This window comes from Mauremys mutica, chromosome 6, assembly GCF_020497125.1.
Source record: "Mauremys mutica isolate MM-2020 ecotype Southern chromosome 6, ASM2049712v1, whole genome shotgun sequence".
Taxonomy (NCBI): domain Eukaryota; kingdom Metazoa; phylum Chordata; order Testudines; family Geoemydidae; genus Mauremys; species Mauremys mutica.
Window position 1 is genome coordinate 62,553,114 of NC_059077.1, and position 288,358 is coordinate 62,841,471.

A 288,358-nucleotide genomic window follows, 5' to 3' on the forward strand; every position below is an offset into this window, starting at 1 on the left:
CCTTCCTCTCAAATATAGAATTCTGTCTCCCCTTCCAAAAGAAGAAATTACCCATTTCTGAAGACTAGGATGAGCAGTGTTCAATGACAGGTTTAAGGTAGGATATTTTGTGAGTCATCATACTTAGAAACAGAAGCTTTATAACATTTTACAGGGGAAGTTCCCAGCTTTCTAAAGTGATATTGGACCCTAGAATCACAGCATTGTGACATATGGAAAAAAATACTTTTCATAGGCTATGGAGAGTTCTAGAATTTTTTCGTTTATATTTTTCTGTTTCTGAGGTCCATACAACTAGACGCATAGGAGTGGTCTGACTTCAACGATATTACTTATGTCAGTAAATATTTATCAGTGTGAGCAATAGATGGATATTGCACAATGTAGCCCACGGTAACTAAGGCAGCCTAGCTTTCTAGGTTTGGAAAGATATGGAAAACAGTACCATTACAATTCTCTAAAACATGTCTCAAGCCATTTTTCTGTAGCTGATTTGGCATGTATAAAATGCATAGTGGTGTGATCAGGCATCAAAGTTTATTGGCACTCCTTTAGGATGACCTGCATGGCTCACTTGTGAGTAATGCACCCAACCCAAGCTCATTTCAATAAAACCTTCATGCCATACACCATAATTTATTTTCTTTGTCTATAACTATCTAAATATATGCAGGAAGAGTGTTTTATTTATTGACATGGACATGTATTTTACTCTCACTGACTCATGTGGTAGGAGGCATACATGGAGTGAGTGAAGTACAGCTGTATATGAAATATGGCAGTTATTTGTGCAATAATCGAGCCAGATTCCCTGGTGTAGAGAAGCTGCACACAAATGCAGACTTGGGTTTGAGGGGAGAAAAGAAAACCTTAAGGTCCCTTATTCCTGGGCATGGCCGGTGAGTGGGCCAGCCTTGGCATACATTATAGCTTCTCAGCTGCCTATGACTCCAAGAAGCCATTTCAGCAGTCAGAGGTCACAACTAGATTAGGGCAGCTCTCCAGCCATTCCCCCCTTTTCCACAACTTCATTCCCTATAGCAGGAGCCAGGACTAGAGCAGACAAGTTTCACCAATTGATCATTCTCCTATACAGGGGAACCCTCTAGTAGCCTTTTTTCTAGTTGCTTTGTGTTGTCACAACAGAAAGCCAGAATACCACAAAACAGCTGGAGCATGGACCAGAACCTGTCCTGTATATTACATGTTAATACAAATTGCATACACCCTTATTCCAATCCCACTTACTCTGATGTAAATTTTGGATAATTCCATTGTAGTAAATGGATTTGCACTATAAGAAATCCAGAGAAAGTGAAAGCAAAGCCAGGCCCTTACATAATAAACAGCAGCTGTATTCCTTATAATTAGTATTCTGTACAAAGAAAGAATCCAAAACTGTAAATTCTGAGTAGAGTTATAATTTCATCTTAATCCTAGGTGTCCTTTCTCATCAGTGCATTAGTACATATTGTGGAGAATGGCTTAAACTGGCATTTAAAATCTTCCACTAATTTCAGCAGGATTAAAATACATGAAGCTTTTGTCTGACATGGTACTATAATCTACCATAGTGAATGGAAACTGAATTTCAAAAATATGGTGTAAAACAGACCAGGTTCTCATGTCAATGCAAATGACAGAGTCAGAAGACCTGTGTTCTTTGTGAAACCCAGATCATGCTGCTTAGGCCAAAATATTCAAACTTAAATCAGTGGAAGCTGTGTGCGCAACACCTCTGAAATCAAGTGCTAAATCAGTAGGAGCATAAGTATATTGAAATGTAAGAACTGCCATTATAGATCAGATGAATGAGTCAATTAGTCTAGTTTCCTGTCTCCGAAAGTGACCAATACCAGATGCTTTCGAGGAAGGTTTAAATCTTCCATAATTGACAATTATGTAATAACATACCCCTGGAAGAAATTTAATTCTAATTCGGGGCAGTATGTGGTTGGCTTATGTCTGAAGCGTGAAAGTTGATATCCCTTGCACATTTTTATCCCTATTAGTGTAACTCAGGATGATATTTTTTCTTATCATTATTTAAATGTCTAAATCTTTTCTACAGGTGGAATCCCTAGTTCCTGGAGGCTGTCCATACCACAGTGAGTAACACTTATCTTGCCCTTGTCCCCCAGCCCTCACACAAATCATAGATTAGAGCCTACCATAGAGAGGGTTGTTATGTCCCCTAATCCAGAGAGAGGAAGGATGGCCCAGTGGTTATTACACCGGCCCGGGACATAAGAGAAACAGGTTCAATTTTCTGCTCCACCACAGATTGCCTGTGTGATGCTGGGCAAATCACCTTTAGGAATCTGGCTCTAAGGCCACGTCGACACTACCTGCCGGATTGGCGGGTAGTAATCGATCCCCTAATTGATGCCCATACTCCACCTCAGCAGGAGGAGTAAGCGGAGTTGACAGGGGAGCTGCAGCGGTCGACTTGCTGCTGTGAGGATGGCCAGGTAAGTCGAACTAACATACTTCGACTTCAGCTACGTGAATAGCATAGCTGAAGTTGCGTATCTTCGATCGATCCGCCCCCGCACCCAGGGTAGACCAGCCCTAAGTATTTCGTCACCTAACTTCCACCCAAACCCCATGTGTCTAATCCTTCTCAGAACAGGTTAGAATGTCAAAGTGGTAAAATGCTGGATGGCATCTTTTTTACACCAGCGCACTCAACATCACTGCCATCAGTGAAGCTGCACCAATGATAGCAAAAAACCATTTATTGTTAACAAGGCTACAAAGGCTACATGGCTACTGTCCCTATAAGCTCTGTTTTGCAGGTGGAAAGGCAGGTCAGCAACAGCACTCAAACATTCCTTTCCGGTCCCAGCTTCCTCCAATATTCACAGTCATTCAGCTAGCAACTCCCTTATGGCCCATTAGACCTTAACCAAAGGAAAGGCTATAAAGTCCCTTCTGCATGAGGAATTAGGTTGAGCTGTTAACCTTCCCCATGAAAAGAACAACAAAGAAAAGTTAGTAAGCAGTAAAAGAAGGGACACTCAATTTATTGTTTTGCTGTTAAATTTACACCTTTTGTTAATGAAAAAATGTATTTCTTTTCCTCACAGTTATTTTCCTTTGGCAATTTAAATTGTGTGCTGCTAGCCCGTAACTCCAAACAGTGTTTTTTCATTCCTATTAGCTGTATGCTTTATTCATGCACTTTAAAAAGCAATATGGCTCATGCTGAAGTGCTAAACTCCACCTGGCCAAAACAGAACTTGAAAATGTTGGGTTATTAGTACTTAAACAGAAGGCTGATATGTCTTTCCAAAATCTATCCCAAAGGCAAACTGTCTCTTAAAACCAAAATCACAGATCGTTTTTGCTTTTCAAATCTACGATAGAGTATATAATTGGGAATTTTAAAAATGTCAAAATGACTCTGGTGTTGATCTGGCAGTGGAAATAAAATACAAGGGCTGCATGACTAACTCTAAAGTTAAAAGATTATAATCCATCTTTAACTACTGACTTCAGTCCAATTTTCCATATTGGTATTATTCTTCTCTTGGAGTGGGTCTGAAAATGGAGCACTTCCCACTGAGAATTGGGTAAATTTACAGTAATGTGTATATTTCTGTGGAAAAAATATTCCAGATCATATCTGGTATGTGGGGTTTATTTTATCCCTACTAGTGTAACTCAGGATGATATTTATGACCTGATTTATGACCTGACTCAAAAAGTTTCACTGAAGCCCCACTAGCTGAAAGAAAGCAGTTACTGAAAGTAATTCAGACTTTGGTGAATGGGTCCCACCTGGTACTCTTTAAAAAATGCCAGGCCACATCTTGCTTCACCTGTTAATCTCATTTGGAGCCCATGGAGGCCTCTTTGAGTGAGAGGGAACACAAGTCTTTTTCTAAAATTGTTGCCTTCTGTGGCTTTAGTGCTTTACTCGCATAGGGAAAGTCTCTGGCTGAATGTACAATTGTTTCAGACAAAGAAGCATGAGGGTGTTAGAGAATGGGAGGGAGAGTGAATTAAATGTGGGAGTAAGATATTACAAATCAATGTCCAAGCAGGATAAAATAAATAAGCTCTATCAGATCACAGTGGTGGGGGAAATAAGAAAGGGGAAGAACGAAATATTCCTCAAAATCCTATCGCCCTTGCTGCTGCTGAGCAGGGGAAGATCTGTGCTTTAGTACATGGAACTGTAAATCTATACAGGTATCTGCTGGCCACATCCAGCTTCGCAATTTGTGGAGCCCCTGACAGGAACTGATGTCATGGATGCAGTCCCACCCCCAGAAGGGGAATCAGAACCTGCCTACCTCTCTAGTTCTACTGCCAGAGGCAAAGTTTGGGACAATGGGAAATGTTCCCTACCGCTCCCTTCTTTGAGCAAACCTAACCTAGAGACTTGCTTCAGAGATGGGATGGGACTGGTGGAAAGAAAAGTATTGGTGGATCTGCATAATATTTGATTTATCAACTTTGACATTGCTCTTCTAATAATCCATCTGACAAAAGTTATAGAAGTGTAAATCCTTCTGCTTGGACTGCTTGGTGCTCTGTCCCCCACTGCTGGTGGCTAGGCCAAGTAGAGATCTATGAGTTTGCTACAGCCTTGGTCAACAAAGAGAGATCTTTTAGCTCAGGCAGTAGAGGCTCATGCATTAAGAGCCATAAGTACCAGGTTTGATCCCTGCTGCTGACATCCTGGCTAGGGGCATTGATGTAACAGAAGTGATCACTGGAATTTATTCTAGCAACTTGTGACAGAGGGTCTGCGTCTCTGTCCCTAATTCATAGTTCATAACAGAAAATGAGTGTGGGTCAAGGAAAACAGAGTATTGAACCGAGGAAAATGCCAATCTGCCTATTTGAAAGAACAATACAGAAACTGGCTGGTGTGGAGACATGGAGACTAACTGGTGAGCTATGGTATCTAAAATAGGTCATTAAGACTTTGAAAGGTAGCTATTAATCATTGTAACTCCCATTTCTTAGTGAATGGAGCATGTTCCCAAAACCTATTTTTTTGTGCAGGTTACAGGAGAACACTGGTTTGCAAAGCAGTTGGTAGCTGCCCTGGATCAATGAGAGGACTGTCTTGACATACAAAGTGACCCAGATGCAGAATTTAATTAGTTAGTTGGGTGAGAGAGAGCAGATGTCATTAGAGCAGGAATTTGCTTTTTAGAGATTATGGATCTTTATTTTTCCTCTATAACTAACTCGAAGTGCCTTATCTAGATTAGTTTATGAGAAGTGTAAATCTAGATATGTTAAGCAAAGTATTTCTGTTGTTTTACTTCCAATTTCTCTATTTTTAATAATTCTGTTTTTGTTATGATTACTGTTCTATAGATGACTTAATACAGTCCTCCCTCAAAGAAAAGAAAACTCTGTAACCTCTCTGGAGAGGTGCTGAAGTTAAAAAAGTTTCTAGAAGCTCCACACAGTCTTGGCTAACGAGTATGGGCAGAAGAGTCCTGGCCCAGTGACTCGTTGTGTTGCCAGTAGGCTGAAAGAGGAAGGAGGACAAGAGTTGGTGGTGGGGTTGGTCATACCACATTTCATTGCATTCTGTATTTGGGTAGGATGCAATCGGCAACACTGGACACTGAAATACTTTACCACATAACATGGACATATGAGGTATAGTATTCCTTCAAAGCACTGCCAAGGTGTCTTAACTATGATCTAAAGAGAATAGCATCAAGAGGTTAGAGGGAGATTAATATTCATTCATATGCAGTAATCCTAGAGCATAATGAAACTTCCAGTAAGAGTGCTGATTAGTTCCAAATGCCTTTTTTTTTGGTGGTGGTGATTTGGAACCTAAGTTGTTCCAGGCATTTGAACACAAATGAGCAAATGTTAAATAGAAAATGAAAGGCTAAGTGGACAGACTGTAAAACATCAAAAAACAGTGACAGATTTTTTTGAGCAGTGCAAGGGAACAGCAAGGGTATCATCAAGTCCGACTCATCAACCTGACAGAGACATTTTGTGCTGGCTAATGTCCCACTGAAGGTGTTATATTTCTGGAGGCAGCAGAGAAAGAGAGACAGACAGATGCAGAGGGAGCTGATGGACACACGGGTGTGGACTGTGGTGGCTTTATTGTTCTGGCTGCAAAACTGAAACTAACACAAAAGTAAGACTTTGCACTTCTGTAGAGCAGAGAAAGTGCAAAGAGCCCCCAAACATTTAAAGGGACAGGACATCACAGAAGAGAAAGCTTTTGAAGCAATTCTTTGAATACAGTTTTTAGGATGTTGGTGTTGTTTCAAGTGAGCAACAAATGCAAAGCTACACCTCTACCCTGATATAACGTGACCTTATATAACACGAATTTGGATATAACGCGGTAAAGCAGTGCTCCGGCGTGGGGAGGGAGGGGGGCTGCACACTCCGGCAGATCAAAGCAAGTTCGATATAATGAGGTTTCACCTATAACGCGGTAAGATTTTTTGGCTCCCGAGGACAGCGTTATATCGGGGTAGAGGTGTTTTTCCTAACGGAGTAAATATGCACAGTTGAGGCAAACCAAAGATATGTTTCAAACATGCAGTAGTTTTATTTTACTATAAATTTGTGATTAACCAATGTATTTGGAAGATTGATGCAATTTAATCTTGTAATTGTTTCAGTATTAAGAGCGGAAAATATAGAGGGTTAGAAGAATGTTTGGAGACCAGTTTATTGAATTGCAATGTAACTGAATTAATGAAATTTTGAAACTGTAAGTAATGTTATTGAAGTGTTACAAAATACGAACTAAATTTTGATTTCATAACAGAAGATATATGATTTATATGATAGAGGCAAGAGAATGAAGTATTGTTTCCTAAATGCTGCTCATGTTACATATACTACACTGTAATCTGGTTGGTAATATTTGGAGGAAATATTGCAGAATTATAATTTACTTTGTTACTGGTATGAAGTAGAATATGAAGGATTGCCCTATGCACAAATTGAGATTTTATCAGTACCTTGAAGGAAAGCAAAAGAAACCAGGCCAGATCCTCAGCTGGTGTAAATTGACTCTGCTGATTTAAACCTGCTGAGGATATATCCCACCCCCATGCGTCTCTCTCCAGTGCCTGTGATTACTTAAAAAAAAAAAAAGCCACAACGCAACCGTGATTTCCATTAATATTTTTCATGTCAAACTTTTTCTCTGGTGTTAGCATGTTGCTACCATGAAAGTATCATACAGCCAGAATCACTGTGGGCTAGATTCTAACAGCCCCTCATGTGAGTGCACAGGTCACCTCCCTGCCCATATTGTAGCAACCTTCATGAAACTTGAAGGGAGGAGCACAGGTTGCAAGAGGGAAAAGTTTAGAGATGGCAAAGGAAGTCAGTCTGTGTGCACACAACTGCAGCCTCTCTCTAAATCGTTTTCTTAATAAAGAGCCAGTTTAGTTTTAGAAACCTAGAGTCCTCTCATGTTATTACCTAACACGCAATACATGAATAACACATGTGCTCTGCACAAGGGCCTGTCAGAAATACAGTTCCTGAACACCAGGGACTGCTCCTTCTGTGTGCCACCTGGGCATAGCCACAAAGGATGCAGGAGGAGGAGGACATGGCTCCAACCTTCCCTCTGCACCAGTGGAACTGTCATGCTCGTGGGAGTATATTGTGCCATATGAAGGAGGGGAGTGGGCACACTCCCCCTGCATACTGAGGCACACCCAGCGTAAGCCAAGGCTTCATAGGCATGACAGAGCCCTGTGTAATGAACATATATTCCACTCTGAATCCATAAGAATTTCAGCCAACAAATAATTTAGAGGCTTTTGTAATGGTTTAACTAGGTAATTAGTGAATACTGAGCTGGAGAATGTTCAGAAAGTTCGGGCAGCCCATGCCATCGTGTCTAGCATGTTGATGCCAGTCCCTGGAGTAAAATAGTTTACATTCCTCCAAGAGGAAGCCTGTTCAGTATCAAGGTACCTTTAAAAATTAGCTGACAGAGTACAATTTATTTTAAAAAGGGGGCCTAGCAGCAAATCTAAACAGAACAGTAATCATGCTGAGCATAGTAGGATCATATTTACCGGTACTGTAAGTAGGTACTTATTAAAAGCAATTAAATTATAGTATGGATGTAGCATGAAGTGCTCACTTCAACTGTTAGAATGGCAAATGTTTAGGTAATATAGAAGCATTGCCTAACTCGGGTCTTGTCTGTCGCAACCCTATACATAGTTATGGCTCTGTATGGCCAATTGTCGGTCCACGGCCATCTTGTTCTGCTAAAAGGACAAGGCAGCCTCCATCTTGGACCAGGTTCTTGTTCCACAGGAGAGGGCAGAGACCTAATTCTGCCCAGCAACACCGTGGTGTCATGTGCAACCCTGAGGTGCGGTGTGCAACATTCTAGTGCTGTGTGCATTTTCCTGCTCTTTTCGCCTGGTCATCTAGGGGTCGGGCTAGTGCCTTGTGCAGAGACGCCAGTGTGCCATGTGCAAATCCTGTTGGCGTGGGGGGCAACAGCTTGGAGCCTGGAGGGTGTAGGAGCCAGGGACCAATCAGATGCTGACACAAGTGAGTGAGACCCTTCGAATAAAACTAGGTTTCCCCCCAAAATTTGTGTGGAGTATCCGCGTGTCAGCTGAAGGGCCTGATCAACCTTTCAGCCAGGGTCTCCTCCCGGTATAGCTAGCTCGTGTCGTGTCGTTTTGGATTCGTTGTCGCTTTGGATTTATCGTTTTGGATCTATTTCTATCAGCTCGTCATGCTTCTGGTGTCTGCTCTGCTGGTCAGCTGCGCCTGGAGTGCGGTATTTGCTTTCTAATTTCTGACAGTTTACTTACCTAGCTTCCCCTTCCCCCCCCCCTTTTATCTCGGTACCAAGTGTGTATATAGTATATAAGAGTTGAATTATTGAGCTCATAATTGCACAGTTGTCTAGTTTGTATAGTTGTTCTGAGTTTTAGTAGATAGTTAATTGTAGACTGTTTTAAGTTGTGTGAGTTACTGCTCTGTCTTTGTCTGGAGTGTTTGGTGCTAGGTGCTGTCTCCACCTGAGGATTAGCTGACCAAGGGGTTTCTGTCCCCGCGGTCTGTGTGAGTGGAACCTGCACAATCGCAGCCGCACCACACTCTGGTAAATCCCTTAGTGTGAAAGCAAGGGCGGTTGAGGCAGTGGCCTGTGGGTCTCTTTTTCTGTGTTGCACCGGGCACCGCTCTGACAAACCCGATTTCCTCCTTGTGTAATTGGTGTGTCTGTCTAGTCAGTGTGAAGCAGTGAGCAGTATAGATTTGTATTGTTAATGATTTTTGGGTGTGTTTGTATTGTTTGATAACATCCCAGCTAAGAATTGCCTCCTCCCTCGGCCCAAGTTGTAACTTTCCCCCAAATAAATGCAGCCACTTGGCTTTAAACTTAATTCTGGTCCAGCCTGGTTTTTCCTCTCCCAATACCAAAGCTGATCGAACTGCAATCGGTTTCGGACATTGTCCTTCTTAAGTTTTTCTTATACACATTTTACCCGATACAACCTTACATTTCTATATCTTCATATGAAGTGAAGGTTAATAAGTTACAAAATTCATATCCTTCCATAGTTTAGTTAACAAAACATTATTAAGAAGTGAAGTATTTAGAATTAGAATACCTATCTATCTAATCTATATCTATATTAAGACACTTTTGTTTAGAGCTTGTTGAATAAGAAAGAAACAATTTAGGAAGAAAATCGTTGTTTGTGAGTTCATGTTATTTGCTGTTCACAGGTATTCAGACAGCTACTGGATATTTGTGAAAATGTTTGAGAATACAAAAAGCTTCATGAATGTTAGTAGAAATGATTATTCTTGGGAATCTATATCTGATGTGTATTATTCATTTTGTTATTTTCCCGTTAAAGTTTCAGCCATCCAATGAGAAAGCAGAAATCATACCAAGTGATTTACGTCATCAGTCACACATCTCTAATAACTGTTAGCACATAAAAAATAGCATAGCTGAAGTGAAAATGTGTGGACAATTTATAGGCTTAAAATTTAGTCACATGAACTGTTCAGTGACTTCTTACCAATAATGAAATATGTGAAGAAATCAGAATTAGTTTGTGAACAGAAAAAGGATTAAGTATGAACCAAATATTATTCATGGTTACTTCCTAGATCAGCATTTCTCATATGTTTTCTGCAAAAATACTTTGTCTGAATTTAAGTGCCCCAAAGAACAAGTTAAACCACCATGTAAAGAGCTGCTGATGAGACAAAGAATAAAGACTCGTTGATTTTAAGTGTCTATTACTGCTGTTACCAAGGAAACCATAAAATACAAAGGCAAGAAGTCTCACTTCACATTGGTGATGCACCAATGACTTCTGACATGAGTATAAAATACATACTTTCTGGAACTATACTATATTGATTAAGAAATATTTTCTCATAGAAATGACAGACAATTCTGCTCTTAAAATTAGTTATTCAAAGCTAAGTTCCTAAATATATAATCTGTCTGAAATTCATATTATGGCCTTTGGATATCCAGAAGGAAATCATTATGAATTTATTGGACTGAAAAGCCATAAATATATATATAGCAGCTGGGGCATACTATACTTGTGAGAACCACATCATCTGCAAGATTAAGGTTACATTTAATTCATCTGAATATAATTAAGCAGAGTACTTCAAACTTTCCATTTTAGATTGGGTTTTACTTTTCTACAATAAATCATTATCTCAAATTATCTCAATTGGTAACAAAGTAGAAAAATTGAGCCACCTGTTGATTCAGACTATACTTGACAAAAATTAACATTACTCACTTTCATTGAACTTTCAGGGGGAAAACAGGAATCAGATACTGACAATTTAGTCAAAAATACATTTTCTAAAAAATTTTGTTGTGCAGGATTTTGTCAGACTGTCTAATAATGATATGAAATAATGCAAGTTTGCTATTGCTGGCTGACATACACTTCAGAAAAGGGTGGGGTTTTTCCCCAGCTAAATGGCAATCTATTTATCAAAGATGCTATAGGCAGCATAGCAGGCCATTGGCCCTTCCCTACAGAAATGAACACCGGTAAGATTGGCCAGGCGGGATCCTCCATAGTTTAGTATTAGCATTCAAACACTGCAGCCTCTGAGGTCCTCCTATCACTAGATTTATATGGAGTCTCGCCAAGTTGTGGTGACTGTTATAGAGCATGCTTTTACACGTGCCTTAGCTATGAAGAGGCTGTTTTACTGTATAATTTCACATTTAGTTTTGCAGCCAGGTTCAAGTGGGTTTATGGGATAAAATGTGCTTTTAAGCCACAGCCCCTGGGAGTAGGAGGGGGGCTGTATGGAAGGGGACCACCCCAGTGGGAATGCTGGAGGCATGATTTTAATGCTTCCTGAAGTGCAGTGGTGTGTGGCCCAGGCACCAGCCTTTCACAGGGTACTCGGACCAGCTGTGTGTACTGAGGTCAGAGCTGTGGTCTTGGCCTCTCTCTCTCTCTCTCCCCCTGCCCATGCTGAGGTGTCTACTCCCTCCGAGGATACTGGACTCATGGGCTCCTTGTGCACTGGCAGCTCAAGACCATGACTGTGCTCTCATGCTGCAAGAAGCCTTCCCATGTTTCTCTCCCCATTATGCTGGGCACAACATGGCCCATAGTTTGGCTACAGTGAGAGCCTGGTTTAGAGTGTGCGTTCACAGATAGTCTGGTGAAGTTAATGCTGCTTCGATTGATGTGATTTTAAATGTCGTTTCCTCAGCTAGTCACAGTGCACAGGCAATACAAATGAACAGTCCGTCTGAGTGCACTGGTGGGATCCTGGTGGGAAACCCGCTGACTTATCTGCTGCTACAACTACAATAGCTATTGTGCTGTCAGCCTCAAATTCACTAATTTATTTATTTTTTTAAATCAGTTCAAAATTGTGGTTTGAGGTCACATATCACTTTGGCTGGTGGATGCAAGATCCAGTACAAGTTCTCCTATTATTTCTGATGAAAGAACCAGAGTGCATGCATCACAGGCCACTTCACTCCCCACTTGATTGGATGTACATCTGGGTGGGCATGCATATGTGTGTGTACCTGATAAATTACAGAGGTATGTGTGACTCTATCTGCCCCTTTATTCACGCCACAAACCAAAACTACTAACAATGACTCCCAAGGTACTTTTGTTTCATATTTCAAATATGTGAAATTTCAAAATGATGAAATTTGACTTTGGAATTGAATTTTCAAGCTGATCTTTGGAAAATATATATATTTGAAATATTGAGGGTCCATACTTCATAAACCAGTGCTTGACATATCATAAGTGTAAATCATTCTGTTAGATCCAATATCAGATAGCATATATGGCATTGGTCATCTAAAAGTGTTATTGCTCCAGTGTGGAGGTTAATAACCCCTGGGAAATTAAATTAGATTGAATTTCATTGAGCTCCTATAAAAGAAAGCCCCCATACCTCCAGGAAGCAACATTTTTGGTGACCATGTCTGAGGAGATTTTGGCAAACCAGTAAAGTGCCTGAAATCACTATTGCTTATTGCTAAAAGCAGCCATGTCAGCAGGCCGTAAACTGGCCATGCAGCAGCCTCAGCTTAACCAAGGCAGGAGGGAAGGGGGTTTTGGGTGCCACAGAAAGGGCGGCTTGACCCCGCATCCTTCCTGGTAAGAATTGTGTTGAAATTGCTGATACATGCATTTTAGAAGAACAGGAAGCTTGTCCATGTGCCCTCAGGAATGTGTCTGTCAGGGCCTCAAGGCATGCAAACTCTGAAAAAAAACCACACCTGGGTTAATGGATGATCAGAAGGAAACATCTTGCTTGACCTTTGAAACTGCTTGCTTAACAAGTTTTCTTTAAGTGACATCATTGTATTAGTAATGTATAAAAAATGGGGGAAAAGGATGCATCTTGGGGTCCCCATCGGCAGATGGAAGATTTGGCCACTGGAAGGCTGCAGCTGTGCCACTCAATAGCCACACTTAGTTTTGGTAATTATCGAGGGTTGGGGTGTTTTACTAACCTGTTGAGGACATGTGTAAGTGCTTGAGACTAAGTAAAGTTTAGCTTTAAGTGAAAGCACTCTTGAGTTGTCCTGTTTGTGTCAGCCATTGATCGGTCGGACGGCCGTGTCTCCCCTGATTTATTCCCTGACACCTCCTCACACAGAGTAAAAGTTACCAAGAGCTTTGGGCTGAAAGAACCCCGGGTAACAACCACTACTGGCCTTAAATTGATAATATTGTCTATGCTTATTTTTGCAAATACATGTAATAGGTGGAATGCAGAGGTACATTCCAAAGAAATATCTAAGCAGGTAAACATGCTTTTCTTTGCTTGCATAATCAATTATTTGTGGGCCAATTGGTTCATTTTTATTATTAAACACTTAAGCTAGCAGAGCGGCTATACTTGACAAGCTATGACTTCTATTGACCTCATATTTGCATGGATATATATTTTACATTACAAGCAGTCTATCAACATTATTTAAGGTGTCAAAGAATAACATTGCATTTCTAGGGAATTTTATCATTTAACTTGGATGAAAAGACAAATATATAGTACAGTAATAGTGAACTGGAATGTTTAAAAATATTTACTAAGTACAAAAAGCTACAATAATATTTCTCAATATTTGAGACTTTAAATGCACTTCAGTCAGGGTGTTACCTGGGGTTCTTTCAACCCAAAGCTCTTGGTAACTTTTACTCTGAGTGTGTGTCAGGAAATAAATCAGGGGAGACACGGCTGTCCGATCAATAGATGGCTGGCACAAACAAGACAATACAAGAGTGCTTTCACTTAAAGCTAAACTTTACTTAGTCTCAATCACTTACACAGGTCCGAAACAAGTTAGTAAACCACTCCCAACCCTCGATAATTACCAAAGCTGTGTGTGGCTCTCGAGTGACATAGCAGCAGGTTTCTGATGGCCAAATCTTCCATCTGCCGGTGGGAACCACGAGATGTATCCAGAGAGAAAGTCCAAAAAGAGTCCAACTATCTCAAGCTTTTTTCTCCTTATTTATACATTAGTAATAGAATGATATATCCATTAAAGAAAACTTGTTAAGTAAGCAGTTTCAATGGTCAAGCAAGAGGTTCCTTCTGATTATTGATTAATCAGGTGTGGGCTTTTTCCAGAGTTTGTAGCCTTGAGACCCCAATAGACATTCCTGGGGTGTCTATTGGGTGGGGAAAAACTTTTTCACTAGGAGGGTGGTGAAGCACTGGAATGGGTTACCTAGGGAGGTGGTGGAATCTCCTTCCTTAGAGGTTTTTAAGGTCAGGCTTGATAAAGCCCTGCTTGGGATGATGTAGTTGGGAATTGGTCCTGCTTTGAGCAGGGGGGGTAGACAAGATGACCTCCTGAGGTCCCTTCCAACCCTGATATTCTATGATTCTATGATCCTGCTCTTTTAAAATGAATGTATCAGCAACTTCAACACAATTCTTATCAGGAAGGATGTGGGGTCAAGCTGCCCTTTCTGTGGCACCCCAAACCCCTGTCCCCTCCTGCCTTGGTCAAGCTGCATGGCCATTTTACAACATGCTGACTAAATTGCTTTTAACAATAAGCCATAGTGGTTTCAGGCACTTTACTGGCTTGCAAAAATCTCCCTGTACAAGGAGATACTAAGTTGTGGTTCCATAGTAACCACTGCTACCACTCATGTAGAATGTAAGAGTATGCCTAAAAACAATGATTGTCCAAAACATTGGTAGATTGGGCCTGTTTGATGTCAGAGCCATGCATCAATTCCCAGTGATATACATGTGGGAACTAAATTAAATACTCACAAAAATATCTAGACTGGTTATCCTCAATGACTGAGGGGCAATGTTAACAGAGAGGAAAAAGGCACCAGATGGGATAAGAGGTGAAGAGAAAGGTAAGGGAGGAGGGAGTGAAAGGCTGAAGGTAAAAACGACAGTTTAAACTGCTTCCTCTCCCAAAGTGCAACCTGACCTTTTAGCAGCACTTTGTGGCCCTTTCAGCCACTTCCAGCTCACTTCCTAATGTACAAACCATGCTGCGAGCTTGTTTGATGTTCCAAATTACATTTAATAAAAGAAAGTGAGTTGAAAGCAGCTCTTATACCATAAACCTCTACTGAAAGGGCAGCTAGGTTTCTCAGAGATATGAAGGGCAATCAGGGTTATAAATATTTTCTAAAAAGGTGAGAGAGCTTTAGGGAAAACAAAAACAAAACCGTAAACATAATAATATTAGTTGAGAAAATGTGTATAAAACTTTGAACCTTGTCTAAGCTTCTTAGCAAGAGCTACTTTTTACAGTGGAAGGATATATTGCTCAACACTTTCCAAACTGCCTTTTAAAAAAATTGTTTTAAAATAGAAATTAATATGCCATGCTCTAATAGAAATAAGACATTGCAGGGTATACATTAGTAAGCTACTGGTACATACCTGGGGTTCATTGTGATTCGCAGCTGAGTGCCTTAAAATCCCAAGAACTGCACCAGTAGTTTAGCAATGCACATGCTGGAGTTGCTCTACTACTATGTATGTTGTTGTATTCTGTTTTATGGAGCCCCCCCACACCCCCCCTACACACTATGAAGCCATTTCATAGTTGCTGAACTATGGCCCAAGTTTCTGAAATATGGCCAAATCCTCTGTCCTTCACTAACTCAAGTAGCCTTCATTCCATACCTGTCACAGCATGGCTCTGCAGCCAATTAAAGGAGGCTTCTTCAGTTCATTGGCTCATCCACAGAGGAAGGACAGGAATTAATGGCTCCTCTCATTTCTCCCGTGGCCTGTCCATGCTCTATTCCCTTCTGCCCAGTAACACCCAAATAGCTCACTGAGATCTGAATTTGGCCCCAAGACACTTGCTACACTACAGAAATGACCAGTTGCTGACAATGGTTGTTAGCAACACATTCCCACCCCCAGATTGCCTCAACTGCTGCTCCATTTACAAACACTAACAGAGTGGACACAGTCAGCAATGAGTCACTTTTCTTGCAAATATTAGTGGTTTTAGAGCCTTCGTTCTGATAATGTTCTTTAACTGGTATGGAGAAAAGAACTGTGAACCGACGGTTTGGCAGGTTAAAAGCCTTTCAGTTCACCTTTTGCATATATTATTAAACTCCACAGAAAGGTGTAATAAATAGTGTTCTGAATGTGACTTTCAGATTGTAAGATTGATAATAAGTAGGATATGATCCTGAGATTTTATTTCCAAGAGGCCTGTTGCTTTCATATTTCAAAGTTCCAAAGTCCTTATGTGTCTGATTAGGATGTCCATTCCTGCTGATCAGAGGTAAGTGAGGTATATAACATGATATCCCCAAGGAATATATGACAAGTACACAGAAGTGACAGCCACAAATGAGATGATTGAGTTGAAATATTAAAACAGAAGAAGCTATTTTATAGTTCTGGTTCCATCTACATGCATGGGCAAAGTTGAGAGTGGGGTTTGGGGAGGATGACGCATATTATAAGATTGCACCGTAGCATCTTCTTTTAGGATCAACTCTGAGCCCTGGAGCGAAATCACATGCTGGATCCTGCCCATGAAAGTAAAACCAATGGAATTTTTTTAATCTCAGATTTGGTTTTAACATCATAGATTTTATTTTAGAATGATATCTGATATCTTTTGACTTCTTTTTGTGAGCAGTGCTGTCTTCTGAATCTGAGGCACAGGATGGAAATGAATGCTATTGTGGTAGTAAAGCTCTCATGATGAATTGCACAGTAATAATCCTGCTCACTGTCATTAACATTTGTACATAGCCTTTATGGCATATATTAATTTTATATGTTATGAAGTATATTAACAGCTTGTTTATGGGCCACTTCATAAACAGGAAAAGGCTGATCTCTAATATTGCACCATCAATCTTTACCAAAAACGGAGAACTCTATGGACATGTAATCACAAGTATAACAATTAAACTTAAGCCCTCTCTTTCCATTAAACATTTCATTATTGTAACATTTGATCTACTACCCAAGACACTTGTGACACCCTAACAAATATCTTAGATATAGTTTATTATGGAGCTTACTGAAATATATGAGTAAAAGTACTATATTTGCTGGTTCAATGTCTACAATATCTAGAAACAGCAGGAACAAAAGTTTTCTTTCATGTCCTGAGACATGAACAATACTAACGTAAAACATTGAAGGGTGTGTTTCATGTGGAATGTTTGTATTAAACAGAAAAATTGCTGGTTTAGATGTAATATGGCTTATAGAATTACTGTTACTTTTCTCATCATCACCACTGCATTTTTCATGGGCAGATTCTGATATCCTTCCTGACCTTACTCCAGTCATTTCAAAGGGATTATCTCTATATTAAGATACTATCCAAGGTGAGTAAGACCTAAATTGTCTCATAACTGTGCTTAACATCTCCTGCTTCTCATTGTAATTGAGGGTTACCAAATGGCCTTTAGAATCTGTCTCACTCCCACTCCAAAAGAATAAGGGTCTTTCTGAAATGCAAAAAATAAGTGAGAACAACTCAATTAACTCTTGATCTTGGAAAGCTACAACATATAGACAAATAACCACTTAATTGGGTATCACAGACTGATTATTTCTCCTGATTTTCTTTAAGAACTTTCTACACCTTGTATACCTGAGCCAAAGCCAGTTCAATCTGTTGGTCAGTTCAAATCCTTCAAATTCCACTATTCAATCATATCAAATTCCATAAAAGCTGCTAAATAAGGGATAGAGGAATGGGACAGAAATGATGAGGTGACCCAAAGCTCACCACAAACTCGTATGAAATCCAAACATTCACAATAATCCAAACTCATTACAGCACCAGTCTCACTTATATCATATGCCTTTACATGGGGCTAAAAGGATAGCAGAGAAAATATTTTTACATTTTTCTTTCCTTTTAAAATTATCATTTTATCTGCTGTAATTCAAAAAGCGCATCAAAGCACGAGAGTCTTTAGGATGATATGCAGCGTTAAATCTTGCCATAATAAACTGAGTAACAGTCATTTAGGAGGAGATAAAGCAGGTCTTTAAAGAAAAATCAGCATGTAAAGAAAACATAATTTTAATAGTCAGAGGTTTGCCCTCTGGAGAGACATGTTTTGTTTTTTTTCCTCTTTTCCATCAGCAGTTGGTTTTCTTCTGTATAATAAATAATAAAGAGAGCACAGTAGTCTTCAGTTTGCCAGCCTTCAACAGGTGTTATGGCACAGATGCCTAACAGTTGTTCTTTTTTTAGTATGGGACACAGCTGCTAATATTTGCTTCCATTTTCCCACCATGCTCCACTATTTGAACCCGCAAGAATAAGTCCCTTAGTCCCAACCACCTGCTCTTTGAGTTTCAGGGTTAGCATCTTACAGCTGTCTCTTCCTACCAGTCTCTAGCCAGACAGGCTCATGGGAACTAATATGGGAAAGGAAGAGAAGAAAGTACCAATTAAATGAAAACAAAAAATGTTATGAAAAATAAGTTTTATGTTAAGAGAGTTTGGAGAATAAAGACTGTTGTGTCTTCACAGTATGCATACATATAGCATCCTGGAACTCTTTTCAGAGTGAGTCACTGGGATGCAAAACATATTATATTCGTACAGTGAGGCACTGTAATCAACTTGGACCAACTGTTTGAATAGGAAATAATTACTAGAGGTGGGATTGGTCCTTATTTTTTTAGCTGCTCCAAAGTGCAACCTCTTTCAGGGGTGGAGCAAAGTGCAGTGGCCTGTAATAGTTTTTCCATCTCAAAGTTATTCATAAACATCAGACGTCTTCGCTGTTGTCAATTTCAGCAAAGGCAAAAGTAATAAAATGTGAGCATTGTGATCAATGCATATGGCTCTAAGGTAGAGAAACTGATGGAGTGTACATGGAGCACTGATTATTAAAAAAGGATCCAAAAAGCTAACTCTGAGTTGTACTGTTCTTTCCAAAATGGCAGGAATATCAGTTTTTCAAGATCCTTGTTCCAGCAACTAGAAAAATAACAATTTGTTATTCTTACATGGGCTGTGGCAGCCTCTAACTTTAACAGTAAACATAATTTGTTCTATAACAATGTAATGTAAAAATACCCTGTACCAATAATATATTTCCTTCTTATACTGCATATAATACTCCTCCACTTGAGAATTATATGATTAAAAACTGCTGTTTGGTACCCCATACTAATTGTAGATTTTCCTACATATGCAAGAATGCAGGAGAAAATATGGCTAAATATTTATTATATTTTTATTACTTCATAAATATAAAGCTAATGGAAAATAAATTGTAGACATGCAGAATTCTCATGCAAAATGTAAAACTCTTTTTCACTTACAGCTCCCGGCAGAAATGCTGGGTTTTTTGATGCTATTCTAATTTTAACCTGTCTGATTGGGAAGAGAAAGAGAGTTTAGTTTAACTGGCCTGGAAAATCTCCCACACAATGCACACTTGGATCCAAACAAGATCAGTTACATCCCAATCTTTATCCCCTTGAAATCAATGCCTAAACTCCCATTGTCTGTAGTGGCAGCAGGATGTTTTTTGTTTTTGATTTTTGCAAATATGTTCCAAAAGACTGTTAGATAAAGAAATTAGATTTCTTTTTTGCTTACATTTCTACTTCAGGAAATCATTTTCATCCTTGAATGTCTCTTCTATGAAAGAATACGCATGAGCTTTTTTATTCAAATGCCTTTGAATAAAATAAACACTAACTTGACTAATTCCCATACTAACTTTGTAAAGAAATATTGGCCCAGATGAGTATGAAGACCAATTAGAAAAGTAAAAACAACAGGTGAATATTCATCCAGGCTGCCAAAACCAAAGAAAACCAATCTCTTATTTACTTATCCCTTTTTACTCTATATTTTTCATCCAGATACTGTACTTTCTTCATTTTGCTCATTTTATGAATACTTAACCATATGAAATATTTGTTCATTTCAAAAGGAATTCCCTTGGATTTCAAAAATAATGAAAAAACAATTTCTAAGCTTAATTGGGGAGACTTGGAACCTCTGTACTTGCTCGATCAATTTTAACACAGCAAAAAGCATTTTAACGATTCCTTTGTCTACATAATCATTTGCAACACAGCAGAAAAATTCCATTCTTTCTAAAGTAAACTTATCAGAGTAGGACAATCAGCTTGATGTCACACTTTAAAATGTTTTAAAAATAGGTCCTTTAAATGCTTTTAAAAATGTAAATTAAGCTTTAATCACCATAGCAATGAAGTTCAATATTCCCAGTGGATAAATCAATTTCAAGTGTTATACTGACTTCTGGTATGAACTCTTAAAGCACTACTCTGTAGGCTTCCCCAGAGTTATAATACTTGGTGTGGAGCCCATTAGATTCAGTGAAATGGTCATAGCAGCTGAATACATAGCTCTTAGCCCCAAGGGTGTATCTACATACAATGCACATCAAATGCTATATACACCTACATTATTAATTATTAAGTGCTATTGGTGTGCACAGTGCCAGAGAGAATGTAGAAGGTACTTTCCCTACCCTACCCAAAGGAAATTACAGGAAGAAGTAGAATTAAAGAGTAGGAGATTTCTGAATGAACAAGGAGCTGGAGGGAATTTCAACTTCCAAGCATTGGGGCTGTGTGGAAAAAAGTCTGGTGGATAGGATGGGGGAAGGAAACAAAAGAGGCATTAAGCCAGGTAGATTGGAAAATGTACTGTCATCTTAAAGAACTGTAGAAGAGATGAGAGCTGAAATGGGAAAAAGAAGAATTTTTATGGGCCTTGAAATTGAGGACAAGGAACTAGAATTTTCATGCAAAAGGCTAATGCAAGCCAGGGAATGGCTTTAAAAGAGGGATGAATTCAGTAAGTGGCAAGAGAAGAATAAGATTTTGATAGCCGCATTTTGGATGAGTTGAAAAAGAGCAAGTTGGGAAGCAGAGGAGTATTACTAGAAGTGTGGTATCCGGTACACGTGTGGGAATAATTTTGGTAAGAGAAGACAGAGACCTGAAGTTGTGCTACAACTAATCATTGGTCTTAGATTCTGAGTAGTGTAATCCAACAGGTATTTCCAGTATTACAATTAGAATTACTATTGGCAGGGAGCATTCTTTACATGAGATGCTTGATTCTGGTCTCACAACAGAATCAGGTCCTACTCTATGTACACATACTACTACAGTACAACAGGCAATCAGAATTAAATCATACTTGTTGGCTTTCTTCTGCTGAAAGAAACACACATATATAGATACTAATTGAAATGGAAGAAATGCATAATACCAGTAATGTCCTTTTTCAAGAAGTTACCAAGCTGTCTGGATCAGAGGTGTGTTTACCTGAATATTCCAATAGCCAGCTCAAGAGTGAAATGTATGGGTGTGCATAGCAGAAACTGATGGAGAAAAGACACAAAATGGCTTAAGATGCCCTATATATAGTGCCATTATAGTGTAGTGTTGAATAATGTGTGACAAATGGGTATTGGGGTCAGCATGAGAAATCTATCCACCAAAATGAAAATCTGGTAGCCTCAGAGAATTGGGCTTTTGTATATGTATAATGTGTATAAGTATATAGAACAGTTGTAAACTTGATTTGAATAAATTTCCAGCTTCTGGAAATGAATACAGTGAACTTTCATGCTTTAAAATGAATGGTAATTAATAACTTCTCAACCAAATTTGAATATAAAACTTGTATGGCTTCCAAATGATGTGCCAAAATTGACCTTTACTTTTGTCCTGGGGCTTCTAAAGCTAAATAACACTCAGAATGATTGGCATCCTATCATTATTTGTAAATACTTGTATAAGTGGTTCTTTAAAAAGTGCTAGCATCTACAAGAAGCATACAGAACAATACTGTAGTCTAGTGTATATAAGTTTTGTCTAGGTCAGCTGTTTTAAACAGTTTAAAATGACTCTTTTTTCTTTAGCGTCTTTGATTGACTGCCTGGCTCTCTTTAGAACTGCAGATGAATACAGAAGTCACTAAAGGCTAAACTGGGAAAATAGCTTCAAGTGGGATTTGAGTTTTCAAATATACAAAGAAAACAAAGTATTCTTGACTATTTCAAAAATGCTGTTTTCAAGTTGCACAGCTAGTCCTCCTGCTAGTTTATAGCTCACTGATTCCTGATTACCTGCTTATAAAGGGGATCTCATTATATAAATCTGTATATATACAGATATACAGCTGTAGATCTCAATTCAGAGTATGGAACTTCTGTCATGACATCTGTGTATTCTTTACTGTCAAGGTTCCTTCCCCAGTCTGAACTTTAGGGTACAGATGTGGGGACCTGCATGGACACTTCTAAGCTTAATTACCAGCTTAGATCTGGTATCGCTGCCACCATCCAGATTCCTCCGTCTGGAACACTCCCTTTCCTCCCAAAACCTTCCCCTCCCTGGGTAGCCTTGAGAGACTTTTTCACCAAGTTCCTGGTGTACACAGATCCAAACCCCTTGGATCTTAAAACAAGGAGAAATTAACCATCCTCCCTCCTTTCTCCCACCAACTCCTGGTGGATCCAGATCCAACCCCCTTGGATCTAAAAACAAGGAAAAATCAATCAGATATTAAGAAAAAGGCTTTTAATGAAAGAAAAGAAAGGTAAAAGAAAACCCTCTGGGAGAGATTAGCATACCAGCTACTCTCACAGACAACAGATTCAAAACACAGAGGATGTTCCCCTGGGCACAAATTTAGTTACACAAAAAATACCCAAATACCCAATTTTGATAATTCCCTTAATGGTACCAAGACAAGTTACAAAGAAAATAAACATAAACCTATTTATCCCTTTCTAAAACTTACTACTCTGATAAGAGGCTGGTTCCTTGATCTTTTTCACTGCGGCTGAAACTGAGACTCTAAACAAGGGAAAACTTCCCTCCTTCCTTTGTAAACATTTTGTTCCCTCATTGGTTCCTCTGGTCAGGTGTCAGCTAGGCTAGGTGAACTTCTTAACCCTTTACAGGTAAAAGAGGCATTAACCCTTAACTATCTGTTTATGACATTTACAAAAAGATAATTTAAACAAATGGCAAAATACAGACTGTCCTTGTAATGAAAAAGCTTTCACACCAGCTACATACACAACAGGAGGACCAAAAAGATGACAGGTATTTAGTGCACTCAGAGGAGGAGTGCACCCTAGCAACAAGCTAGAATCCTTAGTCAGGTTCTTTGAATATTGGCCAGATCCTGAATAAGTAATGTGTGATGTAGCATGTTAATATTTCATTTTAACTTTGTCTTAATTAAGAGGTTTTTTGTAACAAATCAGCTATTACAACTTAGTACATAAGGCAGATCCTCAGCTGGTATTAATTGTCATAGCTCCATGGATTTAAATGCCACATACTGTAAGATTGTTTGTTGCAAGAAAATGGGCATATACTCCAAAAATAGAAAATGGATATAGTCAGGGGTTCTCAAACTTAAGTTACAGGCATATCTTAATAGAGAAGTAGTGTCATAGACCACCTCTCCTGTTCACAGTTGTGCAGATCACTTCTTATTCCATTAGTGATCATCTGTGTGGGAACCACAACAATTGCTTATATGGGAAGTAATATTAGGAATGTATTTTTAACTCTTTTAATGTAATTTGCCAGCTGATAGTCAGGAGAAGAGCCAGCAACATGTGGCAAGCCAGCTTCCTGGGCCTCCAATGGTCACTAGACCACAAACTTAGAACCATTATCTAAACTCAGTACACAGAAGCAAAAGGAATACTGCACACACTATAACAATGGCCACTGGTTGCAAGAAAAAAACCTGTAGACTTTAATGGTGACCTTTGCCTTCATGGACAGGCGTTTTTACTGTATCTCATGCAGATGCCCAAATGATCAAATCTGCCACATTTCTTTTGAGGAAGGCTCTCTTGAAAAGGTATTGCTGTTAGTCAGACTTCTTTTCAGTCATTGTCAGAAGATTATAAATGGATAAACAATGCTATAAAATGATCATTTTTAGCCCCCCTCTCCCCCAAAAAAGAAAAAAAGATAGTGTGACATGGGCTCAGTGGTGCCATTGACCAAAGGGTTCACTAGTCTTTACAAGAAACTTCTATCTCAAACCGAACAAACTCACTATACCTAATTCATCACTCTCATGGTATTTGTCCATGAACGGTTGCATATGAGGTCTCTACTGAAAGCTTGTAACTGATCGGTACTCATAATCATTGTGAGATGTGTGTATGGGTAATACCTGAGGAATAATGTAACTATATTGAAAACTATGCCTTATGGTCTTGAAGTGAAAGTGAGTCACCAGGGAATCATATGTCTTGGGGATGGTCCGTTCAAACAGGAGGAAGCTGTCGTCCTTCCCTGGCTAGCTAATTATGTAATGTATTGCTCAGTTGTCTACCTTTGTAACAATCCAGAAAAGTCAATGGAAAACCATCAAGGATAAACTATAAACATCGAAAGCACCTGGAGGTAAAAAGGAATGATATGACAGTGAGGGGGCTTGCCCTGGCTGTGAATAAAGACAAAAAAGTGACTCAGTATATCACAGGGTGAAGGCACTCTGAATCCATTCACTGAGGAGACATCTTGCGAAGCAGGGTTGTTTCATGAAGGCTCGGATCCTAGTTCCTGGGAAGACAGTCTGCAACAGACTGATTTTTTTTTCGGGGTGAGTGGGGGGACCTGCTAACTTAGTTAGGAAAGGTAACTATTAATAAGTGTAGGCTCTAGTTTGCTTTTATTATTTTTTTTGTATTGTAACAATCTGTTTCCATCACTCTCCCTTGTTTCTACTAAAACCTCTTATCTTTCTTGAATAAACCTTCTTCTGTTTTAATATAAATGCTGTGTATTACACAGGAGCAGAGAATTAAGGTAAACCTGGTAAACTGGCATGCACTGGAAGCAGAGGATCTGGGATTTCTGTATGTATCCAGGGGCTGAATATCACAGAGGAACACTTCAAAGCGACCCGGGGAGTGGGGTTCACCTCTTGTTAACCTGCAAGGCAAAGAAAGGACTGGCACAGCTGATAGGAAAGTGCGTGAGTGGCTGGCAGGATGGCAGTGTAAGGGAACTAACACCCAGTTACCACAGCCCAAACTCCCTTTCACTAAAGGCAGGAAGTAAAGTGATTCACAGTACTTGGTACCCGTGAACTATAACAAACAGCAAGTGACTTATTGTCACTGTTCCCTGGAATAAGATACCTCTTGTTTTATTGGCCTACAGAGCAGCAAATGACTCCCAGGACTGCAGGACCCGCAAGTCCCTGTGTGCATATACCTGAGGCCAGATTATGTAATGCCCAAATGTCAAATATCTGAGAATTTATTGAATGCCTACTTTATTTATTTAGTCCCAGGGTATGTAATCCATTCCCCTGATAGCTGCCAAATGAATTTAAAATACTGTGTGGTGTTACACTGCATTTTCTTTAGCTTTAACATAGTGGGTTTTATTCAACAGTTTGGGAAATTTTGCCAAATGTTATTTGGCTTTTTTTATTAGTAATAATAACTATTTGAACATTTACCTAGTGAAGGAGAGGGTGAGCTAATGGGGCTGACTGAGATGGAGGATGCACTGGAGGCTGAACAGACGATGGACTGGAGAATTGATTTGGGGGGCGGTCTGTGAAGAGAATTTATTTAGGGGCCTAGGATACAGGAGATTGATTGAGGCAGAGAAATGTTCAGGGACCAGAAAATTGATTGGTAAACCAGGGAGAAGGCACAGGATGGATTGCTGGCACAGAATTGATTGAAGTGTGTGTGTGTATGTCGAACAGGGGGAAAGCAGAGAATGGATCAAAGGAGAGAATGGATGGATTGTTGGATCTATGAGTTGCTGAGAATGGATTGGGCAGAGGTTGAACTGATGGCTCTGGGGGGAATGGGAAAAAATAGGGGAGAGGGCAAGGTAGATACTGAACCCCCAAGGACAGATGACATAAGAAAAAAATATTAAGCAAATTTTAGAGAGAAAATAGAATACTGGGAGACAGTGAGAATCCAGTACCCAACTGAACTAGAGCAGAGATTGTCTTACCTTTTAGGCATCTTAACAGGATTTGAAAATGTTCACATTTCCTCTGACCTCTGGATAAACAGAGGGAACAGTCTGACCAGCTGTTCTACTTCATATTTTAGAGTGTTAAAACAAAGGAATTAAGGTTCACTTGAACTTTGAAAATGATGAATAGCTGTAGAATGCAGCTGGCAAACATGACACAAAGGTTAAATTCAAGTTCACCCCAGAAGTCGTTGCATTTCAATGGTGGGTCAAGTAATTCACTCTCTCTCTCTCTCTCTCTCTCTCTCATTACATCCCAAAACATTAAAGTTGCAAAATGAAGCACTCTGGAGTTAGGTAGTGCCTGAATTAAGGTAGCCTGTGCCAAACTCTAACAAATCTGCAGTTTTTCACAGGCTTATAACTTGGTCAAATTTGTGTATGTTTTCACAGGAACAGCAAATGACACATTCCTGACAACAAGGTGACTGACCTTCCCCTCTATTTCCCCCCCACTAAATTTCAGGTTCTTACTCCAAGGCTTGAGGGTGCTAGAACTGCTCAATGAAACAGTTAAAACAATTCTTACAATATGGGCAAAACAATGCATTTTCCCCCAAACTTGTTCTTGGAAACAGCTGAACCATTTTAGCTGAAACTCTCTTTTTCTCTAAAAATCAGTCAGAGACAAACACCAGCATGAACTTTTTTCCGCTCAAATAGCTTAAGTTATAAGCAACTGAAAACAGGGTCTTATAAAGAACAGTGTCCAGCAACTTTAACTATAGGTTTGCTATCTGTACAGCCTATAATTTATATCAGATAATTCCCTATCAATTGGTTCTCTCTCTCTGTAAGTACATTTATCCAGATCTATCTATTTATAACATTCATGATGTTGCTGGTGTGATATAAAGATTTTATCTCATGAATTTGGAATGACTGTTTCTAATGAGTGGCAAAGCACATAAAATAAAATAACGCTACTGCCCCAACACCATAATGTATTCTGTAGATGCAAACATATGACCTGAAAGCTATTCTAGGGACTTTAAAGGAATTGTAAAAGCATATAGGGTCTCTCTTTGTATGCCTCTGCCTGGCCAAAGGCCATCACATCTTTGAAACCTCTGCTGCTTTAGCCATAGGGCTAGTCCAAAAAGGTTACAGTCTTTTTTTTAACAATTGGAAAAATGTATTTTTCCTCATTGTCTTCACACTCAGAAATTGCTGAACACCTTTTGTTCAGGCTCACAAAAATATCACCAGCAGGCAAAGACGAATCATGGAAAATTTCAGTCCAAAATTTGAATGTTTCAGAGAAGAGTAAGTGACAGAAATCCAGGTTGAGAACTGTTATAAAACCTTAACTGTAGCAGTCACTTACAAGCCTAATGAATCTCTCTCTCTAAGATTAACCCACAGGTGGACGATTAGGAGAGAACAAGAAACTCAACGAGATAGGGAAGACGAGAAGAAGAAAATAGGGTACAAAAATAAAAATAGATAAATTCCACTAGGAAAAAGGAGGACACAATGAGATCACAGCTAAAAATTAATTGTACATTATGTCCTGTAGATGATATCAGAGTCCTGTATATCTTTTACTTCAAATGGACCTGAATAATGAATAGAAATCACAAGCCATCTCTTTATGGGCAGGGACTCTGCCTCTTCCATATTCACAGACTACACGCCTGGTGCAATGCTTCTTATGCTTAGATAAGGGTGATTTCTTTCACTGAATTCCATTCTCCACTGTGGTGCATAAGAGGCAATGATGTGCATGTCTTCTCTTCCCACAGGGCTTGTCTACACGGTGTGGTAGTACACACCAGCGGGTGTAAACAGTAGAGTGCTCTAAAGGGCTGAACTCTAAGTGCCCATGACCTGCTGACACATTCTATAAAGCTCCTAGTGTGTCTTAAAGTCATACTGTTTCAAACTGAACTATGTTAATGCACATTAGGCACCTTTTAGAGCACGTCAGTAGCGTCTACACGGGGCAGTTAGAGTGTCAAACTTCAGAGCGTTCTACAGTTCACACCCCTCTAGAGTGCACTGCTACATGGTGTAGACAAGCCTCTAAAAAAATTCTCTGCAATGCAAACATGGATCCCCAAACTTGTTATCTTAGGGTACGTCTATACTTACCGTCCGGGTCTGCGGCTAGCGTTCGACTTCTCGGAGTTCGATATATCGCGTCTAATCTAGACGTGATATATCGAACTCCGAACGTGCTCCCGTCGTCTCCGGAACTCCACCACCGCAGAGTCGACGGGGGAGCCGCGGACTTCGATCCCGCGGCGTCTGGACGGGTGAGTACTTCGAACTAAGGTAGTTCGAGTTCAGCTACGCTATTCGCATAGCTGAACTTGCGTACCTTAGTTCGACCCCCCCCCCTTAGTGTAGACCAGGCCTTAGGCGTAGTGACTGCAAATGCCTTCCTTGTCTATGGACTGAACATTCCTTTCTTCATATTCATATTGTTGGCAGAGATATTTTCTCATTTTCCTTGGTAGTATCCAACATCAAAGCAATACTCACTGGTTTTCCATGCTAAATTCCTTTATGTTTCAATACTCAGTAATTTCTCCCGTAGGGCCTGATCGAAACAGGAATGGAATGAATTGTACTGAAAATATTATCATGCCATTATATCAATTAATGATTCATCTTCATCTGGAATGCTGCTTGCAGTACTGGTTATCCTGTCTAAAAATTGCCAAATTAGAGAGGTTCCAGGAAGGTTGGAAGGCATGGAGAAACTCTTATATGAAGAGGAATTGAAAAAAAAATCGATTATTTACATTAGAAAGGAGATAAGAAGAGTCAAGGATAAATATGTATACAATAATGAATGGCATAGAGAAGGTAGTTAAGGAACTTCTGTTCTCCCTGTCTCATAACACAAGAATAAAGGGGGCATTTATTGAAATTGATGGAAAATTTAAAACTGATATAAGGAAATACTATTTCACTCCACATGTAATTCGGCCGGGGAACTCATTGCCACCTGATGTTGTTGAGGCAAAGAACTTAGTAAGAGCCAAAGAGAGATTGAATGTCTATGTAGAATAAAAAATATCCAGACTTATAATAATTGATGCAAAAAATAATTTTGGATTCAATAAAAGCCTCATGCTTCAGAGGGCTTAAGATCACCTCTAACTATTATGAATTAGAATATGACCTTCATGGGTGGCAGGTTATGCCCCATTTGTTTACTATATGGTTCTTGCACCTTCCCTTAAAGCATCTGATGCAGACCACTTTCTGAGACAGAATACTGAACTATTTGGACCGTGCGTTTGATCCGGTATGGAAATTCCTATGTTCCAAAATGCAATAAAGTTAGTGGAAAGTCTACCACTGACTTCAATGGACTCTGGTTCAAGCCATTAATTCTGCGTTTCTGATCACAAAGTCATCCCAAAGGACATTTTCACAAAGTGGTTACCAAAACAACAGGCCATGGGCAGCTTTTTAAAACTAGACAGAAAAGTCACATTTGCTTTCTCCTTTTTTTTGTTGTCTTAAGTGAAACTTAGATCTCTCAGCTAGGATGTTTGTTTACATTTCAGTCAAGTCTGCATAGTTCATGTCACCTGGTCCTTGAGGGAAACATAAGTCTTTCATGACAGCAAATGTCTCTTTTCTGAATAGAGTTAGGGAAATGGATCATTCCTTGTGACTGCCTTCAGTGCACTGGTGTAAACATACTGCTGCAGCCTTTGTACTTAAACTTCAAAGTCACAATTTTATCAGCAGAAACTATTAACTTTTCCACACATGACCACTTTTACCATTCTGTTTACTTTCTTCTTCTTTCTTTCTTTTAGCCAGACACCTTTTATTTAATGCTGCTTCACTGACTGCTTTGCACTCGAAAGCATCCTATCAAAAGATATCCCACCAATTATTTTCTCATTACTGTATGTCCCCCAAAATCTAATCAGCTATTCGTGCCTTTCAATTTAACCATACTGAACAAGATTTTCGAAATTGGGCGCTTATGGATTTAACAGCCCAACCCTATTTAGGCACCTAAATAAGTGGCCTAATCAAAAGAAAATGCTGTATATCCAGCTTCTCACATTAATTTCAATGGGAACTCAGTTTTGAAAATCTTGGCCAGCCACTTTAAATGTATCAAAAAAACCAATGAGGAAATAAAGTAATGACAAATCCAGTTAGAGCAGTGAGAGGATTGCTGCTTACTTCATCAGCCCCTGTTCAGTCTGACGTCCATTCTCCAACCAGCTCTAACTGCAGCTGCTTCCAACTGATGCCTCTTCTTGGACTTTACATCTAGAATGCTGCACCCCCCCAACATAGATGCAGCTGTACCACAAAACTGGAAATGTATAGGTAGCCAGGTGAGTTTGTAGAACACATGTGCAATTGTCATGCCTATCTTTCTTGGCAAGTAAGACCCTGTCATGTACTTCGTGAGCAGAGCTTTCAGGTGGCCAATTCATCAACCCCAGACTGAGTAAATTGCACTAGTCTAACACTGAAATAAGAAATGACTGGATAGCAGTGAAGTCTTCATCCAGGAGTAAGGATCACAGTTTTCTGGCCAGCCAACTGAATTAAATTGGCTGAATTGGCTGGATTTCTTCTGGGTAAAAGGCCCCTGTTTTGGCATAAGCAGTGAATAAGACCTCTTGTTATATCGTCATGAAAAATCAAGAATTTAAGAACAACATTTTTTAATGATGCATAAAGAAAACTTTTTTTTGTTTAATCATTTAATATTATTGCCTCCTCTCCCCTCCCCCAGATCTAGGGATTATTTACCACAGGCAGGTAATGATGAAATTGGCACATATACCTTTTCTAATACAATTTTTAATACTATGGCAAAAGTTACATTGTCTGAACCTTAGATCCTGCATTTTGGTGTGTCTTTAACAGAGAATGTATTAACAGAAAAATAAAACCTCGTTTTTTACAAGATTTAATTTCAACATGTCACAAGTCAATTAGTAGTGAGTTTTGAAAAACAGCAATATAAAAACAGTAGAGCTGTCAATCGCAGTTAACTCATGTAATGAACTCAAAAAATTAATTATGATTAAAAAAATTAATCAAGATTAATCACAGTTTTAATCACACTGTTAAACACTAGAATACCAATTGAAATTTATTACATATTTTGGATGTTTTTCTATATTTTCATACATATTGTATTCTGTGTTGTAATTGAAATCAAAGTGTATATTATTTTTGATTACCAATATTTGCACTGTAAAAATGAAAAATAGTATTTTTCAATTCACCTCATACAAGTACTATAATGAAATCTCTTTGTTGTGGAAGTATAACTTACAAAAGTAGATATTTTTGTTACATAACTGCACTCAGAACCAAAACAATGTAAAACTTCAGAGCCTACAAGTCCACTCAGTCTTGTTTAGCCAATCGCTAAGACAAACAAGTTTGTGTACATTTACAGGAGATAATGCTGCCTTCTTCTTATTTACAGCGTCATCAGAAAGTGAGAACAGGCATTTGCATGGCATTTTTGTAGCCGGCATTGCAAGGTATTTACGTGCCAGATATGCTAAACTTTAGCATGCCCCTTCATGCTTTGGCCACCATTCCAGAGGACATGCTTCCAAGCTGATGACACTCGTTAAAAATAATAATGTGTTAATTGAATTTGTGACTGAACTCCTTGGGGGAGAATTGTATGTCCCCATCTTTGTTTTACCAGCATTCTGCCACATATTTCATGTTATAACAGTCTTGGATGATGATCCAGCACATTTTAAGAATGCTTTCACTGCAGATTTGACAAAAACGCAAAGAAGGTACCAATGTGAGATTTCTAAAGATAGCTACAGCACTTGACTTAAGGTTTGACAGTCTGAAATGCTTTCCAAAATCTGATTGGGAAAAGGTGTGGAGCATGCTTTCAGAAGTCTTAAAAGACTTAAAAGAACCCGAACTACCAAAAGTAAATCGACTTTCTGCTGGTGGCATCTGACTCAGATAATAAAAATGAACATGCATCAGTCTGCACTGTTTTGGATTGTTATTGAGCAGAACCCATCATCAGCATGGACGCACATCCCCTGGAATGGTGGTTGAAGCATGAAGGGACATATGAATGTTTAGCACATCTGGCATGTAAATATCTTGCAACGCTGGTTACAACAGTGTCACACCAACACTTGTTCTCACTTGCAGGTGACATTGTAAACAAGAAGCGGGCAGCATTATCTCCCATAAATGTAAACAAACTGTTTTGTCTGAGTGATTGGCTGAACAAGAAGTAGGACTGAGTGGACTTTTAGGCTCAAAAATTTTACATTGTTTTATTTTTTAATGTAGTTTTTTTGGAACATAATTCTACATGTGTAAGTTCAACTTTCATGATAAAGAGATTACACTATAGTACTTGTATTAGGTGAATTGAAATATACTATTTCTTTTGTTTTTTTACAGTGCAAATACTTGTAATAAAAAATAAATATAAAGGGAGCACTGTACACTTTGCATTCTGTTTTGTAATTAAAATAAAAATATTTGAAAATGTAGAAAACATCCAAAAATATTTAAATAAATGGTATTCTATTATTAACAGCACGATTAATCATGATTTTTTTTATTACGCATTTAATCGTGATACCTTTTTTTAATTGCTTGACAGCCCTAAAAAACAGGTATTTACTATCATTACTAGCTTTCTAAAAAGGAATTCAGTGCAAAACCAAGACATAGCTGAGACTTGCTGTTCAAATAACAATTAGCTCAGTTGGGTTATTCTGTAATTTTGTTTTTATAATCATTATGGTGCTTTAATATAATTCACAGCTGTATAAATAATATCGTTCACAAATAGAGCTCTTAATAGAAATAGAATTGAATTTACCTAACAGACTGCTAAATTTTCCACTTCTGTTTGCATAAGGAACATGTATGTCTTGGAGTATAAAAGTGCCTTTTGTGTTCGTGTGATTTTTTTTTTTTAAAGGAACCCTATGGGAACCAGGTAATCATTTTACCCCAAATGGTGTATATTTTCAAGCATGACACATGTTACCAAGTATGGAACAAAATCTGCCATATAATTTCTCCAGTTGTCTAAAACTGACAAAGCAGCTGTGGGAGGAAAAATGTAATAGCAGCTTTGTTTTTGTTTCTTCCCTTTTTTCTTTCATCACCCTCAGAGGAATTCTTTTTAACTGCATCTACAACACAATTAAAAGTGGCACTTTTTTAAAAATGAAAAATGTTCAGTACAGGAGAATTGGAGAGGTCTAAACACAGAGCTTTAGAATATGAAGATCCTTATTCTGCGGAGGCCTGACAGTAAGGCATGTAACACATTGATAATTTTATGGGTTTCATGGTTAGTAATTCCAGATGGTGTGTTTGTGCTCAGAATGCGTTCTATGTGTAAATCATCTCAGTAAGGATCAACATATATCCAAGTGCATTCTAATTGATTTGTTTCCAGTTATTTATAACAGTTTAATAGACCCTCATTCACAGAAATAGACTCCCTTAAATGGAAACATGTGAATTTTTTTTTTTAAGGACAGCTACATAATTCTGGTATAATCTGCTTCATGAAACAAAGTCCCTGTTGTAAGCTTGAAACCGTACACGTACAGTCCATATTTATAGTATCCCTACACAAACGTGTGCTCCCTTCTCCCTCCCTAAAAATAGCATTTGGAATTACATGGAGAAGTTTGCACAGAAATATGATCTGCATTAATGCCACTGTCTTGGTATCAACTCTTTGAGCCACCATCATTAATCTTAATTAGGGAACCAAAATAAAAAAAAACCTTTTACGATTTTTAATTAATGCAGGTCCTAATTTGGATTAAAAATTCAATTTGAACCCATAGCCTGCCTGTGTGAAAGTGTTTTTGTATACCTGCCAGTACCAATATTGTTGAAAGAGCAGGTCCATGACTGAGACAGGAATAATTTGGGTAGACCATGTGCATTAATCTTATTTAGAAAGTTAAGTTGAATTTTTCAAAGCAAGGAGGTCTTTTTGTAGCTTATCTTGAAACTATGTTCAGTACAGATACTATTGTAATTAATTGATTACACAATTTAGCAGAGCGGGATAATTTTTTTCATTCAAGACCTCATCTTTTAGTAATAGCATGTGGTGGAGCTTAGCTTGAATTTGACATGCTTTGGGGCTTCAGTGACTATGATGCCCTTTACTGGACAGAAAAGCTTGTAGTGCTAAACATTTGGGTGTTTTACGTACTTTGAAACATCTCATCATTATAAGGGGACCTTCTGAGAACAGTCAGTGTGAGCAGCAGGCTAATAAAAGATGGGGAGAGGGATTATCCAACTAAGCCTTGAACCTCAAAAACAATGACCATGTCTACCCTGCATGCTTCTTTTGGTGGCTGGTGTGTAGTTTATGTACTCAGGTAGATCCCTTGCATCAGTTCTAGTAACAGGGTAGACGGTGAGGCATGGCTTAAGCTAATAGAGTACAGACATGCCTGAAGGGTGTGTGTATGTATATGAGTACATTTCCTACACATTCTCTACCCACCCAAGCCATGCATTCCCATCTACACTGCTATTTTTAGCCTTGTAGTGTCCTGTTGCCTTCCAGCTACTGGAGACTCTCCTCTGCAGGAAAAGACTCCAGCAGCAGGGAAAGACTCTGCCTCGTGCTGGAGCCCTTCCCTGCCCACAGATAAAGACTCCAGCAGTGGGGAAAAGTTCTGGCAACTTCCTGTTGCTCTAGCCTTTCTCCACTGGAGGGAAAACCTCTGACAGCTCCTTGCAGCTGGAGCCCTTCCCTGCCACCCGGGAAAGGCTCCAACACCAGGGAGGAAGTGGGGAAAGGTAACACAAAAAGGCTCTTTTTCTTTTGTGAAAAATGTAGGAGAATTGAAGTGGCCTAAACATAGAGTTCTAGAATATGATGATACCTATTCCGTGAAGAACTGACAGTAAGGCATGCAATACACTGATGATTTTATGGGTTTCATGGTTAGTAATGTTGGATGGTGTGTTTGTGCTCAGAATGCATGCTATGTGTAAATCATCTCAGTAAGGATCAACATACATCCAAGTGCATTCTATCTGTTTTGTTTTGCAGTTATTTATGACAGTTTAATAGACCCTCATTCACAGAAATAGACTTCCTTAAATTGAACCATGTGAACTGGTTGGGGTTTTCTGTTTTGTATTTCCTGGACAACTACAGAACTCTGATATACATATATTTCATGGAACAATGTCCCCATTGATAGCCATACACAGACAGCTGATATTATCAATCTCTACTCTGGCCTTTCCCTGCTGCCTCCCTCTGCCAGAGCCTTTCACTGACACATGTAGCTGCACACCGTAGCTTGCTTTTCACTGCAGCATTTAGACCCAGGGGTCTGTTCTGGGACCAGTCCTATTCAACATACTCATAAATGATCTGGAAAAAGGGGTAAACAGTGAGGTGGCAAAATTTGCAGCTAATACAAAATTACTAAAGATAGTTAAGACCCAGGCAGACTGCGATGAGCTACGAAAGGATTTCTCAAAACTGGGTGACTGAGCAACAAAATAGCAGATAAATGCAAAGTAATGCACATTGGAAAGCATAATCCCAATTATACATATAAAATGATGGGGTCTAAATTAGGTGTTACCACTCAAGAAAGATCTTGGAGTCATTGTGGATAGTTCTCTGAAAACATCCACTCTATGTGCAGTGGCAGTCAAAAAAGTGAACAGAATGCTGGGAATCATTAAGAAAGGGATATATAATAGGACAGAAAATATCATGGTGCCTCTCTATAAATCCATGGTACGCCCATATCTTGAATACTGTGTGCAGATGTGGTCGCCCCATCTCAAAAAAGATATATTGGAATTGGAAAAGGTTCATAAAAGGGCAACAAAAATGATTGGGGTATGGAATGGGTTCTGTATGAGGAGAGATTAATAAGACTGGGACTTTTCAGCTTGGAAAAGAGACAGCTAAGGGGAGATATGATTGAGGGCTATAAAATCATGACTGGTGTAGAGAAAGTAGATAAGGAAGTGTTGTTTACAACTTCTCATAACACGAGAACTAGGGGTCACCAAATGAAATTTATAGGCAGCAAGTTTAAAACAAATAAAAAGTATTTCTTCACACAATAAACAGTCTACCTGTGGAACTCCTTGCCAGAGGATGTTGTGAAGGCCAATACCAAAACAGGGTCCAAAAAAGATTGAGATAAATTCATGGAGGATAGGTCCATCGATGGCTATTAGCCAGTATGGGCAGGAATGGTGTCCCTAGCCTTTGTTTGCCAGAAGCTGGGAATGAATGACAGGAGATGGATCACTTGATGATAACCTATTCTGTTCATTCCCTTTGGGGCACCTGGCACTGGCCACTGTCTGAAGACAGGATACTGGGCTAGATGGACCTTGGTGTGACCCAGTAGGGCCATTCTTATGTTCTTACACATACCATACATGCTGCCAGAAGTGGTGTTTAGCGTAGATGTAGGCGATGAGTGTTCACATTGGTTTAAAAATAGAAAAAGTCTCCTCTTGATTAATTGTGACTGATCTGCTTCTTCCAACTCTAATTTTAAGTCGGGTTTACAACCTTAAGGATGGGCAGTTTGCTACCTCAGTATTGTGCTGATAATTTGACAGCATTTCATTTTTCAGGCTGAGTTCATACTTCCCATAGAAGAAAACCACCACTAAACAAATAAAACAGCCTGAGGAGACTCAGAGGAAGGAAATGTGTGATCATCCACACATGGAAGTTCCTCATGTTGTCTTGCTGGGAGTCTGTGGGTTTTGCTCCACTGTGAAAAAAGCCAATTGGCTCACTCCTAAATCTGGTGGCTAAACAAGGATCCACATGGATCTGGCAGAGATGTGCAGGGAGGCCAAGGCCATCCATGTAGATGTCCTGTATCTTCACACCAGCTCTGGGCTCCAGCAGCCTCTCAGCTTCCTCAGAGCTAAAGACCCCCTGGAAAGATACAGAAAAATATAAGAGAGCCTTGGCCTATTTGATCTTCTCTAGGGAATCTCCATGAGGCAGTAGGAAGAACAATGTGTGTCCCCTCCAGGTCCTGCCCTGGCCTATCCACTACCCAATCTCAACCACCCAGCTTCCACCATCTCTACCTCCATCTCTACTTCAAGACACCTCAGACTCTTTAGAGAAGCTTCCATGAGCACTAGGGTTAGGCGAGGCCATTGATTTGATCCCTTAGGTATTCCTGTGTTCAGAGTGGTGGTGCAGAAAGAACTACTGCAGTCTCAGCATTGCTGGGGCCAGAGAACACCACAGCTTGGTAAGAAGATTGCTTTACCCCATATCTTATTTGAATCCTCTTGTACCATGCCCAGTCACTCTGGCCTGTCATGATGGGAGACAGAGTGTTTTAGCTTGAAATGGGCTGGTAATTCAGAAACTCTATTTCCAGTAAGTAGCAAAACACTATGTGCTTTTATATTTCCTTCTGTTCTTCTCTCTGATATCAAGTGACAATGTGAAAAGAAGCAGGAGGCCTCTTAGTTATACTTCCTTCTTCCCCTATTTGTCCATGAATTCAGTGTTCTCTTTTGGGCTGGAAATATCATTATTAAAATCCTCTGAACAGTGTGATGTTCTGAATTTTCAGTTCATGCAGAGATAGTCCCTCTGCTACAAATGTGGACAGATACCAATGCTTAATTCCTTTGTATAGAAGTTTACATATTGTTACTACTTGTGTAATGATCCACGTCTAAATACATACAAAATCAGCAAGAGGAAAATTCCTGCCAGCAGAACCCAACACCCCACATCTCCCTCAAAATCTATATAGCACAACTCCTTCTAGCTAAAGAAGCAACTGAGAAAAGGCTATAATTACATGTATACATGCTCCAGTGTAATATAGGATATTAGAAGTGAGTGATACAAATATTAGTTCATAGATTCATAGATTTTAAGGCCAGAAGAGACCATTCTGATCATCTAGTCTGACCTCCAGCGTAACACAGGCCATAGAACCTCACCCAATAATTGCCATACTAAATAATTTCTGGATGAACTAGAGCATATATTTTACAAAGACAGCCAATCTTGATTTAAAGACTTCAAGTGATGGACAACCCAGCACTTCTCTTAGTAAATTTTTCCAGTAAATTACCCTCAATTAAAAACGTGGACCTTATTTACAGATTGAATTTATCTAATGTCAATGTCCAGCCATTGGATTTTTTTATGCATTTTTCTGCTAGATGAAAGAGCTCTCAGCTATCAGAGTTCTGCCTTTTAGGTACTTCTAGACTGTGATCAATTCATCCCTTAACCTAACGCTTGATAAACTAAAGAATAATTTATTCACACTGTATTAAGAAATTTCAGATATAATACACAGTGAGGCAGTAGTGAGCCAAAAATGTCAACTTTTCATATACTGCGACAGCAAATAGCTTCCTAGACACCAGTGATTGCTTTGCCCTGCCATTTCAGCATGATTTTGTTATGAATTGAATAGCTTTTTTAGTAAAAAGTGGATGGCAGGCTCACCTATGAGAAATAAACCTGTACATACACTAATTGAATCTCTAAAATCTCATTTGAATGCATTTCTTAAGCTTTTGAAACCAAAAAATATATATATCCATAAATGGAAATATTCCAAGTACTATTTACAAACAGAACATGTACTGCACATATGGTAATAGGGAGAGAGGTAGAGGAAAGTTCAAATAGTTAGGACAAATACCACAAAAAAGAAAAACATTCATTCAGTTAAAATATTTCTTATGAGGATAATTATGAATAGCAGTCAGTGGGAAAATTTCATGTTTTCAAAAAAACCTCCCCCCCTTCATCTAAATAATATTTGACATATATATCTGCATTGTTTTACATTTTATAGATATAATACATTCCTGTGGAGTTTTGCTATTTTTCTAGCAAAAGAATACCATTTGTTTATGGCAAACCTTACAAAACTGACACAATAAAAATGATTTGGTTGTTTGCCATTGTGGAAATTCTCTCTCTCTCACACAAACACACCATTTCATATGTAAATATCAAAGTGCCTGGCTTTGATCATTAGAGTATACTCTAATCAGGTGTTCCAGGAATGCACAGTGGCATTGGTTCACTATGGGACTCCAGAGTCTCTGGAGTTAATATAAATCTTCTCAATTCAGAATAGCCTAGTTTTCAATGGCAAAAAAACCAAACAAACACCCCCCCCCACACTTTTTTGTGCATGTCTGTTTAGTCTCAGAGGATACTGTCATGTTATGATAAACTTTTTGTGTGGGGTTACTAGTGTATGAACACAAAAGGAGCCATCGTGAGTCTCCTTTGATGGACAGCCAGTGCCAATTAATCGATTAAATTACATAGGAAGAGTAAGTAGTAAGATTAGTATTTTCATCACTAGGCTTCTCATCAAAAGTATCCCAATTTGGCTTAAAGAATAGTTTAATTTTAATATTTAATACAAGATAGCAATTCCTGTATCCCAACTCAAGACAGGGGTATCCTATAATTAGAAAGTATCTTATGGAAAAACTTTTACACTAATATTTTCAACTATCATTTTTGGTGGTATTAGAATGAGGGACAATAATTTTATTTAAAATAAATGCATCATTTTCATTTATCGCTGAGGTAGCAGAGTAAAATATTACCTTGTGAATTATACATAGATTTCTAGCTAGCACACACTTGCATGCAACTGTGTATGATCTGCGTAATAATCAGAAACCCATAAAGCTGGGATGTCTTCTTTTTTCTCAGCAATAGCCAGAGTAGGCCAGAAATGTAACCATAAAGCAACAATGCATTTTTCCCTCTGAACCATCCTTCATTTTATATGACAGGAAATTTGTGGTCTCTGTTTATTTTGTGTCTTGAGTCTGTCAAGTAAGTGTTCCAAAATTCAGGCCAGACTTAACCAATGAGGGCAGCTTTCCACCTCCTGGCTCAGCTTGCTGCATACGAGATCTGTATTTTGTTTCATTTGAGGTTTGACTCATGACCTTTGTGGTCCTCAAGAGGTGCTCCACCACAGGAACTACATGGAAGCCTCTTTCTGACCAAGCCAGTAGCAGCTATATTGTTTTGTTTCAGCTGGAAGGAGTTCTTATAGATATCAAAGTGAAGTTAACATCATCAGTTAATAAAATTACACAGTACCTCTACTGACTATTCTTTCATCTCACCTACTTAACATGATTTTTGATTTGCATGAGGGTTCATGAGCTTTTTAATACATGGCCCTGATTCTGGAAACCATCACTCTCACCTTAGGCATATGCTTACATACCATCTGATTTCAGTGAGACTCCAATAAATGTTGAAATGCTGCCCTGAAAAGGATTGGACTTCAGCACATGATTAAGTGCTGTCTGAATCAGGATCTTAATATGAGAAGGAGGTGGCAGTGGTGAGACATCAGCACACATGCTGAATGACAACAGAAAGAAGCAGGAGTAATTGTTGTCTGACAAGCTTGCCCATTTTCATTTGGGAAATAATTTCACACAGGCCCCAATCCTTCAAACACGAACATATGTGAGTCACTTTAAGCAGGTGTGGAGTCCACTGGGATGAAGGGTGGGATGGGAAAGGCCTTTAGAGCATGGCATTCTAGCTCCACTGAAGCCCAGTCTGAGGTGGGTTGTTGTAAATTAGAGCAATAGGAGGCCATTTTGAACCCTAGAGAAGCCCAGAATCTGGAACGTGACACAAAAGTCATCTTTGTCCATCCCTTCCCCACCCAGAGTTCACTGAACTTCTGGGAAACACAGCACAGACTCAGACCTCTTGTTTGGGTGCTGCTTTAATATTACAATTCAAAGGACTGGGAGAGAAAATGCCTTTCTAGCAGATAAAAGCAGATCAAATTTAACATTAATTTTCTCCAAAGCAGGTAAAATAGTGACTGTCTTTACCCTCTGAACCTTCTTTTAATTTAATATTTGAAGATTAACTGAACAAGGCTACACTGCCTTTACTGGAGTTACACTATCATAAAACTGGTGGGAGAATCAGACTAGATAATCCCACTGAAATTAATGAAAAAGAATTAGCTCTGAAAGTCCATTTAACTATAATAAAATATGGGGTACTTCTTTTTGATTTATATAAGCAAATGGGTTAGTTCACCTAAATATCACATCTTTTTATGACTCACATCAAATACTAGATACCAGTATACCATATATTCTATATCACATAGATTTAGGGATTGAGGTTCTGAATGTATGTTAGGAAAGTACATAATTCAGCTAGATTCTTCAAACACTGTATCAAAAGGCATACCATGGGTCCTCTTTTTTCCTTTGCCCTTCCTGGACACACTGAATCACACCTACAAAGACAGATTGCACAATACACTATAAAGAACTGAAATGAACTAGAGAACTAGTACCGGCAGGAAACTATAAGCATGTCAGAGAGAAAGAGAATTTACAAGATTTGAGTCTACTGCAGACAAATAATTCACATACAGTACACTACACAAAAGAATTTAGGTGCAGAATGCTGCAGAGCCTCTGCTAGTTTCATCTTAGTTCTCTGCAATATGCTGTATCACTTTAATTAAGGTATTAATAAAACAGTGGTATTGAAACTGGATCATAAATGCATTGTTCTCCCTTGTCATATCTCTGCCCTTGTCAATCTTGTAGTCACTGTTGTGATATATGAACCAAGGTACCAAATGTGGCATTGTTATAATGTAGTAAAGAGTACTGACAAGCAAATGGAAAAAGCCACCAACAATGGGAATACACTACCTGAACTCACAATCCTTATTGCTCACGGAAAGTCACTTTTTAAAACCCTGATGGCAATATTTTCACCATATACTCAGAACTGCACTGTATATAGGATTCATTATGACCTCTAAATGTCTTTTTGACCTTAGTGTTATTTAGCTCCAGTCACTCTCTTCTAAAGCTCCTATTAGCAGCCATCTTGAATACAGTAAAAAATTTATTCATTTGTAAAGTTTGAACCTCACATTTATCTATCAATCATTCTCATTGTCTTTTTTAAGAATATAATTCAAAAATTAAAGCAGGGGAAGAGTAAGATAATAAATATGCCCCTAATGTCATAATAAGGGATTATTCCCTGATTTATACCACATGTAATCCAGAAGAACTCAATAGAAATTCACAGAGTATCCCTCAACAGACAGAATTCAGCTGTGACTGTTGCCTAAATTTGAAAGTCTAAAATATAGGTTATTTAGATCTAAGACCAAAGCTTAAATTGTTGTAATTAGACTTCACTATTAGTCACCTAATGAAATGACTAGGGACCCAAACCATAATTTTGAAGTCAAACTGACTGGTATAAACAAGCTTTTTAGATCCTATTCAAAACAACCAGATAGGCTTTCCACAGCTTAAGTTTCAAATCAAGGGAAAAGGCTTCATTCACTCTGATTTCTAAATTATATTAACCAGAATAATTGCTTAGTGCAACTATATTCTGATGGCTGAAAAAAGGTTGTTTCTTCTAGCGCACACTTCCTACAAACAAGGAACTGACCTTTAACACAGTTTCCCCCCTGTCATTATACTACTTATAATATGCTGGGGAAAATACCTGATTCACCACAGCTGGGATCAGCAGAGTTCCCTTTCCAACTGGTTCCTTTGCAACTGAGGGCATGCACCTGTGATCTTTCTTCTTCTCAAGGACTAAATGTTAACCATTTCCCTGACAGTGTTTGGATTGTGTCTATCAAAGGAAGGTCTCAGAGAAATTGTCTCAGTCTGTGTGCAGCTTCCAAAAGCTAACACTGCAATAGCTCACATTCAGAAAATTATCTTCACAACCAGAAGGGCTAGAACCATAAGACTAAATCCTGTTCCCATAAAGGAAAACCAATCTAATGTGTCATTAACATTATATCCAGATTAATCAAATCTGGGAATACAAACATTATTATGCACTAATCAGAATTGTCTGATAACTTCATTGCAGTGTTACAAGACAGAAAGAAGGTGGTTTCTTAACTATGTATGACTATACTTTAATGTGTTTGGATTTCTTTTAAGTTAAACTTTGTCTATGCATTTCTGGATTTATAATGCTTGTTCTGGGAATAATTACAACATCCTTTTAATGTTTTTACCCTTAAATTACTGATATGAACTCTTCACCTTAATAATTTCAGTTCAGCATTGTTTTTATCTGGCAATAAATTTGATGCTTTTAAACCTGAGGTTCAACTGAATAAAGAACGTAGATAGGCATAAAATGTGTATTCACGTTTATAACTTATCTCCAAGCACCACAGCTATCTGACATCCTAAATGGGAGCTAATGTATTACTCTGATTCTGGTAGGGTATCATTCTTCCAGCTGTTGCTGTTTCTGCAACAGCCATTGTCTAAAGACAGGCAGCAGAGAGTTCACTCAAATAAGTGGAAACATTATTGAAAATGAAGCTCTCTCTCTCTCCCACCCGTATGTGTATGCATAAAGAAATAGATAGCTACGTAGATTGATTTAAATCCCAGAAGAGTGTCTGAAGCAAAGATACTCAGCTGAACTGCTTGTCTGACTGAGAGGGAGAGGTGATCTCTGAGTGGTACTTGATGCCCTTTCTCTCTGTCTTATTGTTACACAGAACATTTATTAACTGGATCTGCTTCATTTCTGTCAAAATTAGCATGCTTGCTCATGCTTCTGAAATTCTCCATGCTGTCCCTCAGGGTAAAGGAGATAGAATTACGTGATATGTGTAAACAGGGATTAATTTATTCTTAGCCAAATCCACACATTGCAGTGCAAGTGAAGTTTGCATAGGATTATGAATGCAATGTAATTAGATACAGTTTGACATCTTGTTTTTTGAAACCTCATATTCTCAGTTTTTTTAAAGATTCTTTTACAATATCTCCAGATTCAAAATTACAAAAATAAAGGGGGGGGGGACGCTAAACAATTAAAATTTGCCTTACACAGTTCTTATAACAAGCAGAAAAGGAGCTTGGTTTGATGTGATTCTAAAAGGAACCTCAATCCTCTTTGCAAGATGGCAATTGTCTTGCCTAGAGACATATGCTGAGACAATGTTCATAACTTGAGACATTCTTGCTCATTTTGATTCCCGACACTGTTCATCACTTGATTGAGTGGCATTTTGTCTGTGGCAGTATATGAACCTCAGAAGGGATCAAACTGGGGTGGGGAATGGGGGGGAACAGCATGCATCACGAGACTAGATATGATATAATAGGAAATCACAAGCCATCATTCTCATCTTAGGTTTAATCTTTTGCTATTCCTGTTGTAAAGAAAAAATAGTTTGTGAAAATTGGACTTCACCCAAAATCAATTCACAACTCAATTTTAAAAAAAACCAAACCCTCCAAATGTAGACTTGGATTTGACACCACTATTAGAGCTAAATGTCCAAAAAGATCAGAGACTGACCAATTAGTGTATTAAGTAAATTACACCTCCCCCAAAAACCATAGCCGTTCCAAAAACAACAACAAAAATTCAAGCCAGTCCAATCAAGGCCTCATCCAAGTTTGGGATTGGAAAAGGAGAATTGCTTGGGGATTTTCTGGCAGAAATGTTATGTGGAGAATGATTTTAACCCTTAGAATACTGACAGTATTTGGACTAACAGTGAGATCTATGATTAGGGTATATCTATATAATGATAGTAACACATAGCACTATAGCACTATTCTGCTGGAAAGATCGATAGAAATATCAGCTTATTATTTCTTACAACAGTTCTTTAGGTAAGGTTTTCCTGTACAGAGGACAGAGCTTTGAAGTGATTTTCACAAGGCCCTAGACAGCATCATTGTCAAAGGCAGGCTTAGAGTTCAGGAGTCTTTAGGACTATATTTACTAACACAGCCCTTAGTCTGGTGTTCAGCCTCCCTATACAATTCACATGGAGAACTAGCTACCTAAGAAAGAGATTCACAGAAGCTAGCAAGCTGCGCTGAGCTGCCTAAGTTAGCCAATAAGAAATGCTGAGGTAGTTAGAAGATGCCTTTGAAGCAGAGGGGGATAGCAATCTTTTCTTGGGATTCTCAGCTGTAACCCCTCTCCTGGCATTTGGCACCTAAGCCAGGTCAGCCCTTTCTTGTGAAAAACCACCCTCACAGAGAGGACACCATTCCTTTATAGCCAATACCCTAGTGGCTAGGACACTACTGGAATGTGGCAGAGCTGTTTTCAAATTCCTGCTCTGCCTGAGTTGGAGCAGGGACTTGAATGCAGGTGTCTGTCATTCCCACTGAGTGTCCTTGCCCCAAATTATAGGGTACCCTCAATCTCTCCTCTTGAAGCTGTTCCACTTTGTATAAGTGATTAAATGTTTATTAGAGCAGGGACTTGAACCTGACTCTCCCATTTGCCAGGGGAGTGCTCTAACCACTGAGGTAGAGGATCAGCCCAGTGAATGTTTGGCCCAAAGAATTTTTAATTTAAGCCTGGGTCTCCTGCATCCCAAGTAAATGATCTAACCATGGGCTATTGGGACAGGCACACCCAGCCCCAACCACTGGGCTATTTGGTATAATGGGACACATACACACAAATGAGTCAGCCCCTGAGATTCTTGCATGCCTACCAGATTGGGCCCTGCAGCTGAGATAGGTGGGGAAATAATTAGTTTGAGAATCCCATAGGGGCTCAGGCATAAACTAGGCCACCAAGCTGCTCAGTGGTATCAAGACTTAGATAGTTTTGTACATGCCCAGCAGTAGAAATGTAGGCACCTAGGGGACGTTACCATCAGAAACTTAAGTACCTACAGGATGGAGGCCAGCTGAGCAAATATGGATTTAGGCACTGAAAGTGGCAATTAGACACCTCAGTCCCTTTGTGGATCTAGCCCTTAAGTGTATAGCCTTGGCATCACACTACTAGAATATGTCTTTATATAACTAAAGAAACCATTAAATGTGATTCTGCATCAGGATCAGCTAGAGTAGTGTTCCATTGACTTCAGTGAGCTACAACACCAGCCTCCTTTTTGTTCTTTTGAGAAAGGCTGTAATGTTTGGAGGGTTGGATTCTGGGGAAGAGCATAGTATTTTTTTTCATTGTTGCTTGATGTTTGGTATTAGGTAGGTTATGTAATACAAAGGCAAACAGTTATACCATGTCATGTCATCTCCATATTTCTACAGCTAGGCAAAATTTCATATACAAAATGTCAATAACATTTTTTGCTCCCATTCTGAGTTTTGGTTAAGACCAAGGGAGAATATTTTCACAAAAATGTTTGTGAAAATTTCATCCAATGTTTTGACCAACTCTATATATTTTCATAGCATATAAATCAGCATTTCTCAAACTGGGGTCCATGGACCCCTGCGGGTCCCCGAGGGTACTCCCGCAGGGCCTGCTGATCAACTCCTCCCCCTCTGGAGGTGCAGCAGGGCTAAGGCAGGCTCCTTGCCTATCCTGGCTCCACGCTGCTTCCAGAAGTGGCCGGCACATCCCTGCGGTCCCTGAGTGGGAAAGAGGGTCTCCGTGCACTGCCCTGCTCTGAGTGCCGACTCTGCAGTTCCCATTGGCCAGGAACTGCAGCCAATGGCAGCTGCAGGGGTGGTGTCTGTGGGCAGAGGCAGTGTGTGGAGATCCCTCTGGCCACCCCACCTAGAAGCCACTGCCAGAGAGATGTGCTGGTCACTTTCAGGCACTGCCTGAGGTAAGCACCGCACCCCTCACCCTCTCCCACACCTCAAACCCCTACCCCAGCCCAGATCCTGCACTCAAACTCCCTCCCAGAGCCCACACCCCTCACCTCCTTCCGCACCCAACCCCCTGTCCCAGCCTGGTGAAAATGAGTGAGGGTGGGGGAAAGTGAATCAGGGAGGGAGGGGGAATGGAGTGAGCAGGGAGCAGGAAGAGGTGGGGTGGGGTGGGGCCTTGGGGGGAAAGGGGTGGGGTGGGGTGGGGTGGGGCCTGGGGCTGAGCGGGGGGCCTTGGGGTCCCTGAAATTTTTTAAATAAAAATGGGAGTCCTCAGGTTGCTGAAGTTTGAGAACCACTGAGGCCTGGTCTACACTAGGACTTTAATTCGAATTTAGCAGCGTTAATTCGAAATAACCGTGCACCCGTCCACACCAGGAAGCCATTTAGTTCGACCTAGAGGGCTCTTTAGTTCGAATTCGGTACTCCACCCCGACGAGGGGAGTAGCGCTAAATTCGACATGGCTATGTCGAATTAGGCTAGGTGTGGATGCAAATCGAACTTACTAGCTCCGGGAGCTATCCCACACTGCACCACTCTGTTGACGCTCTGGACAGCAGTCCGAGCTCGGATGCTCTGACCAGCCACACAGGAAAAGTCCCGGGAAAATTTGAATTCCTTTTCCTGTCTGGACAGTTAGAATCTCATTTCGTGGTTGGACATCGGGGCGAGCTCAGCAGCATCGGCAGCGATGCAGAGCTCTCCAGCAGAGGAGTTCATGTAATCTCTGAATAGAAAGAGGGACCCAGCATAGACTGACCGGGAACTCTTGGATCTGATCGGAGTGAGGGGCGAGGAGTCTGTGCTTTCGGAGCTGCGCTCCAAAAAACGGAATGCAAAGACCTACGAGAAGGTCTCCAAAGCCATGAGAGACAGAGGATACAGCCGGGATGCAACGCAGCGCCGCGTGAAAATCAAGGACCCCAGACAAGGCTACCAAAAAAACAAAGCGGCAAACGGACGCTACGGAGCCTGCCACCAGTGCCCCACCAGTGACCATGGACTCTGATGATGGGACAGTGTCGACGGACAGTTCCTCGGCGATGTTCACGGATGGGGAAGATGAAGAAGAGTTTCTGGAGGACGAGGCAGGCGACAGCGCTTACAACGCTGGTTTCCCCGACAGCCAGGATCTCTTCATTACCGTCACGGAGATCCCCTACCAACCGTCCCCGGCCATTAACCCGGATCCTGAATCAGGGGAAGGAGCAGTCGGTAAGTGCTTTAACCATGTAAACTTTTATTCTTAATATAACAGGAATCTGAAGTATGTGAAAAGGAGATCTCTCTATATATGGGGATAGAACAGAAATCCTCCTGGGAGATCTCCACGAACCTCTCCTGGAGGTAATCGAAAAGCCTCCGCAGGAGGTTCCTGGGGAGAGCTGCCTTATTGGGTGCTCCGTGGTAGCACACTTTTCCGCGCCAGGCTTTCATGAGGTACTCAGGGAGCATTGCCTCCCCGAGCACGGCTGCGTAGGGCCCTGGTTTGTGCTGGCTTTCACGCAGCATGCGCTCTCTATCTCCTTCAGTGACCGTCCTCAGGGTGATCTCGCTCAGAGACTCCTGCATGTAATTAGGGGAATTACTGTAATGTTACGCCTGGTCCAAAGTATTTTTAAAAAATCTCCAGACAGACGGCATAGCAGAGACTCAGCACGCTGCTGCGTGACAAGCGTAACGGAAAGCCAAAGAATCAAATGGACGCTCATGGAGGGAGGGGGGACTGAGGATGCAAGGTATCCCACAGTTCCTGCTGTCTCCGAAAAGGATTTGCATTCTTGGCTGAGCTCCAAATGCTTCTAGGGTCAAAAACAGTGTCCGTGGTGGGTCAGGGCATAGCTCGGGAATTTACGCAGCCCCCCAACCACCCCCAGAAGTGAAAGGGAAAACAATCCTCTCTTGACTCTTTTACATGTCACCCTATCTTTAATGAATGCTGCAGATAGACGCGATGGTGCAGCACTCAACAGCGACATCCTTGCTCCCCCCACGCTATGGATGGCTGATGGTACAAAATGACTGGTATCCATCCTCATCATCAGCCTATTGGCACATGGGGCAGTGCAAAAGGACTGGTAACCATGCCGACTAGCATCGGTAAGGTCAATCAAGGGCGCCTGGTCCTAATTTTTCATGGTAGATGGTACAGTATGGCTGATAACCATCGTCATCATAGCAACAGGGGGCTGAGCTTCATCAGCCCCCAAACCTTCATGTGTAAAGAAAAGATTCAATTGCCCCTGGACTAGCAGCAGGATGCTGGGCTCCTCTCCTCCACACTCCTTAATGTCCTATCTGGACTATCATAGCTGCTGGAGGCTGCCTTCCACTCATTTCTCACTAACAAGTCACTGTGTCTTATTCCTGCATTCTTTATTACTTCATCACACAAGTGGGGGGACAATGCTATGGTAGCCCAGGAAGGCTGGGGAAGAATGGAATGAACAGGTGGGGTTGTTGCAGGAGCACCCGCTGTGAATAGCATACAGCTCATAATTTATGCAGGATCTGACACAGAGCAGCTGTGCTCTCTGGTTCTCTGATACAGTGGTTCTCTAGTACACTTGCCCATATTCTAGGCAGGACTGATTCTATTTTTAGATACCAAAAAGGAGGGATTGACTCAGGGAGTCATTCCCAATTTTGGCTTTTGCGCCCCTGGCTAAGAGCAGCCAGGGGCACTTATGACAGCAGCAAATGGTGCAGTGCAAAGGACTGCTAACCATGCCCATCTTATTACCAATTTATGGTGTGGTAGATGGTACAATATGGCTGGTAACCATCTCTGCTGTCATGCAAAAGCAAAAGCATGCTGCTGTGTAGCGCTGCTGGACCGCCTCTGTCAGCGGCATCTAGTACACATACGGTGACAGGCACAAAAGGCAAAACAGGCTCCATGGTTTACACGCTGTGGCGTCTGCCAGGGCAATCCAGGGAAAATGGGCTTGAAATGATTGTCTGCTGTAGCTTTGCCGGAGGAAGGGATGACTGACGACATTTACCCAGAACCACCCGCGAAAATGGTTTTTGCCCCATCAGGCACTGGGATCTCAACCCAGAATTCACAGAGACAGATTAGACTGTGTTCATTCTTCGCAAAAATTTATCTTGCCAAGGAATTCACTCCCTTTTTCCCATCACACAGCTTGGACTGTCTCCAGACCCACCACAGCATCCCCCTCACAGAGGCTGGCAAAGATTAGGCGGCGAAATAAAAAGACACGGGACGAGATGTTCGCTGAACTTATGGTGTGCTCCGAGCCGAGGCGGACCAGCAGAGCCAGTGGAGGGAGACCCTCTCTCTGTACCAGCGCTCACTCAGCGAACGGGAGGAGAGGTGGCATGAGGAAGACAAGCAGGCGACTCAAACGCTGCTTGGACTAATGAGAGAGCAAACGGACATGCTCCTGCGCCTTGTACATGTTCTGCAGGACCTCCGGCAGGAGGACAGAGCCCCCCTGCAGTGTATCTGCAACCGCCCTCCCCCGCCACAAAGTCCCATACTCCCCTCACCCAAAATAACCAGAAGGAGGGGCGCCAGAGGCCGTGTAAACTGTCACTGCACCCCAGCAGAGTGCTCAAGTACCCAAAAGCTCTCATAGCCTACATTTTGAAAAGTCCTTTCCTTCCCGCCTCACCCAAGCCCCCATCCCAGTTTCATCCCCTAACTGTCTAGTTGATAATAAAAAATACTTTTCTGTTAATTACTGTTTCCGTCATGTTCTTTTAGAGGAGACTGTGTTTGAAGGGGGGGAAGGGGGTTGGTAATTTGACAGGACAATCACCTTTACCAGGGTACAGACATGGGGGCAGGATCAGCAGCAGGTCACACACACACTGCAGTCAGTACGCACCCTGGTCGGTATGGGAGGTGGTTTGCAGGTTCTGTGTGGGTGGGGGGGTACGTGACTTTGTAGCGGGGGAGGGGGGTTACAGATCTCATGCAACGGTCCCTGTCCTGGACCACAGAGCCACGCAGCAGAGGAATCTGTATCCGTCCTCCCCCGCCAAAAGGCCACATAGCCCCCGCACACAGAGTCCCAAAAAGGAGGGATGGCAGGCTCCGTTGAAACATCCAGTCCGGCACTGCAGACCGCTCTGGGAGCAGGAGCCTGTCATTCCTCGAGTTTACAGGCGGTCTTTACATCACTGCACACCCTACCCAGCACAGTCCCTGTCCCAGTTTCAACCCTGTAACGCAAAGTCATCAATAAAGAAACCTTTGTAAAGTTACAGTGGAACATGTATTTTATTTTTAAACGTGTGTTGGAAGTTGGGGAAGCGGGGTGGGCGGGGTATGTAACTGCAGATGCTAGTCAACAGTCACTTGGTAAAGAAACAGGGGCAGGTTCAGCTTCTCTGTAAAGAAACTGAACAGTCACAGGTCACGCTGCTCGCTGCTCGCTGGTACTTGAAGAGTTCCTTGTCGCTGTGCAAGGCGCCTGCACAGAGCTTCATGAGCCAGGGCATTAGCGGGTAGGCTGGGTCCCCGACGATCACTATAGGCATCTGCACATCCCCAAGACTTATTTTGTGGTCCGGGAAGAAACTACCTTCCTGCAGGCGTCTAAACAGACCAGAGTTCCTGAAAACAAGCACGTCATGAACTTTGCCTGCCCACCCGACGTTGATGTTGGTAAAACGTCCCCCATGGTCCACCAGTGCTCGCAGCATCATTGAAAAGTAGCCCTATTTCTCAGCAGCTGACTGTGGAAGAGGTGGACGATAAGGTGCGAGGAGTTGACAACGGCCATAACTGCAGCGGGATCCGTGCTCAAAGTGCTGTGGCGCCCGCGCTGTCACTGAGCAGAAAAGTGCACGAACAGATTGCCCACAGGCGCTTTCAGGGAGGGAGGGAGGGAGGGAGGGCGTGATTGACGGTTCAATGATGACAGTTACCCAAAACCACCCTCGACACATTTTTTCCCCCAGCAAGCATTGGGGGCTCTACCCAGCATTCCAATGGGCAGCGGGGAGTGCGGGAACTGTGGGATAGCTTCCCACAGTGCACCGCTTCCAAAGTCGACGCTGGCCCCGTTACTGTGGACTCAGACAGTCGAATTAGTGTATTTAGTGTGGTTGCACAAATTCGACTTCATAAGGTCGATTCCACAAATTCGAATTAAGTAGATTCGAAATAGTCTTGTAGTGTAGACGTACCCTGAGAAAGGGTTTGTGGTAGTTCAGTGTAACTGGGAGCTAAGTTCAAGTATGCTTATTCCAAAGAGAATGTTACATCAGAAAGTCTTATGCTGATCATTCAGTTGAAGAAGATACAGCTGTCTAGTATGTTGGTTGCAAAATCATCATACCGTACTATGAATGATGAAATAGCTTAAGTTGAAATTCAGAATAAGGAAAATAAAATCTAAATTTAATACTTCCATTCCAGAGACCAAGAGAGAAATTAGGATCCAGGCCTGACCCCACTCAATTCAATGTAAAAAATCTCTCACTGACTTCAGTGAAAGCAGGATAAAGAGCCTATTCCATTATTGGTTTGATCCCAGTTGGAACTGGTGCAAAACAGAAAACAATATAAGCCTTTTCCCACAGGTGTGCTGAAGGAGTTAACTCTCTGTCATACAAGTTTTAACCTGGATCGTCAAGGAACATATAGTAACTTCCCACTAACAGTTTGATAACATTTTCAAGCTCCAATCTCTCAGACTACATATAATGTTATCAATGGCAAAGTCACTGTGAAGAGCAAAGTATTTTTTTAAACCCAATATTTGTAAAAGAAAAGAAAAAATAGATAAAGAGAAAGAACCTATTTTAGGAGCAGAATGTTCTTCAGTAAATAAAATATATGACTTAAAATTGGAGCTCTATCTTGTCCAAGTCTCCTACCCATCTCACCCGAACCAAAGCTTCCTGAGGCACATAAGCCTTGGAAGATAATGCATTGGAGGTGCACTCTTGTCTAACATATTCAGGGATTATGTTGGGCAAGTGCTCCCCACTGCTTGAGCAGTCCTGTCTTCTGTCCCAGATGTGGCCATGCAGGCCACATACAGTCCTAGGGTTGTAGTGACTCCATTGTGGGACTCCAATGAGTGAAAGAGACAGATACAAATTATCTTTTGGGAAGTGGGGGCTAGTGTCTCTGTTTAGAATATGGGGCAGGAGCAGTATAGCTGTTGAAGAAAGGCTCCTCTCAGGCCCGATGCAAGGAAGTTTCACTCCCTAGGCGAAACTTCCACCTTGCGCCCCCCCAGTCCTGCGGCAGCTCCCCACCCTACCCTGCAGCACCCCCATCCCCGGGAGCCATGCGGCACCTCCCCACCCCAGCTCACCTCTGCTCCACCTCCTCCCCGAGCACACTGCCCCCGCTTTAATTCTCCTCCCCTCCCAGGCTTGCGGCGCCAAACATCTGTTTGGTGCTGCAAGCCTAGGAGGCGGGAGAAGTGGAGCAGTGACCGCGCGCTCGGGGAGGAACGCTGTAAAAAAAATTGGGGGCACCGCTTTTTGGCACCCCCAAATCTTGGTGCCCTAGGCAACCTCTTACTTTGCCTTAATGGTAGCCCCGTCCCTGACTCCTCCTTCACCAGGATTGACTTTTGCAGTGTACAGAAAGAATCTCAACTCTACTCTTCCTGTCTGACAGGTGTAATACTGAAGGGGCCAACTTTGAGTATGCACCTCCTATAATCATCCAGGAAAGACCCCCCCATCATCTATTTCAAGATTCAATAGAGCACCTAGCATCATGGTATCTAGGCTCAATCCAAGACCCAATGAAATCAGTGGGAGTTTTGTTATTGACAATTGGCCTTAGATCAGGCCCTGAAGTGCTGACACTGCCTCCCCTAACAGTTTTCCCTTGGACCCGATTGCCATTTATGGTTATCAGGTAATGCCTGTGAGAGGAAAGGTCTTGTGTGATTGATCAAGGCTGAAATACATCTTTTGAATTAATATGCAGCCTCTACACCTATGAACCCTAGAGTTGCATGGATTCATAAGAAATTTTGCAATGAATAAAGCTCTAACACAACCAGATTCCCTGCCTTAGCCTTATCTTAATAGTATTTTTTCCCAAAACACAGAAGCTTTCTTCACTGAGCTCATCTTTAAGCAAATACACTCTCCTCCCTGTCGAGTTGCATGCTATCCTGTGTTGCTTTATTACAGTTCTCACATTTACTTCCCCAGGTCACAGCATATCTTAGACCCTGCACCAGTGAGAACTGACATCATGTCCCTCTGGATTCTTTTGTTGTTTTATTTGATCACTATGCCCTAAGTTTTGACTCACATATCTGGGTGATTAGTCCATGTTTCAGAGTAGCAGCCGTGTTAGTCTGTATCCACAAAAAGAACAGGAGTACTCGTGGCACCTTAGAGACTAACAAATTTATTTGAGCGTAAGTTTTTGTGGGCTACAGCCCACTTCATCGGATGCATGCAGTGGAAAATACAGTAGGAAGATATATATATATAAACAGAGAACATGAAACAATGGGTGTTACCATACACACTAACGAGAGTGATCAGTTAAGGTGAGCTATTACCAGCAGGAGAGAAAAAAACTTTTTGTAGTGGTAATCAAAATGGTCCATTTGCAGCAGTTGACAAGGTGTGGGAGTCCATGTTTGTTTCATTTCTTTAGCAGGTGCCATGCCTGTTTTTTGGCGATCTGCCTTCCTTAGGGCAGGATTTCATGCTGTTTGGTGGAGGCAAGTGAGATAGATGAAATGTAGGCAGTGCATCTGCTAAAGAAAACAAATAAATAACCTCCTTCCTTAGAGGTTTTTAAGGTCAGGCTTGACAAAGCCCTGGCTGGGATGATTTAGTTGGGTTTGGTCCTGCTTTGAGCAGGGGGTTGGACTAGATGACCTCCTGAGGTCCCTTCCAACCCTGAGATTCTATGATGGAATAAATTTCCCAACTATTTGGTAACTCTCTTTTGACTGCTTACAGGGTGCTGCATAAGACTGCCAACAGAACTATACAATACTGCTTTCCTAAAGGTCCATGAGACCTTCATAATAATGCAGAGACTTATATCAAATATTTATGAGAGACATTGGCCTACAAAGATATGAATATCTTACCATTTGTTTTGAAAATTATCGTATTCCCCCTGCCTATAATTTCCTATTAAATTTAATTATGTAATCTTAAGCTTGTAAACCTGACCAACCTGCTTTCCCTCCCCCCCTCATATTTTTTTTAAATGTGGTGAATTTTGCCAGATTGGTTTTCTCATCTGGCCCTAGGGAGCAGCAATTTAGAATAACTTTGGCAGGGAAGTGAGTTGAAATGAAGCTAATTTACATGAGAAGATGACACCTACAAGCCACTGCTATTTCAACCTTATATCTGTCCCAAACAACACTCAGTGGACAAGAAAAAGGATTTGTTGGTAGTTCAACAAAGACCCATGTGGGTGTCACAGTAAATTCTATCTTGAAAAAGGATAATGTTTCACATTACAAAAGGCTTCAAGCAAGCATCCTGCTAAAAGTTACTCAGGTGATTTTGAAGAAGTTATGGATGGCCTCAATAATAATGAAAGCAAATATATTGCTTTTTTGTCTTAGAAAGATATGTTAGTCCAAAGCATGGCACTGTACATTGAGAGTAGGAAGTTATTGTTTTTTCACCCTGTTCTATATCTCAGAAAACAAGCAGAGCTAGAAATCTGACTGTTTACTCCACAAGGTGCTCCTCACGGTGGAATATGTGTTCCTGAACCTGGTGATTAGGCAGTATCACATGGGTAACAAAGTTTTCCCGGTGGACTCCTGCAGTGCTTCTAGTTGGTAACCTCTTGGTGACGTTAAAAATATTTCACTATAATAATCTTGATTAATGTGTGTTTTTAGTGTAATATCATTGTGTCATGTAAATAAAGCCAGACCCTTTTTCTATCCAATATTGGTGTGGGTAAGTTATGGATGGGAATAGGGGGAGCCTATGAACATGAATATATATATTACAAAAATTCCACCTTTAAGATAATGTGATATTCGGATATTTCCTCTTTACAGATTTCTTCAGTTACAATGAAGGTAACTGCTATTGATATGATAAAATAAATAACTCAGTCCCTATACTAAACTGACATTTTTTAAATTTAATTGATTTTGCCCTGATAAAATGTGTTCATTGTGCAAATTATGGAGAATTTATTTTATTTTCCATTTTCAGCTTTGTTTTTTTTCCTAGGCTCAGACGTAACACTAGAAATGTCAGCAGACCTCCTGGAGGCAGGAAGTGAGACTCATTTCAATTTCAAACTACATTAATTCTGAATGAAATCAAACCTATTCTCACATTTATTAAGGCAAAGCAAGTCCTTGTGAAAAATTGCACATTTTTAATAAGGGCATTTTCAGTGGTTCCATTCCATTCCCACAAACTCATAAATCAATTTCTGTCTGTCAGCCATTACAAATTTATCAGTTCATGTGAGTAAATGTGACAGCAGAATAACATTCGGATCCAAAGAGCAATATCTCTGTTAGCGTGATAAACACAACTTTGGCCTCAGAGATGAGCTATTTGTTTTTGGGGGGTAGGGTGTTAAAATCTGATTTAGACTATATGAAACAGCAAAAAGAACCTTACCTGAACAGAAAATCATCTAGCCCCCAGCAAAACAGACATTGAAAAATGCAGTTTCCCTGGATAAACACTTGGAAAAAGTTAGAGAAAATAGGTAAAAAAGAGTCTATAATTTACTCAAGATAGTTTTTTACAGAAAAAAGGGAACAAACAGTGGAAATTTATAACATTTTAGATAAAAACAAAATTTATGAGCATCTTTGAAACTCTCAGTCTTGACATCTCATAGACCTTACTGTCCTTGTACAGGCAACCACATGGTAATCATTATTTCTGAACACTCTAAACCATATGATTTACTACAATGTAGACAGCATTATGTATGCTGAGATATGGTACCAACAGTCTCTGTGGGCTAATTAAAAGTATCAAATTTTATGGAAGGAGCATTCCTGTTTATTTTGTTGGATTGTAACTTGTGAGTAAATTTTAAATAAGAGGAAAAGGTGGAGAAAATGCTAATGGGGCTGCAATCAGGCTAAAAAGGTAGATGTTCCAGGTCCATCATTTTGCATTGACAAAGCTCTTTGGAAGCATAGATTTGAGAAAGCAGTGACAGTCAGTGAAGTTGGTTTATTTGAACACTTCCAAATTTATGACAGTATCCAAGTCCAAATCACATTTCAAGGCTGCTGAATAGATATTGAGGAACATTCAATAGTACTAATTTGTGTCTATTATTTCTTACTGCCACTCATGTAGCTCAGTAATTGAAATGCTGAATAACAGTTTCCCCCTAAATTCTAATGATGCCCTTTATAATCCTCTTTTTAATGCAGTGCCTGAACTTTACAAAGGTTGTTCACTGCCAAATGTCAGTCCATTGCAAGCTGCAGCAATGGAAACCCTCTTGTTTTATTATCCATTATGCCAGATAACATTGGCATAGGTCAATAAGGTTGCTAGATGACTGTTTCTTGTTTACTAAGAAAAAAGTGAAAATAAATGAATCCAATCAAACAGCAGTTTGGGTCTGATTCTCCTGTTGATTTGAGTGGGAACAGAATCTCGCTATTATCTTCAATGATGGCAGGATCAAACCCTCTATTTAAGTATAGTATATTTTTATAAAAATTAAAACTTTTCAAAGTGACTTTTGATTAATTAATGGACAGTTCCAGACAGAATTCACCCTTCCAGCAAAGATATAATGAACAGTTTTCATTTGTTTGCAGCAAAGCCTATCAGACAAAACAGGCATTAGCTTAGCTATATTAAAAAATTAACCCCCAGTGCTAGAAATTAACCCCTGGCATTGGTGTAAAGCAGGACTTGGTATTATTTCCCCAGTGTGAAACCAGTATAAATCACATTGGTGGATGTCCTTTTCTACACTAGTGTAGTACATCTGCACTGGGAGGTTGCACTGATGTGGCTACACTGATGCAACAATACCTAAAGTAGAGAAAGGCCCAGATCCACAAAAGAATTTAGGCACCTAACTTCCTGAGAGGAGTGGGATTTAGGACACACTCCTCTCCTTGTCATTTGTATTGGCTATTTTAGGCAGCTGTCCACCCCAATGTGCTGGCTTTTGTGAATCCCATTCTTAGGCCTTGGCTACACTTACAAATTTGCAGCGCTGCAGCAGGGTGTGAAAACACACCCTCTGCAGCGCTGCAAATTGCGGCGCTACAAAGCGCCAGTGTAGTCAAAGCCCCAGCGCTGGGAGCCGCGCTCCCAGCGCTGTCCGTTATTCCCCACAGGGAGGTGGAGTACGGACAGCGCTGGGAGAGCTTTCTCCCAGCGCTGGCGCTTTGACTACACTTAGCGCTTCAAAGCGCTACCGCAGCAGCGCTGCCGCGGCAGCGCTTTGAAGTGTAAGTGTAGCCAAGCCCTTAGACATTCCAGGAATTATATCTGAATCTCCTCAGCCTTGCACCTTGTGTGGTCATTTACACCTTGCACATTGTGTGGACATTTGCACCTATGCAAAGTGATTGCAAAATGGGCGAAAAACACTACCACATTTAGGGAGGGCCACTTGGAGCCCTACCTTCCCTAAATATCCCCCCAAGCCCATACACCCCTTTTCCTGGGCAGGCTTGAGAATAATCCCCTCACCAATTGGTACAAGTGAACACAGACCCAAACCCTTGGATCTTAAAACAATGAAAAAACAATCAGGTTCTTAAAAAAAGAATTTTAATTAAAGAAAGGGTGAAGGAATCACCTCTGTAAAATTGGGATGGTAAGTACTTTACAGAATAACAAAAGACTCAAGAACACAGAGGATCTCCCCTCTAGGCAAAACCTTAAAGTACAAAACTAGGGATAAACCTCCCTCCGCCTACAAAGGAAATCACAAGCCAAAATAAAAGTAAGCTAACGCATTCCTTCGCTAGTACTTACTAATACTAATGGAGTTGGATTGCTTGCTTTCTTGATCTGTCTCTGGCAAGCACATAGAACAGACAGACAAAGACGCCCCCCCATTTGAAAGTATCTTGTCCCCTTATTGGTCCTTTTGGTCAGGTGTCAGCTAGGTTATCTGAGCTTTTTAACCCTTTACAGGTAAAAGAGGAATTAACCCTTTAGAGGCTAAAGAGCCTACCCTTAGCTGTATGTTTATGACAACTGGTATAAGTGATAGAGAATTTTGGTAGCGTTTTCCATACACATTGCAGTGGTGTGAAGACTGTAGTGCTTACAACGCAGTGGAGAATCAGGCCCCCAGTATTTTAAATATATCCACATGTTGTAAATTTTGGAAGATTACTGATAAATATTTGTTACTTTTTAAAAAAATTAATGAAACGCTTTAAAAGCAACAAATAACTGGTACTATCTATCCACATTATAGCCCAGGTGTAATAAAAATTAAGTCAGTGGCAAATAACATTGTCACAGGAAAAAGTCTCCTATGAAAACAAATACCTTGAGTTCATCTAGTCTTTATACAGCATCTGGAGATCATTATCCTCTGACGATATTCACAGTGTTCTATTCTATGGACATTATTGCTTAAATAGATGGCAACTGGAAAGCCTATAGAGCTTTTTTCTTATCCTAATACTGCAGTTAGTGCTGTTAATGATTAACTGGGTGCCATTTCTTAAATTCTAAGCCCCCAGGTTTTAAGGTTTTATTATTATTTTCCATAAGCCATATGACTTGAATCTGTGCTTCAATATGGCATGTAATGCCTGGCACAACATTTTATGACAAGATTTCATAGATTTGTCTAGCTTTAAGAAATTAAATAAATAAATGCCTGTTTGCGAATACATTTACTCCCATTTTTTTTCAAATCTGTATACATTAAACTGGTTTTAGACTTCATATGAAATGGCAAAAGCATTAGAGCCCAATACTGTGGCCTGTATTACCATAGAATCAGAGCACTTCACAGCCTTTAATGTATTTATCCTCATAACAGCCCTGAGAAATGGGGAAGTGCTAATATCCCCATTTTACAGATGGAAAACTCAGGGTCAGAGAAACTAGGTGACTTGCATAGGATCACAGAGGGAGTGTGTGGTAAAGCAGGGTATTAAACCCAGCACTCCTGAAGACAAGGTTACCACCCTAACCACGTACTATTCTCTTTTAAAGCCGCTAGGAAAACTCCAATTGAGTTCTGAATCGAGTCCTTAGTCTGTAATGTGGATTAATGAGTTAGGCCAATCTATTTGCACCAGTTACATCAATAGGGGATTAAAGTGGCTTTTTCATGTAAAAAAAGATGTGAAAATTGTGTTGGGGTGTTCCATTGCCCAAGATGGGATGCCCAAACACAAAGGGACATAATATAGAGTCCTAGAGTTTAAAGCTAGAAGGGACCATTAGATAAACTAGTTTGACCTCCTGTATATCACAAGCCACCAACAGCACCCAGCACTTGCACACTAAACTCAACAATGGAAATGAGACCAAATAAATGAGACCCACAGGAGACTGGACTGTTACATGCCCTAGGCAGAGAATAGGAGGGACCAAGTGTACAAGTACTCGAGGCCTCTGCAATGTCAGGGAAATGATTAAGCAAGATATACCCAGATAATCCTGGCAAGTGACGTGCACCCATATGCTGCAGAGGAAGTTGTTATTCAAATCAGTGTAGTCATTCTCATTGAATATATTTCCCTTATACAAAGGCCATGTGATTAAAATGATTGTGCTACAAAATGTATAGCTGCTCCTCAACAACTTTAATTTACTGTGTATGCTGATCTGGAGATTTACTTGGACATCTAAATGTAATCCCAGGAACAAGTTTACATTAAAGTGTTGTTTTTATTTTGTTAAATAATGTGGAGAGTGCAATTTGACACCTGCACAAAGCTAGCACTCCATAAGTTGAGAGGCCTTGCTGAATTAGCAGGACCCTACACCAAAAACCAGGGAGTTTCTCAGTAAAATGTCAGTAGCTTTTCTGATTTTCCATAGTTATATGCAAAGGGAAAAATGGGTTTATTCCCATTTTGGCTTCTTTATGATGTATTAAGAAGTCATTACAGGATATTTTAAAAATATTTTCATTTATTTGTTTTATACTTTAGAAATTCAGGTCATGTATATTTTGGAAGACTCTATAGATGAGCAGAGTAGTAGTAGTAGTAGTAGTAGGCTTGTGACATCAGATACATGAGAGAAATGAAACCTGGATAACTGAAAGGGAAAGTGATTTATAATCAGACAGCTTAAAATTTTTGATGTTTTAAATTTTCTTCTGTCACAATGATTTCAGTCAGGTTCATGGGAGAAAAATATTCTTTGTTAAAAATTATATGCCTAAACCCTTTCAGTTAAGGACTGACTAACTCCATATTCACATATCTAAGTTATCCAAGGAATCCTACAAAAATATCCCCGGGGAAAAAAATAAGCAAACTTCCAACCCTTCTTTATATACCAAAAGAAAGAAAGAAAAACACATACAATAATTAGCTAATTTGCTTGCAGATCAATTTTACACTGAATATTTATTTTAAAATTATTTTAATGTCACCAACATGTCATCACTGTGAATGAACATTTAACCTAGTATCTCATTTGTTGGGCCTTACAGGGGCATGTTGCTTTTTAAGGGTGCAACCGCAAGCTTCCAACTCATGCCCATTTACACCAGCTGAACATCTGGTCCACAGTTTTCAATACAGTTTTACATAGTGAATTATAGGAACTCTCTCTGAATTAGAGGGAAGACATTGAAACTGCGGAAATTGGATTAAAAGCCAAAATAAGCTTCAGTTATCATGCCCAAGGGCAATATTTCAGTAGAATTTATAATCTTATCCCTTTTAATAGATTGTCTTGCATACCATATAGTTAAACATAGGAATTATACTTCGCTCTAGAAGGGGGTTCCCTTGTTTTGGATAATCTTAAACAATCACAAATCATTAACAGTTTAAATTTACTCTGATTAGATTCAGCTGGCTGTAAAGGGCTGCAAGTGAAATGAATCTAGATGTCTCTGCTATGTTCTTAGTCCAGCATTGCCCTCATTACAGAAACACCATGCATTTGCCATGTTGGCAGCTTTTGCTTTAAAATATAAGTGTAGGCTGCATGTAAAGGAGAATAAATTGCCTTCTCATTCCACTAAAGTTCAACAATGCTTGTAATTCAGGATTGGGAGGCACTCTGAGAACAATGTCCAAAAGCATAAACAGCAGCTATAGTGCATGCATAGTACCTGGATAGCAGATGTCATTACCCATAATTTTCAAGTCTTCATATTTGAGAAGCAGACAAAATACATTATGGATTATATAACCACTCTTAATAGCGAATAACTAAAAATAGTTTGGGGTTAATTTTCATGGTTTGGTTTTACAGAGCATCATGTTCTTATTATAAGTGAAGTAGATCAGTGTTTCCCAAACTTGGGGTGCCGCTTATGCAGGGAAAGCCCCTGGCAGTCCGGGACGGTTTGTTTACTTGCCATGTCCTCAGGTTCGGCTGATCGCAGCTCCCACTGGCCACAGTTAGCTGCTCCAGGCCAATGGGAGCTGCGGGAAGCAGCGCGGGCCAAGGGATGTGCTGGCCGCCGCTTCCAGGGGCTTTCCCTACACAAGCGGTGTTTCAAGTTTGGGAAACACTGAAATAGATGATTATAACTGGGAAAGAGAATAACAGAGACTGAGATTTTAAATTGTAGATCAAAATCACTAGGAACTTAAAAAATTAATAACAGTGAACAATATTTTGTCATTTGACAACTTTCATCCCAGGAGGGATTGTAAGGTGAGGGATATGGAGACTGAGACAGCTTCAACAGTCACTTCATGCTTATAGGTATATAATTACTTTCATTTGAGAAAAATATAGGGGATAAGATTGGGGTTGTTCAGTCTAGAGAGGTGATGAATAATGGAGTCATCATAAAGATACACAAAACAACACATGGTATAGAGCAGAGGTAGGCAACCTATGCAACGGAACTGCTTTTCAGTGGCACTCACACTGCCTGGGTCCTGGCCACCAGTCCGGGGGGCTCTGCATTTTAATTTAATTTTAAATGACGCTTCTTATACATTTAAAAAACCTTATTTACTTTACATACAACAATAGTTTAATTATATATTATAGACTTATAGAAAGAGTCCTTCTAAAAACGTTAAAATGTATTACTGGCACGCGAAACCTTAAATTAGAGTGAATAAATGAAGACTCGGCACACCACTGCTGAAAGGTTGCCAACCCCTGGTATAGAGAAAGTAAACTGATGGTTCCTATTTACACTTTCTCACAATATGAGATTCAGGAAACATTGAATGAACTTGAAAGGCAACAATTTTAAAACTGATCAAATCAAATACACTACATAATTAACCTAATTTCAGTGAGACAAGAGTTTTGGATTGGATATTTATATTGATATTTAGAACATTCACAGTTACAATAGATGTGATTTTTTGGTTTTGTTTTAAGAAGGGGCATACATTCTCTGGTATCAGGGCACATGCTGCCACCAGGGGCGGCTCTAGCCATTTTGCCGCCCCAAGCACGGCGGCACGCCGTGGGGGGCGCTTTGCTGGTCACCGGTCCCGCAGCTCCGGTGGACCTCCGGCAGGTGTGCCTGCAGAGGGTCCACTGGTCCCGCAGCTCCGGTGGACCTCCCGCAGGCGTGCCTGCGGATGCTCCACCGAAGCCGCGGGACCAGCGGTCCCTCCACAGGCACACCTGTGGGAGGTCCACCAGAGCCGCCCTCCTGGCGACCGGCAGAGCGCCCCCGCGGCATGCCGCCCCAAGCACGCGCTTGGCATGCTGGGGCCTGGAGTCGCCCCTGCCTGCCACTAATTGATTTGGGTGACAAAGATTATTCCACAGTTGTCCAGTGCTAGGTTTCTTGCACTTTCTTCTGAAGCATCCAGTACTGATTACTGTCAGAGATAGGAAATTGGACTGGATGGACCACTGAGGTGCTTTGGGATGGCAATTTTTATGTTCTTGTGTTAAATCAGTTTCACAAAATTGTCCAAAGAGAAAAAGTAGCAAATGGATAAAAGGAAATAATACAAATTAAAGAAAACATCATCATAGGAGATAAGTCTTTCACTGATAGAAATAGTAAATGCTATGGCAAGTTATTTATTGTGTGCTAATAGTCTTTGCAGTGCATTTGTTCTTGCTGTTCACAAAGATTGATGATGTAAACATTGTCACTTTGTCTGATGGATATCGATGTAGTCGTACCCACTTTCCTGTTTTTTTGTAAAGCTACATTGGTTTTGGGAGAAAGCTTATTGCATGCTCCATCCAGTCTGCAAACACCAACTTTACTTCTGTACTAAAGTAGTTGCTGATTAATTGATTTTCTTTAAAAACAATATATCATCAGCAAATAAAAAAAAAGTTCAGCATCCAGCCATCTGATTGGCTGATGTCAATTTTATTTGGCATAGCTGAGCACTGAGATAAATGGAATTGAACATTGTGACTGGATAATGGTCTCCCACAGCAAGTTAAATGTCGAGGCACTGCCAGTGAAGTTATTGAAAATAAATGCTGCGGTGAGGCCAATGCATTTATTTTCAAAGCGGGAAACCATTTTCCAATCACAAAGTTTAATTTTACTGTCATTGTTGCTGTTATACAAAGGATTTATATTATAAAGTCAATAAATAAATGAGGATGGCTGGGCTGATCAATGGAAGAGCTACTTGCACCAAAGCCCTGCATTCTGATTGCCTTTGGCAGCGGGAATTTTCTGTATTTCATGCACTCTAAAGCTAATTTATTCATAAAAGTAGATGTTACTATTGGCAAAATTCAGATGTGATGTGTAAAGTGCTGTAAATTAATCTCTTTTACACTCAGTGAGACACACTCAGTTCAAAGGTGAAGTGTAAGAAGGACAAGGAGCAAATTACAAATTGGTTAATTGGTGTGATAGATCTAAGGGCCAAATAGGGGTTACATCTTTGTAGCCAAGAGGAAATGTGACCCTAATTACATAAGTCCTTAGGTCTTAGAAGGAGCCTATACTGGTGTAACATACATACTGAGAGAGTGAGATGAGTGTGTGGCTTGACCTAATTTAGACTCAACACTGAATTTAGTAAATTACAAGTCAGTAAGTGGATGAGAATCTAAGACAGTGTAAGGGCTAGATTGTGCCAAATACAGACTCCCTGTGTAAAGAATGGATTTATTCTGGGTGTGTCTGCACAGGAAGCTATTGTAGCAGTGTAGATTTAGCTATGCTAGTGTAAACTTCTAGGCCAGAGCCTCAGCTCTTACTACTGGCTGCATGAGACCTCCAGCATATTCACCCAAATTGAAGTCCCTCATAACCACACATTTTTCTTTCCAATACTTATAGACAGATGTGTGTTTTCAGGCTCCCAAATTAGAAAATTTTCAGATAAATTCCTTTATCAAATCATCATCAAATGGGTGAATTTCTAGTGGGATGTTGCAGGGACTGATACTAGGCTTGATGCTATTCAGCATTTTCATCAGTGAAATAAGTATAAAATCACAACTGATAAAATCTGAGGATCACACAGATTGATGGAGTGGTAAATAATGGGCAGGGCAGTTGTTCATATGCATCTGGATCACTTGGCAAGCTGGCCCCACACAAACAAAATGTGAAGTTATACATCTAAGAACAAGGAATGCAGACTATCCCTTCACAATGGGAGACTGTATCTTGGAAAGCAATAACTCTGAAAAGGATCTAGGGATCATAGTGAACAAATGACTTAACAAACATCACAAGCTGTGATCCTGTGGCAGAAAGGGTTAATGAGATCTTTGGATTTATAAATGGGGGTGGGGGGTAATGAGTAGGAGGAGAGAGGGAGTTGATTTTACCTCTGTATAAGGTATTGGTGAGATCAGTACAGGAATGCAGTGTACAGTTTGGGTACCCACATTTTTAAAAGGATATTGAAAAAAATCTGAGATGGTGCAGATAGGAGCCACAAAAATGATTCAGGGCTTACAGTGAGAGACATAAAGAGTTTGGTGTGTTTATAATATCAAAAAGAAGATTGAGTTGATTTCATTAGTGTATATATACCTCCTCAGGTAGAAATGACTGAGTACTAAAGGGATCATTGATCTAGCAGAGAAAGGCATACCAAGAACTGATGGGAGGAAGCTGAAGCCAGATACATTCAAATTAAAAACAAGACACATTTTTAGCAATAATGATGATTAACCATTGAAACAAACTATCAAATGGATGGATGCCTATCTGGAAGATAGGCTGTAGCCAAACACAAGATATGCTTTAGTCAAACACAACTTATTGGATTCAATACAGGGGTAAGTGGGTGAAATTTAACAGGCTATGGTATACAGGAGTCCAGACAAGATGATCTATTAATCCCTTCTGGCTTTAAATATCTATGAACCTTAGCCCATATCTGATGATCAGAGATGATGAGCATCTGGAGCTTTCAATGACTTCAGGTGCAACTCCTCTGAAGCCAAATACTATTCCCAAATATTTATTTAGACATCTTAATAACTAGCCTGACTTACAGATATGGTGAATAGCCCACTACTTTCATTGAAGTCAATGAAAATCAGTCCCTTGTGAATAAATATATAAAATCAATATTGGGTAAGGATTTAAGCATTAGGCTCCAACTTTCGCAAATCTTGGCTTTAGTGGTAACGTTTTCAAAAGTGTCTAAGCGAATTAAGAGTCTTAATACTATTTTCAAATGTGTTTTAGAAACATAGGTGTGTAAGCTCCTAAATGCCTACATTTTGTTTGAAAATGGGACATAGGCTCTTCAGTCACTTAGGACAAAAATTTTAAAGATATTTAGACACCTAAAAATGGAAATAGCTGGCTAGTGGGATTTTCAAAAGTGCACAAGCACCTAACTCCTATTGAAATCAATGGCACCTATCTGGCTGTTTAGAAGCCTAAATACCTTTAAAAATCTGTCCCTTAGTCTCTTAGCCCTAGAAGTATTGACATTGTCCAATTTATAAAAATGAACATTAAAATGATCCAATGACTGACACGTAGTTGTGAAGGATACTGCAAAAGCAAGCAGAATGTTCTAGGAATGAGAGCTGTCTGGGACTCAAACGCCACTTCACAGGGCTCTTAGGCACCAGAAAGTTCTGACCAGCCAGAAGTGACCTGTGTTTGGGTATCAGAACTAAAATCTGAACTCTGACAGAGGATTCCAGTCCTGGGATCTGGTTGGTAGAACTCTGGAGGTCCTGGTTGGTTCCCTGCTATTATTTAAACCAAGCAGAGGAGCAGGAAGTCATCTGTGCAACTGGGTTTCCCCTGCACAATCTGTTCTTCTTGCCTGACTTTGATCTCCTGGTAACCTCCCGGCCCATCCTAACACCTAACTCTCAGTTTGCCCTCTGATCTCCTGCTCTCTGTTCCAGCCTACCTCCTGGCTCCCAACTTACACTCTGACCAAAGTTCACCACCTATGTCCCAGCTGTAACAGTTTGTACAGACCACTTAGGCCACAGGAGAGGGCCCAGGGTGGCAAAATGGACCCAGCTATCCAACTGCTGCCTTCAGAAGCACTGGACACACTTAAGTGGGTCTCTTGTCTTCAGAGAACCAGCTATTGCAGGAGCAAGTAAGACAGCGGCATGCAGAAAACTCCAGACACAGCTTGGTAGGTCCCGTTCTCTGATACACCTTCCAGAATGGTTTGACGGTAATCACTAGCAATTCCGGGATTTTATAAACCAGTGACACCTCCTATCCATGATGCATCTTCAGTTCTACAGTACTGATCGTGCAAAGTTGAGCCTGTCAGGGGAAGCATTAGACTGAGCTTCCCCTTTCTTGGAGTGCAACAGCCAGGTACTGTTGAACTGGGAGGTCTTCTTCCAAACCCTGGCAGTGATCTGAACTGAGTTCTAACAGTGGAGGCTGCCCTAAGAAAGCTCTGATGGGGCAGGGTGCCATAGCCTCCTACACTGCGCATTTCCACTGCCTCATGGATGATACAGATTGGAATGAGGCAGTGCAGCTGTATCAGTTCCAGGGGTGTGTAAGGGTATGTCTAAACTACGGGATTATTCCGATTTTACATAAACCGGTTTTGTAAAACAGATTGTATAAAGTCGAGTGCACGCGGCCACACTAAGCACATTAATTCGGCAGTGTGCGTCCATGTACTGAGGCTAGCGTCGATTTCCGGAGCATTGCACTGTGGGTAGCTATCCCGTAGCTATCCCATAGTTTCCGCAGTCTCCCCTGCCCATTGGAATTCTGGGTTGAGATCCCAATGCAAAAACAGTGTCGCGGGTGATTCTGGGTAAATGTCGTCACTCAATCGTTCCTCCGGGAAAGCAATGGCAGACAATCATTTCGCGCCTTTTTCCCCGGATTGCCCTGGCAGACGCCATAGCATGGCAATCATGGAGCCCATATTGCCTTTTGTCACTGTCACCATATGTGTACTGGAAGCTGCTGACAGATGCAGTACTGCACTGCTACACAGCAGCATTCATTTGCCTTTGCAAGATAGCAGAGATGGTTACCAGTCATATTGCACCATCTGCCATTATAAATTGGCGATGAGATGACGGTTATCAGTCGTTCTGTACCGTCTGCTGCTGTCATGGGTGCTCCTGGCTGGCCTCGCTGAGGTCAGCTGGGGGCGCATAGGCAAAAATGGGAATGACTCCCCAGGTCATTCCCTTCCTATGTTTTGTCTAAAAATAGAGTCAGTCCAGCCTAGAATATGGGGCAAGTGTAGTAGAGAACCAGAGAGCACAGCCGCTCCGTGTCAGAGCCCCAGAGATCCCACAGAAATGATGAGCTGCATGCCATTCTACGGGGTGCCCCTGCAACAACCCCACCCATTGCTTCCCTCCTCCCCCAACCCTCCTGGGCTACCGTGGTAGTGTCCCCCCATTTGTGTGATGAAGTAATAAAGAACTCAGGAATAAGAAACACAAACTTTTTAGTGAGATAAAATGAGGGGGAGGAAGCCCTCCAGCTGCTATGATAGTCCAGGCAGGACATTAAAGAGTGGGGGGGGGGAGAGGAGACCAGCCTTCCGCTGCTATGATAGTCCAGGCAGTACAGAATCTTTTCTTTAGACATGACGGTGGGGGGGGGCTGATGGAGCTCAGCCCCCAGTTGCTATGATGAGGACGGTTACCAGCCGTTCTGCAGCATCTGCTGGGAATGACCAGGAATCATTCCTATTTTTACCCAGGCGTCCCCGGTCGACCTCACTGAGGCCAGCCAGGAGCACTCACAGGATGATGACGAGGACAGATACCAGTCCTTCTGTACTGTACCGTCTGCCACCGGGGAGGGGAGGGGAGAGGATGCTGCTGTTTAGCGCTGCAGCACCCCGTCTACCAGCAGCATGCAGTAGACATAGGGTGACACTGAAAAAAGGTGAGAAACGATTTTTCTCCCTTTTCTTTTGGGGGTGGGAGGGTGTAAATTGACGACATACACCCTGAAACACCCGGGAAAATGTTTTTGACCCTTCAGGCATTTGGATCCCAGCCAAGAATGCAAATACTTTTTGGAGACTGTGGGGACTGTGGGATAGCTGGAGTCCTCAGTACCCCCTCCCTCCCTCCATGAGCGTCCATTTGATTCTTTGGCTTTCCGTTACACTTCTCACGCAACACTGTGCTGAGTCCCTGCTGTGGCCTCTGTCTATCATAGCCTGGAGATTTTTTCAAATGCTTTGTCATTTCGTCTTCTGTAACGGAGCTCTGATACAACATATTTGTTTCCCCATACAGCGATCAGATCCAGTATCTCCCGTACGGTCCATGCTGGAGCTCTTTTTGGATTTGGGACTGCATTGCCACCCATGCTGATCAGAGCTCCATGCTGGGCAAACAGGAAATGAAAATCAAAAGTTCACGGGGCTTTTCCTGTCTCCCTGGCCAGTGCATCCGAGTTCAGATGGCTTTCCAGAGCGGTCACAATGGTGCACTGTGAGATACCGCCCGGAGGCCAATACCGTCGATTTGCGGCCACACTAACCCTAATCCGACATGGCAATACCGATTTCAGCACTACTCCTCTCGTCGGGGAGGAGTACAGAAACCATTTTAAAGAGCCCTTTATATCGATATAAAGGGCCTCATTGTGTGGACGGTTGCAGGGTTAAATCGGTTTAACGCTGCTAAATTTGGTTTAAACGCATAGTGTAGACCAGGCCTAACAGAAGAAATTAAAGATGAATTGGCCCAGGTGAGTATGCCTGCAAATCATGGATCTCACCATCCATATAGACCTGTGTTTCCCAAACTTGGGATGCTGCTTGTTCAGGGAAAGCCCCTGGCAGTCTGGGCTGGTTTGTTTACCTGCCGCATCTGCAGGTTCAGCCGATCACGGCTCCCACTGGCCGCAGTTCACTGCTCCAGACCAATGGGAGCTGCAGGAAGCGGCACGGACCAAGAGATGTACTGCCTGCTGCTTCCAGCAGCTCCCATTGGCCTGGAGCAGCGAACTGCGGCCAGAGGGACCCGTGATTGGCTGAACCTGCAGACGCGGCAGGTAAACAAACCAGCCTGGACCTCCAGGAGCTTTCCCTGCACGAGCGGCGTCCCAAGTTTGGGAAACACTGATATAGAAAATTGGTTATGAGAATGAAGGGAATTAAAAAGAGGGGTCTTGCAACTCTCTTAGCCATGTAGTGTTACCTCTTCATCAGTACCTCTGACTGAGCTGATGCATGTTCAATGGCTTACCTCTGTAGAATAGATATGATGATGCCAGCACCAACTCTGCTTCTACTGCAAGGTCAGGTGACTCCATTTCAGCCTGACCCATATGAACTCCAAGGAATCAGGGAAAAGAGTTCTTCCACACTTTGATCCTGACTGAAACACACTGTGGGTTCCACCCAGGAGCCCTCCACTTGCAGGTGCTGGTCCAGTTACACTAACTTAGGGCTCCCCAGTAAATTCTTGTTTAAGCAGCCCTCATTGACTTGGGTGCAACCAACTTCTTCATGGATGCAGCAGCAGTCCAGATCCTGTAGAATCCCCTGCAAAACAAGGCCACTCCCAATCTCATACAGACTATTGAGGGTTCCCCTTTGTCTTCTGGTCCAGTAACAGAGGAAACAAATCCCCTGGAGGTCATGATTCAGGGGCACTGAGAAACATTCCAAATCAGCATGATCTATTCTCCATAGTTCCCCCTGATCCTCCTTATCTCCTGGCTGTCCCTCCACAATCTGCTTATTTGGTGACAAGCACAGGAAGTCTGTTTCTGTTAGAGCTTTGTTGGCAGCACTGTTGGGGACTGGTAGACCCTGTCCCAGCATCTAAACCCTGAGTGGCTTAGGTGGGGGAAGCTAGCCAGCAAAACCTTTCATTGAAACTACATTGGAGCTCCCCTCAAAATACCAAGAGTATGCCAATATTTTTTAAAAAAGGAATAATGAAACCCTGCCCAATAAAGCAACAGCCAGGAGCAAAAGTACCATCTGGAAGAATTTATGTCATGTCAGAACCAGAGCTCATAGTGTTCTGAGCATACCTCCAGGAGAACCTGGCCTGGGGGTTTATCTGCAAGCCGACCTCCCTGGCTGGCACCCATCTTTTTCATCAAGAGGAAAGATGGCAATCTCTTGCTATGCATTAACTACTTCACATTGAATCAGACAACTATCAGGAATCATTACTTGCTACCCCTGATTCCTGAAAAAAGAACAGGAGTACTTGTGGCACCTTAGAGACTAACAAATTTATTTCAGCATGGGCTTTCGTGAGCTACAGCTCACTTCAGAATGGAACACACAGACAGGAGATATTTATACATACAGAGAACATGAAAAGGTGGAAGTATGCATACCAACAGGAAGAGTCTAATCAATTGAGATGAGCTATCATCAGGAGGAGAAAAAAAACTTTTGAAGTGATAATTAAGATGACCTATAGAAGGTATGAGGAGAACTTAAGATAGGGAAATAATTTCAATTAGTGTAATGACCCAACCATTTCCTGAGTTGCTCAATAACATGAGACTGTTTGGTACATTCAGTAAGTTGGACCTCTGGGGGGAGGGGTGTACAACCTCATCCAAACTGGGCTAGGGGGTAAGTGTAAGATTGCCTTCTGAACCCGGTGTGGATACTTTGAATATCTGGTAATGCTCTTTGGGCCAACCAACACCCCAGCCACCTTCTAACATTTTATAAATGATGTGTTCCAAGACATATTGGACCAGTATGTAGTGGATTCCTTAGATGACATATTGGTCTTCTCCAACTACTCTAAACAGCATACTGCTCATGTCTGCATGGTCCTGGTATGCTTTACTCCATGCTTGAGAAGTGTGCCTTCATTTAGGCCTCCACAGAGTTCTTGGGCTTCATCTTATTCTCAGAAAGGATCCAAATGGACCCATGCCAGCATTAAGTTGTTCAAGATTGCCCAGCTGGCAATTCAGTGTGCAACCTGCAATGCTTCCTGGGGTTTGTTCCCAATTCATCCTGAATTTTTCAAACAAATTACGCCCCTCATCACTCTCCTTCAGAAGAATGCCCAGTTCTGTTGGTCTCCTGAGGCCCAACATTTGTTCCTTCAGATGAAACTTGCCTTCACCTCTGCACCTATACTGGCACACCCAGATGTCACACAAGCCTTCATTATAGAAGCTGACACCTCCAGTAGAGTGATCAGAGCTGCCCTCTCCCAATGACTTGATCCCAAATAAGTATTACATCCATGCACTCATTATTCAAGGAGCTAAACTACAATAAGATACTGCACCACAAGCCTGTGGGCTCTTCCCCCCATTGGAAATTCCATCTCAACCCTGGGCAGCTATCTATAGACTTTATTGTAGGTTTGCAGGAGTCCAACAAATTTACATTAGATGGCCCACTTCATCCTTTTCACAGGCCACCTTTCCACTGAAGAGATGGTTCAGCTATGAATTAGCTGTGTAGTCTGTCTCCATGACTTTTCAGAGCACATCACCTCCAGTTGCGGGTCTCAGTTCATGGCATGGTTTTGGCATGAGGCTCTGCACCTGCTGGGGGTCCACAGATGTCTTTTCTCTGCTTACCATCCCTTGTCCAATGGGCAGACAGAAAGGGAAAACCAAATTCTCAAGCAGTATCTATGGTGTCACATCTGTTATCACCAGGATGACTGGTCCTCACTTCACCCTTATGCAGAGTTTGCATACAACATGTTTCCATGCACCCACAGATCAATGCCCCTTTTTTTACCTATTATGGGTACCACCCCTGATTCCACCCAGAATTATCTACATCCCTTCCCAACCCAGTGGCCTTGGACCTAATGCTATGGATTCATTGGGCCCTGAAGATGTAAGCAAACTATTAATGGTAAGGTCCCACTTACTCAGTGGGATAAAAGATCTAGCTCTCCATGAAGCATCTCTATATAGACAGACCCACTCACAAGCTGAACTTTTTGATCCTTTTAGGATCCTGTGACTGGTTAAAGCAGATGCTTATGAACTTCAACTACCCCACTCTCTGAAGATTCACTTGGTGTTTCATTTATCACTTTTGAAACTCTACACCTAATACCCCTTTCCTCACAAAACCCGTCCACCTCTTGCACTAGTACATGTACAGGGCCATGAGGAATACATGGTTCATGAGATCCTGGACTCTAATTGTAAATATGGCAGGCTCTTGTATTTAATCAACAGAGAAGTGTACAGTCCTAAGGATTGCACCTGGGAGATAGCGGAAAGTTTACATGCCTCTGCACAAGTGTTTCATAAGAATCACCTCCCAAAATTCAGTCCATTGTCACTCAGAGGGTACTGCTTGGGGAGAGGGTTATGTAAGGGACTACGGGTCTTAAACACTACTCTACAGGACTCTTAAGAGCCACTAAGTCTTGATCTGCCAAGAGTTGCCACAACTATGGGGTCGACACTTATAGCTGACTCCATTCCTGATATCTGATTGCGGGAACTCCAGGGGTTCTAACTTTTTTCCTGTTTCTATTTAAACCAAGCAGAGGAATAGGAAGTTGTCTGTGCAACTGGGTTTCCCTTGTTTAGGCCTGCATCCCCTGCGCTATCTACTCCTACTGCCTGACTCTGATCTCCTGATACCTGATTCTCAGTTTTCCTTCTGGCCTGTTTCAGACTATGATCTCCTGATATCCAACCTGGCCTGCCTCCCAGCTCCTGACATATGCTTCAACAAAAAGGTCAGAGCACCCACATCCTGGTCATGACTAGAACAAACAAGGGAGATTCAAGAGACATGGGTTCCATTCTTGACTCTGCCAGTGACATCCCTTGCCATTTAACCTTTTTATGTTTATGTTTAATTTCCCCACCTTTAAAACATGATTAATAATATTCACATTGAGATCTTCAGATGAAAGGGTCTACACATGTCAGAAATGCCATTATTACACCATTAATAAAGAGTAATGCAAAATATAGTTATTAGGCTGTCAGTACATGTTTGAACATTTATCCATTCACTGTTGTTCTGCTACTAACAGTAACAAACCAACACTTATTTATCTAAATTAATCCATTTGTAGTAATCGCCATTTTAATTCTCATTTTATCAAAGTATTTTGTAGCAGAAGCTTATTCTTGTGCATTGTTCTTTTATTTTGAAAAAGATAAACAAGGAATATTAAAAGTATAAAGGAAAAAGTGTCTTCCAACTTAAAGGAGAAAACACACTGTTACTGACTTTCTTGACATTTTTGAGCTCTGGAAGGGGAGTTGTTTCATTTCTAGGTGTTGACCAGCAGTTAGGCAAAAAGACAAACTTCCATATGTGAGTGAAAGGAAAAACAGAGAATATAGAGGACATGTTGGAAATACGGAAAAGGTTAAAGTGATACTTTGACTGGCCAGTCTTGCTTAGCAAATACCTTAAGGAATGAGTTAGTTAAAATGTCACCAACTTGATTTTTTTCTATGAAGACACAAATCAATGATTTTTTTTTTAAGTAGGAAGGAGAGGGATGGTTGGTTCTACTAAAAGAAAAATGGTATAGCATTATTTAGGATGATTTTGTTTTTGTGTGATTAAAGCAAAGATCCAGAACCACATTCTGGAATTTTTACTCTTTCTTTGTGGTTTTTGGAAGTTTCTATACATTTTATTCTTTTTGGACTAAAACCTGAAACTGTTCCTTGTCAAACAGCCTTATGGCTTGCTTTCCTAACCCCAACTGTGTATTACTTGGATACAGTTATTCCTAAGAATGTATCCTTTGTGGTCTGCTAATGGGTTTGGCATTCCTTCTATTTGTAAATTTAAGCTAGGAATAGCTTTCTTCCATATGAAAAGGATTTGCGTAGTATCTTGGCCAAAAAAAGCAGTCATTAGCCTGCAGTCAGAATCATCATTACCTTTATACCAAGAGAGCAATAAAACCAAAAAAGAACAAAAGTAAAGTCTACATATGAGAGCCTACACGGTGTCTCAATCTGTATTGAAATGAACAGAAAATTGTAGCCTTTCTCTGGAAACAACAAACAGCCAAAAATGTAAATGTGCAGTAAGAAGACAAGAAAATCATAAGTTACATGGTTAGACTTTAAAATAAGCATTTATGGGTGATATCTAAAATTATATTTTTAAGGGATTGTCTTAGTTCCACTCATTTCCAGGGTAATCTATTGTAAAAAAATATATAGAATTGCTGCAGACATTTGTCCTCAGTTACAACCATGCAACTCCATTGGCTTTGGCTCTTGTATTTGTGATGCTGGTGTAACACCAACAGACCCGGTTATCAGCAGATGGGATCAAACCTGGGGCCTCAGGAGCTTAGTGCATGAGCCTCCACCACATGAACTAAAAGCCAGCTGGCTGTTAGCTAAGAGTGTAGGGCAGACTCCTTTTTTTCTCTCCCTTTAAGTGGTCTCGGCGCCACTAGATGGGACAGAACACCACCCACAGAAGGTGCCAGCTCATGCCAAAGCTTTCAGTCAGTTTACATATGTATTAGTATAGCTCAAAGTAATTTTTAAATGTATAAATATGTGTTTGATGTTTAAACTTCATGAAAACTAGTGGGATGTTACATGCATTGTTTTCACTTATCTGCATCCTGTTATAATGTAATAGCAAACATTTACATTGTGTATACTTCTGTAACTAAATAATCCATCAAATGAGCCATCAAGTGAGAAAGAAGCTTTGTAAAATGCAAATGAATAACTTTAACAGATTAGTGCTAATTTCAAAGCAAAGTATTGTGTGTGATGATCGGAGGTCAAAATGCATTCCTCACTGTCCATCATCAAAGGAAAAGCCCATGTGGGTAGTGACCCTGTCAGCTTGTTTACTATGAGAACAAGCTGTAAGTATGGATTCAGGGAAAGATCCTTCATCTCTGGACTGTTTGGATTCTAATATGGCAGAATAACTGAATGAGAAGATGGACATCCCCAGAGTTATTTTGGGTAGTCCTGAGAGACTTTGGGGAAACTGGCAGATTACTACATCTCTGCTAACATTTGGAATTATAGATGATGACTCACCTGTACATATACATTACCTACTTTAACCTCTCAATAACTCTCCTTTCCTTTTCTTAGCTAATAAACCTTTAGTTAGTTTATTGTAGAATTGGCTACCAGTATTATTTTAGATGTAAGATCTAAAGTACCAATTGATCTGGGGTAAGTGACTAGTCTCTTGGGACTGAAAGGAACCTAAATGTGATTTGGGGTAAGTGACAATTTATCACAATTTATCAAATTTATCATTTGTCTGGGTAGTAATATAGACTGGAGAGTCTAAGGGGACTGTCTGTGACTCCATGGTAACACTGGTATAGTGATCTAGGCATTCACATTTGTTACTGGCTTGGCGAAATATAATTATAGAACACATCACCAGTGTGGAGTGTCTTCTGTTTTCTGACAGACTGCTCCGAGATAGGCACTCACAGTTGTGAGCCGCTCCAGACAGCAATAAAAAAAATATTAAGGAAAAGTTACAATAAAATATTTACTACATTGTACATTACTTATTCAGGTTCAGGTTAATATTCAAAGAACCTGGCTAAAGATTCTGGCTTGCTGGCTGGGAAGCCCTCCTCCTCTGAGTACACTAGAAATGGTGACAAAATTTCTAAATATCTATCTTCTTTTAGTGTTTCTCTTATACATCTACTTAGTGTGAAAGCTTTTCCATTACCAGGGTAGTCCATATTTTACTGTACCATAATTCTATCTCTATGTGATAGTAGCGGACAAGAGAACAATTACTGCAATGAACAGCTGGAAACTGGTGTCTGAGTGGATTGTCATAGCAGGGTTAACTACTTCCTACAATAAATTATGCATAAGTGTTATCCGCTGTTACGTACCAACAGACACAGCAAAGGGGAAGAGGAAGAGAAGGGCGGATTTTATCTACAACTGGATAGCATTATAGATGAGATTTCTGATCATGATATGCTCCTGATAATGGGAGATATGAATGTAAAGATTGGTTGGGGATGTGGTAAGCAAATAAATAGTGTTGGATCACATAGCACTGAGACTGCAAACAATAATGGGGAAAGATTAAGAACTTACTGTGAGATGCACAATCTAATTATTAGCAGTACTTGGTTTCCTCAGAAAGACATGCACAAGACTACATGGCATTCACCAGATGGTAAAATAAAAAAACAGACTGACTGCATTATTATCAATAAAAGCATAGACTGTCACTGCTGGATGTTAGAATCTGTAGAAGTACTGATATGGCAATGATTATGAACTACTAATGGGAAAGATTAATATTTATTTTAATTTAAAATCCAAGAAATAGAAAGTTGTGGTTGATGGCAAATTTGATCTTGATAAGTTAAAGTGTAACTTTGTGAGGGAGGCATATGAAATGATGCTTTGAGGGTGTTTCAGGTCATCAATTTGTCATGATGAAGAAATCTCATAACAGACTGGATTGGAAATATTCAAAGAAGTGGTACAAAACATAGTAGATGAAGTTATTGGAAGATGTAAGCAAACAAGGAAAAGCTGGGCAAGCAATGAAACAAGAGTATTACAGGAAAAGTGTAAACAAGCTAAGACTGCTGGGAAAATGAAAGAAGTAAAAGCATTGTACACAACTGTGAAGAAATCACTGATATTGGACAAACAAAATTTTGGAAAGAAGATGCTCAACAACTAGAGTAGGCATCAAGAAAACAAGATATGAAAACAATGTACAGAAAGGTTAGATTGTAGGGAATCAATCAGGTCAGTGATGCAAGCAATAAGAAAGGCTACTGGTGAATTGACAACAAATGCCAAAGAGATGCTATAAGTATAGAAGTAGTATTTTGACAAAGTGCTGTATGTACACTGTAGTTCATCCAGATGTAAGCATTCTAAACATTCTATTTGAATAGGGCTGATTGCAAAGCAGAATGGATATCAGTGCTGAACCACCAGCAGAAGAAGAAATAGAAAGAACAGTTAAGCATTTAAAATAGGAAAGTTGCAGGAATAGAAGACAGTATAACAGAGGGCATAAGAAGTGCCATCAAAGCATTACAAAAAATATAAGAAGATAGGGGAGCAAAAGGAGGTAACTGATGACTGGCCTAAGGCAATTGTTGTACCAATCTTGAAGAAAGGAGATCTTGCCGGTCCAAATAATTATAGAGATATAAGCTTATTGCCAGTACTGGGAAAAATCATGATGAAAATAATTGTCAACAGATTAAAGATCAGTATTAGAGGAAGTAGTAGGCAAGGAACAGTGCAGCTTTATACCAGCCTGAAGTAGCATTGATCAGATATTCATCCTCCAACAGCTGATGGAAAAACAGCAAGAATGGGGATTAAAGATGTTTGCTGTTTTCAACAGCAAGAGGTATTTGATTCAGTTGGGAAAGAAGCATCATAGAAAGTAGCAAAATCTTACACTGTTGAAGATAAGGCAATTTCAATTATAAGAGCTATGTACGAAGATTCCTGCAGTCCCATAAGAACTGGTGGAAAATTAAGCCCCTGGTTCAAGTCAAAGTTTGACATAAGACAAGGGGGCATGGAATCATCATTACTTTTCATCATGTTCTTTAAATGGACATTAAGAATGTTAAACAAGCTGGAGGATGCGACATTGGGTGATCTAGAGTTAAACTTTGCTTCTGCAAATGACATTGTACAACTGGCTGATGTGTAGTTGACTTGGACTTACAACTGCCAAAAAGACAAAGTGGTTGCATCTGGGAAAAAGGACAATAGATATAATGTTGAAATGCATCAATGGTGACAAAATCATTACACTTGGCACCAAAGTAAAAATTCATCAAACCAATGTACTAATAGTATTACTCATAGACTCATAGAGTTTAAGGTCAGAAGGGACCATTATGATCATCTAGTCTGACCTCCTGCACAATGCAGGCCACAGAATCTCACCCATCCACTTCTATAATAAACCCCTAACCTATGTCTGAGTTATTGAAGTCCTCAAATTGTGGTTTGAAGACCTCAAGCTGCAGAGAATCCTCCAGCAAGTGACCCATGCCCCATGCTGCAGAGGAAGGTGAAAAACCTACAGGGCCTCTGCCAATCTGCACTGGACCCCCCAAGATGGACCCGGCTGAGGGGTCCTGTTTTCTGTACCTACAAGCTCTGTTTTAGACCATGTTCCTGTCAGCTAATAGACCTCTGTTTTACTGGCTGGCTGAGAGTCACGTCTGACTGCGGAGTGGGGGTGCAGGACCCTCTGGCTTCCCCAGGATTCGGCCTGGGCGGACTTGCTGTGAGAAGCGCACGGAAGGGCAGAGGATGCTGAATGCTCCAAGGTCAAACCTAGGAAGGTCGAAGTTGTAGAAGCTTCTTGCCTGAAGACAGTCAGCTTGGAGAGAGGAGGCTATGATCTGGAAGCAGCTGCAATAAATGGAACAGACATCAGAAGGCTGGAGGTAGTAGAGAGGAGAGTTCTTGGAAAGCTGGCAGATGTAAATTGGAATGATTTTAAGACAGACGTTAGAAGGAGAGTAGATGTGAAATCAGGATCTGGTATATGCTAGCATCAGAAATATTATGATGGTGAGGACCCTGGAAAAACAAACAAACAGATGATAGGCTGCCAAAGAAAATAATGCAAACAAAGCAAAGGTCAGTCTTACCTAGAGGCCAACCACTGACTACATGGTGGGATATCATACACAGGGACATAATCAGGTGGAGCTTAATGGAGAAACAGAAATAAGTGGACAGAAATGGGTGGCAATGCTGTACTGCTCCCTGTATCTGGAAAGATACTTTGGGATGAAAAGGAAGAGGAGGAGGGGGTAGCTTTTTCCAATAATGTGCAATACACAGTCTAGCTGCTACCGAGTAAAAATAAATTGATTTCTTATGCTGGAGCATTAAGTAAGAATATCAGGGGACCTCTAGGAAGTCAGCATCTTGTAATAAGAAAAATGTTTTTAATAATTTCCTCCCTGAAAAATCTAATTATTCCTGGACACAACCACTATATGTGTAAGTATGTTCTCCTTTCCCTGCAGCCCCTCCCTTCCAGCAGAGCACTTTCCTACTAGCAAAAATAGAATGGATCTTAACTGTCATCAAATGCCACCTATACCAGATCAATTTCTTTGTCCAAAACCCTCTCCCATATGGACTGCATTTTTATCAGTATCTTTTTTGATCAAAATTGTATATATTTTAGAAATTAAATCTTTTGTTCTAGCTTGCTCCTGGGTCAACTTCTCAAAATGTTGTTAAAGGTCTAGATAGAGCCATCTTGTATCCACATTTCACAATAAAATGTTTGATTTGCAAATATTGAAAATATGAGATATTTGTATTATTACATATCTCTAGGTATGATTTCAAAACAGGACCCGGGAACAGCTGTCTGAATTGAGTGATCTCAGCTCTTACCACAACAAATAGTCATGCTGATATTTCCTAAGGATAAATTCCTCATTGTTCGCTACAAAATTCAACAAAAGAATCATATTTGAATAATCAGTTTAGTCGCTGTTCCATTTGGTCTGTGATATGAGCTTCTCAGTCTTGAAAACAATCATAGTTTTACAACAAAAGATTTTTGGCAAAACATTGTCTCTGAAATTAAATTTCTGCTTCTGGTAATTCCCTCAAGATGTTATTCTTCTGTTGTATCTTGACTTTTCTTGGGGTTCCAGTAATGCTATTGCTAGGTGACATAAACAGTCTGCTCAGTTTAAACTTAGCACCAAACTTTTAGAATCCAATTTACCATCTGCTGAAGCCTGAAGGTAAACATACATGCCAGCCAATAAGTCACACAGGAATATTCCCTATCAGCCTGTGTTATGAAGAGCAATCTTCATAAATGTAGTTGCATTCCATTCTCCATATTCGTTTTTAATTTCCTTGTGACTGGCTTTAGTCAATAGAGCAGAGTGGAGAGCACATTTTGAAAAATCTCCTGTCTTACCTCTCAGCATTCTCCATTTTTTTTTCATTTTAAACATGAAAACTCACAGCTATACACTGCAGTTATCTGTGATCTATTGGTCAAAGGCTGCTTGATTAATGTGTGATTGCAACACTTTTCTCCCCACTGGCAAACTACTTTCCCACCTGTGGTTAAAAAATGATCACTTTGTACTCTTAAGCACATACTTTGACATCTCCATTCTTAAATTCATCTGAAACATAAGAAAAATAGTGTAAGGATTCTACCACATCAGAAAGCTCTGGGATGAATTCTCAACTGAAAGAGCATATACCATTGGACTGGAGATTAATTTTGGGCTGTATACACAGAGGTATCAAAACAGTGAACTGCACAGAAAGGTAGTGAGTAGAGTGTGGATTATGGACTGATTTGTGAGGCAGTATTAAAAGAGCTAAGATAGTTATGAAAATAGATATACTGATGTATATATATTTCATACCCATCACCTGGCTGTACCAGCACTAGCTGAATGGAGACATGACAACAGTCTACAAATACTAGAAAGGTGGAAATACTATGGAGAATGATGTATTAATTATATTATATTGCAAGGAGGTATAACTAGAAATTTAAGAAAGCAAAAATTTAGATATAAAAGTCTATTAGGATTGATGATGGAATTTATTAACCAGGGGAATCATCTTCAAAGGGAAATGGTACAGGCCCAGTCACTGGGGCACATTTTAAAGCTAGACTGGACAAAACACTGGAACAATTACATCACTGGGACCAATCTTGCATAGATTGGGTGCTAGACGAGGTGAGTTATTACCATGTCTAGATTTTATGGTTCTATGAACTGGCTCAGAAAAGTTCTGGTCCCTTGGAAGGTAATATGGGGTGACAGTATATGTGCAAGGCTGGTTGTCAACTGGCTAGAAGTGCTTTGGTTTGTTCTTTGCTCAGCTATTTGTTCTTCTAATTTTGGAGCCAGATAAAGCTAGTTTAAATAGTTTATTACTATTGTTTAATAAAGAATGGAAAGAGAATGAAAAGGAATAAAAGTGAACAGCATCCCTAAATATTTAAAACTCTTCAAAGGCAGTTCAAGTCCCACCAAAATCAGCATTTTGACAGAAAATATCAAATAGTTTATAGTTAGCATTCACATTATGGCTGTCCTGCTTCTCCACAATGGGGAGTTAGTTTTTGAAAACATAACAGCTCTACTTGGGATGTTTAAATCCCCATGCATGACATCTACCAATTGTGGAGATATGGAAAAAATAGGCTATGTGACCTGACAGAGGAAAGAATTTCATAGGCATGGGAAAACTACTTCTTAAATACTATTCAAGCCTGGATTGAAAAGAAAATGTGAATTATCAGAATGGACCAAACTGGATGTAAGTGGGCCAGCCACCTCCTATGCACTCCCTTGGGGCCTTGGATCACACTATAGGCAGTCTGCCTCAGGTTCCCCCTCTTGGACTGTTCAATACACTCAAAAACCACTTTTGTCCACCACCCAACCCTTCTTGGGTTCTAATTTATTAAATTAACAAGCATTCAACATAAAAATTTCAAGTCCATCCTAAAGTCCACACAAATAAAGGTTTTGCTTCCTCCTCCCAGGCCTTCCTGCCTGGTGCTTTTCCTGCTTTGGCAGGCCACTCCCAAGTTCTACCTGCCTTGAATTTCTCTCTGACACGCTCTGCTATGGCCTGCTCATTCTTAACCATCCCAAAACCCTGACCATTGTTGCCTCCTGCAGCTCTTTATGGGGCAATCACTCTGATTTTTCCCAGGTGTGACTCATTCCAAGCCTAGCCCCAACCCTTCAGCCCTTAAAGGGTGAGCAGCCAATCAGCTGCTCATTTTTAAGATGCTGATTTTGGCTAGCAATCTGAGAGATGATGCTGTTTATATCTGATGTAAAGCAGATGTAGTGCTGCGTGTTGTCTGTGCACTGAAGGCATTTCAGCCCAAATTCTCTCTCCAGCTCTACCAATGCTATCCTAGAGATCAAGGATAATCAATTATTTTTTGTCAGCCTCCATATTTCTTGATCAAGGTATAGTCAAGGACCATACTCCAGAGAAAATAACACAAAAATAATAACAATAATGATAATAATAGGTAAATAAAAAGATTTTGGGGTCCGTTCAAAAGTGTCTGGCAGTTCAAATTTGGCCTGCAGTCCACCTATTGACTACCCCTGCTATAGATATTGAATAGTATGGGAGAGAGGAATGAGTCTTGGAGAAATAATTGCTCATAATGACCTTCTGTGCCAGAATGGAAAGACTTGATCCTAGTCATGGTGTTTCTATTTGCCCCAGCAGCTTTTTTGGAAGCAGGATAGAGATATTTAGTAATCAAGGGTGAAATTCTAGCCCCAAGTGGAAAAATCCCATTGACTCTACGGGGCCAAGGTTTCACCTGAAATATCATACACAGGTTAGTGGCTGAAAGGTTCTATAATATAGAATCTTCTTGTTTAGTCTTTTTATAATATTAGAGCAAAACCAACATACAACAGTGGCCTTAAAGCACTGTCTGTATTATTCTGACAATGCAGGAGTTCTACATCGCCCAGTTCAAACATCAATTTAAAAGTTATGGAAATTATCTCTAAAGCAAAATATTATACATATAAATGAAGGATTTACTACAGTCCTTTAGAGATTCTAGAAAGAAATCAAATAAAAATGTTTTATTATATATTAGTCACTCTCAAAAGAAAATTTCAGAACTTTCAGGAGAAACAAAACCACCTTGAAAAGTGAAAATTTTCAGCAGTGATGGACAGCAAAGTGGTGTGAGCAAAATCTAATTTTGCAGAAAGAGAGAGCAGTTGGACAATTCTTCAGGAAAATCCCTGTGTGAGTAAACACATGATTTATAGAGCTGGTTGAAACTGATCTTTGTTTTCTTTCTTCATTTTTTTAAGTGAAAAGAATTTGTTTTCAATCAAAAGCTTTTGTGACTATTCTAAGTTTTCAAGTAAAAAATTCAAAATTCAATTTTTTGGGTTTTGTTTTGGTTGAAAAAATCCAACTTTATGTTTTTAATATATCTACTCCTGTTGATCCACTAAATGTGTGATTTTTTCCTTCACATTTAAATATTTTTAAATACTAAAAATGTACATTTTTTCCAAAAAAATCATTAATTTTTTAATGAAAATTTAACCAAAATGAAAATTTTTTCAAAAGATTTTTTTTTAATTAAGCTTTTCTTTTTCAACATCAACAACAAAAAAATCATTGAAAAACTTCCAACCCACTTTACTGATTAACCATGGGTAGCAGGTAATGGTACCAGTGGGTTTTCCTCTTTGGTTGCATAATTTAAAACTCATAACTCTTCAGATGTGACATTTATGGTGATACAGTGTTTGAAAACAATAAGTTGTGCCATCTGAAACAATGGTTCCCATCTACTGGTATCTTCAGGATTTTATGGCAGTTTATTTCTGGATTCTGCTTTAACCCTCTGTAAGAGACACCCAATTCACATTTGGATGTACATGCTACAAATAACAGGATTTGAAATGGTTCTAACCCTAGTCTTGCAGTCAAGAGATTTGAGTCAACAAGACTGAGCTTTAAAGTATTAGCTCAAGACCCTTCTTAGATTTAAGCATAGACAGCAGTATGGTACATGGCAGGCACTGGCTTACGTAACTGATGTCATAGAGCCAACTAGTGCCCTCAAATCCCATCTGAATTCAGTGGGTTTTTTTTAATGTTGTTAAGACAGAATTTATCCCTTAGTGGTACCCCAAATTTACCCCAAAAGGCTGAAATACAGATTAAAAGAACTCTTGGATGTTTTATGTATTTTTTTTCCTACACTCTTCTGCAAGAATGCACACCAGGTAATAAATTAATGTGGGTGGGAAAGAAATGAAAGATTGTATGTCAGCTATGATTTCCCACAGCTTCTTGATAAAAGAAGCTTTTTAAATAACATTAAGGCAAAACTATTAATATCCCTTGCTAGATGTTAGCTATAAAACATGCTGTTGAAAGCCCACTTCCCACAAAAGTTTGGGCATCTAACAAGATTATTTTTTGAGAGTGTAATTAGTTACAGGTTTTTTTTGACATTACTGAGTTTGCTCTCAAAATCAAACTGTCAGAATTATTTTTTACCAGTCCCTGCAATTATGCCTTTTCCTAATAAATAATGTTTGAACTAACATGTTCACATTCTTAAATGAATGTAAAACAGACCTGCATCTAATCTGGTTTTCAGAAAAATAGCAGGCAAATTGCCCTGAAACATTAGACAAGTCTCAAACAGCAGAAGATATTTGAATATACCGGAGCTATTATCTGGCGGTAAGTGGGAAAAATACTGAGAAATTAAAATTGAAACTAGGTAGCTGTTACATATAAATGAGAGACAGATATTCCAAAGATTTCCTTTTCTATCAGTTTCTATGTCCATCTGTAGGGTCAAATATTTTATATTAGGCTCAAAAAGAGAGAAAGCCTGGCCTAGAGGTTAGAGTGCAACTCTGGGACCTGGGAGACCTTCTATCAGATCCCTGCTCTTCCACAGACTTCCTGTGTGATCATGGGCAAGTCAGTTAGCCTGTCTGTGCCTCAGTTCCCCACCTGTAAATGGGGATAATAGCACCTCCTTGCTTCATAGATTGTAGTGTATACAATCTCCCCCCACAAATCCTTACACCCCTTTTCCTGGGTACGCTTGAGTTTATACCCTCACCAATTAGTCCTGGTGAACACAGATCCAAAACCCTTGGATCTTAAAACAATGAAAAATCAAACAGGTTCTTAAAAGAAGAATTTTATTAAAAGAAAAGTTCATCTCCGTAAAATCAGGATGGAAATAACTTTACAGGGTAATCAGATTCAAAGAGCCCAGAAGAGCCCCCTCCAGTCTTAGGTTCAAAGTTACAGCAAACAGTTCCTCTAGCAAAAGGAACATTTACGAGTTGAGAAAACAAAGATAAAACTAACATACCTTGCCTGGCTGTTACTTACAAGTTTGAAATATGAGAGACTCGTGCAGAAAGATTTGGAGAACATGGATTGATGTCCGGCCCCTCTTAGTCCCAAGAGCGAACACCACCAAAACAAAGAGCACAAACAAAAGCCCCCTGCCCCCCCCCAAGATTTGAAAGTCTCTTGTCCCCTTATTGGTCGTTTGGGCCAGGTGTCAGCCAGGTTACCTGAGCTTCTTAACCCTTTACAGATAAAAGGATTTTGGTGTCTCTGGCCAGGAGGGATTTTATAGTATTGTATACAGGAAGGTTGTCACCTTTCCTTTTATAGTTATGACAGGACCCTCCAACATTGGTTGCCTTAGTTAGGGGGGCTTTTTAATTAAAGATTGAACCAAACTATATTGGAAACATTTAATGTTGGCAAAGTTCCTTAGTGAAGGCTTGGTGTTGCTACTATCACGCAGACAATACATAACTCATGCATTATGAAGACCATATCAGTCATTTTAAAATCAATTTTGATATTCCATAGGTACGTTTATAGTTATTGCCGCAGTCACCTCCTCCTGTGGAATCAACTTCTGCTCCCCTCTTTATTGGGGGTTCCCAGCATGGAATGTAATGTGTTTATTTATCACTGGATTTTCTGTGGGTCTTGAAGGAAACAATGCACACATGCTTGTCTTGTTCCTGGCCCTTCCCCAGCCTTGGATCCTCAGCCCCTTAGAGTATGTCTACACTGCTGGTGGGAGTGAGCCTCCCAACCTGGGTACACAGATTCATGCTAATTGGCAGGGCCGGCTCCAGAGCCCAGCGGGGCAAGCACCCGCCTGGGGCAGCCCTTTCCCGGGGGGGCGGCAGGCTGGGCCGGCGGACCTGCCGCAGTCATGCCTGCGGGAGGTCCACCGGAGCCCCGGGAGCAGCGGACCTGCCGCAGGCATGACTGCGGAGGGGACGCTCGGCCGGCGGCTCCAGTGGACCTCCCGCAGGCATGACTGCGGACGGTTCGCTGGTCCCGCGGCTCGGCTGGACCTCCCGCAGGCATGACTGCGGCAGCTCAACCGGAGCTGCCGGACCAGCGAACCGCCCGCAGCTGCGGGAGGTCCAGCCGAGCCGCGCGACCAGCGGACCCTCCGCAGTCATGCCCGCAGGAGGTCCGCTGCTCCCGCGGCTCGGCGGCACCTCCCGGGCATGACTGCTTGGGGCGGCCAAATTTGTAGAGCCGCCCCTGCTAATTGGGCTTGAGCTAGCACATTAAAAATAGAAATGTAGGATGTTCCAGCTTGGGCAGAAGCTCGGGCTTTCAAGCTCACCCGAATCCCTAGGCTTCAGAACCCAAGCTCAAGCCTGAGCTGCAGTATCCAAACTACTATTTTTAATGTGCGAGCTAAATCCTGATAGTGCAAGTCTGTCTACCTGGTCTGGAAAGCTTGCTTCCAGATGCAGTGTAGAGAATAGTTACTCACAGAAGGCAGGGATTTAGAGAAATAGGGGCAGTCCTGTGGAGGGAGCTGACCTCCACTGACCATGCAGGCACCCACCTACAGGATCTCTTTGGAGCAGCAAGTATGGGAGGAATGTAAATCTTCCAACTCATGTAAAACTTTTCTCAAGCATGTAGAGTATAGCTGGAACATTCATCTGTTATTTATTTCAGTGGACCTGATGAGTAGGTGAGGTTTTTTGTTTGTTTGTTTGTTTGTTTGTTTGTTTGTTTCAAACCGTGGATTTCTTTCCTGTTGTTTTAGAACAAAACTCAAAATGAAATCAATGGAAGATGTGCACTCAGAGCAATGGTTGAATAAATAGTCACAACTTCAGACAACAAGAGAGCTTCTATGGCTAGATCACGTTGTTTTCTGCATTGTTTAATCATAGAGACATATCACTGCTTCAGTCTGTCTGCCTGATGCTTCATGCCTGTGAACTTGGGCTAGATATACATTATGGGAACACAGTATCTCTTCTGGTCTGTTATAAGAGTCTGAAAAGAAGAGAAAACAATCAATTTACTGTTCAATCCTGAAGGCTGAATTCTTGCCTCTCTTTTTTCCAACAAAGACAAATTTTAAGTTAGGTCCTGCCATAATTCATGAAATTCATTACAGAATCCATTTTTATTCCATTTTTCTTGCTAAAAGCCTCTATAAAATAAAAAAAACCCTCAAGAATATTGCATGCTAGTTATAATGTACAAGAAACTTAAAACCAGGAAAGTTTCATTCCAAACTGAAAACTCAGATCCTGTTCACTGAAAGATTTTCTAATGTTCACTGAACTAGTTGAGTCATAGTAATCCCATCTACATGTTACCATGTTCAAATATCTGGTTTTGGGTGAAAATCATGTGAAAATTGAGGTTTTGCATGGGTTTGACACAAAAACACATGAAGTTCTGGGGTTTCAACTTAATTTGATTTTGAGATATATTTGTTTTGTTCGGGGATTGTTTAAACCTGAATCTTAAAGCAAAACTTGAGAGAACTGAACTTCTATTGCTATACATCAAAGCAAATGTACAATGAAAGCACTAGCTTCTATCCAGGTCTATTAGGAAAATTCATATCCACTAAATCACAAACCCCACCTTACTGAGTTTCATTCACCAGTTTCATTCTATTTCAGCAGCCACGCAAGTGTCTGTCTTATACCATAACTCCATTCCTGGGCTTTCCCTAATGGGGAGCTAGGCATTCAGGACTTCAACTACCACATGACTCCTGTTTAAAAATAAATACAAACCCACTCTGCTACTATCTGATTCATGGCTACATTTTTCCAGGGTTCAGCTTGCTTGGATCTTGAATTTTGGTTCAGGCTCATATAGTATAAATTATTTCAGTCAATGGCCTAGAATACTGCCCTTCCAAATATCACTGTCATGGACATTTTCTGAAGATTAATGTTGATGTTTTAAATGTAAAGACACAATAGCCCACATTACAAAGGAAGGTGCTTTGCAGAGGCAGAAGTTCTACACAGTGTGCATTTGCCATCTGTTTTAGAAGCCTCAGAGCCTAAAATGTCAGATTTGCACCACTCAGTGTTATATCAGAGCCTAAAATGTCAGATTTGCACCACTCAGTGTTATATGATAAATAAACAGCACACAGCATTACACAGAACAACAGCATACTTTAGTTACATTGTGTATAAGACCACCACTGCTAGTGTTGGGTACATGGGGCTTATAAGAAAAGCTGTAGCAGCTTACCAGACATGTTTTGTTTTGAAACAGTCAGTGTCTCATACTACATTTTCTTGCTTAGACAAATCATTACTATAAAGTATATTTGTTTTACTAGTTATTCCAAATTTCATAATGGGCTGAGTCTATCCCACTGTGAGACTGCAGGTGATCAGCAATATCGAGCGCAGAGGAATGAATCTTCCTATCATTGCCAGTGCATTTAGGTTGTTATTCTTGGAGTGGGGCACAGTGTGGGCCAGAGCTCTGGAGCTTTTTTACTACCAGTATGTAATTCAAAGTGTCAAAAAAATCTCTAATCTTTTAACAACCACTGGCATGGCCAAATGGGATATCGTTTTTAATGTCTTATCTGGAGGATGGCACTTCTCAGAGGTGAAGCAAAACAAGTATCTGGCAGAGGTAAGAATAATATACAATGAACAGGCTGATAGAAGGAAAGTATGAGCTCAACCTCTTAATCCAATTTGCTCAGCAATGGCATGTGGTAAAGTTTATAACGTCTACTCTGGTCATATCTGTGTATTGACACTACAAGAGAAACACTTTAGGTCTTTCCTTCTCAACTGAGGAGTGACCTCTCTCAAGCTAGGACTGTAATATGGGACTTCTGAGAGGAGTTATTTGGTTATCAAGAGTTAATGATGCCTCTTGGGGGTGATTAAAGAACAAAGCATCTTGCTTTGTTTAGTGTCATAAATATGTGTTTCCAGTGATGAGCTGCCAAAATCTTAACAACCGGTTCCCTATAAAAAGTTCTGATTTAAAGGGGGGGTGGAAGCGGAGGAGGGGCCGGGGCGGGGGGAGACATACTCGTGGGACCGGGGGCCCCTGCAGGGCCTGGGGAAAATTGCCCCCCGCCAGCGGCCCCCCCTCTTACCTTGCCAGCAGCTCAAAGCAGCAGGACAACTCAGGAGCTCAGCTGGCCACACTGCAGCTGGGGAGGAAACGGGGGAGGGGTCAGGGGAACCTCAGCCTTCCCCGCTGAGAATCCTGGGAGCAACAGGATGGTCCAGCCCATGGACCGGAGTTCTTTGCCCACCCCCTGGCCCTTTAACAATCGGTTCTCCACGGTGGTCTAATTTTAGCAACCGGTTCTTGGGAACTGGTGGGAACCCACTCCAGCTCACCACTGTGTGTTTCCTTATGACAATGGCCTCTCTGTTGCTATTCATTGTTTAAGGATGCAATTTAAGAAACTAACACTTGCTATTTAAAGTGGAAAAAGTCCCTTTTTTTGTCCAAAAACCATGGGAGTTTCACCACAAAAAGAAAACCACCTCCAAGAGAGGCATACCGCTCATACTCGTGATGCTTTTGCGGTGATGTGCAAGTGAAGACACATTCTTCCTGGTTACAACAGCTTTTAGCCTCTGCAGGATATCCTACAGTGCTTAGGTGACCACTCTGGCCAGCAGCTCTGCTGCCAGGTAAACAGACATCCACCCCTCTCCCTGTAATACCCAGTCCCCTGTAGAGCAGTACCCAATCCCTGTGCCTAGTGCACTCAGATTATGCCTCATGCCCCCACTCCTGTAATTGACATCCCTTTACTGTTCCCAGAGCAATATGAGAAAATCCCTATGTACAGAGGTGGTAAATAACAATCTTCTGGATTTACCAACAACCCTCAGTGCCCTCATGTCTTCAGGTGCCCTCCATTACTGAGGCTTTTTGTTTGCCAACATAGCTTACTTTATTTCATTCACTTCTACAGGTTCTCATTGACTTTCTCTGCATCATATGTAGTGGGAGTTACATTGGTTACTTTCATCAGCAGAAGACCTCTTCCTCAGAGAGCCCCATTACTCCAGCCACATATCTGGAGTACTACACAGCAATGGGACTGCTTATGGAGTAAGGGTGGCAGAACCTGGCCCTTAATTTTAAAGCAAATATCTGGATGATTCTAATTAGCACGTTTGTGCCTTAAAATGTATTTTTAATCTATGCCTAAAATAACATATTATAATATCTAATAATATTGGGTATTGACATACCTTTAGATCTACTGATGAAAAGCGCTATTATTATTATTGTTGTTATTGTTGTTGTTATTATTTTATTGTTTTATTAACACAGATTTGCAGAAAAGTGCATATAATAGGGTAAATATTGTGCACAGGATATCAAGAGCTAATAGAGAAGTTTCTGTTTAAAAATCAACACACTTTTAAAGGAAATGACCAAAGGTCCAAACTGACCTGATTTAAAAGCAGCAGGTGCTTGAGAAATAGCTATAGCAGCAGGGACCAGGGAAAGAATTTATTACCCAGCTTATTTGTACATTTACAGTGTAGTTCAAAAGGCAACATTTGTTGTTACCAGCCCTTTGATCGGAAGTTTAGATGCATGAAGGAATGAGAGCAATTGCATATTGTGGGTATGATAGACAGTTTGAGATTTCAAGGTACATGCCTGCTCACAAAGTTGAGAGAATTTTCAATTGCCATTGACATGTGCCACATGAAGGGGCTTATGAGGGAGCCAGCTGTCCTGCAGACACACTTGCTGTGAAATAAACAATTAATACAAAAGCAAAGTGCAAGAATATGCAGGCTAGAACTTTAATCCATCAAAATCCCATATTGTGCTGCTGAATAGCATCATTCAAGTGACAGATGCCATAAGTCAGTTTATTGATTAATAGCAAAGTATTGTAGAAACAAAATGGGCAGACTTGTCAAGGAAAGGCAAGAAAAGGGAGATAGAGTAGAGGCTGAGGAGAAATCCATACAGAATGAGAAGTCTTTGAGATATTCTTATCATCTTGGAGAAATGGGTTAGACTCAGATATAATAATTTTGTTTTGGAGAAAAATCTATTTCCAGAGAATTAAGAGAGAAATGTTTAGGTCACCACTGACAAAGGTACTGGTTATTAAAGTATGACACATAGCCTGTGTTCAGCAATGCAATACCATGCTGTGTAAAGAAACTTAAGAAACACAAACATGAATGCAACAGAGGGTAGTTTGTGGGAAATTGTTTGAATTCTAATGGCCTTCCACTATTGGTTAGCAGCACTGTCTACTCATGAACAGTGATGAAGGCTGACCAGTGAATAATGTGGATGCAGGCTAGACAGCCCTTAATGTAATGATCTTCTATAGACTTGAAATAGGGTTGTCCCACTGGAATTTTTAAAACCACAAATTAGTTGATTCACTGAATCCTGTTACTGAAACAGACAGTGTATTGATGCTATTTGGCAGATGGTAGTGTAAGGATGACAGTTTCATTCCATGGTAGCACTATAGTCCTTTGCAGATTGCTGAAGTGGCATATTAGGCCCTGTCATTATAAATCCACCCATACATGGGATGGGAAAGATGTAGTCCTCATTAGCACATAATGCAGATATAAGAAGTAATATGCTAGGAGGAGTTAAGTTGGTTGAAGGGACAGCAGAAAACTGTACGCTTTGTGTCTATGTGAAAGGCAGCTTCACTGTGTTCTCTTGACACATATTATTTCTTACAGTATTGTGAGAAAAAATCTCTTTCTTTCCTCCTTTTATTCCCAAAGAATTAAATGGTTTGACTGGGTAGCTCTCTACACAGTTTGCCTTACACGTACTGCTTGTCCTATCTAGGCTTGTGTGTAGTGACTTCCCCTTTGTAGGTCATCCAGAATCTGCCTGTCATAGGCTGATAGTAATAATAAATGTCATTGCTCAAATTCTTGCTGGTTCTAAATTTGTCTCAGCAACTTAGAATCTCTCTACTTTTCTGCTGTCTTATGTTCCCCTTTGCCCACTTACATTAAGTCTGTATCTGCTGACTTTCTGATTTTCCTTAAATATCAGTTTGGAACTAACAGATCCAGAGCCTCTAACAGCTGTGTGAAAAGCTGACTCTTACATCTAAATAAAAGATGTATCGGTATGTTTGATGCGGCTTTAAGAATACAAAACAATTGTTTTGTTCAATAGAATATGAAAGGTGAAAAACAAAAGTAGGGGAAGGCAAGAGGAAGAGAAAAGAAAACTGGAGAAGAAAGCAATTATACACTCTGGGACAGTTTCTGAGCACAACAATATAAATTTGGAGAAACTTCACTGAATTCAGTACACTTCAGATTGACACGTGTAACGAGATCAGAATCTGACTCTTTCACAGTCAGTGTGGTTATACATATATTAATTACAATAATAGATGCTGCTTTTAATTAGCTCTTAAAACTTGAAAGCATCCGAAATTATTCTAATAGAAGTGATTTAAAAAATCACATTGTAATATACAGTAACTTCCTTTATGGTTCACAAGTATTTAACATCCCTTGGTTTCCTCCCTATTAAAAAATGTGTTGTCATTTTAGAAGTGACTAGATACAAATAAATGCAGCACTTCAAAATTCAATGATTACATGGTACAGAAGGTAATAATTATATTTAGGACCATTTTCATGTTTTGAGGGTAGGATCCTGCATGATAATAAAATATGATTAATAATCATAATTCAATTTGCAGTACCAGCTAAATGGATTGGGGCTGAATTGTGGTAGATGCTATACACACAACAATAATTGTATTATTAATAATGAACATATCCATCTAATTTAATGTAATTTTATATAACTATAATGCAATAATATTATTGTACTGCTGATTAGTATCATCATCACTACCATACATAATAGTTACATAACTATGCATGGAGCATTATAGAAAAAGGAAAGATATTCTTTCCTCTTGAAGTTTACAGTCTATGACAGAAATAAATGTCTTGCTAATTGAATAAATTATACCTGCTGTTTCAACTAGATACCGTATTCTTCACTGCCTACCTCAAATGATTGTCTGTGTAGTGTTACATGGTTAAATAGCCATAATGTGCCATGCTAGAGGTGGCAGCAGTTCAGTAATGGGTGAAATGATTCTTGCATAGTACAGCCAGTAAAGTTTTTAAACTATATTTGAATCCTTCAGTATGAAGGTGTTATAAACATATTATTAGAAATAAATAAAATGAATATCACTAACCAAAATGTATTAAATATAAAAGGTTGGACTCTGCTTTCAGATAAGACAGTGTAAATAGATGGAGTTACTCTGGATTTAAATGAGTGTAACTGGTCATGGAATTGGTCCCACCTTAATGTGCAGTGACCGCTTTTTTGCACATGTAGCCTAGAGATGAGCTGAAGCCAGAACTTCAGATCTAAATGCCCCCCAATCTTGAAGGGGAGGCAGGTGATAAGGAAACCAAATTTGCATCTAAATATCACAGATAGGCCAAAAAAATACTCTTCACTTGTTGGAATAGTGTTCAGATCCAGATCCAGAAACACTTGTGGATCTGAACTTTGTAAATTGGGCCCCTCCCTGATCAAAAACAATCAAACATTTCAAAACAGTGTGAACAATGTTAGCAATGCAATTCTTATTGACTTTAATTAGATTAATTTGGCTAATTAGTACCATGCTTTCTTTTCTATGCACAGCCACATTTAAAATATATTTAACATCAGAGCTGTTCAGAGATAACAATTCTGTTTCACGAGAACTTTTGAAATTTTGAAATTTGTTTTGATCTGCACTGGAATGAAAACAAAACCTTTTGAATATTTTTTGCAAAAACAGAACTATGTTCATGTCAATCTCTCTCTCTCTCTCTTTACCCAGGTAACCCTGTAGCTTAGAAACCATCTCAGTGAAAATCCCACCTTAACTGATGTGTCTGCAAGCAATGTTGTTATAGCTATGTTGGTCCCAGGATATTAGAGAGACAAGGTTAGTGAGATAATATCTTTTATTTGACCAACTTCTGTTGGTGAGAGAGACAAGCTTTTGATCGTACAACAGAACTCTCCTTTAGGTCTGGGTAAGTTCAAAAGCTTGTTTTTCTCACAGAATTCTGTGCAATAAAAGAGATATTACCTCACCCATCTATGGGCATGTCTACACTAACAGCCGGACCGATTGCTCTAGCATCGACTCCGGTACTCCATCTCAACGAGAAGTGCAAGGGGAATCGACGTGACAGCATCTCCTGTCAACACACCTGAGTGAAGACACTGCAGTAAGTAGATCTAAGTATGTTGACTTCAGCTATGTTATTCATGTAGCTGAAGTTGCATAGCTTAGATCAATATCCCCCTCTCCTCCCCCGCCCCCTGTAGAGTAGACCAGCCTTGTGTGTTTGCAAAACATTGTGGCAAGGTGGTTGAGGTAATATCTTTTGTTGGACCTACTTCTCTTGGCGAGAGAAACAAGCGTTTGAGCTTACACAGACCTGAATAAGAGTTCTGTGTAAGCTAAGTGTGTCTCTCTCACCAATAGAACTTGTCCCAATACAAAATATTACCACACCCATCTATATGTCGGCAAAGCATTTTGGCTTAGCTGAAACATTCTGGTAAAAATGCACCCCTGAAAATATTCCGACCAGCTCTATTAAACATATTATACTTTGTGAAAAGTTAATAAATATTTAGAACAGAATATGACTAGGATATAGTATGATTAAAGATGCAGCAGGAATCATTACACCCATTTAGATTGTGGCTTACTCCTTCATTTCTAAATACAGCATGAACTGTATCGAACTATGTTGTGGATCTTGTCCTCTTTTTCACTTCCTCAAGATGGGCCAGATCTTGAGAGCTGCTAAGTATCTACAACTCAGCACCTTTCAGGGTTTGGCCCAGTACTGATTCTGGCAGATGCCAACACAATGGAAGCCACAATGTTTGATTTCCATAATATCCATAACTGATTTGAGGCCAAAGTACATTCTCTCTAAACTGTTTTCACAAATGTATTCATGTATTCTACATGATATACACAAAATTCCCTCTAGAAAAATTTCATTTCTCACACATTTCATTCCTTCACTGATTGATTTTAGTAAGTTATTTTAAAGTAACAACAGTCTATCACTTTTGAGACTAAGACCGCATCATGTTATTGTGCCAAACATCACATTAGTTAAGGATGGATTAATTGGTTAGGGTAAAATATGAACTGCCCATTCTCCAAACCTAGCCAAACCCTAACCCTTCATGTTTGAATAAGTGTTCTCCAGCATCCAATACTGCTCACCTACTGCTTTTGTTCCATACTACTTTTAAGGGCTACACTAGACACAGCTTGCATAGGGTGGAATGGGAAGGAATACACTATATCAGAGGACGTCTTGCTGACTAAGATCAAGGGAAACAGGATGCAGGGCTTCTTTGTCTGGCCAGCTACATGGGAACACGGCACCATCCTCACTCCTGCCCTCCAAGCCCCCTTTCAGGATGGTTTAGCCTGCCTCCTCCCTGCCCTTCCTCAGCCCTTCTGGAAAGATTTGTGCTAGAAGAGAAATCTTTATGCTCACCTGATTTCACCCTCATACCATTTTTATATCACTGCAAGTGAATGGACTTCATTGGAATTATTCCTGTGCTGCACTGGAATAAAATGAGAGCAGAATCAGGCCCATTGTGTTAGGCCACAGTGCACAGGAGGAGGGAGGACCTTGTGCTCTCTCACGCCCCTTTGGGCACCCATGAGAAGGCCCGACTCAATTTGGCCTTAAGGAAGACAACTTGTTCCTTGACACAATGCGCCATTGACTTCAGTGGCACTATCCTGGAATTACACCAGAGTAACAGAGATCAGAATGCAGCCCAGCATGGATATCACTGTGGTATTCATGATTATCATGCCTGCAGGCCTATTTCTATTTCTGTAGTGATATTAGAGGCATAAAACATTTTAAAGCACTACTGCCAGATTAGAGAGAATCAAACCTCAGAATATTAAATTAAAAAAAGTAAATACAATAACACCAAAATTTTAAAAAAATAATCAGAATTACTTCCCCCTTTTCTGCTGCTTGGACAGTGAAACTAATTTTCTCAGTTCTCATGTACTAGCATAATGCACTGATGTCTGGATTGTTTAAATCTCACAGTCCCTTTAAACCATTTTTATTAACACTAAATATCATGACAATGTTTCTGTTAATATATGTTCTGTAACACTTTCTCGATTTGTAAATCAAAAGCTGATTTTTTAGGCTAACCTATCTGTATCTCTTCAGTAAAATGCACACAGCACTCTCCAAGGACTCTGACATGCTTTCCAAACTCCCTTCATGGAGTAAACTAATATTATTGACCCCATTTTACAGAAACAACAAAAGGAACTCAGGCCTAGGCTCTATCTAGTCCTTTTATGGATGTGCATTAGGGTCAGAGGCATTGGCACTAATGTATCATGTTTTTGCACATCTAGTGATATCTGGTATGCTTCTTAAAGCCCTAGCCCGGCTCTGCCCCTAAAGCTCTGTCCAGCATAGTTGCACTGGCATACCAGGTAATGATGCATGCTGCACTAGGTATAAGCTCAGTGGAGTTTGCTTTCTCCCTAGAACAGGCAGGAGACCAGAAAGCTGATTTTTACCCTCTAAGTCACAATCTGCTTCCTGGGCTGCTCCTCGGGCAGCAGAAATATATGCTTTGCTCAGGGCTGATCATAAAGTGATAACCTAGTACACAGAAAATCTGTATCAAAGCTGGGAACGGACCCCAGAACTACCATCTGCCATTCATGTAATTTAACCATCATGACACCTTTTCCCTTTAGCAACTATCTGATTTGCATGTAAATTACTTCTATTTTCATACACTGTTATACTTCCTACATACTTTATTGCATTGGGACCCTGCAATTGCCAACTACTGTTCCACAGTGTGTTTATAAATAAAGGTACTGGTACATGGCCCTTCCCTTGGACTTTGATTGGTTTTATAAGAGATGACAGTTTACAGTCTCTGTTCCACAGACTCATGCTTACATCCAGCTCTGTCTCATAAAAACAGCAGTTACTAATCCAAGTTAAATAGTATTGCCTGGAATCAAACCATGTCCCTTGAGTGCATTCTGTTCTATATAGTAAGTTCTAAAATAATGAGTCACTGAAATAACATATTGCTGGAGAACTGTGTGACAAACAATTATTTTCAGTTAATTAAATCATTTGGAAATCATCTTGATTTATATTTTAGTTTTTTTCAAATTTGAAAACTGCTCCTTTCAGTCTTCTGTGAAGAAATCTCTAGGAAAGAATTATTAGATGTCTCCTATCAATATGGACTGATTCCTTTGGGCCAAATTCTACCACACTTACTAACACTGAGTAGTAGTTTTGCTTCAGTGTGACAATGGAGAACATGAAACAACAGAGTTGGCAGTCTCCATGTTCAGGCAAAGGATGGAATTAATGTAGAAACTGAACAAGCCTCCATCTGTCTTAAAGGTTCAATAGTACATGGTGGGACAAGCATGGGAAAACTCCTATTGCCTGTGCTGTACCTGTTCTGTAGATAAATGTAGAACTTTAATTTCCAGTGCTGTCAATCTGGCCCTTTCAGAGCACTAAATAACATGTAAGATAATCAAATTCACAGATAACAATATAGTTGAAAATCCAGAACTAGAAATGTTCTTTAGCACAGCTTTGACAGGCTGCGATGACATAACAAGACATGTGTATATTTCTTAAAGTTAAAAAAAGTTGCAGTTGAATTGCCAGTGGTTCTCAGAACATTTCCTTATTTCACTATGGCTTTACAGTATGTGGTGTACGTATACGTTTATTTTGTATTTTAGTTTAGGGGTCAAATTCAAAGTCCACACTTAACTCTGTGGATTAGGTATAATCATAAATCCAGTTCCTATGCTGAATTTAGGGCTTCTTCATTCACAGCACAGGTGTGGACTATTGCAAATATAAGTACATGGTAAAAAGTGATGAGCAGGACAAGAGGCAGAGAGGAACTTAATTCTGCATTAAGGAGCACTGCTGAGAGGTCTTCAAGTTACTGCTACCTACTATGAGGAGATAATTATAAGAAGAGAAAGTTTAGCTAAGACGAACCTCACCCCTTTCTTACCCTGCAGTCTTAAGGATAAGGGAGAAGGCATGAAAACAGCCTGATACAGCTGCTCATGAAGAAGCCTATGTCTAGTACTTAATTTCTTTTACACCAATTCGCAGCCTCTACTCACAGTTGTGCAGGCTTATACATTGCTGAAGGACTTGTGGAACCAAGGCTTTTGCTGAATTTTTTGTCTCAGAACGGCTAGGGAGATCTGAAAAAAATAACTTTTTTTTCACCAGACCCCTCCCCACCCCCCATGTTTCTAATATAGATTTTGCTGCTGCTAACTAAAACTACATTGGTTCAAATGGCTCTTCAAAAGAAAGCATGGTTCACCCAAAAGCTATTTGACCTTCAATCCCTCCTACCTTTGAATCTCATCAGATTGACATCAGATATTAAATAAATTCCATTGCAAGGTGGATACAGTGATATTTAGAAAGATGCATATTAGATGAGGCGCCACTAGAAAGATGGAGAGCTGTGGCATCTGTATCTATATCAATACATATATCATGCATGTCATAATTATACACATTTCTCAAGGTATGGCTGATCAAATTAAATTCCTCTTTGAGGAGTATCAGCCCTTGGAAAAAATACTAATAAATACTAGAATAATGACCCCAGATCTATAAAAACACTTTGTAAAGCTGAAATATCAAGATTGGGCAAAGGGGTTGTTAAAAGAGCCCTGAGTTTTTGTTTTTTTGTTTTGTTTTATTTCTTGCTCTTTTCTTCCATCATGGGGCCCTCGCCTTCTCAGTAACTGCCCTCCTCACTTTACCTCAGTTGACCTTATCCACATTCATTCATTCATCCTGGCTACGTGGCCACAAGTGACAGATTCTGTTTGCTGTTTTTTGGTAGAAAATGGTTAATTCCTATTGTTAATTTAGAACCAGACTTTTTGCCTAGCAAATGCAAGGAAGATAAATGTTAAAATAATAGGGGGGGGTGGAGTTTGTCCTGAGTGTTACAAAAGTGATCTTGGTTGTACTTGAAACCCCATTTAGTGCCCCAAAATGGTATTGTTAGAGGGTTTGTTTCTGATTATTAATCAGTAAGATGTCAGATAGCTCAGCTCAATTGGTGTTTATAAGTCTCAGATAGATCAGCACTATACAGAAAGGCAAAGGTTAGTATATTAATCTTCGGAGAACAGATTTGCAGCTTAAACTATTCTAAAGTCAAAAATTAAATTTGGATTATATTGATACCTCATTTGTTCACATCAAATAGAAAAGACCCTAATTATTACAGATGTTTTTTCTCTTCTCTTATCTACCTTTCAGCTCCTGTTTTCAGGGTACAGACACATCTACCTCAATTATTCCTAGCACCTGCACCAATCATTCCAATTATCTCTAGAAAATAACCAACACTATTTATATTTGGCATCACTTCTGAATGGTCCTGCATGTATAACCAACAGGGGTTATATGCAGTTCACTGAAATCTTGTGTTAGTGTAAAGCGTGCTGGTGGTTTGGTTAATAGTTAGCACAAGTGCTGAGAATATATAATATTGGCTCACAGTGTCTTCGGGGCCCTGTCTAGTTAAAAGGATTCAAGGGTATGGGTCCACAGTTTCAGTAGATTTAGAACCCAGGGCTGCAGGGCCCTGAGTCTCTGTCAATCTGTTTCCAGGGAGACAGATGAAACAGCTTCTCAGTAATTCTGGAAGGTCCAGGTCCCACAGGATGTCCTATCAGAACACCCAGGACTTGGGGTCACCTGATTGGCTAGCACCCACTACTTAAGCCAGGAAGTGAGCCAGGTGGGCTATCCAAGCAACTGTGCAGACTCCCTGCCATGTCAGACCCTGCTCTTTGCCTGTTTACTGTGATCTGCATCCAACCCTGTTCCTGGTTCCTGCCCTGTGCCTGATTCTTGCCTCATCTCTAGTTCCTGTTCCCAGGGGCGGCTCTAGACATTTCACCACCTCAAGCAGGGCGGCATGCCGCGGGAGGCGTTCTGCCAGTCGCTGGTCCCGCGGCTCCAGCGGACCCTCCGCAGGGACGCCTGCGGGAGATCCACTGGAGCCGTGGGACCCGCGGACCCTCCGCAGGGACGCCTCCGGGAGGTCCACCGGAGCTGCGGGACCAGTGGACCCTCCACAGGGACGCCTGCGGAAGGTCCACCGGAGCCGCCTGCTGCCCTCCCAGCGACTGGCAGAGCGCCCCCCGCGGCATGCCGCCCCAAGCACACGCTTGGCGTGCTGGAGTTTGGAGCCGCCCCTGCCTGTTCCTCACTATCAGTTACCATTTCTGGCTCTGACCCTTGGCTTGACTCCAGTTCTGACCTGTGATTTGAACTACTGGTTTCTGACTCTGTCTCTAGCCTTTGGTGATGTTCCTTGCCTCTGACTGCCACTGCCCTGATCACTAGACCTTACTTCCACTGGTCTGACCATTAGGCTAGACCACCTAAATCCCATTTCCTAATAGGTGTGCTTGGGGCCCTGTATAATGCCCTGCATGGAGTGCTCAAGCCCAAGGGGCTGGGTGAGCTCAGACTAGGTGGCTAGCCTGAGCCGCCACCAATGCTGCGACATCCATACTGCTCTTTTTAGCATGCTAGCTTGAGCTGAGCTAGTCTGAGTCTGGTTACCCACATTGGGATTTACAGTTCGGCTCTTGCCTCCTTGTTCTGTTTTGCTTATTAGTTTTTCCAGCCAAATTTCTCATCTTTTTTTGTCAACCATAAAACCAGCTTCACAAACTTTTTCCACTTTAACGAGCAAGTGTGCCAACATGAACATTCAAAGGCACATATGGAGGTAGTCACTTGCTGGATGGAACTGGTGTAATGGTTGGAAAGGGGTTATACAATTGACAAAGGTACAAAAGGACATGAGGGTACAATATTTTGTGTTGTCTCTTGGGTATTTTGCTGTACTTTGGTAAAAGGTGTCTAGCTTTCAGAGGTTCAGATGACAAATTAGACAATCCTTATAATGGTAATTTTTTGGGTTTACTTGAATTGCTTACAAGGTATGATAGAGTATTGCAAGATCATGCGGAAGCTATTAAGGTTTGTACTGCAAAAGTGATATACTTATCAAACCAAATTCATCAGTAGGATCTCAAGGAAAGTATGGCAGACTACTTTTGACAAGGTTAGGAAAGTTAAATACTTCTCTATTATGTTTGATTGCACTCCAAACCTCTCCCAAATGCCACAAATGTCTCAGGTGTTAAGGCTGAGGTTTCAAAAGACAGAGCAAAGGCAACTGAAAGCTTTATAGATTTAACTGATATCCATACCAAAACAGGGGAGAGTATTACAGAGATGATTTTAGAGAAGCTATAAAAGGTGGTTTAGATATGAGTGATTCCATGGGGAAAACTTAAGACAATGGAGCGAACATGGCTGCAGCATACAAAGGTGGACAAATTGAAGAGAATCCAGAGGAAAGCTACAAAAAGAAAAAAGATTACAAAACCTGACCTATAAAGTTAAAAAAGCTGGGCCTGTTTAGTCTTGAGAAAAGGAGATGGAGGAGAGACCTGATAACAGCCTTCAAATATGTTAAGGACTGTTATAAAGAGGATGGTGATCAATTGTTTGTTATGTCCACTGAAGGTAGGACAAGAAGTAATGGGCTTAATATGCAGCAAGGGAGACTTAGGTTAGATATTAGGAAAAACTTTCTAATGAAAAGGATTGTTAAGCACTAGAATAGGCTTCCACGGGAGGCTGTGAAATTCCCACCAGTGGAGGATTTTAACAGGCTGAACAAACACCAGGGATGGTCTAGGTTTACTTGGTCCTGCCTCTGCCCAGGTGGCTGGAGTTCATGACCTCTCCCAATACCTTCCAGTCCTACATTTCTATTATTCTAAGGTGTTCAAAATTGAAGTTCGTGGGTAATTCAGTACATATCTTTCACAACAGATGCTGCCCACAAACTGAATCTTGTTGGAGAAGCTGCTGCAATGGTTGTTCCCAAATTTGTTTTATTTTGGACCTATTTTCCACTTCTAGTTGTCATTGGGATGTATTGAAAAAGCATACTAGAATTACATTAAAATGCCAAAGCACAACGAGATGGTCAGCAAGGGTAGAGGCAGTCCATCCACTACAAAAGCAGGTTGAGAGTATTGATACTTTAGATGAGATTAAAGCTTCATACAATCTTACACTAGAACTAAAATCAGAAGATGATAGCTTGCAAATGAACATTTCAGAGTTTTCATTTCTTGTTTCTGATGAGACGTGGTATACTATCTTATAAAAAATTTACATTGTGTGTAAAAAATTACAGATCTTGACATTCAAATGGCTTGTGGTTTACTTGGTAGTCTTCAAGATGTTTTTGCAAAAATATAGTCTTCTGGATTCATTGCATTTAAGGAAGCTCCTGCTTCACAGGCTGAAATATCCATGCAATTCACAGAGAAATGATCTCTAAGGAGAAAAGTAATGCCAAGCTAATTTGCAAAGGATGAAAGGTCATCAGATCCCCCAAAAGTTCTTTAAAGTGAGGCTTTTAGTCCCCACTTAGACACACTATAAACACAACTGGATGATAGGATTCTAAATATAATGGAGTCAGAGAAAGGTTTGCTTTTTTCCACAGGCGAGAAACTGAAAAGAATCAGCAATGAATACCTAAAGAGGCATGCTCAAAAGTTAGCGAGCAGCTACCCTGAGGATTGAAACACTGAGAGTTTTGAGAATGAGATTTCACTAGCTTTTTGCAAGCAAATCATTAAGAATGACTTGGAAGTGAAGGCACCTAACGATCTCCTTAGCTACATTCACCAAAGATGTATAAATGAGCTTCCCTAATACAGAAACAACACTATGTATGTTTGTGTTTTGTTTTTTTTTCTTTCTGTCTTCCTGTAACTGTGACTGCTAATGAAAGGAATTTCAGCAATCGGGCAGTTATTTCTATTGAGAACTCAGAAGCAAGGAGGATAAGCTGGGATGAGCTAATTAATTAGATTGATTCAGGGAAGGCTAAGAAGGTCCCTTTCTGCTTAGTGGTGATTGCATTTCCGGGGGCGTGTTTTGCATTAGGAGTTAAAAGGGGGGGGCTGTATTTCACTCTTCGAACTGCACACGGAACACGCTTGGCACAGCACTGTGCATTATTTTTGTTTATTGAAATAGAATATTAGGTTTAGTGGGTCATTTGGAATTAGTTAACCACAGAAACAGAGTGGAAGCCATTAAAAACAAAGCAGATTCCAAGTATCATCACATAGTTACCACTCGCTTGCCACAGTTATCTCCTACTCTAAAAATAGAAGGAAACTGTGTTGTCTCAGATACCATTGTGTCATAACAATTGGTAAATGCTGAGTTTTTAATGGCAGCTGCTGGGCCTGTGCTTCAGAGGTCAAATCCCGATGCCATTGAAGTCAATGACAAAATTCTCATTGACTTCAGTGAGCTGAGGATTTTATCCCAGGTGTTAAGTCCCACTTAGGGTGATATTCAGTGTTGATTCAGCATGGAGGCTAACTAAGAAGCCCATTCTGTGTTTGCAATTTTAAAAAGGCATCTTGATCTCATAACACATTTATATGAAGCCTAGATATTAGGTTATTTATTGGCTGAAAACTAACTTTGTGTTGGAGATATGCAGATCCGGAAAACCACACCATAGCTAGATTGACAACAAAATGATATGCCAGCTAAGTGGACGTGGATTAAAAATTATACATTTTTATCAGACTGCTTCATTGCAAAATAATTATAGAACTCATTTTTTTTGCTGTGTAATATAGACAATACCGTATTTTCCAGCGTATAAGGCGACTGGGCGTATAAGACGACCCCCTAATTTTCCAGTTAAAACATAGGTTTTGGCCTATACTCGCCGTATAAGACTACCCCCCCTTCCGAGGCAACACCATTTAATAACATCAGATTTGATTTAAATAATTTTAATTAAAATGGTTTTGACTTACCGGTACTTACCGGGAGTCAGAGGGCTCTGGGCTGCCCGCTGCGGCGGGGAGCCCAGAGCCTTTTAAATCCCAGCCGCGGCGGGGAGTCAGAGGGCTCTGGGCTGCCCGCTGCGGCTGGGATTTAAAAGGCTCTGGGTGCCCCGCCACAGCGGGCAGCTCAGAGCCCTCTGATTCCCGGCCGCGGCTGGGATTTAAAGGGCTCAGGGCTCCCCGCGGCTGCCAGCAGCCCAGAGCCCTTTGAATCCCACTCCCTCCCCATACCTAGGGATGCAGGGCCAGCTCCACCGAACTGCAAAATCAAAACAGAACGTCCCTGTGCTGATACTGTATGTACCGCGCTGAGCCAATCCCAGCAAGCGGTGTCATCTATTAATGCATACAAAGCCTGCTCGGATTGGCTGAGTCAGAGAGGCGGGCTATTACAACCTTTGCCAATCCGAGCAGGCTTTGTATGCATTAATAGAATACACTGCTTGCCGGGATTGGCTCAGCGCGGTACATACAGTATCAGCACAGGGACGTTCTGTATGTAGCCGAAGCTATAGTATGTTTATACCCGGCGTATAAGACGACCCCCGATTTTTGGGGGTTGTTTTTTAGTATAAAAAGTCATCTTATACGCCGGAAAATACGGTACTGATAAAAGTGAGGCATGAAAGAGATACATGAGATATAAAGAAAAACAGTAGGTGCTTTATGGGTTTTTAGAGATTTCTTAAATCTCTGCAAGATTTTGTACTCATTTCATACTGAGACTAAATAATTGTCTAAATGGTTCTCCTGCTCACCCCTTTTCTTTTATTCTTTGCATTTCTGAGCACAGGATAGGGTAAACCACTTTATCTAAATCATGACATGAGCAATTCTGTCCTACCTAAGCTAATTCAACATGAAAACTTCATTTATATCAGCAAAGACAAAGACAGAATTGTCCTGGAAATCTAATGGCATTGATCAACTGAGAAAATTTATTTTCATCTTGTTTCCATTAAAAATATGTTTTTATTGAAAAGATATAAAATTCTTGTAGCATACACATGGTCACATAGAATCAAGAGTCCATAATTTCTGGAGTAAGCTTCAGTCAAACTGGCAATGCACATGCCACCAGTCCATATATTAAATGAGCTTAGAAGTTAATGCAAGTTCATTTTTTGCATTATTTCCAGTTATTGCTTCTGTAATGGATACATTTATAGTAACTGCAGGCTGACACAACCGGATATCCAAAACCATCTTCGTTTAACACAAAAATAATGCACCTCATGACTGGAGCAACACCACTGTGTATATACCAAATGGTCTCTTGTGAGGTAGCAAATATTCTCTGTTGATGAATACAGACAATGTTTGTATAAGTTACCTGGGAGAGTCACATAAATAATGCATGCAGTACTGGAAGTTGTTTAATGATAGGGCCACAAATACATTTTCTCACACTGTTAAACAGCAATTAATATGAATGTACCCTTGTTTCTTTCCTCCTTAATAGTCTCACTGCCACTCAGCCTTTGTCTTTCATTAAGACTCCTGCTGGTGCTGCTTTAGTTGCAATATAACATAATGACACTGAAAACAATAGGAAGACTTAACTCCCCTGCACTTTTCCTCTATCACCAAAACTGGTTTATTTGAGATAAAACCTGACACAATTGAGGGTAGATTCTTTTTGTCTCTATTATATTTAGTTATGTTGTGTGGCAATAAGATCAAGATGATTTACAGTCACCTACAACCAAGCTTCCCCTTGTACAATAGTTTAATCTTGTGCTTTTCTGTTTATGCTTCTCTCAGTGTAACTTTTCTTCTTTGAAGTCAGAAAATGGAGTCTCTTGTTAGGCTTGCATTAGTGATATACATTAAAATTGATTGGTGTACTGTGGTCAAAAAATTCTTGCCAGGATTTTTAAAGGCACTTAAGGGGAGGGAGGCTCCCAGCTCCCCTTGACTTTCAAAGGAAAATGTACAACTCCTTAGATGCCTCAGAATCCCAGCCCTAGAGACCAAGACTTCATCTCCCCACTAAGGAGAGACAAGGATGAATCCTGGATTTGCTACCACAAAAAATGTTCAGTTTCAGACGTTTGTTTAAGCCATAGCTTTCTGCCTATCTCTGAGTATTGTTCTTAGATTAAAGCACATTTGCTGTTAACCTTTTCCTGCCTTTCATCTCCAAATCCTTTCTGTCTAGCAGGGAGCGTGTGCCATGCAATCTCCTTTTCTTACAGCAGACAGACTGTGTATTATAATTGTTAATGGTAGTTATGCATCTTCTGTATGGCCACAAGATACACAAGAAACATGTAGTTGTCCAGTTTTTTCAAGTGCACATAAAAAGTCATTCACTATAGTGATTTGGGTGAGTTTTCTAAAAAAGAACAATTATTACAATCCATAAGGGACTGAACTTGATTGGGAATCTGGGCTGAAACTTTCAAAAGTACCTAAGGAGCTAGATGCCAAACTCTCATTGAAATTCAGTGAGAGATTTGTGCCTAACTTAGCAGTTCTCAAACTGTGGGTCAGGGCTGGCTTAGGCTTGCTGGGGCCCAAGGCCAAAGCCCAAGCCTGAGGGCTTCAACACTGGGTGGTGGAGCTAAGGTTACAGGTCCCCTGCCTGGGACCGAAGCCCTTGGGCTTTGCCTCCTCAAGCCTGGGGCAGTTGGGCTTTGGCACCCGCCCACCCCCTGGGTGGCGGGGTTTGGGCAGGCTCAGGCTTCGGTCCCCCTCCTGGGGTCCTGTAGTAATTTTTGTTGTCAGAAGGGAGTTGCGGCGCAATGAAGTTTGAGAACCCCTGACCTAACTCATTTAGGCTCCTTTGAAAAGTCTAGCCCCAAGGGATAACCTTTACCAAACACTCATTTTTGTTGTTGTAGTTCGTATTTTATACAAGCCTCTTCATTCTATATTTTTTCATACAAAAACATTGTAGAACATTCAAGGATAATAAACAAAGACATTTGTAACTAAATTGCAGGGAAAATCTCCATTTTTTACCAACAAAGCAAATCACACAGTGGATTATGTCTTTATCTCTGTCCATCTTATACTGATTTTTTAAAAGCAATGTATAGTTTTACTTAATATTTTTCTCATGGATTCAGAAAACAGGGGACTGAACACATGAGTATTCCCATGGATGGACAAAGAGAGAGAAATCCATATTTTGTTGCTATTCCTATTTGGGAATCTGGTGATCAAATCAATAATCTCAAGAATTCAAATCCAATTATCATACTACGTTTCCTAAGGGACTTCCTAACTCATATCCCCCAAGTGTTTCCTCACAAAATGCAGCCTGAAGATACACAGGAAAAGGAAAGTGTTGTTTTCACACAGTGTGTAGGACATTATGTACCAGTATTCAATGTACTGAATTATTTCCCCGCAGTGAATGTTTGGTCCATTTAGAATTGGCTTATGAATCAGGAGTCTACCTTAAAATTTGGTATTGGGGCAGAATAAAACCAGAAAATACTGAAATTCTCATAAGAGAAACCATTCTCATGCAATTTTTGGAACAAAGAGAGTTGTGGATTTATGAAAGTTTATCTGAATAGGCTCTAGACTGTTACAGCTTCCTTCACCTCCAACTGGTAGTTCTTCATTTATTCCATCTAGCCTTTAGCTCTTCATCAGAATAAATATTTTAAAAGGATTAATAAAATGTGATCATTTTTGAAGTTGAGGAGAGTGACAGTAAGTATTATTGTATAATGCTACTATAAATACAGTATATACGTTATCTGGGAGAGAGAATTCTAAGGTTCAATACATGAACCGGGGAATTAATTTTGTTAACTTTGATCAAATCAGTTCTGACATATCTTGTGAGTTTCTTTGTTTTTAAAGTTATTGTCTTAAATTCTCTTGTTGATCAGATTTGACTGTATTCTTACTAAAGAGTGAAAATTAATGCAATCATTGCTACATAGTGCATGCACATTGTCTCTGTTTTGTGAAAGTCTGGCTGGTAGAGGAAAAACAAAAGACGAGTCGTATTTTGAATTTTTTAAGTTCACTGTAGCATACACAAGACACTCTATTCCTAACCAAAATGTATGAGAAGGGCTGATGTGTAAACTTGTGAAGTTTCATAGCCAAGGAATAACACTGGACTGACCACAAGTAATACTGTATGGGCATTTCATACATTCAATTTAAAAACATAATAATAAAATCACTATTACTATACATAATAACTGTATAATAAAAGCAGCATAATAGTAATAATATAGTATTAATATTATTGCTATACATAGTAGTATTACAAATGAAGTGACGCTGATACTGATTATACCTATGTCAATCCAGAAATCAGACACAGAAGAATTATGTTGAAAAGTAGAAGAACCTGTCTTTGGCAGGCCATACTAGTGTACAGTGTTATAGATTATATGGTTTGAAAAAATCTGTGTTTTTGCTCAACTGAAACACATCCAAACACACCTTGCTCCTTAAGAGACCTGAAAAATATTTAGGAAGCTTTATTATTTTAATTTAGAGACATTCTGCCCATCTTCCATTCATTCTGTGAAACCTCTCCCCTTTATCCCCCATTCTTTGGCATCCCTGAAGTCAAAAGGACACTGCTGCTAATGTAGGTTGCCCATGACTATTTCAAAGCACATGGAATCATTGGCCAACCAAAAGGACTCTCCAAACTCACTATTCAAAGGATCATTTATGAATAAATTATCCCCGACATGGCTTTATCTGCATTCTCTGGTCTGCTCACAATACTTCACCTTTTGAGCCCTAAAATATTATTTTATTTCTGATACTGTTTTATTAGCTTAATCTTGCTTTGTGTCTCCCCGATTTCATATAATTATTTTACCACCAAAACCTGCCAAGATGAAACACTGTAAGATGTTCACATGGTTAAAGATAGAGCCAGTGAGGCTGTTTCAAATGCCAAAGTATATTTCTAGAACAAATACATATTTTAACTTTGTGAACATGGATGTGTGTGTGTGTGTATGTATCTATAACTACTTTACCTCCTAGGCTATTTTTACTTCTGGCTAGCAGCAATCTATCTGAAGGTTAAAAAGGATTGTGGAACTAAGGAAAAATGTTGTCACTTTGTACTACCATGTGTTTTCTGTTTTCTTTTCCCTTGCTTTAGTTATAGCAAGAGATAATTTCAAAAAATGGATTGCTTTTGCTTAGAACTTCATCTGTTCTTTCTGCTTAGTCAATTTCTTATTAATTATTGCCATAGTAACTAACTGTGACATCACAATGGAGGATTACGACTAGGATGACCAGATAGCAAGTGTGAAAAATTGGGACAGGGATGGGGGTAATAGGTGCCTATATAAGACAACACTCTGAATATCAGGACTGTTCCTATAAAATTGGGATATCTGGTCACCCTAATTATGACTTCAGGTGAAGAATTCAGGGCAGGATCAGATGAACTCCTGTTTTTCTTAATAACTAAAAACAGGTAAGAGAAATAAAACATACAGGGAAGAAATGCTTTCTGAATTGAATGTTTCTCCATGTTTTCCTTTTGACTTAAAGCGTGGCTCATCTGTGAAAAGTGACTATAAAAATGCCACATTTTTCTCAGAGATGCTCACAGTGGGCCAGATTCTCTGAACTAGCACTGGTAGATGATAAAAGAGTGGGAGAAAAGGTGCCTGAAGGCTGCTCTACCCTATGCCTGGGTAAGGATGGCCTCCAGAAGGTCATTCTGAACATCAGGGATCAGTGAGACATAGGCGCTCCCTTGCTATACCCTCTTTTCCCAAGAATTCCCTTTCACCAGTTAGCCCTTCACAAGACCCTCATCAGTAGACCCTACTGAGCAAATGTGTTGAATAAGTTCATCTCCAGGCATCCTACCCACACCACTTCAGCTAGCTCTCTTTTGGCACTGGCCTGGCTGGCTGCAACCTTTTAGCATAGGGAAATTTGCAGGTGTTGAGATCAGAACATGGAAAATGGCTTTGAGTGTGATTTTCCAAGGTGCCTAACTTCCTGAAGTGCTTTTGCAAATCTCATCCTTATTTGCTAAAACCACCTGTGTAAAAGTGAAAAGCAGTTACTACACAAAGTGTTACTGCAAATAGTAGTAGTATTATCCATGGAGCTGCTGCGCATGTGCTCTGTGGCCCTGGTCTACACTACGAGTTTAGGTCAAATTTAACAGCATTAGGTTGATTTAACCCTGCACTGTCCACAGGACCAAGCCTGTTTTGTTGACTTAAAGGGCTCTTAAAATCGATTTCTGTACTCCCCCCCCGGTGAGGAGTTTAGTGCTAAAATTAACCTCGCTGGGTAGAATTTGAGGTAGTCTGGACGCAATTCAGTATTGGCATCTGGGAGCTATCCCAGAGCGCTCCAGTGTGACCGCTCCGGACAGCACTGCACCGTCCACTGCACCATCTACTTCACCAGTGGAGAACCACAATTACCGTAAAGCTCCGCTCACTCTGCTCCGCCAAGCTGTCAAAGCCCAGCAGCGGCAGAAGCTCACTCAGCCAGACAGTGCGCCAGATCCGCTCAGGCCTAGCATGCTGCTGGCCAGCCCAGCCCAGAGCTGCTCCCTGGCTTAGCTCCACTCCCACGCGTGATGTGGGCTCTCGGGCCCTCTTTCCGCAACGCCCCCAGCTGCACACCTTTTAGCCTCGCTCCCAGTCTCCTCTCTCCCCCCAGTGCTTGTCACTGCTCCACACCATGTCTGAGCAGCCCCGGCTCGCCGGCCTCCCGCAGCTCCTGACACCAAGCCTCTCACAGCAGCCCCATTCCCGAGTGACAGTGTTGTGTTGTGTTGGAGGCAGGGTTAGCTCTTTATTCCCTTCTCCCACTCTTCATTCTCAGTCACAGCCCCCTTCCCTCCTCCGATGCTATCTCGGCCCTCTCCTGCTTTTCTATCACAAGTGTTTTCCCCACCTCCCCCCCACACCACAACATGTCCACTTTTTAAATCTCATTCACAATCGTCCTTGAGTGGAAGATTGCCTGTATCCCCCCTCCCCGAAACACACTTTCCACTTCACTCTCCACCTTCCCATACTGCGTTCCTCACCTTTCAGCCCTTTCCCCCAAAATGTCTTTCTCCACATTGCAATGCTCGGCTTCTCATTCTCACCACACACCCCTCCACTGGACTGCTCTACTTATCCCCACATTTCCCTTCTTATCCCATTTCTCAATGGCTCCCTTTTGGTGTGGAAATGCTCCCTGATTATAAATCTTTTGCCTGATCCAAGTCTAAGACTCCTTAACACATTTTCATAGCGTGTTAATTGTTTGGAAATAGTGGGGTGGGGTGGCACATGAAGAACGCAATTCTCCTTCCTGGATTTTCTACTGCTGATTTAAGATTTCTGCATGGGTTTTTGGAGCCCTTCAGTTGCTGGGTTGGTGGTTATCTACTGCATCTATTTACTTTGGCAGTGCAGCTTTTGGCTCAGGCAGCTCAGCTGGTAAATCTCATGTTCATAACGCCCGACTTGACAGATACTCATACATTTGGTTACTCTGCGTTAGTGGTATAGTTAGATATTCAATACGGACACAATATAGACACAAAAGATATTGGTTCATAAAGGTTTATTTTGTAGTGACAGGAGTGACTTATCTTTAAAGGTGGAAAAACAGAAGTTCCCTAAAGAAGACTGGACTAAAAAACAACTGAAGTTGTGACTCTTAGTTACCAATAGTGTTTTACTAGTCAGATAAAAAATAAAAAAGTTCTGACAATAGAGTTGGTATTCTGTGAGATTTTTATTCTTACTGTTTTAGCTTTCAGTATGTATCTGTTTAAAAATATCGTCCCTTTCAAAGCAGCAGTGAAATATCAACTGTTTGAAACCTGAAACTCTAGACACACAACTGAATTGCCTTTCCTTGCAGCCTCTAAAAACAGCTGATGCAAATGAAATGGGATTTTTAAGCAGCACCCAAGACACAACAGCAGTGGTGACAGTGAGCTGAGCTGAGTGGGCTCCATGCTTGCTGTGGTATGGCGTCTGCACAGAAAAAAGGCGCAAAATTATTGTCTGCCATTGCTTTCATGGAGGGAGGAACGACTGACGACATGTACCCAAAACCACCTGCAACAATGTTTTTGCCCCATCAGGCATTGGGAGCTCAACCCAGAATTCCAATGGGCAGCGGAGACTGTGGGGACTGTGGGATAGCTACCCACAGTGCAACGCTCTGAAAGTCGACACTAGCCATGGTACTGTGGACGCACTCCACTGACTTAATTAGCTTAGTGGGGACACACACAATCGACTGTATCAAATCGCTTCCTAAAAATCGACTTCTATAAATTCGACCTAATTTCATAGTGTAGACATACATAGAGTAGGTCCCCATTCTGTTAATCCCTGCAGATCTCCCATTACTCATGCTTGGGCATGGTGGAAGGATGTGGCCCACAAAAATTAGACATAGAAAAGATATTAGAACATAACGTCTAACCGATACTCCTGCAGGGAACAGGATTTTTTCCTATAATTTCAATTGTTTTGTCCAATATAATTTTTATCATCTAAAGCACTGGGGCTTCTACAGCTGTTCATTAACACATTTGATGCTACTGCATCTGTGATTCTCAGAGGGCAGCATAATAATTTGAAATGCTGCAGGGATGCTGTGAGGCAGCTGCTATTTTGGGTATAATTTCAGATGCCAAATGTTTCAAGCTGAGTTATCCTGTCCAAGATTTTCAAAAGTAACTCATCTTTTTTGGGTGCCTGAATTTTTGGGTGCCCAAATTGAGATACTTTAAAGGGTCCTGTTTTGCAGAAAGTGGCCTGTTTTGCTCACTGTCTGTGCCATGAACATGAAACCCAAACCACTAGTCACTTTTGAAAATCTTGACTCTGATGTTCAATTTTTGTGGGATATTTACTATTATAATAAAGAATACACTGCAGAATGAAGTTACTGGAATATTTCAGTAGAAATACCTACACACATGGGGCCTGATTCACTACTGTGTTACTCCAGTTTCATGCTGGTGTAACTCTGTTGGTCAAGCCTATGGCCATTGGTCAGGCCTGTAACAATTATATGAAAAAAACCCAAAACAAAATAAATCTCCTGTTCTTTTTCAGAACAAGACCTCAAAAATAACTGTGATACTATATGTGAGCTATCTATGGGGAAAGTTTAAAAATTCATCTCTATTTTCTTGGTCTGTTTTGTGGTTTTATTCATTTGATGAACAATTTCCCCCATTCATTTTAATGTGGTACGATGCAACAGATACCAGCTCAGTGTTATGGTAGGTGTTTGCTTACTGACTGTGCAATGAAATAAAGATGAGGCATATTTCTCAGTGTTGTAGAGGCTGAGATTGGTATGCTGATTTCCTTCCACATACCTCATTTGGTTGCTGAGATATACTATATAAGCATCTTTAAAAAAATCTGCAATTTGCTCCAGTACTTAAACCAGTCTTAGTATACAGTAGCTACCGTCACTATGTAATCTACTGTAGTCAACTTTCCAAGCATAGTGCAATCTGTCTGGTAAATTTATGAAGTAACAAATGATGAAGGTATATCTTTCAAGTGGCAGAGCTGCAAACATTGTTAACTAAATTCATTTTTTCTATTTATTCTATAAAATAAGTCCCCCAAAGAGAGATTTCTTTGTTTTCTTCATATTAAATTATCTCAGCTAAAATGACAAAGTTACAATATATCCAGTGTAATTTCCCTTCACATAGCTTATATATATACATGCACAGTTAATAAATAGAGTTAGGGTAAAATCCTGGCTCTATTGAAGTAAATGGCAAAATTCCCACTGACTTCAATAAGACCAGGATTTCTCCCTCCATTTCTAATTGTATAATGGAAGTAAAAAATAATGTACTATGACTTATGGTGAATCATAGCTTCCCACTGAATTCATCAAAATCAAAGGGGCTAATTGTGAAGTACAAAGCTACTCAACATGAGTAAGGGTGTTAGAATGTGGACCCATGTCATTAAAGAATGACAAATGCACATATATGCATTGTAAACCTAAATGTCAGAATATGAATGTGAAATAAGTAATTTTAAGAATATGTTTGTCAATCTTTATAAAATTATTTTAATAACAGAGATTGATTTGATAATAGCAGCTGCATACACCTGTGTGCAATCATTGTCATGCCATCATATCTCTTGAAGCACTTGGCCTTTAGCATCATGACTCACAACAAACACAAAGGATTGTAATTATAAGACAGCAAAGTACACTTGAGATGACTGTATTGTTTTCTCTTTTCATATGGCTTAGAAACAGTCAAAAAGAAAAGGAAACAGACCTTGGTTAAAGGGCTGTGGGCCTTCCTACAACTATAATTGAGAAGCCATGGGAACACAAAATAGGTGAAAAAAAGGTGTGCAGTATAAACTGTAAAAACAAGTTTTATGGGTATTGTTTAACTAACTGCATTGGAAAATACGTAAAGACCTCCAAAAGTTGTGGTGCAAATTTCCAGATCCTTTTATCCGATTTCTATTTGTTTCACAGGGTGAAATTCTATGGCCTGTGTAATGCTGGGAGCTAGATCAAAGGATCATAATGGTCCTTTCTGACCTTAAAAATGTATGAATATCCTGGTCATATCTGGACATCTAATCTCAAAAGGGAAATAGCAGAAACAATGAAGATAGAGATATAGAGGACAAAAAAATGAGAGGTATATATTGGACTTTTATAAAAGGAGTCATTTTGTGTCATCTCCATATTTTGCCATATAACTGTTCATCTCACTTTTCCAGACCATTAATACATATATTTAACAGCATAGTGCACATACAGAACATGGGGGTCCCTCACTGTCATGAATAGTTAGTAAAGGGTTAAAGCATAGTACCTGGTGGGCATCTGACCTGAGGACCAATCAGGGAAGAGAATTTGAAACTCCTAGGAGGGAACTTTTCCCTCTGTTTGGGGGGGTCTTTGTCTTTGGCCGTTTGGAGTTCAAGAGACCAGACGAGTTAATCAAGTCCCTACAAGTTCCACCTTTCTGAACTAATTTCTTCTAGTCAAGATAGTGAGTATTAGAAAGATACTTTGTGTCCTTATCTAATAATCCTATGTTTGCAATTCTGTGTGTTTGTTATTGATTATTCTTAATTCTGCTTGTACTGGTTGTACTGAGAAAGAGAGAGGATTCTCTCCAGAACTTAGCAAGGTTATACCCTATGAGTGCCCAGCTTGGATTCATAGAGATTCTGTATTTTCTTTTGTTCTCTTAATAAATTCTTTTCTTTTCTTTGGACTTGGTTAATTCCTTCCCTTGGGGAAATTCAAGGAAGGGGAGGGGGAAGTGGGCTGCTTCCCTGTGTGTAGAGATTCAAGGCGTTTGAATCCAGGCACCTCTGTCTCCAGAGCAGGCTGGAGAGAGGGAGGAGGGGGGAGGTTCCTCCTCTGTGAATTGATCTGTGTTCCCAAGGGGGGAAACAGGGGTGTCCCGGCCCACGGAATTGACCGGGTGGTGGCAGCCGAAGGGGAGACCTACCCTAGGATTTTGGGGTGGGGGGAAGACATGCGGGTCCTCACTTTGAAACCGCCCAGTTTCAAGTGAGGGTAGACTCCTGACATGGTGGCAGCGGAGTTTCGAACCCATTGTTACAAGCAGTTTTTTCAGCTGGGCTACGCTGAAGGGAGCTATTCTCTTCTTCTATAGCAGGAAAGCAACCTGACAGAAGAGGGAGTTTACAGTTTCAGCCAGGTTGGCTGGAGGAAATAAAGTTTCCAGCAGGCTTTGTTGGGAAACAGATTTTCTTTCTTGAAGCAGTTTTATGGGAGGAGTTTTTTTCTCTGCTGGCTATGCTGAGGAAAAACTCTTCCCTAGAGGTGTGTCCTTCCTTTGTGATATCAGGTATCACTCAGGATTCCTAAGGTGGGGGGAAGTGCTCGCCAAAGTACATTCCCATCCAACAGGAAAAACAGGTTTGGGGGGGGAAGAGACAAACCCTCCAGCCAGGTTTTTTTTTTTTTTTCTCCCTGTGTCTTTTGAAAGGATCAGAAGACAGGAGAACACAAATCCCTGAGGAATAGACCAGATTTTTCTCAGGGGTATTGTTAGCAGCAGCCTTTCAGCTGGGCTGCTGGGTACAGCAACTCAGAGCAGAGGGAGACAGAGGAATTTTTTTTTACTCTTTCCCTCTTTCTCAGTACAAACCAGTAACATTACACAAACCACAAATTGCTATACAAAGGATTGATTTCTCTTTCTTTACTCAAGTTATCATAGCCAGGGTTAGGGACTGTCAAACACCACAGACAGTTCACTGACTGCATAGGGGTGTGGCCAGCACCAGAAGGCACACAACCATGAGTACTGGTGAAACAATTAGCAAACTTGACCTGGCCAGGCTGCAGGCTGAAGAAAAACAAAAAGAACATCAAAGACAGATGGAACTAATTATTGCAGAAAGGGCCAGGGACGAAGCTAACCACAAGAGGGAGCTGGAGAAACAAGAGGCTGAGCACAAGAGACAAATGGAAATCCTGAGGGAGACCCACCAGCAGGCTCTGGAATTAGCAAAGACTAAGCAGCAGGAGCCAACCAATCCAACCCCTTTTCAACCTACTGATCAACCTTCTCGGAGAAAATTTCCCGCCTACAGGGCAGGGGATGATGTTGAGGCCTTTTTAGAAAACTTTGAGAGGGCCTGTATTGGATACCATCTTCCTAAAGATCAATACATGCTGGAGCTGAGGTCACAGCTCAGCGGACAATTATCCCTGGTGGCAGCTGAAATGCCTAGAGACCTGATGGACGACTTTCCACTGTTCCTAACCAAGGCCAGACTCAGAATGGGCATCACCCCTGATCACGCCCGTCAGCGTTTCAGAGCCCAGAAATGGAAACCAGAGATGTCATTTCCAGAGCACGCTGCTTACCTGGAAAAACACTATTTCTCCTGGATATCAGGATCCAAGGTTAAGGAGCTAGACGACCTACACCTCCTGATATTGATGGAACAGTTCCTAGATGGTGTTCCTGAGAACATTAGACGCTACATCCAAGATGGTAAACCAAAAACTCTCACTGAGGCAGGAGAGATTGGAGCCAGATGGATGGCATCGGTAGACAACACGAAAGCTACTGCCAAGGGGAGCGAATCCAACAGGGTACACACCGACACTAAACCCTACCGTCGCGGACCAATCAAACCCACACCTACAACCCACGGACAGTCACACTCTACCTCTTCTTCTACCTCACCAGTCTCCAGTAGACCAACACAAACCAGTGACCCATCAACTGGGCGATGTTTTCAATGCAATGAATTGGGGCATATCAAAGCCAAATGCCCAAAGAACCTAAACCGAGTGCAACTCCTTGCACCTTCACACCAAGGAAAGCCGGACATAGATGTATCTCAAATACCCTTAGAACATAGGGAAACTTTGAGAGTGGACAAAAAGGAGATCATCGCATGGAGAGACACTGCAGCACATGTGTCAGCTATCCACCGAACCTTCGTGGACCCCAAATTCATCAACCAGAAAACCAAAGTGACAATTCGACCCTTCATGTCAAAACCTGTAACATTACCTACAGTGCGTTTACCTGTCCAGTACAAGGGCTGGTCAGGGAAGTGGACTCTTGCTGTCTATGACAACCATCCGATTCCCATGCTACTGGGGAACGACTTGGCCCGACACATTGAACAGCAAAAAACAGAGGGAGTGGTTACACGCAGCCAAGCCAGACGAGCTGCCGGACCCATCCCTGTTCCTGAGCCATCCACCGGGACCCCGTCTGTGTTACCAGAGACCCAGACAGAGGTGGTGGAACCGGATCCCAGGCCAACACCTACAGCAGCCATAGTACATCCAGTCCCAGAACCGGAACTGGAAGAGCAACCAGCGCCAGCACCGGCGCCAGCGCTTGCAACTCCACCGCCAGAGGGCGCCAACGGGCCTGAACTGGCAGAAGCAGCAAACAACCCTACCCAAGAGGCTCAGCCGGAGCCTGAAATGACACTTTGTGCACCAGCGGGGAGCGGTCCACAGTCAACGGAAACAACCTCATCACCTACATCGCTTCCAGAGGAACTGGTGTCTCCCGCCTCAAGGGAACAGTTCCAGAGAGAGCAGGAAGCTGATGACAGCCTCAAGAAAGCATGGGCGGCGGCACGCAGCAACCCACCGCCTCTCAGCTCTACTACCCGATCCCGGTTCGTTGTGGAGAAAGGACTGTTATACAAGGAATTTCTTTCTGGTGGACACCAGGAGGGCTGGCATCCTCAAAAACGGTTGCTCGTTCCGACCAAGTACCGGGAAAAGCTCTTAAGCTTAGCCCATGATCACCCTAGTGGCCATTCTGGGGTGAAACGAAGCAAAGACAGGTTGGGAAGGTCCTTTGACTGGGAGGGGATGGGCAAGGACGTTGTCAAGTATGTCCGGTCTTGTGAGGTATGCCAAAAGGTAGGAAAACCTCAAGACCAGGTCAAGGCCCCTCTCCAACCACTTCCCATAATGGAGGTCCCATTTCAGCGAGTAGCTGTGGATATTATGGGTCCTTTCCCAAAAAAGACCCCCAGAGGAAAACAGTACATACTGACTTTTGTGGACTTTGCTACCAGATGGCCGGAAGCAGTAGCTCTAGGCAACACCAGGGCTAACACTGTGTGCCAGGCCTTAACTGACATTTTTACCAGGGTGGGTTGGCCCTCTGAAATTCTTACAGATTCGGGAACAAATTTCCTATCAGGGACCATGAAAGACCTGTGGGAAACTCATGGGGTGCATCACTTGGTTGCCACCCCGTACCATCACCAAACTAATGGCCTAGTGGAAAGGTTCAATGGAACTTTGGGGGCCATGATCCGCAAATTCGTCAATGAACACTCCAATAATTGGGATGTAGTGTTACAACAGTTGCTGTTTGCCTACAGGGCTGTTCCACATCCGAGTTTAGGATTCTCACCATTCGAGCTGGTGTATGGCCATGAGGTTAAGGGGCCATTACAGCTGGTAAAGCAGCAATGGGAGGGGTTTACACCTCCTCCAGGGACTAACATTCTGGACTTTGTAAGCAACCTTCAAAACACCCTCCGAGACTCTTGGGCCCTTGCTCGAGAGAACTTAAGAGATGCTCAAGCGGAGCAAAAGGTCTGGTATGATCGACATGCCAAGGAGCGGTCCTTCAAGGTAGGAGACCAGGTCATGGTCTTGAAGGCGCAACAGGCCCATAAGATGGAGGCGTCCTGGGAAGGACCATACATGGTCCAGGAGCGCCTGGGAGCTGTTAACTACCTCATAACATTCCCTGATTCCTCTTTAAAGCCTAAAGTGTTTCATGTTAACTCTCTAAAGCCCTTTTATCCCAGAGAATTACAGGTCTGTCACTTTACAGTTCAGGAAGGAGATGACACCGAGTGGCCTGAAGGTGTCTACTACGAAGGTAAAAGAAATGGTGGTGTGGAAGAGGTGACCCTCTCCACAACCCTACAACGTCTACAGCGGCAACAGATCAAGGGACTGTGCACTGACTTCGACCCCTTGTTCTCAGCCATCCCAGGACGGACTGAGCAAACCTACCACTCCATTGACACAGGTAATGCTCACCCGATTAGAACACCACCCTACCGGGTGTCACCTCATGCCAAAGTTGCTATTAAACAGGAGATTGACAACATGTTGGAGATGGGTATCATCCGCCCTTCTACCAGTGCATGGGCATCTCCAGTGGTTCTGGTTCCCAAACCAGATGGGGAAATACGCTTTTGTGTGGACTACCGTAAGCTAAATGCTGTAACTCGTCCAGACAACTATCCGATGCCACGCACTGATGAGCTATTGGAAAAGTTGGGACGTGCCCAGTTCATCTCTACCATTGATTTAACCAAGGGATACTGGCAGGTACCACTAGATGAACCCGCCAGGGAAAAATCTGCCTTCATCACCCATGCAGGGGTGTATGAGTTTACTGTGCTTCCGTTCGGACTGCGGAATGCATCTGCCACCTTCCAAAGGCTGGTGGATGGTCTACTAGCAGGATTGGAAGACTGTGCAGTTGCATACCTCGATGATGTGGCCATTTTTTCTGATTCATGGCCCGAACACCTAGAACATTTGAAAATGGTTTTAGAGCGCATCAGGCAGGCAGGACTAACTGTTAAGGCCAAAAAGTGTCAAATAGGCCAAAACAGAGTGACTTACCTAGGACACCAGGTGGGTCAAGGAACCATCAACCCCCTACAGGCCAAGGTGGAGGCTATCCAACAGTGGCCTGTCCCAAGGTCAAAGAAACAGGTCCAATCCTTCTTAGGTTTGGCCGGATATTACAGGCGATTTGTACCACACTACAGCCAAATCGCTGCCCCACTAACTGATCTGACCAGGAAAACCCAGCCAAATGCAGTTAAGTGGACTGATGAGTGTCAGAAAGCCTTTACCCAGCTTAAGGCGATGCTCATGTCGGACCCTGTATTAAGGGCCCCAGACTTTGACAAACCCTTCCTAGTTACCACCGATGCATCTGAACATGGGGTAGGAGCGGTACTAATGCAGGAAGGACCGGATCACAACTTCCATCCTGTCGTGTTTCTCAGCAAGAAACTGTCTGAGAGGGAAAGCCACTGGTCCATCAGTGAAAAAGAATGTTACGCCATTGTGTATGCCTTGGAAAAGCTACGCCCATACGTTTGGGGCCGGCAGTTCCAGCTACAAACTGACCATGCTGCGCTAAAGTGGCTTCACACCAACAAGGGAAACAACAAGAAACTTCTCCGCTGGAGCTTAGCTCTCCAAGACTTTGACTTTGACATTCAACACATTTCAGGAGCTTCCAACAAAGTTGCTGATGCACTCTCTCGTGAAAGTTTCCCAGAATCAAGTGGCTAAAAACTGTTCTTAATATGTTTTCATGCTTAGTAGTCGATGTAATAGTGCATGTGTTTTATTACTCTGGTTGTTTTACAGTTCTAGGAGGAAATCGCCGCCAGTGGATCCCACTGTGATGATTTGGGGGGCGTGTCATGAATAGTTAGTAAAGGGTTAAAGCATAGTACCTGGTGGGCATCTGACCTGAGGACCAATCAGGGAAGAGAATTTGAAACTCCTAGGAGGGAACTTTTCCCTCTGTTTGGGGGGGTCTTTGTCTTTGGCCGTTTGGAGTTCAAGAGACCAGACGAGTTAATCAAGTCCCTACAAGTTCCACCTTTCTGAACTAATTTCTTCTAGTCAAGATAGTGAGTATTAGAAAGATACTTTGTGTCCTTATCTAATAATCCTATGTTTGCAATTCTGTGTGTTTGTTATTGATTATTCTTAATTCTGCTTGTACTGGTTGTACTGAGAAAGAGAGAGGATTCTCTCCAGAACTTAGCAAGGTTATACCCTATGAGTGCCCAGCTTGGATTCATAGAGATTCTGTATTTTCTTTTGTTCTCTTAATAAATTCTTTTCTTTTCTTTGGACTTGGTTAATTCCTTCCCTTGGGGAAATTCAGGGGAAGGGGAGGGGGAAGTGGGCTGCTTCCCTGTGTGTAGAGATTCAAGGCGTTTGAATCCAGGCACCTCTGTCTCCAGAGCAGGCTGGAGAGAGGGAGGAGGGGGGAGGTTCCTCCTCTGTGAATTGATCTGTGTTCCCAAGGGGGGAAACAGGGGTGTCCCGGCCCACGGAATTGACCGGGTGGTGGCAGCCGAAGGGGAGACCTACCCTAGGATTTTGGGGTGGGGGGAAGACATGCGGGTCCTCACTTTGAAACCGCCCAGTTTCAAGTAAGGGTAGACTCCTGACACTCACTGTTGACCCTTTGCCTTGTTCAAAATTTACTATTTATTGTTTTCTGTATCCTAGCCAGTTACTAATCCATGACTGTATTTTACTTTTCATCCCATGACTATTTAGTTTCTTTAAGAGCCTCATAGGTGGACCTTTATCAGAAGCTTTTTGAAAACCTAAATAGAATGTTGGCTGGTTCTTCGTAATCTCTACCTTGCTTACATGCCAAAATATTTCTATGCTACTAGATTATACCTGGTAATGGAGTACCTTTTACTGGTCTGAAATTTCCAGGATCACCCTTGGCACTGCTCCTCACTGCAGTGCTTTATACTTCTGAAATGCAATGTCACTTTCAGATGTACCATGTTCTGAAGGCCTACAAATATCGAGAAGCACCAGAGATACTTAAAATGCAATCTGAGCAGAGTACAAACTGCACACGCTCCTAATTCTGCTCTATTATTTCAGCCACTTTCCCTAACTTCTGTATGATTTGCAGTAAATAATTAAAAAGCATATTATCTGTTCTTCTAAAAATAACTTTTCATAATTTTAACACGATTAACATCTTATGAACGAAGAGAAGGACATATCTCACCAGTGTCTGATACCTGCTAATGACTATCATTTAACTAGGAGTCACACAGAAAGAACATTCCTTTCTAGAGCTGTAGCTCCCATTTGGGGGGGGGGTAATCAAAATGGTTACTTATTACATTCATGAGTGAGACAAATCGCTCCTGCAGCCTGTAGAGTTGGGAAGCCTTTTTACAGGCCAGCAGGGAAAATTAAATCCTGGGGTGTTTTTAAGGATTGCCCCCAATTTTCCCCCACTTCCCATGGACGCTCAGCATTCTTGTGGACATGGAGAGGAGAAGTGCGGAAAGGATCTCCCTAATGCATTGAGTGGATTGAAGCGTGCAACGGTGCTTATTGGCCATTTCCCCTGCCCAGGGCACCATTCTGCAACAAGGAGTGGCAGCTCCCCTATTGGGATTAGAGTAGAACCAGATGTCTGGGCTTGATATGAGCCTCAGGCTAATCACCTCTTTGGGGCTGGGAAGGAATTTTCCTGCATTGCCAAATAGGCCAGGGCAGTACTGGTATGTTTATTTTTTCCACCTTCCTCTCAGCAACTCAGAGACTCAATAGCTAAGTGTGATGGAATGCACCTCTGTATTCACATCCTACACACTATTGCAATAATCTTTGTGCAAGGCATACTTTGTGTGGTATCATTTGAAAACTCACAACGTGCTGATCAGTAATATCATAGTAAAATGCATTTAGCAACATTGTGTGTAAAGTTATAAACAAAAGCTGAAATCATGGCTGAAATGTGTTTCCCAGATAAGTCTGAGTGACTAAGCCAATATCTCAAAGACAAAAGGTAAGCTGACACCCTAGCCAGATATCAGCAAACGTAATGGGCCATCACCTATCAAGTGGCCATTCTTTGCCAAGAAAGGGGGGCAGAGAAAAAGAGATCTGTGTCTTAGCAAAGAAACAATATGAAGTCTCCTTTCTCCAGCAGACTCCATTGTCTCTTGGTTCTCAGCTGGAAATGCTTTTCAAAAAAGGACAAAAACTATAAACAGAAGGGGCAAATACCCGGAGACACTCCTTTCTCTGTCCCTGCCCATCTCATTTTCTGCACCTGAGAAGACAAAGGAAACAGCCACTGAACTCTGGGGAGGGGTCCTGACCTCAAAGTTTGGTCAGTAAAGCTGTTGGCAGCATGTGATGAGAAATGTAGCTTTGAATCTAAATTTCTCATCACATGCTGCCAACAGCATTACTGACCAAACTATAGCTTGTTAAGCTAGGCACTAGAAAGCATTTTTGTCTTTATTTCTTTGCAACCATTTCTTATTTTTAATGCCTCATCACTTGTACTCACTCTAAATCTCTCTTTATAGTTAATAAGCTTGTTTTACTTTTTTATCTAATCCAGTTTTTAAGTTGAAGTGTCTGCATAAATCCATTTAAGGTGGTAAACTGGTGCATATTGTTCCCTTAAAGAAATATCAGACAACGTAGTAGGACTGTCCAAGAGAGGGTGGGCCATACAGGACAGACATTTCTGGGGGAAAATCCAGGACTGAGAGTGTGTTGGGGTCACCCTGAAGTATAACCAAGGCTGGTGAGAGCCAGAATCTAACCCAAGTGTGGCTGGCAGGCTGTAGTTTCACAAAGACACTCAGAATGTGGTTTGCATGCTGAAAGGCTATTTGTGAGCAGCTCAGGTGGGAGCTACTGTCAGCAAGGTATTGTGAGGCACCCAAGATTGCAGGGCAGGGGTGACACAGCTCCTCACTGGTCTGGATTACACCTTTGTATATGACAGTATGTTGGCTCGTAATGTGTTCAAGCTGTCACAGCTTGGTTGGTGTCCAATGCAAGTGCTCATTCCACAGTGGCCTCATCTCCGGATAAACCATATCCGGAATCAGGATTAGGTGAGGGCATCCCTTAAGGAATATGAGGGAAGAAGCTGAGGCTGCTACTCCCCTTTTCCTCACACCATTAAACAAAGGAAGGGATGGTGTGTTCCCAGCAATGGTGGGGGGAACAAGTGAAAGGTTTGGAGGAAGTGGTGAGGGCTGGAGGTATTCCTCCCCCATGTGGTATGGGTTTCAGAAGGAAAGTTGACCTTCCCTGGAAGGGTTAATACTAGATAGTTTCCTAGATGTGTTAATAAAGTTGTGGCCAGTGAAGCCACATTCCTGATGTCTTGTCTGTCTTCCTGTGGTGTCCGAGATGAATATGTATTGCTTCTCTAGAGAACTAATCTTCTCTTACAGTGATAATGTGTGTACATGTTCATGCTTTACTGGCCCACAAATGGCCCACTTGGTCCAGTAATGCAGTAGGTTGTAAAAGGAGGGTTAGCTTCAGCATTTGAAGGCAAGATTTATAAACAGATTCTTTAGGCAAGTCATGTACAATACGTTTTTCATTTTCATCATTTTAGTGCACATGCATAAAAAACTGTCAGTATCACTGAAAGATATTGTTCCTCTGGCAGAGACAATGAGAGAAAACAAATGCAATAGGACACTTTGGAAAAGTCATTTCACTATTCAGCATTTTTGTTGCCATACAACATTTCACACACTTTCTTCCACATAGTGAGTTCATTAAAAAAAAAAAAGACTAGTCTCAGATATTTATATAGAGCAGCTCTAAACTCAGTCAGTTCACACATATCATTCCTTTCAAACTATAAGAACGTAAGAACAGCCATACTGGGTCAGACCAAAGGTCCATCCAACCCAGTATCCTGTCTGCTGACAATGGCCAATGCTAGGTGCCCCAGAGGGAGTGAACCTAACAGGTAATGATCAAGTGATCTCTCTCCTGCCATCCATCTCCACCCTCTGACAAACAGAGATTACGGACACCATTCCATTCTATAGAGCAAACTTCTTGTTAATTTGTAAGAGTTCTGTCTGAACTAAGTAAGGTTACAAAGGGATGGTGGAGTAGAGATGAGCTAGGGTATCTAAATAAGATAAAGAGTTACTATTGTTTTCACTTTTAGTTGTGTTCCTGCCACTGACTTTTGACATTGTGAATCTGTTTTGATATGAGAAAACCAAAATATAAGTTAATAACTATTCCTTTTGGGAGTTAGAAGGACACATCGTTGGTGTATGGACACCTGTCTACTATAAACAACATTGGGGACCACTAATTAATTTAACACTGTTTATTTATTCTAGGTTTGTGAACACATCATATGGTAAAACTTTCAGTCAGCCTTGCCACATTTGAACAAGGGACTTAACAGTAAAAGGCTCTGCAGTCTGTTACCAATCCTCTGAGCCAGCTTTTATTATTTTGTCCACAGGTTCTAAAATGGGCATATATATAATATTTTATCTTTACAGAAAGGCAGAGGGATTACATATATATGTATAGTTATTGTTATATTTTTCCTTACAGAATAAGCAAACAAATACTTGCAGTTAGAATAAGCTTTATTTCAGATTAAGAGAACAGCAAAGTGAGTAAGACAAAATAAAATCTCCACAAGAGAGAGCATGACATATATCTTGTACGTGAAAGTCTGAACAGAACTGAACAAAAAATGGCTCCTTTCCAGGGATGAAAGTAACTTACAGGACTTACCAATACTGCCGGAGTCCTGAGGGGGGCATGGCCTCAACCGGAAGAGATGGGGCCTCTCAAGATTTAAAGGCCCTGGGGCACCAGCTGTGGCTGGAAGCCCCAGGGCCTTTAAATCAACCCGGGGCTCTCAGCTGCGGAGGTGGCTGGGAGCTCCCGGGGCTCCCGGGCAAATTAAAGGGTCTGGGGCTCCGGCCGCCATGGAGCTCCGGGCCTTTTAAATCCCCACCACAGCTCCAGCTGGGATTTAAAGGGCTCGGGGCTCCCGCAGCTGTGGGGAGCCCTGAGCCTTGCCAGGCTGGGGCTGGGATTTAAAGGGCCCAGAGCTCCCATGGCTGCGGGGAGCTCCGAGCCCTTTAAATCCCAGCCCCAGCCCGGCCGCCGAAGCTGCGGGCAGGATTTAAAGGGCTTGGAGCTCCCCGCCGCTGGCCACGGAAGCTGGTGCGGTCTGGAACAGTGTACTGGCTCTTGCCGGTATGCCGGATCGGACTGGACTGGCTTACTTTCACCTCTGTTCCTTTCTCTAAAGACAATACTCTTTAGATATGTAGCACTGCAGAAAACAAAGGCATAAAAATTACATACACAACACTATTCTCTGATGCTTTTAAATACCGTATAAGACATACACGAGCCTTTCTGTTTAAGACTCCAGTATACGTTTATTTAGTAGTATATCATAAGAATTGGAGAATACTTCATATACTTGCAGGTAGTTTGGCAGGTTTCATCTTTAGCAGTCTGTGGTTTAAAAGTAGTAGTATATTGATGCTAGCAAAGTAGTTGTAGAGTTTTATAAGTCAGGAGGTAAATGTTTTCAGCACTTTTTGAGAGTGAACTTGTAGCAGAACATGGCTTCAGTATGAGGATGTTCAGAACTTTATTCAGATCTCAATCTCATTCTGTACAGGTCCAGCTGAAACTCAAGAAAGAATGTGCATAGATTCTGAAGATGAATCAAGGCTGACATCCATGGAGAATAACAATTTCCAGTCTAAAGATGAGGAAAGAGAGAGATTGCTTCAAGAAAAAGTCCAACAAGTGACAGTGACAAATTGGTTGGAAGATTTGAAAGAGTAAGCATGACTTCCTCTGATGATTCATTGAAAAATCACCTAGCACATCACAGCTGAAGAGAAGACTACAATGTATAGTTCCTAAACTTCTTCCAGTATTTTTACCACTATTATTGCTGAACTGAAACATCATCTGATAATTTTGTAGAATGCTAAGGGCTACCATTAGGCTAATGTAACTAAAAAAAGCCCATTCCCCAGTTTAGGTACTTCGTTTTGCCTTTATTTTAACTATTTATTCTAGCTGGGGGGGAGAAAATTCTGGCAACATTCATTCCAGATCAGAAGCAAGTGTTGATTTGAACACATACACGATGCTTTCTTTGTTTGTGTCCCCTGTGCATTTAAGTCAACAAGCTGTATTAGTGCTTGCAAGTGCAGTTGCTGAGCCTGAATATTTGAATATTCACTGACAAAGAATTTTGAATTACGCTGAATTTTTAATTATAAAGCTGCAATTTGCATTGAGTTGGTTAGCTACATAAAGAGAGAATAAAAAACAAGTAAGGACTTCAGGGTTTCAGCCATATTAGAGAACAGCATTGAAATAGAGTATTATATTAATGTACTTTGCTGGTGTTTGTATTCTGAAATATTGGTGGTTGCATTTTTTAGGCTTGCTTTGACCGCTTATCATATGCCAATAATGTAATGAAGTATTTGCTATAGAATGTAATGAATCAAAACTACTAGCAGTGAGATGAAACTACAACTGGGTGGATTAGATTAAGAGGACTGAAGATCAGAGCTGGTGATCTTGTCATGATATTTGTCTTCTATATAATTTTAGATGCATAGTGCATGTGCATCGTGATAGAGAAGGTTTGGAGAAGACATCTCTATTATAATTGCCCATTTTCAAAAGTAACTAGGTGGGGCACAATCCAGATTAGTGGGGGCTGAGTGACCCCTATCCTGCAACCTTACGTGCCTCAAAATGGCCTTGCTGAAGTAGTGCCCACCTGGGCTGCACACAAACAGCTTTCCAGCATGCAATCCACACCCTGAGTGTCTGTGTGTAACTGCAGCCTGCCAGCTACACCCTGACTCTCACCAGTCTCAGTTAGACTGGAGGGAGGCCTCGACAAACCACCATCCCTGGATCTTCCCCCAGAAATGTATGCCCTGTACTGCCCAGCCTTCTCCTAGAGTAGTACAAATAAGGAAATATTATGCCATCTTATTATCTTATCCAGACACTTCAACTTAAACACATAGGATAGTTAAAAAAGTAAAACAAGTTTGTTAACTTCAAAGAGCTAGACTTTAAGTGAGTTCAAGTAATGAGGCATAAAAGTCAGAAATGATTACAAGAAAAATAAAGATAAAATGCTTATTAGCATCTGCTTAAAACACTATCTTAGTTGCAAAGTAAACATGTTCCAGCAGATTACTGACCAAATTTTCAGGTCAGGACTGCGCTGAGTCCAATAGCTGCTTTCTTTTGTTTTCTCTAGTGCTGATAATGGGGTGGGCAGGGAAAGAATCAGTGGTGTCTTGGAGTGTTTGCCTCTTTTTTTTTTAATAGCTTCAGTCCCCTACTTGAAAAACATTTCCATCTGGACTAGGAGACAAAGAGTCTATGTGGAAGGGAAAGCAGTAGAACAGAGACCCTGGACTTCAGAAAAGCAGACTTTGACTCCCTCAGGGAACTGATGGGCAAGGTCCCCTGGGAGAATAACATGACGGGGAAAGGAGTCGAGGAAAGCTGGCTGTATTTCAAAGAAACCTTATTGAGGTTGCAGGAACAAACCATCCCGATGTGTAGGAAGAGAAGTAAATATGGCAGGCGACCAGCTTGGCTTAACAGTGAAATCCTTGCTCGTCTTAAACACAAAAGAACAGCTTACAAGAAGTGGAAGATTGGACAAATAACCAGGGAGGAGTATAAAAGTATTGTTCAGGCATGCAGGTGTGAAATCAGGAAGGCCAAATCACACTTGGAATTGCAGCTAGCCGGAGATGTTAGGAGTAACAAGAAGAGTTTCTTTAGGTATGTTAGCAACAGGAAGAAAGTCAAGGAAAGTGTGGGCCCCTTTCTGAATGAGGGAGGGAACCTAGTGACAGAGGATGTGGAGAAAACTAGTGTACTCAATGCTTTTTTTGCCTCTGTCTTCACAGACAAGGTCAGCTCCCAGACAGCTGCACTCTGCAGCATGGTATGGGGAGGAGGTGACCAGCTCTCTGTGGAGAAAGAAGTAGTTCGGGGCTATTTAGGAAAGCTGGACGAGCACAAGTCCATGGGGCCGGATGCGCTGCATCCGAGGGTGCTAAAGGAGTTGGCCGATGAGATTGCAGAGCCATTGGCCATTATCTTTGAAAAATCATGGCGATCGGGGGAGGTCCCAGATGACTGGAAAAAAGCTAATGTAGTGCCCATCTTTAAAAAAGGGAAGAAGGAAGATCCAGGGAACTACAGGCCAGTCAGTCTCACCTCAGTCCCTGGAAAAATCATGGAACAGGTCCTCAAGGAATCAATCCTGAACCACTTAAAGGAGGGGAAAGTGATCAGGAACAGTCAGCATGGATTCACCAAGGGCAAGTCATGCCTGACTAACCTAATTGCCTTCTATGACGAGATAACCGGCTCTGTGGATGAGGGGAAAGCAGTGGATGTACTATTTCTGGATTTTAGCAAAGCTTTTGATACAGTCTCCCACAGTATTCTTGCCAGCAAGTTAAAGAAGTCTGGGCTGGATGAATGGACGGTAAGGTGGATAGAAAACTGGCTAGATGGTCGGGCTCAACGGGTAGTGATCAATGGTTCCATGTCTAGATGGCAGCCGGTATCAAGTGGAGTGCCCCAAGGGTCGGTGCTGGGGCCGGTTTTGTTCAATATCTTCATTAACGATCTGGAGGATGGTGTGGACTGCACCTTTAGCAAGTTTGCAGATGACACTAAACTGGGAGGAGTTGTTGATACACTGGAGGGTAGGGATAGGATACAGAGGGACCTAGACAAATTAGAGGATTGGGCCAAAAGAAATATGATGAGGTTCAACAAGGACAAGTGCAGAGTCCTGCACTTAGGACGGAAGAATCCCATGCACTGCTACAGACTAGGGACCGAATGGCTGGGTAGCAGTTCTGCAGAAAAGGACCTAGGGGTTACGGTGGACGAAAAGCTGAATATGAGTCAACAGTGTGCCCTTGTTGCCAAGAAGGCTAATGGCATTTTGGGTTGTATAAGTAGGGGCATTTCCAGCAGATCGAGGGATGTGATCATCCCCCTCTACTCAGCACTGGTGAGGCCTCATTTGGAGTACTGTGTCCAGTTTTGGGCCCCACACTACAAGAAGGATGTGGATAAATTGGAGAGAGTCCAGCGGAGGGCAACAAAAATGATTAGGGGGCTGGAGCACATGACTTATGAGGAGAGGCTGAGGGAACTGGGATTGTTTAGTCTGCAGAAGAGAAGTATGAGGGGGGATTTGATAGCTGCTTTCAACTACCTGAAAGGGGGTTCCAAAGAGGATGGATCTAGACTGTTCTCAGTGGTAGAAGATGATAGAACAAGGAGTAATGGTCTCAAGTTGCAGAGGGGGAGGTTTAGGTTGGATATTAGGAAAAACTTTTTCACTAGTAGGGTGGTGAAGAACTGGAATGGGTTACCTAGGGAGGTAGTGGAATCTCCTTCCTTAGAGGTTTTTAAGGTCAGGCTTGACAAAGCCCTGGCTGGGATGATTTAGTTGGGTTTGGTCCTGCTTTGAGCAGGGGGTTGGACTAGATGACCTCCTGAGGTCCCTTCCAACCCTGAGATTCTATGATTCTATGATTCTATTCTATGATTCTATGTTCCCTGTTGTTTTTTCCCTCCTGTTTGAGCTTCCTTTTTTTCTCTAAGGTAAGAACATATTCCTTTGTTTAGGAAAGACCTATTTGTTGACTTCTGCTTGGGCAGATGTGTGGGGTTGGAACATTTGTTAATAACACCATACAAGGAAATCTTATAACTTCACATACAATGTTGTCACACATGTTATCAGGACAATACTGACCAGGAAATTATAAATTTTCAAATGATACCTCACAAAGCATACTTTATACAAAGACTATTACAATAGTGTGTAGGGTGTGAATTCAAGGGTATATTCTGTCACACTAGGCCATCAGCTTTGCTCCAAACTGAAATGTTACATAGAGTCTTGCCATAAGATTTATTCTGAAAGTCTTGCAAGTTCACTGAATCCCACTTCTAAGTGCTATCATTGATAAGAATCTGGATCAAGGCGGCTTGATTCATCACTATTGCAGTTTTATGGTAGTGTAGCTTCACTGAAGTCAGATTTTTAAAAAGTCCAATATCTGCACTCAAACACAGAAATACATTTGTCTGTGTATGTTTGTTTGCACAACTACTGCAAGGTACATTTTGCTTTTGTGTAAGCAAATAAGGATTTAGGCCCAGATTCCCCAAAGATATTTAGTCACCTAAATCCCACCAAAATTAGGCACTAAAATACCTTTGAGGATCTGCGTCATAGATATTATGGGATTTACTGGCTATTTACTTGCACAAATATCAGATGAATGCGTGATTATTGTAATTGTGCCCTCAAATTTGGTGTGCATACATTTCTATGGAGCAACTGTGGGCCCACTAGGGGGAGATTTCCAGTTAGGCACCATAGGTGTTTCAAGGGTGCCTAAAAGTTAAAAGTGGATTAAAAGTTAAAAAGTTAATACATACAGCTCCCCTGCGGGCAGTTGGGCTCCTGGCATTGGTGACTGCCCAGAATGTGGGGCTGGAGCAGAGTGAGCGTCCGAGTCAGACTTCCGGGGGCATTGTGAGCAGCGGCCAGGTGAGGCGACTTCCCAATCTTGGCTGCTTTGCTACCTCTGCCCCTGACCAGAAAGAAAAAGGGAGGGGCATAGCCAGTGCCCCATTCACTTGCACTTGCAGAACCAGAGCGTAGCTGCTGCGCTGGGCTGCAGGAGGGGCAGAAGACACCCAGGGAACGCTCGCCATAGGGAGAGGCAAAGTTCCCCCCCTTGCACCTTGCCTGGGGTGGGTGGGCTGTACCTCAGCTCGGTCTGAGAGCATCGTCCATGGCAGAGGGCCTCATGCCTTCCCAGGGAGGCTGTGTTTATATTTCTTTTCATTTCTTTTTTATGGAAAACACGAAGGTCAGCTGTAGGCGGGGGGTGGAGCGGGCACTGAAGATTATGTGCCTAGGGTGCATAAGGTGTAAATCTGGTCCTGGAGCCTGCTATTGTTTAAATCAGACCCATAATATCCAGCATGATAAGAATCCATAGTATCTTTGTAGTCAGGAAGAGGATGTAAACTAATTATTAGAGTGTAGAACTATGAGCCAAAATGCTTGGGCTCTCTTTTATTCTGCAAGTAACATTTTCTGTGACTTTAGGCAAGTCTATTAACCTCTTCTTTTGGTGATCATGACAGTAAATATCTAAAGTATCTCACAGTGTGAAATCTTCACAATCAAGTTCTAAAACTGTGCATGCAATTGGGATCAAGACCCAAACACTGCATTAGTGCATGCAGATTAGGCAGCTCAACATAAGATACAACTGCCAATATGTATGGGCAAAGAGAAGCTGTCAACTTGCAAATTTAAAAGGCACAAGGTGGAGCCAATTTTTTATTTTGACTCTAAATCTTTCTAAAAAGGTTTTGCGTTCCTTAAACAAAAATGAAAATAGTGCCTAGTAAAATTATTTTTATCATTACAGTGGTACAAGAATCATCCATGGTTAAGTGTTCCCCTTTACTGTCCAGTACACCATACCAGGCCTGTTTGTAATGATGGATTAATGATAGGATGATCCCAAAGGAAAGCTTCTTCTGAACGCTTTCTGATGGAGGGTGCAGTATGAGCACACAAACCCATTCATAATGCCACTAGAATAGAAATCCTTAAAGCTGCATTGGACAGAATAGGAAAGGCTGACCATGTTTTTGCAGGAAACCTCTTGGTTATGCTAGGATGTGTCTTGATATGATGCATGAGGATATAAGAGCTGATGCTGACTCATTTTAAAGATAAACATAAATTACTTTCCATGGAACCCTAAAATCTCTAAGGATAATTAAAATGTCTATGAATTCATACTAATAGCATTCTCCAGCCAAAGAAAGATCATATGATACCTTCTACAGTCTTTTGAATATGCATAATTTTGCAGTGCTATCTACTGTGTGAAGGATCTTGTGGGCTTCTTTCCATTTCTCTCACCTTGTGGAGTCATTCATGCCTGTGCAAAGTTGTATAAAATGTTACCAAATCCGAATAGTAGTGTTTCCCACACACTTTGCACAGAAGTAAGTGACCACACAAGGCGTAAGACATTGGAGAATCAGGCCCCTGATTCTTTATTAATTATAGGTAATATGGGTTTTACCATTGACTCCAGTGAAGCCAGGATTGCACTCTATGTCTTCATCAACTGGTTAATATAATAAAAAAATTACTCTTAATGGAATGTAATTTAAATAGATACAATGCTAAAGATCAAGGTTTTTTTATGGCAGCAGGGTTTAGCAAAGATATTGGATTATCCATTGTCTGCTCCCAGAATCATGCCAGTCAAAGCAGCATTCCATCAGATAGCAGGCGAATGAAAAAACAGTCCTGACAAGACTCTTTGGAGGTTCCTAACGAAGTGCTTTGCAATCCCTTCACCCACCTGGCTGTACTTAGAGGCTAGGAAATGAAGAATGAGCATTCTGGTCCTCTTCACCCATCCCCTGGCTGAGTCCAATCACAGTCAATAAATTAGTCCCTGAAACGGTGGAAGTAAATGTGAGAGAGATGATATTCAGATTTGATTGCTGTTGATATTCAGGGTGCAAATGTCACCTGGATATTGGAACCTGAGAACAAATGTCATCCAAATCCAAACAGCCTGCTCTAGTCACCACTGTCTTTTTTCTCTATTCACTTTCCTTATAAAATGTGTATGTTCTTCCATCATAGGTTATAAAATATATGAATAAATAAAATGACTTATTTGAATTCCATTAGGTTTGCAGTCAGAAAATCATTATCTTAGGATGGCTGTTGGCAGCCTATATGAAATAGTTCTGGTCATCTCAACTCAAAAAGGATATCACAGAATTAGGAGGAGTGAAGACATGGGCTACAACAGCAATCAGAGGCATGGAAATCTGTGAAGAGAGACAGAACAGATTGGGATTGTTTATATTAGAAAGGAGATGAATAAAATGGGACATGATACAAGTCTATAAAATAATGAATAGTTTAGAGAAAGTGTCATGGGTCCACAGGCTCGACGTTCTTGAACAGCTCTGAATCAGTCCCTGGAAGGTTCTTCTTCAGTGTGACAACCCCTTCAGGACACACTCTCAAAAGTGTAAGCCTCCTTGGCTTCAGTGCCTCCTGGAATTAACCACAGAGCCTTCAGCACCCCTGCTTATGCCATGGCGTGAGCTCCATTGCTGTGATGCCACCTGAATAGGACACTTGGGGAAGCCTTGCACACACCTCTAACCAAACGCAATGTACCTCCACTCCCTTAGTCCTCAGTCAGCAGTGACACTCAGCCAGCACTGTAAAAACACAAGGGTTTATTAGTTGTCTGGAACACAGCATGGAAAATTCTTTGTTAGCACATAAAGCAGGAAGTTACATCTGGGTGAGTCTTGAGTCCAGAGGTCCTCTCCACTGACCCCTCTGGACCCCAGACCAAAAAACATCTCACCAGTGGCCCACAGCCCATATGTATCCCCTACGCTGCCCCCCCTCGCCTTTGTCTTTTGTCCCTCTTTCCAGGCAAACAGAGTCCCCTGGTCTCCTCCTGACTCACTCTTTGTTCTCCAGCTGGTAAAACCAGTTGGCTTCCTACAGAGGGCCAGGGTTGTCAGTTGCTAGGAAACAAATCGCTGGGCCATTGCCCAACCCCAGACCTCTGGATTCTTCTGCAAAGAAAACACCTCCCCCGGCCCTCCCCTTCCACTAGTTAATCATGCAGTACATAGGGAAAACTGAGACACACACTATAAGCATCCAAAATATTCTGGAAAAAATACCACTTTGTCACAGAAGGTAAAGTGGGAACATTTACTCTCCATGTTTCATACTAAAAAAAGCAAGATGAACTTCAAGAAATTCAAAGATGACAAATTTAAAGGAAAGTATTCCAAATGCAAAGAAGGATTGGATGTTATATGGATAACAAGACTATCCTGCTATATTATTAAATACTAAAAAGATTAATGGAAGGGTTATGAAACCTCATACTTCAGGGCTTAAGCCAATTTCTAATTATTAGACATTAGAAAAAGACTTCCCTTAGAGGTGGTTTATCCCACATCTGCCTTCACCTTCTTCTAGAGCATCTGGTACTGTCCAATTTGAGAGACAGGATAGTGGACTATATGGGTAATGGATTTCATCCAGTACAGCAAGCCATGAGTTCCTCTGACATAACTGGGTGTCAACAGGAGACTGATTCTTCTTTCACTTACACCAGTGTAAATCAGAAGAAACTCCATTGAGATGAGAATTGGCAGTACTAAATCTGTATGTAAAACAAGGATAAACTTTTAGTACCAGACAAAGGGACAAAGCATCAACTGGCCAAAACACAGCAATACAGATACATAAATAATATATAATATAGCCATCCTCCATAGTAGCTTTGGCAGTGGTCCTTTAATTCAGTTCCTCACCCAATGGTGTGAATGTCCAATATACAAATGTCCCTTTAACACATCACTTCATTCATTTTCCCATCCACTGCACCACACTTATTGTTTGGTGGCAGTGGTCAGCATAGGTGGAGAGTCCAGGAGTGGACTCAGAGAAGTCTGTCAAAAACCCTTAGGGGAACGCTGCCTGGTCAGGTCCTGAAGCCCCACCACTTAACCCAGCTATGGGAATTTCAGCCTTATTTATGTTAAATATGGACACCTCACTGGAGGTCAGTCAGCTCTGTTCCTTCTCTCTGTAGCTTCACCATCATGTTGCCTCTGCATCTCTTCCCATTGTGTCCACTGCAGGAGAATCAGTTGTACAGAGGACCTTTGAACAGAGTCCTTACCACTGGGAATGCAGCTCTTTCCACAAGGCAGGAAGGCCTTTCCCTTTCCTCTCTGCTCAGACTCACTACCCAACCAGTTCAGAGTTTGTGTACAGTTCTGGTGACTCCTCTGAGTGTTACTTCAAGCATATCTGGGTCGAAAGCTCATGCAAATGAACTTTCTGTGGCCATACAGTCTCCTGTTCACCAATAGATATGTCAGAGCTCTCCTTCCTCTACAGAGCTTCTGTCCTCATTTTCTCTTGTTTACTAGCACATGGTAATAGCAAACTCCCTGCCCTCTGTTGCTTCTAGCTCAGGGCTTACAAATTGTGTAGAATGTCTGCAAAACAAAAGGGAATGAAAACCTGAAGCCAATATGAGGGAAACACAATATTTCAGCAATATTGAGTAATATACACTGCTGTTTTTCCTTTATGATATTTTAGAAAGAAGCCCTTCTTTAGCTGTTATATAGTTTTAGTTGATAGTGTCACAATAACCCTTTTGTAATATGCCCTACAATTCATATGGCACTGTTTCATCAGCGTGATCTTAGGCTTACAGAAGAAAATAGCTTTTGGGCCGCCTTTTTAGATTTAAAACATCATTGTTATTCCAGTCATTCTAGTCCAATACTAAAATACCCTGGTTTGGGGTATTATGGACAAGTTTGTTACCTTTGTTTTCATAGCAAATGTAGATAAATAGAATTAGTAGTTAAAAAATGAAAATAGCCTATTTGAGCTGAAAAAATGAGCAAAACTATTTGTGTGAATAAAGTCAGCTGTGATCCTTTTTATTTACTTTTTCATGGCATTCAGGTGACTTCATTTTTGTTCACAAGAGTGTTTGTGGAATGAAAAAAGTAGTATGGACTGTAATGCATATAAATATTTACAAGTGTATTTGCTCCAGAAACACTCATGGAGACATCATTGAAAAGCTCTTCTTAAAAGACAATAGATTTATCAAACAATTACAAATGTTCACAGATAACTAGCAAACAGAAAAAGGTACTTCTGTTGATACGGCTTACATCATCCAATCAGGGGACAGATGAAATAACATTGATTAGACTTTGGTCTCTGTACCATGATCAATGGAACTAACAGGGAATAGGAGTTGAACTGGAAACAATGCAACCACAAGGACAGAACAGTACACATATTTTATTAAAGTTCCATTTGTTCAACTTAACCTGCATTCAGATTCATTCTTTCCTAATGAAACAGTCCCCAGTCCACTCCCATTGTGTCATACTATTGAGGCAAATGAGGCAGAAAATGGTTGCATTTCCCATACTTAGGATTCCCCAGTGTGGGAGAAATTCAAGAAGGCATAGAGCTGATGCCGCCAACTCCTATGCTACCCGCATCCACAACTCCTGATGTATTTGCCTAGAGCATGTTGCATTCTGACTATTCTTAGGGAGCTGTTGGCAGGTAGCAGGATTTAGAGCAATACCTGCATCATTCTCAACTTTGCTGGACTAAGTGTAAAGTTGGCCCCAGGATCAGGGAGTTAAAGGTGGCGTCCTGGTCATCTCTCCCCTGCTGTGCTCAGCAGAGGATTCAGGACACTGTGATTTAGGTAGATAACAAATAGTGGACACAGATAGTAACAGCTATATGTGCACGCATAGACTAAACTTTGTTCATGCAAACTATTGCAAATAATTAACAAATCTATAAATAATCATATATATAATTCCTCTATATAATGACCTCTTCATATATAATTTACTAACAGAAAAACAAAACAAAACAAAAACCCAAACACCTGAATTCACTGGAGGAATCATTAACAATGAATAATTAAGTCAGCTCTGCTATTAATTAGCATTCCCCAGTGTTTTGTTCTGTTTCCCTGTAGCAGCCATGAGTCTCCCTTTATTTTCTCATATTCCTTTGACCTTTGATATCTAGAGTCAATGACTTGGCAGCCGCTTCCCAACAATCATTTATGTCGGATCAATTTTGGAACCGATCACTGCTGCTTAATTGGCTGCAGGCGGGTTTCTACAGTTGAGAAGCCATAGTGCTTGATTCAATGTACCCCTGAACTACTTCTGCAGGCCTGAAAAATGAGAAAATGAAACTGAAAATCAGACATAAGTCTCCTGCACGGATGTGCAGCGTAATCTCAAGAGGATATTTGGCTATTTTATTTATCTACAGTAGAGCAGAATTGGACTTGGGCCAAACCACAGCTATAGATCTGGACACCCCCAGATTCAGTGGTGTTCATATCTCTATACAGACTTTATAGCTCAGGCTCATTTCTAATTCAGGCTTATTTCTATAAGAGAAAATAACAATAACTCCAAACTGAACCCCGCCCCCCCCCGACACACACTTTCTAAAAGTTGGATTTGTAACCAAATGTGCACGCAAGCTTTGCAACTCAGGCGTGTCTTGAATTGTAACTAAGCTAACATGATTGGGTGTATATCGCACCCACTGTCTCTCTTTGATGTGAATCCTGATTAAAAAAACAACACGTCGCATTGTGAAAGACTTGTGAATATACTCCATGGGTAGTTACCAAACATGTTAACGGCATTTAAGAAAAGGTAAATGAATGAGAGCTTGTTGATAATCTTTAAATAATCCACAAATTAAATTCTAATTAACAAAAAACATTTCAGGTAAAGATAAAGATGGATATGGAAAACACAGGGTAGTATCTACAGTCTCCACAGATGCAGTACACTATGGATCCAATGTCAATTTAAGCTGATTAGACAAGTAATCTCACAGACAACACCTTGAATTTGCTTTATATACCTTTGTGATTTCTTTTGCAGTTCTTTACACATAAAGGTTGAACAGGACACAATTATTTTGCCTTCAACTTATTAATTTAATGCAAGTGACAAGTTCCAACAGCTAGAGTACACATCGGTGTTAGTTGCCTTGTTTAAAATAGTAGAGAATGCTGACCTGTATTCCCAAGAAAATTGTTTCATCCATTCATTGTGATATGAACTGTACAATTTCTATTCTTATGTTTTCCAATAGGAAATCAGAGTTATGCCACTGCTATGTGATATTCATTCTTCTGATCAAATCCAAGTTGGATCCTCTTCTAGGAAGTGAGGAATAGGGATGGACTTTTGAGGAGTTTTTCCTGATTAAATGTGTAAAAGAGGTCATTAGCACAATTCCAGTTGTGGTGGTGGCTGTGCTATCTTGTTTAAAAGCAGCCCAAAGCCTGCTAGATGCTTTACAGAAACATAAAATGGCAAAGTCTCTTTCCTGGAGGGTTTCTAGTCTAAGTTTAGATGCAACACATTATGATTGGGACAAACAATTGTGGGAGAATGATGGAGGAAAGATAAAGGTTGCATGCAGAAGATCACACAGGTCTTACATCCCAGCCCTTACTCTGTCAAAAAATCTCCCTCCTTACTCTGCTCAGCCAAGTAAGGGCTCTGAACATTGTGGCTCTGTGAGAGGGACAGCAGCAGCTGCTCACTAATTACTCTTCACTAAAAGCGAGCGGCTTAGGTTTCTACTTGCCAGCCACAGTAGCTGGTTTGAGTGCATAGATGTGAGCCGGTTGCACTCCACAAAGGGGTGAGATATCTCACTTCTTATTGCTTCTCACCATGAGCAATGAAGAAAATGGAGGCAGGGGGAATTGTGTTTTCTCTGCAGCACACTTCATGGAGCCTTGCCTAGGTGACACAGCTACACCCTGCAACTTGCTCTCAGCTAAGCTTAGTGGTTCAGTCTAGCCCAGAGTGACAAGTTTTGGCCTGTGACATTTTGAGGGTCTATTATATGTAAAAGGCAGGAGAGAGGTTGGCTGTGGCCACATACCTCATGTCGTGCTACTGCTGCTCCTTCCTGCATTTCTGTACCTCCTGCACAGTCCTGGGAGGTGCTGCTGCTCCCACTGCTTCTAGGACTTGACTGGTGGCCTTTTGAGACCTTCTGTTACAGGTAAGGGCCCTGCTCTTGTTTAGCTCAATGGAGAAGTGGCTGTGGAGGCTCTGGCTAGGCCACTATCCTCTTGCCCCACTGCTCAAATTCTTAAGTCTCTTGGGGCTCTAAACCCACTGTTTAATATTTGTAAGTAATTATTACATGAACATTTTTAAAAACTTCAGTTCAGATTGTAATTTCTGATTTTACAGTGTCATTTAAACCAAGGATCCTTTACATCACCCTGGAAGTGCAAATGGGCCATAAAGGGATTGTGTAAATGGGAATAGTGTAAATAAAAATCAGGCCCTTAGTATCTAATCCAGAAATACAATCACAAAATCCAGGCAATATGACTTGAAAGGTATACACACAAGACAAAATGTCATTAAATAAACTAATAATAATACCTAGAACTTACATACCATTCCCCATCTGCACATAGCAAAGCACTTTACGAGGAAGTTCATATCATAAATCATATTTTGAAAATGGCAATACTGTGAGGGAACTGACTTGCCCTTCTGGGCAATGGCGGATCTCCTTGTCATGAATAGTTAGTAAAGGGTTAAAAATAGTACCTGGTGGGCACCTGACCTGAGGACCAATCAGGGAAGAGAATTTGAAATTTCTAGGAGGGAACTTTTTCCCTCTGTTGCTGTGTGTATTGTTCTTAGCCGTTTTGGAATTACAAGGGTCCAGACGATTTAATCAAGCCTCTACCAGCTTCCACCTTTCTGAACTAATTTCTTCTAGTCAAGATAGTGAGTATTAGAAAGATACGTTGTGTCTTCATCTAATAATCCTATGTTTGCCATTCTGTGTGTTTGTTATTGATTATTCTTAATTCTGCCTGTACTGGTTGTACTGAGAACGAGAGAGGATTCTCTCCAGAACTTAGCAAGGTTATACCCTATGAGGGTCCGGCTTGGACTCATAGAGATTCTGTATTTTTCTTGTTTTTCTTTTAATAAATTCTTTCTATAAAGATTTGATTAAATCCCTCTACTGTGAATACAGGGGGTGGGCTAAGAAACTCTCTCTCGGTGGTGAGACGGCTTATCTCCGGGCAGAGAAGGGAGGGGGAAGAGAGAATTCCTCCTGGGTTTGATTCAAGCAGTTTGAATCAGGTATCTCTTTCCAGTGGCTAGGAGAGAGGGAGGGGGGAGGTTTCCCTCCTGTGAGTGGATCTGTATTTCCCCAGGGAACGTCTCTGGAAAGGGAGGGGGAGGGGGAATACAGGGGTGTCTCGGCCCACGTAATCGACCGAGTGGTGGCAGCCTAAAGGAGACCTACCCTAGGATTTTAGGGTGGGGGAATATATGCGGGTCCCCACATTGGAGCCCACCAGTTCCAAGTGGGGGTGAGACCTATGACACTCCTAATGCCCAGTCCAGTGCATTATTCTCACTTTAGCTTGCAGAAAGTAGACTCTTATGTTTGGTAGTAATTTTTACATTATTAAAGAATATTCACCCCCAGTTATTATAGTGATCTTATTTTGCATTGTCCAGTTTGAGTATGGAATCGTTTAGTATCTAGTAATTAACAGATAAAATTTGTTATGATAATGCTGTTATATATCACTGACAAATAAAAGGTAAGCTCCAGATGGTAGGTTGAGATAAAATGCACATATACTATGCCATTCTGTACTTGTATGGTAAGATGAATATTTATTTTACATCAATGTTGTTCTTTATACTATGGGGATCATGGAGCTGATGTTGTTTTTCTAGTGTGGATTACTGAACATTAACCATATATTGGCAGGACCACCCGGGGGGGGGCAAGAGGGGCAATTTGCCCAGGCCCCATGCCCAGCAGGGGCCCCCACAAGAGTTTTTCGGGGCCCCTGGAGCAGGGTCCTTCACTTGCTCCGGGGGCCCCGGAAAACTCTCGTGGGGCCCGGCCCGGGCCCCCGGAGCTTCTTCACTGGCGGGGGGTCCTTCCTCTCCGGGACAGAAGGACCCCCCCGTGGCCAAATTACAGCCGAAGCAGGACCCGTCGCTGGAGTGCAGCCGGATCTTCGGCGGTAAATCGGTGGCAGCGGGGGGGGGGGGGGTCCTTCCGTTCCGGGACCCGTCGCCTAAGTGCCCCGAAGACCCACGGTGGGGGCTGCACTTCGGCAGCGGGTCCCGCTTCGGCGGTAATTCGGCGGCGGGGGGTTCCCGCCGTGGGTCTTTGGGGCACTTTGGCGGCGGGTCCCGGAACGGAAGGACCCCCCGCCGCCGACTTACCGCCGAAGCGGGGCCCCCCGCCACCCAAGACCCCAGGCCCCCGGAATCCTGTGGGCGGCCCTGTATATTGTGAGAGGTTCAATTCCTGGGGCTCTATTGCAGTGCTCTGTTATGAAACAACTGTAGAGTTTCTTGCTCTCTTTGCTAAAACATAGATCCCTATCACAGCAATATTGAGGATATATTGTTATAAGCATAACAAAGAGGTAGTCAGTTCAGCTTTCATTAAGTAATATGGAGAAGCAAATAGTTACGCTAACTTAACTTCTCTTATGCTTTTATTCATGTCCCTGTGTGAAATCCTTCCACTTTGAAGTCATTGGGAGTTTGCCATTGACTTCAATGGGGTCAGGATTTGATCCCTAATGTTAATAGTATCTTAGCATTTTAAAAACTCTTTTATTTTCATATTTTTATACAATCTGGCTTCAAACTTTTGCTCAAGATTAAAATATAGCATACAGGATCTTAGGCAGTACTGAAGAGAATGTGGCATGTTAATAAAAAAGGTTTTATTATGGTGGAGTGGTAGCTAAACCATAGTGACAGTTGCACCAGAGAATTGTGTTTAACCAGGGGGGAAGAATGGGATAATCTGCTAAATGTTTCACCATAGAAAAAATAAAGATGCATAAGAGAGTGTAGAAGGGCTTTGAAATTTTTGTGCAGTTCACATGTGTAGGGGAGTAATATATGTTAAGGTATTTTAGAAACAAAAATAGGTGTTTTTTGAATTTGGGTCCCTGATATCTTTCTTTTTTTCTGAACTTTTTCCAAACAGCCTAGGTGGTGATTCTACTGTAAACTGCTCGTGTAGATTACTGTGTCTCTATACTTTAAACTTTACACAAATGCCTCTATGATATTTTTTTCCATTTTGGAATTCCTGAGAAAAAATATTTTTGTTTCCTAAGTGATTACAGTTGCACCAATTTGAAAATGCTGCATTAGCAATAGGATCGTGTTGTTTTCTAGGCAGCAACCTACATCTAGACAATGCAGTATAGTCATCAAATTCTAATAACCCCTACTGTAATATTGACAGTGACATCAGCATTACCAGGGCCAGCTCTAGCTTTTTTGAGCCCCAAGTGGTGAAGCGGAAAAAAAAACACAAAAAAAGATAAAGCGATCAGCGGCAACCACGCTGCTTCATTCTTCGGCGGCAATTCGGTAGTAGGTCCTTTGCTCTGAGAGGGACTGAGGGACTCGCCACCAAATTGCTGCCGAAGACCCAGATGTGCCGCCTCTTTCCATTGGCCACCCCAAGCACCTGCTTTCTTCGCTGGTGCCTGGAGCCAGCCCTGAGCATTACCAGTTTGAAAGCACTGCATTAACCAATGATGATAGTCTTTGTTGTATAACAGAAATAGGATGCTATTCATGACAACAGATTCACAATGTTGCTCATTGGCACTCTGGACATTTCTCCCTAGTTGGACACCCCTTGCAACCACTGTGTTTACTATGTTGTCATCATTCTTTGTAAGGCACCTCTTATTTGTTTTTTATTTTTTTCTCCAAATTAGTCACTATCTTTAAAATCTAGAAAAATCACATAGAAAACCGTTTGGTAGTTAAGTTTGGTCTATTCTACTTTAATAACTTTTCTCATTCGCTGAAAAGCTAAGAAATAAACAGTTAACGTCAATAAGCACACTGATATGTCTCTCTCGACACCAGTATAAAACGTATCAACTCTTATCTATTAGAATCATCCTTCCTCAAACATTGTTGCCACACAAGGCTTCAGAAATTACTATACAGAAGGAACAAAAAGGACACATATTAAAGTGTATATCCTGCTTTTAAGATATGTTTTTGTTTTTGGATTTCTTTGAAGAGAAGAACAGTTAACATCTGTCTCTTTCTTATATAAACTACTATACATTCTTAACTCTGACATACATGCAAAAAGGAGACATATGTTAGAAGTCATTCTTTTTTTCTCTTCCTAAGAAATCCCCAATGAGATCTATATCTTGAAAGATGTGTCGTTCTTCTATGTATGCCAGAGTTCAAGCTGCAGTGTAGCTTGTGAAGTCTGACCAATATGTTGTAGAAGTAGGATATTATCTATATAAGGTATTTATATGGCCTCCGTTTCCAGCGTATCTGAACCTCACAATCTTTAATGTATTTGACTCCCCCTTGTGAGGTAGGGAACACTATGATTTCCATTTTACAGATGGAGAACTGAAGCACAGAGAGATTACGTGACTTGCCCAATGTCTGCAACAGAGCAGTTCAAGCTTCTTGTCCTCACATTCAAGACTCTGTATAGCTCAACACTTGCTTACATCTCTGCTTTCGTTTCATATCCCCCCCCCGCCCTCCCCGAATCCAGTAGCTCAATCTGGAATGTGTTAGATAGGGCTCTTAGGTGTTTGAGGTGCCAGGTACAAACATTAATAAATTTATCTCACTGACATCTTCTCAGTTTTTTAAAAGGTAAATTTTCCAGTGCTGTCAGAAGATAAATTTTGGTCTGTAATTTTTCTCCCGTTTTTCTCTTTCTGACTCATACTGTCATTCTGAAAGGATGAAAGGGGATATACAGTATTTTGTTTTCTAACATTATTTTGTGTTAAACTTACTAGGTATCTGGATATTACTGCGGGATTGAATCTAGTAGTTTATTGTCTTGGGAAAGGCAATTTGGTAGTCATTATTCAAATTTGCTTGTCTAAACGTCATCAATTTGAACTACTGGGGCTCAGCACTTCTGGTAATCTGGCCATTTTTATTTAGGTACCAAATTATGGATTTGGATGCTCACCTTTAAGCATCCACATTTAAAAATGTTTCTGTAAAAATGTCTCTGAGGCCAGTTCAAGTCATTTCACTATGCCTTAGCAGCCTCATCTAGTCCCCCTCTCTACCTCCTACATCCAGATGTGGCAAGGGATCATCCAAAAACTGAAGGGATATACTTAATTTGCACCTGGCCTCATTAATCAACACAAGAAACTTTTAAGGGAACTTTTCAATTCTGAAATATTAATTAGTGCTAATTAACATATGTGACTCAGGTTTGGGATATTTTCAAGAACAATAGATTGTGATATCTGACAATAACAGTGAATATAACCTTGTTTAAGAATTTCAATCATCCCTCACCGATCTATCTGTATTTTTTGTGTGTGAGGGGGTGCCAACAAACATATGGACAAGGGTTATCCAGTGGATATAGCATACTTGAACTTCCAGAAAACCTTTGACAAGGCCCCTCACCAAAGGGTCTTAGGCAAACTAGGCAGTCATGAGATAAGAGGGGAGGTCCTATCGTGGATCAGTAACTGGTTAAAAGATAGGAAACAAAGGGTAGGAATAAATGGCCAGTTTCAAAGGTGGAGAGCAAGGTAAATAGTGGGGTCCCCCAAGGATTTGTAATGTGAGCAGTGCTTGTTCAGCATATTAATAAATGATCTGGAGAGAGTGTTATACAGTGATGTGGCAAAGTTTTCAGCTCATACTAAATTACTCATAATAGTTAAGTCCAGAGCTGACTGCAAAGAGTCACAAAGGGATCTCACAGACCTGGGTGACTGGGCAACAAAATGGCAGATGAAATTCAATGTTGATAAATGCAAAGTAATGCACATTGGAAAACATAATCCCAACTGCACATACAAAATGATGGGGTCTAAATTAGTTGCAACCTCTCAAAACAGAGATCTTGGAGTCACTGTGGATAGTTCTCTGAAAACATCTGCTCAGTGTGCAGCGGTAAGCAAAAAACCCCCTAATAGAATGTTAGGAACTATTAGGAAATGGATAGATACTAAGACTGAAAATATCATAATGCCATTATGTAAATCCATTGTATACCCACAGCTTGAATACTGTATTCAGTACTGGTTGACCCATCTAAAAAAAGATATATTAGAATTGGAAAAAGTACAAAGAAGATCAACAAAATGATTAAGGGCGTGGAACAGTTCCATATGATGACTGTTGAGCTTAGAAAAGAGACAACTAAGGGGGGGGATATGAAAGAGGCCTATATATAAAATGAATGGTCTGGAGAAAGTGAATAAGGAAGTGTTATTTATCCCTTTACATAACAAAAGACACAGGGGTCACCCAATGAAATTAATAGGCAGCAGGTTTAAAACAAACATAAGGAAGTACTTCTTCACACAATGTACCGTCAACATGTGAAACTCATTGCCAGAGGATGTTTTGAAGGCCAAAAGTATAAATGGGGTCAAAAAGAATTAGATAAGTTCATGGAGATTAGATCCATCAATTACTATTGCCAAGATGGTCAGGGACACAACCCTATGTTCTGGGTGTCCCTAAACCTCTGATTGCCAGAAGTTTGGACTGTATGACAGGGGATGGATCACTTGATAAATTCTCCTGTACTGTTCGTTCTCTCTAAAGCATCTGCCATCAGCTACTGATAGGAGACAGGATACTGAGCTAGAAGGACCATTGGTCTGACCCAGTATGGCCAAGGGCAATGGGACTGTTCATTTATTAGATTCTTTGCTTCCCAGGAAACTTAATTTGCTACATTTGGACTTTATGACTTGGTTGGAGGACCAAGCCACGGAAGACCCACCAAGGCCTGCAGGCAGTCTGCAGGAGGCACTAGGGGTGAGAAAAGGACTGCAGTACCACAGTTGCTAGGAAGTGCTCAACAAGTGAGCACCCCACCATTATATAGTACAGCACAGTCTATAAGCTTGCCCCATTTCCCAACACAGATCCACAGGTGGTGCTGCCTCACCAACAGTAGAACCTTGGGGCCTGTTGGCCATAGGACTAGCTATAAACACTATCTTTTGATACACATTCTTTCAGGATTGGGGCAGCAGCATCGACAACACTGGTAGGTTTGGACTCCCAGAGGTTCCAGTCAACAGGACTTATGTCCATCTAGTAGACAGGTTACTGGGGTGGTGACAGGTATAACTAATCCTCTAACTGACTGAGCTTTTCAGGGACAAAGGAGGTCATTTGTTGTATGCAGGAGTTCACATCTGGCTTTTGAATGTGAGGGAATAGCTCAGTCAGGAATTCTGATACCAGACAGTGCCGGTGGAGTGTGTATCCAAGCTAGTTGCTGGTGCCTCCAGTTGCTGGTTTCCAGTGTGGTTAAAAGGAACAGTTCCCAGAAGACCTGGGATTTTTCTAATGGGTCTTGTTCTCATGGGATAGGGAAAGACCTTGTGGCCTTCACTGGCCGATATCCTCCTCTTTAGTAATCTCTGTCCCCTCTCAATGGGAGATGGGAGAGTTGAGTGAGCTGAATCCTAGGGGTAGGCTGAGGCAGGGCTGCCCGGGGGGGGGGCAAGTGGGGCGATTTGCCTCAGGCCCCGGGCCCCACAGGGGCCCCCACATGAATATAGTATTCTATAATATTGCAACTTTTTTTTATGGAAGGGGCCCCCAAAATTGCTTTGCCCCAGGCCCCCTGAATCCTCTGGGCGACCCTGGGCTGAGGAGAGTTTACCCTGAGTTATGGTTATATAACCATATAGCTCTGTATCCTCCAGCCTGGAACCACTTAAAATGGCTAGAATGTGAGAATCTGGAAGACAGGATAGGCAGTGCCCCTCCCCTATGTTAAGTTTAATAAAGTTGTGTTCTGTCTCTTAATAGCTATCCCTGTATTTGTCCTTGTTCATTGCCATGTTCAGATGAATTAATTACAAATTATATCTAGTTTCTCGTCTGTACAGGTCCCTTTCAACATTGCTTCTTTCCAATATTCTCCTTCCCAGTAAATACTTAGGTATTAACTCATATTTTTCCAGGTTAAATCTGATTTTTGTTATTTTCTGTTGCATTTCTACTCTGTTGTAGTATTTCTCTGCCCAGACTAGTGTTTGCAGACTTTTTGATTTACTGTTATGTGCAAATTTCATTAGTGTGCTTTTAACCCCCTCTCTTAGATCGTTAATGAAGATGTTAAAGGACCTAGTCACATACTTAATATTACATAAATATAAATTAATGAGTAGTTACAAACAACTGAGGTTGAAATTCATTTCACAAGTGTAAAACCAAGTAACTGGACCTATGAAGATGAAATGCCTCTAACCACATGTACAACTCTCCAATACCAAATTTTACAGGCTACTTCCCTCAGATCCCACTGAGGAATACACTAAGAAACTGCACCATCTACTCAGGACACTCCCTACACTAACACCGGAACAAATCAACATACCCTTAGAACCCCGACCAGGATTATTCTATCTACTAACCAAGATCCACAAACCCGGAAATCCTGGATGCCCCATCATCTCTGGCATTGGAACTCTCACTGAAGGACTGTCTGGATATGTGGACTCTCTACTCAGACCCTATGTTACCAGCACTCCCAGCTATCTCCGTGACACCACTGATTTCCTGAGGAAACTACAATGCATTGGTGACCTTCCAGAAAACACCATCCTAGCCACCATGTATGTAGAGGCTCTCTACACAAACATCCCACACACTGATGGAATACAAGCTGTCAGGAACAGTATCCCTGATGATGCCACAGCACAACTGGTTGCTGAGCTCTGTGCCTTTATCCTCACACACAACTATTTCAAATTTAATGATAATATATATCTCCAGATCAGTGGCACCGCTATGGGCACCCGCATGGCCCCACAATATGCCAATATTTTTATGGCCGACCTGGAACAACGCTTCCTCAGCTCCCGTCCACTCACGCCCCTTCTCTACCTACGCTACATTGATGACATCTTCATCATCTGGACCCATGGGAAGGAGACTCTGGAAAAATTCCACCATGATTTCAACAGCTTCCACCCCTCCATCAACCTCAGCCTGGACCTATCTACACGGGAGGTCCACTTCCTAGACACCACGGTGCAAATAAGTGGTGGTCACATTAACACCACCCTATACCGAAAACCTACCGACCGCTATGCCTACCTTCATGCCTCCAGCTTCCATCCCGGACACACCACAAGATCCATTGTCTACAGCCAAGCACTGAGGTACAACCGTATCTGCTCTAACCCCGCAGACAGAGACCAACACCTAGAAAATCTCCACCAAGCATTCTCAAGACTACAGTACCCACACGAGGAAATAAGGAAACAGATCAACAGAGCCAGATGTGTACCCAGAAGCCTCCTACTGCAAGACAAACCCAAGAAAGAAACCAACAGGACTCCACTGGCCATCACATACAGTCCCCAGCTCAAACCCCTCCAACGCATCATCAGGGATCTACAACCCATCCTGGACAATGATCCCACACTTTCACAGGCCTTGGGTGGCAGGCCAGTCCTCGCCCACAGACAACCTGCCAACCTGAAGCATATTCTCACCAACAACTGCACACCGCACCATAGTAACTCTAGTTCAGGAACCAACCCATGCAACAAACCTCGATGCCAACTCTGCCCACATATCTACACCAGTGACGCCATCACAGGACCTAACCAGGTCATCCTCACCATCACCGGTTCATTCACCTGCACGTCCACCAATGTAATATATGCCATCATATGCCAGCAATGCCCCTCTGCTATGTACGGCCAAACTGGACAGTCTCTAAGGAAAAGGATAAATGGACACAAATCAGACATTAGGAATGGCAATATACAAAAACCTGTAGGAGAACACTTCAACCTCCCTGGCCACACAATAGCAGATTTTAAGGTGGCCATCCTACAGCAAAAAAACTTTAGGACCAGACTTCAAAGAGAAACTGCTGAGCTCCAGTTCATCTGCAAATTTAACACCATCAGCTTAGGACTAAACAAAGACTGTGAATGGCTTGCCAATTACAGAACCAGTTTCTCCTCCCTTGGTTTTCACACCTCAGCTGCTGGAACAGGGCCTCATCCTCCCTGATTGATCTAACCTCGTTATCTCTAGCTTGCTTCTTGCTTGCTTATATATACACACCTGCCCCTGGAAATTTCCACTGCTTGCATCCGAAGAAGTGGGTATTCACCCACGAAAGCTCATGCTGCAAAACGTCTGTTAGTCTATAAGGTGCCACAGGATTCTTTGCTGCTTCTAACCACATGTAAGAAACATTGGCTTTGCAAAATCAAGTATCATGAGGTCCCTGCCCTGTTCTGTTGCCATTCCCACTCTCGGAGCCAGCCTATGCAAGCACTCAAGGCGTGCTGGAGTACCAGTGTGAGGTTGCTCTAATGCAGGGATCGGCAACCTTTGGCACACAGCCCGCCAGAGTAAGTACCCTGGTGGGCCGGGCCGGTTTGTTTACCTTCCGCATCCGCAGGTTTGGCCGATCGCAGCTCCCACTGGCCATGGTTCGCAGCTCCAGGCCAATGGGGATGGCAGGAAGCGGTGGCCAGCACATCCCTTGGCCTACACCGCTTCAAGCAGCCCCCATTGGCCTGGAGTGGCAAACCGTGGCCAGTCTGATGCCCACAGGAGGAGAGGAGTCTGATGCCCACAGTACGTCATTGGAGATGTAGTCCAGCTGCAGAGCATAGCCCACACAGAAGAATAGGAGCATGAAGCACCCAAACTACAATTTCCATGTCGCATTGTGACAGAATTTCAGAAACCAAAATATTTGTTTTTGGATTAAATATTTTGGTTCTTGTGAGGTTTTTTTTAAATAAAAAAAATACTTTTTTTTCTCAGAAAACAGACACTTTTCATGACAAAATTCTTTTTTGTCCATAACCTGGTTTTCTGTTCAAGAACAGTTTCAATGGAAAATTTTCAGCCAGTCCAAGTAGAGTATCTTAGTTGAGCCTCATCAAACAGGAAGAATTTCAGTTATATATACCATGCTGAAACATTGTAGTTCTTACCTGTTCTCACAGTGACACGTACTCTGAAGAAATGCACATGCCTTGTATGTTTAGACATTATTTACACTACATCTGTCATGCATTTCAATGACTATAAAGCTCTGTGCACTTGAAGGTGCTTCACTCAGGAACTCTAGCCAGGTATTCTTTACTTTTTCCAGCTATACTGCCTGGCAAGAAAAAAATGAATGACTGACACACTCCAGGCTAACCAAAAAATCATATATATTGAGTGAGTTCACTGTTCGTCAAAAGGTAGATTAGAGAAAAAAGCCCGCAAGTAAACTTCAGTACATGTGTTTTGTTAACATTATAAGTCAATGCGTAAATAGCTCACTCTACTTCTGGCTTTCTGAATATTTTTTCATCTTCTTAGGTCAGAGGGTATGGGATTTTGTAGTGTGGGGCTTGCTGTTGAGCCAGACAGAGTATTGTTAATATTTTTGGCTTTTGACTTTGAGTTTGTTGAGTGCCCTTCTTCGGACCTTAGAAGAACCTCAAAGTTAACCCCAGTTAGTGAGTTGAAAACCCTTCCCTCTCCCAAGGCTTTTCACAGGGTGTGTTGATTTAATTTTATGCATTTTATACTTGTTTTTTTCAGTGTTCATTTATCTCACTGCATTTTTTGTATGCACCTTGAAACTCTTGGATAGACAAAAAAGACATACAATCATTATTCTAATCTCTCTCTCTCTTATTCTTACTGAGTTCATTGAAGCTGTTTTCTCTCATCTCAAATCTAATCTAATCTTTCTCTCTCTTGTTCCAGGTTTTTGACTTCTTTACTTCTTCAGATACTTGTATGTGGCCCCTATTCATTAAAGTTGGAGTCAAGAAACCATACCCAAATCCTTAATATGGCTCTTTGATTCTAACTTTTCATTATCTGTTTGTAAGGCCAGCTTTGTATATTTTCTCATCTTCCCACTCTCTGCCAGTCCACCTCCCCCAGCAGCCAGCCTTCTAAACATATAATTTCTCAATGGGTATTGCTTGTTAAATATATGTAATATATCATTACTATTTTATTACCAACAAAAAGTGAGTAGGGCTGGGATTTTCAAAGGCACTTAAAGGAGTTAAGTGCCCAACACCCAATTAATGCCAATGTCATCTGTGTGCCTAACTCTCTAAGGTGCTTTTGAAAATTCCAGTCTGTGAAGAAAAGACAGTCATTTACTGTCATATAAAAACATTTTGATATTGTTGGTATCTTTTCCTTCAGTTGCTCTATTGAGTTCTGAAGTAGGTACGTCAGCACATACAACATATTAAGGGGCAAATTCTCCCCTTCTCCCTACCCTGTGGGGATGAAGAAGGCCCTGTAGGCAGTAAAACCAATTAGATTCTCATGCAACAAGTTGTCAACCCTGGTGTGCTGTGAAGCACAGTGCTGTTGGATTTCACTGCCCATGGAGTTGCTTTGGACATGCTCTAGCAGACTGCACTAGCAGATGCACAGCAATTTCACTGCAACTCTCCAGCCTGGGAATGGATTCCTCCCATTATTCCACATCTCCACAAATCTTTTCGGCACAGTGCCTTTCTGACTGGAGTATATAGTTTACATGCTGGTGATATATTGATCGAGATGGTCAGAAAACCAGAAGGAGAGTTCCACAGAAAATGATAACAACAACAGAAGAAAACAAAATTTCATAATTTTTTGAGGAAAACTTGGCTACAAGCTGAAAGTTTTCACTTTTTAATCTAAAAAGTTATTGGTTTTCAGCTAAAAATTTCATTTTTCAGGTTTTCGATGAAAATGTGATTTTTTTGGTCACAGAAAGCAAACATTTTCTGTGAAAAAGATTCATTTGGGTAAAACCCCAATTTTCTGTTGAAAAACACTTTCAACAAAAATTTTCAAACAGTCCTGTACATGGTACTAAAGCAATAGAAAAACATAATAAAATAAAACCCAACTGCAGCTTATATTTTCTTTCCAGAAGTGGCACCTCTTAAAGCTTGCAAATTGACACAAAAGTTGCTGCCGCGGCATTCTTAAGTTTTTCATGTTCCTTGCCTTTTCTCAGTTAACATGTAACAACATGTACTGCAATTTCTATTTTACCAAAAGAAAATCCTTCCTCGCTACAGTTAATGCATGGCTGATATATATAACAGCTCCTGCTGCCCACTTATGTTCTGGAAAAACATTTCCCACATCTTGTTTTGCGCATAGCTGCTATTTTACTTTTCTAAACAGGTAAACAGTTTAACAGTGATTTGTTTGTCTGAAACAGTTAACTGTAGTGCTCAGTAATCCATTTATTTTTCACTTTCATTGGGCTGATGCATTATCACCAGCCGTGTCACATAATAGTATTGGACAGAGGTAACTAGGCATGACGTCTCATAGTGATGACCCATCAGCCTGGGAAATTCTAAATGACATGCATTGCTGAAAACAGCCCTTACAATTAATGTGTTTTCCAAACTAACCGCAGTGAAACTCTTCAGACGATTAGGAAAGAAAGGGACAAATTAACTCCTACCCATCTAAAGGTTAAACCTTGGAGTCTAGACTGTGTCTGGCTGTATGTGCAAGAGGGGGAACAGGGCACAAGGAGTCTTTCCCACCACTACCATCCCATAACCTTGTGAAGGAGTCACTGGGGAATACATACACTTCTCTCAGCTAAGATTGCCACTAGTTATATGAAAGGGAGCTAGGAGGCAAAGTACGAGCCGCCTTACTTCCCCTTTGCACTGTCCAGTTCTCTGGGCTAGTCACAGGGGGAAGTGTAGGCTGCATCTTTGACAGAGTGGCAGCAGAGCTGTCAGTGCAGAATCTGTAGGATCTCATGAGGAATCTGGGTTTTATCTGTCATAATTTCCCCAGGACTCCTTCTAGACCCACCTCCAGTGCAGACCCCGGCTAAAAAATATAGCCTGAACCTTTGGTTACTTGTAGGGCTGTCAAGCGACTAAAAAACATACCGGGTAATCACGATTAATTGCTCTGTTAAACAATAATAGAATACCATTTATTTAAATATTTTTGGATGTTTTCTACATTTTCAAATATATTTATTTCAATTACAACACAGAATACAAAGTGTACAGTGCTTACTTTATATTTATTTTTTTATTACAAATGTTTACACTGTAAAAACAAAATAAATAGTATTTTTCAATTCACCTAATACAAGTACTGTAGTGCAATCTCTTTGTCATGAAAGTTGAACTTACTATATAGAATTATGTATAAAAACCTGCATTTAAAAATAAAACAATGTAAAATTTTAGAGCCTGCAAGTCCACTCAGTCCTACTTCTTGTTCAGCCAAACAAGTTTGTTTACATTTGCAGGAGACAATGCTGCCTGCTTCTTGTTTACAGTGTCACCTGAAAGCAAGAACAGGCGTTTTCATGGCAATCTTGTAGCTAGTGTCACAAGATATTTAGTGCCAGATCAACTAAAAATTCATATGCCCCTTCATGCTTCAACCACCATTCCAGAGGACATGCGTCCATGCTGATGATGGATTCTGCTTGATAACAATCCAAAGCAGTGTAGACCAACACATGTTCATTTTCATTATCTGAGTCAGATGCCACCAGTAGAAAGTTGACTTTCTTTTTTGGTGGTTCAGGTTCTGTAGTTTACGCATCAGAGTGTTGCTCTTTTAAGACTTCTGAATGCATGCTCCACACCTCGTCCCTCTCAGATTTTAGAAGGCACTTCAGATTTTTAAACCTTGGGTCTAGTGCTGTAGCTGCCTTTAGAAATCTCACATTGATAGCTTCTTTGCCTTTTGTCAAATCTGCAGGGAAAGTGTTCTTAAAATGAACAACATGTGCTTGGTCATCATCTGAGACTGCTATAACATTAAATATATGGCAGAATGCGGGAAAAACAGAGCAGGGGACATAAAATTCTCCCCCAAGGAGTTCAATCACAAATTCAATTAATGTATTATTTTTTTAATAAGCGTCATCAGCATGGAAGCATGTCCTCTGGAATGCTGAGCAAAGCATGAAGGGATAAATGTTTAGCACGAAAGTATCTTGCAATGCCAGCTATAAAAGTGCCATGCAAATGCCTGTTCTCACTTTCTGGTGACATTGTAAATAAGAAGATGGCAGCATTATCTCCTGTAAATGTAAACAACCTTGTTTGTCTTAGTGATTGGCTGAACAAGAAGTAGGACTGAGTGGACTTGTAGGCTCTGAAGTTTTACATTTCGTTTTTGAGTCCAGTTATGTAACAACAAAATTTCATTTGTAAGTTGCACTTTCACAACAAAGAGATTGCATTATGGTATGGTATGAGGTGAATTGAAAAATACTATTTCTTTTATCATTTTTACAGAGCAAATGTTTGTTATAAAAATAATATATACTTTGATTTCAACTACAACACAGAATATAATATATATGAAAATGTAGAAAAACATCCAAAATGTTTAATAAATTTCAGTTGGTTGTCTACTGTTTAACAGTACAATTAAAACTGAGATTAATCACAATTAATTTTTTAATCACGATTAATTTTTTGGAGTTAATTGCATGAGTTAACTGCGATTAATTGACAGCCCTAGTTATTTGTGTTTGAGCTTGTCCCTTAAATCTTAGGGTAGGTATGCAACAGGAGGTAGAGGTAGAGGTAGGGAAGACAGAGGAATTATTTGAGCACTGCTATCACAATACATGCAAGTACCTGCATTTCCATGGTAGCAATTCAACATTCTTATATAAGCAAAATTCCTATGTACTTTAATGGAAGATTTTCCTGCATTAGGAGAAATTACTGAGATCCAATGGCTAATTCAGTTCTACAAACAATGGTCCAGGGTGTACCATAATTTACATATTACACCATTGACTTGTTGGAAATAAAATGCTAGTGTCCTCAGACCAGAAGAAGAGCTCTGTGTAAGTTTGAAAGCTTGTCTCTCTCACCAACAGAATTTGGTCCAATAAAAGATATGGGCTCACCTACCTTGTCTCTCTAATAAAATGGTAGAGTTAATTTAAACATATGGAAATTACATACAGGATGAATATGACCCTGCTCTAATATTGAATAGCTTTTCAGGCTAAATTCTGCTCTCATTTATATGCATGCAATCCTATCTGCCCTTCAGAGTTGAGATTAGTGATCTGTTCAGGGTAACTATCAATTATTGTTTATTATTATTATTATTTAGAGTAGTGTCAAGAGGCCACATTGTGCTGTCCACTGTATAAGTACATAGTGAAAGATAGTCCCTGCTCATAGACCTTTTTATCCCTATGTTAAGAAGTCAAAGATTTGTTTATACATTATTTTAATGTGAACTAAATTGCTATGTCACTTGTTTAACACATTGTAGTTCCTCCCACTGATGTTCTAATAAACTCAGCTCTGATTATATTCTAAATATTAGAAAATTCTGCCTCATAAAGTTCTTTATTAAACTTTATTTAACTTCTTCATTACCTTGGCAAAAAAACCCACAAACAATTGCATTACTAGTTGGCTTTAAATTATTTCCCCCCTTTTTTTCTCCAATATACACTTTGAAAGGTCTATTTATTAAGAGGTACTTTTGGCATCCATCTCTGTAGTATCTGAGCAACTCCCAGGCATTTATAGATGTATCCTCCCAGCAACCCTGAAAGACAGGGAAGTATATTATAATTCTCTTTTTACAGATGAGGAAACGAGGCACAAAGAAATTAAAGACCTGGTTCTTCACCACTGAAGTCACTGGGAGTTTTGGCATTGTGGCAGCAGCAAGATTGAGCCAGAAGATATTGTTCATGATCACATAGGAAGTCAGATGGAGACCCAGGAACACTGATCTCCTGGGTCAAATGTTAAATCAATGCTTTGCACACAAGACCATATGTCCTCCATTGACATCACATTCATTCCTCCCTTTCCTCAGGGTGAATTCCTGGCTCCACTAAAGTCAATGGGAGTTTTGCCTTTTGAATGGGGCCAGGATTTTACCCTCTAGATGCTTGCAATCCATTTTAATATTGATGGGAGTTGTGTACCCATGTGGACTATGTATAAACACTTAGGTTCCTATTTTCTCCCCTTTTTTTATTTAACAGTAAAAAACATCAGTCACTATAACAATCTGGAAATGGAAGTGCTGAGATTAGAATGATGCCAGCTTTCATGGGCTCTAGTATATTTCCAAAGTAATATGTTGTCTTCAAGACTGCTACATTTCCCCCTCACTATATTTTACAGTAAATGTGTGTGGACATCTGGATTTTGTGGAAACTATTTTCTGTCTCTTCTATTTTGTCTTCCCCTCTTAGCAGTTTATTCTTCTCTTGAAACACTGATGTAACTTCCATTAACATCAAGACCCTTTGTGACTCCTTTTTCATATTATTCCTCTTAGCAATACTTTTTAAAAAGCATATCCTTTTACTGTGCCCCTATGGCTGAATGATCGGTGGGTGCTGTGTTGCTCTAAAGCAGATCTGATATAAAGATGCTGCAGTCAATGATGTGATTCTTAGCATTCAAAATAGGGCAAAATAATTAAAGACAAAATAAGAAACCAAATTTCTACTGGAGTGTTCAGTGCCAGTGACAACCTTATAACTGGGAAGATCTCCTGTACCTATTGGAGCATAAAACTGCTGTGATAGTCACTGAAAATGTGAGACGGGGCCATCAAAACATATTGGGAATAGGAAAAACCTTCGCATTTTTAATTCAGCAATGCTTAAATAGATTGTACAGTAAAGTGAGGAACAAGTCACTGGAAAAAAATAAGGAACATTTGCACTCCACAGTTTTCTGCAAATTGAGGTTATTCTGTTTTTGCTTGCTCTTTAGGTGAAGTCTGACACCTTTCAGAGGGATAATAAATATAATGGACATATCCCGTTAATTGGTACACCAGTAGGAGGCTGACCTACATTGCTTCTTTTTGGTATAAAATTTCCAGGAGGAAAGAAAGACACTATGTTAAACCAACCCTTTTCCAAATGACATCATTGAAAGAGAGAAGGGGACACTTCATTACCCATGTTTTATGAGTCTACTTTGACTTGCACTGTCTGACTATGCTTTCTTAAAAGGCAATTTGGGGGACATAAACATATATATTTTCAAACTCAGTGAATTTTAGTTCTCAAAAATGATTTTCCTCACAAGATTGCCAATGAAACACCAGCTGTTATTAAGGCCTCCCATGCATATACATAGACAATTGTGCCAATATAAACACTGGTGTTTTAGAGATGGGGACAAATGTCCAGTAAGGATGAGATAACTGATGAAAATACATAATATTATGAAAAAAATGGGGGTGTTATCTAGCTCTCTAGAAGCAAAAGCAATTTTATGAATCTTCTGTAACTTTGATAAAAGTCTTTGTATGAGTTCCATATACCAGGGACCTGATCTTCTAAGCCTTGTTCATACAGATAATTCTTACTCATGTGAATAGTCTTATTAAAACTATGTCCATGAGTAAAGCCAACTTGCGTGAGTAAAGGCTGCTAGACATTGTACATACAGCACGTCTATGCAAAAATATCCTTTATTATTGTTATATGGTCCTCCATCTCCCTTCAATCTAGTTGAAGGTATAACTAGACCATACAATAATAACTGCAACTGCACCACATAACTGTACAAAAGAACACCTTTATTCAAAATATGAATATCTCTTTTAAACCAACACTTTCTAGAGGCCTGGAGAGTCAACTGTTCTAAGATACAATGCATGTTTTAGCATTGCATTTATAACAAATAATTACATTACAAACTTAAAATACCCTTTTCTTGAAACTACATGCTAGTATGTGATATAATGCAAGTGTATAACATGTTCTGGTTTCTATGTCATAATGATCTATCTATCTTACATCATGGTATCTGATTGCCTCACATGTCCACATGAAGAAATAATGCCCTTGTATCTATGCACCAATGTTTTAAATCCAGCTTTTTGCATGTGATGCTTAGTTAATATCCCATAGCTGTTTCTTTTTAATAGTCTGATAAATTGTAATATGAAAATCAACCTGGGAGCTGCCAATAGTCATTAACAAAGAACACAGAGGAATCGTGATTATCATGTAAGGCTTTTTATTTTGCACTTCAAATACAGTGAAATCATAATCTTCATCATTTCCCCATAAAACGGAATGTGCTTCACTCGTAAGCACATCCTTCTTAACGTAATCTGAAACATCACAGATTTTATTCACAGCTCATTGAGAACCAAAAAGGCCAATTATAAGCAAGAATCAAGCTTAGCAATAAAATCTCAACCTATACTGAGTGAAGAGAGCTGTATACTCTATCTTTATTACAAAGATATAAAAACAATTTAATTTAATCACTTTGAATTACTAAGTACTGCCACAGAAATAGCCAGAAGAATGTACATTAACTAAAGCAATGCATATATTGTAGTTTATTCCCTGAACTGCACCATCACTGCACAGTTATTATATTTTTATTAACTATGTTACTGTTATGGAAAAAGCCCTTAAAATAAGGTTTCATAGAATATCTTCATTGCAGTTAGAATGGTATGGCCCCACTAAATTCTGCCTGTTCTGCTTTAGCTACTCTCAGATATAAACCAAATAAAATAAACAAACCAATACATTTCCATGATCTTCTCTCTCTCTCTCTCTCTGTATTTTGCCACCATTTAAAAAGGTCCCTATTTGACAACAGAAGTAAGCCTTATAATGTACCTATGGGTGATCCACTAGAGGGTGACATACTTACATGCACTGAGACAATACATTAGCTCAGCAGTAACCAAACTGTGGGTTGCAACCCCAAATGAGATTCACCATCAGTAGATGAGGGGTGGTTATCCCTACTGTGCGAAGGACATCATTTTGCTCTGTTTGCATGTATGGTGCATGCAAGGTCAGGATGCTTGGAGGACACCATTTTGCTCTACAAAATGGCATCTTCTGCACAATTTGACCTTCCATGACCATACATATGAGGTAACACTGTGTGGAGGATACCATCTGATAAAGCAAAATGGCCTCCTCATGTGATGGTACAGTATGTAAAAGGTCACACTATGTAGAGGCTGACATACTGCTCTTCAAAATGGTGTCCTCCATGCTGTGTGGGGTCCCAGCAGGATATACTTCATTAAAATGGGGCTGTGCCAGTAAAAAGTTTGGGAACCCTTACATTACATGTTTCCTCCTCCCCTAATGATACAAAACTCATCCCATGTGTCAGAGATTCACAGGAATTCATGTTCAACAGCTGGGAATTATTTTGAATCCATACAATGCACATATAGAGACACACTGGGTATTAGCTTACATGTGGCATCAGTGACAGAATGAAAGACCTTTGGCTCCAAATCTACAGATCTCTGCCACATGAAGTTGTTGTAATTACATTTTAAAAGGGTCTTCCATTTGGAAAGATTTTACAGGTTTGACAACTATTCCCTGTGCTTAAAAGGGAAATATCCTGGAATCAACAATATATCTGAAAATGGTAGAATTTTTTTGTGTTCACTGCAGCTGTAGATGATCTTCTCATTGGATCAGCAACCAGGGTTCAATATCAACATGCACATTGATCCAATGCATTGCATCTTATAGTCACATATGTCCAAAAACAACCACTTTGGATGCTGAAAAGAGGCAATCATCTATTTCTAGAATTATGTTGCATTAAACAATCCCATTCTGTAATGTATTTCTTCTGTACTTGGTCAGTACTTGCTGTAACAATCCATAGACAATTTAGTGGAGGGTCTTTGATAGCATTCTCTCTGGAAGAGTACAATGCTCCTTAAGAAATTAAAGGCATTTTAAATTAAGAGAGACCAACAATTTGAAGGAAATATTATTTTTCCTGTCACCATTTGAATATGTTTTAGAGAATATTGATTCAGCCCATATTTCAAAATTATATTTTCCTTATATTTAAAACCATCTACCACATAGTGAACCTTCATTGTACCTGTAGCTCTCCAACCAACTGCCTTATATTCATACTGAAATAAGAGTATTGGACAAAGCTGGTAATATCACATGATTTGTTGGATGCCCTGATTTAAAGCATTAAAGGTAAAATACAGAGAGTTTGCCTCGGTGTGGGAGAGATGGACTAGATGATCTCTTGAGGTTCCTTTCAACTCTACATTTCTATGGTTCTATGATTCGATGGCAGATCTCATCTGATGAGAATATAAGAGCTGCCATATGGGGTCAGACCATGGTCCATCTTGCCCAGTATCCTGTCTCCAACAGTGGCCTGTACCAGAGCTTCAGGTAGAGTGTACAGAGAAGGATAATTATGGAATGATTTCTCTCTGCATTCCACTCCCAGGTTTTGGTAGTCAGAGGTTTATGGTTACCCTGAACGTGGGTCACAAAACAGTACAAGTGATCTGCTGCTATACACTAATATACACTGAACTCCAGTCATGCACATGTAGAGAAAGTAGAATAAGAATTGACATCTGCCTGTGAACCAGAGAGCAAAATTTGCCCTTACTGGGGAGAAGGACAAGGGTCAAATAGTAGACGAGTACACAGGGCCAGATTCTTTGCCATGCTTGGCATGAAGGGGATGGATATTGGTTGGAAACCAGCAGCAGAGAATCACTTTTGTGGAGTGGTACGTCCCACTAGTATAAAATGGAACAGTCTCGTGTGCCAGCTGCAACCCCAGCATATAGGCAAGATGGGGAATGGCAGGGGAGAGTGGAGCTGTGTTCAGTCATGGCAACTTCCACTACTGTATGGTCTCTTTGGGCTCAATAGACAAAATAAAGACGAAATTTGCAGGGAAAAGATAATAGATGAGGACTTTTTTATCCTCTTTTGTTTGCCTTTCCTGTTCTCCTCAAATATACATGCACATACATCTGTGTATAGCTGGCCACTGTATACTGGAAAACAGATATACTCACCCGAAGGTGATAACAATGGTTGAAGAGTCAATAGCTTAAGCTTCATACTCCAAGCAATTGTATGTGGCAGTTACACTCCTGACTGCAGTGTGACAGACTGACCTTAAAAAAATTAATTGGAAGTTACACCACATTAAGGATTTGTCAACTGCTTTAATAGGTATTGTGAGACAGAGAGAAGCCTTCATTAGCCCTCTAGCACTAATGATTCTGAATGGGTTGGTTAATGAGATATAAAGCTAGCAGTCATTCTAGGGAAACAACGATGATAGAGTAGATGACAAGAGGATCCTTTTTCTTTCCTTCTCATTTTATTTTATTTGAAAAACAACTCTGCCCGCTCATAATTTAGCAGCTGCGCTGTAAATCCAGACTAAGTGGAGTTTTTGTTAGTGGATGGGAAAAAGTTGGGTATTCTTTCCTGACAATTAAAGAAAGCATATTCACTTCATTTTGAACCATTAATGGTAATAATTCATTTCTCTTTGCAAGACCATTCTGACAATTTCCACTCCAAACCTTGCACAATTATATCAACTATTAACTTCCCCTTCCCCTTCAGGGAGTTTAGGGAGTTGGGGGTAGAATTACACTGAAGTTTTCTGCAGAAAACCACGTGGAATCCAACATTCAAAACAAACACCAAACCAAACACTTCCCACATGCATTCAAAAACAGCAAAACATCAATCTAGCAACAAGTCGTACCAGCTCCAGATGCTCTGAGCACTTTTGGGGAGCATGCAGACATGGCATTCTGTTCATTAAGCTCCTGGACAGCTCTTTTCCTTTCACCATGAAAGCTGCTGACCTTGCCAGTCCATTAAACACTAACAAGGGCCTCTGCAGGTTCAGAGTTCCAATTATGACTCAGTTTATAGAACCCCAGCAATAAATACACTTTGACTTGCTCCTCTGTGGGTTGAACTTTGCTCCTGTAGTTGCCAAATAAATTGTGGTCTGCAGGAAGAAACCTGAATGCATTTTTTTGTTTTATAATAAGAAGACTAGAAATGTATCAGTTAAAATGTGGATAAAATTCATGAATTACATGTTGGGTGACTTTTACTGTTAAGGATGTGCTGTCTCCTTGTTTGGTAAGTATGAAACCTTTCCGCTAATTTTTATAATAATATAAATAGAGAAGAGTGCATAAACACATACATATAAATATAGATAGACATGGCAGATGCACACATGAATATACGATAACATATCATTACCAATAGACAAATGGACAGGAAGGTAGGCTGGCAGACTTGATAGTACCTTTCTTTGTTTGATCATATAATTTAGAATAAAAGCTCTGTGGATGTATTTTCAGAAGGACTGAGGCCTAGTCCTTTGTTCTGTGAGTGCAAATTGGGCCTGCAAAATGACATTAATTTTTTGCACCTGTCAAATCAATTGCAAGCACAACTCAGTATCATAGTTGTATCTCTATCTGATTTGCACTCGTGAGATTAGAGGTGCAAGTAATTTAATTGTGGGCATAAAAATGCAGGCAAAATTTTTGTGTGTGCCAACAGAGTTCACAAAGGGAGGCCTGCCTACTGAAAATTTATGCCCCAGGAGTTAATTTTCATTCTCTACAGTATGTTTGGCATTATACAGACAGATGTTTGACATAATGCTCCCATAAGATGGAAGATAAAATTGTATATTCTTTCCTGACAATTAAAGAAGGCACAGAGCTCTTCTTCAGATCTGGATGGTGGATGAGATCTTTTATATCTGTGTAAATTTGAAAGCTTGTCTCTTTCATCAACAGAAGTTGACACAATAAAAATATTGCCTCACCATATTGTATCTCCAATAGTTTTCTGATGTACAGTAGCTGGGGATGGAGCACAGTCACATCGTGTACAAATTCAAAAGGAAGTGACAATAGTGCAAAAATTCAAGTGGCATGTCCATTCTCTTGACGGGTCAAAGTCTATTAGCATAAGAGTTTCATGTTCTCTGTGGAGTCCTAATCCAATCCAAATTAAAATTCTTCAATCAACATCTCATTGACTACGAAATATAGCAGGAGGAAAATAATGTATGTCATAAAATTCTTCCTCCTTAACCATAGACCTGTAATCCCATAGAAGATCAGTGGGATATTCTTGTGCATACTACTGTATTTCATAGTGATTACCCAAATACATGTATACAATATATATGCACTATTGCCTTTAAAATGGGAAAAAATCATCCACTAAACTGGACTGGGATGAGCATCTTTTGTATATTAAAATATCTTATCCCAGAAATTCTTAATCATTACACATTTCAAGAGAAAGTGGATTAAATCAAGTTCAGAGTTTTTACATTTGGAACACCTGGCATATGTCCATTCATCTGTCATACAGTAGATTGGTATCGATAAATGGCCTTGAAAAACACACCTTCAAAAAGGTCTGCTGAATGTCCTCTGCTTCCCTTTGATCTTTAATACCATTTAGTGCCTCATGGTTAATTTGGTTTAAGTGTAAATCTGACATTTTCAAAATGATTGTGGCCTAGTTTGCCCTTTAGGCACCTTAACCAGCACCTAGTTTTCACTTAGAGATATATGTGATTTTTCAAATGGATGATAAGCATGGTGTCAAAGGTGGGCCATCTCTGATTTGAAAACATTGTGTGTGTGGTCTAAGAAGGGTTAAACAGTCAGTTGGGATTGGCTGGGATTTTCAAAGTTATTCAGATGCTTACCTAACCATTTAAGTGCTGAAGATGGTGGTAGGTGCCCATGTGCTTTCATTGGGGCCTGTAGTAGAGTTTGCTAGGCAATGTCTTCTGGATAATTTTTATTAATATTTGTTTTCCTCTTTCTAGTGGATACCACTTAACATATCAGCAGCATTAAGTGACACTTACCATACACTGGTATGTAAGAACTTGATTTTTAACTTAGGCTTAAATGGGAAACTAATTGTGGAATTTCAGAGAAATGATATATGGTATCATATATGATATATCAATGTGAATTTGTGGGCCAAAAGAAGAAAATATTGCTGCCATATCACCCTGTAGTATAAAACAAACAAACAAACCCCATGGTAGCTGACAGTTAGAATAGTAGGTCCATCATCAGAACTAATATGCAGTTGCTATGGCCCTGATCTTTCAAAGGTATCCAGGCAGGAAGACTATAACACTCACAAGGAGTCCTGCCCCGACTTTGAGACTCTGACCAAACACATTTTGTTGCAGGATCAGGGACTAAAACATTTCCAGAGCTTGGTAGCTGCATATCTGTTATGGAGCCACTGAACATATAATTTATACAGCAGCTGTATGTGCAATTTTTTGAATGATCATCAAATTTTAAGTTTGAAGGGGTTAAGAAATTTAGGAATATCATGCAAACCAAATATATGTCTTCTTGACAGGTATGCTTGCTACACATGATTCAACAAACATTCTAAATATATATCAAAATAAGCAAATCTAATAGCTCAAAAAAGGAGCACACATATAGCAATATATTTTCTAAATATTTTTTGCAAATAGATATTAAATCAATGTATCCTCACAACAGGTTTATTTACAATTAGGGTGATGTGGAAAATTTGGCACATAAAGAAAAATAGTGAAAACTGGATTTTCCAGTTGTGAAAAGAGCAGAAAGAGGGGGAAAAAAGGATGGATTTTGGTGAGTTTTCAAGAGAGAAATTATTTTTGGATAGTGTAAAAATGAAACTTGAGTGCCACAATGGAAGGAGGGAAAGGTGGGTTTAGTTTAGATTTTCATGGTCTTAGACTGTTGTCCCTTCATTCTTATGATAGAGTAGGTCTGAATGACACTGCAAAATATTTTCTGTGAATATACATTTACATTTGAAATGAATGTGCTTCTTCTCTGTTCACATACCTGTGCTCACTTTCCCTAAACATTCATGTGACTGAGTTTTTGCAGCATGAATTGAGGCAGGGCCGGCTCCAGACCCCAGGGTGCCAAGCGCGCGCTTGGGGCGGCATTTTGCCCGTAGGGCGGCGGGCGGCTCTGGCGGACCTTCTGCAGTCATGCCTGCAGGAGGTCCACCGGAGCCGCGGGACTAGTACACCATCCGCAGGCACATCTGCAAGAGGTCCCCATTAGGGGGGGAGGGATAGCTCAGTGGTTTGAGCATTGGCCTGCTAAACCCAGGATTGTGAGTTCAATCCTTGAGGGGGCCACTTAGGGATCTGGGGCAAAAATTGGTCCTGCTAGTGAAGGCAGGGGGCTGGACTTGATGACCTTTCAAGGTCCCTTCCAGTTCTAGGAGATTGGTATATCTCCAATTATTACCTTTTTACCCCCGGAGCTGTGGGACCAGCGACCGGCAGCGCGCCCCCTGCGGCGTGCCGCCTTGCTTGGGGCGGCCAAATTCCTAGAGCCGCCCCTGAATTGAGGACCAGTTCTAAGTTTGTATACTGACAATTGAACTCTAAGAGCTATGTTTGTCCAATCAGAGAACAAAAACAATACAAAATGATTGTAGCCAAACACAACTTAGCTCCAAAGCCACAATTTTATATTTAAAACAGCAAACCATACAGTAAATGGATTTTAAAAAAAGAAGAAAAAAAGAATGAAAAAACTTAAAATAAGTAATACATTTGATTGAAATAAGTTGTGATATCTTTGAGAGGCAAAATTCTTCTAAGGTCCAGTTCCTCAGCTAGCAAAAATATGTGCAATTGTATTATCTTATATAGAGTTGCACCAATTTACAGCAGTTGAGAATTTTTATTACAAATTATTCAATCCAATCAGCAGTGTTCATATTTACATCAGAGAAACTTAGGACACTGGGGCAGGAATCCTGAAGTGGAAAAAAACTGAAAACACTAGGAAAATTCATGAAGTAATCAATATTATCGATATTCATTTCACAATGTGCCCTAGTTGTTGTCAGTGCTGTGTTGTTTTGAACAGAAGATATTAAATCTGGATTTTTTTTCTTTATTGTGCTGGAGAAGAAGGGCAAGTTTGTCTTATGCTTTTAGCTTTCAGAATAGGAAAAGAACATTTTCCACAACACAAAAATATTGACAGACAGAAGGGTAAAAGTAGAGTGTTAAGGAAGATCAATGAGTCAGTGTGCCTCAGAAAACACAAATGAGGTGTTCTTACTTCCTCCCAGCTCCGGGACATAGGAAGTATATGTCATCTACGTTCACACAGTTTTCCACATCCTAGAGGCGACACTTCCTATGGGATACTTGCAGGTGTTTTCTTCCTCATTGGCTCTTTTATTAATACATTGCTACATAGCTGTATCCAACTGCGTGTGCTGTGTAAGAGGTTTGTATTGTGCACATTTATTTGGGGTGATTATGGCACATTGTGAGTGGGGAGTGGATCAGCCAGGGTGATTACAATGTTTGTGAATTGTTAGCAATTTTGAATTGTTAGTTTCTGCTCCATTTTTTGCCTTCAGTACAGTTACAAAGAGAAACAATTACAGCATTGTAATGTGCTGATTATATCATGTCTTGTCTGAAGCTTTGAGCCCAAAACAAGATCAGTGTAGTTCCAAAGGAATAGAAAAGAAGGCAGATAGGGTTAAGCCTAGAGTCAGTGTCACTGCTACATAAACGAAAATAATATCAACAGTCAAATTAAAAGCATAACTTACCAGAACTTGACTTAGTGCAAGCAGAAAAGCAACAGCCCCATAAACACCTCTTAAGCTGAAGCAGAAACACCCCCAAAGATGGGGTTGTGAACTGAGGATCCTCAAGAAGATGAGGTGGGTGAGGTAATATCTATTGTGAGACCAACACTGAGGAGATTGTTTTTTGTGAGGTCTAAGTGTTGGAGGACAAACCTCATCAGTAGGTATTCGCAGCAGGTCAAACAGTAGGCCAGTGCGTACAAGTCACTATGTAACGTTGTCAGTTAATACTAAACAGAAAACTCAACATGAGGCTGTGACAAATCAGGCATAATTATTTTTATCTGTGGTTATTGGGCTGTATTAGGCTCAATGGCATCTCCACTCAGGTTTGTTTTATCTCCAGTTAACTTTGTTGGTTTTTTTTTAAATGTGAAATATGGTAGAGATACAGTAGTTTCAAATCATACCTCTTGGCAGCAGGAGCTCTTGAGATTTTCACCTCCTCATGCTGAGGTGCACTATTGGTCCTTGAAAAGTGCTGTAGAATGAAAGGTTGGTATCAGAGTTCTTGCTGTATAAGAGTGAACTATTACTATTATTAATTGTTCATTTTATAGACTAATTTTCATAGGAAAGAAAGGTGACAAAGCGAACTAATATTTTTAGTAAAATAAATTATTTTGGATTACAAATAACTCATTTAGTTGGAAATATTTCATGGTAGTGGTGATAATTCTGGATGTTATATTGTGGGCCTGATTCTCACTTACATCCACTTCAAGGCATTTTACATGGCCAATGAGGTGTAAGGTGGTCTCAGTGTAAATAAGAATCAGGCCAAATATTTTACCATATTGATAATATGTTGTAGAAGTATGCAAAGCGAAGATATGATCAACTTGGTGAAGCGGGATATAACTGTGACTCGTATATTTATTGAAGGATAAGTGCTTGGGTTAAAAGCCTGTTCAGTCAACTAGTCACTGTTTTCATTCATTTTATCTTAATTGCTGATTTTCATTCATGGGTTTCCAGTACACCAGTATCTAATGCAGTGTATACCATAAGAAGCTCCTTCTCCTATCCTCCAGTCTTTAGCGGGAGTGGACAGTGTTGGAAAATCATAGTGCTAATGAAGCCTTTTTGTATTAGGCCTGAGTAAACCAAAGTTATGTTATGCTTGTCCAAACTGTGTTGGAAAGCTTACAGAACTCATTAGACTGAAGGCCGTGTATCTACCTAAGTCAGCTATTTCGCTTATCAGTTTTGTTTGGCTCCCCAAGTATATGTTGGCTCCCCAAGTGTATGCAGCTGCGTTCACATGTATCCATCCAAAGTATCTAGTACAAAGGGTCAACGGATGTATCTTGTGTCCCCTTCAGAAATGGACAAAATGTATCCTCAACAGCTGTATGTTCTCTTGTAGCCCCCACAAATGATATATGTATCCTGCGTATCCAATTATCCCCCTAATAGATGCATGTACAGGTCTACAGTCAACCAAATGACGTAGACAAACGTAGGCTAAATGTTGTTTGTTTCGGGGTATAAAGGTAAGCCCATCTGGCCATGTAAGGGGGTCTCTCTCTTTGGCACGAGCCGAGATGAGAGCACCCCTCAGCTGACCGATCAATAAAGATAATGGTACTCGTCTCTCTGATCCTCCGTGCCTCCTTGGTGTAATTGGGTAAGCTCCGGGAGAACGGCCCTTTTGGCTAACAAATGGCACCCCAGATGGGACTTCTCTCCCTGTTGGGGCGCTGACCGGCGCCCCGAGGACGGCTCAGGAGAGTGGCCACCTTGAGCTATTAGGTTTGCTCAAGCTCCGGGTCGCCGCAATCGGCCGGGAACGGCTACGCCCCCTCCATAGAGAACTCAAACGACACGGAGCAAGACAGTACCAGAAGAGGGGAGTCCACCTGCCAGACGTTGGCCACTCCGGGCGTGGTAAGTGCGTTACCTCCTGGGTTTGAGGATTAACGCCCCCGAAGAGTGAGGGTTGGGACCACTTGGGCCCCTAATGTAAAGGAACCCACAAATAGGAAGGTGTGTGTGGGTAAAAGCTTTCTGGTTAAGGTACCTTAGGTTCAGACACAGCTAATGAATAATTCCATTAACTCCACGAGTCCGTGGGCCGTGCTGAACAATTACTAGGGACTTAGAGCAGCCCCAGGGCTGGCTTTTCTTTTTGGTAGGGGTACTTTTGTTTCTTGTTCTATTGGTATGCTGGAAAGCCAAAACTGTAACTGGTCTAGGATCGTGTGAAACCCATCTTCTCTCCCCCCCCCTTCTTTTCCGTGTGGGTAAGGGACAGTCTAAACATTCCACCTCACCCCCTTAGGGTACCCAGCATATTACAATGTACGTACATTATGGTTCTAAAACCTGCAGGTATTTAGAGAATTGGAATCTTTAATACGCGTGAAGATCCATCTAAACAATGCCCATTAAAAGGTACCTTTAATCTAGATAAGATCTATATCTCAGAGGAGCTTTAATCACCAAAAGAAAAGCCTCTGACACAGTGTGAGCAATTTGTCTAGAAACGGGTTAATTTAAAACTCAGCTTCGCACCAGAGATAAAAAGAGAAAGTTGTTTTATGCTCAAGGTCAAGCAAACCAAAGGCAGTACAAGTTACAGAACTGAGATTACATTGCAAAGCTTAACTGTTTGGTGAGATCCAACAGTCTGACTTTGTGACGGATGCCGGTGCTGGTGTGGCTTGGTGACACTGGAGAAGCCAGAGTAGCTGACCTGACTAGAATCTCTGAAAGAGACACCGCAGGAGATTCCAGGGTGTAAAAGAACAGCCTTCCCAAGAGCGGAAGCATGTTGGAAATTCTGAACAAGCTGTATACAGGATAATCTCCCATCCACCTATTCATTCCCCTTTTCTGAATGTTGTATACAGACGTGGCCATCTGGATATGTGTAAGTATGGGGCATTCGTATTTTTTTATGAGTGATGTGGAAAGCATTCCCAACACTCTCCATTGTTGTTTTATCATTTTAATGAAGCTTTAAAATTTGTTTATAGGGTGTATTTTCTCTATCCTCCTGCAACGTCCTGCAGTGTCAGTTTGATCACCTGACATGAGGGATAATTGGTAACAGAAATTTGTCACAGTTGGTGAGCAATAGAGAATGGGGGAACCCTGTAGAATTTACACCATCTATTTGTTTTTACCCTTGTTGTTTTATGTTTGTTTTTATTTGGTTCTGTTGGTGTTATATGTTTGAGGATTGCATAATTAAAGGTGGTGCCATTCTCAGCTGCAGTAAGTCTGAGAACTGGAGAAGGGTTTAGCATTCCTCTCTCCACCCTGGTTGACCAGGAAGGGTGGCAGGTGAATCTACCCCCCAGTCGTTAGCAGGACTGGGCAATAGAGTAGTTGGAGAAAAGGAAAAAAATGTGTATTTGATAACTAGAATTGAGCAATTAAGAGCATAGATCATGAACCAGGCAGCAACACAAACCTGCGCCCAGGGCAAGTTGCAGCCTTGAGACAGGACTTCCAGTTAAAAAAGGAAGCCCTGCTAAGCAAGTACCAGTCCTTCAGGGACTTTGTTAAAATGTAACCATTCGTGCTCAGCATATGCCGTAACAGCAGTGTGTTTTGCTACAAAGAGGCAATTAAATAGTTAACGCCAGTGGGCCATGCGTTTTGCCCAGGTGGCAAGCCTCACGAGGGAAGACTCGGGTCGTCTTGTGAATAAAATGTTTTAGGAAAAAAAAAAAAAACCAGAAGGGTGGGGGCAGAAGCCCATGAAAGAAACGGTTCAGCACCAAAAAAAAAAAAAAAAAAAAAAAAAAAAAAAAAAGGATCGGGCCCAGGCGGCCAGGCAACAGACAGAGAGCTTGGGGAACAGGTTGGAAACTTTTGGGGGTCTATTGGAGGGTCGAAGTAAGTGAGTGTAAGCATGGGGATTTCAAATACTCAGGAGGATATTTGGAATGGCGATTTGAATTGGTAAGTGGCTGTTGAAAGACAAAGCAAGTGATATAAGGAAAGAGCAAGTGATTTGAAGGAGAGTGAAAAGTTAACTCTGTAGTTGCTGGAGGGAATAGTAGTTGAACTTTGTAAAAATGCTAAAGAGAAAAGTTCTTGGTGTTTTTTTTTTTTTTAAATGTTTGTAAATAAATTCAGGCAAAGAAATTATTGGATTGCAATCATTTGGCTATGAACAATTTTGTTGAATTAGCTGAAGAATGTATACAGTGCTATGTAAATGAAAATTTATTAGGCTCTAAGGCACTATAAGTGGTGATGTTTTCTTTTAGTGTTTAAAAGCAGGAGTTAAAAGTAAAAAGCAAGCCAGAAAGCATCTGTATTAATGCAAATTATCTAACTGATAAGGTAAAAGCCACTGAAACCTGGGCTGCCTATAAAACATATACAAGGAAATATGGGGTAATTCCCCTGTTTTGCCTGAAATCAACAAGGGTATTTGTATATTTTAAGCAATGATTGACTGCCCAGAAGGGGTAGACCTTTGTTTTTGTCTTTCAGATAATCAAAGAAAACTAATGCCAGCTAAACAGCATTCAACGTACCATGATTTACTGGCAGAGTAAAAATTAAGTTTTGTGTTCTATGTTCTGTCTTGTGGTGTTTGTCTTGTAGCCAAATTGTTGTGATTAATATTTTCATGGATGGTCTGGTTTGAAATAAAGCAGAAGGTTTGAATTGAAATGCAGATATTTGTTTTGTTCAACTTAAAATACAGTGTTTGGATACATCAGAAAAATGTGATTTCCTAAAGTCTTATGTATTTTCTTAAGTAAAAGAAAAAAACTGCATTGGCCAAATTGCATACTAACAGTCTTTGGAAGCAAGGACATAAAAAGTTAACCCACTCCCCATATTGTACATGGATCCTTCTGGCTACCTCAGATTTCTAGCCAGAGGACTGGGGATGGTGGGAAGCTATTGGACTAGAGGTTGTAATTGAATCAACTCATCAAAAGTGGGTGTGCTTGTCCTGGCTTGTTTTCCCAAAGCTCTGTAATAAGGTTATTTTAGTAGAAGGGTATATGTGGCATACATTAAATAATAAGACTAATGTACTGTATAACAGCAATGTGTATGTGTTCATTGTTAACAAAAGGCGTATAAGTAAAAAGTAAAAGTTTCCTTTGTAGGTTAAAAAAAGGAAGCCAAAAAGGGAAAAAGGAAAAAGAACGAGTTAACTGAGAAAAACTTTAATTAGCGAGCTCAGTCCAAAAAAAAGATACACTGACTTCGTTCAAGGACACTGTTCACAGTTAGCCAAGTTTTAACAACCAGAAAAGGGGGGGGGCTTGAATATACCCAAGCAGATGTAAAATCTGCACAGACACTAATGCAATGTGTTAGGTTTCCTTTTTACACAGGTAAAGACGCACTACCTGAAGACCCTAGCAGCCCTGCCACTCCATGGAACCTGGAGACCGGATCAATGTACAGGTCCACCAACGAAAGACTGCTTTGGCTCCATGCTGGAACGGCCCTTATTAAGTCCTGCTGACTACCAACACCGCTGTGATGTGCCAAAGACTGATTGCTTGGACCCATGATTCTCACTGCAAAAAGACCCGTCCACATCAGGAGAACTCTCCTATATGATTAGCCTATTCTTTCTTCTAGTTCAACTGTGCTTCTGGACAGCAGGGAAAAAGGACAAGGTGACGTGCTAGCTAACCTCTCCCTTGTCCGCTGACAGACCTACTGTGCCTTTGAACTTTTCTAGAAGAATCAAAAACCATTACAGGGTGATGTGCTGATAATCTCTCCCCTGTAAAATGCTAAACTACAATTGTTTTGGGAAAGAAGAAAAAAACACTCACTCCACTGACATTGCCAAAGTCCAGGAATTCCTGACTAAAAAGGACATTGGAGAACTGACCCCTGGTAAAGAAACAAAAATTCTACACTGGCAGGAAGAAACTTGTGGGATCCTGTTGGAAATGTGGTTATTAATTGAATTTTGGGGTTTATTCTACAGGCTGCGCCCTGTGTTTTGGATAAATCCTTTAGAATGTATTGCCCTCCCTAATTGGATTTTAAATGACATTGCCTTTATCCAGTTTTCAGATCACTTTTACATACCCAGATTGCTCACAAGGGGCTGCCATTAGATTAGCACAACAAAAAAGCCTGGTTATTTCCTATAGAAGGAAAGGGAATTGACCAGATCCTGTGGGCTGGGGCCAATAGTGTAGCAGCCATTTGGAATATTCTTAAAGGCCAAGAACATAATAAGAAATTGGGCCGACCTAAAAGGGCCACTAGCCTTATTTCTGAAGTTCAGCTAACCCAAAGTATAGGCTGAAGTTGGTGATTACATGTCATTTCCACCCTTAGTTCTATAACCCAGAAGTTACTGACAGAGATGTATTGAATATCACTGAGGCTGGGAAGGCATTGCAGTGGATCTAGTATGTTTAAAATTTCAGGATTTCCTCGATGACCAGCCGATGGCCATTTGAGGTGATCTTGAGCACCAGACTTGACCCACTGCCCTTACAGACATATCAGGAGTACCATCTGATCTGTGGTCATGAAGACATACTTGTTCACTTTCTTGGTGGAAGTGTGTACATTTTCAGTGCTCCTTTCAAGCATATGGACCGGTTTGGGGTGGGTGTGGCTCCCACATACCGAATCCTACCGATCCATGGGGAGGATGCATATGGGATTAAATTATATTCACCGAGACATCTGGGAAATTAAACCAAACTGGGTATACCTACCTAAGTTATAGTCAGTGCCCCGATCCCTTCGTTGTTAAATGAACAAGGTTCCACTCTTTTGTCCATGCATTCATTCCTGGGTTGGGGTGACTAAGCTTAAAAGAGCAGTTGTAAATATTTCTGCAGAGCTTCATTGCTTTTTGGCCTCAAAGTGTGAGAAAACTCAGCCCAAAAGGTTTGGTGAGTATTCTCAAAGGGGGAGTTGTGTTGGAAAATCATAGTGCTAATGAAGCCTTTTTGTATTAGGCCTGAGTAAACCAAAGTTATGTTATGCTTGTCCAAACTGTGTTGGAAAGCTTACAGAACTCATTAGACTGAAGGCCGTGTATCTACCTAAGTCAGCTATTTCGCTTATCAGTTTTGTTTGGCTCCCCAAGTATATGTTGGCTCCCCAAGTGTATGCAGCTGCGTTCACATGTATCCATCCAAAGTATCTAGTACAAAGGGTCAACGGATGTATCTTGTGTCCCCTTCAGAATGACAAATGTATCCTCAACAGCTGTATGTCTCTTGTAGCCCCCACAAAATGATATATGTATCCTGCGTATCCAATTATCCCCTAATAGATGCATGTACAGGTTCTACAGGTCAACCAAATGACGTAGACAAACGTAGGCTAAGTTGTTTGTTTCGGGGTATAAAGGTAAGCCCATCTGGCCATGTAAGGGGTCTCTCTCTTTGGCACGAGCCGAGATGAGAGCACCCGCTCAGCTGACCGATCAATAAAGATAATGGTACTCGTCTCTCTGATCCTCCGTGCCTCCTTGGTGTAATTGGGTAAGCTCCGGGGAGAACGGGCCCTTTTGGCTAACAACAGGGTTTCTCTTCAGTGGCTTCATTCTTTTCTTTTAGGCAGATCTCTGAGTATCTACTGGTAGTTGTGGGCAATTGCTTCACTTTCCAAAGTGCTTTCAGGTGTGGAGTCCCGCTGGGTGTCAGTCTATTACCCATTCTGTTCAATATATTTATGCAGTCATGAGAAGGGTTAATAAAGAGGTACGGTGCATGATGTTTTCAGTATGCTGATGACACCTAACTATATGTTTCCATCTCATCTCATTTGGATGACACAGCTAAGCACCTCAGACAATATTTAATTGAGCTTTGGTAATGGATAAGAGCAAACTGGCAGAAGATCAACTGAGAGAAAACTGAGACAATGATGGTGAATTGGAGGAAGCCACTGGATGAGATGGTGGAGGTAATATCAGTCCCCTTGATTGAGGGAATAGGTCTATTGGTTATAAGGGTTTGTGACTTACTGGTGATTTTAGACCCTGAGCAACTATTTGGTGATCATATTATAGCAGTCACCCAAGCAGCCTTTTACCAGCTGTCTCTGGTTAGGTGGCTGTAACTATTCTTCCTGGAAGTGGACATTGCTTTGTCACCTCAAAATTTAGGGTATTGCAATATACTCTACATGGGGCTATACCCTAAAGTCATTTGGAGACTAATGCTGGTTTAGAATGAAGGAGCTTTGTTACTGAGCAGGGCTTTCCAGTGCTCTCTGATCTGGACGGGCAGCCCAATAATCTCCATAAAGTCTTAACTGGCCTAGGACTGGCCTACCTGAGGGATTACCTCTCTCCCCATGCCATATTGCCACTGCTGTGATCAGCTGAGGTGCCTGACCTAGATGCCCTTATTATAGAAGAGAGGGGATGGCTGACAGGGCATTCTCTGTGGCTTGCTCTCACATGTGGTCTGAAATAGCTCAAATTTGGTGACTTTCTGAGCTTGTTGCAAAAGATGTTTGTTTGATAGGGTACTTAGAGATGGCTAACGGTATGCATAACACAGTGTTGGAGCTTTTGTGGAAAGAGCCTTTTGTAGGTGGCTGGCTAAATTCCTGTTGAATTGATTATTTTAATGCTGCTGAGATTTAATTGTGTTGCTAATGGTGTGCTAGGGCATCTACAGCCTTGGGTAGGTGTCTTTTTAGTTATTTAAATCAAAGTAAATAAATAAACAAAATATCAATTGTGCATCAGGCACACTAATCTTTGTTCCACCCACAGTGCTCATCGCTGTTTGCTAGGTTGTCATTTGTCACTGGAGATTGGGGTGGGTGCTAAAATTGATTTGGGGTAATATTTTAATTCTGAGCAATTTAAAAAGGAAAAAATAAGTATGAAATATGAAGTATGATGGACAGGTCTCTAATGGCAGCATGATCAAAAGCACTGACTAAAGGAAGATGAGAACTGAGTTTTCTTACTTTTTTTTTTTTTGGAGCGTAATACAAGATGACTCATGCATTATATCCCCTGAACATAGTCAGGGAAAATATACTATCCAGCTCAGAAAGAGATATAAAATAGATGAGATAAGAGAGTCACAGAAATTAGAGATGGAAAATATCTTTAGATCATCTAATCCATTTTCTCCTTCTCTAGTCTATGTTTAAACATGTGAAATGATGTGGTTTACATCTCTTTTCTTGGGAGACCATTTCACAGCCTAATAGTTAAGATGTTTTGGCAGATATTTAGCCTAATTTTCTCCTTTTAAATTTCCTCTTATTAATACTAATTAATACTAATCCTCTTGAATAACCCCAAGTAATTCTTCTTTTAGAAGTTTACACTCTTCAGATATATGTAGACTGCTGTAACATCCTCTCTCTCTTAGATATACATTTAGCTGTTTTATTATTTTCTCATGAATCAACCCTTCAGCTGTTTACTGAACTCCTACCAATTTGTCAATATCTTTCTGGTACTGAGTTTCCCAGAACTGAATGTAATATCCCAAGTGCAGACACACCAGAACAGTATAGACAGGACCTGTTACCTCCCTGCCTCTGCAAAGCATTCCAGAATTCCAGTGGCCTTCTCAATGCCTTATTATGTTAGAAAGTCATGTCTAAGTTGCTGTCCCTTAGATCTGTTTCAGTACCGCTACTCTCTAGGTTTCTCTGTTCCTTTGTATGTCTGCTTATTTTTATCACTATTTTTTTTCCAGACTAGTTTCCCCTAGACGTATTGTCTTGCATTTTCAATGTTGAAGCTCATTTTGTTATTTTCTGCACATGATTCTAATCTCTCTTGATCGCCCCATATTATTCCTCTCCCCAGAAGCATTTCCAATACCTGCCAGTTAGGCTCATCAGATTTATATACTATGCTTTTTACTTCCTCTTCCTAATAATTAAAGAAGATGTTCTAAAAATGAAATATAACACCTGTGGTGATCAGTGATCATTCAGTGCTTAAGGAGCTGGGAAGAGCTCTGCTTTATTCTGTCTCTGGTTCCAACTGACAGTGCACAAAAACAAGAGCTTCACAACTCACCACCCCCGAAGCTCAGCCCTTAAAGCAAAGCCCCTAATATCATAGCACCAAGTCATTCTTCCACTCCACTCTATGCTGATTAGGCCTCAACTGGAGTTTTGTTTCCAGTACTGGGTGCTACATTTCAGGAAAGATGTGGACAAATTGAGAAGAGCAACAAAGATGTGGACAAAGAAGAGGAACAAAAATGACTAAAGTTCTAGAAAACATGACCTATGAGGGAAGATTGAAAAATATGGGTTTGTTTAGTCTGGAGAAGAAACGACTGAGAGGGAACATGATAACAGTTTTCAAGTACATAAAAGATTGTTACAAGGAGGAGGGAGAAAATTTGTTCTCTTTAACCTCTGTGGATAGGACAAGAGGCAATGAGCTTAAATTTCAGCAAGGGCAGTTTAGGTTGGACATTAGGAAAAACTTTCTGTCAGGTTAGTTAAGCATTGGAATAAATTACCGAGGGAGGTTGTGGAATCTCCATCACTGGAGATTTTTAAGAGCAGTTTAGACAAACACCTGTCAGGGATGATCTAGATAATACTTAGTCCTGCCATGAATGCAGGGAACTTGATACCAGTCAGCTCTGTGTTTTTGGGGAACCAGGACGCAGAGTCTGGCCTGTCTGGCTCATGAGGGACACCCCCTGCCTCTCTGCTTGAACCAAGACTGATAAGAGAAAAGGCTTGCAGAGAGCAATGAAGGGCACTGGAAGACACACCTAGAACCCTCCTGACAAGGGTGACAAGATTAAGACATCTCCATTTGCATACAGAATGGAGAGTACAGACAACTCCCCTAGCCTCATCTGCATGAAAGATGGACAGGGATTAGCATACAGAATGAAGAACAGAAAACTGCACTGAACTCTGGGACCAGAAAAGCAGGTAAGTACTGCATCATGGGAATCTCTGTTCCAGATGTTAATGAACCTACACCTGCCCACACCAGCTCAGCAGTTCTAGTAATGAATCCTTGATTGATATCCAAAATATTGAGGCAGCCTAGTTCAGGGGTAGGCAACCTATGGTATGCATGCCAAAGATGGCACACGAGCTGATTTTCAGTGGCACTCACACTGCCTGGGTCCTGGCCACCAGTCCGGGAGACTCTGTATTTTAATTTAATTTTAAATGAAGCTTCTTGAACATTTTAAAAATCTTATTTACTTTACATACAACAATAGTTTAGTTATATATTATAGACTCATAGAAGGAGACCTTCTAAAAATGTTAAAATGTATTACTGGCATGCAAAACCTTAAATCAGAGTGAATAAATGAAGACTCGGCACAGCACTTCTGACCCTTGGCCTAGTTGCACTGTGGGCTCCCTGGAAGAAACCACCACCCATAGCCAAGAGTGATCAGCTCCTATTGTCTAGTCTAAAGAAAACCCTTGAATCATCAGTTTACCCATAAACAAATCTAGTGTTCTCCCTTGAACTATTGTTGTTTCTCTACAAAAACCCGTACCTGTGTTCAAGTAAGTGTTCTGATGCTTAGATCCAAACTATGCATCAGTTCCACTGGGACTCCATCTTCTCCTGACTGATCGTGCTGGGGGCTCTGCCTGTCTCCAGCACTCAGGACCCTGAGCTACCATCATCACCTGGGAACCCTAACCAGTTCAAGCCTCATGGAGTGGGTGAGATCCTCCTCTTTCTCTCTCTTTCTGTTTCCTTTCTATCTTAGGTATTAACCTTTAATAATGTATGTTATGTTGGTTCAGCTCTCCTTGTGTAGTTATCACTTTTATTCAATAAATAAATAACTTTTATGGTTAAGCTGGTTGCTTCTCTCACTCTTGCTGAACTTTTGTGTTTTTAGCTTCCCCCATTTACTCTGCAGCAACGCTTCTTTTGCCTAAGCTAAAGATACCTGCAGCACCCAAAATATTGTGGGGTTTGCTCATCAGGTAGGTTACTACCAGTACAATTGTGATGTGCGAGTGGGGATAGGGACGTGCTGAATCTGGGACACATAAGGATGGCAGCTTGAAAGTGCTGCTTGACCCAGTCCATTGAGCCCAGGGACATATAAGGGGACAGCTTGAAAGTGCTGATTGACCCTGTCTGCTCAGACTTGCTCTGTTAATATGTGTGTGTGTGTGTGTGTGTGTGTGTGTGTGTGTGTGTGTGTGTGCGTGCTCATCCAGTTCTGGGGTTGGAGGAACCAAGCCCTAGGGAACCTAGGTCCTGCAGGATAGTTCCATTGGGAGGGGACTTGCATAAGGGAGAAGTAGAGCTCCATATGAAAACACAAATGACACAAGCAGTACATTGATAGAATTACAGAAACACCCCCCCCCATCCCCGGAAGAGTAACTCGAATAAATGAGCATACTCCAAAGTAACGGGCAGATCTGGTAACAGACTGGACTAGAAGACATCTCAAGGTCCCTTCCAGTCCTACGATTCTATGATCTACAGTGAAACAGCTTCAACAGGTGAGCCTAGATGCCTAACTCATCACAGTGCTGTTCTTGTGATATTTTTATGCACCTAAAACTTTGGTGCCATGATGGTCAGTTTTGCAACTTAGTGGATCCCACCCATACTATTTTTTTCCACAGGACCTCTGTCTCATTCAGTGGGCAGGATGGATGAAGTTCATTCAATGAGCAAAATTCATGGTTTATACCTGCTAAGGATCTGGTCCTGATCAGCTTTCATTTTTATGACATAGCTATGATACTGTCTACCACTGTATTCCTTTCTTATTCCTCATCTGATTTCTATGGCACTTGATTAAATATGAACTTTGGTATTGAGGTCCCTTCATGCTGGGCATTATGTCAAGGCAGCCCACGAAGTAAACTGCTGCTTAGAGCTTGTTACTTATGGGCTAACTAATTTCTATGGAAAGTTCCACTTTCATTCAGTTTTTAGCTCAGCTGCATTCTGTGTTCCCATTTGTTTCACATTGTGCAGCTAATAGAGCTTCTCCTCTACTGAATGTTTCCATCTTAAATTTAAATGGGATTAATGCTGTGAAAAGTTCTTTTTAAATGATTAGGTTAATAATCTGGAAATTATGGCTCCCCAAATAAAGCAGTGCAGCCCAGCACAAATCTGAGCATTTGTTGCACTTCAGTGGAAACTCTTTGTGTACGTGTGTGTGTGTGTGTGTGTGTGTGTGTGTGTGAATTTCTACAAGTTTCCGAGGTTTCACTTTTGAGACACCCAAATTTGTAGCCATAACTATGATTTATCTACTTTTTATTTTACCTGCAGAGACTTAGCAAACAGTGAACATGTACTCGATTGCAACAACAGCTGTCGATATTTCCAGGGGTCACATCACAAGCTAGGTGCTTGTCATAAATCTTGGCTTAATTAAGAATTGGGTTATAGCTGAGTGGACATTTCCCATTATTGTTAATTTCTCATACACCTGCTTCTGGCTTCTTTTCTTTAAACCATATAAAAAAATCAACAGAGGTTGATTCCATCTCCTGTGTTTTATGTTTATATTTGCTTGTGTTTCGGTCAGTTTTCTTCCTGAGAAACCTTGCTTTGTTGAGAATACAATCTGTGATGCCTTACATGGGACATGCTTTTCATACGGCACATACTTAAAATTAGCCACACTCCCACAAGCAAAATTGCTCCATTATTTCACATTTTGAACTCTGCTATTAATTTTTCTTTAGCATTTGAATTGCAAATCATGTGAAACATCAGATACCTTTCCTAGGTTAGTATAAATGGGAAACTATATATAATGTATGGAGATATACAGGGTTTAAATTAGAATGGGTGTAGGCCAGATTGGGGATTTTACAGGTAACAATGACACACCTATGAATAGTGCCTTCTTCCCGTTCTTTGCACTGTAATACTGCATGTGCATGCCTAATCTGTGGGACTGATCTCAGCCACATTAAGGCCATTTTATGCTGCTCTGTCAGTGTAAACAGGCCTTAAAGTGGATATAATTACATTTATATTCACTTTAAGACTCCCTCTACACTGTTAGAGCAGTAACTGAAAATTCAGGCCCAAATCTGTAAGGTATGTCATATGTTTAAACAATAGATCAGAACCTGTAACCCTTGTTCATATAATATATATAGCTCAGTTGAAATCATGAGACTGCTTGCATATGTAAGGATCTCCTTAATAAGTGCTATGTTTGGAATTTCCTCCTCCAATAACAATTACAGATCCAAATCTACAGCTGGCATTTGCTCTACTGAGTTCACTGGAATTACACCATCAGAGAATCTGACACATAAGGTCACAGCATCAGTTGTGGCTTTATGGACTGATTATTTTCATCTTTATATTGTATTTCTTGGAAATCACCTTGCATTTACTGTTCCAGGACTAATAATAGCCAAGCTGATGACACCCTCAATTTTGGAAAGGATAGGTAGAGACACTAAGCTTTGAGGACCCACCACTTCAGCTCATACTGAGGGGAGAAAATTTACATTTGAACTTCTAAAAAACATGTTGACAATATAAATCCATCTACTATCCAGCAATATTTGCCATCCCAGGAAGATGGAAAACAGGCCTGAAAAGCTCGGGGAATTGGTAATGTGATACAGGACCTTTCAACACTAAAGGTAACTATTCAAATCCAGCTCAGGTCGATAGTGACAGTAAGTCCTTTTAGTGTGAACAGAAGTTTGGAGGCCTATGTGAAATGATTTGATGATTTCAATCTGCTTTTCAGCACTGATGAAATTAAACAGGAAATGATAACCAGCCTATAGCATGGTCAAAACAACATACAGGAAGGGTTTAGCATTTAATCCTGCAATGTCTTTAGGACTCTGGCCCCAATCTAGCAAAAAATTTATCTTTAAGCACACAAGAGACACTCATGCATTTTGAAAGAATCAGCCAATAACTTTTTTAATTCTAAAGCGTTTAAGAGACTTTCTATAGAATCGTAATACATTTCTGTAGAAACTCATTGGCATCAGACCTATTAAATTCTATAGAAAATTATCGTGAGAAAAGTGTGCAGTTGAAATAATGGAAGATACTATCAACTTATATTAGTTATTTTAAAATAATTTATAATAAATTAATAGCATAAAACTAATACGTTACCAGTAATGTAAGAAATGGAATGAGAAATTCTCTTAATTATTTTTTAAAATGTCAGATCTATTGTAGGTATAATAATGCATCTTTGGAATTTCCATACAGGATCGGCATGCTCCTGAAATGCAGACATTTGTATTCATCGTAGAAGAGAATCTAAGCAAAGCCTCTAACTATATAGCACCTGCTGTTTAAATATCTCAGTCTCAGATACTTTAAAGAAGCCTGTTTTCCTTTAAAAAGACAAATAATCATTTGATAAAAATAATCCTCCACTGGTTTAAGGCTCATTGCAAAACCAAACAAGTCATATTTTCAATGAATTCGTGTCCTTTAGAACCATTCCTAGGAAAGCTAAAAACAAATAATTCAAAAAGTAAACAGCTCAACCATAGTTTGCATTAAAACATTTGGAAATGAACTATAGAACTATCTGTTACTCTCTGTGCATCTAAACTATTCCCATTTAATTATTCTTCTTTATATTCAGCCTCAAATAATTACTACAAATCAATTAACAGCGATTAATCAATTTTAAAAAAATATCACTAGTGAAAATAGTGAAATCTATCACTACCTCTAGTGTCCAACTTCATCAATCAAAAAACATGTCAAACATTTAATTATTTTAATCGGAGGTCTGACCTCACTAGATCTTGTTGCCTGATCTATCGATTGCGCATTAATTATATTGATCACTTAAGAATTCTCAGTTAACATTATGAGGTTTGGTCTGTTCTCAACCCAAGATCAGGTCCAGTATTATTAGAATTATTGTTCAGTTGGGAACATTAATGTTTGCAACACTCATGCTTAGGAAAAGCCTTTTGAATTGCAGTAGTTTTATTAACATAATTAGTAAAGTCACGAACACTCCAACCCAGCAAGGTAGATAGAGATAGTAGAGAATGTCTCTCCATATATTCTCACCGTCCCTTGCAAAGGGACCCAAAGTGTTAGTTATCATCTTCACCAGTGGTTCTCATGCTGGCATCTTCTGAGAGTTACATCTCATGCATATAGGCCAGGTTACAACTTTTATAATGTGTTATGCTGATGGTTACTATGCCTGATGCATTTCAGTAGGGGTTTTATCCCCTTTTCCTGATTTGTATTTCCTCTCTCTACTACTTTGAGGTGTCCCATTTTTCATAGGCTAACTTGTTAGTTTCCCTAATACTCATTAACACTTATATCACTCAATCACCATGAGAAGCTTGTCGTTAGCACATTGCTGAAACTCTGTCTGCAAAATCCTCCAAATATTGTAGCCATCTTTAACTGGTACATTGTGGCATCTATTTTCTAAATATCAGCAGTTTTTACAAACTTACTTCATGGAGCATTCTATCTTATGATATCTTGTGATTTTAGGTCCTGGCTATCTTATGATAACTTACGATCTATGGTCACTGGTTAAGGGCCTGAGGATTTGTTTGGCTAAGCTAAATATCTTACAGTCCTGAGGCGTCTAGGCTTTTGCATTAATTCCTTAATCCATACCTATATCTTGTCTACCTATACCTAGAGGCTACAATCTGAATTTATACTAAATGCGGGGTTGGGCTTTAATAAACAAATAAATACATACATACATATACTATTACTGGTAACAATAATCATAATATGACAGGAAAAAGCCAAACAAAACACACTTATATTACCATTAGCTAATAAATTGTCCCAGTCTCAAAATGTTATGATGAACAGCTAGTTAGCTAATTAAATCACATATGCATGCTGAAATGACCTAACTGAAGAAGCAGAAACAAAATGGGGAAAAAATTAACTGTTAGAGGCACTTTTTTTTTTGTCTTATGAAGCTTTGCTAAATTATTACAGCACCATAGTCTGCTGTTCAAAGCAACAGTGTTAACGGATGCTGTTTAAAAAGTCAGATGATTTAATACAATTTATTTTTTGGTGGGAAAGTTAAGCAAATGAACTTGGCATGTACAATATTAAGCCTAATTTCCCCAAACATTTCAGATGCAGTTCTCTTCTTTAAGTCTCCCGTGTCATAATATAAAAGAGACTTCCCTTTTCAAATTTTTTTTGCTTTCTCATTGACTTCTTTGATACAACCAAATGTTTCTCATTTTAAATTCTATTGAATGAAGGAAATGCAATATATTTCAATTATAGTTGGGCTAATCTCTCTGCCAAATTTACTAGTCTGTGTAAAAGTCTGATGAGAGCATGGGATGAAATTGATAAAATTGGACATCTTTGGCTGAGTTGTTCACATCAGAATTATAAGTTTAGATGACAAAACTAATTTAAAGAATGGACCTTGCTGATTCCTACTTTATAGCAATATAAATGCCACCTAGAGTCACTCCTGATGGATGACAGCATTATGAAAACACAGCAAATGGGAGACCAACAGGGTCCATTTTTAAATTAGATTTATAAATTCAGCCATATGAGAACAAGCTATGTAGCTGGCGCCACATCAGGAAATGGTCCACATTAGAAAAAAAAATGTGATCATGACATTTTTCCCCTGTATTAAATTATCACATGAATTTCACTCACCATCTTTCACCTTTGTTTCCACAGACAAAGCCAGTGGCTGAGGTACTGTAAAAGTCATTGATTATCCAGAAAGAACCAGTTCTCAGAATAATTTTATGAAAGACCTGAATTAATGCATGAAATGCATTAAAGTGTGAGCAAAAATAGGGCTTTTCTGCCCATTCCCACTGAGAGAACATATTTTATTAATACGTTATTAAAAAATGAAACACAAACAGCTTGAACAGGAAACTGACTGAAGTAGTGAATGGCCTCATGATGATTCTGTTCTTTATGTAGGTTGGGCATGAGACTGTGGAAGAAGGGTTGGCACAGATGTGCCCCTGAATATTCTTAATTCAGAAGTCAGTACTTCATTTCATCATACAAGCTGCACTCAAAATCCATAGTATGTGTGTGCAAATGAGCGTGAAGTAATTACTGTAATTAAGAAACATGGTTTAAATTAGTTACTACTAATTTAGAGCCCGCTGAACTCTATGATAGGATTCAATGGATCATACCCTTTAGTTTGGAAAAATTAGTTAAAAGTCTTAGTTTAAATTGGCAACCACGAATTTCATATATAAAATAGCGATGGGTGAAATCTGTTTGGCTAAGTTAAAGTTTGATTCAAGTCTCTCCACCCAAATTTGTAGAGGAAAAAGTTACCAAAATACCACATTAAAAGTGATTCAATGATATCTCTAGACAAGTGGAAACCAGGAATGATCAGGAACCAAGAAAACATCAGTGCTGCTAATTCTCATAGTTTTAATTGTAAGTTTCTCAATATCTGGTGTCTTCCTTAATTTCTCAGACTCTGAAGTAATATAGTTATGAGCAAATCTTAGCTTTTATTAAAAAAAAGTAAGCTTCTAGCCCTCACGGTTGCTGAACACCACTGGAAAATATGAATCTTAAAGATTCAAAAACCAACTGGCAAATAAAAAAGACCCCAAATATATCATTTTAAAAATCTCATGATATTTAAACCAATCTTATGATTTAGTGGCAATTTGACCCATCCCTTTGGTTTGGTAATACTGAAACTTATTGTCTATAGTGACAACATATCTCCGTTTATCAAGATTCCCCCATATTGATGGGACAATCCATGTGTAATGAGTGGTTAATTTGAAACTGAGTCAGAGGGGTAGGGGATTGATTCACACTTCATTAAAACCCCAAGAAGAGGTAGGGGGGCTGATTCAAAGTCCACCGAAGTCAATGGAAAGAATTAGGCCCTTGATTTCCCTAAAATGGTGCTGTTGTTCTGTGAGTACGGAAGTTTCATTGTGTTGTTTCCAGGAAATTGCTTCCTCAGGCATTTTGGCTACCTTTCAGCAGAAGTACTGCTGAAGCCTTATTGGGGATGAGGCTATTCAGTTGTTTATGGCCCCAGTGTATTCTTCAGGCTAATTGTAGTGCAGTGTAAATGAGCCAGTTACTTCTCAAGCACCATCTCATGGCCAAGAGCTGCTCTGCAACACACTGCCTCAGTTTTCCTTCTTCAGTTCAGGGCCCCTTAAATCATTGTATCAAAACAAGTCTTCTTTGGTTCAGCAACACCCCTCCCAGGGCCTGGATTAACCAATATAACAAAATATTCATCCCTATAAGGTCCATGCTTCCAGGAGTTCCCTGTTGGAGCCTACTTGCTCCCAGCAGCCATTCCCTGCATTTGGAAGGCCTCTGCTGAAATCTCTTACTTCCAGCAGATTCTATAGTCAGTCAGTCAGTCAGTCTGTCTGTCTCTGAGCAACCCCCCTTCTCTACAGCTTCCTGCTGCTCTTTATAGGAGAATCAACTCCCTCAGCCCCAGCTGGTTCTACTAATTAAATTCCATAAGTCATCCCATGTGCAGCTGGCAGGGCTAATTGTATGGGGCTGGTCAACTCCAGCCCTCTGGCCCTGAAAGAGGCAGGTCATCCCACTACACCTAGGCAGAAGATTCACAGTAAAGTATGGCTAAGTGAGGGAAAATAAGACTTTAGGGAACTGAATGAAGCAGTGGGTCCTGTGGAAAAATAATATGTATTTATGTAATTAAAGACTGTATCATAATTCAAATACACCAAGGGGACACATTACTGTTCTCTCGGAACATTAATTCTGATCTTTTAGAACTTTTTGAGAGTTTGACTTTGCAGCCTGAAGTGTGGGGTTTCTTTGTGTAATGGTTTGTGTGTGTGTGTATAACTTCCCAAGATTAAAAAAAAAAGTGTTCTGTAAAAACAGAATTTCCATCATGAGGAACCATATAAATCTCCACATAAGACATCAGCAGTGTTAGCACCTTTAAAGTCGCAGCACAGACTTCTGCCACATGAGCTAATGGTAGAAGTAAGAGGCTGTTTTTCCACTCTGTGGTCCAGAGGCTAGATGGGGTGAGACACATACTTTGCCAGTGTGTTTGTCTTCACAGATATTTGGTGAGAGAAGAGGAATTTTGGAATTCAGGGCTACATGGTCCAGGTTCTGGAGGAGAATGTGCTATCATGATTATCGATCCATCTGCCTTCTAACCTGCACCCTTTCTCCATGCCCTAGCACTTTTGCATCTGAATCAGGATGGTCTTCTTTGTTCTCCTCATTGCTTGGGTGTCTGTACATAAGCAGTGCTCTGAGTTTCAGTGTTCCAGTGTTTCGAACTATAGCAGCCCCTGGTAGCTAGAAAAAGCAACTATAAGGAAAGTCTTACTTAGCCCCAGCAACTCCAGGATGGAGCAGGTGCAGATGCAGATGGAATTTACAGAGAATTTAGCTGCCAAATTCTAACTGGTCTCTACTGAGCAGGTGCTCACTGAGATTTTCAGAGGCTTATAACCTGGCCAAATTTGGGTGCATTTTTTGGGACAGCATAAATGCCCTAGGCTGACCTCTCTGCCAAAGAGCAAGTCCATATTCCAAAGCAATTATAGATTCTGTAGGAGGTTGAGGTTGTCATAGAAGCCTAAATCCAGACTTGGCAAGCAAGTGAAGGAGCAAATTATTTTCAAACTTTTTGTTTTAAAATGTAAATGCAGGTGCAATTTTAAAGTGTTACACATATGGAATCTTAAGCACTTGTTTTACAAAAGCTATGCATTTCACTTTAAAATTTTATGTACAGCTTCTCAAGTTCCTGGAGCTATATTTTCCACACATAACTTTCAATACAATTGTGTTATGTGGAGGTGTATAAAATGGATATTCCATATATGCAGCCCATTATAGAAAAAAAAGTAAAAAGAAAAGGAAGGGCATAAAAGCCAAGCCACCCTCTTTAATACATTATCGCTACCCCCAACCTTATACAGTTTTAACATATTTTTAAAACTTATAGTCATTATCAGTGTATGTACCATTAATTTAAAGTTTTTATACTGTGCACATACTGCTGTTTCAGAAAGAAAGAAAGAAAGAAAGAAAGAAAGAAAGAAAGAAAGAAAGAAAGAAAGAAAAAGAAAGTAATTGGAATGTAAATCAATATTTTGGCAAAGAATCTGAACCTGATAACTTTTCTGAATTCCAGTAAAAAACCCAACTTAATAGTGCTTCAGCATTTCAAAAGTTAAGCAGATTTACAACAACAAAACCAGGTTTTTGAAATTGAAATACATGTCTGGTTTTGATTTGTCATTCCCTTATAACAAAGAACATATACTGCTTCCCACTGGTATGATTTTTACCAGAAGGCATGAGCTGTATAGAGTGGGAGCATAAAATGTGAAACGGGCTATTTTCATAAAAAACAAAACAAAACAGTGGATTAAAGCAGTATATGATGCAGAATGAAACTTCCCTCCCTTCCCTCACATAATCATATACAAAAAATAATGTATCTTTTTCTCCTTTTTTCTCCATGCTGTAAGGAGGGCTTAATCTCCAAACTGTTGTTGGTCAAGTTAACCTTTCATTTTAATGGACAGGCTTAAAAATTCAGCATGGTGTCTTAGCTATGAATTTTCTAAAATCACCTTGCATTGTACTGTACAAGTATTTGTCCTACATTTGTCCTAACATAAAATGGTAAAATTTGACAGGAATCAGGAGAGGTGCAAAAGTGGCTTTATACCACTTTTATATTCCACCAGTCGTAAGGTTGGCCAGATGCTGGCCAGCTTCAGTATTTCTCTAATTTGTGTCCTCCTACCAACAGCTCCAAGGAACACTCGAAACCTTTCTTAACCTCTTGTAAGACAGGACAGTACCTATGGGTGAGAGTTAGAGCATGATGTCCCTGTAGCGTGCCATGCCCTAATAAGTCAGAAGCTTTAACATATGCTGCAGTGTTTAAGAGGCAAACGAGAAAAACCTGGAATTTTGTGTGAATGAGAAACAGAGCTGCAGAAATAAAAAGGAAACACTTAAAAAAAATATAAGCAGACCCCTTCAATATATCTTCAATCATTTGGATTCCAAATGGGCCCAGGATATCTAAAAGCATGCTTCAAGCAATGGGATGAAGACCATTATCAACAACTTCACTCCTCTGGCACAATGGAACTCCTTATAAAAGGTTAAATCTTGTCTGTGTGGGAGACAGAACTGTCTTTGGGGCTGGTCTGAGACTATGGAATGAACTCTCTCAGGAACTAAGGACCATCACAAACCTTACTACCATCCAATGCAAGTGTAAAGTGCATTTCTCTAACATACATACAAACTAATTTGTGTATTTAAAAAAAAGCAAAAAACCCCCCAAACCAAACAAAAACAAAAACAAACAACCCCACCTGCCAAAAGAAGACACGCCACTGCACACACTTCTCCCAGGAGGAGAAGATGAGAGAACAAACATGTGGCAGATGTGTAGTCACATCGTTTAATGCATTACTGGAAGGCGCTCAGATACTACAGTGATGAGAGTGGTTTAAGAAGGTATACAGAATAGAATGGTAATTGGAGATTTTTGGTTTCTGAACAGTTCTTTACCCTTATTATTATTAGTTTACTCTTTTAATTCTTTCATTTATGAAACACTTAAGTTTTGGGAAATTATCTTATACCATACACTTATTGTTTTATTAATTTTAATTTGTTCTGCCATTGATAGATCAATTTATGCTTGAATATATGTTATCTATTTGTTTGTAAATCCCACCCATTGCCAAGAAATAAAAACTATTTTTCAAATACATACCACATATTTGGGTAAGGGTACAGTGAGCAAGATCCTCAAGTACATGAGAGCTAAGCTTGGCATACTGAGGAGAGAGGGGGCACACTCCAGCACAGTCCCCAAATATCCCCTCTGCATTGGAGGGTCAAGCATGGATAGCATAACACTGATTTTATCACTTTTACATACCTTGATTTCTGTATCACAGTTTTTCTACAGGAGTGTTTAAATGGGATTTGAGTGATGTTCAGGTCTTATACTGGCTCTATGCACAGCAATGAATTTCGTATGTTTTAAATAACTAGATGCTAGCTGTGCTGTAGGCAGATGGGAGACTTAAGTCTTCAGGGCTGTCAATCCAACACCTTTTACTCCAAATCTGGTGAAGGAAGTCACAGATGAAGCAGTGTGCAAACCATATTTGTTTGTGCAATTGTCACAACTGTACTCAGAAACAGGGAAAATGCATGTGAAAATGGGAAGGCTTAGGTTGTCAATGCACATCTGGATGGCTACCTTTTAAAAATGCAGCTTTTCTTTAGCACTGGATTTTTGTTTGGGTTTAGTGTTCAGGAAAGACAGATGATGACCTTACTGGAGGGGGAAATAAGTCCTCTGTGTATACGCAGAACAAGGACAGGGGAGAGTTGGCTGTAGTGAAATTTTGTCCCCATATCCTGCAAATATGCCTCAGCCACAAGGAGGAGGGGCTTCCTGTGTGTTTTAGAATTTAGCCTCCATGCTCATGCAATGCTTGGTCTTTCTGCTGAGGGTGCCAATAAGACTGCTTATTAATCTCAGTTATACTGATAGGTTTGTGAAGAAGTCCTCTGGCATCCAGGCTAAGACTCCCCAAACTCTTCCCATAGTCACACTACCCAGGGCTGCTTTCAAAACTGTGACCTAAAGGTGACTATAACCTTACCTGTCTCTTTAGCCATCAAATCCTCAATTTTTTTTTTCAGAAAACAAAACAAATTGATATTCTGTCAGCTCTTTTCAAACCATGAAGGAAACAAACCTTAAACAACAGAGAGGTGGTATAAACACTATGCAATCATTCCCTGGCCATATCCTTTTCATCTTTTACCTGCATGAACCCTTTCTGATACTGCCAAGCTCAGCCTTTCAGTGCCTACTATGTTTATAGTACTGTTTAAAACCTGCCTCACAAAACACTTTACAAAACATAAAACACCAGCAAACCTTGACATAAAATTCGACCAATAACAAAAATGAGTAAAGAGACAAAACTCCCACCATCAAACTTGATTAAAAAATGGAGGGCCAGATTCACTGCTGGCTGTGCAAAGAAAGAGCAGCCCAGGTTTGAGAGACTCTGGTAGGTACAGGTTGCTCCAATAACACTCCCCTTATAAGCCCAGTATAGGGGTTATGTCAGAGGTGTGTTGCAGTGTGGCCAGATCGTGTTGTGCTCTGGCTATCCCCAACTGGTGTACAGTCTCTTTGGGGCCACTACCAGGTAGCATAGGTGAGAGACTAACTTACATTGAGCCTGGGGTTACGGTAAGGGTGGAGGCAAGCAGAGAATTGGGTAGTTGCCACTGGTTTCCTTATGTCCTCCCTGCTCCCCACTGCACTGAATGGATCACAGCCACAGCAGAGAATCTGGCCCTAGCATAGTATCTAGAAATCTTGTGTATTGGGGTTTGATGAATCATTTCCCACCAGGCTGCTATGTGTTGAGACGACATAAAACATTGTAGCCCACCTACTTACGCAAAAGGATTTATGTTCATCCTCATGTGTTGGGTGTGAGGGAGTTAGAGAGTACCTGAATTTAGCAATGTCAGAAACAATCAAGTGGACAATGGCTGAATGTACAGCCAGCAATGGACTGTAAGAGTGGGAAACGTAAGGCCTTACAGGGCTCACATGAATACCAGACAAAATGTCAGTTGTTGTGTATATTCTCTGCTTTTCTGAATGGCACAGACGGTGGAGAGAGACAGGCAAAGGATATTGCTGTATCCCCACCATCACCTGCATCAGCCCAAGGAGAAGAATCAATGCACAGAGAGAACAGCCTGCATTGGGAATGCTTTCCCTGTGAACAAAAAAGTGCAGGGCGCAGCCTAAATGGCATGGTCTAGTCCTATATTTGTACAGCAGTTGAGATTCTTTCCTTGTATGTAATTGTGAGATCATAATGACACCCTGGGATTATTTTTCTTAAGCCCCTTGCATGTTCTCTACCTTTTAAGAATGATTTCATTGTGAGGTTGATTGCAGGATCCTACAACTTACTTCTTATTCCAGAAGTATATCAATAAAGGTCATAATGCTCATAAAGTCTGAAAGCTCCCTCCATGAGCATTATGGCAGGTTTTGGAACATCTAGGAGTGTTGCCTCAGTACTAAACACATTCCACCACCACCACTTAAAAATCGGGGAAAATAAAGAATCTAAACTAAATTAAATGATGCAGTGGGTGATGGATCAAGAGCCGAGAAACAAAGATTTCTTGCAATTTTAAAATTAATGAGTTGTTTGATTGGCAGCCAATTTAGCTCTTTTAAAATGGTGAAATGTATTTTCTCTCATACCTCTGACTCATTTGAAATTTAATAGTTTCTTCTTTACAATTTGCTTAAGTGCCAGAATCTGATTTTAACAAAAGCTTTTGTTTGAGGTTCACAGCAGAAGTTGCCTGACTCATTCTTTTAAGTTCTGCCTCAAGGTTCAGTCAAATCCTGCAGTCTTTACTGAAGCAACACTTCCATTGAATTTATAGTTTTGCCTGGGAAAGGACTCTGGGATGCAGCACCAGATAACCAGCACTTGTTCCAGGGTAACCAATAAGAAAACCTCAACTCCTGTGACAAAAAAGTGAGACTAAGCTACACATCAGCTCAATAACCTGCCCAGCATTCTTTCCTCTGAGCACAAGGGAACATACTGTGAGTGCGACTGACAAGTGTTTTCATTTCACCACTTCCTATTATTTTTGTCTGTTGGTTTATGTCATTAAACCCAATTACAAGGATTATAGGGTCACCTATGGTTAAATGTTACTTCAACTGGTAAATCCTTTGAACTGTCTGTCTCCCAATATTTTCTTATAAATTACATGTTCCATCTCAAGAGATTTTCTCAGTAAAATGACATTTAATTAAACAAACCAGTTAAAAAAAAAGAGTCAGCTAAACCCAATTAATTTCTTGAGTGGCATGATTCCGCACTCCTCCCTGTCCACCATTTCCCATAAAAGAGTCCAACTGCAGTGTTGGACTGGATTTTTATAAGAAGCTATATAACCAGGAGAAAATAATGCATCTCCATTGCCCAAAATCAATGCCATACACGTGCTGTATTTTTGTAGAAGATTAAACAGACTAAACCATTAATAAGTATGTTTCAGATTACGGCTAGTGGCGTGCTAGCACCTGTGAGGGATGGTCTTGGTATACTTAACCCTGCTTCACTGTGAGGTTCCTTCCAAATATACACTTCTGTGATTCTATGTACATCCTATATTCTAAAGTATGATTATTAGGAAAGATTACACTACAACTAATGAAGTGTCGATTATGGGCTGTAGCCAGAAAGCTGTTTTAAAAGGGCAACTGTGGATTTCCCTTGCATAAGTGAATTCCTCCTAGTGTCAGAAACACAAAGTGGCCTCATGGAAAGGGTTTGCTAAGGGTAGGGTGGTGTGTCCTTTATAACTATTGCAGCAACTATGATTGATATGATTGATATCAGCTGTTACGATGCCCAGGATCAGATAAACAGAAAAAGTGATTTAAAGCCACCTTCCATCATCCCGCCTCATTTTCACTGAGCCCCATGCAACTGAAAATGTGGCCCTACATGTATTATTTCTGTATTTTATTTCAGAATATTACTCTAAATCAGTTTACATTTCTCAAACCAATAGTTTTAATGAGTTAATTCATTGAATAATTGCCCCAGTCACCACCTTGTAAACTACAATACAAGGTTTATCCGTCAAAAAACTAAGCCTGTTCAAAGAACATCTTTCAACAGAACCCAACAAATTTCTGCTATGCTGAGGAAATAATTCAGTCCACCTTGCTCTTTGATTGTTTGCCCTTGCACAGAGATTCCAGTAAGAATTCTAAGAGCATATTGTTTCCCCTTAAAGAAAAATACGGCAGCAATACATTTACAAATATGTCACCATTTTGTTGCTGTTCTTCAAACAGCCCTTCTGGTCACACTTCCTTGCTTTTTACTCTACCCTGTTTAGCTTGCAAAGCAGTACCATGCTTAAACTTTAAATATTATTTCAACTTACTCCAAAACCTCAGGGCACTGACACAGTCCCAATGGATTTAGGATTTTTCCCCACTAAAAAAATAAAAAAGAGAAACAGCTTATAATGAATTCCACACCTGCGTAGCTGAATGACATCTTATGTATCGAGGGTCTCTGGGGTTTTTCAGGTCTGGAGATTATAATGTAGCAATTAAAGCAGGCATTGTAGTAACGTTCTCATCTGAGCAGATTTCTATCGCCTGTAATTGACAGAGAATGTTTAATTTGAGACATTTTGTAAAATAATGTCTGGAACAGTTGCGTTACGTAGGGGAAAAGAAACCATATCCCAGGTAACATTACTTTTAGAGAGATTAAATAAGGAATAATTCTACAGAAGCTAAGGGACTGCCCCCGTTCCAGGAGGAAAAAAGGTGTCTGTCTCTCTCTCAAAGAGAGATTTTAAATGATTCTGCACTGTTGAGCTGGCACATTAGCAAAGAGATTAATAGCTGGGATTGTCAGTATTTGGCTTCCAGAAAACGAATAATGAATTTGCTCCATCCTGGAAACAACAGTCATTGCCACTTCATTTATGAGCTGAAAGGGAAAAGAGGATTGGGAAACATTAAAGGGAAGAGGTCAGGAAATAAATCCCAGAAGCACTACTTTTAAAAAAATGAATATTAGCCATACACAAAGGCTTATCTGCTCTCATGCAGGATTTACAGTTGGGGTCACTCTACTGACCTCAGTGACGCTACTTGTGATTTACACCAATATGAAGGAGAAGCAATTGAGACCCACTATGTTAAATTATTTTTTCTTTGCATCAATGACAAAGAACAAGGCTTTATGTAGCTGTGGCTACATTTCTATACCACTATAATCACCAATTTTCAGGTATTTGTATATAATATTCAGACAACAATAACATTACTAAAATACAGTTATTGGAGTAAAGAAACCATTCAATTACAACAATATTAGTAGTTTTTAAAAAATGAGCATTTCACATTCAGGAAATTTGGAATTCAGGATAAAAATCAAAAGTTTGAAAGTCAGGAATTTAGAATTTTGTAATTTAAAAACGTATATGCCAAAAATATGGAAATACAAAGGTACTAACAACAACCTTAACTCTGCCCTATTGCCTTTACACTCCTTTACTTTCCAATATTTGTTGGTATGAACACCAGTAAACTTTGAGGATGAGGACTGAGAGGTCTGATATGGAGTGACCACTTTGTGAAAAATGTTTGTTGTTGGCTGATAGGTTTTTTGTCTTTTATCATTTTTCTGTGTGATTTCATTTGAGAGCACAGTGACTGTCTGGTGTACCTCATCCAGTGAACTAAATGCCACAACAACAACTATGTGGGTGAAACCAGACTATCACTATGTTCTCAAAGGAACTCACAAAGGAAAATGGTAAGACAAAAATACCATATCAGCCAAGGGCAAGCACTTTTCATAAAACAAAAAGTCATGTTTTTAATAAAGACTCAGGACTCTCTGGTATCCTGGGTTAATTCGGCAAGTTTCAGATGAGAAGAGAGATGAGTCTGCAATTCATGTACAGCTCAGGGCCAGGGAAAGTACATTTATGGGAATTCCCTATTGTCCCCAGATAGAATTCCACAACTCCTTACAGTAGAGCATGTGCAGGTCCCATTTTGGCACCAATTGCCAGGACTGGTTAACCCAGTGCACAGCCACTTGATTCTCCTGCTATCTAGGTCTAACAGGACCTCCATTGTCATGTAAACCATGCCCAGGATTTGCCTCATTTACTACTTGGTAGTTAGTTATGATGACTTTGTCCGATGTTTCATGTGAAAGAGGAGTGAGAATTCAGACGAGGCCTGGTAGCAGTGTGGATTCTGCAATTTTCAGCATGCTCTGTGATACGCTCCTTCCTTCTACTTTTCAGAATCACAGCTGCTGGCCTGTCTGTTGCACTGACTTGACCTTTCAAGAGGTAAGCGCTGATTACATTTGGAGAAATCAGCAAACACAACAGTCACAATGAACGGGCTATAATATAAAAATTGAACAAGCCACTTTTGCTTTAGATATGGAAAAAAAGATTGAATTTTGACAGAGATAAAGAAAAATGTCTCAACAAATGCATTAGGGACAGCTTGTGAGGAGTGCATTTTAAACTTTAAAATTTCTGGGTCAAAAGGTTCTAAATCCATCCCACCTAGTTTGCACTGTGTTTATCATGCCTAATGTAGCTTCAGTATATTTTGCAATGCAACATTGCTGAGTATAACCTGAGCCCATGGAAAAAAACAGGAAAATGACTAATGTAGGTGAATCCAGGCTTATGATTTGAAGCCTGAATAAGTACAAATAATTTTTGTCAGCAGTATTTTAGTTACATGAATCAGATTTGGGCAGCTGATCAGACTTCTATAAATAATAGAATTAAAGACCTTAAATTTCTGAACAGTTAACAACTTATTTCAGAGCATTAACAGTTTTTGACTCTACTTTAGGTTGTTAACTTTGAAAATGACCCTTCAGGCTAGATATGATTGATTTGGATGACATTATTGCATTGATATTGTCAATGTCACATTCTGAAAGTTACTCTGCTACCAACTACTATAAATGGAAGCTCATGAAGTGTATTTAATTTTAGAAGGCTTATAAGTATAAAGTAACTCATCCTAGCAACATATTAGTAATAGCCTGATTATAGAGGACTTTATGACTGGAAAAAGGTAAGGATCACAGTCTTTTCCATAGCACAGAGACGGAGTGGAACAATGTACTTAGAGTTACGAACACCTCAGGAATGGAAGTTGTTTGTAACTCTGAAATGTTCATAATTCTGAAAAAAATGTTATGGTTGTTCTTTCAAAAGTTTACAGCTGAACATTTCCTTACCTTGTCAAATCTCTTTTTTTAAACTTTCCTTTTTTTTTAGCAGTTTATGTTTAACACAGTACTGTACTGTACAATATTTGCTTTTTGGGGGGCCTCTGCTGCCTGATTGTGTGCTTCAGGTTCCAAATGATGTATGTTTGACTGGGAGTTTGTAATTCTGAGGTTCTACTGTAGAGGCAGGAACACTTCTTTTAAAAAATGTCAAGACACTGGAATTCCTGTCTTTCTTTCAGGTAGTTTCTCTAACTGAAGAATGTATATTCATGGAGCTGATAAGTAAGAATTATAATTTACAGCACTGAATATAATTATGTCTCCAGAACATTTTATCTACCTAAATAATGTATCCAAAATTAAATATCCTTTCTCAGAATTGTTTTCTGACAATTTTTCTTCTCCAGTAGTCTGAGAATTACTACCATTTCAATTTTAGGAAACATATCTTGGTGCCTTTCCCTCCCTAATGGCTTAGAGATGTGGTAAGAGGAGTGACCACATAGCAATAAAGCTAATACTGGTAAACTGAACAGACCGTGGGAATATAAGACTGCATTGATGCCCATCCTACCAGCTTCACAGTATAGGGTTTTTTTTTTAAGAAAACAAAACAAAACAACAATTGATAAAAAGAAAATATTCCCACATGGTTTGAGCCAAACTATTTATAATCTGAAAATAATGTATTTCACCACATAATAAATCCCCTAATGTTATGTCTGTATCACATTAACACATAGTTTAATTAGGCTTTATATCAAGTTCCTATTATTTCCCTAGTGTAAAATTGGCAAGGGGTATCTTTGGCTGAGCTGCTGTTAGACACTATTGTTCTTAGGAATTACCTAATACAAAACAAAACAAAACAAAGGAACTAGAGTATTTGAAAACTTCTCATAATGTCCCCTTTTGCAAGTGAGGGAGGGAGAAATATATATACTTGCAGAAGGGGACATTATCTATCTATCTATCTATCTATCTATCTATCTATCTATCTATCTATCTATCGCTTCACTGCTTTCTTCCTCCCTCACTTGCAGAAGGAGACATTATGAGAAGTTTTCAAATACTCCAGTTGCTATGTTTTTGTGTGTGTACACATATATAAACAAACAGAATCAGGAAAGTTTGAAAGGAAATTAGTAAGAGGAAAGCTGCCAGCCTCTTTCCTTATATCAGAAATTCCACACCTATTTTATGAGAAACTAGTGGGCTTACTTACTACAGATCATAATTCAATGGAATTTTCCACACAAGTGCAGCTATTTCAAAGATCTTCATATATTTCTCTAAATTTACAGGAAGTAGGCTCTCTGATATGTGTGGGATCATGGGGCTCTCTGTGGGTGCATAGGCTTCCTCACATGGAACTGTTTGCAGGATCCAGACAGCTTAGACTCTAAACTCTTCAGCACAGGGATCTCCCTCTATGGGTATGTCTACACTGCAATTAGACACCCACAGCTGGCCTTTGCCAGTTTACTCAGGCTCACAGGGCTTGGGCAGCAGGGCTGTGTAACTGCGATGTAGTCATTCCAGCTCAGGGCTGCAGCCTGAGCTCTGGGACCCTTCCACCTCACAAGGTCCTACATTCCAGGCTCCAGGCTGAGGCCAGATGTCTACACTGCAATTAAACAGCCCCACTGCTCAAACCCCATAAGTCCAACTCAGCTGGCATGGGCCAACCCATGGTTTTTAAGTTGCAGTGTAGACACATAGCAATTCAGAGTGCCTAGCACAATAGGGCCCTGATCTGAGTATGGACTCTTTATGATACTGTAATGTAAATATTAAACAAAATAATAATAATCGATTTTCAGTGTTGTTGTAGCCATGCTGGTTCCAGTATATTAGAGAGACAAAATAGATATTAGGGAGACAAGCTTTCAAACTACACAGAGAGCTCTTTTGCAGGTCGGTGTAGCTTGAAAGCTTGTCTCTTTCACCAGTAGAAGTTGATCCAGTATTGATTTGGTAGTTATAATTACCTAATAATCTGGTATGTGGCTGTACAGAAGTGTTTTTAAATTACTTCCACTCAGGGCCGCCCAGAGGATTCAGGGGGCCTGGGGCAGGGCCTGATCTTTGGCGGCAATTCAGCGGCGGGTCCCTCTCAGAGGGAAGAACCTGCCGTCGAATTGCCGCTGAAGAATGAAACGGCGTCGGTAGAGCAGCCTAAGGGCTACCGATTGTGGCTTCCCTCCACCCTCCCCCGCTGCTTGCGGCCCTGCTTCCACTGTTGTTGTTTTATTGTTCTGTTTGTATTGTGTTTTTGTTTTGGTATTTTTTTTAACCTACATTGTTTGTAATTTTGTTGAGGTTGGGATGTTATTTTTATTAGTTAATAAGAAATTGTTTTTATGACTGTTGTTCAGAACCCCAGGTGCTTTATAAATATATTTATTTATGATGATGATGATGATGATTATTATTATTATTATTATAGAGGGCAAAATTAGCAAGCACTGTTTTAAAAGCCTATTTGAAAATTTTTAAATGGGATTTTTGTACTTTATTTTACTTTGTTTCATTAGTAACATTTATTCAGAAATCTCTTCTTCACACTCAGTTCATTTCCTTTCATATTTGGGAGTTTACTGTAGTAGTGCTGTAGAAAGAGACTCTTTCCTTCCACTTTCTCCTCTCCCCACTTCTTCATTAAGGGCAATGCTATGCTTTGGAGTCACATTTCCTTATGGTCTGCTGCCTTCTGCTCAGAAATTAGCTGGCAGGGAAAAGACTGCCTGTAGAGAAAGCACCTGCTAAAAAAATTATCCTTCACTTTGCCTCCTAAAGACCTGAAGTTTTCTGAAAATAAAGTGAACATGGGGTGGGGGAAGAAGGCGGGGAGAGACAGAGTGGAGAGGGTCGGAAATGAATTCTGGGATTTGAACCTAATCCTATACTTTTAATTCCAGCTCAGACCCAACAGCAGAAGAGGTGTATTTTCCAAATGTGCTCCAGATGTGGATCAGGATGGTAGAAATCTTACTATAACATCTGATTATACAAGTTTGCCAGTTTCTTGAGTCAAAATGTAATGAAAAACAGCTCATGAGACTTCTGTGCTTTTGAATCAAAACCTGATCTGAAACCTTAGCTCTATTCAGGTTTGAACACAAATATCAAGCCTACTCTGGATCTGGAACCTGACCCATCAGTCCTTTGTTAATGAAAATTGCTTTGTGGGTCAAGAGAAAAATGTGAGAATAGATTAAATTCCTGTAAATCTGATCTGTCCTGTAAGAGCCATACTAAATTGTGATATCACAAGAGATTCTGCAGCATTTGTATTCCACATATTGTACCACCACCTGTTTATCAGAACACCATAGCATACATTTAGTTGAGACGAATACTTGCATAAATGAGAGTCTGTTCCTAAAACAATATGATTTTCTGAGTTTCTTTGCAAATCTGATGGTTTCTGCAATGCATTAGAAAATGTTTCTTCGCAGAGCATTCAGAATAACAACAGAGAAGGTGAAGTATGTTGTGATAGCATAAAACATAGAACACTTGATACTGATTCATACAACCAATTTTCACAAACATGTTGAAAAAAATCTTCCAGGAACATGTTAAAGGGTTTTTAAATACACAATATATATCATCAAAGCTTTTTAAATCTAGGGATGATATTTAAAAATATTAAAAATTCTGTAAAACACATGAGAAGTTAAATTCTCCTTGAAGTTCACTGGAGTAATCCTGCTGATTTAAACCCCATTTAGAATTTGGTGTGAGGTCTCTGTAATCATTAAGGAGACAGATTGTTTTGAGAGAAAGCCCAGTACTTTTATTAACTGCATACTTTTGGCTGATCTTCACAGAAAGGGAAGGAATTTCTTTATATTTCCCCGCCTGAGTCTACTACATTCTACTGGTGCCTAGCTGCAGTATGGGGAGATTCCACCTTCTTTTGAAGCTTGAGGCATTGGCCACTGCCCCAAGGAGGAGACCTGAAGGATTAATAGTCTGAACCATTAAGTATTCCTATGTTGATACTAAAAGTGTCCAAAGTGAATACCTTGTATTTGCGGAAGGAAAAAAAAATCATTCATTAAATCAAAATCTGTCATGAGTTACAAAGTGATACTCCACTGTTATTGTGTTGTGCAAGTGTTACTGGAGGCTACATTAATAAGCAAGGAAGGCAATTCTCATTATTTCTTTTAAATGTTAATCAGTGTTAATGTTAATTAGTTAATTAAATATGAATGTTAATTAAATGTTAATTTTGGATACATTTAATCGATTTTAAATCCAGACTCCGAGTTAAAAATATTTCAACAATTTAGCATCTTCTTAGCAAAGTGTTCAAAGTATTTCCACCAATGTCAAATGATGTACCAAGGCCTGGTTCTCAGAGCTGTTCAATGCCCATTACACTCATGAGCACATCTCAGGAGCAGATCACAGAATAATATGTCCTGATACTGGTCTACATGGTAACACTTTCCCAGTCCCTTTCCGTGGCTTTTAACACAGAAAATTGCCCACGACAGCAAATGTTATTATATACTTATGGCTATTGAAAGAAATAATAGGGACTGAAAAGCTGTAAGGCAACAACAAAGCCAGAAAGAATGATGTGGCCTGGGAAGGACTGAAGACAGCATGGGCTATCTTTAGGGTAAGATCTGGACCAGCAATCGAAATAAAAATTGGAGGTGAATGGCTAATAATCTGACAATCTTAAATCAGGATCACCTGGGTTGCTGCTGATCCAGCACTCCTGAAGGATCAGAATTGAATACAACTGACCTCCCTGTCCTTAGCAAACAACATAATACCTTTTAATGGATTGGTACTAATGGGTTTTGGACATATTTTACAAGATAAATCTCATTTTCTCAATAACAATCACAGTTTAGGCACCAGAACCACTCAGTTTCCCTTCGTGGTTCAAGTATCCATAATGCTCATGGGAAAACAATCTAATTTCATAAGATGTGCCATCAACTATACCCAGAAATTTATTTCTTGATTCACATGAGCACCTCTCTGCTTCAAGATTAGAAATTGTATCCATCTAAGTTCTATGTTTAGCCATAAATTAATATGCCGTGCTCTTGTTATCGATAATAAAATTCCAGAAGTAATAGGTTTAAACACCTTTTCACAACAGGTATGCTGAATTAAAACAAGTACTACATACTCCTCTCTAAGACAGGTTATTGTGATGTTTTGATACCATGGAATGTTTTTGGTTTTTGCATGGGTAGATCTTTAGCTGCACCTAACAAATAATTCACATCCATGATCAATGCAGTTGAACCAACCTAACCCTCATCTCTCACAGAGGTGGAGTTCCTACACCTGTGGAAGAAACCTTCCTATTTTCATAGGTAGCACCTTCACTGAAAATGGTGTTATGGTCTGAAATTAGACCTTGTTAAATCAAAATCAGGACCAGTTAGATTAAAATTAACTTCCAGATATTTAAATACATGATTTACTTTTTCTTCAAGTGTCTGCATGTGAACTCTCTCTTCTTCCTGAAGAGGTAAGGCTTTCATGTTTCTGTTGTAATAATCTGGACTGGAGGAGTTTAATTTTAAGCTTTTCCTGAGCTGTACCTGGACTAATGACTTTAGATATTTATTACTAAGTTGTGGAAGACAAAATCTAACGTAAACCACAATTCATCTGAACAGGTGATCCAATACCACCAATAAATGGATTCCTCTACTCCAACATAGAATGGTACATGTCTATTTCATTAGGTATTTTATGATTCATAGTGAGTTTTTTTATTTGCTTGTTTGATTGAGATAGTGGGGGCTAATTGTTGTGTGACTAGAATCATAGTTATTTGCAGACTCTTGGAATTTTTGTTAATTGTAATTGGCGATGTTGTCAGATACCAGCCCTTTATTTATTCTGTGTTAGACAAAGAGGCATTTACATTTACTGCTCACTTTGGAAGCTTATATTTTCCAGTAATTCCAGCAAAAATTATGATTGTAATAGTCCTCTAGAAGCATAGTATTTACTGTGAAAATATCTGATGTCACCTTTGCCATGGAGGAGATGGCATTTTATGGAGGTTCTTGGGTTTTGCAGAGGTTGGCATTCGATGACGCAAGCAAAGTGGATATTTTAGCATGTTTTGTTCAATATGGGCATTCACACTTGGTCCTGCACTTACACTTATGTACTTCCACATATCCCAAATAAATGAACTGTAATTTGCTGAGCGCTGTACTACAAGTCTTTCACCTTCGAAGATCAGATCATCCATAACTGTTAGTTCTTCATGGAATGACTAGAACTGTCACTTTTGGCAGACACCATCATTTTTCTTTTGGCCAACCAGCAATGAAAATTTCCAGCAATGGATGGAGCACATAGGTGCTGAAGAAAATAGTGTTGGTGATTCAGTAGGTGGCATTATTCCTTTTCAGTCTGTACCCAGCATGTTGTTAAGAACCATTATGCTGCTGAAGGTGCTGTATTCCTGATGAGAAATGAAACAGAGATCCTGGACATTTGAACAAGTTAAAGAGATAATGACACATTTCATAGGAGCAGATGATTACATTAATCCTTGTGGTCATGACCACATTTCAACTTTGGTAATATATTTTGCCTACATTCCTCTTGCAATTTCTGCTGGATACAATACACTTCTTCACTTCCTGTCATTCATTGTTGGGTAGTATAGTTGTTAAATCTTGTGATCTTACATTTCAGGATGAAATTATCCTTTATTTAACTCAGAGGAGTATTGTGAAAATTAAATAGTTAATGTTTGACAAAGGCTTTGATATCATCAGATAAAAGCAGTTGTGTAAGGGCAAAATATTTTTATAGTTGTTAAGAATTAATCTTACATGCCAAATCTTTCTTTTCTAACTGCCAACATCACTAGGGATAAATTTTATTTTTAATGATTATTTTTTTAACCCCAATAAACTCTTGTACTTGGCTGTTATACATTATTTCAGAGTTTATTCCCATATCTCTGATGCCAAAATGATAAGCATAAGTGCTCATTAGATTTAAACAGTCTGTAAGATAAATAACTTAAATATTAATCAAAATGTAGCCATACATATTTTAATGAAAACACTTTAGATGTTCCAAATATATTGTAAAGCTTTTAAATAGAGAAGGGCTAAATCCAGCACATCAAATCTAAACTGCTTCTAACATGGGTGGGAAAAATTCAATTTAAATCAGTAAAACATACCACTGCGTGTTCTGTTTGCAGATTGGAATCAAAGTAAGATGTGACCTGTTTTCTGGTTCTGGTTTAGATGAAGCCAAAAATCTTACATGGATATTTCACAAAATTTTGATGCCGTCATATACAAGCTCAAATTCTAGTCTTGATTTGGCATTTCACATGAACCTTAAACCCTCCCTAACCAATATCTAGGTATCAAATGTGCTTCCTCCGAGCACATTTACTCTTCAAGCATTTGTTACCAGTTTGCATGCTTTAAAATTTCCCAATAATAAAAAATTTTTTGACTGATGATTTCTAGGAAATGTGCCAATTACATTTAACATCACATAATATTTATATTTTTGGCTAAATTATACAGCAGCTATCAACAGAAAATTACCAGGGCTTAATAACCTACATGCACAGTTTGCTACTTAAGATCAAAAGGAAAACAAATATAGGAGCTAATTTTGATGGTGAGAGTAAAATAGCATCTGTTTGTTAATGTTGTCTGTTGTTATAAAGGTTACAGATGTAAACTGCACCGTTATCAGTACTTAAGGGTTCTTGTGTGTCTGACTTTTCAAGTCATAATACATTAATTCAAAGAGACCTGCTAGTCATATTTTGTTTGTACATCCTCAAATGGAGTTGAATTCATCATGTGTATAATTTTCTATCTTTTAGCATACTATCTCCCCATCTTTCTTAGAGTCCTTCTTCCTTAAATCTATACTTCTAGAAAGGCAGTGAATACCAAAAGCTTTTGGGTTACTAGAGATTGGTTATCAAGAATATGTCCTCTTTCAGTCCAGTGCAGATGCTTACCCTCAACATTGAACAGATTATCTGCTAGAAAATGTCCTGTCTGGAGCTGCTTGAAGAATTTATTATACAAATATCATTATGTAAGCCATTAGTTCTGTTATACCAATACTGCAACAATATGAACTGGACAAATAAAATTGTTACATCAGGTGACAATTTGCAAACCCAAGAACACATTGGTTGATGGATACTATATTTTTGTAAAAGAGCTAAGAAGGATTTACATGAGAGTTATTAGACCAAATTCAGTCTTCGGCTAAGCAACTGCTATTCCATTAACTTTATTGCACCACTTACATGAAGGCTAATTTGGCTGCTTGGGTTCAGAGTCTGTAACTCAATGAATCTAGCCGGTTTCCTGTTTATATGATATGTATATAAAAGCTCATGCTTCAGGGTTTCAGCCAGCCACCTGCAGGAATCCGGAAGGGATTTCCCACTCCCATAGTGCATTATGGGTTGATGTTTTTATTATCTCCTTCCTCTGAAGCATCAAGGATGGCTATGGCTAGAGATGGGACATTGGACAGGGAAGGCCAGGGCTCTGAGTTAGCACCAAGCATTCTCTCTCTGAAGTGCTTGGCTGCCTGGTTCTTCCTCACAAGCTCAGGGTCTAATGCCATACATAAGGTTAGCAAGGAATTTTCCCCCAGGTCAGATTAGCAGTAACTTTGGGAGAGGGTGTGTCATAAACATACAGCTAAGGGTAGCATAAAATCCCTCCTCACCCTGTAAAGGGTTAATCCCTCCTTTGCCTGTAAAGGGTTAAGAAGATCAAGGAACCTGGTTGGCACCTGAGCAAAGGACCAATAAGGGGAGAAGATACTTTCAAATCTGTGGGGAAGGTTTTTGTTTTGGGTTCCTTTGTTCTCTCCAGGTCAGCGAGGAACCAGGGCAGGGAAAATACATCTCCCTAAGCCAAATCTGAACTAAGCATCTAATATTATAGAAATAGTAAGTAATAGCAAGGAAATACATTAGATTATCTTTTGTTTTAATTTGTGAATTTACCCTGTGCTAAGAGGGAGGTTTATCCCTGTTTTTGTAACTTTAAAGTTTTGCTTATAGGGGAAATCCTCTGTGCTTTGAATCTGATTACCCTGTAAATTACTTCCATCCTGATGTTATAAAGATGCTTCTTTTACTTTTTCTTTATAATAAAGTTCTGTTTTTTAAGAATCTGATTGGGTTTTTAGTGTCCTAAAAAGCCAAAGGTCTGGTCTATGCTCACCTTGGTCACTCTCAAGCCTTTCCAGGAAAGAGGGTGAAGTGGCTTGGGGGGATATTTTGGGGAAACAGGAACTCCAAGTGGAACCAGACTGCTGGCACTAAACATTAAAAAGGTTGTAGAGCAGTTTTTAAACTAGGAGATGGGGGAAAGCCGACTGCTGCAGAGGAGCATGTGGATTGGACACAGACTTCTCTTAGGGGAGAGTCTGATGATAGAGAATCTCCAGGTTATAGTCAGGAGCAGAGGACGGAAGAGGATAATGTAAGGGCCAGATCAGATGATAAACAGTCACATAAAAAAGAATCTGGCACATCAGAAAAGGGCAGACAAATAAACAGGGACAAGTTTTTAAAGTGCTTGTACACAAATGCAAGAAGTCTAAATAATAAGATGGGTGAACTAGAATGCCTTGTGATAAAGGAGGATATAGATATAATAGGCATCACAGAAACCTGGTGGACTGAGAGCAATCAATGGGACACAATCATTCCGGGGTACAAAATATATCAGAAGGACAGAACAGGTCATGCAGGAGGAGGAGTGGCACTATATGTGATAGAAAATGTAGATTCAAATGAAGTAAAAATCTTAAGCGAATCCACATGTTCCATAGAATCTCTATGGATAGAAATGTCATGCTCTAATAAAAATATAACATTAGGGATCTATTATCGACCACCTGACCAGGATAGTAATAGTGATGATGAAATGCTAAGGGAAATTAGAGAGGCTATCAAAATTAAGAACCCAATAATAGTGGGGGATTTAAATTATCCCCATATTGACTGGAAACATTTCACTTCAGGACGAAATGCAGAGATAAAATTTCTCGATACTTTAAATGACTGCTTCATGGAGCAGCTGGTACGGGAACCCACAAGGGGAGAGGAAAATCTAGATTTAATCCTGAGTGGAGTGCAGGAGCTGGTCCAAGAGGTAACTATAGCAGGACCGCTTGCAAAAAGTGACCATAATATAATAACATTTAACATCCCTGTGGTGGGAAGAACATCTCAACAGCCCAACACTGTGGCATTTAATTTCAAAAGAGGGAACTATACAAAAATGAGGGGGTTAGTTAAACAAAAGTTAAAAGGTACAGTGACTAAAGTGAAATCCCTGCAAGCTGCATGGGCACTTTTTAAAGACACCATAATAGAGGCCCAACTTCAATGTATACCCCAAATTAAGAAAAACAGTAAAAGAACTAAAAAAGAACCACCGTGGCTTAACAACCATGTAAAAGAAGCAGTGAGAGATAAAAAGACTTCCTTTAAAAAGTGGAAGTCAAATCCTAGTGAGGCAAATAGAAAGGAGCATAAACACTGCCAAATTAAGTGCAAGAGTGTAATAAGAAAAGCCAAAGAGGAGTATGAAGAACGGCTAGCCAAAAACTCCAAAGGTAATAACAAAATGTTTTTTAAGTACATCAGAAGCAGGAAGCCTGCTAAACAAACAGTGGGGCCCCTTGACGATCAAAATACAAAAGGAGCGCTTAAAGACGATAAAGTCATTGCGGAGAAACTAAATGGATTCTTTGCTTCAGACTTCACGGCTGAGGATGTTAGGGAGATTCCCAAACCTGAGCTGGCTTTTGTAGGTGACAAATCTGAGAAACTGTCACAGATTGAAGTGTCACTAGAGGAGGTTTTGGAATTAATTGATAAACTCAACATTAACAAGTCACCGGGACCAGTTGGCACTCACCCAAGAGTTCTGAAAGAACTCAAATGTGAAGTTGTGGAACTATTAACTAAGGTTTGTAACCTGTCCTTTAAATCAGCTTCGGTACCCAATGACTGGAAGTTAGCTAATGCAACGCCAATATTTAAAAAGGGCTCTAGAGGTGATCCCTGCAATTACAGACTGGTAAGTCTAACGTTGGTACTGGGCAAATTAGTTGAAACAATAGTTAAGAATAAAATTGTCAGACACATAGAAAAACATAAACTGTTGAGCAATAGTCAACATGGTTTCTGTAAAGGGAAATCGTGTCTTACTAATCTATTAGAGTTCTTTGAAGGTGTCAACAAACATGTGGACAAGGGGGATCCGGTGGACATAGTGTAGTTAGATTTCCAGAAAGCCTTTGACAAAGGTCCCTCACCAAATGCTCTTACGTAAATTAAGCTGTCATGGGATAAAAGGGAAGGTCCTTTCATGGATTGAGAACTGGTTAAAAGACAGGGAACAAAGGGTAGGAATTAATGGTCAATTCTCAGAATGGAGAGGGGTAACTAGTGGTGTTCCTCAAGGGTCGGTCCTAGGACCAATCCTATTCAATTTATTCATAAATGATCTGGAGAAAGGGGTAAACAGTGAGGTGGCAAAGTTTGCAGATGATACTAAACTACTCAAGATAGTTAAGACCAAAGCAGATTGTGAAGAACTTCAAAAAGATCTCACAAAACTAAGTGATTGGGCAACAAAATGGCAAATGAAATTTAATGTGGATAAATGTAAAGTAATGCACATTGGGGAAAAAAACCCAACTATACATACAATATGATGGAGGCTAATTTAGCTACAACGAGTCAGGAAAAAGATCTTGGAGTCATCGTGGATAGTTCTCTGAAGATGTCTATGCAGTGTGCAGAGACGGTAAAAAAAGCAAACAGGATGTTAGGAATCATTAAAAAGGGGATAGAGAATAAGACTGAGAATATATTATTTCCCTTATATAAATCTATGGTACGCCCACATCTTGACTACTGTGTACAGATGTGGTCTCCTCACCTCAAAAAAGATATTCTAGCACTAGAAAAGATTCAGAACAGGGCAACTAAAATGATTAGGGGTTTGGAGAGGGTCCCATATGAGGAAAGATTAAAGAGGCTAGGTCTCTTCAGCTTGGAAAAGAGGAGACTAAGGGGGGATATGATAGAGGTATATAAAATCATGAGTGATGTTGAGAAAGTGGATAAGGAAAAGTTATTTACTTATTCCCATAATACAAGAACTACGGGTCACCAAATGAAATTAATAGGCAGCAGGTTTAAAACAAATAAAAGGAAGTTCTTCTTCACGCAGCGCACAGTCAACTTGTGGAACTCCTTACCTGAGGAGGTTGTGAAGGCTAGGACTATAACAATGTTTAAAAGAGAACTGGATAAATTCATGGTGGTGAAGTCTATAAATGGCTATTAGCCAGGATGGGTAAAGAATGGTGTCCCTAGCCTCTGTTCATCAGAGGATGGAGATGGATGGCAGGAGAGAGATCACTTGATCATTGCCTGTTAGGTTCACTCCCTCTGGGGCACCTGACATTGGCCACTGTCGGTAGACAGATACTGGGCTAGATGGACCTTTGGTCTGACCCGGTACGGCTGTTCTTATGTTCTTATGTTTTCCTGAATCTTTGTCTAACTCACTTGGTGGTGGCAGCAGTACTCATCCAGGACAAGGAAGGATTTGTGCCTTGGGGAAGTTTTTAACCTAAGGTAGTAGAAATAATCTTAGGGGGTCTTTCGTGGGGACCCACATCTGTACCCCAGAGTTCAGAGTGGGGAGGGAACCCTGACAAGGTGTGTGTTCTGCTTTCCTCTGCAGCATATCTCACGTAATCATTTCCTTGCCTTTGAGTAAGCCTGAGGCATTGGTGCACCTCATTCCCTCCTATTCTCTGCCTCTGGCACATAATAGTGAGTTGTAATACTTTGGTCTAATTTCAGTTGTTGAAGTTAGTGTGTGAGTGCTAAGTGGTGTTGGCCCGTGATATAAAGGAGGTCAGACTAGATGATCTGGTGGTCCCTTCTGGCATTAAATTCTATGACTTTATGACAGTGCCAGCAGAATGGATAGAAAGAAAGGAATTGTGCCCATTAAATGATAATGCACATTTCAAAACTCTGCTGATTATAAAATGTAAAGAAACCCAACTTTATGCACCTTGTCAAAATTAAAGACCCATACAACCTGAACAATGGGCATGATCTGGTGCACATTTAGGTCAATTCCCAATTGATATACGTATATAACACTGGATCAGGCCCAAAATAAAAAGGAGGATGGCTGTGCACAGGAAATAACTTATGTTTTGCATGGGATATACAGCAGCCTTTTCCCTAAAGGTCTTAAGGTGTGAAGTCCTTTCAGATGTTGCTTTCATACATTTAGGACAAAGTCAATGCAGAATATCATATGCCCCCCCCCCATCCCCTGCACAATGAGTAAAGTTTGAGATGCTTAGTCTTGCAGCTCAAGTTCAAATATGAGCCTTGATAGTCAGTCACTTACATTATGTTCTTTGACATGCTGAACCCAAAATGAAAAGACTTGTTTTCCCTGCATGGAACATAATACACAAAACTAAGGGTTTGAGTGTAGATATTTGTCTCGCTTTGGGAGGAATCAAAAGCTCTTAAAACCATACTATTTTTAAAGTACCTAGGCAATAGATTATCTCTTTTGCCAATATTTTTTTCACAGCCCCAAAGCTAACATACTAATTTGAAAAAAGAGTGGATCATATAGAAGTGGAGAAGAGAGAACAGCTTGAGGGTGAAATTATCTGATTTTTTTTTCTATTAATCACATTAGGCACTTGCCAATTTTTATTTTTTAAATTTTTAACATTTGTTCCAATTAATGAAAAAGAAAGGTTTGACATGGGAAACAATCAGTGTATTGTGTAATCGACATCCTCCTAGTACTTATTTTCTGCTTTCACATTTCTTGTAGCGTATTTGAAATGAAGACTTTTCGCTATCATTTTTCACTATTTACATATGTTAAACATTCTTGCTGAGGGCACTTTATTCCTCACTTTGTTCTCCTAAGCTATCACTATTTGTGTGAGTGTGTTTAAGTATGCACTTCTTTGTCCTCCCTCCAATGTTCAAATTCCTTTTAGATTGGCAGTCACCCTTCTAAGGATAATAATAAAATGATGTAGTGTATGGTAGTAGCACACAGTCCTTCAGAAGGTCCTTGAAAAGCACAAATTATAATCTCTTTATATATTCATTTTAAAAAATGTTCCATTTGCTATGCAATTATGGCCCCCACTGAAACATCCTTTATTTCTCAAGAAGCTGAGTCTGCATTCTATTTCCTATTCTGTAGCTTGGGTATTTTACGCTGCCTCCTCTACGTTGTCAACCTGTGCTAATTGAAATGTTTATAAAATGTTGATACTGAAATATTGTATCTTTACAGTTCAATAGCTCTTTAATGAGCCCTCTGTTTTATTAATAAAATGATTTATAGAAATATTTAATCTCACTGATTTACCATTAGCATTAATGAGTTTAGTTATTAAGCACTTTATTTCAGAATGCCACAAAACAGACCCTGTAAAACATGCAATATTTTGTACTTAGGTATTTGTAGTTAGAGAGAATAAATGTTGTTGGAAGCTTGTTGTTTTCTTTTAGCAAAACAGAATTATTCATTAGCATGTAACTTGATTCTTTTTATATTTTTTCTATCATTCTTATCTGATTCCATCAAAAGTAATTTAGTAAAGGACCAATTACAAAAAAACCCCCCAAAAAACTAAAGACTCAAGGGAAATATCCATATCCATCAGACATATTTAAAGGTGTTTCCACATTTTTCAGATTTCTTATAATTTATAAAACTTAACTCTTTGAGAAGAATAATTTCCTAACATATCCAGAAGCATAACTATTAAAGCTAACCTGTTATACAGAAAATAACAATCTCTCATCTGGTACAGCATACATCAGTAGTGCTATACAAAAACCGTATTTGTCAAAAATCTTCCATTTTTCCTGAGGAGTTAGTACCCTGCTCTGCAAGTCTTTAATCATATGGGAAGCTGTTACTTGTTTGAGTAGTCCACTGAAGTCAATGATTTGTGATTAAGGATTTACAGAATTAGGTCCTTAATCATGTCAGTAACCTTAACACAAGTCTCGATTTGATTACGAAATACATGGAATACAAATATTTTCAAGAATAGTAGCCTATCTAAGCTTATAAATCTATACCAACGCACCCAAATAAATGGCCTGATTTTCAGAAGTGTAGAGCATGCTCAAGCTCATTGAAGGTAGGTTGCGGGTTTTGTTGTCGTTTGCCTTTACTTAAGAAATCACCATTTGACATTCTTACCAATAACTGCCCAGTATCTAATCTTCCATTGCTGGATAAGTTTGTTGAGAAAGCTGAGAGAGCCTTAATTGTCTCAGATCTCCTTGACATTTATCAAGCAATCTGAGTACAGAGTCTGTACAAAGAGTGTGCTGGTGGCATTAAGAGATGATTACCTCTTGGTGACAGATGGAGATCAAGTGCTGATATTGCTAGATCTGTCAGCTGGTGATGCTGGTTGTTGGTGAAAGCAATCAGAAAATACTGTGAGGATTTTATCCTTCCATCTGATTGAGGGTCTCTACTTCCTCTTTGTTACTAGAGTTCACAGTCTGATGGTATTGTTGTATCCCCAGCCACTTCTGCAAATAATATAGTTGCACTGACTAGGACGTTTTTTTTACATTTATGCCTGGTAAAGAGACTGTGACAGTTTCTTTCTGATGTGAACCTTGCTACCATATGTCATGTCTGTGTCATCTCAAGATCACATTACATTACATATGACTATTATTTGAAGGTAGAACAAGTTAGAAAATTGGTTTTGTTCCATGGAAAACTTGATATAAACAAAGCATGTTAATCTTCAGCAAAATTTTCAGTGGAAAATTTTGACTTTTTATTGATTTTGGTTTTCTGACATAAAATCGAACATTTTTCTAGGAAAGCAGACACTTTAGACAAAAATGTTAGTTTAATCAAAACCCTAACTATCCACTGAAAAAAAGATTAGCTAGAAAATTTTCAACCAGCTCTACTTCAATGTTCCTGAAAACTGAATGAGGTATATCTTATTGGGTGATATATCTCCTTGAGGCCACATGCTACTAGTACTCTGGGATCTGCACTGGCTCATCATGGCTTTTCAGGTGGAGTTTAAATTGTGGGTTTTGCCTTACAATGGTTTCAATGGCTTGGAACTTGCATGCCTTAGAGTTTTCCACTATCGTGTATCATAGCTGCCAGACATTAGAGGCTCTCATATTGGTAGGTCACTCTAATTCAGTGGTTCTCAAACACTTTTGTATATATTTAACGCCATTATAAATGCTAGAGGCAAAACAGGACTGACAGCTTGTGACTCCCCATGTAATAACCTCATGATCCCCTGAGAGGTCCCGACCCCCAGTTTGAGAACCACAGGTGCAGCACTTCCACACTTGAGATTATACCTACAATCATGCTAATGCAGACAATCTCCCAATCTAATAGAAAAGGGACTGCCAGAAGGGTCTCTGTAAGGAATCCTCAGCTTTGGAACAGATCAGATATGTTGACCTACAGGACATGCTGCAATACTCATTCATTTTCCTCCGTTTTGGGAATGGGAGGGAGGCAATCATGCCTGGTATATGTAGACTGGATCAGAAAATATTTGGGCTTGATTCTCGTTACTACTATTATTATTTTGGGAGGAGGAGAGATTGATAAGCTTTTGTACCTGTCTGTATATTTAAAATATCTAAAAAGTGCATTGAGGCTTGGCTAAGCACTTCTTGATGAAATCATTATTATAAATTAAATAAAATGAACAAAAATAAATAGAAATAAATGATTTTTAAGACAGTAAAAATCTATTAAATCAGGCTATAGTTAATGTCAAAGAAGCAGCAGGAGAAAAACTATCTATTGAAAAGACTCTACCTTTGCCCATTAAAATAAAGACATTAGTGAAGGAGAATCTCGCAGAGTTTAACTAATGTTGGGAAACTCTGTTCTTTGTTTCTGTGTTTGCACACATGTGATGCTGCTCTATGGTTTTTAAGAGCTTTGTCCCATTCATCTGTGAATTTAAATAATGTTTCTGGTAAAATATGATACTTCAGCCTGAAACTGTCAAAAATGAGATTCCAAAGTATTCAGCTGCACAAAATAGCATAAAAAAAGCTTTGCCATTATTTATCTCTGCTTGCCAGCTTGTAATGTTGATGTATGTTATGTCATAATAAAGCACTGAAATGAATACAGCTACATAAAATAGTGCAGCTACATGGCTACAGATACTGCAGTAGCTTAAGATCCCCTCCCCCATGCACACACTACACACACACACACATATTCACACAGATCCTGTTAAAACTAGACTTTAGTTTATTTGGCAACTCTGAGGAATTCACCCCTGTATTCACACCCTACACACTACTGTAATAATCTTTTTACAAAACATGCTTTGTAAGGCATCATTTGAAAACTAATAACATACTGGTCAATAAAATCCTGATGGAATGTTGCAGTGATATTATATGTAAAGTTATGCATTCCCCCTGAATGATGTTGGCACATGTTCAAACCCATGTAGCTCCAACTAGGCAGGCCAGGTCAAGCAGGACTTAAACATAAGAATGAGTGTTTATCTCAGTTTACAAACAAGTTGTAAACAGGGTCCTCAGACAGTTAGAGGGAAAAGACACGAGACAAGGAAAATCTGAATTTCAGCAAACAGAGATGAGAAGAAATAACAATGTCACTACTAGACACTTTTACTGGTTGCATAAACTCTGTTTTGAGGGCTAACCTTTAGGAAAATGCATCTCAAAGGGGGAGTGGACTATAAAAGTGAGGGGCAAAAACACACCAGGTGATCTCTCCCCATCTCTCTCTTTTCATTTAAGAAGACAAAAGAAACAGCAATTGGACTTGAGGAGCAGATTGTGGTCTGAGAGTTTGGTCAGAAATGTTACTGAAAACAAGCCTGGTTTGTTAAGTTTAGAAAGCATTTTATCTTTATTTTTCTCGTAACCATTACTGATTGTAATACCCCATTAATTGTATTCACTTAAATTTTATCTTTTTGTAAGTAAATAAACTTGTTTCATTCTGTGATTAAAACTAATCCAGTATTGTGAATTGTTTGGGTAGCTCCATTTCAGGTAGCAATTAATGTTATATGTTGATCCCCTTAAAGGGGCAATGGACCTAATATATCTGAACTGTGCAGGAGAGGGCTGGATAGTGCAGGACACACTTTTTGTGGTGGGGGGAACTGGAATTGGGAATGTTTTGGGTTCATCCTGCAAGTAGTAACCAATGCCTCTGGATGCCACAGTGTGGCTGGTGTTTGCTGACAGGCTGCTGGGGTCCGAGTTGCTGGACCAGGGCTGTGGCTATACACAGATATTCAGGGTGTGACATACATGCTATTTAGCTGTTTGTGAGGAGACCAGCTTGGGAGCTACAGCAGCAAAGCATTGTGAGGCACCCCAGGTTGTAGGGATGGGGTGACACAGCCCCTAAATGATCTGGATTACAGCATATGGACACAATATATACAGGTGCCTTCACAATAATTGCACCTGAACTTTTGATACTGTTTTATGTAAATCATCCATTTTCACCATGTCAGCAGAAATGTCCTCAAAACTTCATTGAAATACTCAGAAACCTTTGATTTCAAAATGTGTATTGTGTATTGACAATTAGAGTGTAAATGAGAGATCAATTGTATTCCTGAACCTTTTTCCAAAACATAGTAAACTGACCCCAAGTCTATTCTAAATGTGAAAAGAGCTTTGTGAACAGCTTAGTTCAATCCACATAGAGCCAACAGCTACTGACTTCAAAGAAAGCTCTCAGATTCCGCAGGGGCAGAATTAGGGTTTGTGGGTTGGCATTCCATTTCTGCTAATAACTCATCTAATACAAGTCAATAAGAGTAATGCCCAGATCCTCAAAAGGTATTTCAGTACCTAACTCAAATTGATTTTAATGGGAGTTTGGCACCTACCTTTGAAGATCTGGGCCAAAGTTTTCAAACTGGGATGTCTATAGCTAGCTACCTAAATTCACCTAATATGGCCATCTTAAGTGGCCTGATTTTAATAGATTCTTTGCATGCACAGTTCCCATTGACTTTGAGGGAACTGACAGGGCTCATAGCCTTCCAGAATCAAGGCCCTTTGGTGTGTTGTTTACCACATTTTAATATACTGAAATATTTTAATTTTAATCTTAATTCTCATTCATTTTTATTTGCAGAATTTTTTTCTAATGAAGTTCTTCAAGCATATTATTTTTCTTTCTCCAAACCTGCTACATTAAAACTTTTGCAGAATACATATATAAATATAATAAACTGAGCATGAGGCTGCATTCAGTACACTGAGTGCTTTTTTAGAATTAAATCAGTTCTGCTGTTTATTTAGGGAAACTCATTTGTCTGATGAAGTGGGTATTCACCCATTAAAGCTTATGCGCCAATACGTCTGTTAGTCTATAAGGTGCCGCCAGGACTCTCTGTTGCTTTTTACAGATCCAGACTAACATGGCTACCCCTCTGATACTTGACACCATTCATACCAAATCACAAGTTTCAACAGCATTTATGGGCAAAGTATATTGTAGCTGACTTTTTCATGTTTGTTAAGAGCTATTGCTCAGTGAGAGATGAAATTAAACAGAAAAGTAAGCTATTTCCAACAACAGACTTGTTACTAGGAACATCAGTAAACAAATCCCATGTGTAAGTGACCTTACTTCCTTTACCATGTTGACAGCTGATCTCTGCCCCAATCCCTGTGTGGAACAGAAAAAATGTATGTGATTATTAACCTAAATACAATATATGACACTGTGATAAATATATGTAAAAATGGAAGGAAATTTTTGAAATCAACTATTGTTAGCATTGTAATTTGTTTCTAGCCAGGCCTCATATCTCTGTTCCCTCTAGTGGACAAGATACTTAGCTGGTTTAACTTGGTTTAAAATTCCCAATGAAGTCAATCCATTTGCGTGAGCGTAAAAGGAACCAGAATGGGAACCATTGAGTTTATTGGACTGTTGGGGCACCATGGAATCTTTTCCAACCCCATATTTTCATTTCATTTCTTTCCCTGGATACACTCAAAGTTTATGTATTTTCATCTTTGCACTGAATATTCTTAGATATTTCAGCATGTCTCTAGTTTCCTATACAGTGTAAATATTTTAATATAATCTAATAGAGTCTTCTCTTCATTTGGACATTAATATTACTTCTGTATATCTGATAATTAAAAAACAACAAAAATAATATTCACAAATTATCTATTATATCTCTGTGCGATATATGTTGTACAAATATTGGCTGGATCTAAGCACAAAAGCAGTAAAATATTACCCAAGAGAAAAAAAATGTTCCTGAGATGTGGTTTATTGCCTGAAGCCAAAAGGAAAGTAATATACACAATTGAAGGAACTATTTTGACTGGAAGGCGTCTAAAAAATATTCTCCTGAAGATCGTCACTCTATGTGTCTTTAACCTTTTGGATTTTTTAAATAAAAATAAGAATTTAAATGAAGAAATTTTTCTGTCCAGAAAACATTTTTGCACTGATACCTCCATAGGGATAAGGACTTCAGCAGAGAAGGACGTCAACATGGAAAATATTACAGGCTGAAGTTTTTATCCTCTGAGATTTTAACACAGAAAAGCAACTCATTTTTCTTAGCAAGAGAAATTGAAGCAGCTGGCTGACTACTTGGTTTGCATCAGCTGTTCTCATCAGATGTCAATGATGATGTCAGACATTGATTCTGGCCTTCCATCATGTACTATTGTTAGGGCTACAGAAATAAATACTGCAGATTTTGGTTTTCTGCATAATCAAACTTTCATTTAATAAATAAAAGTGTCTTGTCTTTCAGGTTGTAAAGAAAACCTTGGATGTGTCCATGCTAGGAAAAAAAGGTGGATTTTTTTACAATGTATTTGCCAACGTGTGGTTAAATCTTCGTGTGGACAAGGCAGTCAAATGTTAAAAGTACAACTGCCTTGCCCATACTAGGATTGTACCATATGTTAGTTATCATGTGTTAACTAATGTATGATTTTTAAAAAACCCACACCTTTTTTCTTAGTGATGTTCTTATTAGTTGTGAACTGCCTTATTCAATGAGATTGTAAAATGTACGACCCTAAAAACTGAAAGTTCCATCTGTCTTTCAAGAAAAGAATGTCAATACTATTATATGGAAATCACTCCATCAGACTGGAAATCTTGTACAAGACAGATAGAATTTTAAAGCTCAACTATCATAATAATAGTGTACAATTCTGCAATGATTTAAACCACTGGACAACTTCTCTGAGGCCAATTGAATTGCCAGGGATTTAGATTAGCATAATAATCTGTTGGAAAAGTAATACAACAAAATGTCCAATAAGTTCTTTGAATGTGTTGGGAACAACTTCTTGTTTCAAAAGATGGAGGAAAGTAACCAGATGGGCCAGCATTTTAGACTTGACTCTGACTTGCAGGAAGGAATTGATTGTGAATCTGAAAGTGGAAGGCAACTTAGGTGAAAGTGATTATGAAATAATAATTGTGATTCTAAGGAAAAAAAGGAATGAGAGCAGCAGAATAAAGACAATGGACTACAAAAAAACAGACTTTCACAAACCCAGAGAACTAGTAGGTAAGGTCCCATGGGAAAAAAAAGAGAAAGGAGTTTAGGAGAGTTAGTAGTTTCTGGAAGAAACAATATTAAAGGGACAACAGCAAACTATAAAGAGGTTCTATAAATACATTAAGAGCATGAGAAACACAAAGGGAAGTATAGGTCCACTACTTAGCGGGAAAGGAGAGCTAATAATGATGACACCAAGAAGATTGAGGTGTTTAATGCCTATTTTGCTTCAGGCTTCACTAAAAAAGGTTAATTGTGACCTGATGCTTAACCCAATTAATATTAACAACAAGGGGAAATGAATACAAGCCAGATTAGAGAAATAACAGGTTAAAGAATATTTAGATAAATTAGATTTATTCAAGTTTGTAGAGCCTGACAAAATTCAGGAATGTAAGGAACTACCTTAAACAATTTCAGAACTATTAAGAATTATATTTGGGAACTCAGTGAGGATGGTTGACATCCTAGACTGGAGAAGGACAAACATAGTACCTATCTTTTAAAAGGGGAACAAAGATGACCCAGGAAATTATACCGTAAATCAGCCAGCCTAACTTTGATACCTGGAAAGATACTGTAATAAATTATTAAACAATCATTTTGTAAGCACTTAGATGATAATAGGGTGTTAAGTAATAGACAACATGGATTTGTCAAGAACAAATCAAGCCAAACCAACCTATTTCCCTTCTTTTACAGGGTTACTGGCTTAGTGCATAAGGGGGATAGATGTGATTTATCATTATTTTAGTAAAGCTTTTGACACAAAAGGGTCCAATCCAGACTAATGAATAGCTGTGTCCAGGGCCGCCCAGAGGATTCAGGGGGCCTGGGGTTTTCGGCGGCGGGGAGCCCCCGCTTCGGCAGTAATTCGGTGGTGGGGGTCCTTCCACTCTGGGACCCGCCGCCGAATTGCCGCCGAAGACTTGGCACTTTGGCGGCGGGTCCTGGGGTGGAAGGACCCAGAGTGGAAGAAGCTCTGGGGGCCCGGGCCCCGCAAGAGTTTTCTGGGGCCCCTGGAGCGAGTGAAGGACCCTGCTCCAGGGCCCCCGAAAAACTCTCGTGGGGGCCCCTGCAGCGCCCGGGTCCTGGATCAAATTGCCCCACTTGCCCCCACCCCGTAGGCGGCCCTGGCTGTGTCATCTCTGCCCTGTAACCTGGGGTGCCCTTTACAATGCTTTGTTAGTGTTGCTTCCAACCTGGACTGCTCACAAACAGCCTCGACCATGTAAGTCACACCCAGTAGTGTCTCTTTGTGTGTGCTGCAGCCAGTGAGTCACACCCTGGCTCTTACCAGCCTTAAAAATTACCACAGGGTGACCCCAACACACTCCCAGTCCCAGATTTCCTCCCAGAAATGTATGTCCTGTACTGCCCAGATATCTGCTGGACAGTACAAGTATGGTAAGTCCGTTATTCCTTTAAGGGAATAAAATGTACACAAACTTGTTATCCTAAATGGGTTACCAAGACACTTCAACTTGAGCACACTGGATTAGATAAAACAGTAAAACAAGTTTATTAACTACAAAGAGACAGATAAATGAGTACAAGTAATGAGGCATAAAAGTCAGAAATGGCCTCAAGAAAAATAAATATAAAACGTTTACTAGTATCTACTTAAGAAACTATCTTAGTTGCAAAACAAACTTTCTCACATGCTTTCTCACATGCTCCATCAGACTACTGCCCAAACTCTCAGGTCTGGAACCCTCCTTCAGAGTCCAATGACTGTTTCCTTTGTCTCTTCAGGTGCAGTGAATGCAATGGGCAGGGAGAGAGAGGGGTGCCTTGGGGGGTTGTCCCCCCTTTTTTAGCTTCAGTCCCTCTCTTGAAAAACATTTCCAACTGTGAGCCAGGAGACAAAGAGTTTATATGGAAGGATATTCCCTGCTGTTTTTTTCACCTGATTAAACTTCCTTTGTCTTCCCTTCCTGCTTGATGATTCTGTTTACTGCTTAAATGCAAATTAAGGCAAACATACACTCCCTTGATTAGGAAAGAGCTGTTTGCCAGCTTCTGTTTGGACAGGGCTGTGAAGTTTGGAACATGTGTTAATAACACCATACAGGGAAATCTTATAACTTCACATACAATGTTGCCACACATATTTTATCAGGGTGATCGGCAAATCATGAATTTTCAAATGATAACTTACAAGGTGTACCTTCTGACCTTAAGTCTATGAATCTATTACAATAGTGTCTAGGGTATGAACACAGGGGTATATGCTTTCATACATAGTCCCATGTGACATTCTCATAAATAAAATAGGGAAATGTGGGCTACATGAAACTAGATGAATTACAAGCGCACAAATGGTTAAAAAACTGTACTCAGAGAGTAGTTAATAATGGTCCACTGTCATATTGGGAGGATGTTCCCACAGGGGTTCCACAGGTGTCTGTTCTGGGTCCAGTACTATGCAATATTTTCGTTAATGACATGGATAATGGAGTGGAGAATATGCTTATAAAATAGGCAGGTGATACCAACCTGGGAAGGGTTGCAAGCACTTGGAGGACATGATTAGAAATCAAAAGGACCGTGATAAATTGGAGAATTGATCTGAAATCAACAAGATGAAATTCAAAAAAGACAAGTGCAAAGTGCTAAACTTAGGAAGGAGAAATCAAATGCCCAAATAAAAAATAGGAAATAACTGGCTTTTCAGTAGCACTGGAGAAAAGAATGGGGGTGGATCACAAATTGAATATGAGCCAACAGTATGATGCATTTATGAAAATGGCTAATTAATAAAAGTGCCATATGTAAAACATGGGAAGTAACTGTTTACTCAGCACCAGTGAGACCTCAGCTGGAGTAGTGTGTCCAGATCCAGGCACCACCCTAAGAAAGTTGTGGACAAATTGGAGAGAGTCCAGAGGAGAGCAACAAAAATGATAAAAGGTTTAGAAAAATCACTGATGAGGAAAGATATTTAAAAAATTGGGTAGGTTTAGTTTTGAGAAAAGAAGACCAAGAGGAGACCTGATAACAGTCTTCAAATATGTTATGGATTGTTATAAAGAGGACAGTGATCAATTGTTCTCTGTGTCCACTAAAGGTAGAACAAAAAGTAGATGGCTTAATCTGCAGCGAGGGCCCACTCTGTAATACATGCACACCAGTGGGACACAAATCTACTAATTTCTGTTGGTAGCATTTAATCACTGTGCATGGCCATACATGTGTGTCTTGTCTAGCAGAACTGGAATCTCTGCTGAACAGTTCACTATTGTTTTAGTAGTGAGATATTTCTCATGAGATCCTGACCTCCACTCTTTCCTTATTACACTAGTTAAAAGGGCTGGACTGATTTAAAAGGGCTCTAAAAAGCCCCATCCACAACAGAATGGATTCTCCCCAGCCCTGGAACTGTGAAAGATAGCCATAAAGCTGCCTTGTGCTGACCCACTCACAAGCTGTTGTATAGGGGATGTGCCAGGGTGGGACTGGAGATGGAATGGAACCGAAAGTAGATACTTTACTTGCTCCTAATTTCTGAATTTTCGGTTCTAATCCACTGTTTTTTGTGTTCTTTGTATGTGTGAAACTTTATCTGGATCAATTTTATCATGCTCTTTGTAATTTAAAAACTTGAATTAGGCCATAACAAAATCTTCTCTCCAGAGAGTATAAGACCAACTTTAGTTTTTCTTCATAATGTGAGTCTTTGAACCATGGTTTTGATTTGTTTGTTCTGTGCTGCTTCCCTTTGAGAGCAATTATATCCTTTCTAAGGCTTGGTCACCAATATTGGATAAAGTAGATTGGGTGCAGTCTGTTCAGTACTTAATATATAGATAATCCTACTTCTTTTGATTTATACTGTACTCTGTTAGCAATGTATCCTTTTCTTTCCTTAGAAAAGCTTCTGGGAGCTGAGGACTGTACAGTTTTTCTCTACACTAAATCCCATATCTTTTTATTGTTATAGTTGTGCACCCCCGTTCTTTTTTTATCATTTTCTCCTTGGTAATTACTCCACATATATCCATACTCATTTGCATTTGTCATTAGTAGCCCAAGTACCTAAATTAACTAAGACTCAAGTTAGTTGATGATATTGGTCTCTAATTTGTATAGGAGATTTTTGTCTTAATTCAGATATTGAAATAGTGTTACTTCAGATATATAGCCAATTATTATTACTTACTGGGTCCTCTCTCCATTGTTTTCTGTTTATTTTTTAGGTTACAAAGGATATTGATTTTATAGGGCAGGTTGGCTTTTCTCTTTCCTTTTAATTTAGGTAGAAAGATTAGTGAGTGGTCATGTAATAAAGACTGTATCATAATGAATACACACAAGAGGGCCAAATAAAGGTTGCCCAGGCAATCCTTATTCTTGCACTTTCTAATTTGTGTTTGTGTGTGTGTGCGTGCTTGACATTGTAATTGAAATAGTCTTATCTATCTATCCATCCATCCATCCATCCATCCCTGGATTGTCCTTTTTTGGGGGTAAAAATGCCAAGAGTGAAAGTAGTACTCAAGATGACAGCTTAATATATTATTCAATAACAGTATGCATTTCCCATATTCTCCTAGTAACTAAGGAACCCGAATTCCCCTGCATAGGAATAACCTGTATACTGGAGATCAACCTCTGTGAATTGCAACATGAAGAGTTGCTAATGCTCTTTTCAACTTATAAACCTTTCTCTTATTACTCTTCACCCTTCCAACCTCATGAAAAAGGCTTGGATTCAGCATCCAGAACTGCAGATTTCTGAGGCAGCAGTGACCAGTACTGTAGTGCCTTTTTATTTTTTATCAGTTATGCTTCATCAGAAGGTTGCAACTTCACTTTTGAATTCACACTTGGCCATAGAAATCTATGACATTAACAGTTTGTTATTTTTATAAGAGTTTTATATTTTGATCTCCATTTTACAGATGGGGATCCGAGACACAACAGAATGAAATGACTTTCCCAAAGTCACAAAGGAAATCTGTGGCAGAGCCAAAAACTGAACTGTGATTCTACACTAGAAGCGCTACATTGGCACAGCTGCACTCTCTTGTTGACATAATTACTCCACCTCTGCAAGAGGCGGCACTTCATTAATGATTGCACTTATTGTGAAGCATTATGGTCTGTGCCTACTGTGGATCAGCTTCCTGAAACCACCAGTCTCTGGCCACACAAGCCCTACCTCCCAGCCCTCCACAGGTCTCTCTCTTTCTATACAGGTAACAATAGGCTCACACCAACCCCCAAATACTTGGAGCATTTCAGGTCCTTATCCACTGAGCACTCACAGAATTACCAGCCTGTAAAATTCAGCTCCTAGATAAACTTATTCTTTTCACTATAAATATATTATCAAAGAACAGAGATTCAAATAATGGTGAGTAAGAAAATTAGAAACAAATAGTTAAATATAAAACAAAATCATAATGTGCTCTCTAGAGATTAACTAACTACTGTCTTGTCTAAAGAAGCTAATCTCACCTAAAGTTCCCCTCAGTGTTTTCACCAAAGCCTGATTGAATCATAGAATCATAGATTATCAGGGCTGCAAGGGACCTCAGGAGGTGATCTAGTCCAACCCCTTGCTCAAAGCAGGACCAATTTCCAACTAAATCGTCCCAGCCAGGGCTTTGTCAAGCCAGGCCTTAAAAACCTCCAAGGATGGAGATTCCACCACCTCCCTAGGTAACCCATTCCAGTGCTTCACCACCCTACTAGTGAAATAGCATTTTCTAATATCCAACCTAGACCTCCCCCATTGCAACTTGAGACCATTACTCCTTGTTCTGTCATCTGGTACCACTGAGAACAGTCTAGATCCACACTCTTTGGAACCCCCCTTCAGGTAGTTGAAAGCAGCTATCAAATCCCCCCTCATTCTTCTCTTCTGAAGACTAAATAATCCCAGTTCCCTCAGCCGCTCCTCATAAGTCATGTGCTCCAGCCCCCTAATCATTTTTGTTGTCGTCCGCCGGACTCTTTCCAATTTTTCCACATCCTTGTAGTGTGGGGCCCAAAGCTGGACACAGTACTCCAGATGAGGCCTCACCAACGCCGAATAGAGGGGAATGATCACGTCCCTCAATCTGCTAGCAATGCCCCTATTTATACAGCTGCAAATGCCGTTAGCCTTCTTGGCAACAAGAGCACGCTGTTGACTCATATCCAGCTTCTCGTCCACTGTAACCCCTAGGTCCTTTTCTGCAAAACTGCTTTCTAGCCACTCGGTCCATAGCCTGTAACAGTGTATGGGATTATTCCGTCCTAAATGCAGGACTCTGCACTTGTCCTTGTTGAACCTCATCAGATTTCTTTTGGCCCAATCCTCTAATTTGTCTAGATCCCTCTGTATCCTATCCCTACCCTCCAGGGTATTTACCACTCCTCCCAGTTTAATGTCATCTGCAAACTTGATGAGGGTGCAATCCCTGCCATCCTCCAAATCATTAATGAAGATATTGAACAAAACCGGCCCCAGGACTGACCCTTGGGGCAGTCCGCTTGATACCTCTTGAGATACCTTAATACCTCTTGAGACCTCTTTTTCATGAAGCAAAATTGCTGTCCCTTTATTTCCTCTGTGAAGGGAGTCCAGAGTCTCCTCTGTCCTCCCCTGCCCCAATATATTCAAGTAAACCTTTGTTATACACTTCCAGATAGAGGTTCCCCATCCCCGCTGCTTTTCTCACCCTGTTACAGTCTTTCTGAAGGCCTTGCAATCATTAATTTGCATTCAGTCCTTCTTACACACAATATCAGTACATGAGTTTCACAATGATATTGATAATCAGTGTGACACTGCCTTTACTTTGACACTGCATATGACATTTTTGGTGAACTAAAATGCACACATCAGCCTCAAGAGATTCTTGCAATCCTTCTGCATCCCATTACCAGCTGGCATTAAAAGGTCCTTTGGTCACAAGGTCCATATGCAGTATATATAGAGAATCTATAAATTGTTAGTACAGATTAGAAAAGTTGTCAAACTGAAGATAAATTGCCAAAATAACCCAGATAAACATGAATCACCAAGCTACTTTCGCCTTCTTATTTAAGACAGTCACTGAAAAGTCATGTGCATGACCTAACTCTCATCTAATCATCTTTAAATGAGGATAAGTATATTGGTAGAGCTAAATACTGCCCTTGAGTGTAGAGATGTGCGTCCCATTCAACTCATTGTTTGATGAACATTTTCTACCCTGGATTTAGGATGGAAGTGTAACATTTGAGGTCAAGTACTATTTATGTACCATTTGTACAGATTTTATTTTTCTGGAGTGTGTCAACACTTCAGAAACCATATAAAGTACATGCTCACACTGTTTATTAAACTTATCTTTCATTTGTATAAATAGAGACTTTAAAATTTTATAATTTAATTCTGGGGCCACTAAGTCAAAGAAAGCCTGAAGTCTGGAGGGATGAAGGCTCTTCGTTTTAACTAAAATGTGCAAATCACACTTATTAAAATAAAAATGATTGATTTTTTTAAAAGGAAAAAGACTGATATTTGGTTAAGCCTCCTTTGAAAAGGTCTAACTTCCACAGTCACTATTTATTGGGATTTTCAAGCTCGATTTACTTACCTATTTAGTGAGAGAAAGTAATTGTCATCACATTCCTTTCATTACATGTTGCAAATGCTATCTCTGAAGTACAGAAATGCTTCTTGAAATTGGATGTCAGAGTATAGGGTTTATTCCAGTAGTCTGAACATGCATTTAAGGGCCTATTAATTTATTTTCAATGAACAAATATTTTTCTATGTTTATTTTCTTGTTCAGATTTTAATTAAATAATTAGGGGAAAAGGAAAGAAATGTAGGAAAATGCGAACTGAATACTGGGCACAGCTGGGGTGTCTGTGATATGCTAGGTATTTTAGGCTTTTACCGTAATTTGGGTTTGAGAATTAAACAAGAGAAGCTTCTCATACTTTTTATGCCTTATTCACTTGTTTTCCACGTACTTGATACAGTGGGGCTTTGTGGGAATCCTCTCCCTCAGGATATGGAGTTTCAGGTGTTACCCTGCAGCCACTATTGCACAGCTAGCCCATAGCAGAGAGGAATATATGCTACACCTCCCTACAGGATGGCACAATGGTTAAACTCCCTGGAGATCAGAAAGACATTCTACCTGAAGTGAGGTTTTTTACCCATGAAAGCTTATGCCCAAATAAATCTGTTGGTGTTTAAGGTGCCACCAGACTCCTTGTTGTTTTTACCTGATTCTTGGGTCTACTCTATCTGCTGCACTTTGAGAAAACAAAGATGTAAAAGGATTATTTATCCTCTGTCTAGTCTGGTGTTAGGGTAAGCACTGTGCCACAAACTGAGACAGGTGGTTTGAAACAGATGCTTTTTCTATACCCCTTCTCAATACCCAAGGATCTGAGCCAAATGGGCTCTGAGACCTAAAGGTTTTTTGTAAATAGCTCTGTTCAGTGTGATTGTCAGATCAATTACCTTCAGTGATTAAAACATGGTAAATAACGTTTCCGTTTCTGTTTTTGTCAAATGGTGAGTAAATAATGGCTCCAGCTTTCCTTGCCTGCCACCTACACGCCCACACGCAGATTTATCTCTATCTATAGTTGAAGGAGAAAGACACAGTATCTTATCTGCCCCTAAGAAAGTCAATTGACAAGGGATTTTTATAGTACAAATGTGAAAAAATACCATCAATATATTAGGAGAGTAAAAAACTCCTGTGCTGCAATAAAATTAAATGGAGTCTATATCACCTTCTGCCCTGTCTCACTATTGACAAATAGGTTGGATCAGCTTAAATGGCCACTGGTGTCATCTCTATCTGCTTACTGTTCTTCAAGAGAAATGCCTTGCTGAGATAAATGATTGTTATCTCCTTCAGAAAGGCAGGGAGAGGAAAAAAAACATGTTAAACCTTTCTAAACTGCCATCACAGTTGAATATCATATGGAAATTTTCTTAACCTCCTTTGAAAGTAGTGAAAAATGCAAGGATTTGAATGCTTATTCTGTAAGCAAGATAATTGACTATTTAGATTGAAGAACCTATTCCGAGGAATCTGTAACTGTGGGAATGCTGATTCTGAAACAAAGAAGGTGGAATGCAAAACTGCTCAGCATTGTCAAAACAGCCCTCTGTGTATTAATGAGAAAATGTGGTGGGTAAACGTATATGTGTATTTGTGTGTGAATGTGGGGAATGCAGCTAAAGTGTGATATTTTTCCCCATTATCACTTTCAGGATGTCTGAACATTATACAGTATGCAACAAATGAAGTGAAGAAAAGAAAAAAATCCAACATGCCCCCAGGCGCTTCTATATTAAAGGTTGTCTTAGGAATTCTGTTTTGTAAGGGATGTACAGTAATCTCCGTCTGTTTCCACTGGCCCACCCAATGTCAAATTTTATAAAGGGTAGGATGAGTTAGAGGATCTAGCACTTGGCTTTTCACCTCTGTTAAACCTTCCCACAAATGAGTTTTGTAGTCTCAGCTCATTCCCTCCTGAAAGATGATAGTCTTCATCTTTAAAACTGCCATACATAATTTAACACTCTCAAGCCTTTTTTTTTCTTTTGGCTGAGGAGAAAGCTGAAATGTAACTTTGTTAAGGATTATGGGCTCCAAACTCAGAATAAATCCAAATGTTTTTCTCTTTGTCATTTTAAAACCCTTTCCATTGCCTAGATAAAATTGCCAGTCCATTTTTAGAAAATCTGCACGAACTCCTTTTAAATTCCTATAGCATCTTGAATAAAGGGGTCACAAAACAGCATAGGAACAAGTGGATTTATATAACTGTTTTCCTCTTAATAAAAATGAAGTAATTACTCCTTTGTAACATGCTTCAGAGTGAAGAGCACATGACCAAGTCCAAGATGGGCACATGTGAGAAAAACAAATATATAATTCAAAAGTGTTTTTCTCCTCAGTGCAACATAAGATTTTGGATTTTATTGGGAAGCAAAATCAAGTGCAGTTGTATAATGGTTTTGACAGAGTGGGATATGTCTGGATCAAATTGTGAACTCCACTTTGGAGTGTCATCTTCATTTTGTATTGTAACATCCATTTTGGTTTAGGACATCCATTTGGTATTATGTTCTGAACTCATATCTAATATTGCTCAAGGCAAGGTTATTATAATATATTCCGGTCAGCTACCCTGTCCAGCAATGTACTTGATACCTCATTTAAGGACAATTTCTGAAAAGCCATAAAGACAACAACCTAGATTTACTGACTCTGTCTTTCAACTACCAGTCCATCCCTATGGAACAATGGATTCTCTACACAGGATGCCAGAGGGGTGAAGGGACAAGCATACCAATGGAGCACATGGCAAAAAGAGACAAAGACTTTATTTAAGAAGGGTTTTATTCTCCAGGGGAGAGGGGCGTCTATCACCATATGTAAGAAGACGAGGCTGGAAAGACAATTGACAAGCCTTAAACTCAGAAAAGGGGTTAGATCAGATTGGGGGTGCACTTTAGGAGGTGTATTGTTTTCAGAGATCTGTAATTCTCTAATATTTTTTAAGAGTAAAGTGACTGGTTAAGAAATTCCTTTGCTAAGCCTGTTTTCCTTGCTTTCCTCTCATGTGGACCCAAAGTGGTTAAACTAGAAGCCAGAGCACCCACAGCTAGGTGGAACTCTGGGGAAGTTTGTGTAAGCTACAAGGGGGATCAGGAGTTCTGAGGCAGCTGGACTGTGGTGTCCCAGGTCCAAGACAGGGTGCAGGAAAAAGATCTGAGTCTGGAAGTGTGCCTAGAGACCCAGAGCTAGAAACTGACTTAACTCAACCCATATGCATTTGGCTCGAATCATGTACGATCCAGTGATTAGTTACACTTACAACAGACTGATGACTCTATGGCGGTGAGGAGTGGAGGCAGGATATAGCAGTGTTTGCTACAAATAATCCACATTTACCAAGAGTTAACACATAGTGGTATCCAAGATACTGCAATTATTTATTATTTTAAATATTATTATTAATAATTAATAATAACATATTGCAGAAGTTATTAATAACTAATACAGAAGTTGAGTTTTTTACAGTGACAATGGTGTTCCTCACATATGTTACTCTATTTTTAGCACTTTTCACCTTCCCTGTGCTAATATTCATTATGTAATCTAACTTTTTTGTACTATTGTAAAAAACTAGTAGGCCAATTTTTATGAGATATAAATTCTTGTGGGTATTTTAACAAAGTTTAAAACTGTTTAACACAAAGCATTACTAAATGCACATAATACAATAAGCACATATACAGTCTGTGCTAAATACACATTATAATATATAAAAACCTAATCACCCTCATTCCCTGTTCATCTTCCCACCATCCAGAAGGAAAGTCCTGCCCCCTGTATATCTGGTGTGTACAACTGTAATGCAATAAAACTAAAACTCCATAGAAATGAAGCTTCTGTATAGCTTAGAAACTCTGTTGGACTGAAATTATGTCCCTGTTTAGCATATGGGATAGCAGGAGAAATGGGTTGAATGGAGTAGACCATACCACATCAGAGAGCTTGATTGGTCCATATATAAAAGACAGAGAAAAGGCTGCAAAAAGGATTGACATGGTACCTTTGTCCAATAATTGCTGCAAAAAATTAATGACGTCAAATAATGTAGAAACTACAATTGCACATAGAATGAAAAATAGTCCATAATATGCTATACAGTTGAATGAATGACTTTGCACAACTTCCAGGGAATACTTTCCTGCTGTGTTAGGTGATAATGACTAGATTCACAACCCTTTTGATGATACCACTTTTGTTACCATTTTCAACAACATACTTATGCGAGAAAGCATTTTCTTCGTACACATATCAGAAATCCAAATACAGAAACAGACTTTATGCCGAAACAGACCTGAGACTTTATCTTTCCGCAGTGGTTCTGGACTTCCAAGAACCATGCAGAGCAAAGCAAGCACATCCATCACACTGAGGAAATTTAAACTTAAATCCCTGGAAATACTCATTTTTAGGAGGTGGTTCATGAGATTTCACATTTTAGTGAAAAGGGTTTGTGGGTTGTTAAAGTTTGGGAACTACTGCTTGTCGCAACCTGATACGCAGTTATGGCTCTGTATGGCCAATTGTCGGTCCACGGCCATCTTGTCCTGTGAAAAGGACAAGGCAGCCTCCATCTTGGACCAGGTTCTTGTTGCGTAGGAAAGGGCAGAGACCTAATCCTGCCCAGCAACACTAAAGTGCTGTGTGTACTTTCCTGCTTTTTTTTTCTGTTGGGCCGTCTAAAGGTCAGGCTAGTGCAGTGTGCAAAGACCTGATTCTGCCCAGCAACTCCGTAGTATGCATTTTCCCGCTCTTTTTGGGCCCGGTCGTCTGGAGGTCAGGCTAGTTCTGCCCAGCAACTCCAGAGTACTGTATACAGAGACCTAATTCTGCCCAGATACCCCAGTGTGCCGTGTGCAAATCCTGACGGCGTGGGGGGCAACAGCTCGGAGCCTGGAGGGAGGGGGAACCAGGGACCAATCAGATGTTGACACGAGTGAGTGAGACCCTTTCTATAAAACTAGGTTTCCCCCCAAAATCTGTGTGGAGTATCCGCGTGTCAGCTGAAGGACCTGATCAACCTTTCGGCCAGGGTCTCCTCCCGGTATAGCTAGCTCGTGTTGTGTCGTCTTTGTTGTCGCCTTGGACCTGTTCCTGGCACCTCATCATGCTTCTGGTGTCTGCTCTGCTGGTCAGCTGCGCCTGGAGTGCGGTATTTGTTTTCTAATTTCTGGCAGTTTGCTTATCTAGCCTCCTATTTTTCCCCTCCCTAACCCAGTACCAAGTGTGTACACAGTGTTAAGGATTAAAGTATTGAGCTCATAATTGCACAATTGCCTAGGTGTATAGTTGTTCTAAGGTTTTAATAAATTGTTTATTGTAAACTGGTTTAAGTGTGTGAGTCACTGCTCTGTCTTTGTCCGAAGTGTTTGTGTCTGGGAGCTGTCTCCACCTGGGGATTAGCTGACCAAGGGGTTCCTGTCCCCGCGGTCTGTGTGAGTAGAATCTGCCCAACTGCAGCCGCTCTGCACACTCTGGGTTTACCCTTAGTGTGAAAGCAAGGGCGGTTGAGGCAGTGGCCTGTGGGTCTCTTTCCTGTGTTGCACCGGGCACCGCCCTGACGAACCCGATTCCCATCTTGTGTGATTGGTGTGTCTGCCTATCCAGTGTGGTGCAGTGAGCAGTATAGAATTGTACTGTTAATGATTTTTGGGTTGTTTATATTGCCTAACAACATCCCAGCTAAAAATTGCCTCTCTCCCTTGGCCCAAGTTGTAACTTTCCCCCAAATAAACGCAGCCACTTGGCTTTGCACCTTATTCTGGTCCTGCCTGATTTTCCTCTCCCAATATAAAGCTGATCGAACCGCAATCTATTTCGGACACTGCTCTATCACCATTCAAACCAGTTTAAATTGTTCCTAAAATACCCATAATTTTTTTCTTAAGAATTTTGCTCATATATTAGATTACCTCTATAATGCTGGAAAGAAAGGAAAGTGGATAATTGTGTAATTATTGTGGTAAAAGTACCATGATGATCACAAAGAAAGAAGTTCAGAAAAAGTAGAAATTGGCCAACTATTCTGAGCAGATTTTATACGGGACCAGGGATCAGTTGCATGTCAAGGAAATGTATTCTTTCCTTTATAATTGTGTGGAAAGCAGGTATATTCATTTAGAGGTTTTAGTCAAAGTTAAATATATATTTTTAGACAATTAACCTTCTTATTCTGAGGTGACAGGCCAGGAAAATAACTATAAAAATGGGGAAAATGAGAAAGTTATAAAATCTGGAAGTGTTAGAGTATAATTCCATGCACAGCAGGAGACAGATAGTATCGGGAGACTCTGGAATGCACAAATATGGACTGAAAGTACATTTATTACATATGCTAATACTGAAGTTATCACAAAATAATGCCAAACTACGAAAGTGAATGAACACAGGCAGGAACAATGTGTTAATATTTGATTAACTGTTAATTTTGATAAGCAGTTTGATAAACTGATTAACTGGCTTGAAAATCTAAAGGATGTTCACTCTATATAGGCCCTGTGATGTAAAATGTTGACATTGAATATATAATATTGGTAGAGTGCATCAGCACTTACGTTTCTTTCATTAAAACACTTAGGGCCACATTCTGACACCTTTAGCCATATTAAGTAGCACCTTACTTTATAAATAGTTCCATTGACTTCATTGTAGCTACAACTCACCATGAGTAATCTGGCTGTCAAACAATATTGCCCAAATTAGGCATCTCTATCACTTCTGAGTCTGATTCTGGACTTACATACATAGGTGTCACACTAATGGCATATTATTAATGAAATTACACATCACAGGTCAATTGGTCTTTGGTAATACCTATTGGAAATGTATTATTTTGCAAGGACAAGTAATAGAACATACAGCATAAGGGCTAGTTAATTCTGTTCCCCTCCCCCCTCCTTCAGTTCATATAATTTTTAACACAAATACCTTTAATGGAGTTACTTCTGATATAAATTTGTGTAATAGTCTTATGAAGTCAGACTCCCACATGTACACTGAATGGGCATCCTGAGATCATTCTCTCCTGCCTCATCAGACCTTGGTGTTGCACAATTGCACAATCAGAACTATAGTGGACTGAACCAAAACCCCATTTCCCAACAAGCTTTATGTTTGGGGCAGCAAGGATCTAGACTTGGGTGCATCTCTAAACTTTATTAATTCTTAATTATGGTTATTATTTCTTAATAATAATATTATTTCTGTCTTACTGTAATGTCTAGAAGTGCTAGTCATGGTTCAGTACACTGTTATGGTAGGTACTGTACAAACACACACAAAAAAGATGGCCCCTTCCCTGACAGCTTACAATCTAAGTATAAGACAAGGACTATCAGATGGATACAGACAGACACGATAGTACAAGGGAACAATGGGACAATATTGGTCAACATGATAGGTGGTGTTCACCAGCAACCAAAGGGCTGTCAAGTTTTTTATAGCCATCATAGAAAAGAAGAATTTTAAAGAGGATTTGAAGGAAGAGAATGATATCTCTTTATATAACTGTGAGGGGCAGAATGTGAAAAAACATGAAGGTGCTTGTTTGAAAATTTCACAAGTGGGCAATGGAAGGTGGCATCGTTGACTGATCTGAGGTGGGAGTTGCCATCTTGATAATGAAGAAGCGATGGTAGGTAGGATGGGGGATAATTAAAAGTTAACCAAACTTTCAAACCTCAGAAAACACTAAGATTGAATTGGGTTTAAATTTTGGGTTTAATTCAGCTCTCATTTTAAAGGAATTTGTATGCCCATTCCCAATGAAAAAACAACATGAACAGGAGTTTAGCACAATAGTTTTGAAACATAATGAAGCAATTGTATGCAGTAGGTGAATTAGGCTTTGGTTACTACTATGTGTTATTTAGCTACCATGGAAAAATTAATAAAATATCCACAGTGCATAATGTGTTCCCTACCTCATACTATCATCTCTTAAGCATAAAAATGTCACGAAACTCAGACTTAATTTAGCATAATTTTCTTTTGCTGTAAAAAGACTTAGGGAGGGGAATGAGAACTGTGTTACTTTACTAGTATTTTTATGTACTGTTAGAGGAAGATTTTGATAGTGAAGCACTTATGTATGAGTTTGAATTCAACAGGTCTTAAGCATGTGTTTAAGTGCCTTGCTGAATCAGGGTATTGGTCTGTGCAAAAGAATGTTTAATATTGTCAGGGCAATCCTCAAAATTTCTCATCAAATTATATGCATTATAAGTTGTTACAACTAGTGACCTTTTTCCAAACTAGCATCAAGAATTCCATAATTCTGGGTATTTAAATAGCTGGTATAAACTCTCTCAGCAGTACACAAGAGTGTGCATTGCTCTGTCTCTTGTGAAAGTAGGTCCTGCTTGTGTGCACACAATGGAGATGGATGAAGATTAAAAGAAAAAGTATTCATTGAACACTTTATTAAAAATGATCCTGAAGTGTGTTGACTACAAATCTATTAACCAGCATTATCTAACAAGCTCTAGACCATATACAATAAATAGTACAATCCGTCATACAGTAATTTTACAAGATATGGTGTGAATATTCTTCCTTTGAAGAAAGGAAGTCCAGTTTCTCACACATCTGTTTTGTAGCTGAGATAACAATCCTCAGGTTTGTGACCAAAAATATAGCCTTCTTAAAAAGTGTATCCAAGTCTCTATCCAACTAAGTGGAGAAATACTCAAACAGGATTAAAGATGATCAGTTGTGTAGGTAGTAAAAGCTTTCATATAGCATAAACAGCTGAACAGCAAAAACCATTATCTGAAGATACTAATTAAAACAACACTGATGGAATTATTGATTTGAGTAGATTAAATTACTGGTTTCTATCAGTGAGGCGGACACAATCAAGGCTGTTGGGACATATAATTATTGACCCCAGTGACAGACCTCTACTGTTGGCCTTATCATAAGGAATAAAGGGCCATGGACTTTTCCCAACAATTCTTGCTGCAGGGCAAATGGTAACTAGAGGAGGTAAAAACTCAGAATTTCCATTTTGCAGGAAATTATGACATTTTAAATTTTATTTCATACTGATTTGGAATAGTAACAAATATTTTCAATGTTTCCTGCAAAATAGAAAATCTAAAAGATAAAAATAAATCATTTCCAAAATTGTTTCAATCTTTTTGAAATAGTAATAAGTATTCCCAACCACAACCATTCCACAACCACACCCATACACTTAATGTCTGCTATTGTAAACAACTGGTGCATGTGACACATGCCCAAATTTGTCATACTATAATGACTGAGGTACAAAGATGAATTCCTGTGTGTTTTGTAATGGACCATTGATACTTATGAAAGACTCTGTTAACTGGACTGGTTTATTTACTGGTAAACAGAAGTTTGCTTAAACCACTCCAGGTGGTGGGGCAAATAAGTGAAGCCAGGATCATTGCTGATCAGTTTATGATACTCCTCTCAGTTAATGAATATTTGTACCTAAATAAAATATCCACATAAAACTGTTTCCTCTCCTTCTATTGAATTTTGCTGCTACCTTTGCTGCGTTAACTCACCACATTGTCTACTGCTTTGTTTACAATCAATTGTGTAGTTTGTCAGAGTTTTATTATTACTAGTTTTACCTTGCATCTAGAGTTGGCTGAGAACACACAATCCTGGAATCCTTGTAATATGGGATGACTGTCAAGGTACATCAGTCTTTCACCTAAAAGCCTTGCCACTGTCCCTTTGATTATGTTCCTGCCCTGATCAACTGCCATGCAAGGTGACTGCTACTGACCTTTAACAATGGGTGTAGGTCAGTGCAGAGCCAGAATGAAATTCCCACAAGAACACCCTGGTACAAGATGTGATTAGATCTGAGGCACTGATACCCATTTTGAATTTGAAGTTGCATCATCAATCATTCTTACTGATTTCAGCTGAGATTCCAGTTGAAAGCAGCTTTGGAGTACTGCTACTGGCATCATATTTAAGTTATGAATAAAATTAAGTCATCCTTTGTCAGACACTTCTCCATTTTGATGAAGGACCAAACATTTTAGCAGAGAATTCCCAGGCATAAGGAGTAACCTTTATTTCCCTTGGTTCATGTTGCTCTTTCTCCTCTCACTAACTTCAAAGTACCCTGTCTATTTTGCATCTGACATCAGACACCTTAGAAAAGAGGAATAGGCTTTTAACTGTCTTCAAAAGCCTGCCAAGTCTCACATTCATTACTTAGTTTCCATTTGGTACAGGCAATTTAGATTGTAGCAGCAGTAAAACTTAATTTTCCCCTTTACAGCAGTAAGAGCATGTCCTAAAGTACTCTTAAGACTCTGTGGCTGAGTTACATTAGCTCACTTCTTAAGGGACTGTTCTTAGATCAGACTGCAAATCCTGAAGGGGCTGGTAACAAAGACATTGCCCATGATAGTATATGATTTTAAAGGTCAGAGAGAAAGACTCTAAATAGTGTTAAAAACCCACCAGTTTTCTTTTGGGGCCAGATTTGGCTCTGGTGTAAAGGGATATAACAGCTATTGAAGTAAATGGGATTTGTACTCAGATCCCTGCTGAATTTGGTCCTTTGATACTTGGTAATAGTTTCTTGCTTTTTGAAGCCTGATTTTTTCTTGTATTTAATGTGTTAAATCTAGGGACAAATGCTGCAGTCTTCATGCAGAGGAGACCCTCATTTGCTGACTAAATAGGGAAATCAGGATTTGAGGTGAAAAGGGAGATTGCAATGAACTTTAGTGGAGCCACCTGTGGACCCTAGTTTTTCACTATTGACACTTTGGATGATACAATGTGCCATTATCTTTTTAAGTCGCAGTGGACTTTGGCTATATCCAAAAAAGAAACCTGAAAGAAATCTAATTCTTGGTCATGGCTACTGCATATTCATATCATGCATATTGTCATGGAAATACTCTACTATACAAAAATGTGCCATAAGGTTACATACAATGTCAAGATTGTCACAAGAATTGATTAATTTTGTCCCAGTTCTCATTTTCTCAACAATCTTTGTCTTGTGAAGGGATAAATGCAGTGTCATTCTGGGTTCTCTTTGCAGTCTTAAGATTGTCACAAGAATGGATTGGGTACCATTTTCTCTTCTTGTTACAATCTTTGTCATGAGTTCTCACAGACCTTTAATGCCTGATATGTTCTCATTCTCATTACATATTCTCATTCCCATAACAAAGATTATAATGAGAGAAGAAAATGTCATAAAATTAATCCATTTTCATAACAGACTATAATGAGGACAGAAAATGGAACAAAATTAATCCATTCTCATAACAATGTGAAGATTGTAATGAGAACAGAAAATGGTATGAAATTTATCCTTCTTGTGACAATCTTAAAATTGTAATAGGGCAGGAAAGGATACAAGATTAACTGGCCCTCAGGACAAAGGCTCTATCTAGAACTGAAAATCATACCAAAGTAATCCATTCTTGTGACAAAGACTAAAACTGTAATTCTGTGGTCGCACATAGATGCCATATGTAAATCAGTAACCATTGTAAATTGCCCTAAAATATCTAGAGCCTTCCACATTTACAACTACTGGGGACTGAAAAAATATCAGACTTTTACCACTCAGACCCCGAAGTCAAAATGCATGGAATATGGGTGGGAAGTCTGTTAATTTACATTACATTCATGATTTCACTTAAGCATAAACTTGCATATTTCTGAAAAAATTACACTATATTTAAACAAAGTGGATCAAAATTCTGCAGTTTGTGATCATCACTTTATTGGGTTTTTCCACCAATAAGAGATTATGTAAAAGCTACAAGATAAATATAGATTCATAAATATATGCAGCATTCAGATAATGGTCACCATTAAAAGTCAACATTTGCTAACAGGTGCCACTTAATGGTATCAGAGAGACTACTTTCTTTAGAATAGGCAATAATGTAGTCTTGCAGATCAAACTGTGGTAATTGTTGACTTTTCAACGGTGACCTCTGCATACACACTCATATGTACATATGATACTTTGCAACCACACTACAACAAATAGTTGTTTCAGTGGAGTGCTCAGGTAGGTAACCATTAATTTCTTCCACAAAGGTATTCCATTGCCAAATTGGGGAGGAAATCAAAACTCTTTTATGCACTTTGTCAAATCAGATCTAACAGATTTTCTGATATTTCTTTTAAAAATCCCCATGCTAATGAAAGTTAATTTTTTATGTGCATATTATTTTGTTACATAGAACTATTCTAGATGGTAGTATTCTGAATCAACACATTATAATCCTCTATGATTTTCATAAAAACAACCTTCTTTGTGTAGACTCATGTAGCACAAAACTTGTTTCCTATATGGTATGTTATGAACTCCCTGATGAGTTATTAGGGTGTCCGATGACTTTCAAAGTGGTCTTTCCAAAATGGAGTTGTAGTGCAGAACTCCAAGCAGCTTCTGCTGTCACCATGACAAATGTGCATAATTACAACTGGGAATTTCTACTCATATATGCTCATATTCTGCATTATGAAAAAGGTAAGTTGCAGATACTTTCCATTAATTTAATTCCATGTATTTTTACCTCTGGTAAATAATAGCGGCTGGTATTTTAGTTGTATAGCTGAAGAGAAGACAAACCTATATATACTAAAAGAGGACAGGTACTTTCTTCATTAAATCACATAAGTGAGAGGGATAGTAAATCAGAGAGAGTTGTAGACATGCCAGTGACTCATTTTTCCCTTCACAGTTCCCTTTATTCTGAGTAGCTTGCATTTTTAAAAGTATCCACTAGTTTTGATTGGCTGTGTTTGTCTGCTCAAATTTAGACATTTGGGCCAAGATCCTCAAAGGTATTTAGGTACTCCACTCTCATCAATTTCATTAATTTCCCATCAAGTTGAATTAGGCACCTAAATATCTTTAAGGATCTGGGCTTTAAAGCTTGGTTTTCAGAAGGGCTGAGTACCCACAACTGGGAACAGGCCTGGGATCTCAAGATGAGGACATTTTTCAAAATGTTAGCCTTAACTTTTACTTCTTTCATCTTTTCTCATTCTTTTCTTGTTCACTCAGGACTCAACACAACATTCATTCAAGTTGCATCTGAAGAAGTGGGTATTCACCCACGAAAGCTCATGCTGCAAAACGTCTGTTAGTCTATAAGGTGCCACAGGATTCTTTGCTGTTCATTCAAGTCAATGGCAATCGTTCTGTATGTCTTATTTTGTTTGTGCTATTTAGATTATAAGCTTATTGTCTTATCTATGTTTGTTATGTACTTTGTAAATTTTCATTTATAAATGTCATGTAAATATATGTGTTTGTGTGATGTGGCTATATATCACATACACAATATATCAGTTTTTGCTAATGAAAAATATCACATACAGCAAATGAAAAAAAAACTTGTTAAAGCTGAAGTGAAATAAAATTCAGTGTTAATACATGAAGAGCACCATTACATGTTGATTATATTTCATTTTGCATAATACTAAAGAAGTTTCAGTTTGTCAAATAAAAATCGGATCTCTCATTATTTTTAAAAAAAGCATCTAGTGTGAACAACGGTCAGACTTACTTTACAGGTGCTTGTTGGTATTTCAGTGCATGAAGTTCTGATGATTTGATCACTATTTAGCTGTACTGTACATCTTTCATTACCCAAAGATCTTGGAAGAGGCCCAGAACCTCCAGTTAATCAAAAATTCAAATAATCTGAGGCATCAGCTCAGCAGACTTGAAGGATCAACTAGGGTCTCCAATGGTAGACATCAGAACCTACTGGCCCATTTATTGGAATTTGGCATCATAGGTGTTGACTTGTTTTTCAGTGGCTCCTTCTCTTTTTATGAGATCTCAAAAAATAATATTTAATAGCCTTTCTTACACCTCAGAAGTCCTGTGAATGTGGGTCCTTCAAGCTTCACCTTGCCACCCCTCCATCATATTTTTCTCTTGACACTTTCTGGTGTTCTACTGCAATGTACTGTAGAAATGAAAGTTCATTAATACCTTCACCTAGTGCAGAATTCAATGGTCCATCTGCTTAATGAGGTAAGTTTAATGAACACAATACATGTACTCTGCACAAAATTGCATTGACTTTCCACCTGCTTTCAGATATAATTTAGGATGTTTATTTTAATCTACAAGCTCTTACAAAACTTGTCATCCCACCAGCACTTGATTTTACTGACTTTCAATATACAGTGAAAACACACTTTTTGGGTGAAACTTTTGATTGACAGTGGACTTATTTATGAATGTTGGTGTTATAGAGGATGGAGGATTAGTTATACTGTCTTTTGTGGACAGTTTGATTTAGAGCCTGATCTAAAGCAAGCAGTTCCTGTCATCAGCGACAAAACTGTCCATATAGTGCATACAAATACCTGCTTTTTATACGCTTCAGTATTCAAGTATTTAATGTCTGGTTGCCTTTTAGTCCATAAACATAACGGTATGGCAGGGGTTGGATAAGAAATCATTAAAACAAATGTAGTTGGTACTAGTGTGTATATGTGAGTGTTTATTATATATTTAAAGTAATTGTCTTGGCATCTTTCCCAAGTATTTTTTTTCTTTTTCTTCTTGAACAGGTTGGCTATAATACAACAAGAACACTGAGGCCCATATTACACAGCCAAAGCTTTTAAGTTTTGGGCAGCTGAATCGTGATTAACAATGTAAATGCACAAAATAATTAAATTAAAATTTCAGGATGTTTTATACTTAAAGAGACCTTCCTTGGTCAGCTCATAGCCTGAAGTATGCAAGGGCTTATTTTTAAAGTTTAAAGGCAAGTTGTGGAAAGTTCCATTCTCTAATGAAGAACATTAATTCAGCACAATTTTAATTGGTTATATTAATACAGCATGCTTTACTTAAGAGCTAGTGCAAAGTGATCCTGAAAAGATTTGGGGGGTAGGGGCAGTTTTTTCAATTTGGGTGCTTTTACCCAAATGTTTCTTGGAAATTTGTGTTCTGGAAATTGGACTGAAAGTCTAAAAAAAGAAGTTAGGCTTTGAAAAGTAATCGTCAACTAGTTTGTATGTTTTCACCTTTGCCAGCACATTTAGGGTCAGATTATATCTTGAAGGCACAAGCCCACTTTGGAGACATGCACATCTGTCCCAGCCCTGGGGAGAGATTGCCCTTCAAGAGGTACAGACTATCCTGTAGTTTTAGGGTACACAGGAAGAATGTGCATCCTGAACCCGCCCTTAAAATAATCTATTCTGTGGAGAGGGGCACATATGGGTCCTGCCCCTGTAGCACTCATAAAGCAATGTCAAGGTTAGATTTATCTGTGCCGTGTCCTTTCAAGGATTAAAGGTCTGGGGGGTGGGGTGGTTAAGAAGACAGCTCTAATAATTTCAGCAGTAGAGTTGTGAGTACTCTGAAAGGGCTGAGCCACAAAGGGTCTTATGCAAGCTGGGTTTCTTTTGTTTTTTTAATACCAAGTTGAATAAAACTCCAGTTTTAAAACTGCCCCGGTTTGGGAGTGTAACACCTGCATCCTAAATTTCCTTTCTTTTTTAGCATGACTTGTAACTTGCAGGACAGTGTCAAGAGAATAATCTCAACTCTTCCCAGAATGCAGGACCAGCAAACAGCAACTGTGCTTGGCACAAGGCAGCAATGGGGAAGGGCAGAAAAACTCTCCTGACATGCTTCCTCCTCACACAGTTGCACAAAGCCACAATTTAGTTTTTATTCTGCAGTTTTTACATAGATATCTGATTTGCCATTTTCCATATCCAGCCTTTAATATTGAAATGAAACCAAAAGTTTAATTTCCTAGGTAGAAGACAATGGATCCTGGGAAAATTGCTTTTACATTGTATTTATTCCTGTTATACCAAGCATTCTATCTAACAGAGGTGGTTACATGGTTACTCCCTATGGACCTGTAGTTTGATCTGGTTAGAAAACTGTATCTTAGAGAAGGACCTAGGCCTCAAATTTCTGATCTGAGTCTGATACGAATTCAAATTTCCCCAGAGTTCTAGAATCTGGATCTTCTGGCTAGCCCATCATAGAGATCGGGACCAGCCATGAAGTTCCAACCCAAATTTTAAATTCTCCAAAGCCTGAGTTTTTGATTCTGCTTATTATTTCCTTCAACCATTCAAAAAAAGCATCTTATCCATCAAATAACTATTTAAAATCATATTACGCTTTTATGAATTGGTTTTTAACAAGGGCTCATGGAATGGATTGAATTTTGTATGATTGTGTTTATATCTGTGTATAAGTTAGTGTTAAATTGAAAATTTCAGTTTAGACAACTGATTACATATTTTTCCTACTTATTGATTAGTGTAAATATATTCATTGCTTGTCTGAACTTACCCCTGCAGAAGTGAAACATGTACCCAAGGAGGGACCCCTATCTCCTTTGAACCTTAACATTAGAGAGGAACTATAGCCTGGGGTCAGAGGGAGCAAGCTGGAGTTACTACACTCCTTTGTTCACTAACAAGCTTCCTATTACTTCTCTTATTAAATATATGCTGTGTATTTTATTTTAATATCCTGGTATACACAATAGATGGATCCTTCACAGTTTGCTTAGCTCAGTTCAGCACTACTGCACCTATGTCTGGAGATTTGTATCCCTTCAGCTGGGTTCCCTGTTCATCCCATTCCTTGCACTTTTATTATATCTTTATTAGCGGTGTGCTTCCAAGTCCAGATCCTCAGTCTTGTGTAAATCCCTCTGGTGTCTCTCCAGTGATACAAAGGGGCTTAAAAGCTACTTCAAACAGGAGGGTAAAGCATTTCTCAGAGTGAGGGACTTTTGTCTGGTGCAAAGACAGTTTTGCACTCCCACCTTCCTCCATAGCCTTGGGAGTATACTAGGGTTGGGAGGGAACAGGGTTGACTCCCAGAAATCTGGCTGATCTTCAGCTGGGTACAGCTGCAAGAGCTTTAGGGAAGTTTTGGGAAGTGTAATTTAGAGCAGCCCTCAATGACCCCAGGACTTAAGGAATAGAAAGATGGCTTACAGTGCTCAGTGTAGTTGAAGATCTCTGGCCAGATTTTCAAAAGTATCCAGGTGCTTAAAGATGCAGATAGGTTTCTAGCGGGGTTTTCCAAAGGATCTGAACAGGTTAGGTTCCTAACTTCCATTGATGCTCTCCATTCCTTGTGTTCCCACCTGTATATCTGCCCAGCACCAAACCCAAATACTTGGGCTGGATATCAATCTGTGCCTTTGTCTGATTTATTTATTGAGTAAAGCAGATTAGTTCTTATTACTGGAATGATTAGTAAAATCACTAGAAAATCTCTATTAGAATCCATTCCCTCAGTCCTGCCATATTCGCACCTCTCACTTAAGTGCAACTATAATTTACTGTTGGTGTAAAGTGGAAGGCTTGGGTGACAAGATTGTAGAAATTTTGGTGGTGCCCAGAACCCGCCCTCAAACTCTGCCTCCACCTGCCTAAGGCTCTGGGAGGGGTTTGGGGGGGAGGTCTGGGGTGCAAGTCCTGGGCTAGGGATTAGGGTGCAGGAGGGGTGCAGGGTGCAGGCTTTGGGATGGAGTTGGGTGCTGGGTGCAGGCTCCGGGCTGGGGCAGGGGGTGGGTGTGCAGGAGGGGGTGAGGGGTGCAGGCTTTGGGACGGAGTTTGGGTGCAGGCTCTGGGCTGGGGGTGGGGGTGTAGGAAGGGGTGAGGGGTGCAGGCTCTGGGAGGGAGTTTGGGGTTGGGAAGGGGTGTGTGGGAAAGGGGAGATGGTGCATGCTCTGGGAGGGGGTGCATGCTCTGGGAGGGAGTTTGGGGATAGGAGGCAGTGCAGGGGTGAGGGCTGTGGGGCTGAGGATGAGGGGTTCATGATGTGGGGGGGCTCAGGGCTGGGGAACAGGATTAGGGTGCAGGGGGATGAGGGTTGGGGCTGAGGATGAGGGATTCATGATGTGGGGGGGCTCAGGGCTGAGGCAGAGGATTAGGGTGTGGGGGGCTGAGGGGTTTGGGGTGTTGGAGAGGCTCAGGGCTAGGGCCGAAGGGCAGGGTAAGGGCAGCCTGCCCTGCCAGTAGGGGATGGCAGGCACTAAGACCCTGGGGCAGCAGACAGCAGTTCTGCCGGGAGCCCAAGCAGGCAGGGGAGAGGCACTGCGCTGCTTTCTGTCAGGCAGGGACGCGGCGTGGTGGTGGTGGGGGGAGACCCGCGGGGGCTGGGGCCCGATCCAGGCAGGGCCAGGGGAGAGACCCAGGTCCAAATATTGCTGGAGCAGGGCCCCAAGCCCTGAATATTCCTGGCGCTCGAGCACCGCAAACATATATAACCTGCCGCCTATGTGTGTAGGTTACCCTTTGTTTCTCCTCAAGTGAAATATGAAGCACACTTTGATCACCAGGGGCTTAATCAAGTCAGCAAAACCGAGTTGTATTTGTTGCTATGTGGTGATCAAAAACTCAAGCGCAAAGTGTCTCAACTTGAACACAGAAAAACTAAGGCACACAAAATTAGTGAATACTTCTGACAGTCTTTTAAGCCCTATGAAGAAGAAAAGCACTGGGTATAAAATGAAAAGCATTTTTATTGTTATAGCCTCGGCTACTGAAGCTGTCAGGATGAGTACCATTTTACCCTGATAAACTCCACCACTAGGAACAAATCCCACTTTATTTGTGCCAACTTTATTGCGAAACTCAGAAATAATTGTTGCTGATCAGAATGGCATCCCTACATTAGTTTTCAAATTATCACTGTTAATGAAACTGATGTGGTGTGGAATGAAAGAAATACTGTGTAAAGCAAATTATTAAGCTTTAGAGCTATCTTATATTACAGTGTCTCTGTTGTGGCATAAAAGGCTTGGTATTATGTAAGTCCCATATAGTGTAATTGAATGTGTTCAAAGAAGAGCTGAAAATGATTACAAAAATGTTGCATTGGGAATAAAGAATGAATGTGAAAAGTTTGTGTAAAATAGAATTGTACCCAAGCATTATAACCTGAAGAAAAAAACAGGGGAAAATTAAATATAAAATAGAGACATATATTAAAAATTAAACTAAAGTGCACACAGTATTGAGAAATACATGGCAATCTCTATAGACTCCACTTTGTATTCTGCCAAATTTGAGGGAGTTCCAATTATTGTTCAGTTTCATAAAAAGGGTTTTAAAGAGTGATTTCATCATTTTTTTTACAAGAGTTTTCATCTAATTCCACTGGGGAAGATTTTATAAATACTCTCTGCATGGATATTAATAGAGTATATAGGTTGCTAAGCGACTGCAAAATATCTTCTTTGGTCAAGCATTTGCTTGACTATGGAGTATTGGTAGATTATATTTGGTTAGGGGACCACAGGAAGAGAGGAGGTTTATGCTGTTTATTCTAGACCATTTGACTTTTGTATATGGGTCTTAATCTCCATTATGTGCCCAGAAGCTATGGCAATGTGTTAGGACTGTGGCTTTAAAGCACAGACCGTAGAAGGGGTGGCGTATAGATGCATCACTCCAGAACCGCTGTACTCCTTAAAGGGGTGTACCCTTCTACCTATGAACTGGCCTGTTGGAAGGGGGGACATGGTTCCACCCTCTCCCTACCCCATTTGGAGAACTGCAGACCCCATGGGATTATGGAGGAAGTAGTTCTTGCAATTCCATGTGCACAAGCACTGCAACGCTGCCTGGCCATTACATGGACCACACAAAAGAGAAGAACGAGGAGTACTTGTGGCACCTTAGGCCTGGTCTACACTGGGGGGGGGATCGAACTAAGGTACGCAACTTCAGCTACGTGAATAGCGTAGCTGAAGTCGAACTACCTTAGCTCGAATTACTTACCCGTCCTCACGGCGCAGGATCGACGTCCGCGGCTCCCCCGTCGACTCCGCCACCGCCGTTCGCGGTGGTGGAGTTCCGGAGTCGATGGGAGTGCGTTCGGAGTTCGATATATCGCGTCTAGATGAGACGCGATATATCGAACTCCGAGAAGTCGATTGCTACCCGCCAATCCGGGCGGGTAGTATGGACGTACCCTTAGAGACTAACAAATTTATTAAAGTACTCCTAGTTCTTTTTGCTGATACAGACTAACACGGCTACCACTCTGAAACAAAAGAGAAGGTTCTTTGTTCCATTTCCAACCACTGCATAACTAGACTGTAAGTACATAAGAACGGCCATACTGGGTCAGTCCAAAGGTCCATTTAGCCCAGTATCCTCTTCCGACAGTGGCCAATGCCAGGTGCCTCAGAGGGAATGAACAGAACAGGTAATCATCAAGTGATCCATCCCCTGCTGCCAATTGCCAGCTTCTTGCAAACTGCAGAGGAGTCAGGCAGAAACTGGCCTTAAACAAGTTCGTATTGGTGCTTATATGTTAAAAAATGTTTTTACATTTTTCCACTGTTTTCCAACCAGTTCTAATAAATATGTTCTCAACATCCCCCTTCAGTTTCTGGAGAAAGTTAGAACAAATTGAGGGAGGAAGTGGCTATTCTAGCACATAGGAACACCACAGCACAGCATCACTCCAGAGATTCCAACTTTTCTCTGGCCACATCCCCTGGACTGTTCTTCTGCCCTCTGTGTTACTTACATCAGTACGTGGGGGAGAGAGGGGGGCTATTTGTCTACAGCTTTGTGTCATCATTTGCACATGTGTAAAGTGAATTCAAACTGCACATAAAATGTTACCACATCTGAATGATCGTATTTTAATCCCACTTTACACAGGGCTGTAGAATCAGACCTAAGGTTAATAAACTCTTCACAGCAGGGATTGTGCTTTGTATCTGAAAAGTGCCCTGTAAACTTATGGGGAAATCATTGCAAAAATTACAACAGGAATTATGATTTTCCTTCAGACAGTTTTCAGCCCAAGTGACAGAATTCACATCAAAACCCATTTGGATTAATTTTGAGAGAAAGCATATCAGATGCATTATTGAAATCCAGACATTTACACGTACTGTTTCTTTCATCAATTAATTTAATCTCTGTAAAAATAAACATGTTCATCACTCCAGATTTATTCATTGTAAACCCTGTTTTTATTATTTCTCATAATTCCATTATACTCTAGAAGGTCAGTGATTTTTGCATAAGCCTGCTCTGATTGCCATTGAAGCCATTGTTGGTTTTATCTATTTAATTGTAGTACCTGAGTGTATCACTCTCTTTAATGTATTGATCCTCTCAACAACCCTGTGAGGTAGAGAAGTGCTATTGTCTCCATTTTACCGATCGGGAACACGGGCACAAAGAAATTGACTTGCCTAATGTCACACAGGAAGTCTGGGGCACAGCAGGAAATAGAACCCACCTCTGCCCAAGTCCTAAACTAGTGCCTGAACCACTGGACCATCTTTCCTGTAAGGGAGAAGAGGTCTTACCAAGAATTTCACTGGGAGTAGGATCATAATATTTGCGCCATTATTTTGGTAAGGCTAGAAATAACACTCATAGGAAACTGATTACCAGTATCATCTTCGTTTCCTTTTATGTAGATCAATATGACATTTATTTTATTCCATTCTTCTTGAACTGCCTCTGTTTAATGAACTTTCAAACACAGATAACTCGAGCCTCCCCATACAGAGGGGCACAATCTAAAAGGGAGAATATATGACCACCCCATGTCTCCTCTGCCCAATGACACCACAGCCCTGTGCCCAACCCAGACCACCACACTCTCCCTGCCTCATGTTAACTGCAGGGGGAGGGAGATCTGTCCTCTCCCTGCCCCTCCCCCACCCCGCACTTTCGGCCACTCTCCTTGGTAGCCAGGCGGGGAGTTGGACGGAGCTGCTTCTGCCTGAGAGAGCCTGGCTGGGAGGCAGCAGTGGGTTCAGCTGCTGGGGACAGGGGCCGAACATGCTGGAGAAGAAGGAGGGTCTGACTTACTCGGCCCTTGTCCCTGGCAGTTGGGCTTGGATTGGGGGCAGCCCGCTGCTGCCCCAGCTACCGGTGACAGGGGCTGAGGAAGCCGGAGCCTCCTCTCCTCCCTGGCACATTTCCAGCTTGCTCAGCCCCTGTTGCCAGCAGCCAAGCCTGGGAAAGAAGCGGACCACCACCGCCTTCCAGCCAGGCTCTCTCAGGCAGAAGTGGCTCCATCTTACTCCCCGCCTGGCTACCAGGAAGAGTGGTGAACATGCCAGGGGAGGAGGGAGGCACAGAGAGAGAAGGACAGAGCCCCTCTCACTCTCTGCCCCAGGCAGGCCAATCTGGGGGCACTTGACCTCCCATTCCTCCACACATCCCCTCTGCTTTCAGAAATAATTTGCTTAGATACACACATGTATGTAGATAGTTAGAGGAATCACTTCTCAAGGCCGTGCCATTGAACTGCAGCTACCTCCATGATTACGTATAGCATCATTACACATAGAAGGGTAGATTCTCAATTTACAATGTGACCATTTTGAGCTGCACTTTTGGTGGAATCTGTCTGTAGCTCTAAGATGATCACTCCAGCACAAGCAGGTCTGAACAGAGGTTCTTACGCCACCCTCACTACATACTCTGCTGTAGCATGGCTTAGGAACGGGTGTGTGGCTGGAATGTTCCTGCACCACACTGATCCCTAGCCTTCATTCCAAACCCTTGGTGTCTTATGTAGCTTGTGTAAATACAAACAGGCTGATCTCAATTACACCAGGGGACTAAACTTGCACACTACAGCCCCTGGATCAGGAAAGTGCAAATGTGATCTTTAAGTCACCATTGCACTCTCTGCTGACTAGTGCACTGTACAGTTTGGCTAGATGTCAGGATTTGGCCCATATTATCTAGTAATGCGAAGAGAAGTAAGATAAACTATTTTATTCATTTCTGTATATAAAGTTCTAGTACTGTCCGAATGTCACCTGATTTCTCATGCCTCTGCGCCTACAAAACTTCTGAAAACATTTGTCTTATGAAACATCTCTTTTATTGTTCTACTGAGTTCTTACCTCCTAAGGGCAACATTTTTACAAGAACTGAAAATATCCAAGGCCAAAAAAAGCAAGCATGGAATTGCTTAGGAGCAGGGGGCAGGGGAATTACATCCTTGACTCTCAGGCTTTGGAACCAAATGCCTGTCTTGCTAAAGGATCGTTTAAATCAATTATACAGTTTATTTGCTGTGCTTATTCTGGAATCTTTCTTTCATGTCTGTTTGGGAAGAGCTGAAGCATCTATATTGTATATTGAGTGAACTATATGCGCTACAGCTGAGTCTTTCAAAACAAAGTTGCATAAATGTTTCACTTCAAAGCATTTTAATACATTATAACACTTCTCAGGCTCGGAGACAAATAAGTATAAATCCTTAAACCTGTGCTTGCCCTAAACCAGTTTGCTATTGCACAATTACATGCAGTTCAGTGTGGGCTAGTGTGTGTGTGTGTGCATGGCCTAATCTTTGGCAAATTTACACACAATAAGAATAAAGGCAACCTCTTCTGTCATCCAAGTTACAGAGAAATACATTAAAACTAACAAAGCAGAAAGGGGTCTGAAATTGAAGCAGTTTTTAAAATGACAGTTTAATGAAAGCAGTGAGAACATACTATCAGTCTGATGGAAAACATCTGTCTGCAACTCTTCTTGAATGATGGAAGGTTGTAAAGCACTTGAGGAATTTGTTATCAGCCTATGGTTATAGCCACAGTAGGTCAGGCATGACCTGTCTCCTTTAATATCATAGCTGTGACACTCCAAAACATAAACCTTTCAGATGATCTGATAGAACAGGATTCCTGGTATGCTTTGGAGCTCATTCTTAGGTATTGTATATAGTAATTCATGGATTTATAATTAAGTTGCTACATGCAATGTTATTTTAAATAAAAAATGGTAGTGTAAAAGAAACAACTATCTTGAAATATGATATATTATAGTAGTGTTGTGCTAGAGGTAGGAAAATAAGATTGTCAATAAAAGATATATAAATTTAAAATACTCTCTATTATTGTATTTACATTGATATATACTAACTACTAACTGTGATTAAACCAGTATGTCATTTCCTTATTGCAGATTTCCTCAGTTTTCTGATGTTTAATGTTCAGATCATATTTACCATTAATCACTTACTTTTTCCTCCTAACATTTTATATTTCAAAACTTTGTAATCTTACAAAAGTCTTACATATCCAAACTGTGTCCTGATGGTAACCCACAAATAACCTTGACTGACAGAAGCAACAAGTTATTAGCTACTTCATATTCACTTTTTACACTATGATATCAATAGTGTCTTAACTACCAACTTGTTCATAAGATCATTTGCAAGTCTAGCAGGACCATTCATGCTGCTGTGGTCAAGGGTATGACATTATTTCAATTAAAAAACCCGCTCATATAACTCAACTGTGAAAATTTGCTTGAGGCAGATGATATGGCGGGTCTCAGAGTGAAAACATTCTCCTTCCCGCCCTTCCTAGATTTGAAGCTAATTGGTCATCTTTTGTTCTAAGAGCAGAGAGCAAATTCAAGGGAGTAGTTTACAATATTTTTTTAACTGACTCAAACAACGACTGCTAGTAAATGAATCCGTGCAGGTGATAAGACTATCATTTACACTAAAAACATTTGTGGGAACCAATCAAGCAAGAATAGACCTGGAATTTCTCAGTCATCTAGGAAAGTATTTAATATAAATGCTATTCAGATTCAGTCAATAGGCTATATCCTCCCAGACATTTTCTTTTCTAAGTTTTATATATACAACTCTGCACTGGTTTTACTGGGCTCTGTGATGATACACATACTCCCTTTATGTAGATGCAAAAAGTAATGGTGACAATTTTAGTCTTCCCACTGGCTGGGTTCCCAAATCTCATCCCTGCTTCTCTACAACAATATTGGCAGTTTTGCCCTGTCTCTCACTTATAATATTTATAGTCCAATAATGAGCATATTTTAGCAGATGGGAGCCAGAAAGGGGGAGGATAACTTAAGCAGCATATGGGGGACTACATTTAAATTTGTGAATGGCAGCTTCTACTTCTTTGTGAAATTTTGGCAATGATTGCATGGGTAAGGCTGTAAGATGGTTTCCATTCTAAGCCAGTGTTTGATTCTCCCTTTCCTAAATTCTTTGGGGGACAGAGTGGCAGGGGGAAGAATAAAATAAAATACAAAAGCTCCTTTTCCGTTGAAATGTTTCATGCTTTGTCTGTAACCATGGGGGGAATTATTTTTGCAGTCCGATGAGAGTGACCAGACAGCAACTGTGAAAAATCAGGACAGAATAAAAAGACAGTCCATGCCCCATACATCTTACAATTTAAATATAAGGCAGTTTCAATATGCTGTTTTTTAATTACTGGATTTTAATAAGGTGGGCTTTTTGGTCACTTTTTAAAAAAAATAAGTCAATATTTTTGTAGGATCATAACTCAAAAACAGATTGATCTCCAAACTCCTTGTCTTATATTCAGAAGTCCTCAGTTTCAGTTAGAACTAGTGCCTAGTGTTTAATAAGACTAGGTGGAAAAATTGGTTTATTTTCTGTGAAAATGTGAATATCAGAGCTTTGCCAAGTCTCATCTGATAGTATAAATTTCTGCACAGATCTTGTGGAACTTACAAGTTCCAATCATAGTCATTTCTGCCAAGCCAGTAGTTCTGGTTCAAATAAACTGTATATTCCACCGATGAAGGTGGCATAGCTTACCAGTTCTACCAGCCCAACGGAAAGTTGTAAGATTTGGGGCTATTTTCAGTTTCCACTGTATGATGTTTGATTAGATGGAGAGGTTAGGACACTATGTGATGTGTCATTATAATGCCCTTTAGGGGGGTCACTCATTGCTGGGAATTTTGGCTGAGTATTATAAGTATTCAGTATATTGCTAGAATAGCATGACTCCTAGAGCAGTCAATGATTTAATACATAAATAGAAGGACCAGCATGGGTCTTTCATTAAGAAACTGTCTGAGATGTTTGTTACTGCCCTAGCTACCTGGCAATGTGCTGACAGCTATAGCAATTGCCTAGGAACAGAAGGAAAAAGTTGGCTTATGTGAAGTCCCTTAGCTACCAGCAGACATCAGAATTTAAGGTTCCTAAAATATACCAATAAAGTTTGTAAGCAAAGCTCTTTGTCCAAAAATAGAGAAAGCTGAATAACTAGAAGCAGGTGCTTCTGTCTTTTAAATCACCATTGAACCTGAACCATTGAGCAAATTCCCACACAAAGTGCCTAGCACATGCAAAGGAAATTATGAATAAAAAGTAAAAACAGAGGGAAATGGTTTATGTTATAGCTGGTCACAAATAAAGTAAAAAACTGCTCTTGAAAGAGAGTTTGAAGAACAACCTGATACCTGCTAAGTGTGAGAAAAAGCAAACTTGGACATCATTTCAAGTGCTGGAGGCACTTTTCAGAAGGCTGCATAAAATACACTATGACTTTCCACTGCACTGGGTATAAGGCTGTGCCATTACTAATCTTACCTTTAGTTGTTTTAAATTTTCTAGCCTCCAGGCAGAGGTAAGTCCTTCTGAAACAACTTATGCAGGGTGAAAATAATGTAACACATATGAGATAGTGGCTTACACAAGAGAATGGCTTATTTGCCACCATTTCAATAATAGCTCCTGTCTATATAATCACATCTGCAGTACCGAGCTGGAGACTGGCAAGTTCAGGTAGTGATTTAAAGTTCTTGCTGAATCATACTTATACCCACCTTGTCTTCTTAATTTTCTTAGGCAAGCTAAGCAGCCCTTAAGGAGTGTTTGGCCTCAAGGCATTTCTTGCTAGGTTGACCTCTTTACATTTAAATAAGTTAATTTGTTTAAGAAGTAAGTTATAAGCTTCAGAGTTCAGCAAATTCTCCCCTCCATGGCAAATGTCATAAAGACTCACAGCAAATAAAAATACTGCACAAACATGAACCCTGCTCAGACTCTGAATCTTCTTGCAATATATCATATCAGAGAACTAAATGATCAGCTTAATGATATAGCTGACTGAACCCATTCAAAATGATACACTTCACTTTTTACAAAATTGTATTTAGATAATTAAGGCTTCAATACTCAGCTGTGACAGAGAAGAGCTCAGCACCTGTTGAAGAAAGTGGAGAAAAGAAGAGCGTAAAGGTAGCTTTATGTTACATTTGCAATCCCCTGATTCTAAGGCCTGCTCTAATTTATTGCTGCAGGCTGTTTTCCTTATTTCTGGGGACATCCGGTGTCCAGAGATGCCCTGAATGTGCACCTCCACCAGCCACAGGAGGGAATGACACCGGACCTGGGAGAAACAGCGAGACACCATGGGCTTAGCTCCCAAAAATATGCTGATGACACTCAACTATATACATAAAGGTAATTTTTGACTCACGCTACTGATAAAACAGTATAATGCCTTCGGGAAATCAATTTGTGGATAAAGACCAGATGGCTTATGCTGAACCCAATGTCATAGAAATAAGTAATTAAGGCCCAATTCTGCTTCCATAAAAGTCAATGGAAAACTCCTGTTGACTTTTATGGGAATAGGAACAGATAAGGAATAAAGACTTTAGAGATAGAAGATGACTTATTAGGTCAACTAGTCCAGGCACTACTGGTGCAGGATTCCTCCTGATGGTAAAAAAATTCATGGCTACATTTTTTAAAAAAAATTGAGGCCTAGCTCTGCGTGTCACCTGCACTTGCAAAATGAATTTTGGTGTGTGAATGCAGCTGCATGTAGACCTTGTCATCTAAATTTTACAAACATTGCTTTAGAAGTACTGAAACCTTAATGATCACATCATATCAACGTGCATTATTAAACTGAACCTCTTTACCAGTGGTGATTTGCTTTACTCATGGCGATTTGCATAGGGGTTCTTACATGCCATCCCCTAATGTGTTTGTCAATGAATATTTGAGAAATCCAGAGTGTTTACTGATAGAATAGAGGTAATTGTGGAATAAATATCTCTTTTAAACCTAAAGGTTGTGCTGATTAATTTTTTATACAGAGAAATAGTATTATTGCATGGGGAAATTGATGAGACTCATATACCTCTTGTGAATTTTATGAACCAACACAAACTTCTTTTACTGTCTGAAAATATCTGGGGAAACTTAAAACAATTACTGGGCATATAAACATAGAGCTGAATATTTTCAACTAAGTTGCCCTCCCCACTTTCAAATCATGACATTACTAAGTGTCTAAAAATAAAATAAAATAAAATAAAATAAAAGAGTGAAATTAAGATTTAAAATATAGGTTAGCACTTGCTCCTCAATTTAGCTATCATGCCTGGGCACTGAGGGGGTCTGAGGTTTGCCAGATATATATCTTGCGTGTGGCAAAACCCAGGTACAAAGGTGCTATCTTATGGTACTATGGCACCCCAGATTTTCACTCTTACCTCCAAATGTGCCAGTGATTCAGAGGCACTTCCTGCCCCTAAAAATAGAAGATCTTTCAAGATTAAGATATTTAACATGTGGATTTGTAATATTTAGATATTGTGTAACAGTTTGGAATAAATCCATTGGGCAACATTCAGCACTGACCTCCTCACTGTCCAGATCCATTTTGACATCATGGCATGTCATGTAAATCAATGCTTAATTTGGCTCTCTGATTTTTATGTCTACTCTGAAGGACTGCAAGTCTTTGACTCCTCAAACTTTTCTCCCACATTTGTATAATTTACAAATAATCAACGTAACATGACCAGGCAGAAAAAACATCCAATAGTCAGGAGTCTTGCCCTCAGGAGAAAGGGAACAATACAAAAGAAGAATCTTTTTGTAACAGTTATATAATCTGCAGGGCCGCCCAGAGGATTCAGGGGGCCTGCGGCAAAATGGGGGAGCTGCGGTGCTTGCATTCACCTGGCAGCGGTCCGGGTCTTCGGCAGCATTTCGGCGGCGTGGGGCCCTTCAGTCGCTCCGCATCTTTGGCAGCATTGAAGGGCCCCCCACCACCGAAATGCTGCCGAAGATCCGGACCACTGCTGGGCCAGGGCTCGTGGGGCCCCTGTGGGGTCCGGGGCATGGGGCAAATTGCCTCACTTACACCCCTCTCTGGGCAGCCCTGATAATCTGCATTGGGAGAGTGAAATGTCCATGCAATATATGATATCATTGAGAAACTGGCTAACGGTTACAGCTCATAAATTACAACAAAGTAATGTGGTATCCCATAGAGAGCATTTTTAAATATATAAATGCATCCTAATTCTTTATTTCCCTTTTGAGACAGTGTAAATTTAGGGTACGTTTTGATTTCATGGCAATCTGCAAAGATTAGGCCAGTTGACAAACTTCCCCTGGATCTGAGCAGATGTTTTTTACATGTATTGTTGCCTGTCCTCTACAACCTACTTCTCCCCTTATTTCTGTAACTCAATTCTCCAACCCCAGTTTCCAGGATCTGCCAACCTTACCCTTTACCTCTATTTCCTTCTCCCGCTTCATCCTGGGGCCCATGATAGCTGTTTTCCCCTTCTTGTAGCCATTAAGTAACTGCCACTGCATCCAAATGCATAAGGGCATTTGGGGGACACCTTCTGGGACAAGAGTGCCCTGAGTGCACGTGGTAATTTTTGGCCTTGGAGGCTCAGATTTCCTTCTAAGCAAATTGTGCTGTTTGACCCATTGCTAAACCTTTGCAAAAGGGCCCTGAAGGGTTCTCTTTGTGTACCTCACACAATCAAACCTTGCACATTTCACCCATCCATACACACTTTTCTTGCTTTGGCTTCTTTAAACTGATGCCCAAGACAGGTGCTCCACTGCCAATGTCTGATAATAGCTTGGTAAGGCTAGCTATAGCAGCATAGACATTTCCTTTCTTGTTTGTTTCTGTTCTGTTTTTCCCTTCTTTTCCTGACATTGTTCATTCTTGAGCTTATAACATTTCCAAAAGTTTTAGGTTGAAAGATGTGAAAAAGTGATAGCAGACCTTCTATGCCACTACCACTAGCTCTAAGACTGTAGTTCTATTTGTGGAATTACATCTACAGAAGTCCTTGCCCATCCCACAGTTTTTCTATTTTGGCTTTTGTCCACATGAAAGGAAACAGCCAAGGAAGACTGGTAAGGGTACAATGGTATCAATGGTTAAATACATACATGTAAACTACCATTGAGAATGCAACCTTTACTAAAAAGTAGAGCTGGTCCAGAGACTTTTAGACAAAATGTTTTTTCACCGGAAATACCCTAACCACCACACTCATAAGTCTCTTTCTCTGACAGAATATTTATTTATACAAAGCAGAACAGCTCCAACAGGAGCTCCTGACTCTACAGCCTGCTGGTTAGGGTCCTCACATGGGATGCTGGACAATCCTCTTTAAGTTCCTGGTCTAAATCAGGAAAAGCAGGATCTGAACATGGATCTCCCAAAGGTGGTGTGAGTACCCTAATCCCAAGACTATTGGAAATTTGGGGCTGGGTGTGTGTATGTGCGTCTCATTTTTGCAAAATTTATTTCAAAAGTTCTGTTTCATTCAGCACTGGAATGGGGACAAATGTTGAAACCTCAGTTATTTTTGTGGAATGAAAATCTTGTTTTCTAGCCAGCCCTACTAAAAAGGAAAAACTCCATGTTAAACTGCCATTCCCTGCCTTGTACTATTTTTTTTTGGTCTCTTGAAAATGATGGAACTCCAGGATCAGCCTCTCCAGTTACGCTTTATGCTGCAAAATGTATTGTGAGGTCAGGCATCAATAGTGACTTAAAAATGCTACTGCACTTGGTGGACTGTGGAAGGATGAAAAGAGCTTAGTTGTATGAGCTATTCACCTGCCCGTCTGTTCCACAGGTTTATGTACCATAATCAAGGGTTGATTCTGGTACCGAAGACCGGATCAAGCTCATTGTGGGAATTAGGAAACTGGATTAGTCATGACAAGCAGATTGTCTTTCATTTAAAGCAGTACTCAAGTTTACAATAGGGGTGCTACGAACAAAGAATTATTTATTTTATCTTTACAAATGAAGAGATTATCAATTTGAATAAAAACTTCCACCATACATAAATATTTGAGACAACAAAAAATAATTGCAAAAACCGAGTCCCTTTATTTAACATATTCAGTGAGCTTGCATTACTTTAATAATTTGTATGTCCTATTTGTTAACTGTAACAGAATAACTGCCTATTTTCACTTTGTTTTATGTCTTTTCTCATTATCATAATGGATACCATTAAATATCTAATCCTATTTTAAGCTAATTTGCATTTAGCTTAATGTGATTTGGAACCTTTAAGGATTATGGATATATTTTGTTTCTCATTAAGTTCTGACAATCAAATTGTGCAAAGAAAAAAAATTGCTTTTACCATATCAGCATATCAGTATTTTCAGTTGTATTCATACCTCCATCTTCCCTCCCCACCCCCTCCTGAGTGGAGCTTTACGAAATAAATTGAAACCCATTCCATACTTGTATTTTCTAAGCAAGAATCATTGCGCTAAAGAGACAAGTATATTCACTGAACTTGTTCACATTGTACAGTCTTTTAAGTTAACTATTAAAGTTTAGTCTCCCCTTAATTTTTCATTACAATCAAGAGTCCCCTTGGGAACTGATAAAAATTCTTCAAATTGTGTTTTTTATCTACTGTTTTTCTTTGACCCCCTACCCCTTCTCTGGACAGGTGGTGATGTCTCTAACAGGGTTTACACTATCTAGGCCAGATTCTGGTCTCAGTTATACCAAAGCTATCCACACTAGAAATTCCACCAGAGTAACTGAAGACAGAAATAGCCGTAAGTGACAAAATGAGCAATTTCTAAGATACTGCTCATCTTCCATGGAAACGATTTCAGCTCACGCTTTTTTTGTGGCTGAGAGATGTGAAAATAGTCCAATTTCTTTATATTTCATTATACTAATGTGTACTGTACTGACTCAGCCCTACTGAAGTCAACGGAGTGAGACTGCTCAAGTAGTTATTTCTATTAATAACAAGCTTTACATGATTCAAGGAAGTGATTAAAACATCTCCATGAAGACCATAATTTTCCTGCACAACTGTTGCAGAGCTTAGCACGACAGAATTATTTTTCCAAAGCATCTTTTGTATCCAAAGCATCTTGCATATCATGAGGTATTCTTAAACTTTAAAAACCGATATTATTGCAGGTACTTTCCCTTTGTAAAGGGAATCAACTCTTGCAGACACCTACCCTCAAAATGCTAAATTCCTTGGCTAATTACTAAGTTGTTCAAATCACGCTATTGCTAAACTCATGTCTTAGCTATTTTCTTTAAATTAGTTTAATTACTCAGATCTATGAAGATTGCCCAGGTTAGAAAAGTACAATTCATCTTAAATTAAAATCCTCTTTTTTTTTACAAGACAACACAATGTTCTATGTCATGCAATGAATTATATGGGTATACTTGTCAGTATAAATATTCTGGCAACAGTAATAAAGCATTCTATCATTCATTTTATTGCTGGAGAAAATAATATTTTCTTATTCATACTGATGTAGCATTTCCATTACTCCTGAAGAAAGACTTGGCAATACTTCAAATTGATTGTTATTAGAAAATATTCTATTACTGCTCAGTAAATTTATTATTTCCCCCTCCTCACATTATAGTCACTGGTCTCCAAAGAAGACTTTGTGTTGATTACACTCATCTACCCTGAAGTGAGAACAATCTACTTTCAAAATTTTCTCCTCCACAAAAAATTAGTGATTTTCCCTAGAAGTACCTCTTACATACATGATCACATTACAAACATTAATGCTGCCTTTACCTTCTAATATTAGCACTTCTAAACTCAGTGAACACAGCCCAGACATAAATTACATTTCTATTAAATAGATATTATTCTACTTGCTGGAATTGTCAAACTCTTCTAGTTTTAATTTATATAAACGAATATGGCATGCATGCTGGATATAGTTTCTTCTCAGTCATGATTAGAGAAGAATACTCCAGAAGTATTTAATCAAAGTTTTGATTCTCAAAGGTCTTGATTATAATTAAAAACACATTTAATAGTTTGCATTGGGGATATGCCTTTTAGCACACACACACATTCACGGGTTACATATATCCTCAGAATTCATCTCTCTAATGTCAGCACCCTGGACTGAGCTAAGAGGAGTCTCCTCTAAAATTATCTTTCAAAATAATTTGAATTTTTGCTGAAAACAGAACATGCAAATCTCACAGTATTATTAAGACTTCAGAAATAACACACATAACCCTCAAGTTTAGTATTGCTGTCTTAAGCATATATGTAGCTAGTTTATAGGCTGAGGGGAGGGGGCTCTGTCTGACAAGGAGGCCAGTAGTCCCAGGTTGCAGTCTTCTGCTCACTGCGGGCGTGTTACTGCAGTTAAACCTACTGAAAAATATGCAGCTACAAAAATAAATCAAATACTTGGCTAGGATGAAGGGGACATCCTACCAATTATTGGCAATACATACTAAGCTTATGTCAGATGCCATGGCATGGGCAGCCTACCTAGTGAGTGGAGCAGGATCTTGCCTGGTGGTTGTGGTGGTAGTTCAGGTAGTAACACACAAAGATCCAGGGATCAGACACCGGTCCAAGGGTGAAGCCAGAGTCAGGGGTGAGGAGCCAAGCCAAAGGTTAGAACTGGAGTTAGAAGCCAAGGCCTAAACTGAAGAGTACGCTAGACTCATAGTCAGGGATGTAGCCAAGCATCAGAGGCAGGAGTCAGAAACCAGAATGGACATGGAGCAGGAGCAAGAAGAGGAAGTGAGAGCAGGGTGGGATCTGAGTTACTACAGAGAATTCTTTTCCTGGGTGTCTGGCTGGTGAGTCTTGCCCACATGCTCAGGTTTTAACTGATTGCCATATTTGGGGTCAGGAAGGAATTTTCCTCCAGGGCAGATTGGCAGAAGCCCTGGAGGGGGTTTCGCCTTCCTCTGCAGCGTGGAGCACAGGTCACTTGTTGGAAGATTCTCTGCACCTTGAAGTCTTTAAACCATGATTTGAGGACTTCAATGGCTCAGACACAGGTTTGATACAGGAGTGGGTGGGTGAGATTCTGTGGCCTGCATTGTGCAGGAGGTCAGACTTGATGATCACAATGGTCCCTTCTGACCTTAAAGTCTATGAGTCTATATATGAGTCTCAACTTCAGGGACCAGGTTTCCCCCCCTCCCACCCCATCTCACTTCCCCACTGCACAGAGAAAGTGCTTAAGGGCCAGAATCAAGAGGGGAGCAGAAGACTAAAAATCATGAGAACAGGACCCCCTGCCAGACAGAGCCTTCCTGACTCCATCCCTTCAAAGCAGTCCAGTTCGCTTCTCCAGTACAAAACACCTGGGTCCTGAAAAAGCCAAAATTTGGGTGAAAATCAGTAAAACCTGAACACTGGCTTTTTCAAAAATCCAGGAATTTTGGAGGGGAAATCAGTAAATACCAATAACAAAGGGCCTTATTCATAGCCTATGCTCTTGATTCTACTTCTGATCTGTTGCTGAGATATACAGAATAATATTTTATATTATTTGGTCTATGTGCGTTTTTATTGAATGAAGGTGTAATGGGGCATCTATCCCACACTGGCCAGTAAGGGGTTAATAGAGCCCTAGGGAGGCTTCAGAGAAGACAGCCATTTAGAGAGGGGCTTCAAGGAGCAGCCAATCATGGCCCAGCAGGCTCATATAAGAAGGGCTATAGGGCAGAGGAGAGGTCAGTAGCTGACTAGAGAAGACTAGGCTCCTTGCAGGAGGAAGAAGTGCCAGCACTTGGGACAGAGCAGTGCTGCAATGAGGGACCGGGGAGCTAGAGAGAGCTCCTGGTGGGCTGCTAGGGCCTGCAGGCTGAGGCCCTGAGGTAAAGGCAGAAGAGGGTGCTGGAGCCACATGGGAAGTGGCCCCGGGACAATGGACTGCAGTTTCCACTGAGGGAAGTGGGTGGACAGAGATTGCAGGTGCCCCAGAATGGGAGAACACAGAGTGTGGCACAACTGGAAAGCCGTCACTGAAGAGAGTGGTGCAGGTCCTGGAATGAAAGTGACGGCAGCAAGGCACCACCAGAAGAGGGTGCACTGGCGAACAGAGCAAATCCCCAGGACAGCCAGCAGGAGGTGTCACAGTGGTGAGTGAACCCCATCACAGAAGAGTAGAGCAGAGTTCAAAGGCCCTACTTAGATTAAGGATGGGGTTTGTGCAGCTGGGAAAGGTAGTTATATAGCAGCATGCTATATAATCTAGATCACTCTCTTGCTTTCTATCAAGGTTTTTACACCATGCTAATAGATCACCTGCCTCCTCTCCCCCAACAAAGTAATCTTATCTTTTCCTTGACCTTTTCCCGGACCTCAACAATACACAACCAAGAGGAAAATGGCTAGGGAATTGCAAGAGAAATCAGGAGAACTTTTGCTCTTGATGGTCTCTGAAATCCCCCCTTTGAAATGTGTATATATTTAAGATGGACTGAATACTGTAAACTGTTGCTCTTCTGAGAAACAGTAGTTCCCCCTTTATATTTTTTGTACATTACAAAGTAGGAGGCAAGTGTGGCAAGAATCGCTACTGTAGGGCAGTGGTAGGCCCAGGAGAATGAACCTGGGTAATTGCTTCATAGCAATCCATACGGTTTCATCAGCAGAAAATTTCACAGTTCACTTGCCCTCTGAGATCCATGCTCTCAATGGCCCCAGAGTAGATCAGAGGTGACCACCAGAGTAGATCTGGGTGAAACCAACTTTTGCCAAAAAATACAGATTTGGTTCAACCAAAACTTTTCACAAATTCATATCATTTCTACTTTTTGATTCAAACTGTCTTGCCCTTTCCATTTTGAATTATACTTTAATTTTATTATTTAAAAATGAGTGAAAATACTGACACATTTTCATTTCAGGTCGACCTAAAACAAACTTGCACAACTCTGTTCTCCCATTAAACACCTTCTTAAATATGAATGAGAGGAATTGGCCCTAAGAGTTTAGTCCAGATCTACACTTAAAATTTAAGTCAACACATCTACCTTGGCTCAGGGATGTGAAACACATGCCTTCTTAATCTCTGGTGGAGACACAGCTAGGTTGATGGAAAAATCCTTCAGTCAACCTAGCTACCATTGCTCAGAGAGATGAAATTCCAACAGTAATGAAAAAACCTCTTCTATTGGTGTAGGCTGAGTCTACAGCATGGGGTTATGGTGGCATAGCTAGAACATTGTATCTATGCCACAATAATCCCTGTAGTGCCCTAGGGAGGCTGTAGAAATCTGACTCCAGTGTCTTTTCTTCTGAAGTTCTTGGGCCACATGCTATGCTTCTGCTATGCACTTGCAGAAGGGAGCAAAATGTGCAGAACGACTGCCAAACAGATAAAACTGCCTGTTCTTCCGTGTGCAGAGAACATGGAGAACTCCATCTCTGTAAGCACAAAGTTCTATGGAGTAAGTTCCCCTCCCTAAAGAACTTCCAAGTGTCCCCATTTCCAGTATCCTGAATCTTTTCCCTCATTCTTCCAAAATATCCATCCCAACCCATGCCATTCTCACTCCCCGGCATTTCTGTCTCATGCTGGATGCACCTACACCCACTGGCTGGCCCTCTGCCTTTCCTGTCCCACCGACAGCCTCTCCCTACTCACTCAGTGACAGTTCCTGCTTCTTCTCACACTCTTGATTGTTTTCCAACACCCATATGTGTTTATGGTCAGGCAGGTTGTAGTTTCCCTCCATATATTCAATACATTGGATAGTATATAATGCAAAAACTAGAGAGACAAGATGGGTGAGGTAATATATTTTATTGGACCAATTTGTATTAGTGTGAGAGAAAAACTTTTGGACTTACACAGAGCTCTTCTTCTTGTCTCTCTCACCAACAGAAGTTGGTTCAATAAAATATATCACCTCACCCACCTTGTCTCTCTAATATCCTGAGACCCACACATGGCTACAGAAACACTACATATTCAAAAACTGGCACTTTATATTTTTTTAAACATGGAAATGAATAGAGCTCTTCAGAAAAATTACATGATTTAAGCATCCAACGTATGCTCCTGAACTAGAGCGGTATGAATAACTGATTGGTTTTCTGGCTCTTCCAGAAAATCAGAAAAACATTTTTTTGATGTCTACCCGAAATGAATTATTTTTAGATTTTTTTTCATTCCAATAAAAAATAAATATTGTGTTTCATTTTTTCAAAGTTTTAATGCTTAATTTAAAAAAATTGAAGTAAAATTTGAAATTAAAAGTAGTTTCAAATAAAACATTCAGTTTCAAAAATATTGAAACAGTTCAATTTTAGGGGATTTTTTTAAAAACTAAAATAATTCAGCAAATTTATAAAATATTTTCACTCAAATCTGCATTTTTCATCTAAAACAAATTTGAGTGAAAATTTTCACTGAGATCTATCCCCAAGTATATCTCCCTTAAGAACAACAAGCTACAAGCATAGCCACTTCTTCAACCTTTCCTGAGCATATTGATTTTGCCTCCAGGACCACAATTCACTCCAGATATACCACCCTTAAACTTATTTCCTCTCTACACAATGATAATAAACAAGGCATGGAGATCAATATCAATTAGCCTCCATTTGAAAATGAATAACAAATCAGTAAGCCTTATCACATAAACAAAATGGAGAATCCATCCAGGCCTTTAAAAGGGAGTAAAAAGGTTGAAGCAACTGTGGGAGATAAATGAATGCTAATTGATTCATTTTCTCTCTCTTTCTCTTCTTCATTCAAATTGCTCCTTTTATATGATCATCACTGGTAAGCTTCTTTTTTTATTTTCTTTTACTCTGTATCCATAGTTCATCATGTAGATTGCTGCAAAGACTTCTTTTTAGAAAATGACCTATTGAGGAGGAGAGGGCATACCATCTTTAATAAACTTTTTTTTTTTAATATAGTCAGCTTGTGCTTTTCAGGGTTGGAGTCTATGTCTTTGTGTTTAGAAAGGTCCAAGAAAATTGTGTCTTCCTCTGTATTTGAAAAATACCTAGTACATTTGGATTCAATCACATTAAATAAATAATAATAATAAATAATAATAATTAATAACCACTTTACTCAATATGAAGTGTTTGCAGGATCATTCCATAAAAATAACCCCAAACAAAACAGAGTAGTCCTGTTACGCAGTATAGAAGAAGTTTTATGTGTAGAAGAGCAGGTTGACTGTGTCTGCACTGCAAGAATTCAGCAGAAGGCTAACAAACACCTTTCTTTTAAAAAAAACAAATCTAAAACATATTATCTTACTCAAACCTAAAATATGTTTGCTCCTTAGAAATAAGATATTCTAAGTGGTAGTGTTATTTGAGAACACTAGCCTGATTTCATGAACCTTTAGTGCACCTCTTTATAGAATGGATTAATTATAGAAGACAAGAGGCAACATTTTCAGGATGTAAATCTCTAGGTATTCTTACAGTGTCACAGCAGTAAATTAGTGCCATCAAGAAGTCACACTGATATAATCACATCTAACTTGCTATTTGAAGTACTGTGCAAATTACCTGTATGGTTTATGATTAAGTGTTAAAGGAGAAGATACTTCTTATTAAAGTTATGGGTTAAAATTTGAAGAATTTATGAAAATAGGAATCAGGAAGGTGCTAAAAAAGAGTCAGGTTTCACTATAGTTATATTTTTCCAATTTGTTTTTACAGAAAGTGTTAGCTTCCATTCCTCTTACTTAAGAAATAAAATGGAACAGAGGAGTGAGAAGGACAGAGATTTGAAGAAGATAATATACATGCTACAGATGAGAAATTCATGAAATTATAAGACTATATAACTGTATATCTGAATAAATCTAAAAACATGGAACAGAGCTGATTAAAACCCTTTCAAATCCAGCAATGTCAACATTTGCAACAGAAGAAAAACACAAACAGAATGCCAGTCAAAAGCAAACAGTAACTTCACAGAACAAATAAACAATCGTGTCAAACGTATCAACTGAAAACATGCTCCTGCTGCAGGTCTTTGATTTCTGCTTTATTCCAAGTGTAAATTTAGTTTTAAAAAAGCTTCAGTTAGCATCTCCATGGTGTAATAAAAACAGAAATTAAAGTGAAAACAAACTTTTAAGGACAATTTTCCTTTCTTAGTTGTGTATAATTTTGGAAAAGAAGATGAAAGAGCATATATAATTATCTTGGGATCAAAAAGAAAAAGTAGCTTTATATTCTATTCTTTGAGTAGAAATGCAGTATATGGTGAGATTTACTCTCCATTTCTCATAACACTGTTTCTAACTCATTTCAAATCATTCTACAAAACTGAACAATTTTTATTTTTGGCAAAAATAGTTGATATTTGGTAGCGATCGTTATTATTACAGCTGGTAATTTTCACATTTGTAATGAAAAGAAATGAAACTATTTTCAAGATTTTTAACTTGCTGCAGAGCTGTTTAGAATTTTTTGCTTTTGAAACACTTTGACAAAAATTGTTATTAAAATGTAATTTTGTAAATCTGGTCACATTTTGTTTTTAAATCAAGAAGTAATTCACTGGTTTTTGACCAGCTCAAGATTCTCACTTGTGCCAATTAAGCAACTCCATGTATCTGCAGAGAGAGAGCCCAAAAAAAACCATTTACAGCTCCCAGTCTTGAGGGTGGGTCTATGCTGGCCTAGTTCCTGGAGTAGTTCAGAAGGGCTGTACTAAACTACACCATCTGCCAAGAAAGGACAAGGACTACGCCAGTATTGCCAACCCTAAACATTCAAAAATCATGAGTAGGCCTCAAAAATCATGAGATTGGCTTAGAAATCACTTCATTTTTAAGAAAGGGTAAATTTGGGGCTCATTTTATTTTTTGTTTTGGTTTCTGAGCTTTTGGAGTGCACTTGAATCACATTTTCAAAATTTTCCCCACAACATAATGGACAGAAATATACTTTTTAAAACATGAAAGCTGAACTTCACATTTAATCATATGACTCCAGGAGCTGGAGCTTTGAGAAAAAAACATAGAGCAGGGGTTCCCAAACTTGGTTCATGTCTTGTTCAGGGGAAGCTCCTGCCAGGCCACGAGACTCTTTGTTTACCTGAGCGTCCACAGGTACAGCCGCTCGCAGCTCCCAGTAGCCATAGTTCCTGGCCAATGGGAGCTGCAGGAAGTGGTGGCCTGTCCCGCGCCGGTTCCCACAGCTCCCATTGGCCAAGAATGGCAAATTGCGGCCAGTGGGACTGCAAGCGGCTGTACCTGCGGATGCTCAGGTAAACAAAGTGTCTTGCAGTCCCCAAGGGGCTTACCCTGAACAAGCTGTGAACCAAGTTTGGGAATCCCTGCTCTAAGCTTTGCAGCAAACAAAACGAAAAACTAAACTGAGAAAAGCTGATCAAACAAATTCAAATATGTTATAAAAACTAAAATAAAAGGAGTTACAGTCAGGTACTTGGCTAATTCACTTTTTATGGGAATTCTACATTTTATAATCAAACCACCTGCTTGGAACAGCTAGAGAAGTGACCAAGAACATCCTATGAAAAGATTTTAGCTAATGCAAACTAATGGCCAAATTCTGGGCAGCCCTAAAGAATTTTGAAAACACTTAGATGACCACACAGGAAATTTTGAAACAAAAGCCATTTTGAACTGAAAATTTTAAGGTTTTTATTTACCAAAATCACATGGTGAAATGGACAAAATTCATGATACTTCTTGGTGGCAATTAATCTGCTTTTTTATTTTTATTTATTTTGTTTTGCCATAACAAAGTTTAGGTCGAAAAATGTTGCCCCACTCTGATTAGAATCCCCAATGTTCTAGTGTCAAAATATTATGAAGAAACCTGTGCTTTGGTTAAAGAGCATTAAAATCCAAGGATGTTTATAATAAGTTGAAAGGTAAAAGTTTAATTAAAGGAGCATGAACATGAATCAACAATTTTCAACAGATTTAAAATGGCAACATAGGAGAGGTTTGGATAGCTTTTAAAAGAGGTTTCACAGGACAGATTTGTCTATCAGTTAATATCTGGAATGCAAAGGAAAGTACTAGCACAACAGACCTTACATAAAAAAAGACTATGGGCAAAGCTGTCAACTGTGAGACAGTAGAACACCAAGCAAAGAAGTTAAAATGTTCCCAGTTCAAAAGGTAAACTCAAATCAATTAGAATTTTTTACTGTGATAAACAAAACCACTCAGCTTGTGCATGCTATTATAAATATGCAGAATGTCACAAATGCTAGATTGCACATAATAAATGGGCATGCAGAAAGAATAACAACACAGGAAGAAATGAACACTATCTGGGAAAGAGAGACAAAAACCACTAAATGAATAAAACAAGAACAGCAAAAATGTGGCTTAGCCCAAAAAGATACTGTTAATTCTTTTTAGGGGGACAAAAATGGGTTAGGAATAACATGTTCGGTGACAAAAACAACATATAGCACAACTTGAAATACCACACTATAGTTAGGACTTCTCTTGAACAAATGCAGTGTCCATAGTGAATAATGCTAAGCTACAACTGTTCAACATTTCCCCCTCTAAACCTGTGTCCATTGACTTAATTAAGATAATTACTAGAGTTTGAATGATTAATTGTCAAGAAATAATGCAATCAATTTTGCCCTTTCTCCTATTTTTGAAGTGTCCATGACCATGTTGTGAAAGTCTAGAATTTATTTATTTAAATTTATTTGCATATTTCTTAAAGAATAATTCATGCTCTGATGATCTTTCACAAAAGTTTATTATAAATATTTACAGTCTGATCTGTGTCGTTATATAATTCACATACTTTTGTATCCTGAGTGACTGACATACATAAATCCTGCTCTAACAAAGCAATTAAGCCCAAAATTAACTTTAAGCATGTGAGGTGTGCCATTGAAGGCACATGTTTAAATGCTGGATATAGGGCAGGCCCTGAAAAACAAATTGCAAATTACATATTCAATTGCAAAAGCCTTAATTTTCAAAGTTCACTCTGCGTTCAATACTTAGGGAAACCATGTGGTATTGTATCTGTTTCCTTAATGGAGGTTTAAGTGATTATGCTAGTAAAACTGGAAAGCTATTATTATTTTTATTGAAAGTGAATATGGTGGCAACAAAATTCATTTTTGATCTTGGACAACTATTCTCAGAAATATTTTTGTTTCATTTGTTCAGCTCTAGTAAATACACAATAGTTTAGAGTATTCTTGTTGTCCAAACAGAGAGGAAAAAACACTAGCTAGAGAAAATTAATTAATTTACCTTTTATACCTAAGATGTAATATAATTCTTAACACACACTGGGATTAGAAGCTAAAAATATATATATTATTTTTTACATGAAACAGGAAGATAATCAGCAGCAGCATGTCACTTCTTTCCTGGTCCCTATGTTGCTTTTCTCTTGTACCCTTATTTACAGTGTAATCTGGGTGTGAACCCCAATAAAAATAATATTTAACAAAAGAAACTTTTTGTTCCCTTTCCCACTTTACTGAATCTGTGTTACAGGAATAGGTTAATGTATTTTAAATCCTTGTTTTTAAAATGAAAATTGTTGGGTCTCATATATTCTGCATATCTCCATTGTAACGTGTGTTTGTATTCAGACAGTTTCAACATTGGGGCAGATTCTCTCCCCTGCTCTGCTCCCTTTGCACTATTCAAGATGGTGGTAAGGGAGCAGAGACTAGCTGCAGCCCACAGCTGGGGATTCTGTTGGCATGGAGGAGTCCCTAAGTGGGCTCAGAGCTGGCATTGCTTACAGAATCCCATCTCCGCTTTGCACAGTATAAACTAGGCAAAGAAGAGAATCTGACTGTATATGTTCAATTTTCTATATTCAGTAAACGGGGTTCTTTGGACCCCATTGTGCCCAAATGTTTACTTCATATTATGTTGGTTGTATAAAACCAGCTAAAGACACAATGTTGATCTTAGTGTGTCTAATCTTCTCCTCTCACAATTGCATCCGGGCAAACTTGAATCAAAGGGGTAGAATAAACATCCACAAGAAAATAAAGAAAATCAGTCTAGATCAAAATATTACACTGATTCCATTTCAAAGCACATTTATAGCAGCCATTAAAATTCTAATATCAGAGCCTTAGACAAAATTTAAAGATAGGAGCAAATGACCAAACATTAATCAGACCTCTTGACAAAGGTTAAAGGAATGGAAAGTGCTAATAACTTATCCTTGTTATAGTTTTCAGATTATCATCTCATGGCCTACCTGGGTTACTGCACAGTATGTCATTCTAAAGTGAATCGAGAGAAACTGGGCCTCTTTCTCCCTCTGCTAGTAACTTTCATTTAAAGATTGAATAATGTTAACTGTATCCTTGTTTTCATAGTTTGAGCTTTGTTATCTTAAAGCTGCTAGCATGAATTCACTAAAGGACTCTGGTTCTCCTGTTCTCTAAAGTCCTTAATCTAAACCTTAGGTTTTCATTGCAGTTGTAATAGAGTCCATTAAAATTCCTGGATTTATTGTTGCACCAGCTTCCACTAAGCAAGCCCCTTATTATGATTATCCTGTGATAGTTCATTGAGAAAGACCTTTGAGAAAATGTAGTCAGGGAACTGCGGCATACTTACCATTATTTATGTTTACTTGTCTTAAGGGGGCAGCAACAGCTCACAGTGAACCTGAAGAGCTACTCTGTCTTCTCTGTCCGTGGATGATTAAGTACAACTCTGTATGATAGTAGAGCTTAATGGGAGTATGGTGATGTTTTTCATATCAGGTCTTTATGAAAACAAAGTCCGGTGTTCCAGCCTGATAGTGTTCATTTTTTGACATTTGTTAAAGACATGTATAATTTACTAGCATGTTGAAGCACTTGGTATGTGTCACAGTAGTTTAGCCAGACAGGTATAAGACTGCTGTTGCTGTGAGCTGCAGCAGTGTATGCATGTTTTCACAAGCATAACTCATCTGGAATTGCTTTCTGAAGTCATTACCGAAGCCTAGGGGACATAATATGGAAATAATAGAATGCAAATTTACTCCAGCATCACTCTTTTAAAAAGCCACAAGGTTTCTGTTCTTTGACATATTGAGTTCTAAAAGACTTACATACAACTTAGTTGATCTAATGCATTCTGAATCACTTCCACATTCCAGTTGAATGTGATATTTAGTAGTCATTTGCATGACTACACAGAAATAAATTCTGAAGTAAGCCAGTATCTTTCTGAGGACAAGTTAATAGTTGACCACTTGGTCTGTTTTATTATTGAATCTTCTTGACGTCATACTGCAGTTATTGCATTAATATTCAGATTTGTACTCCTACCTGTTTAAGAAGCAATGAGTCACTGGAATTTAGATAAGATGCAAATCCATATTAAATGAGTTGATTCAGTCTATTCAAGCAAAGTCCTTGCCTTTAAAAGGCTAAGCAATATCTTAACAAAAGCAGATACTTTTTTTTCTGTAAGTGGATTTGTCTGCAAAATCTTCAAAGGGTTTATTTGAATTTATCTGTTCTTCAGTAACTTTTTGGAAGGCTACATGGTCTTAGGAATATGGAACTTATAGCTAAATCTCTTCATATATTTGATATCAAGCAATGAAACAGCTAATATGCATATCCACTGTTTTTTGTGTGTCCTAGTATATAGTTATATTCCTGAATTTCTTACTGTACATGAGTTGTGAAGACCGCAGATAGTAATTCCAGTGTTTATTTTACTTGTTAACCACTTAAAGACACTGCGATGTAGTGATCAATGGCAATTTAATTATAATTGCCACACCTGTTAAACTGAATCTTGGAAGAATGGTATTTAATTGTTAAGAACCGTGCACCAAATTAATGGGACCATCAGGTAAATATAAGATCCTTAACAGGCTTCCGGTAGGAAGTAATTTTGTTATCTTTAAGGTTGGTTTGTTCTTGTTATTTAGATTTGGTATGCAACTGCACTATGTGATAGACTTTCTTTTATACACAAAAAACAACTGTATTTTCAGTCTGAATTATTTTGGTTTTACATCAAGTGAAACAAAGCAGGAAGAACAAATTATCTGTGAGAGAGCACAGTGTGCATCTCCTCTGTAACTTGTGGCATCTCTTCTGTATCACAGAAATGGCAGATCTTCCTACAGGCATGCAGAGTCTTTAACAGTATAATACAGCCAGAACAAACCCAGAACAGTTACTTAGCTCCATGTCCTATTATGCTTACTTCCTTAACAGTTTGCAACATATACAGCTAGAAAAAAGATCTAGAAGAAAAAAGGTATCTCAGCAAGGGATGCCTTGGGCTATATCTTTGTAGTAGTATCTGATGAAGTTCTTTGCATTTGTTATTGCCTCTGGCTACCAGTACAGTATTATTCTCCCCCTCTATGCCCTTCTGCGTGGAAGTTGGTGAATTGTGCAGAGCTGATGACAGACAGGTGGAAATATTATATGGTAGGTTCCTTTCTGGACTCTGGGGAAGCAGGAAGAATCAGAGCCCTAGTTCTCTAGAGAGACAGAATTAGTCTGCTGAATGAGCTGTAAACAGGTAAAATAGTGTCAGTTGGAGGTCAGATTGTTCCTTCTCATTTTGCAGAAGTCTCTCCAGCAGTTCTTAGACTTTCAGACTAAGCACATCACATCTAATACACAATATACTTGGAGAACCATGTTGCTAATTTAATTAGTGTAAGCATAATGTATTCTTGTTATGATACTATACTTTGAACCCCAGTGTACTTCCTAATTTTGGCCCATATGCTGCTATATACCACAATTAGAGAACTCTTTTCTCGAGTGTTGAAGATGTTTGTACAACACCAACAGACACTGACTCCTTTTAATTTTATAGAGTAATAGTGAAAAAGGCCTGCTTCTCTGAGGTACTGAGTGCCTCTTATGTGGGATAGAGCACCTCCAATGCCCACTCATTAAAATCAGTTTGGAGACTATTCTACATGTAACAGAACTGAGAACTAACGCTGTTGCTTTGTCAGAGATGCCACACAGTTCTGGGTACTAGCCAGAATGCATCTCCAATATGATAAGGAGCTCTGTACAAGTACTACTAAGAAAGAGATGAAGGTCAAAAAAGATGTAAAACATGAAGGCCTTTTGAAGATGATTTCATCATTTTATTAGCAATAACAGGAAAGTTTCAGAGCTCTCTGAAGAAGCATCTAATTGAAGCTGTAAGAAACAGGATAAGAACGATATATATAAAAATCAGGTTACAACTGAGGAGATTTACATTGGAACTGTCCATATTTTATTTGCTATTGACTATGAGACAGTTTGAGAGTAGTGGGGTGCATGTTTCCATTAAAAATGTAGATATACCCTATACAACAGCCTTAGATACTTAATTTAAAATTCACTGCCCATACACAACCTAGAGTAGGTATTATCCTTCTAGAGAGAAATAATGGATTGTGGACTATTCAAACAGATCTTCTACAAAACTTGCCTCTTAGAAATGAAGAAACTGATGACTGAGTTTTGCTCTTAAAGAAGGGATATTGCCTGTTTGCTATTATGTATAAAAAAGTTAAGTTAAAATGTTCTTAAGGTTGCAAAAATAAGTACCAGAGATAAGGTTGTCTATATAACATGAATTTGGCTCCCTTATGTATATTCCTAATGATACAGTCTTTAATTACATGATCACACACTATGATTTTCAGAGCTGCTTGTTGAAATATTGTGAAAGATCCTATATTGTAACATTTTCAGAATTTCCTGCATGGAAATAAGAATTTCCTGACAGTAGCATTTCAAACAGGACTTTTCCGGCAAAAAGTTCCATGAGAAAAAAATCTCAATTTTTCTGTCTGGCTCAGTAAATTATTAAAATTATGATATCAGATTGTTCTGATTACAGACTGATTCAGATCCATAACTCAGGTTACTCTTAAGTGAGGCCATTGTGACATCAGAGATAATTCAAGCAATCATGAACTTTCCTGTCCAACCAGTTTACCTGCTGCAATTCTATTGTCTGAAAAGAGTCCTGGCAATGAGGGAGACTATGCATGCCAAGACTTCTCATTGGTAGAAAATTTGACTCCAATAGTCAAGTTTACAGGTTCCATGGCACACACTGGCTCCTGTGTTTCATCAAAGGATAGTTCTGCACTGGTGTTTAGGATTATGTTCATCGGAGTCAGACTCTTATGGCACAAAGTGAACAGCTCTTTCAGAGAATTGGGGGAATAAATATGGCTCCTTTATTTTCCTCCTTTGTCCCTTTCTCGGCCTTTCATAACCCCTCTGCATGCTGAACCTTCCAGTTCATCGCCACACATGACTGCTTCCCCCTCTTACTTGGCTCCCCCTGATGCTGCGTTGTGATTTGGAGATAGAGCCATGTGATTAACACAATTTGAGGTGCACTGGAAATTCTGAAAAAAATATTGTTTCCAGTTGACTCAGAAAATGAAATATTTCAAAAATTTTGATGCATTGTGAAGTAAAAACAAAACATGTAGTTCAATCCAAAATTCAACAATTCATTTTGTTTTCAAGCATTTTAAAGGGGTTTTTTTTAATATAAAGCAAAAGGAAATTTTGAAATGAAGTTAATTTGAATCAAGTCAAAACATTTTGATTTGAATATGTCAGAAGAAAACACTTCAACTTAATTAGAACTGTGTTTTTAGGTTTTTCTTTCTGATCAAAACAATTTGGCAAAATCTATATGAATTTGCTAAATTATTTGGTCAACCTAAATCAGGATTTTTTACCAAAAAAAAAAGTTTTTGTCAAAAAAATTCATTCAGCTTTAGTTGGGATGAGAAAAGTCTATGTGAAAGGGATGGGGCGAGGAATATATAGAACCTGTATGATTATGATTATGGCATTTGATGTGATCCTAGATTTGATTATACTGATTTTTAAAGATAGATTGGTGTATTTCCATAATTATTGTTCTTTCTTATTTATTTTTATTACTACAGGACAGAGTTAAGGTTGTTTGCATGCCTTAACTGTGCATTTCCATACCTTTGGATTTTTAACATATTATTAACATTTTTGCCTAGGAATATTATGTATGTCACAAAGAGACTGATGCACTAGTATGTTAAATTGCATTTTTACTTTTAATACCCCCACTATGAATAGCCAATGAGTGACAATATAAGAGACTCTCAAAGCCACTTCTGTGAATATGCGTGATCCTTGTTACCCTGCTTCAAGTTCCTTACATCCAGCATCCATCAAACTCTTTATCTTCTCCCTCTCCCAACCTCCCTTTTCCTTCACTATCACTTTCCTTATTCCTGCTCTCCCTTCTTTTGATCCTATGACTTCATACCCTCTGCTCTATTAACTCTGTGACCTTCCCCACCATTTCTCCTCACCTCATACAAACAAATCCCAAAACAACAAACCCAGCCTCCACTCTCCAAATCCTGTGTATCCAATGTAACGATCCAATAGTTTCATCACAGCTTCAATTAATAGAAAGCAAAATTACCTACTACGAAATGTACACAGTTTGCCAAAGCAGCAAAAACATAATTCTATAGATAACCTTTGTCCTCTAGCCATCAGATCTCCCTTCCTTTCCCCACCACAAACTATCTGCTTTCATTCTTTGCTTTTTTCTTAGAAGATGAACTCTTTGGGACAGATCATGGCCCAGATTCACAAAGGTACTTAGGCACATAAGTCCCAATTTTAGGCTCCACTGAGATCAATGAAATTCACAATGGTGGCCACCTAACCCTATAGGTGCCTAAACTCACTTGGTACCTAAATTTCTGCCTTTGAGCATGTGCACTGCAGCCTTACTCTAGGCGTTGGGATGCCTATTCCTGCCTAAGCTCCAGAGCAATCCACAAATGGACAAAGATACATGGAGGATTACCTAACTCACCGATGGTCCTGTCACCTATAGGATCAGGTCTCATTCAAAATCTGGCCAGAGGAGGAGGTGAAGAGCCTAGCAAACTGTAGGAACTATATGTATATATATACACAGCTCTACCTCGATATAACGCTGTCCTTGGGAGCCAAAAAATCTTACCGCATTATAGGTGAAACCGTGTTATATTGAACTTGCTTTGATCCACCAGAGTGCGCAGCCCCGACCCCCCAGAGCACTGCTTTACCGCCTTATATCCAAATTCGTGTTATATCGGGTGGCGTTATATCGAGGTAGCAGTGTATATGGAATAATAACATGTATGTTCATATCCTACCATATTGGTTGACAATGGGGATTGAACAGAGACCTTGAGAATTAGAAGTACAAACTGCTACAGTTTGAGTTAAAGAGCCAGTGTTGCATGTGATGGGGTTACCCCACATATGTCTGAATGGGTTAATGTGAGGCTGAGAGGCCAGTCAACATATTAGGCTGTATCTGGACAGAGAGTCAGGTTTAACTAATCATGAAGTCCAGCTGGGCAGGAGTAGGCTGGTTACTATAAATAGATTTGTAGCAGAAGGAGGCTGAGTGTGCTTCATCATTTACAAAAAAAGAGAGAAAGTAAAAGGAGGAGGCTCTAGGATTACTCCTTGGGAACAGAGAGGCTGTGAGGAGGAAGCCTGGGGAGAGGAAGCCCTGGGATCCTCACCTTACTGGAGGAAGCACAGAGTAGCCACACAATGGGGGATTAAACTGGGAACCTTAGACCTAAAAGTATGGGTTGCTTCAGCTTGAGCTCTCTTGGTGGGACTATAACCAACTCAAATCCTCTGCAGAACAGACGCACAGGGGGACCTGTAACACACACTCCCCAGTGGGCTACACAGGTACACACACGGTGACATTGGTGTTACACACTGAATCATAGGTTACACCATGCCAGTGTGATAGTTATATACATACATATATATGGTGTAACATTGCACTGTAATCCTGCTTACATATACAGTACACACACACAGAGACTTTTTTCACACATAAATACAGACATGCATACATGGTGATATTTCAGTTATGCCATCAATCATTGGTTGTGCATAATGGAGTGATACAAAGAAGCTTCATTTATTATGCCAAGACATCAAACACTGTCTGTTATTTTCTATCAATGAAGTCAAAATTGATTATATTTGTATGGGACATTCAAAAGAGACCACTTTATTTACACTACATATAGATTTTATGGTCGCTCTTGCCCATTTCAAATATTGATGTTGTTATTCCTGTTGAATTTCAAAGAATCTTTGATTATCATATTATATGAAGAGTAGTAAACTGATAATACTTTAGCTAACATCTTTTTTTAAATTGCCTTTACTATTTTTTTCTGTGTGCATGAAAAAATATAAAACCAAGTGATTTTTCAGCAAACAACCTCTCTTTGACACTTTCAAGCAACATTAATTGTTCTATGGTTTCTTTTTAAAGACAATGACAAAGAGATTGGAACATTTACATAATAATTCCTCTTTGTGCTGGAAAAGAGAAATAGCAAGCAATAATCAGCTTGATTCCCCCTTCCCCTCCCCCTGAAGTGATGGTAGATTTACCTGTACATATTTTAATTATAACTAGAGCTTTGCCCAGAGCAAAAATGTTTCTGTGACATGCTAGAGTGAATAGGCTAAGTTAGACAGCACACATGGAGAGAGGGGTACTTAATATGCACATGAGAGGGAATTAGGTATAGAGGTATAGGTTTTCCATGAGTATAGAACAGACCTGTTTGGATTAAATTCATGAACCTACAGAGGTTCTGAACGAGCTGCAGTTGGGGGCCTGATTCTTCAGAGCCCTGAGCACTTGCAGGGTGTGTCTCTAGGGGCTAGATCCACACAGGAATTTAAGGCACCCAACTAGCACGTTAGGCACTTAAGTCCAAAATTTAGATCCTCAAAAATTTCCACTCTTAGCTGCAGCCTAACACTTCAGGTGCCTACATTCCCTAAGCACCACTGTTTCCATTGATAAAGTCCCCTAGGTTCCTGAATTTCTGCCAGTGGCCATGTACACAGCTGCCTAAGTCCTGTGGGCTGGCATCTAACTCATGCCTAACCCCCAGTAGGAAACACAAACTAGGCATTCCCCCACCTTCAGCAGTAGATACTCAGAGGTCACATTCGAAAATGTCTACCAGATCAGGCCCCACACAAAGCACAGCTCCCAGAGGAAATGGTGGTTGGGGTACCCCCTTATATACTGTAGCTCAGTGGTTACAGAACTCTCTGAGCAGGGACTGGAACCTGGCTTCCCACCTTCCAAATGCATGCCCTAAACCCTGGTCTATACAGTCATTCTCATCTTCTCTTAGGCATAATGAATATTTAAGTATTTATACAAAGTGGAACAGCTTCACCAGGAGAGATTGAGAGAACCCACCAAGAGTTCCTCATAGGCCAGTGGTTAGGGCACTCATCTGGGAGGTGGGAGACACTAGGCTATTGGACAGCAGCACCTTCTCCTCTTTTTTTTTTTTTTGAGGAGAGAAAGGGCTGACCTGGCTTAAGGTGCTAAATCCACATTCAGGACTATGAATTCCAAGTGGAGGGTGGTGCCTTCCTCTGGTCCGTTAGGCACCTAACTCCCATTGAGGGGTGGGGTTTAAGCCACTCTCTTCTCCTCAGCATTCCCTGATGGCTAGTCTAGGCAGCTGCCCACACCGTGTGCTGCTGGCTTTTGTGAATTCCATTCTTAGGGCCTAACTCTCCTGTTGCATTGTATGGGGATGCTGGGTACCTAACTATTATTTTTAGAAATCTTACTGATTTTGATGAAATTTTATTTAGAAAAAAATGGAAGAACTGTTTTGAAAATGTCATTTTGCTACATTCAGAACAAAACATTTTTATTTTATGCTTTAAAATTACTATATTTCTAAATTTAGATTATTTTAAAGAAAAAATTAAGAAGTGAATATGGGTCAAAATTTAAATGAATCTTTCTGAATTTATCTAAAAGAAATTTTTTCAGAATTTTATTTTTCAAACAATTTCAAAATTTTCTCCTTGATTGGCAAAGACTTTTTAACACTCCCTCCCCCTTTTTTGGGGTGTGTGTGGGGGAGAGGACAGAAGATCCATTTTCTAACCATCTCTGTTTGACAATTCACAATTTAATCATTTGCTGCTTTAAATATTGATGCTGGTCTGAATTAACCTCCTCATTCATTTTCTGTGTGTGCCAATTGGGCATCAAAATTACCTCAAAGTTATATTTTATATTCACAATCAGCCACAGACCGAAAGAAGAGAGTGATTCGTATTCAGGCTCAGAAACCAAGAGGTGATATTTTAAACACATCCAGAACATTCCTGTGAAGTTTTGCTTGCAAGAATGAGAGATTTTTTCTTGTTATTGTTATTATTGTTGTTATTGTTATTGTTGTTGTTGTTATTATTAGGAAAGTATTACTCTGCAAACAGATCCCAAACTGGAAAAGAGAAACTCCTCCAGAGGCTCAGAAGATAGTAAATGTAATGGCTATAATGCTTAGACTGCAAGAAACTTCAGTATTGTTCTGAACCATTGGTGGAAAGTGGGTCCTGGCATTCAAAACACATGTGTAATGGCAAGGTGACAGAATAGGGCCAATCAAGGAATGCACTCCCTTAGATAACCCCTAGACATGACAAGCAACAACAACTAAAAAAGAATATGAAATTGTCCAGGAGAATGGCAAGACACCTGTGATCTGCACAGAGGTAGGAGTCTTAAGCAGTAAAATAAATACAGATCTCTTTTACTGTAGTAGTTTTGACAGTCTATGTTATAGGTTGTGTCAAAGACAATCTATAGGGGAAACTGTCAACTTGAAGAAGGTCACAAAGTTAAACTGTCCACCATGCTGATTCAGCACAGCAGCATTTATCATAGCACAGAGGGTTCTCATAGCAAACACAGCCTACTCAGACAGAAGAAGAAACCTGGCATTTTCTGCTTCCTGCGGGATCCTGGTTTTTGATGCCAGGAATGGCATCTGCAGAAGGTGGCTAACCGTGTTGGCAGACCACTGGGCATGCCAAGGAGAGTGATTTATTTCCTTTCTACCAGTGTGTAGAAGATCTGTACCCAAATGTTTATCATAAAAAGGTTCAGGAGAGTGAAATATTAAACTGAAACTTTCCTAGGGGCTAAGGTAAAGGAAGCAAAATAATGTCCCCAGACTGACAAATTCAAGTATCTTAAATTCCTACAGCCACACTGGCTTTCTAAATAATTCTTTTTTAAAAAACAAGCTTCTACATTTCAGTTATATCCCAGCAGGTAACTACAGCAATAATAAAAGTTTTCCAGATTCTTTCCTATAATTAATTTCCCTCTTACTCTAAAGTAATAGCCAACACAATCACATAATATGGACTAATTTGACTTCCTATTTGTAAGTAGCTTTTCATGAAAGCTTAATTTATGAGCTGTGGTTGTTTCATAATTTATTACCCTGAAAGCTTTAACTTTACCTTTTGGGAATAAATCTATGACAAAAGGTTGAAGGTAAGAGCTTTTATTAGATTAACAGGATGCAAGTATTAGATACACATTTTCAGGATCTAATTATTCTAGCCCTTCTTCAGGGTTTCACCAGATGTTGGGGTTGAGGTACCAACAGTAGAGTGAAGGCAAGTTAAACCAGAAACCAGGAGCAGGTTATGTAAGATCTCAAGCTCTTGTGCATAATACTGTTAGGTCAGTAAGTAATATGACTTTCCATGCTACTTGTAAAATCACAACACATAAAGAGATTGGTATAGTGGGCTATATTTTCCCAAGTGCATCTTCACTCGTGTGTGTAGAGGCTAGAATCTGCTGGTTCAATACTGCCTCAATAATAATTTTATAAACTGGGGCGGAGGGTGGGGGGGAAAATTGAAAAGTATTTGGAAACAGAATTATTCTTACATTCGGAAAAAAAAGAAAAAGGACACTGATGTAATAGGCACACTCAAAAGCAAGTGTGGAGAGGAATCATTATGTGTTGTGGTTGCCAATGTCCTGGACTGAGGCAGGCACAGCACACACAGATCTATACTTTGTATTGCACATTGTTGCACATAAAAAAATGTTAATTTTCATTACACTTTTTTGGGTGGATGCAAATTAGGAAAACATATAATTTCTCCATTAGCTATTTCACCACATCTGCTTATGCCTGAAATAGCACTCAGTGGCACACTTAAACTTATATGTCCACGAACCATTGCCTTCTAATCTAAAAAATACATCTTCCTTGCTAGATATGCAACTGCATGACCTGCCTTTGGAGCATGGAGATTAGGACTGGAAATGACAAACTATGTATCTAAATCTGAGTTACACTAAAGCCATTTGACTTTTGGGCCACAGCATCACATTGGGAACTCATGTTCAGATGATTATCCACCATGACCCCATATCTTTTTCAGAGTCACTGCTTCCCAGGATAGGGAGTACCATCCTGGAAGTATGACCTACACTCTTTGTTCTTATACATTTACATTTAGTCATATTAAAATATACATTGTTTGCTTGTGCTCAGTTTACCAAGTTATATAGGTCGCTCATTTCAGTGACCTATTCTGTTTATTATTTACAACTCTCCCAATTTTTGTGTCATCTGCAAACTTTCGGTGACGATTTTATGTTTTCCTCTACGTCATTAATAAAAATGTTAAATGCCATGTTGCTCAGCACTAATTATATTCTCCTCCTTTTATTCTTTATTAATGGAGTCTTGTATTAGCCACTATATTTTCTTGCCTTGGGTCAATGTCAGACCAACAGGCTTATAATTACCTGAGTCATCCTATTTACCCATTTTAAATACTGACACAATATTAGCTTTCTACCAGTCTTATGGGACTTCCTTGGTATTCCATGATTAATTGGAAATCAAGTTTGACAGCCCAGCAAGCTCCTCAGCCAGCTCTTTTAAAACTCTTGGATGCAACTTATCTGGCCACGTTGAGTTTAAAAATGACTAATTTTAGTAGCTGCTGTTTAACATTCTCCTGAAATACTAGTGGCATAGAAAAAGTGTTTTATCACGATATGATTACATCATCTGTTTTTCCCAAATATGGGCCAGAAATATTTATTGAACACTTCTGCCTTCCCTGCATTATTATTGATAATTCTACCTAGTAATGGACAAATACCACTGTTGAGATTCTCTTTGTTTCTAATATACTTGGGAAAACTCTTTCTTATTGTCCTGGCAGCCAGGCCTGGAAAGGGAGCAGGACAGAGCCACCCCTGGTTGCTGCTCCATGCAGATTAGCCAACTTCCTGGTTGGGGAGAGGCAGCAGCGACAGCCCATTCCCTGCTCAGGCTTGAATTCCAAGGATAGGGGTTGAGCAAGCCAGAGCGCCTCCCCCCGGCTCCTGGCATGCTCAGTGTGCAGCAGCAGCTGCATGGGAAAGAGCCTGGCTAGGGAGGAGTGGCAGCACGCTCCCTGCCCGGGCTCGGCTTCTGGAGACAGGCGCTGAATGTGTGTGGGGGCTCCAACTTCCTTGGCCATTGTCCCTGGAAGCCAAAGGGGGCAGCCTGCTGCCACCACAGCTAGGTTCTCTCCCAGGCGGCTGCTATGGGTAGCATTCCAGAGTGGCTGGAGAGGCTCTGGCTCCACCTCTTCCTCTCCCTGCCTGGGTGGCTGCTGGGGGGCACTTGACCCTCCATGCCCTTCCCCCCCCGATGTGTCACCTCTGCACTGAGTATATATATCCCTGATTAAGTCTTTATTCTTTTTATACATTACAGATATGATGAAGTAATGATCACTTGTACCTAGATTACCTTTCATTTTTAGTTCCCGGATCAGTTCCTTTTTATCAATGAAGATGAAGTCTAATAAAGAATTCAACCATGCTGGATGCAACACTTTTGAGATATGAATATCTAGACCAATGTCTCTATTCCAAAAGTTTCTACATAGATCCTGGCTGCATCAGAATCTGAAACCAACTGTGAAAGTCATTAGGATTATTTTTCAGTTCATCCACTCTAACACCTGTAACAATCAGGTCAATTTCAGAATAGAGATTCTTGCTCAGTCTAAATGAATTCTAGTTAATTCCCGAAACAACAGATTCAAGGTCCACTAACCAATTAATAAAAGGCTAGATTGAGAAAGTTTGTTCTCACTACATTATACTGACCCATACGAATGGTATATCCATAAAAACAACTGAGCAGTAAAGAGTACAAAATGTCCCTGACCTCCACTCTCTGTCAAAATGATTATGTTAATTTTTTGGCATTCCCTGTAAAATTTGTCTCCTTCTCAAAACAAGTCCTTACTATATCAGAAACTGATACTTGATGGAATCATAAATTTGTTAAACTAGAAATCACTTGAGATTATCATGAGGCTAATTAGAGCAGCACATGAAGAAAAGATTTCTTCTGTCCACGTGAATGAACTTTGCCTGAAGTGTTAAGTCCATTAGACCCAAGATAACTTTTTCAGTCTGCACTGGAAATGGGTCTCAGTATTTACAGTTTGGAGGTTGCTAATTTTTTATGAAGCAATGAAAACAAATAATTAAGGTTATATATAATAACTTATTGCCTGATATGAATTTTCATGGTTATGATAATATAGCCAATTCCTGAACCATGTGATATAAATGGTAATTGCTGATCAGTGCTTCCTGATTCATGGTTTTATCCTATGTATCTGATAAAATTACTGAGCGAAATGAAAATATACATTTGGCATTGTTTTACTGATTAGAGTGTTGATTTATGTTTTACACTAATTACAACATTCAGTAGTTTGATAGTATGAGTTAGAGACAATGGGGCAATTTTTTTCCATCATTTATACAAATGTAAATCAGTGCTAACTATTAAAGTCAAGCAGCCTAATTCTGATCTCAATTAGAATATCAGGGTTGGAAGGGACCTCACGAGGTCATCTAGTCCAACCCCCTGCTCAAAGCAAGGCCAATACCCAGACAGATTTTTGCCCCAGGTCCCTAAATGGCCCCTTTAAGGATTGAACTCATAAGCCTGGGTTTAGGAGACCAATGCTCAAACCATTGAGCTATCCCTCCCCTCCATAATTTTACACAGGTGCAAATCTGAACTAAAGTCAGTAGACTTATTCCCAATTCATACTGGTGTACCTAAGAGCACAGTTTATCCCAGTAAAGTTTAAACGAATGAAAATCTGGGATAAGTGACATCAGAATCAAGCATATGGGTGCCATAACACTAGTGAAAAGTCTAGTGTTTCTAAATAGTGAAATATCTTCAAGTTTGAATCCAGATGGGTCTTGCCATTCATTTCATTACTTAAGCACAGGCCCAATTCTGCCTACCACCCCTAATTTCCATTTGCAAACATTCTGCTAATAACAGCCATGAGTAGGTAGCAGGTATTTTATACACAAGTATATCCCTAGACAAATGAAATCTCCTTAATCGGGACACCCTAATCAATGGCCTTTCATCTCATTTAAGTGGAAATCCCAATTAAAAGCCATTGTTTCCTACCTGAAATTGCTCTCAATGGTTCTCAAATTACTTTGTTCACATCAAACCTGCTGGCTCATTAAAGAGATAAAGGTGACACAGGTCTGCCACAGAGAAAAAAATCAAAACGATTTTTTTTTTCAGCTGTAATGAAAGTCTTGTGATACTGCCAGCCTGAAGAGAAAGTCATTTCAAACAATGAAAGAGCCTATAAAGGAAAATTAAATTAGTGTTGTTTTGTTGGACCAACACTGGCAGAGGTCTTTTGTAGGAAGACAAAGCACCATCTCCTAGCATCACAATGACTTGCTATCACCCTTTGAACAATATTTAATCACCTTCTGGTGTCCCAATTGAAGAGAAATTTTTGCCATAAAAGATCTGAGTTTCCAAAAAAACAAAAAGAGAGAGAGAGAGAGAGAGAAGGTCCATATCCAGGTACTTTGTGTATACATAGTGAGCATTTGCATGGAGAAATGGCTAGATAGGTACCTATCTGTGCTTTTGCATAAAAATACCTAAGTTTCACACACTATTCCAATCTAGGTAAGCAGATGCACATTAAAAATGTGAATGCAATCAGGCCTCTAATTTTTTTAAAAAAAAATCAGTCCTTAAATAACATTGGTCTTAATTCAGTTCCCTATAAAATTCCCCAAGAATGTGGATTTCCCAATTAAGTATCTCCCATCTCAGGGGAGTGTTCTATGCAACTAGAAAATTAAAGTCCAGATAAACTATTTGCTATTTCTTTGTGAAATATAATTAATGGTGTATTTGCCATATATTTGATTAAGGGATTTTAACTCCCTCTCATAAAATACAATTATACTGGTTTTGGAATTGATCCCAAAAGCAGGAAAGGGCCCTCGACTCCTTAAGTCTTCAATGAGAGTTGAGGGCATGTCTGTATTTCTGCAGGAATAGGCCTTTCGTTTTGACATTAAACATAACTGTTCTTTCTCTGCTTCTGCTTAGTATCACTGGCTACAGTAGAGCAGGATAAACTATTCGTTGCAAATATATAATTTCCCCTTTTTTTCTGTTTGAACATTACCAATAAACTGACTTAGACTTTTAGAAAGTTATTTGCTATTCAAAATAATTCAACCTAATATTTTAGGGAGATATATTTCATCCTATGATTGATTCTAAAACTATTCACTCCAACAGTGTCTAAAATTATTTGTTATGATAGGTCACGGGAGTCACATAGGACTTTGTATAAACAGGAGGAGGAAAATTGAAGAGATTACAAGATGAATGAATGAATACTTCTGTTGTGAACCCTCAGATGAACACAACGTGTACATTTTACAGAGACTTTCAGTTCCTAGGAACTTTCTTGAGAATGAAAATCACTGTTATAAATATTTGTGAAAAATGGTGTGAATCTGTCACAGCAATTTCATGGCATTGTGCAAAACAATGTTTGCAAGTACTCATGTACAGTGTTTGCCAGCCAGCCTCTATTGAACAGCCTCCTTTCTTTTGTCAGGCATTGGTCCCTGGAGAGCAAAAACATTATTTTTGTTTTAAATGAATGAACTGTAAAAACAAACAAAAAACAAACCCACTACCTTTTTCATTTTCCTCTTTCAACTTCCCCCCTGTCTACAAGACTAAAACCTCACAGAGAGAGCTGCTGTAAAATTGAGCCATGTATCATGACGTCCTGCTATATCCAGTCCAGTCACATCTCTGGAGCTAGTGAATGGATTCCCACTGTACCTTTGTACTGCATGACAAGTAAAGAATCACCCTGTCAGGTCTCTCCCCCTCCCCCAAATTGACAAAAAATTACTGAATTACACTGTTCCAAGCCCTCTACACTGACAGGAGGCAGTCAGGCCTGACAACCCTTTCCTTCTTGTCTGTTATCTTGAAATCAATTGCACAGCCTGGTGCACAGAGTAATGACTGTGGACTGTTCTGCAGGACTTGGCCCATCTGGTCACTGAGGAAGTCAGCAACGTGGGCTTCTCATCGATCTGAGAGGCACACGCTGCTACACAGAGGTGACCTCCAAGCCTCCACCTGGCCCTACTATACAGGAAATCACTGTCTGTCGTGCACTCAGATAGAAATGAAAATAACTTTTACACTAAGGCATATCCATCTTTGTTTTTAATTAAGAGCTTGTGGTTCAGTGGGATTAAACAGTGGTGAGCAAGGAAATAGGAGGTCAGGCTTTCTACGTGTCATGGACAAAATTTTACATAAATTTACAACACAGCAGGACCATTGCATTTTGACATTAACTCTACATAATCAAAACGGGACATATTATTCACACAACATATTTAAAAACTGATAACATTACTGTTCCAAATGATACGTTTTTATTGATAATGCTGTCTACAGTTACAGACAGAGATTAAGATTTCCCAAATGACATGTACTAAATGGATCATAGACTTACTGATAATTATTTGGTCAATTATACAGGTTCAGTGTGTGTGTGTGTGTGTATGTATATATATAAACAAGTGTACACACACACATACTCTGTTTGGTTTTTTAATTGACTTTGGAACAGTTAGGAACACTTAATGAGATTAATATTGCAAATTATGTTTTTCTGTAATGCAATTTAATGCAGATGTGTGTGCATTACAAAAACATAACTTGCAATATGTAATATCATGAAGTAGTTCCTAGCTGTTCTGAATAGTCAGAAAATTAGCAGTTTCAAAGAAAGAGTTTTGAGGTCTAGTCAGAATTTTTTTGTGTAGAAAATGTTGATGAACTCTACATAGAAAAACTGAAATCCAAAATATTTGGCTAAAGCCAAAATAGTTTGATTCGGAAATGCCACTGTAGTACTTCTTAGGAGTTGTTGTTCACATGCCTCATGCCTGCATTCTACTCTATAGGCCACAATCTCTGGCTGGAGTACATCTCCCATGATACTCCATGATAAGTCACCTTGATAAGAGGAAGCAGTGCATCATAGAAGTCCCATGGCTATCATGCTTCATAGGAGATAAACTCTCATGAGTCACTGTGGTGGAATATCTGAATTGAAATATTTTGGTTTTCATAGATTTTTTCCATAAAAACAGTTTTCTAGAAGAAAAATCATTTAGTTGAAACCCAATTTTCCACCAAACAACATTTCCATTAAAGGTACCTGATGGATAAAAAATTGACCAGCACTAATATATACATTTGATTATTGGGTAGTTGGAGATGAATAGCACTAATTAGGGCCGTGCAAATAAAATAAAGGCAGGTGTTTGTGGAAACTTTTCTACAGGGATGTGCTGTTGAAATACTCTAGTAATGACTCGTATCACACAGCTATTCCCATTCTTTGCTAAGGGTCGGGCTAGACTAATACTGTTTGATCATTTGGTTTAAATATAGATAAATTCCCACTAGAGACCATATTAAGATCACGTAACCTATTTCTAAATACACCACAAGTTTTAAACCTCAATTTAAAAAAAAAAAAAGCAGACTACATTAATTCATTAATTTGCACCTATCAAAATGTATGTTTAATTTACGATCAGCTTTTCTGTGGCACTCATCACTGTAGTATTTCAGCCCATCATAAGCATTAATGAATGTATTGTCACATGTCCTGATGAGGAAAGTTCTGCAAGTGGCTGCAAGAGTCCATTCCAGAGATGTTGGGAACATATAGAATGCAAGGAAATGTGATGGGGAAAAGGTCTTATAGAAACTGCCCTAT

General features: G+C 39.9%; 1 long non-coding RNA gene across 2 annotated transcripts; it reads left to right on the forward strand.

The window, feature by feature from the left end:
- The first annotated feature begins 279 nt into the window (after window positions 1-279).
- On the forward strand, window positions 280-128,094 carry LOC123372717. 2 transcript variants are annotated; one of them, XR_006580420.1, is made up of 4 exons: window positions 280-336; window positions 2,072-2,108; window positions 2,406-2,471; window positions 127,772-128,094. It is a non-coding gene; the product is annotated as an uncharacterized LOC123372717 (long non-coding RNA). The 2 variants fall into 2 exon arrangements; XR_006580419.1 differs by lacking the exon at window positions 127,772-128,094 and adding an exon at window positions 17,265-17,336.
- The last annotated feature ends 160,264 nt before the right edge of the window (window positions 128,095-288,358 follow it).